Source organism: Sus scrofa, unplaced genomic scaffold, assembly GCF_000003025.6.
Source record: "Sus scrofa isolate TJ Tabasco breed Duroc unplaced genomic scaffold, Sscrofa11.1 Contig944, whole genome shotgun sequence".
Taxonomy (NCBI): Eukaryota; Metazoa; Chordata; class Mammalia; order Artiodactyla; family Suidae; genus Sus; species Sus scrofa.
This window is the reverse complement of record NW_018085356.1, coordinates 315,851-556,324: the sequence shown is the minus strand read 5'-3', so window position 1 is coordinate 556,324 and position 240,474 is coordinate 315,851. Positions and strand designations below refer to the sequence as shown.

The window sequence follows — 240,474 nt, the reverse complement described above, 5'->3', positions numbered from 1 at the left end:
TTAACATAGCACTTTTTCTCCTTATAACTATTTTTCGGTTATGTATTTTTCTAAACTTCACCTTTATCCTGTCTGTATCTCTCTCTTTTTTTTTTTTTTAGGGTCACACCCACAGCCTATGGAGATTCCTGGGCTAGGGGTCCAAGTGGAGCTGTAGCCACTGGTCTACACCACAGCCACAGCAACGCCAGATCCAAGCCACATCTGCATCCTACACCACCGCTCACGGCAACACCTGATCCTTAACCCACGGAGTGAAGCCAGGGAATTTAAACCACATCCTCATGGAAACTATGTTGGGTTCGTAAACTGAGCCACAATGGGAACTCCTTATTTTGCTTCTAAAAGTTATTATTATTGTCTTTTTAGGGCCGAACCCACAGTATATGGAAGTTCCCAGGCTAGGGATTCAATCGGAGCTGTAGCTGCTGGCCTACACCACAGCCACTTGAGCAACCCCAGATCTGAGCCGTGTCTGTGAACTACACCACAGCTCATGGCAACACCGGATCCTTAACCCACTGAGTAAGGTCCAGAATCAAACCTGCATTCTCACGGATACTAGTCGGGTTCATTACCACTGAGCCATGACAGTGTTAATTTAAAAAAAAAAAAAAAAAAAGTGTACCCATCGTGGCTCAGCATAACCAAATCTGACTAGTATCTCTGAGGATGCAGGTTCAATCCCTGGCCTCACTCAGTGGGTCAAGGATCCGGTGTTGCCGAGAGCTGTGGTGTAGGTTGCAGACATGGCTTGGATCTGGTGTTACTATGGTTGTGGTATAGACCAGTGGCTAAGGCTCCGATTCAATCCCTAGCCTGCGAGCGTCCATATGCCTCGGGTGTGGCCCTAAAAAGACCCAAAAAAAACAACAAAAAAAGTCCTTTAACCAACGGGAGGCGTCTATACTTCGCAGGCCCTCCCCACAAGGGCTCCTCATCCTCTGAAGCCCAGGTATCCCTTTCCTGCACCAGAACCCCCTTCATCCGGCAGGGCTGCTACAGCTTCTTCAGCTCTGCTTTGTCTGGGAAAGGCGTGCCCGGCCTTCGCCTCCGTTTCCGAGAAGGCGGCGCTGCAGGCCCCCCCGTCCTTCTCTGGGCTTTGTGACTGTCACCCCGCCGCTGTTCCGAGCAAAGTCCTCCGTCACCCCAGCTTTGCTCCCAGGAACACACCAGGCCTGTTTTGAGATGGATTCATCCTTGGTTTTCACCAGTTTACCGGGAGCTTTGAAGCGGGCTGTGCCGGGGTTTGCCGGCCCACGTGGTCGTCCGGGTACACGTCTGCCGAGCCTCACGGATCTGCGAGCTTCGAGGCCTCCTCTGGGAAATCCTCAGCCTGGATTCAAATGTCTTTCTGACCGCCTGCCTCCCTGCCTCGCCCTAGGACTCGGGTCACGTGTGCGGCCCCTGGGCATCACTAACAGGTCGCTGAAGCTTTGCTCATTGTTTTGAAGTCTTCTGGCCAAGCTCAGCCGTCCCAATGCTCCCTGTCCCTGGACGCCTGAGGCAGGCGCTGCTCCTCCACTGAGAACGGGGGAGGGGGCGTCGGGGGACACGAGGTCTCAGGCTCACCGCACCCACGAAGGGCCCGGCTGGCCGGCAGGTCTGAGGCCGCCCAAAGCCTCACGGGGCAGCCGTCCTCCACCACGGGCAGGGGAGGCCTCGGCGCCGAGGAAGGCTGGGCATCGTCACCGACAACTGTCACCGAAAGGAGTAATGGCCCAGTTGCCTTCCCCGAAGAAAACGAGATCTTGGAGGTGGCCCAGGACTTCCCGGTGGAAGTGGCGGGATGATGTCAAGAAGGCTGCCCAGCCGCCCCCCACCTGCCCCTGACAGCGCCTGGGGCCCCGCCAGCATCCTACCCTGGCCACTGGCGAGGGCGATTCCTGGGGACTCTGGGGTGATGGATGCCCTGTGGGCGGGGCTGTGAGGAAGGGCCCCCCTCTTAGGACCCACCCCAGCATCAGTGACAGGCTTTGCTCAGCTCGCGGGCTCGTCTTGGTCCGAACTTTCCTCTCCAGCGGCCTCCTGGAAGGCGAGCACGAAGCCTGAAGGCCAAGGACAGCCTCCGGGGAGCCAGCTTGGCGTCCCCCCGTGGGGTGTCGCCCCCAGCCTGGCCCTCCCATCCCCCGCCTCATGTTTCTGATCTCAGCTTCTTTCTGAAACAAAGGGAATTATAAATAACACTTTCTGCCGCAGATGGGGCCATGCAGGTGTATCAAGCCGATCAACTAACCAACAACCAGTTGTGAGAGGGAATGAGGAAGCCACAGGTGACGGCGTCAGTTTTGTGAGCATTTTTATTGCCTGAATAAAATTTAAATCTGTGTAGCGATATTGATTATGTTCGGTAAGGAAAAGCATTTTCTTAGAGTAAGTCTCCACAGTGAGCTGAGCGTTTGCAGTTAGAGGACACTTCCGAGGCTTAGAGCGAACGTTCCGTCACGGTCAACAGAGAAGAGCTGACGGGGCTCCCGAGCCCAGCACACCCTCCGTCTGCTCTGGAGAGGCTGGAGGAAAACGAACTCCAGACTCTACTCCTTCACCAGGACAGAGAGCTTGATTTTTAACCAGGTAAGGCAAATATGTCCCCTTAGGTGAGCAGAAGCGCCCTGCTATCCTGGAGCAGTCACACCTGTTCCCTGAGACCGAGGGCCAGCCCCCGACGTGGCACATGAGAACCCGGACAGGAGACAGGCACAAGCGGGACGTGCTCCTGCCTAAGGGACTCGGACGCCTGTTTACTACGGCCGCTGGTCAGATAAGTGGCTCTCAGTGTAAAAGCAGGTTCCCCTTTCTTTTCTGGAAGCCTAGGCGTCGTCCAGGGGGCTGGCGGTGGCTGGCAGCTGGGCAGGGCAGGGCCACCGAAAGGAGCAGTGATGGGCGACCACCGGAGCGGCCGGTGCGCCAGCAAACCCGCCCGACCTCAGCGGGACCCTCGGGAAGACGAACTAGTGTGAAAACCAACGTCGTCGAGAGAAAGTGTTGACATCAACTGACACCTGCTACAGGCCAGTGTGGCAGCCCCTGGGGCGGCTCAGGCGAAGGCCAGAGGCAGGCGAGCCCCGCACTGTCTGGGACACAGGGACGGTCCTGGGCCAGGGCTGCTGCGGGGGCAAGGCCACAGGGCACAGGCTGAGCGAGGACTGCGGGCGCCTGGGAGGGCGGGAGCAGCGCACTCTGGCTGGGGACAGCAGCCGGAGACTGCTGTCACCTGAGGAGGTGGCCGAGGAACAGCAGGGGGCAGGCGCTGGGGTGAGCGAGAAGCAGGGGGCCCCAGGGTGACACCGGGCCTGGGTCTGACCCTCATCAAAGCTCTCAGTGACCCCCCATGGCCCGGGGAGCCCTGGGCACGGGAGCCACTCGTTCTTAGAGGCAATTCCAGGACCCAGGTTTTTCCATCCTGAGCCCAAGTCCACGCACGTCAAACCAGACGGGAGTAGAAGCTGGGGGAGTTCAGAGGCCCCCTGCCCGCGAGGCAGCCCCCTGAAAACCAGACCTCCCTTCAGCTTGGAGCACAAAGGGGACAGGAGGGTGCCCTGGGGACCCAGGTGTCACGCCCGCCTGGCCAGCTGCAATGGGTGGTGACAGGCTGGGGTGCACAGCTGCCCCCCCACACAACAGTGCCCCAGCGTGGTGACCGTCAAGCCGCTGACACCCCCTCCCCCTCGGTTATCTTGGCCTCCTGGGCGCCCCTCTGTCGTTACCAGACGGCTACAGCCTCTGGAGGTGTGATGATGGCACCCCCCAAACGGGCTGAACTCTGAGCAGCCACAGGACACTCACCAGGTCTGGTCCCCACTCCTTGCCGAGCCCTGAGCAGCCCCAGAGAACAGAGGTCCGGCCTCTCCCGCCGGGCTGATCAGGGAGGCAGCAGGTCTCAGCCCGAGACCCGGCTCCTCGAGGGCACCAGGCACAGCTGCCCCCTCCCCGGAACTCAGGTCAAGAGGGTCTTCCCTGCCCTGCGCCCACAGCGCGGACGCGGACATGCCGCCTGGGACCTTGGAACGCGCTACTTTACCCAGAATCACAGTGCGTCCCATCCCTCCCCCATCCGCGCTCAACTGCTGTTCCCAGAACTAAACCGACACCGAAAATCCAGCTCCTGCAGCCACCCCCACCCCCCCCCCCACCGAAGGCCTGTCTCAGGCCTCCTGCTGAAGCGGGCAGTGACGGGGCCGCCCCGGCCCAGCCAAGGTGCCACAGCCTCGCCTGGACCTTGCAGGAGCAGCCCCCAGGTGCCCACAGACGTGCTCTCAAGGGCAGCCGGCGAGGGCGCTCTCCGGGTGCAGGTGGGAGAAGCGCCCAAGGGCCCAGATGGGGAAGACGTTGCTGTAGCTGGTGTAGGTGATGGCACAGGTCTTGTTGAAGACGCCAGCGCTGCTGTCCTGCAGACAGTGGGGGACAGACACAACGGGCCCCCCGTCAGGCTCCACCCAGAGACCAGGCCCTGCCATCCCAGCTCCGGGACCCCAGGCACGGCAGAAACCCTCCAGCCGGGGCCACGGGCCTCCACACCAGCCCAAGACTCGTTCTTTGGGAGCAGTCAGCCTCAGGGGGTCTTGGGACCCCCAAGGGGGCCCTTCTCCCCTCCAGCCCCGCCCCCAGGCCAGTGCTTCGCCTACTCTTTGGTGGCAGGATGTCAGCACCCGTCACCACCACAGGCCACGCACTGGTGGCACTGGTGACTCGGAAATCCCCAAAGTGAAAGCCCACCCACGAGCCCCAAGAGGGACGTAGGGCGGGTGGGGCACGAGCACGCCTGTGCCCTGTGCAGATGGAGGCTATGTGGCCCTCACGTACCTGGGGCCAGTCGCCATTGGGCAGCTGTTTTCCAAGCAGGAAGCTGACTGCCCTCTCCAGGGCGGCCACGTCAGGGTGCCTGCGGGGAGAGGGGCCCTCAGCACCCTCACCACCTCTCCGGACGAGGCCATCCGGCTGAGGACAAACCTGCGTCCTCACCCTCACCAGGCACGAGGACAGAAGGGACAGACCCAAGCCGCCACCCCCACAGGGAACAGCTGGCCCGGCAGACTCCCAAGGGCGGGGGTGAGCAGGTGGGAGGCGACCGTGATGCGGCTAGGCGAGCAGTCCCTGCCACGAGGTGCAGCTCTCCTGTCCCCCAGGAGAGGAGGCCAGGCTCATGCCCACCGGCCTCTGGTCCTCGGGGCCTCTGAGGTCAGAGGCCATGTGTGCTAATCCTTAGCTGTCCTCGCCCAAGATACAGCAGGAGGCTTGATGGATGGTCAGGACCACTCACGGCCGTAGACGCTGCTGCTCCCGCTCAGCGCCCTGGCCTCATTTGAGGGGTCTAGGGAGCTTTCCCAGGGGCTCCAAACCCAACAGAGCAGCACAGCCTGGGACGGCGGGCACAGGCCTGCGTGGATCTGTGCCTTGGGGTGTTGCGCGGGCACCTGCCTGAGCGCGTGTGGCTGTGGACAGAGGTGCTGCCGCCCCGCTTCCCTTGCTGGCCCTGCTGGGTAGCCCTCTCCGTGGGACCTGCCACCTCGCCTTGGGATCCATCTGGATGGCCAGGCAGACTTGCCTCCTCCCACCCCGGCACCCTGAGCTTGGCCACCACACCCCCAGGCCACCAGGCTCCCCTCGCCGACCCCACCTGACGGCCAGCAGCCCCATCAGGGCCCAGCAGGTGTTGTGGATCTGGGAGCGGGCATTCTGCACGTAGCGCCGCTGCCTGCAGGACTCGAAGTCCTCCCCCCAGCCCCCGTCCTCCATCTGCCGGGACAGCAGGAAGTCGCAGGCCTGGGAGACCTCCGTACAGGCAGCCCTGCAGAGACCAGCGAGAGCCGAGACACCGTCAGGCTGGGCGGGTCCCGGGCGCCTGCTCCCCGCGCCAGGGCTCCTCAGGGCCACGGAGAGGGCGAGGGGTGGGGGGCACCGGGCCAGCCCACCGAGGCGAGCAGGCGACAGACACCGGGAGGGGAGAGAAGGTGAGATGCTGGGCAGCTGCGGGCGGCCTCCAGACCCGAGCTGCCCGGACACCCGCCCCGCTGGCCCCGGGGCCCCCGTTCCCCTCAGCCCAGCCCTGCGGGCGGCCTGGCCCCAGCCACGGGAGCTGAGGGAGGGCAGGGGCCGGAGGCTGCCCCCCACGAGGCGGGACGCCCCGCAGAGCAGCGAGGCAGCTCCTCAGCCAAGCATCCCTCACAGACGGGAGCTGCCGGTTCCACCTGGGGACGCAGCCGCCCTCCGGGCTTCCGATTCTCTCACTGCTGAAAACGTGCAAAACCCCGTGGGCCGCGTCCCCCAACCCTCACCCCTCCCCTGGGGCCAGGTGGCCAAGGCTGGCGCTCACCCGTCGCGGTAGGTGTGCCCCATGCAGGCGAAGGCCTCCAGCCCGAACCAGGTGCCGTAGGTGAAGCACACGCCCCAGGAGCTGCAGGATGACAGGCAGTTCTCGGTCCCCGCGAACAGAGGCCGCGGGAGGAGGGGGGTCCACTTTCAGGAGGAACATCCGACGGCCTTTGGCACCAGGACGGACCTGCCTCCGCGGAGGCTCCGCCAACAGGAGGGGAGCAGATCCAGGCCCAGCGGAAGCCGAGTGACCACGGGCCTCACAGCGCAGCCCTCAGGCCACCCGCTCTCAGCGGGCCGGGCGACGACCGCCCGCCCAGAACCCAGCCAGAGGCTCCCGCGGCGGCGGCAGCGCCCGGCCTGCACACAGGAAGCTCCCGGGCCCCCGTCTGCGCCGCGGGTGTCACTCACCCCTCCCAGGAGCCGTCGGCCCTCTGCTTCCGCCGACAGAAGTCCAGGCCCTGCTCAAGCGTCTCCCTGGAACACAGGACGAGGGCCCGTGAACGGCCCGGCGGGACGGCCACTCGCCCACCCATCCACCCGCCACGCTCGGTCCCCCTTAGAAACCCGCGGAAACAAACAGTTCGGAGGGTTGGTGGCAGCGATTACAGGCAGCAGGAGGGGAGCAGTGGCAGATAAAGGAGGAAATGCGAGAGCAGAGACAAACCTCGGGCACCAACCCGCGTCAGAAGCAGCTGCGACCGGGATCAGTGGCACTGACAAGGTCACAGAGAGGCTTGAGTGAATCACACAGACGGAAACGTTACATCAGAAACGAGAGAGAAAACGATCCCTTCAAAGAGGACGCGCCACAGGTCTGACTGGCGCTGCTGCGGAAGGCGGCTCTGGAAGGGCCGGGCCGGGCTCTATGAAGGGCTGGAGGTGGGGGCAGGACCGCAGCCCCGAAGGGGCCTCACCACACGCCTCGCTCCCTCCCCGGGCAAGCGCCCCATGACCTGGCCGTCCAGCCGATCGCTGCGCAGCGGGCGGCGCCACTTCCAGCTCCTGCCCGGCTGGCAGACCCCTGCGGGCTCTCACAGAGCCGCCGCACAGGCCCACACGGCAAGACACCGCGGGTGGCTCCTGCCAGCGGGGAAACGGGGCCTGAGGCTGACAGGCCGCAAGGGTCGGAAACCCGCCAACAACCAAGGGGCTTTGGAGACCCTCAGTGGACGCCCAGATAAGGCCCCAGCCTGGCCGCATCCTGACTGCAGCCTGGAGACCCTGGACCCACAGTGGCTGCAGTGAAAACGTGTTGTCTTCAGCACCAAGTTTGTGGTGCTGCTGTCACTCAGCAACAGGTGACAAATACAAAGAATGAAGGTACAAATAAAAAGCATTTGCAATAAAAAGCTATGTGACGAGAGCTTTAGTGGAAATTTAAAAGTGAAGAGAAAATAAGAAAAATTCACTTAATACATTTGAGAACTTACACAAAATATACAAATGACTCAGAAAATTAACTTATCAAAATGGCCACAAGAATAAAGAGCCTGAATAGTTCAATAACTACGAAAGAATTGAGCAAAATATGCACACTTTGCCCAGAAAAAGAACCCCAGCCATTTTATAAATGAATTTTACTAACTAATCAAGAACAATCATTCTAATCCTACACAAACGCTTGTAGGAATATAAAGGGAAGAACCCTTCCCCTAGTTCTTTTGCGAACCCAGCATAAGCTTCTCAACAAATCAGAAAAGAGAGATACAGTAAAGTAAGCGTTTCAGGCTATTCATTAATGGACACAGATGCAAAACTCTAAATATTGGGAAACTGAATACAGCAGAGATACACCAAATTAGGTTTATCCAGAAACACAAAAGTGTTTGAACATTAGAAAAATCCACAATAACCACTGACGACAGGAGCAGATGGAGGAGATGCGTGTTTACGGCCCCTTCCGAGCGTCGTGTGCCAGTTTGCCCACCGCACACCGCGGGGTAGCTTGGCTGCCTACAAGTTTCAGAATTATGAATAGACCTGCAATAGGCAATTATCCCTGTGCAAGTATCTGTGGGGACAGGTTTTCAGCTTATTTGAATATATACCAGAGAGCACTGGCTGGCTCCCACGCTAGGAGTGTATTAGTTTTGTAAGACTGCCTTCCAAAGCGGCTGCAGCCCCGCAGTGAGCGAGGGCTCCTGCTGCTCCTTGTCCCCGCCAGCATTTGCTGACGTCCGAGATGTGGATTTTGGCCCTTCTCATGGGTCCACAGCCATAAAACGCTCCCAGATAAACTCAAACTTTCAAGATAATGAATGAATGTATTTAAGACCAGGCGCAGGGCCCCTGGTGCCTCCTTGTGGCTGCAGCGCCTGCCAGGCCAGAAGGACACCCGCAAAAACACAACTGGGTAGTTCTCCAGTGTTTCTGGAAATAAAGCAACACATCCCTAAATTACTCAGCGACCAGAGAACTCACCATAGAAACAGAGTTTTTAACTGAATGAGACAGATCAAAACTTACTTAGAAACTTAAGTACACATTTAAAAAGAAAGCCCGAGAATCATTTAAGTATCCATCCAAGAGAGCTTTCTCCTGTGTGGGGTTTACTGAAACGTCTTCCTTTTCAAATTGTGGTCACAGGCCATTGGTGAGGTGCGATTGAGGTTTATTTAAGTTGAAAATTTAAGTATCCTCTATATCTATGTAGATAAATGGAAGTATGCATCTTCGATTTCATCTGCAACGTACAGACTTACTAGAGATTCATTTACTATCGACGTATATAAACAATAGTTTCGTAAAGTACAATAGAATGCGTGCACGGCACATACTGAAAATAAGAAACGCGTGTCCATTTAGTAAACTTTTATTTCAGTGAGTTATGTGGTTTTATATGCGAAAGTACGGGCCATAACGTACCCTGCATTTCTTACTGAGGAAGGATCTGACGTTTGAAAGCCACCACTTAAACGACAGCAAACGGCAGCAAAAGGGCTGTGCGGCCAGCTGACAGACCAGGACAAGGCGATAAGGAACCGCTCTGATAGGCGCACGTGTGTGGCCCTGTCTTTTTGGACTTCAGCCAGGGAGCCGTCTCTTAACTCCGGGCCGGGCGGGAATGCTGGGCTGTCTCCCAGGCAGGCCTGGCTCTGCCGTCAGTTTAGAAGCTGTCCTCCCACCTCTCAAATACTTCCTCTGCCCACTCAGCCCCGAGCGACTCTCTCGGGCAGGGACGTACGGCCCCCCAAGCCCTGCCCAGGGTCCTTCCCAGTGCAGCAGAGCGCTGTCAGGATGAATCTGCAGACACCCGGGAACCTCGGAATGTCGTTTCCAAGAAGTACGGTTAATGCCACTGAATTATATGGAGGTTATATTCATTTAGTGCAGTACCTAGGCAACTTTGCTATCCTCTAAAAGTGAATCTGGAATTATTCTGTAACAACTGCCTGCATCTTTTCTTATCTAAATAAGATTTGTAAGTTTTTGAAATTGAGAAAATAACATTTGAACTAATAAAGTTAAAACAATCTGCATTAAAAAAAAAGAGAAGCTTTTAAAAAAATACAGACTGCTATAGACGTTCCCTTGCCAAAATTGATTTGTAAAAGAGCTAAAGTTTGTTTAGAAAGCTCCTGGAAATAATGACGGTGAAAGCAGATGACTGTACACAAAAGGTATATTTTCAGTAGAACCTTCTTTATGAGGCATAAAGATGCACCTTTTTTGAAGGAAAAAAAACTAATTTCATTCTAAAGTAAAAGGATTGCTCCAGTATCAGAAAGGGAAAAGACAGGACAAAACCTGAATGGAAATAAAAGTCGCAGGTTTATAGAAAAGGAATCTTGAGGAAGGAACTTTATATACAGTCAGGGTGACTAATACTGCAATGGAATTATGCAAGTTAAAAAAAAGAGAACTTCAGGAGTTCCCGTCATGGCTCGGCAGTGAACTAACCTGACTGGCATCCATGAGGACTCGGGTTCAGTCCCTGGCCTCGCTCAGTGGGTTAAGGATCTGGCGTTGCCATGAGCTGTGGTGTAGGTTGCAGACGTGGCTCGGATCTGGGGTTGCTGTGGCTGTGGTGTAGGCGGTGGCTACAGCTCCAATTGCACCCCTAGCCTGGGAACCTCCATGTGCTGCAGGTGCGGCCCTAGAAAGACAAAAAAAAAAAAGAACTTCAATAACAAAATTACACTAGTACCAACTTAAAATTTGTTTTTCTCTGTTGAACAGACAGTTTTCTTAGATTATTGACATGCTCTTAATAAGAAAGCACACAAAAAGAGTTTTCTCTATCTTTAATATAAATGCCTTGAAATCTAGGATTCTATGATTTATCAGGTCTTTCATCACTTAAGAAAACTGAGCCTTCCCTATTAAAAGAGGGAAGTTTTTTTTAAACTATGTAACTTTTCATATGTTAAATTTCATGGGAAGCACTGTCAAATAAGAAGTGATGCTAAACTTTTTTAAGAAAATATTTATGTGGAAATTGTTAATATAAATGCTTTAGAAATTATATGAAATTGCCCCAAAGCTGGTATGCCCTGATGTAATGTTATCAGTCACAATTCCAACTACTGTCGTTTACAAATAGTTATTATCTTACTCTGATACTTTTGCAAAAATGTTCCTGAAAATGTGCTTCACCTTAAAAGAGATGCACAGAAGAGAGCCTGACAATTACTCTAGAATGCAGGTTTCTGATCATTTTAGGATCATTAACACTGAACTGGGTAAGAATTTCTAAAACTTTGATAGCAAACTGGTGGATTAAAACTGCTGGAGTTCCCATCATGGCTCAGTGGTTCATGAACCAGACTAGTATCCATGAGGATGCGGGTTTGATCCCTGGCCCTGCTCAGCAGGTTAAGGATCTGGCGTTACCGTGAGCTGTGGTGTAGGTCGCAGACACGGCTCAGATCCCACGTTGCTGTGGCTGTGGTGCAGGCCGGCAGCTGTAGCTCCTATTGGACCCCTAGCCTGGGAACCTCCATATGCCATGGGTGCCGCCCTAAAAAGAAAGACAAACAAACAAACAAACAAACAAAAAACCTGCTAACAAAAGATGAAGATCAACGAGAATTAATTACAGGAGACTAAATGAAGTGATGAAATGATTATCATTTCATCACTTCATTTAAAACCCTGCTCATTCTTTAATGTTTTGTTTTCCAATTTTAAAGGCCCCTTTTCCTCCTCCTTTAAGCTATCTATAACTTACAGCAATTTGGTAAACATATATCTTTTTCTCCCTACCCAACTCCTCCAGAATTCTGAAACTCCTAATGTCTTATTTTTCATATTACATGCCTCTGTTTAAGTTTTTTTTTTTTTTTTTTTTGTCTTTTTGCCATTTCTTGAGCCGCTCCCGCAGCATATGGAGGTTCCCAGGCTAGGGGTCGAATCGGAGCTGTAGCCGCCGGCCTACGCCAGAGCCACAGCAACACGGGATCCAAGCCATGTCTGCAACCCACACCACAGCTCAGGGCCACGCCGGATCCTTCACCCACTGAGCAAGGCCAAGGCATCAAACCCGCAACCTCATGCTTAAGTTCTTATGACAGGACAAGACTGGACAAGTCCTTGGCGTGGCTTCTTAGCCTAAAGAGATTTTAAAGGTCTAATCTAAGATTCCATATGACAAGTTCCAGCCAAGCAGGTTTTTGTAAGAGCCTGTACGAGCTGCTCTCAAGCCTTCCCAGCGACCGCATTCCATCTGTGAAAGGCCTTATCTTCCCGGCCGCTCTTGCCTTCAGCAAGGCCCACACTCTGTCTCTCTCTCTATAAATCTACGTCTTCCCTAAAAAATTTAAAACTTTAAAAAAATTAGAAGAGTCAGGAGTTCCCGTCGTGGCGCAGTGGTTAACGAATCCGACTAGGAACCATGAGGTTGCGGGTTCGATCCCTGCCTTGCTCAGTGGGTTAACGATCCGGCGTTGCCGTGAGCTGTGGTGTAGGTTGCAGACGCGGCTCGGATCCCGCGTTGCTGTGGCTCTGGTGTAGGCTGGTGGCTACAGCTCCGACTCGACCCCTAGCCTGGGAACCTCCATATGCCGCGGGAACGGCCCAAGAAATAGCAACAACAACAACAAAAAAGACAAAAGACAAAAAAAAAAAAAATTAGAAGAGTCAAAATGGTCAGTCACTATTCCTGCTGCACTTCTGTAAATAATTAGGCCAAGTGTGTTGAAAGTAGACTTGGTTATCTTTGGCAGAAATGGAGGTGATTGCACTGAGAAAATTATGTTTCAATAATATACCTTTATGTACATCAGATTCTAGTACCATTAATTGTCTTTGAAATTTGTTTTCTGAATGTAAGCTGGACTGAATTCTGAATTTTTCTAATTTCCTCCAATATGTGGCTAGAACGCTCCAAACTAACATTTCCAATTTTCTTCTATTCTTTCCACTTAGAATCGCTATGAAACTAAAACTGTCCTTTCCCCAAAGCCGTACAAGTGAAAGATGAGCAACTTGGCACAAACTTGTGAGATCACAACAGAGGGCAACCTTCATGCCTAAGGCTCCGGGGCCACTCCCAAAGCGCCAGAGACACGCACACGCACACCAGCAACATCTGACGGCCACACTCGCCCTCACTCAGCGTCCAGAGACCATCTCCCCTGGCTGCTCTCCGAACTCAGAAACTCAATTTCTAATTTATTTGAACAAGTACCCATTATTTTTCCTTTGTTTCCATAGAAATGTCTCTCATTGAATTACCTGATGGCTGACATCATAGAGAGTGGAAGCCCACCTGCCTCCTGAAGTAAAGCATCTTATGTGTATCCTGTCCCAAGGACTCCTGAGGACATGTTACTGCTGACACATCATGTATACCTACGTAAGTAACTCTTAGTTCATAGCAGCGCTATTCACGACGGCCAAGACATGGAAGCAACCCAGGTGTCCACTGACAGAAGAATGGATAAAGAAGATGTGGTACATATACACAACGGCAAACAGAGCCGTAACAAAAGCATGAAATGATGCCCTTTGCAGCAACATGGATGGACCTAGAGATTATCATACTAAGTGAAATAAATACAAATACATGCCATTATATGCGGAATCTAAAAAACGAGACAAATGAACTTATTTATAAAACTGAAATAGACTCACAGACATAGAGAACAAAATACACACACATACGCATATATACACATACACGTTATATATAACAATCATTTGCTGTACACCTGAAACTAACACAACATTGTAAACCAATTTCAATAAAAAATCTCTAAGTAACTTTAAAGTTTTCATAGACTGACTCAGAAAGGTAATACCTAAATCTGATTATAACCAACTTGATTAATTAGTTGAGGAAATCGTGGCTCTGGAAAATTTTTCAGTCTGAATTTTTTTTCTCTTTATGGTCACCACATTAACCTCTTGACGGTGTTAAATGCTTATGGGCAGTCACTCACATGCCAAATGGATCAGACAACTAGATGAAATCCACAAAAACCACCCAAATGATGAAGATGGCGACTGCAGGGCCCTCCAACGTCACCTCAACTAATGAAAACAGCAAATATGTGATTCTTCAGCCTGACTACACCAGTGGTGGAGACATTGAAAAACGCTACACTGGGTGGTGATCCTCTCGGCCTGCTGAGATGATGACCAAAAGGGGGAACTGTTAAATACAGAGCCAGCCTCGAAAATTCCCTGAGCAGACAAAACCAGTTTGATCATACAAACATCTGGCTTATTTTGCAAGACTAACTTGACCTGCATCATTTTTATTTTATACCTCTGGAAATCATAAGGAAAATCTGAACGGCTTCCCACTGAAAATTCTGGTATTGTAACCAGCCACCGTGAAGAATAAACACTCACTGCTTTCTTACAATATAAGCTGGTTTATAACATATACCCAAGCCTCATTCCATGTTTTGGTTTGAGCCCTCTTGGTTTGCAAACTGTCTTTTTGGTGTGTGCATGATAAGTGTTTACTAATTACTATTTCAATGATTCATTGGTTTTGCTTAAGCTATTTATAAACCTTTGACAAAATCCTAAACAAAATATTTATCAAATTGAGTCTAACAACATATAACAAGGAAAGCACATCATGCATTACCAAGATCAGCTTACATATACCAAGTTTACCAAAACCCGTGAAACACAGGATAGAATCACATGAGGATGAAGGAAAATCTCTGAAAACTGCACAGAAGCCCCACAATACAGCCAGTCCACGTCTACATCCTGCAGAAATGGGAAAATCCTGTGCCCCCAAAGACCAGTCTGAGCGTGCTCACTAAGGGATGATTCACAATAACCCACAGAAAGACCTCCAAGGATCCATTACAACCACATGGATCAAAGTGTGGTGACTGAATTTGACAGACAGTGGAGAGATGCTGAACTGTAGCTTTGCTAGCTGCCCTGCTCAGCCTCACAAGCATGAGGCCGAGTAAAGGAAGCCAGACCCACAGGCTCCACCATCAGATTCCACGTTGGGATCGCAGTGGGCAGAGGAGAACCAAGAGGGGAGCTTCTGCTAACATGTTTGCCTGATGCAGTCACATGAGTGTGTCCATCTTATAATTCTTCAAGGGCTCTGTGTAGGATTTGTGTGCTTCTCTGAACATGTGACAGCCTTCAACAGGAAAGGATGCTTTCATTTGGGCACAGGTAAAGCTGGAGGTACAGGCAGACCTCATTTTATTGTGCTTTGCTTTATTGCACTTTGCAGATAGTTTGTTACAAATGAAGGTTTGGGGCAACCTCCTATCGAGCAAATCTATTGGCACCATTTTTCTAACAGCATCTCCTCACTTTGTGTCTCTGTCACATTTTGGTACTGCTCACAGTATTTCAGACATTTTCATTATTATTATATCTGTTATGGTGATCTATAGTCAGTAATCTTTGATGTTACTGTTACAAAAAGAATCCAACTCACTGAAGGCTCAGACGATGGTTAATATTTTACAGCAATTAAGTATTTTTTAAAATTAAGATATGTACATTGTTGGTGGGTATTTTTTTTTATTTTTTATTGTAGTTGATTTACAACGTTCTGTCAGTTTCTGCTGTACAATAAAGTGACCCAAGCATACATACATATGTATGTATATATACATATTATTTTTCTCACATTATCCTCCATTGTGTTCCATCACAAGTGGCTAGTTATAGTTCTCTGTGCTGTACAGCAGGATCTCATTGCTCATCCACTCCAAATGCAAGAGTTAGCATCTACTAACTCCAAACTCCTAATCCCTCCCACCCCCTCCCTCTCCCCCTTGGCAATTATAACCCTCTTCTCCATATCCGTGAGTTTCTTTCTTTTCTGTAGATAGGTTCATTTGTGCTGTATATTCGATTCCAGATATAAGTGATATCATATGGTATTTGTCTCTTTCTGACTTACTTCACTTAGTACAAGAGTCTCTAGTTCCATCCATGTTGCTGTGAATGGCATTATTTTGTTCTTTCTTATGGCTGCGTGGTATTCTACTGTGTACATGAACCACATCTTCTGAATCCATTCGTCTGTCAATGGACATTCAGGTTGTTTCCATGTCTTGGCTACTGTGAATAATGATGCTATGAACATAGGGGTACACGTATCTTTTTCTGCCTAGAGAAGCTCCTTTAGTATTTGTCGTAAAGCTGGTTTAGTGGTGCTGAATTCTCTTAGCTTTTGCTTATCTGCAAAGCTTTTGATTTCTCCTTCAAAGCTGAATGAGAGCCTCGCTGGGGAAAGCAATCTTGGTTGGAGGTTTTTTCCTTTCATCACGTTAAGGATATCATGTCCCTCCCTTCTGGCTTGCAGACTTTCTGCTGAAAAACCTGCTGATAACCTACTGGGTTCCCTTGTATGTTATTTGTTGCTTTTCCCTAGCTGCTTTCAGTATTTTCTCTGTCTTTAATTTTGGTCAGTTTGATTAACATGCATCTCAGGGTGTTCCTCCTTGGGTGTATTTTATATGGCACTTGTTGCACTTCCTGGATTTGAGTGAGTGGTTCCTTCCCCATGTTGGGGAAGTTTTCACCTATTAGCTCTTCAGATACTTTTTCTGTCCCTTTCTCTCTCTCTCTCTTCTCCTTCTGGCACCACATAACGCGCATGTTGGTGTGTTTAACATTGTCCCGGAGTTCTCTAAGACTCTCTTCATTTCTTTTCAATCTTTCTTCTCTTTTCTCCTCCACATCCACGATTTTCACTAGTCTGTCCTCCACCTCACTTATTCGTTCTTCTGCCTCCTATTTTCTGCTGTTGGTTGCTTCCAGTGAATTTTTTATTTCAGTTATTGTATTTTGCATCTCTGCTTGCTGAAGTTTTAAATCTTGTATTTCTTTGCTCAGTGTTTGCTATAAGTTATCAATCTTTGCCTCCAGTTTATTTCCAATGTCTTGCATCATCTTCAGTATCATCAGTCTAAAGGCTTTTTCCTAGAGGCTCATAATCTCCTGATCACTTACCTGTTTTTTCTGGGTTTTTTTTCTTTCTCCCTTAGCCAAGTCATAATTCTCTGTCTTTTCATTTTTATAGGTTTTTGGTGTGGTGACCTTTTGCAGGCAATAGAGTTGTAGCCTCCCTTACTTCTGGTGTCTGCCCCCCTTGTGGCTGAAGTTGGTACAGGGGCTTTCCATAGGCTTCCTGATGGGAGGGACAGTGCCTGCCCACTGGCAGGCAGAGCTGATTGCTATCCCTCTGGTGGGTAGGACTTTGTCTCTGGGTAAGATTAGAAGCAACTATGTGCCTGGGGCAGGGGGTCTTTAGGTAGCCTCTTTACTGATGGGTGGGGCTGTGATCCCACCCGGATTGTTGTTTGGCCTGGGGCTTCTCAGCACTGACGGGTGGGGCCAGATTTTTCCAAAGTGGCCACCTCCAGAGGAACACATGCTGATGAATATTCCCTGCTGAATATTCCCAAGAGCTTTGTTTCCAATGTCCTTCCCCCACAATGAGCCACAGTCACTCCATTTTCCCAGGAAGTCCTCCAAGAATGGCAGTCAGGTCCAACCCAGATTCCTATGCAGCCTTTGCTTTGCCCTGGCACCCAGTGCACATGAAAGTCTGTGTGTGCCTTTCTAGAATGGGGTCTCCGTTTCCCCCAGTCCCGTGGCGCTCCTATGCACAAGCCCTACTGGCTTTCAATGCCAGAGACTCCAGGGGCTCTTTCTCCCAGTGCCAGATCCCCAGGCGTGGGGACCTGACGTGGGGCTCCGAACTCTCACTCCTGTAGGTTGAGTGTCTGCGATACAGTTACTTCCCAGTCTGTGGGCTTCCCAGCCGGCAGCTGTGGGGTTGTTTATATTGTGTAATTGCCCCTCCTACCTCTTGATGTGTCCTCCTCTTTGTCTTCTGGAGTAGGATATTTTTTGAAAGTTTCCAGTCCATTTGGTTGAAGGTTGTTCAGCGTTTGGTTGTAATTCTGTTGTTTTATGAGAAAAGATGAGCTGCAGACCCTCTATTCAGCCATCTTAATCCCCGAGTCCTTTCCCCACATTCTTGGGGTGCATGTATTTTTTTCAATCAAAGTTTTGTCTAGATATATGCCCAGGAGTGGGATTGCTGGGTCATATGGTAGTTCTGTTTAGTTTCCTGTGTTACCTCCATACTGTTCTCCACAGTGGTTGTACCAATTTACATTCCCACCGACAGTGTAGGAGGGCTCCCTTTTCTCCACACCCTCTTCACAATTTGTAACTTGTTCACTGGTTAATGATGGCCATTCTGACTGGCGTGAGGTGGTACCTCATTGTAGTTTTGATTTGCATTTGTCTAACAATGAGTGATGTTGAGCATTCAAATGTCTGCTTTGGAGAAATGTCTATTCAGGTCTTCCACCCATTCTTCAACTGGGTTGCTGGTTTTGTTGTTGTGTAAGTTGTTTCTGTAGTTTAGAGATTAAGCCCTTGTTGGCTGCATCATTTGAAACTATTTTCTCCCATTCCTTAGGTTGTCTTTTTTTTTTTTTTTTAAATAGTTTCCTTTGCTGTACAAAAGCTTGTCAGTTTGATTAAGTCCCATTGGTTTACTTTGGTTTTTCTTTCTGTTGCCTTGGGAGACTGACCTAAGAAAACCTTGTATGGTTGATGTCAGAGAATGTTTTGCCTCTGTTCTCTTCTAGGGTTTGATGGTGTCTTGTCTTATGTTTAAGTCTTTAAGCCATTTTGAGTTTATTGTTGTGCATGTTTTGTTTTGTTTTTTTTTTCTTGCTGCCTTTAGAAACCTCTAACTTTTGCCATTTTTATTATAATATGCCTTGGTGTGGGCCTGTTTGGGTTCAATTTATTTGGGGCCCTCTGTGCTTCCTGTATCGTCCTGTTTCCTTTAGATGTGGAAAGTTTTTGCCCATAATTTCTTCAAAAACTTTATATCCCCTTTCCTTTTTCTTCTCCTCCTGGAATCCCTGTTATGCGTACAATGGCCCACTTTGTATTACCCTATGGGTCTCTTCTATCGCCTTGATGTTTTTTTCACTTGGTTTTCTGTCTGCTGTCCTGACTGGGTGATTCCCATTATTCTCTCTTCCAAGTCACTAATTCATTCCTTTGCCTTATTCATTCTGCTCTTCAGTGCCTTTAATTCAGCTTGCGTCTCTGCAAATGAATTTCCTAATTTTTATTGGCTCCTCTTTACATTTTCTAATTCCTTTCTAAAGTAATCTGCATTGCTGTTTATATTTGCTTTTTATTTATTTATTTATTTGCCTTTTTGTCTTTTTAGGGCCGCATCCACGGCATATGGAGGTTCCCAGGCTAGGGGTCTAATTGGAGCTATAGCTGCCAGCCTACACCAGAGCCACAGCAATGCCAGATGTGAGCCGTGTCTGCGACCTACACCAAAGCTCATGGCAACGCCAGATCTTTAACCCACTGAGCAAGACCAGGGATTGAACCCACAACCTTATGGTTCCCAGTTGGATTCATTTCTGCTGTTTACATCTGTTCTTAACTCCTTCATATTCACCCTTAATTCCTTCAGTATTTCCACGGTCTCCTTACTTGGTGTCTGGTAGACTGCAAAAGTCCTTTTCATTGTTTGCTCCTTCAGGTAAATTCTGCTCTTTTAACTGGGTATGGTTCCCACGCTTCCTCATTTTGCTTGTATGTTTCTTATTCTGTTAGTTCAGGGAAATCAACTATTGCAGTCTTGGAGGGCTATTTATATGTGTGAGCACCCCTAGGTATTTTGGGAGGGCTGTTTATTTTTAGGGTGCTGTGTGTGCTTTTAGGGAGATGGAAGCAGTGGGCAGGGCTAGGAGCCAATGCCTGGTTGCTGGGCCCCTGACAGTGGCAAGGACCTGCAGGAAGATGGCATGGGCGCTCCTAGTTTCAGGGTCCTGGAAGTGACAGTCCTCTTCAGACAGGGGTAGGCGCACTTGGCAGTGGCAGCCATGGGGCACGTGCATTCGCAGGGGAGTGACAGCAACGACGGGTTGTGCTCGGCTGCAGAGTCCTCCTCTTTGCAACCCGAGGTGACTGGGGCCGTGGGTGCACTGCTCCCTAGCTCCTCAGGCTGTCTCCACACAGCAAGATCCAGTCCTCTTCCAGGAGCTGACCTCCAGAGCCTGAGTCTCCTGACCAGCGTCTCAGGTTGTGGTGGTACAGACGGTCTGTGTGGCTCTCACTCTGCTTTGCCCTCCTCAGTCCAGCAGCTGCTCGTTTCTCCAAGACTGAGATGCCTCCGTCTCAGCTGACCTCCCCATCGGTTAGGTGTCTTCCCTGGCTGTGGGCTCCTTTCCTCTTTCACTGCTCCCTCTCGGGAGGGCCTTTTCTCTCTCTCTGTTTTCCTGTTGTTCTATCCAGTTATGTGGAGGGTTTCTTGCCCTTTTTGGAGGTTTAAGGTCTCTGCCAGTGCTCAGTAGACATTCTGTGCAGATCATTCCACATGTAGATGGGTTTTTTGGTGTGTTTGTGGAGGAAGGTGAGCGCCACGTCTTACTCCTCCATCATACTGATCGTTCCCCATTGTTGGGGTTTTTTGGCCACCCCCATGCCATACAGAAGTTCCTGGGGAGTTCCCGTCATGGCGCAGTGGTTAACAAATCCGACTGGGAACGATGAGGTTGCGGGTTAGGTGCCTGCGCTTGCTAAGTGGATTAACGATCCGGCGTTGCCGTGAGCTGTGGCGTAGGTTGCAGATGCGGCTCGGATCCTACGTTGCTGTGGCTGTGGTGTAGGCCGGAGGCTACAGCTCCGATCGGACCCCTAGCCTGGGAACCTCCATGTGCCGCAGGAGCGGCCCAAGAAATAGCAAAAAAAAAAAAAAGAAGTTCCTGGGCCAGGGATCAAGCCACTGCAGTGACCACACCTGATCCTTAACCTGCTGCACCACGAGAGACTTCCTGTCCATTGTTTTTAGGACACAGTGCCATTGCACAGTTAACGGACCATGGAAGAGCGTAACTATAAATTTCACGTGCAATGGGAAGCCAGGGATCCATGACTCCCATCATCGTGCTCTTTGTTGCACCACAGTGGCCTGGAGTCGAAGCCACGGTATCTCCCGGGTACCACTTCGTGTGTCTTCTTTTAGCATTACTAAGTAGATGCAAGGCGAGCTTGTTCCTGTGTCATAACGGTGCCACTCTGACCCCCAGCACACACACTGGATGAACCGCAGGGCACAAAACTGGGCTCAGGAGTGTCTGAAACCCCTTCTGGTTTTACATGAGTTTTATTCCAGAGTCCCCTCCACTGATGGGGCAGCCACCCCTGAGTGAGAGAAGGGCTTGCTCTCAGTGACGCCAAGGCTGTCCAGACTCCTGACCCAGAGCTGACGGCGCCCGTCCTGCGTGACCGAGGGTTCCGGCACTGAGGCCGCCCTTACCTGATCTCCCCAGCCCTGTGGTCTGGGAACTGATGGTGGAACTCCTTCAGCGCCTGCATCACAGATGAGGTGCATTCCACATACGTGTAGTCAATCATTATGTCCCCTGCGAAGGGAAGGGAGGCAGTGGGCTTTACAACTCAGCCGCGCAAGTCAGCAGTTCAGGCCCAACCACGTGAGAGCACCGGGCCTACGGAGCCTATGGAACACACCACGGAAATGTGGAAGCATCACCGGGGACCAGCCCAGTGACACAGCCACCTCCACAGTGGCCTGGAAGCCTGTGGGAGCGTGAAAGAGAAGGGCACGCCGCAGAGCTGGACCCCACCCAGTTGAAGGAGACAGACGGAGACCAGGAAGGAGGGACCCAGGGATGCACGCAGGCCGCCGGAGCCATGATGCAGAGGGAGGACACAGGCAAGCGGGTCCCCACTGTCACCTCCCCGAGAGGAGCCCTCAGGAGTAGGCTGGCCACCACAGAACACAGGAGTTAGCTGAGGCTCGGGCCAGAGAGCCAGCCTGAATCCCACCAACCGACCCCAAGCAAACTGCGGCTCTTCTACTCACAACCACGGTCACCGGACCTCAGAAGTCGAGGAGCAGAGAACACCCTGGGATGTGCGGCTCCTTAGGGCATCTGCCAACAACTGCCAGCATGCTGGCACTGCCCTCCCCCCGCCCCCCCAGTAAAACAGCTCCAGGCTCTGGCAGGGAACCCACCTCGGGCATGCAGGGCCCCAGGTCTCTGGCCGTGTGACCGGCCAACCGCTCACCAAAGACCTCCGAGGGGTTCAGAAGCTCCAGAAGGTGTCCCCCACGCTTGGTCTCATAGGTGGCAAACCCTCCGTCGGCATTTCTCATGCTCAGCAGCTACAACCAGAGGGAGAAGGTGCTGAGAACTTGCCCATGCGCTGGGCAGGTGAAGGAGCCCACAGGCCTTGGCAGGGCTTTCCAGAAATACCAAGGACTAGGGACTGAGGAGCGGGGAGCCAGCTCTCAGGTTAAATCAAGACCCTCGGGGAGTTCCCCCTGCAGCGCAGCAGAAACGAATCTGACTATGATCCATGAGGATGAAGGTTTGATCTCCGGCCTCGCTCAGTAGGTTAAGGGTTCGGCGTTGCCATGAGCTGTGGTGTAGGCCACAGATGTGGCTCGGATCCCGCCTTGCTGTGGCTGTGGTGTAGGCTAGCAGCCTGGGAACCTCCATATGCCGCGGGTGCAGCCCTAAAAAAAACAAGCAAAAAAAAAAAAAAAAAAAAAAAAAACAGGACCCTCAGATGCCCAGAATGGTGGGCTGCAAACTTTATCAACCAGGTACTCGGCGACCCTGGATCATACCCAACGGGGCTCGCTCATCACTTTGAAATCCCAGGCGCGCCACCAAACCAGTGACCTCCCTGTAAAACCTGGACAAAACCTGGACTTGTTAAGAGGCTTTCACCCAAAAACATTCCGTTCTCAGGTGCCCAGTGGAGACCAGCAGCCGGTGGGAGCCTCTGAACAGACAGAAGCTCGGAGGCCGCAGCAGCCACTGAGTCAGGGCCCTCAGCCCGGCACCAGGCTGGCCCAGGACCACTTCGCACACCCGCAGGGGAAGCCCACAGCCTCCTTCCGCACAAGGTCTGTGCCCACACCCAGCCAGGACTCCCACTGGCCTCACGCAGGGTTCCCGGTTGGCCAAGAAGCTGCGTCTGAGGATGTGGCCTGTGGGCCCACAGGGTCTGCCCCGGGTGCTTGTGGGGACAACCGCGGTGGGGAGGGGAGCACAGCTCAGCTGCAGCACCAGTGGGACAGAGGGTCTGCGGGGGGCCAGACAGCAGCCCAGAGCCCCCGGCACCCTGCAACTGGAACCCCCCACCTGGCAGCCTCACCACAGCGACAGCGTCGAAGAGCCGCTCTTGTGGGATGTGCTGGGTGATGCAGGGACAGTTTTCCTGCAGGAGAAGGACGGACTTCAAGGCCTCAGCTGTGCAGTCGGCAACAATCCAGCCACAGTCCAGCGTGCTGAAGGGGAAGCCGCCCTGCAAGATGCGGGGCCAGGAGTGAGGGCAGAGGTCCCACCGCTGGGGCCAAGGCACCTGCCGTGCCTGCCCACCAGGGAGGTACAGCCACAGCTCCAAGCACCCACATGGACGGGGCTCCGACTGCCGACACAAGGACCGCAGCCCCCGGCCACGAGACTGCAGCAGCGGCAATGCCCACGCCCTCAGGTGCTGCAGGAGCTCCCCTTCTCCCCTTATGTAGTATCCACACATACTGGTATCTGAGTGTGTATGGGTGGGGGGCACAGCTTGGCTACTGCACCTGAGCACAAGCCCTCGGGCAGGAGTGCCTTGGGGGCATCAGTGGAAGCCCATGCTGAGCACCTGTACCAATAGGAAGCCCAGGAAGCCAAGGACAGAGCCCTCCCAGAAGGCGAGGCCGCTAAGCGGGCGCGCAGGGCAGGCTGCGGTACCTTGCTCATCTGGCGGTAGTACTTCTGGTGGTCGGGGTAGTTGTCTGGGACCTGGGTGGCATCCAGGGGGCACATGTAGAAAAAGCAGGGGGCACGTGTCACCCCCGTCCGCAGACACTGGGCATCAAGGGGCCAGCGCAGTGGGAGGAGCGGGGCCACTACCAGAGGGACCCTCCAGGTGGCACCCACGTGGCCCACACTGCCACCCACAATCAGGGCACACCCAGAGCTCGAGAGGGCAGAGGCAAGAAGAGGCACCCCCCTACCGTGGGCGATGAGGACGGGGGCGGCACCCCCGTGGGCGTCGAGGACGGGGCCGGCTCACCTGTGAGACTCGGAGATACTCGTGCGCCTTCTGCAGGCAGGTCAAAAACTCAGGCCTGTGTTGTGCACCCGCCTGGTGAAGAGAAGAGAGGCTGAGGCTGTTGGTGGCCCTTGCCTGCATGGGTGGCTGGGCCCTGGACGATCCTGGTGACACCTGGCCACCCCTGAAGCCAGGAACAACCCCCCACCCCCGGTTGTGGGGCACTCAGCTTCTGCCAAGTCAAAAAGCCGTGATGGAGCAATGAGGCAGGCGGGAGAGACGGTCCACATACCCCCGGCCCCTGCCCCGGCCACGGGGTCTCTGCCCCACATCAGGCAGGCCCCACGTGGCCCAGCCCCTTCCCCCAAATTCTGCCACCCCCCTTCCCGCCAGCCTAAAAACACGTTCCTGTTTCTCTCTACGATGTGCTCAAAAGTACCTGTTACCAGCAGTTTGAGCTCTGAGAGGAGCCTGGAACCCACTCCCCCTTTGAGAAGACCCCACCACCTTGTCTGCTCCCCAGAAACCTCCAAGCTGGCCTCCCGCCCAGAGAGCTGGGCAAAACCACTGCCTCAGAGCCCAGGTGGGCAGAGGGTCAGGGCCAGTGGGTGCCACGCTCGGCTGGGTGCAGGGGTGGTTGAGGCAGGAGAACGAGGCGCAGAGCCACGTACCTCCAGCAGAGCCTGGATGGCGAAGGCGGTGTCCCAGATCTGCGAGCCATTGGTGCCCTGCACAGAGGATGGCGTTACAGCAGCTGCACCGGTACCCTCCCACCACCCCACTTCCCGGACCTGATGGGCGCCTGGAGGGCCGAGCCAGGGCCTAGGGGCTTCCACCAGCTCCTGACCCCACGAGGGCCTGAGGGGCTGGTCCCGCAGGCAGATGTGGGCCAGGCACCCCCACCCGCCTTCGCCAGGCCACAGCCAGGACAGGCTCGCTCGGCAAAGCCAGGTGGGAGGACCACCGCCCATGGCCTCCACTGCTCACCCACCACCACGTGGGCAGCGGGGATGGACTGGTTACACAGAGCCCAGGCTGACTGCAGACACTGCAGCCTTGCAGGACAATGTGCAGCAAGAACGCGTGGGACCAAGAAGCCTGGTCAAGAACCCTAGCCTCAGGGCCTAACCTCCAGTCTGAAGAAAACAGGGATCAGCACAGGCAGGGCAGACACTCCAGGGACAAACTGCTAGGGAAAGACGGGCCCTCGGGAGACTGGAGGACAAAGGCGACTTCGAGGATCAGCCTCCGGATGGAATCCAGGGGCCAACGAACCCACAGCAGCCCTCATTGGGTGCCGTGAACTGTACAGGACAGCACGGCAGTTCTCTGAGAACCAGGAGTTCCCGTGTGGCTCAGCAGGCTAAGGACCCAGCATTGTCACTGCAGCGGCTCAGGTCGCTGCTGAGGTACAGGTTCGATCCCTGGCCTGGAACTCCTTCATGCCACAGACGCCCTCATAAGCTGCAGTGCTGGAGGTGCCAGAGGGCACAGGGGGCCAGCCAGGGCTCATCACCCTCCCCTACTTCGAGGGGTCAGGGAGCTGGACGTGGGGCTCCAGGCACGCCTGGCAAGGGCACCTGGGGAAGCTTTGCACTGGGCAGCGCTGGGCCCACCTGCCCATCCCAAACGACCCCAAGACAGCGCTGGAGGCGCCATGTTCCCACCCTGAGAGACTGCAGACAAAGGCCCATGGGGGCCCTGCGCCCGGGTTCCCTGCCTCAGGGCCCCTCCAGCCAGGCCAGAACCACGCACAGGAAAACAAGCTGCGGGGGGCGTATCTGCAAGGCCCGGATGCTAAGAACTGCCAACAGTACAAAACTGCCACACAGCGTGTCCGGGGAAGGGCCCAGGAGCGTGTCTCAGGCCCTTGAATGGGGGGGCGCTACAGGCGCCCAGCCTGGGCGGCAGTGAAGGGCACGGGTTCTGCTCTGACAGGATCCTACTGCTGTCCTCAACCCCCTAGGCAGACCCGGCAGGACAGCGGCAGTCGGGCTGGTGGCCGAGGCCCTCAGCCCCGAGGTGTAGTTCGGAGGGACTCTGTGACAGACCGCTCCCCCGGGAGGCTGCAGCCCCCAGCTCTGCACCTCCCCCGGGGCCTGTCGGCGCCCCCGCCAGACAGCACACACCCCGAGGGTCCCCTCAGGTGGGGACCAGGGGACCTGCGGCCGCTGCCCTCGAGCTGACAGGGTGTTGAGAGGAGCGATGCTGGCCGCAAGGAAGCCAGCAGCTGTGGCCCCACAGCTCTTACCTGCATTTTCATGCCGTCGATGCCCAGCCTGTGAGAAGAGATCGGGGGCACAGGGCAAACGGCAGGGGGTCAGGCCCAGAGCCCACGTCCAGAGCAACGCGCCCATTCAGCAGGGGATTCTCGAGGGCACACGCACACACCCCCAGGGGGCAGAGGGCCACCAGGGGAGGAGGACGCCCCTGAGAGGGCCACGCGGGGTGGCAGGGGGCCGCGCCCCCTGCTCTGCCCTCAGCCCTGCCCTCCACACTCACCACAGGTAGTCGGGGATCCTGGAGACGTGCTCCTGGAAGACGGAGGAGGCGGGCCCATCCACGTACCAGCGCACCAGCATGTTGATGGTTTTCGAGATCTGGAGGGGACGGCCCTGTCAGGGCACCCGCAGGCTCCCCGCTGGGCCCGCAGCCCTGCCCCACTGAGGCCCCGCACAGCCTCGCTCTGGGCTGGCCTTCCCTCTTGCCCACGTGCTCGCTGCTTCCAGGCCTGAGATTAAGAAACCAGGCCGCAGCCCTGCCCAGGAGAGGCGGGAGGGGCCGAGGCAGCGTGCAGAGGAGGGGGGAAGACAGGCTGACCCGCAGCGGTGACGAGAGCAGAACCACCACGCGGGTGACGGGCAAGGAGGGGACCCCAAGTAGGCACCTGGGGTCCTGTGTGTCCTGAGCTCCCATAGATAACGCAGGGGACCAGGGGCAGGGCTGTCTGAGGGCTCGGGGGGCCTCGGAGGCCGGACCCCTGCAGCAGGGCCACGAGCTCGGGGCAGATGCTCCTGAGGTCCAGATGTCCCTCCCACCGTGGGGTCCGCGGGTCAAGACCCAATTACGACGTGCCTCTAACTCGCTTTAGGCATCGAGTCAGAGCCCACACAGCATCCGCCGCGACTGCAGGGGGACGAGGCAGCCCCTCGGCTGGGGCAGTCGTGCTTTAGGCCCCTGGGGTACCACGAGGCCTAGAAAACACCTGGGAACACTATCGCGTGTGGGGCTCACGGCCGCTGCGCCCACCGGGCCCCCAGGGAGCCACAGTCACAGCCCATCCATAGGCTCACGACACCCCAGGGCCGCAGCCTCCCTCCCCCCAGCGCTGGCCACTGACCGCACAGCCCCAGGGGCAGAGCCAGGTCAGAAGCCCCGCAGCTCAGAGAAGCCTCGAGGCACCAAGCACCCAAGAGCCAAGAGCAGCATTCAGTTCCCGGTGTGAGGGGCAAAGGGAGGGTCCGGAGGTGCGGCGGGGGCACCAAGCCAGGAAGAGCGGCCCGCCCCACCGGCCAGAAGACTCTCAAGGGGGCCGCAAGAACCAGCGTGCCAGACACAGCGGTGGCGGCGGCAGGAGGCTGGGCCAAGCAAGGTCCCTGGAGCCCAGAGGCCTGCGTCCCAAAGGTCTGCAGCGTCCGGGAGGAAACCGCATCTCCAGGGAGACCCCCCAGCACCCCAGCACAGGCCTCTGGGCTACCTGCCCCCACTCGCCCGCCCCAGGCCAGACCCCCAAGGCGAGGGGCACTGACCGGGCCGATGGAGATGCACTTGGAGAAGTGGTCGTCGGCCGCGATGTGCTCGTACAGCTCCTGGGTGGCCCGCTGCCGCAGGCTGGTGCTGTGGTGGCGCTCATAGAAGTTGAGGACGGCTGGAGTGCGGTGCGGGGCCACGTGAGCACGGACGGGTCCCGGCCGCAGTCCCGCCCGGCACGCGCCTCACGGCCGGCAATCCCGGCCCTTCCTCCCGTCCTGCCCTTGCCCTCGCCCACCCGAGCAGCCTGCCCTCGCTGGCACCCTGGCGTGCAGTCCTGCTGCCCCGCAGCCGTGCTGGGGGAGCTCCACTGCCCCTCAGTGCTGACCAGGGCGGGGTCCTAGCTCCCTGCACAGGGCCTGACCACAGAACCAGTGAGGGCGGGAACACGCCAGCCTCCAGCGGGAGGCCACTGGGCCCTGAGCAGCCAGGAGGACCCTGGAGGATGCTCCTGGGTAGGGCCTCGTGGGGTGCTGCGCCTTCCCTCTGCCCGGTCCAAGGCCCTGGGCCCCGAATCCTGTTGGGGACCCCGGGCTCCAGGCAGATCTGCTGGACACGGGTGCACACAGTCGGGAGCCGACGGGACAGTGCGGGCCGAGGACCAGCCAGCCCCGGGCACCCACCGTACAGCGCGTTCAGCAGCCAGCTGTGCGGGGAGTACAGGTCGTCAGCGGCCACACTGTTCCTGTGCGCCGGCCAGTCGATGAGGCCATAGTCTTCCACGTAGATCTCCTGGAGGGGCGGCACCCCAAGGCCAGGCCCGAATGGGCTCCTGCCCCCAGACTTGGCTCATGGGTGCCCCGCGGCCCACCTGCTGCCCCAGCCCCCGCCCACGGTCCCAGGGATGGGAGGTGACTCGAGGGCGGCCCCAGGCTCCTGACCTGGCGGAGGCTCTGGACCAGCGGGTCCTCCTCGGTGCTCAGCCGGGTGCTGTAGCAGTAGGCCATGGGCAGGTACACCTGCCGGCAGTGGCACCAGAGCTTGGAAGGGTGCATGGGCATCCAGGTGGGAAGGAGCCTGGGGGGACAGCACGTCAGCAGGGCCCCCGCCACCTCAGCCCGGGCCCTGGCTGCCTGCACGCAGCCGCCAGCGGGGCTCCCGGGGCCCGGCCCGCAGGAGCTGACCCCTCCTCCTGGCTCGGCTGGGCGCGCCCCAAAGCCAGGAGGCCTGGCTCCCCAGCGTTCCCAGCTGTGACAGTCATGCCACAGTAACAGAAAAGGTTCATAATGGAGACGCGGGCGGGCGGGTCTAGGGAAGCGATGCACTCTCTGCAACTCAGCTGGAAGCTGAACACTATTCCAAAATAAAAAGCTTATCTAAAAGCCTCCAGGACTGCCACGTCTTCTCAAGACCTGGGTCATCCTCTCTGCTGAGTCTTTCGGGCGTGAGCACAGCCCTGCCCGCCTCCCAGGTGGGTGCCCTCTCCACCCTCCCCTTCTAGCCCCAGACCTCATGTGCAAGGGGCACAGGTGGCCCTGTGAGGGTGAGCCCACCCCGATGCTCCCAGCCCTGAGTAGGACAGGCGCCCATGGCCCCACCACCTGCGTCTCCCTGCTCCCTCCACCTGCTTTAAAAGGCATTACTACATATCGAGTGAGACGTCCAGCTTTTCCGCAGCTGGAGTGGTTCAAGGTCACCTGCCATCTGCCCTCTAACTATGCTCTGCAAAACCACTCCATCAGAGACTAGCAGTGTCCTCGTTACCGAGAGGCCCAGCGACCCCAGCCAGGGCCGCACTGTGTGACTGTGGGGACACAGACAAGACGGTCCCCAACGCCAGCCTCTGTGGCTCCTCACAGAGGCCCGGGTCCGAGGTCCAGCCAGCAAGCCCGCCACTGAGGGCCACTGGAATGGCCGGGAACTCCTCCCCACCCCCCCAGGGTGGCCAGCCTGGGAGGCGGCGCCCCGCCCCCACACAGGCAGGTCTGCCCCGGAGGAGGCTGGGGCCTCGGCCTTTTCACCAGGACCCTCCGGTCATCTCCTGACTGCCCTTCTCCTCCCGCCTCCCCTCCACCAAAGGCATCTAACACGAGGGCCCCCAACTTCCCTGAGGGCTCCTAGGGGGCCCTAACCCTGTGGACAGACCTCTGCTCCAGGGACCTCACCTCCCGAAGGGGACATCCGGCAGTTAAATGTCTGCGAATGTATTCTGGACTCGAGGCCATAGCTTTCATTAGATATTCACAAAACGTCTTTAAAAAGTCGCTGGTTTGGAGTTTCTACTGTGCCAAAACGGGATCGGCAGCATCTCTGGAGCGCGGGGATGCAGGTTCGATCCCTAGCCCCACCACAGTGCGTTAAGGATCTGGCATTGCCACATCTGTGGCTCAGGTCACAACTGCACCTCAGATCTGACCCCTGGCCTGGGAGCTCCATATGCCGCAGGAGGGGCCAGGAAAGAAAACAAGCAGAAACAGTTCCAGTTCACAGGTGTCGCACAATTCAGAAATGGTGTCGAGTTGGGGGAGGATTTAAACACTGCTGTGGTTGTGTGGAGAGGACAGCGCCCCTCTCTTAGCCATACACACTGGGGCATTCAGAGGGCGGGGAGGGGGCCTGGGACGGACGCTAACAACCCCCCACCCCCACCCCGTGGAGAAAAGGCCGTGCGCGCACGCGCGCCCTAGGGCCTCCTTCCCCTGCTTCTCCAGGGGCGCGCCCTCGTGTCCACAGCAAGACTCCAGCTTCACCTGCACCCGGAGCCTGAACCCCCAGGCAGGGCCCACCCACCTGGCACCTCCGGCCTCCCGGCAGCCCCTTCCCTCTTCTGCAGGGCTCTGCCCGAACCTGGAGCCACCCCGCTCCACGGAAGGGACAGTCCCGCCTCCACCTAACAGGCTGCATCGCTCTGCCTGCCCAGCCCCGGGTCGCCCGCGGGGAAGCGTACCACATCTCCGGGAGCAGGGTGTTGAGGCCTTCCCAGCTGTACACGTTCAGGACGGCCAACCAGAACTTCCCCCACGAGGGCGTGTAGAGGGCGCCGCCTGCGAGAGAACAGGCCCGTCACCGCGGCAGCGAGGGTCCAGCCGCAGGAAGTCCGGGTCCCTGGGGAGGGCAGGCCTGCAGCGGCCGGGCGGAACCGACAGCCTCCCCAGCACAAGTGTGTGGAGCCCCTGCCCCGGGAAGGAGCACAGGCGGGGCGCCTCCTGGGAGGGTGTGGGCCCCGGGGCACATGGGCTGGGGGCAGGGAGCCTCTCCCTCCCGGGGGCCCATCATCCATCGGCCCCAACCCTTGCTCCGCCCACGCCGCAGACGGGGCCCAACTGTGGCTGTGGGGACACCCCAGCAGCCCTGGTCCCAAGCACAGAGAAACGTCCTGGACCTGCTTCCCGAGGAGGCGTCAGCCCAAACCCAGGTGTGCAGAAGTCAGGGAGGCTCAGAGCCACGAGGGCAGTGCGGCCTGAGGCCCGTCCTCCCAGGCCAGGAGCAGAAAGCAGCCTTGGGACCTGACACCCGTGGGCCTGGAAGCTAACGAGGGCGTCGACACGAGGGCAAAGCCCGTATGGAGAAGGCAGGCTCTCCTCAGACGCGCCGGGTCACGCAGCTGGTAGGTCAGGAAAAGCTGGGGGAAGGGCCGTGCAGGGGCCGGGGGAGGGCGAGCAGGAGCCCCAGAGACGGTGGGTGCAGGGTGGCCCGGCCCCCAGAGCCCGGGGAGCCCCTGCCGTGAGCACAGAGCAGGGCGGGCTGAGACGAGGAAGCCACGCGGGCCGGCAGCCGGGGGCCGAGGGCAGCAGGAGCGCCAGGCCGCCGATGCCCGGCAGGGCACACATGAGAGCAGGAGCAGGGGCGCTGGCAGAGCTCTGCCAGCTCCTGCCACCCCGGGGCGGCTGGGCTGCCCTCTGGGAAGGCTGCGCCGGGAACACCCCGCGAGCATCTCACCAGCCTGCAGCTGACGGGCCCTGGCCCACTTGTGAGAGCAGCAGAAGTACGCGGCTACCTTAATCCACACGCTGCACGTGCACCGTGAGGCCGGACACTGCCCACCTCCTTCCGCTCGACGCCTTCCTGGCTCACGGGTTTTGCTGCGCGTCCTGCTAGGACGCATTTGCGAGCACCCGCCGCGCTGAGGGAACAGGAGCACGACGGGCGTGCCGTGCAGGGTGTACCTTTCGCGTGGAGGACGTTCCGGGCTCGCACCAGGTTGGGATCGTCGGGCCCCACGCCCAGAATCCTCAAAGACACATAGTTCAGCACAGTTCCAAACACCGTGGACTTGTCCTCGATGTGCCTACGGGAAAAGGAAACAGGGAGAAAGCGACATCTTCTGGAGTTCCTGCTGTGGCTCAGCGGGTTAAGAACCTGACACAGTGTCCATGAAGATGAGGGTTCCACCCCTGGCTTTGCTCAGTGGGTTGGGGATCCGGCATCGTCGTGAGCTGTGGTGTAGGTGGCAAGCTCGGCCCAGATCTGGCATTGCTGTGGCTGTGGTGCAGACCGGCAGCGGTAGCTCCAATTTGACCCCTAGCCTGGGAACCTCCATATGCCACAGGTGCAGTCGTAAAAAGAAAAAAAATAATAATATCTTCCATCACTTGTAAGAGATTAAGTAACCCTTTTGTGAAATTTCCTCAGAAAAGTCAAAAAAAAAAAGAAACATCCAGAGCAGTCATTCTCTCATAGGAATTCCGGCACCTCCCAGCACAACTGAGCAGTTTTGAAAGTGCCCAGCAGGACCTGCCCGGCTCCTCTGTCTACCTCCTCTGTTGGCCTGAATCGACATGGCCAGGCCCCAGGCAGTGACCACGTCCAGATCCCCCTTCACCACGACTCACAGAGCCAACTCCAGAGCAGTGTGCCAGGGCAGAAGGTGCCGGTGAGATCTCGAATTGGCCTCATCACCCACAGGCCACAGAGCTGAGACCTCAAACTGGAGAGGCCCATGACCCCGACCAGGAGGTGAGCAGGGCTGGGCTGTCCTAGGTCTCCTTAAGGAAGGCTGGTGTGGACTTAGCCGGCCCAGCATGGGCCCAAGTCCTGGCTGCCGGGCCCACGACCAGGCGGGCCAGCAGCTGACCCCCTTGGGAGGTGACTTTGCCTCAGAAAAGCAGGCTGAAAGGCGGGACAACAGCCTGGTCACCTCTCTCTGCTGCCAGCCCAGGGCGAGAACCATCTCCTGCCTTGGTGATGACAGCCAGAGGGTTTTCACTGCGGCCTGTGGGGCTCAAGAGGCGCTCACCCAGCTGTGAAACCGAGGCCCAGAAAGTGAACAGCCCTATTCTGAGACCCCAGGACCCGGCCTGCACGCAGCCTTTGCTGGCTCGCCCCCCACCACCCCAGGCCCACAGCGGCCCTCACCCCACCCCGGGACAGATGCATTCCTACATAAGCGCGCACACACACACGCACACACACACACACACACACACCCGCGCGCGTGCACACGCAGGGACGCGGGATCGGGCGCACTCACAGGCCCCAGCCGCCGTCGGGGAGCTGCGCAGACCACAGGAATCGTATCATCTCTTCTCTGTACCCAGCCGGCAGGGGAATGCGCGCCGTGTAGCAGACGATCAGGAGGCCTGTGTGGCAGGAAGACCTTCCTCACGGGGAGCAGGCACTGACTCCTCCTCCCGAGAAGAGCCCCGTCCGCCAGGGCCTCCTTCCATGGAAACGCGGGCGGGCGGGGGCTACGCACAGCCCCGTCGGGGACTTTGGCCCAGGGGTCCCATGGAACAGCAGCAAGAGCACACATGACATGCACCACTTGGTGCGCGCCGACCACTCCGGGGTCCCATGCTATCCACCCGCCTGTAGGGGAGAAGCCCCAATGAGGCATCCCTGAGGGGGTAATGCCTACTCGCTTCTATTTACAAAGCAAATGTTGTTTTATAAGTATGACCCACAAAGAATCCCCAGGCCGGCCCTCTGAGCACGGTGCGCACAGGCTGTAGCCCACCGCTCTCCCCGGCCTCAGCAGCCTCAGGCCTGGCACCAAGCACGAGGCTGGGCAGGCCCTGGCAACCCCGTGTGGCGGAACAGGTGGATGCTTGACTGTGGCTCAGAGGCACGAGACGCCCAGGCAGGCATCACCCTGGAAGGACAGAGCGCAGCGGCGACACCAGAGGCTCACAGAAGAAGAAAGGCCGCCTCCACTTGTAACAGGTACGATGCGGCGAGACACGGAAACACACAGGCAGGAAGCAGAGCCAGTGTCATCTCCGTTTTACAGGCAAGGAAACCGAGGCACAGCTCCCAAGTGGTGGGGCTGGGGCGCAGGAGGCCCGACCCCAGAGTCAGCAGTCACCGCAGTGATGCCCAGCGTCACAGGGCCACCCAGTCATGACCTCCAGGGGCATTTTCCAAATTAAAGCAGAAAAAGACCAAACTTCAGCCAGCCATGGAAGAACCATGGCCCAGCACCCTCAAACAGGCCAGTGTCAACCTGTGCAGAGACCACATCCCAGCCTACAGCCTGCGGCGGCCGAGCCCAGGGCTGCAGCAGCAAAGCCCAGACTCAGTTCTCATGCCCACGGCCCAGACGAGGCAGCCAAGGCACGGTGACGTCTGTCACCTCGCCCAAGGTCAGAGAAAGACAGTGCGGTCACTGCCTCCCCAGGAAGACCCCTGGGAATAGTCTCAACAGGCTCCAGCTGCGCCGAGGGACCAACGAGCCCAGTGACATGTCCCTGAGGCCAGGTCCACAGGCCCCTGGAAGGGAAGACACAGCTCGGGAGGCAGCACGGCCTGGCGCCAAAAGGCCTGAAGGCCTGACTCCCAGTGCTGCTCCCACTAAGGCAAAAGGTCCTTCTACAGAAACTCATAGAAGGAAGTTTCCCCGATTACAAAGCTGAGCATTTCTTTAGAGAAACATGCTCAGGCTAGAGAACAGTCCTGAGTATCGAAAACAGCTCAGTGCCCTGGGGCCCAACTGCGTTGCAGTTGTAATCCTCCTGCAACGCAGAAGCCTAGCTTACGGCTCCCATTGGAGCTGGCCTGGCCACCTCCCCCTCAGGTGAGTTCACACGCTGGAGCTGCCCACAGGACTTGATGCCCACCCACCACTTTGCCCACCTCTGCACCCTGGCATAGGCTGGGCCCGCCCGACGCCGCTGCTCTGCCTCCCCGCCCCTCAGAGCACCCTCGCTCCTTTTCAGAACACCAGCCAGCTGGGCCTTGGCTCCCAACCCCTGGCACCGACCCCAGGACAGCTCAGGCACAGGGCGCCCCTCCCCGGCTCTTGACCCTGTGGACGCCCCGCTTTTCAGCTGCTCACTCATTCACATCATAGGCATTCACCAGGAGCCAGAACCAGAACAAGGCCTGGAACCAAAGCCGCCCCCGGGTGGCTGCCCCAGGGCGGCCTCGCCCACCGGCCCCAAGAGCACCCTCCTACCTGGCGTGAGGAAGAGTGGGCCTCCGTAATCACCCGCCCAGTGCCCGTCCTCGGCCTGCAGGCCAGTGTAAAACGTCATCCCATTCAGAGCGCCCTCACGCGCTGTGTGGGCTTTGGGCAAATCCTTGAAGTAACTCCTCTGCAAAGGAGAGAAACGAGACGAGGCCTGAGGCATCTGTGGCTGGGCGGGAGGGGTCTCAGCACTGAGGTTCAAGTCAAAGGAACGAATCTGAATTACTTCGAAAGGGTCAGTTGTTTCAGTCAAAAGGCTAAAACCCTGATGATGGCTCAGCAGTTAATGAATCTGACTGGCATCCATGAGGACGCAGGTTCGATCCCTGGCCCAGCTCAGTGGGTTAAGGTTCCAGCGTTGCCGTGAGCTGTGGTGTAGGTCGCAGAAGTGGCTCGGATCTGGCATTGCTGCGGCTGTGGCTCGGTTGGACCCCTAGCCTGGGAACCTCCATATGCCGTGGGTGTAGCCCTAAAAAGCAAAATAACCCCAACCTGAGGATGGTACTGCCCATCTCAGCAAATCAAAGAACAGTTCCTCATCCTCACAGTTTTGCTTTCCAGTCACATATCTGCAGATTTCTTCACCATTTCTCCAAGACATCTCAGGTAAATCAGGGGCCCAAGAGGGTGGGTGGGACACAGATGCCCACCCAGACCTGGAGCTCAGGCCTCTCTTGGGCAGGGGCCTTGGGATGGCATAGTGACAGGCAAACCCTATGGCTATATCCTGTTCTCTAACTGAATTTCTCATATGAAATTCACTGGATCAAAAACTTCCTGTTCTGAATCAAACCAAAGTGCAGTTTCTCACACATAACTTTGTGATAAAGGGATGGAAGCAAACCAAGGGCCCACCCCCACCAGATTCATGCTCTGCCTTTACCCCAGTTGACTCCTTTGGTGACATGTGACCCAGGTACTCATGGCCTGTCCCTTCTTCTTTAACAAAGAAAAAATACCCTTCACATCTAGCTGTTAAAAGCTCCTTTCTGGTTCCTGGAGCTTGTGGCCAAGCAGGGAGGCGGGCAGGTTCTGGGTCACTTCGCAGACCCTGTGTGTGTGAGGAGCAGAATCACACACGTACCGTGTCCAGTCCCAGGAGGTGAGCTTCCAGCCCAGACTGCTCTCGGCTAGGGCTTTCTTCCTCCTGAAGATATGTCCATCTCTGCCTCCCCTTCTCATTGCTGAGCCGCCAGCGGCTGAGGTCGGTGGCGGGTTCCATTTTAACGGGTCCCCGTCTTCGACGCAGACACCTGGAACCGATCGGGCTCAAGTGAGCAGCCACCCTCCCAGCTCCCTAGGTCAGAGGCCAGAGGGCGACGAACTCAGAGCTCCTCTCCAACCACCTGCACGGGACCACTGCTCCTCTTGCTTGCAAAGTAAAAACCCTCTCGGCGCGCTTCCGTCTCTAAACCCCGGAGAGCGGAGACACCTGCCTCCCCCCCCACCGCCCACAGCCCCGCCCGACCCCCACGCAGACCCTGCACCGGGACCCCCGGCCCCAGAAGGCCCCCGGGCGACACCGCCGAAGGAAAGCCTGCCCTTCCCGGCCCCCACCGGCCCCCGAGGCCGGTGTGCCCAGGTCTCCACAGACGCCGGCCCGGGCCGACGGCGCAGCAGCCTCGCTGGGCGCCCCCGGCCCGATGAGACCCCTCCTGAGAGCCCCGACAGCGCCCTCCCTTCTCGGGGGTCGTGGGGCGCAAGGACTCACGTGCCCTCGGTCATGACTGCTGCCGCGCCCGGCGCTGGACCCGCTGCCACCTGCCTGCCCGCTCGCGCCCTGCGCAGGCGTGCTCCTCGGCCGACGTGGAGCGCGATGGGCAGATGCCGGGACAGCCAATCAGAACGCCGTGAGGGTGGGCCGGGGGGCGCGCCCGGCTACCTCAGAGGTGGAGCCGGGGGGCGGGGCCGGGGCCGGAGGGGGCGGGGCCTGGAGGGCGGGAGCGGGCGGCGGTGGGCGGGGCCTGGAGGGGCGGGACCGCCAGTCCCAGCGGCTGAAGGGGTCGACCTGGCGGCTACCAGCTGGCGAAGCGCCGGAACGAGGCCCCCGAGGGGCGCCTGAGGCTGGACTGACCCTTGAGGAGGGTCCCACCGAGGCCTGAAGGCAGGGGTCTGGGGAGCAGCGAGCGCCCTTAAGGAAGAGTCGGCGGCTGGAGGCTGGAAGCGGGAGGTGAGTGAGGGCGCGAAGCGGGGGAAAGACCTCGGCTTCTGGGGGAGAAGGGGCTCTAAGGGCACCTGAGAGGAAGTGGCCGGAGAGGGGCTGAGCGGAGAGCGGCCGAGAGAGGCGGACGGGAGGGGAGACCACAGGCTGGTGCTGACAGGAGAGGGTGCTGTGGCTGCTGTGGGGCCGGTGGGGCTCGAGGGCTGAGGTGTCAAGTATCTCCCAGCCCAGGGGGTGGAGCCACCTTGGGCGAACCCTGGTCCCTCAGAGGAAGCCCTGCACTTTCCGTGTCCCCAGGGCAGGTAAAGGTGGGAAGCCTGGACTGTATGTGGAAGCGTAAAATGGAGGATGGCTGAAAGGCCTGGGGGTAAAGTGGTGCGGGGTGCGCAGCAGGTACCAGGGACTCGGGGAGGTGGAGGAAATTGTGTGGACACTGAGGTCCTGAAGGCGGCTCTCCGGGAACTCACAGGCAGCCTCGCCATGGCTCCAGCTTCCCCACAGAAGCCCTCACGTCAGGTCGCAGCTTCCCCGGTCAGGGGAGCATTTCTGCACCCATCCCTGGGGTCCTGTCCCCATCCCCGTGCCAGCAAGCCAGAGGGGATGGGGGACTTGGAAAGGAAACACGCACTTTCCCTTTGTGGAATACCAGGCTGTTATGGTCAGTAAAGGACGCTTGCCTCTTCCTCTCCCAGTTCCGAAACCAATGAAGAAGACACATCCACTCAGATACCAAAATACCAGCCTTGCCACAGAGAAAAAGCTAGTTTGGAGGACGTGGCTTAGATGGACCATCAAGAGGGCTAGCTACTTCCACCCCTAAATCAGACACATACACTCCTGGCCTCTGGCCCAGGGGGACAACTGCAGCCTCCACAGAGCTGCTCCAAGCACCATGCCGCCAAGTGCCGATTGAGAAGATGCCTGTCAGCTCACCCTAGAAAGTGTATCCAGAGAAGCCTGAGCACACGTGACCCTGTCTGTTCTCCGCAGCTCACCCATTCACACTTCCCTGGGAGTGGAAAAAAGGCTGGAATTTTTTCTTCAAGGACATTCCTCCATGTGGAAACACAAAACATGGGAGTAAGGGCTCCAGCCTTCATGGACATCTCAAACTCTGATTCTGGGCAAGCTAAGGGAGGAAAAAGCTTTCAAAACCTGGAGGAGGGTTTGAGTTTTGTTTGACTGGACTGGACTGGACTTTTTTCATCTTTTTTAGGGCCGCACCCACAGCATATGAAGTTCCCAGGTTAGGGGTTGAATCAGAGCCACAGCTGCTGGCATATGCCACAGCCCTGTGCCAAGGCCCCAGCAGCACAGGATCCAAGCGACATCTGTGACGTATACCAAAGCTCACAGCAATCTTGGATACTTAACCCACTGAGCAGGGCCAGGGATCAAACCCACATCCTCATGAATACTAATCAGGTTCATTACACCTGAGCCATAACGGGAACTCCTGGACTGGACTTTTTATGAGCGAAACAGTAATCCTCTTTTAAAAAATTTTAGGAGTTCCTGCTTTGGCTCATTGGGTTAAGGACCTGATGTTATCTCTGTGATGATGCGGGTTTCATCTCTGGCCTTAGTGGATTATGGATCCCACATTGCTGCAAACTGCAGTGTGGGCCTCAGCTGCAGCTCTGATTTGACCCCCTGGCACTGGAACTTCCATATGCTCCAGGTGTGGCCATTTAAAAAAAAAGGAAACACCTGTAAAATCTATCGGAAAATTCATGGATAAGAGTCTCTAGGGACAATCATGAGACAATGCTTTGCTCTTGTACCCTACCAATGCCAGCTTGTTTGATAAACAGGATACAGAGGACTGAGGTTTTGGGTATGAGTGGTTGGGCATATGGTAGTGTCACTTGCTGAAGTAGAGAAGGTTTGGGGAAGATTTTCAACTTAGATTAATGATACATTAGGACAGAAATGCCTATTAGACATTCAAGCGGATAGGGTGAATAGCTGGCATTCAAGAGAGAGGCATTTGGTCTTTCAGGTGATGTCTGTGAACATAAGACTAGATGAAATCAACTAGGGTGTGCGAATTCCAAAGAATTTCCAGGATGAGTCCTGGGGCACCGATCATTTCTAGCATAGGAGTGGCTACAGAAAAAAGAAAAACTAGGGAATGTGGAGTCAGGGAAGCCAAGTGAAGAATGGTGGTCTGCGCAGAGGTTTTAAAGGGATTGTAAAACGAGGTCTGAAATTGGTAACTAAATGTGGCAAGACAACTTGGTGGTGACTGACAATCTCAGGAGATGTGAGAAGACAAGACCAGGGGCAGTAAAAAAGGGTGGGGGTGGGGGTTCCAGTTAAACATGTCAGACTGAGTACAGGCATTGACCTCCATTTCCCACCTAAACCCTACTTACATAAATAAAAGAGATAAAATTGCACAGTAAAAGAATGGGAAAGGAAGCACCAGTAAACAAGAGAGGTCACAACATTAGAGAGGCCAGGAATGTAAAGAGGAGTCATAACAGACTTAGAAAGCCAGAGAAAGCTGAACACCATGTACAGGGGTGAAGCTGTTAAGAGATCATTCCTATCAACGAACCCCAGGAAGGTGCAGAAATTCAAACTAGTATAAAGCTTGAATCAAAAGCAATGTGACGGGGAGTTCCTGTTACAGTGTAAAAGAAATGAATCCGACTAGCATCCATAAGGATGAGCATTTGATCCCTGGCGCTCGCTCAGTGGTCGGGGATCGGGCACTGCCCTGAGCTGTGGTGTAGGTGGCAGATGTGGCTCAGATCCCGAGTTGCTGGGGCTGTGGTGTAGGCAGGCAGCTGTAGCTCCGATTCAACCCGTAGTCTGGGAACTTCGCAGCCCTAAAAAGCAAAAAAAAAAAAAAAAAAAAAAAAGTGTGGCAATAGATTCCCTACTTGGGTGGAAGAAGCCTGAAGCAGTTGAGTGTGAACTCGGGCACAAGGGATAGCTGATGGCTGCTGACAGCAGGAGGGTTGTGTCAAAGTCTCCACTCATATGGGAGTCCCACTTCTCCGGTTCAGCCACGGAGCTTCAGGCAACAGGAAGATCTTTCTGGAGTGAATGGCACCCAAAAAAGACCTACAAACATTGGCAGCTGGGACCCAGCAGAAAGCAGAGAAGCCTATCAGCTGGTAGGATATATCAGTTGGCACAGAATTTCCAGCAAGCTCCTCAGGGCTCCAAGGTCAACCTGAGCCAGATATTCAAGGAAAACCTCTACTGTGAAAGGCAACAAAACACACAGAAAAAGGAAATGCTAAGGAATGGAGATGACCGAAAGTTGTGGAAGACGACTCGGACTAAAGCAAATCCCTCCAGAGATAGGCTATTTCGCTCGTTAAAGAAGAACCCTAGGACACACTCTTTCCCTCCTTGCCTTCTCTCTCTGTGCTTATCACCAATTAGCAAACCAAACGTTTTGCATATTTATCTTATTTACTGCCCATCTCGTCACTAAATATAAGCCCTGTAAGAGCTGAAATTTGTTTCATTTGTTGCCATAGCTCCAGTACCTGGAATAATGCCTGGCATGTAATAAACACTCCAAAAGTATATACCGAAGAATGAATGAATGAATAGGAGTCAGTCTCGAAATAAGAAACATTAGGAAAAAAGACTCTTAAATTAAAAATACGGCAGAAATTCTTTAAACATTTTTTAAAACTTTTTTATTGAAGTTATAGTTGGGGTACAATATTATGTAAGTTATAGGTGTACAATATAGAGAATCATAATATGGGAGCAGTTTTAAAGTCACTATAACATTAAAGTCACTATAATGGAGATAAAACAGAAATTTTAGGAAAGTAGCATAAAAGGATAAAGATAATAAAAATTGAAGAGAAATGAAAATTGGAGCATCAATATAGGCGGTCAAACATCTGAATATTAGGAGTTCCAAAGGGAAATCGTGGAGGGAAGATTGTATTAAATAGTTTCCAAAAATTCCCAGAATTGTGGAAAATTTTCCAGATTAAAAAGCACGGAGACATTTTCCAAAGACCCCTGCAACAGCTCGCATTTCACAGGCTCTTCTACAATGTGGTCTTAGCACTCATCCCCATTGAGAAACAGGACCTCTGTCCCATCCCTGGAATCTATAACCAGATGCGTGAAACCAATTCAGTGCAGTGGAAGTAATCCTGCACAGATTCCAAAGCTGGGCTTGCATTTTGCTCACTAGAGTACCTGCACCTAAAGCCCTGAGACGCCACGTGAGAAGTCCTATCTGAGGCCACCTTGCTGTAAGGAAGCCAAGACACGTAGTGAAGACACACATAGATACTCAGGTTGAAAGCCCCAGCTGAGCCTTTAGCTACATCACCAGCCAACTTTGTAAGTGAGCTATCTTGGACATCCATCCCGTCTAGTCAAGACTTTAGATAACCACAGTCCCAGCTAATACCTGTCTGAAGCTGCATGAGAATGCCCAAGAGAAAGCTGCCCAGCCTACCCTTCCCAAATTTAAGCTATAGTTGGTTTTTTGGTTGGTTGGTTGGTTGGTTGGTTACACAGCAATAACTACAGGAAAAAAGCGCTACTGTCTGCCCAGCACAATAAATAGGGACTAGGGGAGGGGACCAATACATCAGGCAGGTTGTTGAGAAATTTGAGACGACCAGGGATAGGGATGATCTTAAAAACTTCCAGCAACAGAAAACGAACAAAAATACAGGGGAAAGAGTTCCAATTTAAAATTCTATTTCCATTCAAATGAGGCATCTAATATAAGGGTAGAAATAAAGACATGTTAGATAAGCAAGCTCAGAAGGCTGCTGAAAGATGAGCTCCATCAAAATGAGAAAGCAAACCAAGGCAGAAAAAAATAATGTAACTCGGAATCCACGAAATATCCAAGCTGTATCACAAAGATGGTTTCCCAGAGGGTCATGAACAAAAGAAAATGAACCCAGCACATCCCCTGACGCACATGACAATACTGAGTGGAGCTTGACACTTGGTGAGGAGAGGTCTGGGTTAAGCAGGGCAGGGAACACAGAAAACCGAACAAGTGAAAAACAAGGCAATTGACTCCAGGAAAAACAGAGAGGTGTGCCTAAAGGATATGTAATCATAAATCAGTCCAGGGGGGTTCCCGTTGTGGCTCAGCAGGTTAAGAACCTGATGTTGTCTTTGTGAGGATGCAGGTTCAATCCCTGGCCTTGTTCAGTGGGTTAAGGATCCAGTGTTGCCGTAAGCTATTGCATAGGTCACAGGCGCATCTTGAATCCTGTGTTGTCATGGCTGTGGCCTAGGCCTGGAGCTGTAGCTCTAATTTGCCCCCTGGCCTGGGAACGTCCATATGCTGCGGGTGCAGCTGTAAAAAGAAAAAAATAACAAAGAATGAAAAAATAAACCAGTAGCAAACAGTATTAATATAGTCATACTGAACTCTGAATGCAGATTTCAGCTAACATCTTAAACTGCTTGCGAGGCTAGTGGGAGAGGAAATGTGGTATGCACGCTGTGGGTGACACACCTTGCAGGGTATGAGAGGTAACCCATTTTCTATCACTGGAAATCAGTAGATCTAAAAATAGCACTGCTTAAGTCTTTTTTTTTTAAAATAGCTACACCCACGGCATATGGAAATTCCTGGGCCAGGGACTGAATCCAAGTCGTGGCTGTGACCTATGCCACAGATGTAGCAACGCTGGATCCTTTAACCCACTTTGCTGAGCTAGGAATTGAACTTGTACCTCCATAGCAACCTAAGCCACTGCAGTCAGATTCATAACCCACTATACCACAGTGGGAGCTCCTAAGTCTTTATTGATAAACATGAAGTTAATCACTGGAGAAATCCCTGTAAAAGCTGATCAGTGTTTGTTCTGGGGAGGTAGGGTTGGGCCTGCAGACTTGGTGGTACAAGGATGAGGAAGTTCTGCTCCTAGTACTTCTTTTTTTCCCTCGGTGAAAACATTTCTCTAGGAATGATGGAGATTTGAAGAGAATGAGATATGAAAGAGGCTTCTCAGAGAATCTAGGGGATGTAGGACACAGTAGGGAGATCCTGAGTGCCAACTTGCACACATGACCCAGCATCACCACGTCTCTGAACACCTCTCTCTCTGTACATGGCTCAGCTGCCTCTCCCACACCAGCTGTCGCAGACTCAGGTCAAGATCAGACCCTTCCCCTTCACTGGACGGCTGTGGCAACGCCCTCTCCAGATTCAGGCCTTGTCTTGCTGACGTTCCCCACATGCAATTTTTAAAATAAAATGTGCCCAGATCTCCTCCTCCATCCTCCAACAGCTGATTCCCGCAGCACTCACGGGAAGGCAGCGAGGGTCTCTGTGGTCTGGTCGATCCCCTCGCCAGGCAAGACCGCCAAGCCGGTGCCTCCAGGCTCCCCCTCCCCCCGGGCCGGTAGACTCTCCTCAGCTGTACCCTGCCTTCCTCCCCGGGAATTTTGCTCCCTCCTCCCCCCAGCCCCCTTATCTTCCCCTGCTTCCAATCCGGGCACATGCCCGTGCCGCAGAGAGCCAAGTACAGATACAGTTGACCCGGTACACCTGTTGGCTCTCGGAGGCGTGAGCTGGGCGGGCCCGGTGGGCAGGATTCCCTGCTCCTTAGTCATCCCCGCTCTAAAGATTTGGGGCACGTCAAGGACTGTAACTTCTGCTAAGACCTCAAATGACCACTGGTGCACACAGAAATGTAAGAGCGTGTGTTAGTGGACAGTCAGAGAGCTCATGGAAACAGGTAAGAGTGTCAAAGACATTACACAGGAGGAAATTGCCTTTCCTTCTGAAAACTGAGGAAGACCTCATTAGATATTCCAGTGGTTTACTTGCATGATTAATAATCAATTTCCAACATGCATCAAGCATCTGAAAATAACATTATTTTGAGTAAAAGGAAATCTTCCAGGGAGACCCTCCCTCTCTCAGGTCCAGCTGCTCAAATGTCCACCATGTCCAGCAGCGCAGAGAGCTGAAGCTCAGAGGCGACCTCCTCTTCCCTTGAGCTCCGGATCAGCCTCTCTAGGTGCTTCAGCTGTTCGGTCAGAGATGTGCCTCTTGCCTCTGACACATGCAGTTGCTCCCCTGTCCTTTCACGCTAGTTGAACAAAAAAGAAATCAAAAATAATTTGGAGAGTGCCCGTCATAGCACAGCAGAAACAAATCCGACTAGGAACCATGAGGACGCAGGTTCGATCCCTGGCATCGCTCAGTGGGTTAAGGATCCGGTGTTGCCGTGAGCTGTGGTGTAGGTCGAAGACGCGGCTTGGATGCCGTGCTCCTGTGGCTGTGGGTAGGCCTGCAGCTACAGCTCCAATTGGACCCCTAGCCTGGGAGCCTCCATATGCCACGGGTGTGGCCCTAAAAAGCAAAAAGTAAATAAATAAATAAATAACAAAAATAATTTTGGTATATCCATGAACCAAGATATATTCTCTTTCAAGGCACTAGATCTGGCTCATGTCAAAAAAGCTCTTCTGGAGCCTGCTGGGCTCAACAAACCCTTTTCTTAGACTCTATCATACATCCTTCGCGCCCCTTCCAGCACATACGGCTGTATCATCTGCACATGGAATGTTTCTCTTCTGATTCTACCATGAACAACTTCCAGTCCTTTTCATGAAATACCTTTATCAAGGGCTACAAACTTTTCCATTATATATATCGTCATTGCTCAATCAGACGCTCACATTTGGATATTTAGTTGCCACTTTTATGCACCAGAATTAATGCTACAGTGAACAAAAATACATTGATTTTTGTCATATATAGTAATGTTTTAGGGCAGAATTGTTACGTGAAAGGGTATGAATATTTTTAAGGACCTGCCAAACTAATAATTGGAAACAGTATGCCATTTTAACTTGTTTTTCTCTCCTATTGAAGTGCTTCCTAAAAGTCAATACAGGGCATACATTTTACCTGTCCAGCATTAAACATATGTCTAGGATTCAAACTTTGCCCTTGTTTCTTTTACCACTGAAAGAAGGGTGGTGAGGTAGAAGCTCTTGAGATTTGGAGCCAGGCGGGTCTGGCTCAGAAAAGCCGTTTTGCCACCGACCCGCTGAATGTTCTCGGGTGAGGCCCTTGCCTTCTGTGCTCCTCGTTCATTTTCCTCGGGTCAAGTTAATCCCACAAAGGGGGGCCTGAGTGACACCAGAGCAGAGGGGGTGGCCTCCAGGCCCAGGGGCTGACGTCCCACCCGCGAGCACGGGGGTCAGGCGAGGCGCGGAGGGGGGAGCCTGCCTTGCTGCAGCTTGGCTGAACCCCCAGGCCCGGCTCTGCCTGCAGTGGCCCAGGGCACAGGCCCACATGCAGCCCTGGTCCAGGCGGGGTCCCCCAGGTGCCTGTGAGGGCCGGGGCACAGCGGTCACTCGAATCTCAGCTCCGCTTGGAGGCCGTAGGTTAGCGGTCACCGGAGAGAGAGCCGTGAAACGGAGGCCCCTCCCCCCAGAACCCCGCTGGCCGAGCGGAGCCGTCTGGTGTTCGTCCCACGGAGGGAGGCCTGGGGACACCGAAGCTCGGACAGCATGTGCTCCATAATCCGAACCACTGCTGTCACCCTTGTCATCCTTCTCAGCTCAATGCTTTACTGCACGTGAGCGCGTGGCTATGGCTTTTGTTCAGTTCTTAAACATGTTTCAATCCCATTCTTCATTCATTTCACAAGCAGAACACTCACGTTGGGCCGGTTAAGGTAGGAAAAGATTTAATCTGGGAGTTCCCATCGTGGCGCAGCAGAAAGGAATCTGACTAGGAACCATGAGGTTGCAGGTATGATCCCTGGCCTCGCTCAGTGGGTTAAGGATCCTGCACTGCCGTGAGCTGCTGCGTAGGTCGCAGACACGGCTCGGATCTGGCGTTGCTGTGGCTGTGAGGCAGGCCATCGGCTGTAGCTCCAATTAGACCCCTAGCCTCGGAACCTCCATGTGCTGCGGATGCAGCCCTAAAAAGCCAAAAAAAAAAAAAAAGACCTAATTTAAACTAACCGTTTACTGGTCATCACACCATCCTACGACAAATCGAGACATTCCCTTTTCCCCAGCCGTTCTCTCAGTCTTTAATTCTAACATAAATGCCAAATGCACTCTCTTCTCACCTGAGGGCTACCAGGCGTAGACGTCTTTATCCCAGGGAGAGTCGGAGGCAGAGACACCAGAGTCTGAGGAAGACAGAGGGGAAGGGAAGCTGACCGTGCAAATGCTCCCGAGTCTTCCGACACCCACTGCTGAAGCTGATCTTCAAACCTGAAACATTTGGCAAAAATTGAACTATCACTCACTTCTCTCCTCTAAACACTTTAAATGTTTTCTAGTTTTGCTTTTTACTAAGGGTGAACTAAGCTACGATATCAACTGAGAAGCAGAAAAGTATTCTTTTAAAAAACTTAAAATCCTCTTTAACTTATAAATTTGACTTGATGAGAAAGATGGCATTTATCTAAAACATGTTTCTTAAAATGATTCCTAATTCTCCCATTTGGTTTATCTTCTCTAGCTTATTTTGGCCATATGTGTCTGTAATTAATTTGTATCTCTTTTCATCATCCGAATGTATGAATTGCTGCCTATGATTTAAAATTAACCCCAAATCACATCCCACTGCCACCTAACACCCTCTAGAGCTATCCATCCATGAACTTATCTTTTCAAGAAAAACAATCTGATCCAAACTGCTTAAATGATACAGACCTAGAAAAATCTACTTTTAGAAATCATGACACATTCATTCATTCTTCCAACATATATTTTTCCAGTCCCCACTAAACGCTAGGCGCCATCCTGGGTACCAGGGACACAGCACTGAAACAAAACAGACAAGGCCCAGCTGTAGGCAGTTTACACTTTAGCGACAAGAACGTGACAAGGCAGACGTCTGAGGACGAGGAAGACAAGGCAGACACCTGGAGACGGGAGCACTGGCGGCTGGCTCAGATGCCCCGCTGAGTGGGCGCAAGCAGAGACCCGGAGCGAGTGCGAGGTGAGCCAAGGGACCAGGAGGTGGCTGGGGAGGCTCAGGCGGAAGGAAGAGCCGATGCCATGGCCCGCCTGGGAACCGCCTGGCCTGCTGCATCACCCAGCCTCGTCCGCCCGTGAGGGTTCTGCCTTTGATTTGGTGACAGCGGAAGCCCCTGGAAGGTCGTGGGCAAAGGAGAAACATGACCTCTGCCTCACACCTCAAAGGCTCACACCAGGTCCGCTAGGCTAGACTCCAGACTCCTGCAGCGAGGGTCCGCTTCTGAACATACACTCTTTCCTCTTCTTCTCTGTTTTAGGGCCATACCTGTGGCTTATGGAAGTTCCCAGGCTAGGGGGTGAATCGGAGCAGGAGCTGCCGGCCTACACCACAGCCAGAGACAGACACAGCCACACCGGATCCGACCCACATCTGCAACCTATGCTGCAGCTTGCAGCAACACCGGATCCTTAACAAGCAATGAGTGAGGCCAGGGACTGACCCTGTAACCTGACAGACACCGTGTGGGTCTGCCTGCCCACCTGCAGCGTGGGAACCTAAGTAATAAACCATCAATGAAACTGATTCAAATCATGAAACAGTTTAGCACACACCATAGAGGGCACTGCCTCTGCTAAGAGTTTACACGTCACACGACTGACCTGCCATCTTTTGCAAACAGTCTCAGCTCTGGGATCCTTGCTAACCCTGCGTCAAGTGGCCTAAAGGACACAACGAACCCCAGGGGACGGGCTTCACCTCGTGCTCTCCTCTTTCTCCAGCAGCAGCCTGCTAGACAGACACTGGACCAGGAGCTCCTGGGCAGAGGCTCCGCGCGTCAGATCCTCCGAGCTGGGAAGCCGTCCCTCTCGGCCGCGCTCCGCACTCCTCCTCCCTCTGCCGTGCACGTGAAGTACCGCAGTGGGAAGCTCGTTTGCAGAAGGATGCAGAGACCTTATCCCCAAACTGTAAGCACATGTTGTGACACGCGTATGGTCAGGGAGGAGAAGGAGAAAGAGCTCCTCTGGCGTCAGGCAGAGGCGGGCGCGCTGGGGTCTGGCACGGGCGCGAGGACGGGCGGCCTCTGCCTGCCGGGTTTTCTGCTCTCCCGGGCAGCTGTGCTCTCGGAGCTTCGCTGTTGTTTTGCGTCCCGTTACTCCGGGGCCCTCAGCAGTTTCTGTTTTCCCCTGATGGCAGGGTTCCTCTTTTTGCATCTGGCTCCTAAATCCGTCTGGAAGTCATGCTTATGGCAGCAGGCCATGGGGATCTCATTCTTTTCCTAAACAGATGCCAACGGCTGCCCCCCACTAGTTTCCCTAGTTGGGCATGGTACTTTGGTCACATATGGTTCTGTTCTTGCACCTTCTATTCTGACCCATTTCTCTGCTGTCACTTTCGTGTATGCTCTGATATCAGGCAGAGCAGAACTTATTTTTCTTATTCAACATTGTCTCAGCAATTGCTACACATTTTTTCATCCCGATGAATTTTAGAATTAAGTTAGTTGTCACAGACCAAGGGGAAACAACCTTCTGGGCTTTTGATCAGAAATGTCTTAGAGTTCCCGTTGTGGCTCAGTGGTTAACAAACCCGACTAGCACCCATGAGGCTGCAGGTTCGATCCCTGGCCTCACTCAGTGGGTTAAGGATCCAGCATTGCCATGAGCTATGGTGTAGGTCGCAGACGTGGCTTGGATCCTGCGTTGCTTTGGCTGTGGTGGAGGCTGGCTGCTTCAGCTCTGGTTTGACCCCTCACCTGGGAACCTCCATAGGCCGCAGGTGCGGCCCAAAAAAGGAAAAAAACAGTCTTAACTTTGTAGTTTGAGCGGTGACCTCTTTAGAGCAGCGCATCCTCCAGTCAACAGAGCCAAGACTGCCCTCATTTGCTGAGCTTGTCTCTGCACCTTCAGGGCCCCGAGAATCCCCTTCACAGGGGCTTAGCACCTCCTGGCGGTTTGTGTCCGTATGTTCTAGGTTTGCTGCTGCTCTGAGTGAGGATTTTTGTATGTGTTGGTTGATCTGTCTGGTCACCTTGCTGGATGCTGGATTGTCCTAAGGGTGTGTCTAGTGATTATCTTTTTCTTTTTTTTTTTTTTTTTTTTGGCCACGCCTGTGGCACGTGGAAGTTTCCAGGCCAGGGACTGAACCCAAGCCATAGCAGCAACCAGAGCCAGAGCCAGAGCAGTGACAATCTTGGATCCTTAACCCACTGAGCCACCAGGGAACTCCTTCTGTTGATTATCTTGAACTGACCGTTTTATTGTCTGGAAATGACAGTCCCTCCTTTCTCTTGATATTTATGCCACCATGTCTGTACTCCTCAAGTGGGCAGGGTCTCCAGTTCAATAGCAAATAGCAGTGTGATATCAGGGGAAGCTCAAGGCTGATTCTAACATCAGTTTCTGATGTCTTACCAAGAAGCATGAGGGGGGTTTTGCTAGTGTTGGGGTAGACAGCCCGACCAAGCTCAGGAAATTTTTACCCAAGTTTGATAAGAAATTTTATCAGGAATGGGTATAAATTTTTTTCTTGGGGAGAGGGGGCAGGAATGGATATAAGTTTCAAGGAAAGCATTTCAACACCTACTAAAATAATCACTTATTTTCTGTCATGACAGCAAATTACATGAATAGATTTCTACTGTTGATATTGTTTAGCAAAATATAAAGTGAGCTTGGGAATATATTTTTTTTTTTTTTTTGGCCACCCACTGTCATATGTAGTTCCCAGGCCAAGGATCAAATCCTAGCTGCAGCTGTGACCTACACCACAGCCAGATCCCTGAATCCACCGTGCTGGGCTGGGGATTGAACCTACATCCTGGAGCTGCAGAGACACTGCTAATCCCGTTGTGCCACCCGGGGAACTCTTGTGAATTTTTTATGTAATGCAAAATTGCATGTGCTAACATTTTACTCGGTATTGCTGAAGCAGGTTTATAAGTGAGATACAGTGTCAGCTTTCTTTGGTCTGGACTCTCCTGGCTATGTCATGACTCCAGGGCCATGTTCAGGCCATAAATGAAGAGAAATGCTCGCTTTCTCTGCTCTAGAACAGCTTCTACTACATGGGATGAACAGTTCCTTGAGTATTTGTCAGTATCTTCCTACCACAGGCTGGATTCTGAGTAGAGGATGTGAACCGCTGCTGCTGTCTGCTCTGGAAGGGAATCGAGTCCACTCCCTTGGCTGAGGGATGACAGAAACACACACTGAACACAGATCTCACCGGCCCTGACTCAACTGTAGCTCCTTCTGCGTCTGCATTCTGGCTTGTTCCCACGACAAAGGAATGTCATATTTTTTCAAATGATTTTTAAAAAAATACACACATATCTGGCCATCTTCACTCAGCGCCTCTGAAAAAAGAACATAAAAATAAGAGAAAAGAATATCAAAGGAGCGACAAGTGACCACCTGACATTTGCTTTTTTTTTTTTTGTCTTTTTAGGGCTGAATCTGTGGCATATGGAGGCTCCCAGGCGAGGGGTCGAATCGGAGTTGTAGCTGCCGGCCTACACCACAGCCACAGCAACGCTGGATCCGAGCCATGTCTGCAACCTACACCTCAGTTCACAGGAACACCGGATCCTTAACCCACGAAGCGAGGCCGGGATTCAACTCACATACTCATGGGTGCTAGTCGGGTTTGTTAACCACTGAGCCACAAGGGGAACTCTGAGGACAGGTCCTTTTGATTAAAGTCACACAATTACGTGGCTCCCACGTTGGACCTAATTATGCTTCAAGTGTCTATGGGTCATTCAAGGTCATTCACAACCAGACAGGCACGGCCAATGTGACTCCCCGAAGCTTCAGAAGCCTGCCTAACTTAAAGAGAGGCCCATTCCAGGGAGATGAGCGCAGGCTCTCCTGGAACCTCCTCAGCTCTTCCCAGAGTTGGCAGGTCACCTGGAATCGCTGGCTGGAAGAGGCGGTTCGAAGGAAAGGAAGGGTGGGGACCCTCAGGAAAGGCACAAGCAGCAAATAAGTTGGACCAGGAAAGCCGCACGAGGGGCCAGCCCCACAGAGCCGAGCCTGCCCACCTGACGTGACGGGAAGCCTGGGGGGTATCCAGTCCCTCAGCTTGTGGTTGATGCACAAGGCGATGACATCGTCCCACGGGATCTCGGCAACGGAGGGCCCCGAGCCCTGGCCCGGGGAGAGGCTCCTGCTCTTCCACCTGCGGTACGTGCTGCGGAGCAGGCTCTCCACCTGGGACTGCAGAACGGGCCGCGTGTGGCGAGAGCTGGGGATCTGGGAGGCGTACTGGACGACCATGGAGCACACCGGGAGCCAGGGCGCTGCAGAGAAGGTACCTGGTGAGCTACAGCTGGAACGCTACACGGAGCGGCCCTCCCTCTGCTTTTCCTAGGAGCGGGCAACTGTTAGCTGACACGTCTGCCCTCAACCTTACACGCAGGAGAACCACAGCTGTTGAGGGAAGAGTATCTCCCTCCCCATGTCCAGATGAGGGATGCAGCCGCCCAGGTTCAAATGCACAACAATGGGTCCATCCTAGAGGCTCGGACTGCAGGGGCCTGTGGATACAGCCAGGAATCTGCACTTGACCGAGCACACAGGGACGCCTCATCCCAGAGGCCCTGGCTTCTCCTGAGGAGTCCAGACCTAGCTCACAGCAGAGGATGTGCACAGGGCGGATTGCTTCCCTTCAGCAACAAATGTCTCTTAGACCTACTGGAGACCGTGCCTCAAAATTTAGAAGGATGCTCGAGCCTCTGCCCCACGCGGTCCAAAGGAGAATGGCCCTGCCGAGGCCAAGGGTGCACCGCATAAGCTCAAACAGCCTCGTCCCCTCCTAACTGCGTCAGCACGGAAAGGGGCACGTCCTCGCAGCACAGGGACCCGCAGAGATGCCTTAGAGCGGCCCAAAGGCCTCACCCAGGTACAGCCGAAGCCACGGAATAAGCTGCTTTGGCAAAGAAGGAACCCTGGCGTTAAAGCAGCTCTGTGTGCCACAGCCCCAGCAGAGCAGCAGCAGGGGGACAGAATGACACAGTTACATACTTTTTGTTCCCAAACCCCATGACGTAGGCAGGACAGGACCTGCTGTTAATTCTTCGCTTCAACACGCCTCCTGACACCGCTTGCCACCTCCCTCATGAGGCCGAGCAGACACCATGGGCCGCTCAGCCAGCAGGAAGGGCCAAGCGCCCCCATCTGACAGCACCCCAGCTCCTTCTGACTCCTGAGCCCAAAAGCAAGTGCCAGCAGGGGCAGTGAGGGCCGGGGTGCACAGCGGAGGGGCACTACCTCTCAGCGGGGCCCACACCTGCCAGGGTGTCTCTACAGTGACCAAGGGCCGGGCAACTCTGCCATCCTACAGCCAGAGACTCTCTAGACGGGCACGCACCCTCCGGAGGCGGGAGGTCCATCTGCGGAAGCTGGAAGCCGAGGATAGCCTGCTTCAGCCAGGCCAGGTGCTCCGGGGCGTTCCAGTGAAGGTGAGGAAGCAGTCGGCTGCCCCCTGCCTCGGCAAACTCGGTGACAGGCCAGGACAGGTCACAGAGCTGCTCAGAGGACACCACGGATGCCAGGAAGTGCAGCACGCTGTTGAACAGCTCAATGACAGCGCTAGGCTCCTGCGAGGCCAGGCCACCCCGCCGCCTCTCGCTTCTGTCATGGAAAAACCGGCTGCTGAACTCCCGGCTAACCCCGTCCTCCACGTACTGAATGAGGGTCTGGGAGCAAAGGTCAAGGGCACGGGGGCAGCGGGAGACCAGCCACCGCACAGCCTGTGCAACCTGAGGAGCAAAGACAGTTGGGAGAGATCTGGTCAAACAATGCACGCTGGTTTCAGGGTTCCAGATGCCCCACAGCTGCCACAGCAGGCCCGTAGCACCAGCACCTCAATGGTGCCAGGAAGGGGAGCAAAAGCTTCCTCTGCTGTTGAGTTTGGCCTCACGGGGTCCTGGAGACCCACACAGTGGGGACCCCCAAGAAGGGCTCCCATTCCCCGAGCCCCCTGAGGAGTGTCTCCCGCAGGAAGCCCCTGGAAGGGCTGGGGCCCAAGGGAAACCAGCCCCGCCGGCCTCTTCACCGCACACAGAAAAGGAAACCACATCTTCCCACTCGTAGAGGGACCGACAGCTTCACTACGTGCCAGACGCTTTCACATCCTCTGGTTATCTTTCTTCCTAAAGTCACTTTTTAAACTTTTATTTATTTATTTATAGTCTTTTCAGGACCTTCACCTGTGGCATGTGGAGGTTCCCAGGCTAGGGGTCAACTTGGAGCTGTAGCTGCCGGCCTACACCACAGTTCATGGCAACACTGGATCCTTAACCCACTGAGCAAGGCCAAGGATCGAACCCGTGTCCTCATGGATACTAGCCAGGTTCGTTACCGCTGAGCCATGACAGGAACTCCCTGAAGTTACTTCTGTTTTAATTCGCAGCACTTCTTTTTCTAGAGGTAACTATCAGCTCAGACTTCCTCTTAAGGAAACCTCTGAGAACATTATTCCTTCATCTTCCGAGAACCACCCTCTATAAAAATGATTACATATCTGACATTCAGATACAAGACACGAACTGTCGTATTTTAAATCCGTGACAAAACCTCTAGGAAATTTTATACGAACAATTTAATTTGTTGCAGCTATCACGACTATAGGCAAATTTTATCTTTTGATTTCTGCTTATATAAAGTTTCCTGTCAAAACATAAAATTAAAACTGTAGGCATATACACTAAATTGAAGACAGAGCAAATGGGGAGAATCTGATACATCCTGTGGCCCTTCAAAAAGGAGGCCCCCTTACCTTGGTGGTGCCTTGCAAGTCATTAACGGAGTCGGGGATCTCAACAACAGTGTAGTCTGAGATCAGCTTGGCGGAGACCAAATCCTGCAGCATCAGACCTTTAAGAGAAGCAGGTGGAGTCACGGTCTCCGGCTGGCAGTGGCCTCTCTCGGCTCGGACCCCGCCCAGCCCTGCCCCACTCGCTGCAGCGGCTGCTGGCACGGGATTCCCAAAACCACACAGCTAGCCCTTTCTTAGACCCCGGGTTCCACCCACTCATTAATAAACACGCCGCTTCACCAAGGGGGCTGCCTCCACACACCGTCTTCCACTTCCTTCTCCTCAGCGTCCCCGCCTGGACTGGGCACCAGAACCACCAGCGGAAGCGCGGGCCGGAAGGGCTTGGCCTGCAGGAGCTGCTTAATCTGCAGCAGCGCCGCCAACCAGTACACGTCCTCCTCCACTGCGTCCTCGCTCCTCACTTTGGGGGGAAGCAGCAGCATGAGCCCACTGGCTCCCAGGAGCTCCTTCTGTGTCTCTGCGGCATCGAGGGCACCGTCGCTAAGAGCACCGTGAGCCACCTGGAACAGCAGCCAGACCATTACGACGACGACGACGACGACGACGACGGACACACCAGGGGACGGGTCGACAGCGAGTGCCGGGAATTCGTGCAGGAGCGGCTGGGTCAGCAGATAACTCAGCCTCTGGCTAGGAGCGGTTGAGCCATTTACCCTTCGGTTACCTCCGAGGCAGACAAGCAAGTTAGCCGGTCATGACAGCCAAAGGGCAAGGCAAACCAGCAGCAGGCAAGGGACTCCCGCCCATTTCTAGAAAGCAGCGCAGAGAAGGGGACAGTCACTCGGCAAAGGAGACGGAGGGAGCCACAGGAAGGGCTGCACGGTGAGGGAGGAACAGGCTGGCAGGGCTGGCCAAAGCCCTGAGTGCCCAGCCTGCGACGCCAGGCGCCCGCGGCCAGGCTCGGGGCTGGAGGACGAGTCACCCACAGGTCAGCTGCCACCTGCAGGCGGCCTGTAAGTGCAACCCGGCCCCCTGGGGTCCAGACACGGGGCCTTGTCAGGCACAGCGGAGGGGCCCTGCCAGTGGCCCGCACCTCCCCTGAGAGCACCAGCAGCTGCCCAAGGAGGAGGAAAGATGAGTCCTTTCCAATGAAACCAAACAACCAAGGGAGTAGACACCCAGATCCTGACATCTGGGGTCCCCTCCAGAAAAAGCTGCCTTGCCATTTCCATACCTTCCACCACACCCCAAATACAGAGCTATGGCCAGCCTTTTAGGGACTCGCTCAGGCATGGGAGGCCTCAGATAAAGTGTCTGAGGAGAGTCTCCAACATGAGAGAGAGACTAGAGTAACATAACGGAGAAACAGGATCCCAAAGGAAAGAGGTAATGCGTGGAACATAAAACTTGTGTCAAAATCCCGCCTCCTCTGAGGAGGCACCCAGAAATGGTCACAAGACGGAAAAGTCAACTAAGGATAAGAAAAAGGGAGCCAGTGATACATATGCTAACTAAAACCCCAATAGGACGTGTGGAACTCTCCCGAACACGATACTGAGAAATAAGAAAGGAGTTCTCTGTGGCCCAGAGGGCCAAGGATCTGTCACTGTCACTGCAGGGGCTTGGGCTGTCGCTGTGGCGCAGGCCTGACCCTGGCCTGGGACCTTCCACATGCTGCAGGTGTGGCAAAAACACACACACACACAAAACCAAGACAGGAAACGGGATGGAGATGAAGAGGCTCAGAGGACCAACTGACAAGGTCAGACATCGGTCCACTAGGAGTTCAAGAAAGAGCAGGAGAAAAGGGACGGCAGGCTTCATCAAGACGCACAAGACGCCCCAGGCGCGAAACGAGGGCCTCCAGCCACAAGGGGCAACCACGCCCAGATGGGGGAGGAAGTGGGCACCAGGCGTACACACGCAAGCGCCTTCAGGGTCCCGGGCAGAGGTGTCACGAAGCGTGTCTCTACAGGCTCTTCTCAGCCTCTGTGTTCTCTGCTGAAAACTCCACCTCGTCCTGCTTTGCTTTACCCCATCTCCCGCTTGGAAAACAGTCGCAGTGCTGGCAAATGACTTAAGCTTAGGAACAGACCTGAAGGCCTAAGTTATTCACGTGGTCAGCTGAATGAGGACCCGGTGCGCTGGTCTAGACACGCCAGACCTGTGCAGACAGGCACACCCGTTTGCACAGCATGATATGTCCTCTAAAGGATAAGAGGAGGATGAGCCTCATGGCCCCTAGGGGCTTATGAGGGGTCGTTAGCAGAATCTGCATTAGCAAGGAGAACCAAGGTGCAAACCTAGGCACCGCTGGGTTGCTGCAGAAGCGCAATGGTGATTCTCTAGAATGCTCTGCATAGAGAGCTGACGCCAAGCCTCCTCAACGCTAATGACTGTTAAACGCCTAAAGGTCAGAATAAAAGCTTGATCAGCTACCGGCTATGTGACTTTCGAAATAAATAAGAAAAAAACCTATATCCTGCACCTACAACCCCCTCCTCACTTGACGTCACCCTCAAGAGCACAATCACAGCAGTGTGGTTTCTTGAGGCGGGGCTCTTGGTCCCGGACACCTTGAGTCCCCCAGTTCCCACCTTTAATTAAGATAAATGTCTCTGTGTCTTGTTCTATGTTAACTTTTTCCTTAACCTTCACAGCACCCGTTCTCTGCACAGAGACAGCAGACTCTCAGAGAAATGAAGCCACAGAGAAAGGGAGAGGGACAGTTTCCGACATCTCAGCAGTAATGCCGGCTGCCAGGCGACAGAGCAGCAAAACTGGAAGGGAAACAACTTTCAAGCCATAATTCTACAAATCTAGCTTAGACTGTGAAGCAAATGTGAAGCTAACTACATTTTCACGTGGGCAGGAGCTCGGAAAATCCTCTTCCCAGGCAGTCTTCCTTTGAAAGAAAACGAGAGGCCAAACCAAGAGAGAACCATGCTGCTGCTGCTGCTGCTGCCAATGGCAGCCCCGACCAAGTGCTCGGCCTGTGCCAGGCGCCATTCCAAGAACTCGGGAGGTGGACCTCGCCCCGTCAAGGGCCCTGTGCCCGGTGCTCTACATGGCAGCTGTGTGGCCTAAGGCAGTTTATCCGAACCCCTCTGATCCTCAGTGTCCTCGCTGGTAACCGCCGTGAGAAACGACACCCGGACACACTATCAGCCCCGAAGGGAGCAGGAGGATGGAGCCTTCTCAGAGGCCGGGGTCACGTAAAACGGCAGAACATCTGAAACTCCATTAAGGCATGTACAGCCCATCTGGGTAAATATTAATGAAAGATAAAATCATTTGAGTGAGATAATGAAGCAACTACCACTTGCAGAAAAAAATAAAGAGCACTTGCTGGCTCTGGGGTGTGCAGCCATCAGCACGTGGCCCTCTCCAGAGATGACACACGGGGTCACCGAGCCGCCCTGGGAAGATGGGGACGGCTGGGTGGGACCGTGGTGGCAGAGCTAGTGGGCTGTGCAGCCCCAAGCTGGCCCCTGTGATGATCCCGCCTCCCAGTGTTTGAATCTAATGAGGAAACGGGTTCTCATTAAACGAGAATCTGGGGGAGTTCCCATCATGGCTCAGCGGTCAGCAAACCAGCATCTGTGAGGACACAGGCCTGATCCCTGGCCTTGCTCAGTGGGTTAAGGATCCAGCGTTGCTGTGAGCTGTGGTGTAGCAGCTCGGATCCTGTGTTGCTGTGGCTCTGGCGTAGGCCAGCGGCTATAGCTCTGATTGGACCCCTAGCCTGTGAACCTCCGTGTGTCTCCAGGGCAGCCCTAAAAAGACAAAAACAGACCAAAAACAAACAAACGAACAAACGAGAATCCCCCAGGGAACCAATTAAGTTCAGTACTATACACACACACTTATAAAGAACAAAAATTAGAACTTAAAATAAAAAAACCAAGGACCACTTGGATGCAAGACAAAAGCAACGAACCTGAAGTGCCTGGTGCTGAACCTGTGTACTGGCTGGATTAAGTTTAGTGAAAACTGCATAGAACTGGTGTTCCCATTGCAGTGGCTTAAGAATCCGACTGCAGCGGCTCGGGCTGCTGTGGAGCTGAGGGTGCAGTGGGTTAAGGATGTGGTATTGCCACAGCTGTGGCAGAGGTTGCAGTCATAGCTCGGATTCAATCCCTGGCCCAGGAATTTCCATATTCCGTGGGTGCAGCCATTAAAAACAAAACAAGAGAAAAATAAAAACCAAGAAGTATTAAAAACCTTTTGGAAAGACCTGATGTATCAGGAAGCTATTTTAACAAGGACATCAGCAGCTGCCAAGGTGAGATGTAACAGCCACCGCGTTTTTGTGTAACGCTGTCTCTCGTCTCTCTTGGGTTAATTACCAGAGGCCCATGGCGTTCGGGGCTTCTGAATTCCGCGCAGAACGCACGGGGACATATGTGCATTTTTCAGGGTGTTCTGGGTTTTCACCAAGTTCTCAGAGAGAGGTCTGTGACCAAAGGCAGTTAAGATGCACTGCACTCATGAGAACCCAGCCTGGTCTCTCACACCCAACAGGTGTCCCTGAGGCGCCATCACGACGCAGGGATGAGCAGATGAGACACTTGCTTCTGTTTTTGCCACATTATTTCAAAAACACTTCAGGGAAGTTACGTGATTCCAATGACGGCTGGGAGTGGCCGCAAAGAGGGAAGTCACAGAAGTAAATGCCCAGAGTGACTGTCACTCACCTTTACGCACACACTGATAGAAACTGTCTGATCCCCTTTGCTGCTGAGCGTGTTAAACAGCGCGAGAGTCTGAATCCCATCAACCTCATCCGCTGAGGCATCGTCTCCCATGAACTTGACTTTTAACCAATTTGCTAGAATTCTGTGCATAAAAGAAAATAACAATTGAAGGAGAGTCTGTTTCTCAGTTTGAACTACAAAGAGAAACATCACACAGATGTGAATCCACAAATACCAAAATCACTGTGCAGTTGCTCTGAACAAAACAGGCTATTTTTTTTTCTTTTTTCTTTTTGTCTTTTTAGGGCCACACCCGCAGCATATGGAAGTTCCCAGGCTAGGGGTTGAATCAGAGCTGCAGCTGCCGGCCTACACCACAGCCACAGCAGGCTATGATTTTTTTTTTTGTCTTTTTTTTTTTTTTTTTTTGTCTTTCTGCCATTTCTTGGGCCGCTCCCGCAGCAGATGGAGGTTCCCAGGCTAGGGGTCGAATCGGAGCTGTAGCTGCCAGCCTACACCAGAGCCACAGCAACGCAGGATCCGAGCCACGTCTGCAACCTACACCACAGCTCACGGCAACACCGGATCCTTAACCCACTGAGCAAGGGCAGGAACCGAATCCGCAACCCCATGGTTCCTAGTCGGATTCGCTAACCACTGCGCCACGACGGGAATCCAGGCCATGATTTTAAATGAAGTTAGGAACTCTCCTGGGTTATGTATTTGGGTCAGAGGAGAGGGTACTCGTTCTAATATGAGTTAAACTTCTGAACCACTAGGAAAAGATCCTGAGCCATAGAAAAGACCCTCAGAGTTTACCACACAACCCAACAATTCCACTCCTGGGTGTGTAACCAAGAGTACTGAAGACTTACGTCCACACAAACGCTGGCACATGAATGTTCACAGAAGCATTATCCATAACAACCAAAAAGCAAAAACAACACAAGTGCCCGTCGACGGATGAACAAATAAAACGTACGTTCATACAATCACACATCATTCAGCCACAAAAAAGAAGGCAGGACTAATGCACACCACAACATGAATAACCTAGAAAACGCTGTGTTCCGGGAAAGGTGCCGGTCTCGGAAGACCACGGGCTCCCACGTTCCGTCTGCCCGAAACGCCCGCAAGAGGCAAATGCGTAGAGACGGAAAAGAGTCACGGTTGCCAGGGGCTGAGGGGAGGAAGGGACTGCGAGTGACTGCTTATGGGCATGGGGTTTCTTTTTAGGTTAAAAAAATTAAGCAATTAGATAGTGGTGATGGTTACACAACTTGTGAATATACCAAAACCCATGAAACGTACATTATAAATGGGAGAAATTTATGATCCGTGAATTACATCCTAAAAAGCTGTTAAGAAAGAAAAGTAACATGTGCCGTTGCTCTAAAAGCATGGCTTCTGGGAGCGATTTGGTTACGGCAATAACGCCGCGTCAACTTTTTGGAAGTTCTTTTTAAATGACAAAAGTTCTTTTCCTAAGGAAGAGAATGGACCGATCCAAACAAACGGAACTGTCTTTCCCAGAGTCTAAAGTGAAGCAGCTTCTAATCACTATACCTCAGTAGAGCTTTATATCACAACCAGGTCTTAAAAGCTTTCGGACAGGAGTTCCCATCGTGGTGCAGCAGCAACAAATCTGACTAGTATCCCTGAGGACACAGGTTCAATCCCTGGCCTTGCTCAGTGGGTTAAGGATCTGGCGTTGCTGTGAGCTGTGGTGTAGACTGCAGACGTGGCTTGGATGTGGCACTGCTGTGGCTGTGGTATAGACCAGTGGCTACAGCTCTGATACGACCCCTATCCTGGGATACACTGTGGGTGCGGCCCTAAAAGACCAAAAGAAACACACCAGTTTTTGGACAAAGACTGCTGCCAAGTGTTCCAATAAGAATGTGAATAACCCAAGCATCAACTTCGAGTCACAAATAAAACAGCCCCCAAGGAGAGGCATCACAGGAAGGCACCAGGTGCCCAGCGTGAGAGGAGCATCGATCGTGGCGCCACCGGACGCTCCCGGAGGCCACCCCACCTCCCAGGCCGCTTGCTCCCTGACCTGCCGGGACTCCCTGGGGACCGCTCTTCTCCATCGGGCAACACCAGTACCAGCTTCCAAAACACGCGCTCCCGCCTCCCAGGGAGGTCCTCGGCCACAAGGGACGGCAGGTCCAAGGGCGCCCATGCTGCGTCACTGGAAGGGACAGAGCACCACAGGTGAGGCGTGCGCATGGCCGGCAGGGGCAGGACACGCGGGCGGCAGGACAGACCTCAGCAGCTGCTGGTGGAAGTGCTGGACCTTCATCTGGTGCGCGGTCCTGTTCCTGAGCCGCCGCAACCTGCAGAGAAAGCACACGGCGCCGGCGTGAGGCTGGGCCCGGGGAGCGGGCGACGGCCGCTGGGAGCCCAGAGGGACGGAAGGGCGCGTCTCCTGGGGGGACATCGGGAGGCCAAGAGAGTCTTCCTGATGAAGAAATGGCTTAGTCAGAGGCCTTGTTCATGCCACAAAACCAAGCAGGCCTCCTCCCCTGCGTGCCGGCCACGGGAGATCAGCAGTGAGGACACGCACGATCCCAGGGAGCAAAGGGCCTCTGCAGGTGGGGCGGGGGTGGGGCGGGGCCGGCGCCGGCTTGGTCTTGACCCACGTGGCCAGAGGCGAAACTTGAGCAAAGACCAGAGGGAAGGTTAGCATGGGGGTTTCTGGGGATGGGCATGGGCCTGGCCTGTCCCCAGGACAAGGACAGGGAGAGCAGTGGGGGACAGCCACAGGGTGGGGTGGGGGTCACTGCGTAAGGACTCAGAGAGCAGCGGAGGGATACCGACCAGGGGTGTGGGGTGGCCTGGCTCTGCTGGGGCAGTGAGGGAGCTGGGGCAAGGGGTCAAGGGCGAAGGGCGGACAGGGCAGACACACAGGTAGCCACATGAGAAGGGCTGGCATTGGAGCTGGCAGGTGCAGAGACGCAGGGCAGTGCGTCTGAGTTCAAGTGTGACCCGGCCCAGGGAGGACAGGCTGGCCACCTGTGAGCCAAAGCGCTGAGGGCAGCAGGCAGGGCGAGGACCCGGTTCCAATGTTGAGCTGGGGACACGTGGAAGAGGCCTCAGCTGGAGACGTACAAGGGAGCCATCTGCGTGCTGGACGGCAGAAGGTTACCAGGGGAGGGGCCGTCCTGATGCAAGTGAACAGCAGCCTCGACTCCAGAAAGAAGCCCGAATGCCGCGATCACAATCACACGGGGTGCATGTCCTGACCACGCGCCCTGACCACGCGGGGTGCGTGTCCTGACCACGCGCCCTGACCACGCAGGGTGCATGTGCGACAGGCCAGCATCGCCACACCCTGCTGACAGATGCAGGCACAGGACAGGGCACTGGGCAACCACACGACGTTTGGTGGAGCCCAGTGAAAGCTGCGGAGGTGGTTTTCAAAGAGAACACCTCGTGACAGCCCAGGGAGGAGAGGCGGCCTCGAGAGCGCGGCCCGCTGCAGCCCCCGGATGCCGCTATCCTCAGGCTCCCACGGGGGCTCCTCTCAAGAGGTGATGGGAGCTTGGGCCGAAGAGAGAGGCCAAGCCCTGCGTGGCCAGGACCCGACAGCTGAAGCAAGGGCCTGGCTGGGGGCTGGGCACCCACAGGGTGACCAGGAGGAGTGCCGGGAGGGGCCACGCCAAGGGCACACAAGGCGGGAGAGAGCAGAGGGTGGGAGAGGCCGCTGCTAAAATGCTACGGCGGGGAGTTCCCTTTGTGGCTCAGTGGTAAGGAACCCGACGAGGAACCATGAGGATGCGGGTTCGATCCCTGGCCTTGCTCAGTGGGTGAAGGATCCGGTGTTGCCGTGAGCTGTAGTGTAGGTCACAGACGCGGCTCGGATCCTGCGTTGCTGTGGCTGTGGCATAGTCTGGCAGCTGCGGCTCTGATTCGACCCCTAGCCTGGGAACCTCCACACGCTGTGAGTGCGGTCCTAAAAATAAATAAATAAATAAATAAATAAATAAATGACATAACATAAAATGCTGTGGCGCATCGGGTAAAGGATCCGGTGCCGCCTCTGCGGCGGTGCAAGTTCGATCCCAGGCCCGGGAACTTCCACATGCCACAGGTGTGGTCGAAAAAGACAAAACAGAAACGCCATCCTACACCTGTCTTCACCTTCTCTCGCTCCACCTGTCTTCCCTGCAAACACAGACACCGACCCCCATTCCGTACAGAGCCAGCTGGGACCCGGGGCACGCTGGGCACAGACCTGGTGCAGGAGATACCCACTCTCCCGGCATGGCCCAGGTCCAGGAGGCCCTTGGCCAGGTTCTCCGCAGCAATGGGGCACTCTGCGCTGGGCGCCAGCGCCCTCAGCCGGTCGGTCACGTCCACACAGCAGGGGGCCGCAGGGAAAGCCCGCATCTGGCGCCGGAGTTTCTTCCGCGCTGCTACAGCTTCCCTCCACCTGGAGACAAAGCGCCGTTACTGGGGCTTGGAAGGGTTCACTGCAGGCAAATGCAGAAACACCTCCAGCATAACAGGCCAAATGGTTTCTGGCAGTAAGTTTAGTTTCTTTAGGCAACAGATCGCAACCTACGAAAGGAATCAGGCATGCAGTCAGAAGATGCATGATAGCAAATGAGTAGCGGTGGAAAACAAACTACCCAGCTTAAGAGGGGATGCCAAGGGAGTTCCCATGGCGGCACAACTAGGAACCACAAGGTTGCGGGTTCAACCCCTGACCCCACTCAGTGGGTTAAGGATCCGGCATTGCTGTGAGCTGTGGTGTAGGTCAGCAGCTGTAGCTCCCAATGGACCCCTAGCCTGGGAACCTGCATATGCTGCGGGTACGGCCCTAAAAAGCAAAAAAACAAACAAACAAAAAAAGAGTGAATGCTGAGCCATCTTTGAAGCCAATTTGGTACTCTGGATACAAACACGGGTACACATACCCTTCGACAGCAGACCCTGCCGGCGGGAATTTATCTGCAGACATGTGTGCACCTGTGTGAACTATCTGTACAAGGATGGCCACTAGAGCAGGCTTTGTCACAGCTAGAGGGAGAAAGCCACACGGGAGCCCTCCACCAGGGCCAGGCAGGTCATTTATGGTGCACTCCTGGGAGGCCACCTCGATGCACAGATGCCAGCGGGGAGCGCCCACCGTGCTGCTGCGGCCAGGCCTCCACCTTATGCAAAGGCAGCCAGAGGAGTTCAGCACGGAGTAGGGAAGGGCTCCCCTCTGTGCCAACCGCAGAGGACAGAGCATCCTGGCTGGGACACAAGCTGCTGCTGCTGCTGCTGCTCCTTGCCAGGGGGTGACAAGGGTCCTTGTGGCATGAGGATCTTTCCCACTGAATCCCTTTTATACTATTGCAACTGGCAAGTATACTATCAGTTTTAAAAATGTTACTACGGGAGTTCTTGTGATGGCTCAGTGATAACGAACCCGCTAGTATCCAGGAGGACATGGTCGATTCCTGGCCTCGCTCAGTGGGTTAAGGATCTGGCGTTGCTGTGAGCTGTGGTGTAGGTCACAGACACGGCTTGGATCTTGCATTGCTGTGGCTGTGGTGTAGTCTGGCAGCTGCAGCTCTGATTCGACCCCTAGCCTGGGAACCTCCATCTGCCGTGGGTGCGGCCCTAAAAGACGGAAAAAAAAAAAAATTATTATGAAACGAATCACCATACAACATACATAACCCAGTGTGCCCATTTTAGAGATTCATGATACATCTCACAGCCACCTCCTCCTGTCCAATCAAGAAGCGGTGGCCATGACCAGCACTCGAGACCCAGGGCCCTGCTCAGTCATACACCCTCTCCTTCCCAAAGGCAACTACTGTGTTGGTTCTATGCTCACTCACTTCCTTCCCTTCTTTAGGGTCACGTTACTATACAGAAACCCAAAACTATTCATCTAGTTTGAACGCATACCATGGATGTTGCGCCCACTTTCCTAAGAACTGTTTTTTTCCACTCTAAGTTATGGTTTAGAAATTGATCCACGTGGGGGCACGCAGCTGTGACTGGCTTATTCACGGCATCTCCCTGTGTTGCGCACAGTGGGTGAAGAGCAAAAGGTTACCTCTAAACATCTGCTGAGGCAGGACCAACCCTCACCCCACAATCTAATTCCTGACTCACCCCTTAGCTTATACCTTCAGGAAGGAACACGCTCCACGTGTGTATTAACAACTGGTTCCGGAAACATCTTTATAAAAGACTCTCCCTGTGTGCGCTGGCTTCCTCTGGAAGGACACAGGACTCACCGCTGGAGGTACTTGCAAAAGCGCTGAAGCTCCTGGAGGGTCTCTTTCGCAGTCTGGAAAATTTCCTCCCCAAGAAACAGGTCCACCAGGTGGGCACAGACGTCCTCACAGCAACGGGTCAGGCGGACCCTCTGGTCTGTCTCCACCGCACTCCTAGAGAAAAGGGCCATCAGCACAGGAGACACCCCCACTCTGAGGGCTTGGCTTCAAAGCATGAGTTCACATCCATGGACTTCCCGTCCGGCACAGTGGTAACAAACTGGACTAGCATCCATGAGGATTCGGGTTCAATCCCTGGCCCCACTCAGTGGGTTAAGGATCCAGCATTGCGGTGAGCCGTGGTGTAGGTCACAGACACGACTCAGATCCTGCATTGCTGTGGCTGTGGTGGAGGCCGGCAGCTGCAGCTCTGACTGGACCCCTAGCCTGGGAACCTCCATGTGCCGCAGGTGTGGCCCTAAAAACAAAAAAGGCCACATCCTTAACACTGAAGTGTATATGATATCTTCACTGTAAGAGAAGCTTTAAAATTTTATTGTATGTAATGTACAGACATCCGGGAAAACAGCGGAGAAAAAAACTAAAGCGGTACAGGGTACCAAGTTAGAGATCCCACAGGGCCCTTATAAACAGCCAAAAAATAAGCCTTTATTTTCATAAAATAGTTACAAATTTTCATTTTTAAATGGCCATTGAGACACCTGGCTGACCAGCATGTGGGCTTTGTCAGCAGGCCAGCGGGGAGCCTGAGCACCTTACTTACTGCAACTCCCGGGAGCAGGTGTCCCGCACGCATTCTGTCACCACGAGCTCCGTCAGCTCGGCCGCCAGGCCCTGGCTCAGCTGCGTCAGCACCAGTTCCCTCTCTTGTTTCAGCCTGGGGGGAGGAAGAGGGCGCAGAGCTCAGTGTCCCCCCCTCTGTGGCCCTGCAGCTGCGGCCGAGCTGTGCAGCCCGAGTCAGCAGCCCGGCCCCTGGCCTCGCCAGGGCGGCCCGCGGCCTCCCTGCTCCAGCTCCGACCAGACGCGTGGCTGCTGCTGCTGCTGCTCGGGGCGGGAAGGCGCGGGGAGCCGAGGCCGGAGCCCCCGCCGCCCGCATCCGCTGCGCTCACCGCTCCTCCTCGGTCCGCCGCCGTGCCTCCTCCCTCCGCGCCCGCTCCTCGGTCACTTCTTCGGCCGCGATGCGCCTCAGAATGCCCGTCGTCGTGGCTGCTACCAGCTCCTCCACAGCAGCACGGGAAACCCTAGACAGACGAGGTGGAGGCTGCTCTGAACACGGACTCGCAAAAGCCACGCAAGCCGCATGACCAAACGTCCAACACCGGCCTGGGAAAAACGACTCATTTGGCCTCCAGCATAAAAACCAAGCCCGTGGCCAGGAACAGGCACACGCTATCAAAGGGACTCGGAAAGAGAAGGAAATCCAAATAGACCTGTAACTGGTAAAGAGGTTGGCTTGGCATTCGAAACCCTCCCAGCAAAGAAAAACCCAGGAGGACATGGCTTCACTGGCAAATTCTACCAAACACTTAAAAAACTAACACCAATCTTCCTGAGACTCTTCCGCCAGACGAGGGGCAAAGCACTTTCTAACATCTCTACAAGGTCAGCATTCCCCTGGCCCGACAGCAAAGCCAGACAAAAACACTGCAAGAAAGCTGGACCAAGATCCCTTACGGATACTGAAGTAAAAAATCCTTAACAAAATACTAGCAAACCCCCAATGAAGCAACGTACTTAGAGGATTATACAACACTGCCCAGTGAGCTTTATTCCCAGAAAGCAAGAACGATTCAACAAATGAAAAAAAAAAGGAGTTCCCATCATGGCGCAGCAGAAACGAATCTGACTACGAACTGTGAGGTTGTGGGTTTGATCCCTGGCCTTGCTCAGTGGGTCAAGGATCTAGAATTGCAGGGAGCTACTTCGTAGATCGCAGACATGGCTCGGATCTGGTGTTGCTGTGGCTGTGGGACAGGCCAGGAGCTGTAGCTCCTATTGGACCCCTAGCCTGGGAACCTCCATAGGCCGAAGGTGATGCCATAAAAAGACAAAAAGGGGCAAAATAAATAAATAAACATTCTAGTACACATAAAGTGATACAATGATATGAAAGGGTCTTATTTTACCTGTATAAATATAGGTTACACAAAAGGGTCAATCTTTTTTTTTTTGCTTTTTTAGGGCTGAACCTGCGGCATATGTAAGTTTCCAGACTAGAGGTCGAATCAGAGCCTCAGCTGCCGGCCTATGCCACAGCTGCAGCAACGAAAGATCCAAGCCATGTCTGCGACCTACACCACAGCTCACAGCAACGCTGGATCCTTGACCCACTGAGCAAGGCCAGGGATCAAACCCACAACCTCACAGTTCCTAGTCAGATTCGTTTCCGCTGCATGATGGGAACTCATTTTTTTTTTTTTGTACTAGAATTTTTAAAAGGTGTTTGAAATCCTCAAGAAAGCCTGATTTACTAAATTTATCAAATTTTAACTTTTTTAGGGGGAGCCGCATGTGTGGCATATGAAAGTTTTCAGGCTAGGGGTCGAATCGGAGCAACAGCTGCCGGCCTACACCACAGCCATAGCAATGCTCAATCTAAGCCACGTCTGCGACCTACACCACAGCTCACAGCAACGCCCGATCCTTAACCCACTGAGCGAGGCCAGGCATTGAACCCACATCCTCAGGGATATTAGTCAGGTTTATAACCCACTGAGCCACAGCAGGAACACCCAATCAGATTTTAACCATTAACTACAAAAGGTGCTTAAGAGTTTAGAAAGATTTTGATTATTAACTTTATCAAGACTAGATGTTTGAAGTGTTAAGTAAAATCAGATATGTAAACTTAGTAAGTGTAGTTTGAAATATCTAGGAAATTTCATCATGGTGTAAGCTGTAAATACTATAAAATATTTAGGGAACTTTATCAAATTTATAAACTGAGACTTAATGCATGTAAACAGATGTTCCAAAAAAAGTGAATGTACGTTTTTAACAGAGAATGAACTAATTATTACCAGATCCTGAGCCATATTTAAAGAAAGACGGTTCAGGAGCCTGAGGATGACGGCCGCCTGGCGAGCGGGCCGCCAGTGAAGCCGGTACCGACTGGCAGCCGAGCAGCTTGAGAGAGGAACCGCCTGGAGGGACCCCGGCGGCCCGGGCGCGGGCTGCGCGCTTACCCCAGGGCTGTGGCTGCGAAGGCGGCCCCGGCGGCGCCCACCTCCTCGCAGTCGCTCTGAAGCACCTCCTGGATGAGCTCGTCCACGACCTGGGCCAGGTCCTGAGGGGCGGGAGGCCAGAGGGGTCAGGGCGCCGCCGCGACCCGGCCCCGGGACCCGGCCCCCGGCTCACGACCCGGCTCCACAGCCCCCGGGGCCGCGGATCTTCCCAGAGGCATGGGGCACCCGGCGGCACCCCGCCTGGGTCACAGGTCGCTCGCAGGCGGCGGCGTGAAGGCACCGAGCGACCCGCCGCGGGCCGGCTGGGCGCGTCTGGGCAGGGCCAGCCCGGGGCCGGCTCGCTGCGCTGCCTGTGGCGCCGCCTTCTGGGCGGCTCGTCCAAGGGCCGGCTGGGGCGAGCGGACACGCGAGGGGTGCAGGATGGTGTGGGGACCGCTGTGACGAGGCCAGGGCTCCTCGGCGAGCCGGGTGGGGAGCCCCGCTCCGACGCGAGGCTGAGCGACCGTGGGCGCGTCCCCTCCTCGGCCTCTGCCGCCCTCTCTGGCCCGTGAGGCCCGCAACACGGCCCCCCGCGGGGCGCAGGGCTCCGCGCCGAAAACGCGCCGCGCGAGTCTCCACCGCGGCCCTTCCCAAGCGAGAGCCCAAGAGGCCAAGGCCGGGCCGGCGGGGGCCGGGGTCCCGAACGAGCCCCCACGCCGGGCCGCACGTGCAGCCACCTGCGTGAGTTCAAGAGCGCGCGGCCCGGGCCTCAGGCCCGCGGCCGTTTGCGCACGATTCCCGGACCCTGACCGGTGGGCTCCTCACCGCGTCCGAGTACACAGGCGCCGGCTTCGGGGGCAGGAGCTCCGGCGGCACGGGCGGCGGGAGCAGGCTGGGCACCGCGCTGGGGGTCAGAGCCTGGAGCTGGGGCAGCGAGGCCGCAGCGGCGCCCGCGGGGACGGGAGGCTGCGGGGGCGGGGCCTCGAGGGGCGGGGCCGCGATGGGCGGGGCCTCGAGGGGCGGGTCGGTCTCTGCGCCGGCGCTCTGCTCGCCTCTCGCTGCACCTGGAAGGCAACAGGCAGGTGTGGGCCCCACCGGGACCCGGAGGCCTGGCCGCCGCCCGAACGCTGACACGGAGGGCCAAGCAGCAGGCGCCAGGAGCCATTCGGGCCGCGCCGGACACCGAGCTGAGGTCTGGCCGGCCCAGGATGAGGCTTCCTGGAGGGACACGCAGCTCGTCCCCTCGGGAAGCGGCAGCCCCACTCACCCGCTGCGTCCACGCCGGGTCTCTGCGTGCCTGCGGGCAGCTCTGCCGCCAGGCTGTCCCCGACGTACTTGTTCTGGGAGTTGAAGCTGCACACGGGGGTGTGACGAGGGACGGGCGGCAACGGCCCCCCATTCACAACCTCCCCGACCGACACGGTCAGCTTCCTGGTGATAAACACTGACTTCCGGGCCTTGGGGGAGCCCTCTGGCTCCAGGAACGAGGACCGGTTCAGCTCCACACAGCTGCCCGACCACAGAGAAAACAGCCGTTAGGCGCGCGCGCGAAGCCGGCCTCCTCTCCTCGGGGCCCAGGGCCACGTGGGCACAGCCCAGGGCGCCCACCGCTGCCAGCTGGCCTCCGAGGGCAGCTCTGCAGAGGCAGGTGGGGCCGGGGAACACCGACTAGGACACGACAGGCTACGTATCAGGGAAGCAGGTTCTGGGTGCGGCTCCACAAGTGCCACCGCGTTCCCCGAACCCTGAGTGCGGCGGAGGAGAGGCCACGTCCTCCCCAAGGGGCCAGGGCCCGACCTGCACCGTGAGGTTCTTGAGTAACTTACGAGAAGACTAAGGAAGAGGTGGGTCTGAACCCTGACCTGCCCATGCGGAGCATGTGACCTGGGGACGCCCCGGCTGCTCTGCGCCTCACTCCTTCCCCTGCACCCGTGACACAGCCCGTGACACACGCCCTCTGCAGGGCTCGGCACACAGCTGGCGCCTCCTAGCCGCTCCCCGAATGACAAGGGAAGAGAGAAGAGAGGGCCGGCCACCGCTCGGCTCGTACCCGTCCGAAGCAGTGAGGCCATGGCAGCTGAGGACGTCGGTGGCCTCCTCGCAGTCCTGGAAGAGCAGCATGCGCACCACGCTGTCCAGGGGGAAGACGGTGGACCGCTGCGGGCTCACGGTGTACGCCACGTTGAGCGCACGGAGCGCATCCCTGCGGATCTAAAAGACGACAAATCACCGAGTCCCAGAGGGTCAGCGCCCATGACCACAGGTGCGCCGGGGCGGGGGCGGGCTCCTGGCACGGCTCCCTCCCTCTGGAAAGCAAGCTGGGTGCCAAGCTTGGTGATCCTTGGGCTGTCTGCCCAGTGGAAGATGCCCAAGAACCATGCAGAGCAAGCAGTTTCACACACAGAAAAGGCTGGGGCATGAAGGCCTTCTTTATAAAAGCAGAGCAAGGAGCCCCCCACCGGCAGGGCAGAGAGAGGGCATCCTGCAGCGAAGAGCTGGGGGCCAGAAATCACCACGGAGATGGCGGGCTGTGGAAAGGGTGTGGCATGAAACGCAGTAAAAGTCACAGGCAAAGTTCTTTCACAGCACCTGACAAGCACTTTAAAAATGAAGAGAGGGAGTTCCCGTCGTGGCTCAGCAGAAACAAATCTGACTAGTAACCATGAGGACACAGGTTCAATCCCTGGCCCTGCTCAGTGCCTCGAAGATCTAGCATTGCCATGAGCTGGGGTGTACGTCGCAGATGCGGCTCTGATTTGGTGTTGCTGTGGCTGTGGTTAGGCCTGCAGCTGCAGCTGGACCCCTAGCCTGGGAACCTCCATGTGCCATGGGTGCGGCCCTAAAAAGGCAGGAAAAAAAATTAATTCAAAAAATAAAAATGAAAACGCAGAGAGGGAAACATGAAAATGCTGACAAGCTAGTCACCCAGGACTCTGGAAACTTCTGTGCCTCCTCTTCAGTGTGCTTTAACCAGTGCAGCCCGTAGTTGCAGTGTCACCTGGTGGCTGGCACTGCTCGTGTCGTGCCGCAAGTACAACACTGAACAAACAAGATCCCTGTTCTCACGGAGCTACTGTGTCAGGAGAGACCAGCACGGAACTGAATGGACGTATAAACACGCAGTGTGCCGAGCGGCAACAGCGTGACAGGAAAAGCAGAGGAGGACAACAGGGAGCACTGACGGGCTGGTGGCCAGCGTGGGCCTGGCCCAGGACCCAGAAGAGGGGAGCTCAGCCCTGTGAGGCGAAGGCCCGGCAGGTGCAAAGGCCCAGAGGCAGGAGGGTGCAGGGGCTGGAGGGGCTGCATCATGCAGGGGGAGCTGAGGAAGGAGGGAGGAGGTCTGGGAGACAGTGGGGCCCTGGGGGCCACCGCCAGTGAAAGGCTTCGTTTTTCTAAAGCGGAAAAAGCACTTAGATTTCTTTTTAGTCTAAAATTATTCAAATGTGCACAAATGGTTAACATTTTAGTGACGTTAACTAATCATTGTAAAACAATTAACTAGCAGTTGTGTTTATCAATGGACAGAGTCCCCCAAGTGGCACAGTGTCAGAGATCTCATTCGTTCCAGAATTTCAGTTCCGTTGGAAACCATCAGGCCTGACAGAGCACGAACTTGCAGAAGACTCTGCCTAGGATGTGGCGGCGGATTTAGTCACTGTTCAGAGGAGAACTCGTGAGCAAAGAAGAAAAATGACCTGGAGCCACAGAAACAGCCAGGCAGGTCCCTGAGACCTTCTGTCCAGTGGGCTGCAACAACTCCCGGCCAGGACGGCCTGGGCACGCCTCTCCTATCAGCCCCGAGCGCCTCTGGGGCTGGGGCTGAAATCTGAGACCAGTTCACCCGTGATGCAAAGCCCTGTCTTGGTCACCCCAGCGCAATAAAGAGCAGGCACTTGAGCTCACGGCTGATGGACTAGCCCACTGGGCTCACTGCATGGGAACCTATGTCTGCCTGTTTGCCTTTTGATTTCTTGGTTTCCATGGACGGTGACAGCGCTAAGCTCGAGCTGGTTCATTCTGGAGAGATTTCTCTCATCTGAGCCCGAGGGACAGTACTTTCCATCACAGGGCCTCTTGCGGGGGTGGTCATGGTGCCAGCCCTGTGACACGGGTAACACGGTGCCCAAGACTCACTCAGCCCACAACCTGAGAAGCTCTCCTCGGTTCCGCACGTCCAGTGCCAACACTCACCTGATTAAAGTAACGGTGTAAGAGACAAGCGTTCAGGTAAGAAGCTGACTGGACCAGCTTGAAAAACCGCACAAAATTATTACTGTTCAATGCAGCAAAAGCCTGAACAGCAAACTTCACCTCCGAAGAGTTTCGAACGGCAGGGTGGAACTGCTGCACTTCTCTGTTAATTAAAGATGAACGGCGTTAGCATGGGCCGACACATCCACGGCTCCCCAAGCTCAAAGCTGCTCCTCTCAGGCCGCCTCAGAAACAAAGGTTTTCTTCAAAACGATGAAGGAAAAAGCGAACGAATGCAAGCGACAATGTAAGAACTGTCAGAGTTACTCCCACGCTTACGGACTGCCAGCTGTGTTTGAGGAGGACACCCAAGAAACGGAATTTAAAAGGAAACTGATTTGGGAGTTCCCGCCGTGGCTCAGGGGAAACGAATCTGACCAGTGTCCATGAGGAAGCAAGTTCGAGCCCTGGCCTCGCTCGGGATCCAGTGTTGCCATGAGCTGTGGTGTAGGTGGTGTAGGTGGCATGGCTGTGGCTGTGGCTGTGGTGTAGGCCAGCAGCTACAGCTCCAATCTGACCCCTAGGTTGGGAACCTTCATATTGCCATGGTGTGGCCCTAAAAAGACAAAAAAAAGCATACTGATTTGACTGAATTATTTAAGACAGGGGACAGAGGCCTATCACATATGAAAGACTACATGGCCATTTTCCATAACACGTTTATCTCCAAACGCTTAATTTTAAAACTTAAAATCAATCACGTCTAGCTATTCTGCAACCAGAACACCCAGGGAAAACACTAGGCTGAATAAGAGCCTGGGCACAAATCAGGGTGTCTGGGGATGTAGGTCGCCAAGGGCAGGAACAGAGGCCCAGGGGCTCGGATGGGTGTCTCAAGCGAATGTCCACAGAGGAGTCAGAGCAAGCTTTAGATTAAAATTCGCTCCTTTTGCTGGGCTGCCCCTGTAGCATATGGACGTTCCCAGGCCAAGGATGAATGCAAGCCGCAGCTGCAACCTACCCTACGCCATGGCTGCAGCAATGCTGGACCCTTAATCCACACCACAGGGGGAGCTCCTAAAATTCATTCCCGATACCCCCCTCCGCATTTTCCTTTCACACAACCTCCTCCTCGCCTATTACTTAGACCTTTGAGGAGGTCTGTGCACACACAGAGGAAACGCCAACAGCTGATGGGGGCCCTGAGTTTCCCTGGCCTAGTCCGCTGGCCTCATCTGCTCATCGTGCTGACTCCTTCCTTCCTCATTTTCTTCAGCTGCCAAGAAGAAACGGTGCTCGGAGGGGATCTGGGCCCACCCCGGAGGAGCGGGTGCCAGCACGCAGCCCCACCCTTCTGCTCCCGGTGGCTCAGCTCAAGGGCCTGCCCGGCCGGGGGCCGCTTGCTCACAACGTCCCAGCACTTGGCCCAGGGAGGACTCGGGGCCGTCGGCACCCCTGACCCTCATGCCGCCTGCCTTCCCAGGCAGCTTCGGGTGTGGACGTTCACCTTAGGATGTCGCCCTTGTTGAGATGGAGCAGGACGTTGTAGCCCTGGAACTCGGCCTCGCCGGCGCAGAACACACCCTTGACCCGCAGGTCCTGGTACATCTCCTTCAGACTCTGGAGGCACCTGGTCATGTTCTCGCTGTTGATGTTGGCGTCGAAGGAGGACATGGGCTCCTCGCACATGAAGTGAGCACAGTGGATGTGAAAGCGCGTGCACTTCTCGATCAGCGACACGGTCACCGGGTCACACAGGTGCTGCTGCGTGATGTCCTGGACACAAGCGAGGCGGGAAAGTCAATGCGCGCACGTCCCGCCCGCGCCTCCCGTGCCGGTGTTTCTTGTACACACGCAGAGCACCAACAGTCTCATGTGTAAGAATCTGCCATCAGAGGAGTGCCCGGCATGGTGCAGCGGAAACAAATGCGACTGGGAACCATGAGGTTGCGGGTTTGATCCCTGGCCTCTCTCAGTGGGTTAAGGATCCAGCGTTGCCATGAGCTGTGGCTCGGATCCCGCATTGCTGTGGCTGTGGTGTAGGCCAGCGGCTACAGCTCCGATTGACCCCTCGCCTGGGAACCTCCCTATGCCGCGGGGGCTGCCCTAAAAAGACAAAAAATAAATTAATTAAGTAACGAATTTAAAAAGAATCTACTATCGGAAAAATCATGCTTGTTACCTGAATTTCTCAGATTTCAATTTGAAACAAAGCCCATGAAGATTTACTAGGACTCTGTACAGATTGTGGGTTTTTGCTACAGATGAAATGTAACTGAGGCAAATGACCAGACCTCTCCTTTCGGTCTGGAGTTCCCTGTGTTTCCAGTGACCTGCTCCAAAGCGGCGCGTACCTTCCGTATGCCCCGCGTGCGGTTCCACAAGAAGTCGTACCAGTCCCTCAGGCTGCCCTCCTTCTGGTCCATGATCTGGGTCACCAGGTAGTCCATGGTCCTGCTGAGCACTGCGGAGGGCCGCAGCTCGTGCGGCAGGGGCTCCTCCTGGTCGGCTGAGGAGCGGCTGTACTCCTTCACGGCCGCCGCGTGGTCCACCTGCGGGAGGGACGAGGGACAAGCAGCTGGGCGGCAGGGGCTGGGCCCCAAAGTGAGCGGGGCGATGACACACACACTTAAAGGAGGTCAGTACCACAGAAAACTATTTTAAAACATGAAAGTTCTGTTTGAAGATAACACTTAAAATTCAAAGACAACAGGAGTTCCTGACTAGGAACCATGAGGTTGCGGGTTCGATCCCTGGCCTCGCTCAGTGGGTTAAGGAGCCAGTGTTGCTGTGAGCTGTGGTGTAGGTTGCAGATGCAGCTTGGTTCCCTCATTGCTGTGGCTGTGGTGTAGGCTGGCGGCTGTAGCTCTGATTAGCCCCCTAGTCTAGGAACCTCCATATGTTGTGGGTGCGGCCCTGAAAAACAAAAAAAAAAAAAAAAAAAAAAAAAAAAAAAATCATTAAAGAAAAATTCAAAGACAATAAATTGAGAAATTTGTTTTTGGCAAGCGTGACAAGATGTGAAAATAAGAAGTTATCACATCAAGAAGCAGAAGGAATTTAAATGAAGACACACCTGCTTGGCTCCAAAACACAGAGGTGTGACCGGTAAAGGAGGTTACAGACTGGACAAGGTTTAGCTCAAACACCAGACTGAGTCCAGACAGGCCAGAGACGGAGCCAAGCGAGGGGGTGGGGGGAGAGCAGGGCCCGGTGAAGGCCCGGAAGAGCCTGGAGCTGTGTCCTCCAGCTGCAACAGAGGCTGAAGACATGTGGCTGAGGGAGAAGCGGAAATGCCTGAAGTCTGCGCCCAGGGCCCGCGCTACAAGCTGTCCTCAGCTCCCTGGGGCAGGGGCCCTGGGCCTCGCCTGGCTGGGGACCTGCATCAGGAGAAGGCCGCTGGAATCCATGGGTCAGGATGGGAGAAGCCTGTACGCCAAACTCACAGAAAGCAAAAAAACCTAAAATGTGCAGACTCCTGGGGAAGCGATTTGGGGGCCGACATGAGCACATGCTGAGGAACCTGCGGAGAGGTCACCCCGCGGCAGCGCTCCATCCTCAGGACCCAAGGACGGAAGCAACCTGGAGGCCTTAGAAGTGCTCCCCACAGCACGTGCCCAACAGGTGAAAAGCAACACGGAAAAACTAGAAACAGCCCGATGACTGCAAAAATGGGGGGTTCGGACAGACAGCTCATCAGATGATGTGTATTTAGAACTTTAAATGCCTATAGTTTACCACGACAAAAGAAAGTGCTCGTGATAGAATTTTAAGCAAAAAAGGTTCCTACAAAACAGCATAATCTCAACTCATCTAAAAAACTTCCATCTGTATCTATTTCTACACCTAAGGAAGCCTGCGGTCCAGCGGCACACACCGCACGTGCAGATGGTGGGGTGCGGCTGTTCCCGCACCCCCACCCTCCCCTTCGCGCAGAAGTCGCAGGAGCAGCCTCCCTCCCTGCGTCCCGGCTCCGCCGCAGTGATAAACAGGCAGCGGCGGGAGAGGAGCCCGGCCCCGCGGGGCTCTACCTGGTCGGTCCCCGGGACCACTTCAAAGATGCTCAGCTGGCTCCGCGTCTCCCGCATGTACCGCTCCTTCTCGGGACACATATCCGGGCACGTCCCGACGAAGGTCCTTGCTTTGTCCAGGTCGGTTCTTTTCACCCGAGCTGAACGACGACAAGTAAAAGTAAGACCATACCAGTCACTGGGAAGACAGAGAGCGCGTTTGCATAATGAAACAGGGAAAAAGAAGCATCACACACAAACCTCAGAGGAACAGAGAGAATTTTTTAAAAACTTGGCTTGGAGAAAGGAAAGCACAGCCTCGCAGCAGGCGGAGGGCATCAAGGCCACAGAGACCCCCCAGGCCTCTCCCCCAGCGGGGTCTCCAGCGGCCTGTCACAGCTGGCGGAGGGGCACATGTGGGAGTTTATGCCTCGCAGAAGGACCTCCAGGATCACAATCGTACTGCAGTATGTTTGTTAAAAGGATCGATTTGGGAGTTCCCTGGTGGCTCACCAAGTTAAGAACCTGACATCATCACTGCTGTGGCTCAGGTTTGATCCCTCGCCCAGGAACTTTCAAATACCGCAGGGGTGGCTCAAAACAAAACAGAAAAACCCCGAACAACCACAAAAAACCAAAAAGATCAATTGTTCAATGAAATATTCAAAATATGCCTGTATTCTAAAATTCTAACTTTCAGTATTTCATCTTTTTTTTTTTTTTTTTTTTTTTTTGCTGCACACAAAAATTCCTGAGCTAGGGATCAAACCCATATCACAGCAATGACAACAATGGATCCTTAACACACTGAGCCACCAGGGAACTCCTCCTTATCATGCTTTTATTATAACAGGAATCCCATAGTGGAAGTTTACCTGGGTCTTAACCTGAATAAACCACTATTGTTACCCACAGAAGTAAGTAGTTACAAAAGTATCTTTTCAGTGAAATGGAATGTAACAACCTAATAATTCAAAATAGTCATACTGTTGTTTTTAAAAATTCCAACATCTAGTAGGAATTTTATTTTTGGAATATAAGAGTCGCCATGTCCATGACGTAATGTGCGACAGCAGCTTTCACTGCTTATCCAGGAGGCCCTGTGAGTAGTCACAGCTGCACAAAGAGGGGATCGCGCAGGGGAAACGCCTGACGAGGAAGGGAGCACGTGCTGCCTCCTGTCGCTTTTGGTGGCTGCGCGTGTTGGTTAATGTTAACGGGGTATCTGCTTGTTTCATCGCTTGGTTTTCGTCACGTCCACCTGATGATGGCCTCTGCTGTACACCAGAGTGACAGACCCCACCCTCTTTCAGACTCTCCCCCCACAGATTGATCCAGAACACCCATCTGAGCGCTCTGAGCTGCAGGGCAGGTCCCGCTGGCCCATGGCCCGGACGTGTGCTTTCCGAATAGGTCTCGCAGACATTCGGGTGGTTGGACATTTCCAAGGCAGAAACACGTCCAAGCTGGGACGGACACCCCCGCCTTGCTCCCCGCCATCGACGTGAGGGATCCTTTCATGTCTCCGCGAGCCTCACACACACACACACACACACACACACACACGAGCGCGAGGACACTTACAATGCAAGGACACACACACACTCAGCCCCGGGCTGTCAGCCGGTGGCCGACACCCAACACCTCGCTTTTCCCACCTCCCGATCAACACCGGGCCTCTTCCATAGAGAAGCCCGGCTTCCTCCAGGCTGTTCAGACTCCCGCTCTGGGACCAGCAGGCGTCCACCTCTGTCCCCACGACGCCCGGAACGGAAGCGCACCCGCGGGCCAGGGGCAGGAGAAGCGCCGCCCCGGGGCGGCCCGAGCGGGTCCCCGGGGTCGGTCGGAGGGAGAGCCCGCTCTGGCCTCTGCCTCTCCGGACGCCCGCAGACGCGGACTGGCGTCTCTGCTGGGCTCGCTTTCTCGTTCTGACTTGACGGGCCTTTCTGGAGCTGAAGTCGGCCCTTTGAGAGGAGCCAGAGACGCTTCCCCGGGCTGACATCTCGCGTAGCTTTACTTGCGGAAGCTTCTGCTCGATGGGAAATCGTGATTTTTTTTTAATGTGTGTTCCCTCCATGGCTAAAAACTGCCCTGTATTCATTTAGCATGTGGATCAATGCGTGTGAACGTTCCTCCAACAGCAGAACGAGGTCACGACCCTCTCGGCACGTGACCGCGTGTGACGCTCGCCCGCAGGGACCAGGGAGCAGCAGAGCGCGTGTGCGCTCCACGGGCCCCAGGCTCCGCAACAGGGACCACGCGGCGGGCCCTCCCTCCCTCACGGCTCCCAGGCACCCCATACCTTGTCGCATGACTCTGTCCCTCTGGTCCAGCAGGCGGTACTTGTCCTCAGACGTCTCCGCCACGGTCCCCATCAGGGCGCCGAGGGACAGCACACAAGGCCCGAGACCCTCGGAGCCCTCGGAGCCCTCGGAGCCCGAGTCGAAAGGGTCTCCCTCGAACTGATGGGCCTTCAGGAGACTGGGCTTCTTCGCAGGAGAGCTGCAAGGGAGGCGACACGCTAAGGGCTGAGGACCCCGCGGACATCTGCTCCCGTCCACACCGTCTGAGACGAGCTGACCCTCCAAAGCTGCTGCCCCGAGCAGCCAAGGAGCCACGCGGCGGCCGCGCCAGGGATGAGCAGAGGCGCTCCTCTCGCTATTCGAGCTGAGTCAACCGTTTCGGAACATCTCATCCTCTTTGAAGGTGAGACGCCCCCATTTAAACAGCTGAAATGAACTATCCACAGATTTTTATCTCAAAGAAATGAAACTAAGAGTGGGAAAAAAACCCATTTTAACACTAGGAGGAAATATGCCTCCACCTTCCCGTCCACAGCCTCACTTCAGAGAGGATGTACTGAAAACACTGGGCATCCTCTCAGCTTCCCCGCTTCCGAGCTGGCCTTCGACATTCCGGGAACTTCCACGTCGAAGACGTAAAGAAAGGAAAAATCAAATTCGCAGCTAAACCGCTAACTGCAAGATGGAAAGTGAGGAAGACCATACATGGGGCAAACTCCGTAAAGAAGGGCTGAACAGAAGCAGGCCTGCTGGGCACGGGAAGGTGGGGCTCCCACAGGAGTGTCAGGCCACACGCCCAGGCCAAGGGCAGGCGGCCTTTGGGAACAGAGACTCCTGGAGACGGGACTCTTGGGCAGTGCCCGCCACACGCCAGACCTGGCCTGAGGGCTGTGCACGCGGCCGCCCAGCTGTAACGCAGCCGAAAGGGAGATGGCCTCACGGCGATGAGCTGGGCCCGCCGGGTATCCTGCTGAAAGAGCTCTACGTGCAGACAGGAATGCAGAGCTGCTACAACCGATCTGACTGGCCTTTTGGGGGGGGCTCCTGCCCACACATTTATGCATCAGCTGGAACCAGAAAACAGCCACGGCACAGCCTGTGGCCCTGAGACGGACGCGAGGGGCCCAGGGCCTCTTCCCGGCCCCGCCCTCCCCCCCAGCACCGACTCAGCTGTCAACGTGCCACCCACTTCCCTTTGGTGCTACGTCATGCCAGCAGTGAGACCTCTCCTGGCCAATGACGGCAGAGGTCAAAGAACCCACGTGCCGTGGGAACACACGCGTTCGAAGGGCCCGCCACACCTTTTACTCAGGAGGCTGCCGGCCACAGCCCTCCCCACGGGCTTGCCGAGGGGGGAGTGCTGAAAGGGGGGCTCCTCGGCGCCCTGGCCAGCTTCGCCATCCCCCGGCTTCTTCTCCTTGAGGGAAAAGGGTTTCTTGTTGGGACCTGAGGACACAAACGTCAGAACAAAGTTTGCGACATCACAAGTCACTTGACACCGGACTTTCCTTTTTCTCAAGAAAGTAGTATTTTAGTTGCTATAGGAGGTTACGACGAAGCCCAAGGGAAACTATGAGACAGCCCCCCCCCCCCCCCCCGCTCCAGCCCCAGGACTGGGAAACGGGCTCACAGCTCAAAGGCACTGCACACAGAGCACTGGGGACTGGGCAAAGAATGAGGGAAACTCACTTATTTTTTTCTTGTGCCAGAAGATGGTCATGTCTTTGTGCAGACCCTTCCCCTTCTTCCGGGCCAGGGCTGCGGAGGCCTGGAAGACAGCCCACAGCACAGAGTACAAAGCCATCCGGAGGCCACAGGAAATGAGATTAAACTCCCAGATGCAATTAGCAGACATTGTACAGGACCCAACCTCTACCAGCTGCATGTTCCGCCCACACGTCGGCCTCCGGCCACGGCCCCCGCGGTCCTCGCCTCCCTGACCTGTCTCACAAGCATGGGCTGGCGCTTCTCCTGCTTTGTTTTTTTAATCCTTTTAGGGCCACACTCACGGCATATGGAGGTTCCCAGGCTAGGGGTCTAATCGGAGCTGCAGCCGCAGCCTGCACCACAGCCACCGCAACGCCAGATCCAAGCCGTGTCTGCGACCTACACCACCGCTCGCGGCAACGCCGGACCCGTGACCCACTGAGCAAGGCCGAGGATCGACCCTGTGATCTTGTGGACACTCGTTGGGTTCGTTACCCCTGAGCCACCACAGGAACTCCCTTCCCTCCGTTTCGAAATGAATGACTTTACTGTGACAGGACCCGTAAGCCTGGCCTGAATGGCATCTGGTGAGATGATGCCCACTACCTGGTTACCTGCGCAGCAAGGGAAAGACAGCCAGGCACGCTTAGACACACGGGGAAGCTGCGGAAGGACACGTGCGGGCACAGTGCATCATAAAATACACATACACAAGGCCAACTACATGTCAGTATGCCCGGAGCCATAGCTACGAAAATGTCTAGACAATTACATACCACACTAGAAGACCGGGCCTACTCTAACAGGGCCATGGGGTGATGCGGGGCCCTCGGCATCCTGTGTGCCAACGACCTGCTTACAGTGGCAATGGGTCGATACGTACACTTATATACACGTCTACATATGTGTGTTTTTATGGCTGCACATGGAAGTTCCCGGGCTGGGGACTGAGTCTGATGAGCAGCTGCTGACCCACACAGCAGCTACAGCAACACCTTACTCCACTGCACCAGGGCCAGGGAATTAATTTTTTTTTTTTTTTTTTGGTCTTTCTGTTTTAGGGCCACACCCACTGCACATGGAAGTTCCCAGGCTAGGGGTCCCATCGGAGAAGCAGCCGCCGGCCTACGCCACAGCCACAGCAACACGGGATCCGAGCCGTGTCTGCGACCCACACCACAGCTCATGGCAATGCCTGATCCCTAACCCACTGAGCGAGGCCAGAAATCAAACATGCAACCTCATGGTTCCTAGTCAGATTCGTTTCCTCTGCATCACAACCAGAACTCCAAATGTTTACATAGTTTTATAGTTTTAAGGTTCAGTTAGAATAGAAAGCACATTGCAATAGCCAGAAAATAACTTAAAAAAAAAGGGGGGACTGCTGTATGATCCAGCAACTCCACTCCTAAGTACATACCCAAGAGAACTAAAGCAGGGTCTTAAGGAGACACTGCACAGCATTTTCACGGCAGCATCACTGACGGTACCCCATTGCTGACAGTACCCATCGCTGACGGTACCCCACGGTACCCAATCGCTGACAGGACCCATCGCTGACGGTACCCCACGGTACCCCATCGCTGACGGGACCCCATCGCTGACGGTACCCCACGGTACCCCATCGCTGACGGGACCCCATCGCTGACGGTACCCATCGCTGACAGTACCCATCGCTGACGGGACCCCATCGCTGACGGGACCCCATCGCTGACGGTACCCCACGGTACCCCATCGCTGACAGGACCCCATCACTGACGGTACCCCATCACTGACGGTACCCCACGGTACCCCATCGCTGACGGTACCCCATCGCTGACGGTACCCATCGCTGACAGTACACCATCACTGATGGTACCCCACGGTACCCCATCGCTGACGGTACCCCATCGCTGACAGTACCCATCGCTGACGGTACCCCATCGCTGACGGTACCCCACGGTACCCCATCGCTGACGGTACCCATCGCTGACGGTACCCCAAAGGTGGAAGCAGCCTATGTCCATGAACAGATGACTCGATAAACAAAACAGGCAAATCAGGGAACAAGACGGCAAGAGGAGTGAGACGTGGCCCTCACCTTCTCCCACAAACACATAAAAAAAAAAAAAAGGAGTTCCCGTCGTGGCGCAGTGGTTAACAAATCTGACTAGGAACCATGAGGTGGTTTCTTGAAAAAACATCGAAGCAATAGAAGAGATCCACGTGATAATTTAAAGTGGGCCGATTTATACATAATAGGGATTCCAGGAGGAGAAAAAAAGAGGATAGAAAATATTTGAAAAAATTACGGCCTAAAACTTTCAAAATCTAAAGAAAACAGATTATCAAGATACAGGAAGCACAGAGGGCACCAAACCAGTTGAACCTAAACAGGCCCACACCAAGGCATATTATAATAAAAACGGCAAAAGATAAAGAGAGGATTCCAAAGGCAGCAAGAAAAAAAAACAAAGAATTATAAGGGGGAGTTCCCGTCGTGGCGCAGTGGTTAACGAATCCGACTAAGAACCATGAGGTTGCAGGTTCGGTCCCTGTCCTTGCTCAGTGGGTCAAGGTTCCGGCGTTGCCGTGAGCTGTGGTGTAGGTTGCAGACGCAGCTCGGATCCCGCGTTGCTGTGGCTCTGGTGTGGGCCAGCAGCTGCAGCTCCGATTCAACCCCTAGCCTGGGAACCTCCATATGCCGCGGGAGCGGCCCAAGAAATGGCAAAAAGACAGGAAAAAAAAAAAAAAAAAAAAAAGAATTATAAGGGAACTCCCATAAGGCTATCAGCTGATTTCTCTACAGAAACACTATAGGCCAGAAGAGAGTGTGTAAGATACATTCAAAGTTCTCAAAGGGAAAAATCTGGAGCCTAGACTACTCTACCCAGCACGAATATCATTTAAAATAGCAGGAGAGAGAAATAAACAAAAACTGAAGGAGTACAGCCATACGAAACCTATTCTAAAAGAAATACCGAAAGGGCTCTGCTAAATTTAAAAAAAAGTAAGAAGAAAAGAGGACGACAGAAATCGCAGCTGGAAAGCAATCACTTAATAAGCCAGCACGCAGACCTAAAAGGGAAAAATACTATTAGAAACGTGATGATACACCAGGAACATCGTGAGGACAAACACGACATTAAGGACCTCAAATCCGAAAATGCGGGGGAAGAAAGTAAGAAAATCTAAGGTCAAATTGGAGCTCGAGCTGCCAGCCGACACCACAACCACAGCAACGTGGGATCCAAGGCATGTCTGCGACCTACACCACAGCTCGCAGCAACACTGGATCCCCGACCCGCTGAGCAAGGCCGGGATCGAAGCCACATCCTCACGGATACTAGTCAGATACAATGTTGCTGCGCCACAACAGGAACTCCCCCAGACTCTTGTTTTTATAATGCGTCTGAGCCTATATGACTATCAGGCCAAAGCAAGCGAGTACAGGAAGGGGTTAACAGACTTGAAAAACAGGGCAACCACAATATATATAAAAGAGAACACTATGAATTATATGCCAACAAATTTGACACCTAGAAGAAATGGACAGCTTTCCAGAGATTTATAGCCCACCAAAAGTGAATCAAGAAGAAACATATCAACTGAACAGACCAATCACTAGAAATGAAATTGAATATATCAAAAAAACACTCCCCCAAGAGTTCTCATCATGGCTCAGGGGTTAGCGAAACCGACTAGCATCCGTGAGGATGCGGGTTCGATCCCTGGGCTCACTCAGTGGGTTAAGGATCTGGCGTTGCTGTGAGCTGTGGTGTACATCACAGATGCACCTGGGGATCCCGTGTGGCTGTGGCAAAGGCCAGCGGTTACAGTTCCAATTGGATCCCTAGCCTGGGAAGCTCCATATGCCATGGGTGTAGCCCTAAAAAGCCAAAAACAAACAAACCACAAAAGACTCCCTACAAACAAAAGTCCAGGACCAGACAGCCTCACAGGCGAATTCTACCAAACATAGAAAGAAAAGCTTACACTCATCCTTCTTAAACTTATCCAAAAGTTTGAAGAACAAGGAATACTCCCAAAGATATTCTATGATGCCACCATCACCCTGATACCAAAACCAAAGATTCTACAAAAACGAAAATTATAGGCCAATATCTTTGATGAACATAGACAAAAAAATTCTCAAAAATTTTCACCAACTGAATCCGTCCACACATAAAAAAGATCAAACACCATAACCAAGTGGGATTCATCCCAGGTTCATTAGGATAGTTTGACAAATGCAAATCAATCAACGTCACAAACCACATCAACGAAAGAAAAGTCAAACACCACATGATCATCTCAATAGATGCAGAAAAAACGTTTGACAAAATCCAACATCCATTCATGATAAAAACTCTTACCAAAGTGGGTACAGAGGGAACACACCTTATCATAATCAAAGCGTTTCAAGACAAACCCACAGCCAATGTATTCCACAGAGAAAAGCTGAAAGCCTTCTAACTAAAATCGTTTCAATCAATGTTATTCTCCAGAATATTCAAACAACTTATACAACTCAACAGCAAAAAAATATTCAAACAACTCATACAACTCAACAGCAAAAAAATATTCAAACAACTCATACAACTCAAAAAAACAAACAATTGAAAAATGGGCAGAAGACCTGAATAGACATTGCTCCAGGAATGGCCTATAGATGGCCAACAGGCACATGAAAAAATGCTCCACATCCTCATTATTGGACAAATGCAAATCAAACTGCAATAAAGTACACACTTCACACCGGTCGGAATGGCCATCATGAGCAAGTCTACGAAAAACAGATGCTGGAGAGGGTGTGGAGAAAGGGGGATCCTCCTACACTGTTGGGGGGAATGTCAATTGGTGCAACCACTGGGGAAAACAGGATGGAAGGACCTCAGGGAACTAAATATAGAACTACCATAGGACCCAGCAAGCCCACTCCTGGGCATATATCTGGACGAAACTTTCATTCAGAAAGATACATGCACCCCTATGTGCGTTGCAGCACTGTTCACAAGAGCCAAGACATGGAACGAACCTAAATGTCCACTGACAGATGAATGGATTAAGATGTGGTACATATACACAATGGAATACTACCCAGACATAAAAAAGAAAATAATGCCATTTGCATCTACAGGGATGGAACTAGAGACTCTCATACTAAGTGAAGTAACTCAGGAAGAGAAAGACAAATACCATATGCTATCGCTTATATCTAACATACAGCACAAATGAACCTATCTACAGAAAAGAAATAAACTCATGGACACGGAGAACAGACTTGTGGTTGCCAAGGGGGAGGGGGTGGGAGTGGAGGGATGGGGAGTTTGGGGTTAGCAGATGCAAACTATTGCATCTGGAGTGGATAGGCAATGAGATCCTGCTGTACAGCACAGGGAACTATATTCAGTCACTTGTGATGGAACACGATGGATAAACGTGAGAAAGAGAACATAGGTTTATGCATGACGGGGTCAGTTTGCTGTACAGCAGAAATTGACAGAACATGGCAAATCAAGTATAATAAAGATGTTAAGTGGTGCATCCATACATGGAATGAAGGAATACAAACACAGGGGTGAACTTTGAAGACATTAAGCTACAGAAACAAGCCAGGCACGAAAGGTCCAATATTGCATGTTTCCACTTAAATAAAACATCTAGATTCTAAAACAGGCAAATTCGGAGAAACAGAAAGTAGATTAGAGGTCGCCATAGACGGGAGGAAGGAAGGGATGGGGAGTTCGTGCTTAATGACTAGAGAGTTTCTGTTCGAGAAGACGGAAAATTCTACAAGTAGATAATGTGATGGTTGCACAACATTGTGAGTGCAACTAGTGCTGCTGAACTGGGGAAAAAAATCAGTAAAAAGGAATAATTAGCAAAAGCCCTAAAACTGCATATATTTCACAGAACTTCCACTCTCAGGAATTTAAACAAAGGATATAAACTATTCAGAAATATACGCACAAAAATGTCCCCAAATAGAAGGTGGGCCAAGTAAGCACAAAGGAGAGAATGCCACGTAGCGCTGACATCCCCACTCTGACCTGGGCTGTTCCTTGACTTCAGAAGCTGCTAAGGACTCCCCCAGAGGAGGGTCACAGTTTATGTGTGTGATGCCATTTGTGTAAAAACCACGTGACTATGTGTCTACAAAGACATTCATCAAAATGTGCACAGCTGATCTGGAGGAGAGAACTATGGTGGCCCCTCCCGTAAGGACTTCTGGGGATTTTTTCCCCTATATTGACAAGTAATGATGGAAAATGACTTCCATCATTTTCAAAAGTACGAGAGGGAGTTCCTACCGTGGCTCAGCGGTAAGAAATCAGAGTAGTTTCCATGAGAACGCAGGTTCGATCCTGGCCTCGCTCAGTGGCGTAAGGATCCAGTGCTGCAGCGAGCTATGGTGTAGGTGGCAGACTCAGCTCATACCCCATGTTGCTGTGGCTGTGGTGCAGCCCGGCAGCTGCAGCTCCAATTCGACCCTTAGCTGGGAACTTCCACAGGCCTTGAGTACGGCCCTAAAAATAAATAAATAAATATACAAAGTAGGAGAACATGCTTCCCACTTTATAAACTTATACACAACTTAACTTTCCCCATAAGAATATTCAGAAAAAAATAACAAAGATATAAAGCTATGTAACGGGAGCAGCCCATGTATGCCACACCCTCCAACCACTGTGTTGTGCATACATGTGCATAAACACACATGGGAGTCCAGGTTTGTACACGACTGACTAACCGGTCATCTCTGGAGGATGGGACTACAAAGGGACGTTACTTTCTCTGCATCGTTTTGAATGCTTACAGTGATCATGCACCATGAGCAAATAAAACAAAATTTAAAAAACCAAGGAAACTCGGGCTTGAAAAAGTGCTGTTACAGAAACACTTCCGTGTGCTTTAGAGAAATCTGACTTCACGGGAATCAGTCACCCAGCACAGAACCTTGCTTTCAATGGGGACTGCAAGCTTTTCACAAATGACTCTAACTGATGAAATAAACTGTGCTAGTCCAATCTTCCAAGTGAAGAGTACTTTTTAAAAGTCTAGCAAGCAAATAACTGAGAGATTAAAAAAACAGGTTTTAAAGTGGCAAAGTTCACACGAACTCTGTGGGAGTACTCACATGATCAAAAAAATACACCACGGCAAGCTTTTTGTTGCGCCTGGTGTAGATGCGCTGCACTTTCGCAATTTTGCCAAAGTGTTTCTCCAGGCTGGTCCTGTCATTGAGATAGTCAGGGATGTTCTTGCACTGAATTGCTGTGAGTTCAGTGGGAGACAAGCCCCCCAAACCCTCTGTGCTCTCACTTCTCTTACTCTGACGGCCAGGAGTCCCTCTTAGAGAATCTAGGGGATCAGAGAACAGGCACAGACATGTATCAGATGCAATGTTTTCAAACAGCAGGAGGCACCAACTAGGTAAGAGCAAAGGAAACCTTCATAGCTGTAAGCCCCGCTCCAAGACCTACGGTGTGTGAGGATCCGGAGGGTTTTACCGGGGAGTTACCAGGAAATTCAAACTAATGCCCAGGGGAATTTACCAGGAACTTGCCACAGGATTTACCAGACATTGTCCATTTGCAGAGCTCACCTTCCTTTTTATCTCTACTTTCAGCTTCTTCCTCTTTATTCACACCTGGAAGCCGGGAAGGTACCAGGACAGACTGACTGCCTCCTGGGATGGCCACGTGGTCGTTTTCCCCAGACTCGGCACAGCCGACGTCCTTTTTAGATTCCTTGTTGCCCAGTCGACTGGCTTCTTTATTGCTTTTGAAGACATCCTGTATCGTCCGGCCAAACAAAGTGCCCCCCCGGGGTCGATTCAAGCGGACAGGCCGTTTGTCTGGAGGATGATCGCCCCTCGACAGAGGGTCCAGATCTTCTGCTGCATCATGACCGTGTCTCCTTGGGGACCGATCCTGGTCCTCCTTCCTTTTCAGCCCTTTGATGAGGCTGGGAAGCGGTTCCATTTGGGAAACAGCTTCTTCACACCCCTGTCTGACACCTGTTTTGCTACCTGGGAAGGGTTCACCCAAAGACCCTGCAGATAAGGGGAAGCTAGCGAAGCTGCTACTACAACTTCCCAATAGTGATTTAGGGCCTCTCTTCTCTTCCTCTACACTTTGATTGGACAAAGCAGGGGTAAAGGCAGATGATAAATTATTATTACCTGGCTTTGAAAAGGTAAAATTTGAATTGGTGGCCGAAGTACTTGTCATCTGAGGAAATGAAAATGGGGCCAGTCCCCCAGGTCCACTACTGACTGGGTGGGAAAATGTAAAAAATCCAGAAGTAATTTGGCTCTGAGTTTTCTCTGGCTCAGATTCAGTGCCTGATATTGGCCTAAACACTGAATTTTCCAGAGGTTTAAAGCTAAACTCTGTTTTCCCAAAACCAGAGCTTGCCATTTCTCCAGTTTCTGGTCCAAAAGTAGAAGTACTTGGGAATGTCCCAAGGTTGGGTGATTTAAAACTAAACCCTGGGTTTCCAGGCACACATGAACTTGTAGGCCCAGAGGTAGCTACAAAGGCCGGAGTGTGTTCCAGACCAGAAAAGGGACCAACATTTGAGGTTTGGGAGACTCCTAATGTCTGCGCTGAAGAAGAATGACTTTGTCCAAAAGATGCGGCAAAGCTGGACACCTGTGAAAATCCTGAGCTTTTCCCAGATAACGCATTGTTTTGTCCAAAAAAAGAGGGCTGACCAAACTGAAATGCTGGCTTGGCTTGAAATGTCCCTATGGAACTACTGGGAGATGTTGGGAAAACACTAGGCTGCTGCCCACTGAAAGGATGAGTTGGATTCATCTTCTGATCCAATTATTGGAAAGTAACGACACCATGTGTACAAAAGTAGGCCTCTGTCCTCAAGCAGTCTCTTCATCTGCAGAGCTCCCCCTCCTCTTCACAATGAGCTGAAAGACAAAAATCCAAAGCATCACAGCTATGTCCTGCTGGAAAACAGAGACGAATTTTTAATCACAAGTTCGGCAAAGCAAAGGGCTAAGTATTTATTTATTTATTTAGCCACACTTAGGGAAGGTGGAAGTTCCCCCTCATGGGATGGAACCTGGGCCACAAGAGAAATCCAGAGCTGCAGTGGTGACAATACCAGATCCTTAACCCAAGGGAAATCCAAAGTACCAAAGTGTTCTTATTTTTGAGGGATACCTTTTTTCTTTTTCTGTCTTTTTTTTTTTTTTTTTTTTTTTTTTTTGACTGGGGGAGAAGTTGGTACAAATAAATTACTTTTTTTTTTTTTTGTCTTTTTGTTGTTGTTGTTACTATTTCTTGGGCCGCTCCCACGGCATATGGAGGTTCCCAGGCTAGGAGTTGAATCGGAGCTGTAGCCACCAGCCTACGCCAGAGCCACAGCAACTCGGGATCCGAGCCGCGTCTGCAACCTACACCACAGCTCTTGGCAACGCCGGATCGTTAACCCACTGAGCAAGGGCAGGGACCGAACCCGCAACCTCATGGTTCCTAGTCGGATTCGTTAACCACTGCGCCACAACGGGAACTCCTAAATTACTTTCTTAAAGAGATTTAAAGGGAGATCCAGGAGTTCCCTTGTGGCACAGTGGAAACGAATCCGACAAGGAACCATGAGGTTACTGGGTTCGAAGCCTGGCCTCGCTCAGTGGGTTAAGGATCCTGCCTTGCCCTGAGCTGTGGTGTAGGTAGCAGACGCAGTTCGGATCTGGTTGCTGTGGCTGTGGTGTAGGCTGGCCGCTACAGCTCCAATTCCACCCCTAGCCTGGGAACTTCCATATGCCGCGGGTGCGGCCCTAAAAAGCAAAAAAGTTCGATCCTTTATAACTTCAAAAAATAAAAATCAAAAGTTTACTGAATCAGTAAATTCATGAAAAACCTCAAGTAGCAATAAGAAAATAAACGCCGTTACATTTTTTCAACTTAAAGAAAGGAGTTTCTAAGGTCTTTCAAGCTCTACAGCCAGAGAATTACAATGTAACACTGTCAAAACCTGAGTGTTTCAGTGTTTCCTCCCACCTAATTTTTCTCCCTACAGTAACCAGAGCGCCAAATACTCTCTCCGGACAAAGAAATAACTTGCGTTTCTACAGCCAGAAACTGGCTCAAAGGACAAGACTGTCCTCGCGGAGAAGCTGACCCCAACCCGACCACGGAGGGGCAGGGGCGCGGGTGCAGCGCGAGGCGAATCTCCGCCTGCGCAGCGGCGGAGCCCGGCTCCCGCCGTTCCCCCTGCGCTCCCGGCCCCGCGCCGTTGGGGACATCGCGCGGCAGTGGGGCAGGGCGCGGCCTCCGCCCTCCCGGACCCTGTGCGGAGCTCACCGTCCGGCTCAGGGACGCCGCCGCCCGCCGTCTCGGGACCCGTCGGCGCCGGGCTGGAGCCGCACCCAAGGACCGCGGCAGAGAGAGCCACCGTTTCCCTATGCGCCGCGAGCCGAAAACTCGGCGGACCCACTTCCGGTCCGTCTTCAGCCGCCCCCCGGCCCCGGCTGGGCCGCACCGCGCGCGAGTTCCGCTTTCCGGCCGGGCGGCGGCGCTGGAGCTTCCGGTGCGCGGCGTCCTTACCCGGCTTCCGCCCGGTAAGGGCGCGAGGCTTCCTTCTTCTTTCCCGAAGTGGGGCGGGGTGCGTCCCGTGTCTCCCCGCTCCGCGCCCCGTCCCACCCGGCCCTCGCTCCCCTCTGCGCCGGCTTCCCACGGGCACGCCTGACTCTGGGCCTCGTCGCCTGTCCCTTCCTGCGGCTAAAGGTCAACCCCGCGAGTGTCCAGCCGTCGCACCGGCACGGTGACCTCCGCTCTCCGGGCGCCATGGCGCTGGCGCTGCGCGACCTGCAGCGCGCGGTCCCGCTCAGGAGGGCGCGGCTGCGGCGGGCGCTGGAGGCCCTGCGGGCGGCGCTCGGGGTGCAGCGGTTCGCCGTCGGCGTCGTCTGCGTGGACAACGAGCGCATTCGGCAAATTAATAGGATCTACCGACGGAAAAATGCCCCCACCGACGTGCTTGCCTTCCCCTTTCACGAGGTAAGTGTTTGAGTGTTTGCCTCTTCTCGTCTAGTCTGCCTTCTCCTGTAAGTTTCCTTCCGTAACTACACCACAGACGTGATTTGAAGTCTTGTTTTGGAAAACCTCCGGTCTCCCCCAGAGTAGAGTGCAGCATGACCATCGCTGGAGGAGGAAGGGGATTGGGTTCTCCATCCTTGTACTGTCAGTGAATTAAAGAGATCGCCGAGTTCCCGTTGTAGCTCAACGGGTTAAGGACCCGTGGTTGTCTCTGAGGATGCGCGTTCAGTCCCTGACCTGGCTCAGTGGGTTAAGGATCCGGTGTTGCTGGTGGCTGGTGCAGGCCGTCGCTGCAGCTCCAATTCAACTCCTGGTCCGGGAACTTTCCTGTGCACAGGTGCCAGAAAAAGGGGGAAAAAAAAGAGAGGAGATCAAGAACGTGCTTCTCCAGTTTTAACTGTCATTCAGTAATGGATACGTATGGATCCAAAATTTTAACTGACTCTAAAAATAAAAGGAGTCAGTGGATGACTATTTTAAGCAAACTGTGCCATCTGTCAGGTTATTGCATTCTTGGGTGAATGATTCATTGGCTGCTTCTCACATTGTCAGCAGCAGGGTAAATGGGGGCACCTGTTGGGAAAGCAGTCTGGCAGTTTACTTGAAGTAAATCTTTTTTTTTTTCTTTTCTTTTTTAGGGCTGCACCTGTGGCATATGGAGGTTCTCAGGGTAGGGGTTGAATTGGAGCTGCAGCTGCCCACCTACACCACAGCCACCACAACGTGGGATCCTAGCGGTGTCTGCAACCTACACCACAGCTCATGGCAACGCCGGATCCTTAATCCACTGAGCAAGGCCAGGGATCAAACCTGTTTCCTCGCGGATACTAGTCAGATTTGTTTCCACTGCACCACAACGGGAACTCCAAAGTAAATCTTGATGTACTGTTTAATCCATTGTTGTCAGTTCTAAGGAAATCAATCGAAAGAGTAAAGAAAATAAAATGCTACTGTGTAACATAAAAATGTATTAAAGTATCGACTTATTTCCCCTAGTAGGCAGTAAAAATATTAACACCCTAAAGATCAAGCCACGGGTGACTGGCTTAGCGCGAACCAGCCTCGGGATCGCGCTGCTCTTTACGGTTTTGTGTGGGACAACGGGGACGACTTTGTTTCTGCAACAGAAAAGTGAACTTGCCTCTGTGTGGTTGAACTCGGTGGAATCTGTGGAGCTGGGTACTTGTACACTAGGAAGGATGAAAGAAATGGACAGTGGTTCCTTTGGCAGGGTGGACACATCTTAGGCCACTCGTGTGGGGTGCCTCTGCCGTTGTCCCCCACTTCTTGGCCTTGGGACTAGCAACACAGGGTCTCTCAGAATGAAATCTATAGGCCTGTGGTCGGTTAGCATTTCGAGGTCGTGTTCTCCAAATGTGTGTTTCCTCATTTTCAGAATCTAAAAGCAGGCGAAATTCCCCAGCCTGCTTTTGCAGATGACTATAATTTGGGAGACATTTTCCTGGGAGTGGAGTATATCTTGCAGCAGCGCCAAGAAAACGAAGATTATTATGACCTGCTCACTGTAAGTGGGATGCGGAATGGCAGCGCCTGGCTCAGAACAGAGGCCAGCGTCCTTGGTCCGGGCCGTGGGAAGAGGCCGCAGGGGCCACGCCAGCATCCACCCCCTGGTCCCCATGTGGGACACGGGTGGCTGGGGGCAGCGCCCGCCCATCCTCCTGCAGAGCGAGGCGAGCCCAGGCCGTGGGGTCTGCGTTGCTGTGGCAGCGCTGGGTGAGGATGTGTAACTGAGGGTGGAGCTCCCACAAGGGCCTGGTTCTTAGCTTTTTCCTCTGGAGAACGAGCTTCTTACTAAACCTTCCCCCGTGGCCGCTCGCAGGCCTCCAGGCCCTTCAGATTTGTCCTCCGCTCATGTGCAAAAGGGCAGAGGGCATGCTCTGAAGGGGGTGTGTTTCAACGTCCCCGTGGATTCAACTGAGGCCTCTTCCTGTGGCCGCACAGCCGCACCCGCACCCTGAGGTACTGTCTCCGGGAGTCCTGGTGCTGGAGGCTTAAAGCAGGGCTTCCCAGCAGGACGCGGCGCAGGTCAGGGTGCCGGCAGGAGGGGCTGTGCTCGCTCCTGCACAGACACGACCGCGCAGCACAGGCCTCAGCTCTGGGATCCCTGCGGGCGGCAGCTGTGCCCCTTCCACTGCCCCCTGCCCGCCCTCCTCGGGCCCTCATCCCCCGGCACGGGCCCTGGCTCTCCCCACTGCGCCCAGCTCCTCGGGGACCTGCCCCGCTGGTCCTGCACGTCGTCCTCCTCACCGCCCGCCCACGGCCTGCAGGCGCCCAGAGGGGGCTCGAAGCCCCACTGCCAGGCGTCTGCCGAGCTCTCTCTGACTCCCTTCCTCCGCCTCTCTGGCCCATGGTCCAGACCACCCCCTGAGGCGGCTTCTTAACTGTTCTGACAGGTGACTGCTACCCACGGGCTCTGTCACCTGCTGGGCTTCACCCACAGCACGGAGGCGGAGTGGCAGAAGGTAGGAACCAGGCCCTGTCCCCAGCACGTGGGGAGGGTTGCAGTCCCAGGAACCGAGGCTGCTCCACTTTCCCTGTCCGTCCAGAGCAAAAACCAAGTGGAGAAAGACAGGGAAAGAGGGATTCCTAAGGCCTGCTTTCCACAAAGGCTCCGTGTTTGAGATACTACTCCCCTAATCTGTTAACTGCATTATCTATTCACCATTAAAAGAAAGGTCTGACGAGAGACCCTACACAGTAAATTCTATGAAATAAACGGCTTAAAGCGAGAGAATCTTTACAAGGGACCCTGGGAGAGTTGTCGGTGGGAAGCAGGATTTAGAGCGTGCGGGTGTCGGCCACAGACCCTACAGGAAGTTTCGTGGTGGTTTGTTTCCTTGCAGGGCGCCAGCATTTACTCTGTTTATAAAGGTCTGTGGTGGTAGACCCACCGCGGCGTGTCTTACAGCTCAAATTATGTTTATCATCCAACGGGCTCTCCGAAAGGCCTAGAAACATCTTTTCATTACCAAAGACGTCTTGATGCACTTGGGCTCTCACCACCTTCCTGGGCGGCGGGTCCGTGCTGGCCGCCCCCCGGCTCCACACCCCTCCCATCAGAGGCCCGCACTGCCAAGGCCCCTTGCCCTCTGCCCCACACCCGCCGCCCTCCCATTCCCCTCCAGCCTGCTCTGTCCCCCGGAGGGGCTGTCCTCACCCACCCCCTGGGCAGGGCCACCCAGTCTGGCCTGTTCTGGGACCCTGTGCCTGAGACCAACAGCCTCAGCCGCCCCCCACCGCCCTGGCTCCACAGACAGCAGGTCGGCACTCCTGGGGCACAGAGCCAGGATCCGCCCTGGGCTGTGTGCCAACCCACGGGCTCAGGGAGGGAACCCCGGCTGGAGGAGTCCAGGCCGCTGGGCAAATTCAGAACTGGCTCTGCCTCGTGTTTCAGATGCACCAGAAGGAGAAGCAGGTCCTGGAGGAGCTGGGCCAGCGTCTGGGGACCAGGCTCCAGCCCCTGAGCAGGGGCCTCTTCTGATGGAACAGCGGTAAGTGTGGATGGAAGATGGACCCTCCCTTTGGCCCCAAGCATCAGGGGCTCCCCCAAACCAAGGTCTCTGGGTCCTGCAGAAGGGCCAGCCCTAGCGAGTGCTGAATTCCATAAATGAAACCTGTTTCTTTCTTTTTCGTTTTAGGGAGGCACCCGTGGCATATGGTAGTTCCAAGGGTGGGGACTGAATCTGACCTGCAGTTGTGGAAACGCTGGATGGTTTTTTTTTAGGGCTGCACTTGCAACATATGGACGTTCCCAGGCTAGGGGTCAAAGTGGAGCCACGGCCTACACCACAGCAAGTCAACATCTGAGCTGCATCTGCAACCTAGACCACAGCTCACGGCAATGCCGGATCCTTAACCCTCTGAGCAAGGCCAGGGCTCCAACCCCCATCCTCTTGGATGCTAGTCAGGGGTTCATTACTGCTGAGCCACAGCGGGAACTCCAACACTGGCTCCTTTGACCCTCTGCGCCATGGCAGGAACTCCAAACAGAACTTGTTTCTTAAAATACGAGAAATACATCTCCAGTCAGATCACAGCAGGTGTGTTCTTTCCAGTATCGCAGATAAAACAGTTCTAAGCTCCGAGTGGAGGGTGGGTGTGTAAACCGCCTCCCCGGGGCTTTGCCTCCTGGCAAAGAGGCATCTCTCTCCTGCCTGAGCAGCTGCCCCGCTGGGCAAGCCCCCACTTCCTAGTGGAGCCCTGTTGGCTTCGGACCCATCCAGCCCTCAGGAGCACTGGGACCTGGAGCCTCCATAAGGGAGGGACAGGGCTGACCGTCGAGGTGGCTGCATGGCCAGGCCGACGCTCCCAGGTGACCACAGCACATCTGCCGTCACCTGCCCCGCCCATCGGTCCCTAGGTATACACGGTGCCTGAGTTCTCTGCAGACCCCGGCACCACGTGGCTGAGCCCCTGCGGCTGCATTCTGTCCTCTGTCAGTGTCCCTGCCTTCTAAATATTAAGTTAAAGCTGGGAGTTAGCCTAGAGCTTTATCCAGAGCTGTGCCTGAGCTGGGGCATTAGACCTGGCAGGGGCGGGCACGGAGCCAGCCTGGCGCCTCCATCGCCAGGACCTCCCGAGCATGTGCTGACCGCAGGTCCCTCCACGGAGCTCCGGAGAGGTCACGGCCTCACAGGAACCCTTTCTGGCCCTAAACCCAGGACACTAGGATTCTAAGAATTTGATTTCACCCATAAATGGATTTTAGAAACATGAAAACTCATTTCCTACTGAATTTGTGTCCTGAGCCTGGACTTTCCTTCCCTGGCTCTCGGGGAGATGAGGCATTGTTGACCTGCCTTTGGCCGGCTGAGCTTGTTCTCAGTTTAAAGTCTCCCATGGCAAAGACCAGAGAGGATCCACAAAGCTCTTGCTCTCTGGGCCTGAGGGACTGTGGGGGTGCTAAGACCTGCTGGTCCTGTTGGCGGGCATTCAGGGGGCCGTCCATCTGCCGTTTCAGCCGACCCATGACCTCTGGTCACACCTAGAATATAGGTGGGATTCCTCCGGGGAGCCGGGCCTGAGCAGAATTTCTGGGGGCCCAAAGTGGGAGGTCCAGCCTTTAGAGAGATGCCTGTGAATGCTGCCCAAGAGCTGAGCCAGCCTCCCTCCCCTCCACCCCGCCACAGCCCACAGCAGTGCCCCCAGGGCCTGACCTTGCCAGCTCCCAGTGCCCCAGGTGTGCCCCAACCCTCCCCTTGTTGGTGTCCGCGCCCCAGGCCGGCCTGCATTCCTCCTGCACCAGTGCCCTGTCTTCATTGGCCTTCCCTCCCCAGAAGGGCAGCCATCCATGTCTTATGGCCACTGTCTGCTGGTTCTTTAGTTCAGGGGTGTTTCTGCATTTGTTAAGGAAACCACTGTGTTTTAGTGGAGAATATGAGCACGTGTCCTGACCTGAGCCTGGGAGAAGCAGGGTCCACCAGCAGCCCTGCCATTTGCCCTGGCCGGGCTGCTGTGCTTCTGGTTCATCCCACTGGCTGTTCCTGCTTTAGGAGCTGGCGCGTCCCCGGTGCTTCACCAAGCTGGGCGCGTTCAGCTTCTGAGGCTGAGACGCCCTGGAGGCACGTTAGAGTGGCCAGGTCAGCAGGACCCCCTCCAGGGCCCGGGGCACAGCCGTTGGGAGAAAACTTTCTCTGCTCACACCGCTTCTGCCGCTGACTGTCCGGGTGAGCGCAAACCAAGACTCAAGCCCTCAAAACTGCCCCCACTCGAGACAGGGTCCCAGCCGTCCAGTTCACTGGAATTCAGGTGCCCACGGCCCCTTCCCTGGTTCTATAATCTGCTCGAGTGGCCCACAGAACTCAGGGGAACACAGGTTTATCAGGAAGGATGCAGACGAAGATGACAGGGCAAGGTCTAGGAGGGTCCCCCACACGGGAGCTGAGAGCTGGGCATGGCCCCTCCCCGAAGTGGCCGCCAGCCCGGCCTCTCAGGGCTGGTCATGGAGGTTCTGTCACCAGGCATCTGCTGATGAAGTCATTGGCCATTGGTGACGGACCGACTTCAGCCCCTCCCCGCTCCCTGAGGTCGGGCGCGGGGCTGAAAGTTAACGCCTCTCATCACTGTTGGCTCCTCTGATGACCAGCCCTGTCCTGAAGCTCTGCAGGCGCCCACAGAGGCACCGCTCCACAGAGTCTCAGGACAGCAAACCGAACAGGGTTCCTGGTCTGCGGAATCCCACGTGACCACTGCCGCGGGGGGCGGGACCCCCAGAGGCGCCTTGCCAGGTTCTCAGGGCACCCAACTCTCCTGGGCACAGGGAGGCGTTTCCTTCGTCCTTGCTGACCCAGCAGGCAGGCGCGAGGACGGAAAGCAGGCCCGCTGGCCTCTGTCCTCGTGAGCTCCCGGAGGTCAGAGCACTGGGAGCGAGCGTCAGGTGCCTGGGCTCCTGGGTGGGGCTGGTCTTGTGAGAAGGATAGGCCGGGACAGAACCCTGGGGCTCCCAGAGGAGGAAAGCGCTAGAAGAGGAGTTGACGGTGGGTCTGCCTGCGGGAGGGGCCCCAACACCCAGGAGCCTGAGGCGGACACCCCCACCGCACAGGAAGCGAGGGGACCGCCCAGAGCGTGACTGGATCTGCGCTGAGGACAGTCCTGGGGCTGAGCCCTTAAGCCTCATGTCGACGGTGTCAGACCCAGCTGGGGTCACAGGATTGCTCGTGCGGAAATCTCTGCACAGTTGGTGACAGAAGTGGAATGGTCTGGTCGGGGACCCACAGGAGGGAAAAGCTGGGCTTCCCAGCCCAGGAGGCGGGCGAATCAGTTCGCTGGTTTACCAGGCCGGCCAAGGGCAGTCAGCGTCTATCAAGTGTCTCCCTCTGTTGCATTAGCGATTATGTTGGAAAGGTCACCATAAAAACAGGACACGAGCCAGCTGTTTAGATGTACAAATGAGGAGACAGGAGGCTGATGGGACGCGCCAGGCCAGGCCCCTGGCTCTCTTGTCATCCGGGCACGGCCGGCCCAAGGGAGCTCAAGGTCGTCGTGCTTCCTCTGACGTCCAGGCGACGGTGAGGGTCCAAGGATGCAGACAGGGACAGGCCCCTGCTCACAAGCCTGGGGGGGCCCAGGTATCCCCAAAGGGGCCAGTGAGAACACGCCCGACACCTAAAAATGGCCTTCTCTGAGCCCTCCCCTGGCCCTCAGGCACCACGCTGCGACTGTCTGGTGTCTCCCGGAGACATTGACGCTTTATGGGGCTAAATCTAGGGGTCTTCTCTCTCCTGGTCCTGAGCCATCTTCCCCGTGAGCTCTGTGTCTGCTGATCCTCACAGCCCCGCATCCAGACCTCACTGCCGGGCCGCTGCCTGGCTTTCTGCCCACACCCCTGGGGAGACAGGCCTGCTGCTCACCTGAGCCCAGCTGTGGAGGTCACAGACCCGGAGCAGGTGCGGGTAGGACACCGTCAGACGCCACCCTGAGGGGAAGGGAGATGCCTTGGGGCGCCGTGCTGCCCGTGTCTGGCTCGCGGCATGGGGCCCCTCTAAGCCCTGCTTACAGCGGATGCTCCCAGGGCCACCCCTGCTGGGGGGACCAATGACACGAGGCTCCCCGGGAGCTCAGTGTGGGGTCCTCACTCAGCCGTGGCGACCAGGACGCAGGCGCCAGATGCCCCCAGCCCCTTCGGAGCTGGCAAGGCCCTGCCACAGTCCCGGCTGCAGGCTACTGGCCTGACCGCGGCCCCAGGGTCCTACCGCCCAGCAGGCCCAGGACACTGGCCTGGAGTCCGGCCAGGACTTACGTGCTGAGAGCAGCCGCTGAGGGGCCAGCCACGTGCCGCATGGTGGGCAGGAAGCCAGTGGCGGAGACCACCGGGGGCCACATGGAGTAACCCACGGGGCAGCCTGGCCCCGGCCCGGCCTGCGGTGGGACTAGGGGTGCGTAGTGGTGGTGGTGATGCACGGAGGGCCGCTTCTGCCTCTCAGCTCTCGGGACAGTGGGGCGGGCCCACGGCGGGTCCTGGGCAGGAAACACACCCGGGGACGTTTCAGCAGGGACCCTGGGCCGCTCCCGGGGCCCCTCCCCCTCACACGGTCCTGACTGAGGCTGGGGCCGGAGTCAGAGCTGTGATGGGCAGGGGAGGGCTAGGCTCCAGCAGAGCTCCACCGGCCCCAGGAGGCAGCTTCCTGGGCCCTGAACTGCACAGCCCGCTCTTCCACTGGGGCGGGACCCAGGAGCACTGGGAGGCTTCAGGGCGGATCGCAGACCCGGAGACCTGCACAGATGCACACGTCCCTGGAAGAAAAGCCACCAGGTCCTCTGTCTTGGTCTGAGGGGTCTCCTCTGCCTACCTGTCGGGTGAGGTGCAGGGGGGCGGGCGCGAGCGCTGGCGGGGGCAGGGCTCTGAGCATCAGCTGCTGCATGAGGATCTGGTGCACCTGCGCGCTCTGCATCAGCATCATCTCCACCATGTCTGAAGGGAGAGTGCCCGGGGGGGGCAGGGGGTCACTCAGACAGCTGAGGACCCAGCGCTCCTGGGACAAAGCTCCAGGGGAGCAGACGCGGTGCGTCCCGAGCCGGCAGAGTCTGCGGGTCTGCAGGTTCCCAGTGGAGCCTTCACGCTCCTGGAGTCCTTGGCTCCACTGGGCCACATGGTGGCCCAACAGTGTCCATGTCCTAACCCCCAGGACCTCTGAACACGGTCTGACTTGGAAAAAAGGGCCCTGCGGATGTGATAAGGATCTGGAGGTGAGGTCACCCAAGTGAGCCAGTGTCTCCATGAGCCAGAGGCAGAGGGAGCTTCGAGGCAGGAGGGGATGAGGCAGGGAAGACAGAGGAGGGCAGAGGCTGGAGGGACCCCGGAGCCCCAGGAGCTGAGGGGCAGGAAGGACTGTCAGCTGGGGCCTCGGGGGAGCAGGGTCCTGGGACACCTTGATTTTGGACTGGGGGAGCACACAGCTCTCTGGCTCTTAGCGCCCCCACCTGCAGTCCTTTCTTGCAGCCCCAGGAAGCCATATGTTCACCAACTCCAGATACCAGGAAATAGTATTTTTTGTCAGTGTGAGGCAAACACTGCTCCTTTCCACAGCAACTGGGCCCTGGGAATGAGGCCCTCCAGGCCGTCAGCCCCCACGAAGGAAGGTGGAAGGCAGCCCGGGGCCAAGGCTGCTGTTCGGGGGGGCTGGGGGGGCCTTCCTGCTCAGACGGCAGCTCTCCCGGCACCGTGCAGTCCGGTCCCCAACATGCATCTTTCTCTCTGTATCACACACCCTGTCTCTCTGGAGCCCAGCCTGACAGATTCTGGCACAGGGCCAGGGAGCCAGGCACCAGTGCAGAAGCTATGTCTGCAGCCCCTCTGGGACAAAGAGCTGAGGTGACCCACGTGGGCCCACAGGGAGCCCGAGAGGGCGGCTTCCCCGGTCAGCCCCACGGGACTCGTCCCCCCCCCCCCAGGAGAATGGAGCGAAAAAAGATTAGTCGACAGGAGGGGGTGCGCTGTGACATCACGGCAGAGGGCACACGACAGTGCAGAGGGCACACGGTCTCCAGTCCACAGCCAAAAATAGTGTCCATCCCCAACTGGCAACACACACAAGCCTATTCCTGGTGGATCACAGATCTAAGTGTGGAAGGGAAACAGGGCCACAGAGGAAAATACAGAACAATGACCTTGACGGGGTAAAGACGCCTGAAACAAGACACAAAAGGCACCGACCATAAGGAAAAAGCCGAAAGAACAGAACTTCATTAAAATTAAGAACTTCTGGGAGTTCCCGCTGTGGTGCAGCAGAATGGAATCCGACTAGGAACCACAAAGTTGCGGGGTCGATCCCTGGCCTCGCTCAGTGGGTTAAGGATCCAGCGTTGCCGTGAGCTGTGGTGTAGGTTGTAGAGGTGGCTCGGATCCTGCGTTGCTGTGGCTGTGGTGTAGGCTGGCGGCTGTAGCTCCAAATCAACCCCTAGCCTGGGAACCTCCATATGCCGTGGGTTTGGCCCTAAAAAGCAAAAAAAGAAAAAGAAAAACAAAACGGTAAAATTAAGAACTTCTGTTCCTCCAAAGGCACCTGCAGGCAGCGGAAGGGCCACAAAAAGGACTTGATGTTTGCAATACGTCCATCACAAAGGATCCACTTCAGAATGTGTAAAGAACCCCTAGAAATCAATGAGTGGCAGAAAACCTGAAACAAAAAGGCCAAAATACTTAGACACTTCGCCAAAAAAGGGGATTCAGGTGCCAAAAAATATACGAAAAGGTAACATGCAAATTAAAACCAGAAAGAGCTACCCTGACACGCCCACCAGGTTAGTGAAGATGAAAATCTCTGAAAACACCTCAGTGGGTGAAGGATCTGGCGTTGCTGTGAGCTGTGGTGTAGGCTGCAGACACAGCTCGGATCCCGAGTTGCTGTGGCTCTGGCGTAGGCCAGTGGCTACGGCTCCGATTAGACCCCTGGCCTGGGAACCTCCATGTGCTGCAGGTAGGGCCCTAAAAAGTGGGGGGGGGGGAAGGAATGAGGCGTGGACTCAGGCTACAGCATGGATGAACCCTGAAGATGTCATCAGCCAGACACAGCACAACCCCTGTGACTCCACTCGTGAGGCATGTAGGCCGTCAGGATCGGAAAGAGAGAACGTGAACGGCGGAGCAGGGAGGGAACGGAGCGGTCCAGGCACCAGAGCCTCGGTTGCACAGGACGAAAAGGTCTAAGGACCTGCTGCACGATGAGGTGAACATAGTTAACACTGTTCCAGCGTGGTTAAGATGGTGAAACTTTACGCTACCTTTTTTTTTTTTTTTTTAACCAAAATTGTTTTTGGCTGCACCTGTGGCACGTGGAAGTTCCCAGGCCAGGGACTGAACCCACACCACAGCAGTGACAACGCCTGATCCTTCACCTGCTGAGCCACAGGGAACTCCCACAGTTTTTAAAATTAATTAAATTTTCAAAAAAGGACCTTGAGATGGAGAGCTTATCTTGGACAATCTAGATAGTCCCCATGTCACCCAAGGGTCCTTAGAAAGTGCTGAGAGAAAATACCTATAAATCTAGACCCGAACATCCAGCAAAACTAGTGTTGAAGGATAAGGGAAATAAAAAGAAAGTGAACACTGTGGGAGCTTCGAGAGTCTGTTCTGCAGGAACTCGTAAAACACTCGTTCCCAGATGGCGTGACGGAGGCGGCTCCAGAGGGGTGGCCTGAGATGCGCGAGGGTGAGTGAATGCAGTGCACTTAGCATGTGAAGCTACACAGTGTCCCTTTCCGTGAAGTTTTTCTAGAAGGTAGAACTGACAAGGAGAGAAGTTCACCAACAAAGAGGTCGTGATAGGACTTTTGAGATTTCATATTTTTACATTTAAATATTTGATCCAGGTAGGTCCTGTTGTGGCTCAGCGGAAATGAATCCAACTACTATCCATGAGGATGTGGCTTCAATCCTCGGCCTTGCTCAGCGGGTCAGATCCAGCATTGCTGTGAGCTGTGGTGTAGGTCGTAGACGTGGCTCAGGCCCCATGTTTCTGTGGCTGTGGCGCAGGCCAGCAGCTGTAATTTTGATTTGAGCCCTAGCCTGGGAACTTCCACATGCCTTAAGTGTGGCCCCGAAAAGCAAAAAAAAAAAAAAAAAAAAAAAAAAAAAAAAATTGATCCAGGTGGAATTTGTTTTGGTTTAAGAAGTAGGATAAGGAACGTGATTTTACTTTACTGAATAGCTAGCTACTTACTGTTTGATTTTTACCAACGATTTTAATTTCATTTTTTCTCTTTTAAGGCGTGCCTGCACGCACGCGCGCGCACACACAGGGTGTGCTGGGTGCACCCTGGAGTCTGATGGTCACTCAAGTTCATCTGGAAAAACCAAGGAGGGTGGTGACAAAAGCCCTCCGGGCCACCTTTGCGTGGGCCACGGTGTGCGCAGCCACCTGGTGCCTGCTTGCGGGAGGTGGGGGGAGGGGAAATGGGCCAGAAGGAGGGCTGTGTTCACTGCCCTGGTTTAGCCATGCACTCACAGGTGTGCCCAGGTACCAAAACCATCAGGCCGCACACTTCAGCAACGTGCAGGTCATTCTATGTCACCTCAATACAGCTGTTTCATTTCTTTATTTTTGGACATGCCCATGGCATAAGGAATTTCGCTGGCCAGGGATCGAACCCAAGTTACGGCAGTGGCAATGCTGGATCCCTAACCCACGGAGACACCAGGGACTTCCTCCAAAAAGCTCAAGTATTTAGGGAGTTCCCACCGCACGCAGTGGGTTAAGAATCCAACTGCAGAAGTTCCCGCTGTGGGGCAGCTGATTGATTATCCGGCTTGTCTCTGTGTGGCAGAGGTCTCAGCACTGGCCAGAGAACTTCCACATGCCGAAGGTACGGCCATAAACAAGTAAATGAATAAATAAATAAAATTTGGTTTTTTTGTTTGTTTTTTGTCTTTTTGCCTTTTTCTAGGGCTGCTCCTGAGGCATATGGAGGTTCCTAGGCTAGGGGTAGCCACCAGCCTACGCCACAGCCACAGCAACACCAGATCCTTAACCCACTGAGCAAGGCCAGGGATCGAACCTGCAACCTCATGGTTCCTAGTCAGATTCGTTTCCACTGTGCCACGACGGGAACTCCCAATAAATAAAATGTAGGTATTGAAAAGTCATTCAAAGTGAAGAAGTGGTTTGGCCAAGGCTTTCGTGCAGCCAATAACCGGGCGATGGGGTCGCAGCCCAGTTCTGCCGGCCAGTGCAGGGTCTTTAATTAGTTTTCTGCCCTCGGAAGTAACCATCAGTAAGGACATTTTCAAGCAAGTTATTTCCATGTTGGTTTCAGCTGAGTGGCTAAAAGCGGGCCCTCAGTGACTCCCCTGCTTAGGAAGGTATTTTTCCTTTGGGTGGAGAACCTTTAACGTTCGCGAGGGACGCTTACCTTCCTTGATGCTCCCCGCGAGCCGGCTGCGGGAGGCCTGCGGAGCGGGCGGCTGCACGAGGAGCGGCGGCTGAGGCACCTGCTGGATGATGGTGGCGGGGGGCGCGGGGGCCTGGAAGAGCCGGGGTGACCCGTGACCCCGTGTGCCCAGCAGACCCGGGGTCTACGGCGACCCACGCCCGCCGCCCACTGGGGCCTCGAGGGGAGAGAGCCGGCGGGCAGGCAGGCGGGCTGGACAGGCACACGCTCAAGTCCGGGTGTCACTGAGGGCAGGCGCGCTGCCCCTCAGCTTCCTGTGTTGGAGCCCTACCCTCCGAAGTGACCGAGAGGCGGCGACAAAGGTGAAGGAGGTGGCGGGGCCGGCGCCCTCCGACTCCGCGCCAGAGGACCCGCGGGCTCCGGGTGGCCGGCACCTGCAGCCGCGACGTCGGGCCTCCGGACGTGAGAAAGCCGGGCCTGGGGTCTGGCTGCGGAGCCCCGGCCGGGCACTTGCCGGCTTCGGGCCGAGCTCTGCCTCTTCCACGCGCTCTGCCCAGTAGACGCTGCGGGGACTCGGCACGGAAACGGCCTGGGGCTTCTGCCCCGTTGAAATCAACGCCCAACAAGGTGGAGCCCGCGAGGCGGAGGTTGCCGCCTAATCCTCCCGGGCCACGAGGCCCGCCCGGCGGCCTCCTTCGCGGCCCGCGGACCGGCCAAGCGGCCTCGGCTGGGCCGGCTCCTCTCTCTGGAAAGGGGCCGCCGGCGCGAGCCCTTGGCTTCCCGCCGTCAGAGCTCCCGGAAAGCCGAATTCAGGCGCGCAGCTCTCACAAGTGGGGCATCTTCCACCTTCTAAACTCCGCCCTGGGCTTGGGGGCCAAGTTCCCGTCCCCCCCCCCGGGGGGGTCGTTATGAAGTTTTGGAAGAGTCGACCCCCTTCTCCCCAGATTCGGGCCCTTCTGACACCGAACCCCTGATAGTTCTACTCCTGGTGCAAAGGTCAGGAGGCGGCGGAGCGGGGACCCCAGCCCCTCACCCTAAGGCGCAGACAGGACGGCCCCCGCCCGCAGCCAGGGCTCGGGAGCCTGTGAGGCCTGAAGGAAGGAGACACAGAAGTCCCCGCGGGGCACGTCCCCCCGCGGTCAGAGGAGGGACCGCCCTACTTAGGCCAGAGGGCTCTGGGGCAGGGCACCCTCCCCACCGCGCTGCTGCCCGCGGCACGCACGCGGCTCCCCGGGAGGAAGACTTACCGCGTGTTGGAGGAGCAGAGGCGGGTCCAGCGGGGGCGGGGGCGGGGGCGGGGAGACCCCCACGGGCGGCACTTCTGCGGGCGGCGCTGACCCGCGGGCTCCTCTGTCGACCCCCCTCCAGGCCTGGGCCCGGGAGACCTCTTCCAGGAGGTGTTGCTCCTGCAAGGCCACAGCAGGGCCCGACTGGTTGGGGGGTGGGCGCGTGTCCGGGGCTCTCGGGGCACGAGGGTGTGGCCTCTGCGTGCGGGTGGCCCCAGGACGGTCTGTCTCTGGCGTGCTCCGCTCCCCACTGCCACCCCCTGCCCCACGGGGCTCGTGGCACAGCCTTTCTGGAATTGGAGCCTGGCCCTGGAGGCAGAGCCCGAAGGTGCTTCCCGTGGTGCACACGTGAGACATTGACCAAAACCGACTTTTTCCCAGCCGACGGAGGATATGCTCTCGCCAGCACGCCATGTCCCCTTCGCCCCCAAGCAGTGTGCCCATCATAACTACCGCTTGAACCCAAAGGCGCCCCTTTGCCGGGTCTTTCCTGCTGCCGGTGAGCCCGCGTTGGATGAAGCTGGGGCATCTCGGACTCTCCCTTCAGGGACCTTCCGGTGGCATTTCCACCTTTGATCAGGTGCCACCAAACCAGGTTTCTTCAGCTAAATTACCCCCTGTTAGCAGCTCTCTGCAGGAAACCGCCCACAGCAGGAAGCCCCCTTTCCTGTCACTGGAGCAAAGCTCTATTGTAACGAAACCAGGTCCCAGGCTCTGCTCATCTCTGCACAAGCCACCTTCAGGTCTGGTGATCCCAAGGTACCCTGCCTAGCTTGTTCTGTCTGCAGATCAAAGAAGTAGAAGTGAAAAGTCAGCCCTTAACGGGCGACCAGCTCTTTTCCCCAGCCTCCCCTTCAGGCACCTCCTGAAAAAACCTGTGACCCAGAGGCCTCCAGGGGAGCAAAGCAGGAGTGGACAAGCCCTGGCGGGAGGGGACAACTCCGAGCCCCCATCCCCAATCTCAGTGGTCAATTGACAACACTCCCCTGTTCCCTTTAAAAGCTTTCGTGGCTGGGCAGGATCTCGAAGCCGGTGCAGGAGGACGCTGCGTCCCCCGCCTCCCAGATGCTGGCACCTTTCTTTCCTACAGACATTGGTGAGCATGGATTTGGTCAGCCGTGAGCAGCAGACAGATTCGATCTGGTCAGGGCCAGCCTACAGGAAGCAGGCGTGCCTCCTCTCCCCGGGACGTCCCTCAGCTGCTCTCAGCCCTTCAGTGTCCACCCTCAAGTCCCAGCAGCAGAAGCAGGAGCCCATGCCTGCCCGGAGCAGCCCGCAGTGTCAGTGCAGGTCGGCCGTGGAGAGCTCCGCCCAGGCCCCCTTGGCCGCGCGACCTACCCAGAGTCTCTGCAGAAGATTCTTCCTCCTCCGCAGAGCGCTGCACAGGGCGGCCTCCGGCCCGTCCTCGGTTCCTGGAGGGCAGCACAGGCTTCAGGGCTCAGCACCGAGACCTCGTCCCAACACCCCAGCCTCTCCCGCCCCACCTGTCCCCAGAGGAGGAGGGACGAGCCAGGGGACAGAGCTCGGGCGCCCTGTGGGGATTATGTGGGCAATGGGGGGGGCGTTCAGGAAGCTCAGTCTTTGAGTTGGGGTCTGTCCAATGGACTGTCTTATTCCTGGAAAGGAGCCAGAAGGCACGCAGTGTGGATTGCTGCTGCACCTGTGCCAGAAGGCGGTGTGGGCTCTGCTGGACAGGTGAGAGAGAGAGGAGGCCCTCTTAGGGCTCAGGACTGGGCTGAGAGCCCACCCTCCCCCACCTGGAGCCAAGCCAAGCTGCGCGGAGGCTGGCCAGGTCACCAAGCCTCGGGGAGCACCCTCTGCAGCGTCCTTGCATGCATGCCTCTCCTGGAAAAAGGGTCTGGAAGGGGTCTGCTGGTCCCCGGGCTCCTTTCCTCTGGGTGCGGCAGGCCCGCCCCCACCCCCCAGACCTGGGGATGCCAGAGTCCCCAGTTCCCCCATCAGGAGTCCCCCCAGGAGCCCCCACTCCATGGCCCATTTGTACTCTTCCATGTTCTGCACTCTTGCCCTTGGTCAGGTGAGCTGGGATTTTATGCCAGGATTTGGGCCCTGGGCTCTGCCTGGGACCCCACGGCCCAAGGGGCTATTCTGAGTAGTAAGGAACAAGTAGTGTCTCCCAGCACCTGGCCCCGCTGTCCACTCACCTCTGGTCCCTATGGCCTGAGCAACTGACCGAGGCGTCAGGTCTGGGCGCCCACAGATGCACAGGCCCACCTGGATGGGTTGGGCCCCAAACAACCCCCGCCCCAGAGCAAGCTCAGGGCAATGTGGTCTGATGAGGATGTGGCCACGTCTGATCTAACCCGGGCCCCCATCGCCTCGTCTGCAAAACGAGAAGGATACACGTGCCCTCGTAGGCAAGCAGACTGAAGTGAGGCCAGCTGGGTGTGCGCGTATGTGTGTTACAGACACAGTAGAGTGACTTTCCACCCCTTCCCACTCTGAAAGCAAAGAAGCCTTGAGGAGGGTCTTGCTGTAGCTGAGGCGGGACTCGTACCCGTCTCCAGGCGGGGGTCCTCAGGATGCCCATCCATGTCCTCACGCTCTTGCTCCAGTTTCTGGGAGGAAAAGAGACCACACTGCAGACACGGGCTCCAGGCACAGGCTGGGTGTGAGCCACCTGGACGGGGTGCCCGACGGAGGGACTGGGAGCAGGGCCGTGGGAGGCTGTGGGGCAGGCGGCCAGGGCGGGACTGCAGCCACACTGCCACACGATGCACACCGGCTCCGCCTCGAAACCTGAGGGCTTGCTCCAGAGTCCACGGGCCCCTTCAGGCAGCTTTTGGAGGAGCTTGACCAGGAGGCCAGCTCGCTCCCACCCACCCTGACCGCTGTCCCTGAGACCTGGGCCAGGCAGCCAGGTTCTGGGCCAGTCCTGGGGTGACCCTTCAGCCCCCTCCTGGGCAGCCCACAAGCAGCCAGGCCTGGGCAGGTGCAGGGCTGCAGGGCGGCCGCAGCACAGAGTAGGCAGGAGAGGCAGGGTGGGGGGGGGCTGCTGCAGGGCCACGAGGCAGGGTGCTCACCCCAGGCGGGGCCAGAGGCTGTGGATCCTGTGCTGCCAGGGCCCGTCTCCCCTTAAACATGCCAGGAGGCTCCAAGCGGGGCCTGCATGTGCTCCAGCCTGTGAGTGTGTACCAGCCTCCCTGCATGGAAACTACCAGAAGAAGCTACTTGGTGTTGTACGAACACAAAGAAGAAAAAGTAGGACACCACAGCTCTTCATTAGGAGGCGAAAACCACTAAAAAGGAGAGTTCCCGTCGTGGCTCAGCAGAAACAACTCTGACTAGAATCCATGAGGACACAGGTTTGATCCCTGGCCTTGCTCAGTGGGTTAAGGATCCAGCGTTGCCATGAGCTGTGGTGTAGGTCACAGACGCGGCTGGGATCTGGGGTTGCTGTGGCTGTGGTGTAGGCCAGTGGCTATAGCTCCAATACGACCCCTGGCAGGGGAACCTCCTTATGCCGCGGGTGCTGTCCCAAAACAAAACAAAAACACTAAAAAAGGTTTTACCTTGGAAGCAGGTGGGTTACAGGTGTAATCTAACCTTCCAGAGCTGTGCTGCTGTAACGAGCTTTCAAAAACACGTGTGCCCGGCTGTCTTACCTTCTCCAGGAGTTTCAGGGTCAGTCGGGTCATTTGATCTGCCACTGAGGAGTCCAGCATCCTGGGACCGCAGGAGGGGTCACCGCAGGCCCACCCCCACTTCCGGCTCAGGGCCCTCAGGAAAAACCACTCAGCTAGAGAGAAGCGGCACCAAGCCTGGGCCCCTAAAGGATCCCACGCCGGGCCGGTTTATCTCCTGGAGACCAGCCTCCGGGCCCAGAGAAGAGCAAGTGGACGGGTGGCGACACAGCCGCAGGCAGAGTGTCCAGAGCTGTGGCGGTTGCCAAGTGCCACAGACTCAGGGAGGCCCCAGGTTACCAGGTTTCTGCTGAGTCCTTCCCAGGCTCGCCTGGTGCCCAAGCAGGGTTACCTGTAAACACCACTGGTCCCCAGGTGTGGCCAGGTGGGCCTCCTTGGGAAGGAGAAGTGGGTAGCAGTTGGGGCCAGAGGGGTAGAGCATGGCCCTGGGGGAGGACAGTCTGGACCCCCCACCCCAGGCAGAACCCAGAGGAGTAGGCCGGGGGAGGGGCATGAATCTCTCCCCATGCTCCTCAGGGGACCTGCCGTCCTGAGTTGGTTATGGCCTCCTGGAGCCCTCCAGCCCCGGCCCCTCCTAGGGATCCTTCCAGCCAGACAGGGCTGAAGGCTGGACTCCTTAAGGACAGGGGCAAGGCACTACCTGTCTGCAGATTTCAGGAAACCCTGGGTAGCAAAGGGGTGGCACCAGGGAGCTGGCCAATGAGGCACCTGTGGGCTTCAGGGTGTGGGCTCGAGGTGGACCCACCCCACAGGCACCAAGCCAGCATGTCACAGGACGTGGGGCCACCCTGGGCCCCCACCCCTTAGGGCAGATATGATTCCAGCACTGGGACTGCTCAGCTGGCACCCATGCTCAGAAAGGGGTGGGAGGGTCCTGGTGGCTGGGGAGTGGGGGCCCCTGGGAGTGGGTGACCCCCAGCCAGGCCAGCCCTCAGTGGGCGACCACCCGCTGGCCAGAGTGCCTTTCATAAAAGACGATGCTTGCCGGGAGGGTAGGGCCGCCACAGATGAGAGTGGCTCTTCACCTGCAAGGACCTGCCAGTTCAGAGGTACGGGTGCGGCAGCCTGGCCAGTGCAGCCAGTCTAACAGATTTGAACCCGGAGCCTGTAACAGCAGTCCCGCTGGGGCAGGAACAGTCGTCCGCGTGCTCAGCCCTCGTCAGTGCAGCTGAGCCAGAAGCTTGCTTGGGACGCCCCAAATTGGGCTAAAGTCCCCTCAACTGCCCATATACTTCTGTTTATTGTTTTATATGTGTCGTGATTCAAACAGGTGTGAGTGTGCACAAAAATGAGTTAACTTAGCCACTCAAGGTGGTCAGGAGGTAACCATACACATCCCAGGGGGTATGAGTGGGTTAGTTTAAAAAAATTACTTTTAGAATGGTTTTAGATTTACAGAAAAATTGAGAATTCAGTACAGACACTCAGGCTCCTTATTATTCGCTTATTATTACTCCACACACTCGGCCTCCCTTATTTTTTTAAATTTTTATATTTTTGTCTTTTTTTGCCTTTCTTGAGCCACTCCCGCGGCATATGGAGGTTCCCAGGCTAGGGGTCTAATCGGAGCTGAAGCTGCCAGCCTACTCCAGAGCCACAGCAACGCAGGATCCGAGCCGCGTCTGCAACCTACACCACAGCTCACGGCAACGCCGGATCCTTAACCCACTGATCGAGGCCAGGGAACGAATCCGAAACCTCATGGTTCCTAGTCAGATTCGTTAACCACTGCGCCACGATGGGAACTCCCTCGGCCTCCCTTATTATTCACTTTTTTTTCTCTCTTGGCCACCCCACGGCATATGGGGTTCCCAGCCAGGGATCAGATCCAAGCCGCAGTTGGATCCTTAACCTACGGTGCTGGGCCTGGCGTTGAACCTGTGTTCCAGTGCTCCCAAGAGGTCATGGATCCCAGTGCCCCATGGCGGGAACTCCCGTTATTCACATTTTGTGTTCGTGTGAGCCATTTGTTACACTTCATGAACCCACATTGATACCTTATCATTAACTGAAGACCATGTTTCATTTGATCGCCTTATTATTTTGCCTATGTCCCTGTTCTGTTCCAGAATCCTACCCAGGACACCATATAACACTTGGTCATCATGCTTCTGAGGTGCCTCTTGCTTTGGAGGCTGGTGGCGGTTTTGAGCACTGCCTCTGTTTGGTGTTACATTGTATCAACACCCTGGCCTTTGCCGTTTTGTGGGCTGTCCTTCTACAACTGGGATTTGTTTGGTGGTTTCTCACGAGTGGACTGGGGTTATGGGGTTACGGGTTTCCGGGAGGAAGACCACAGAGGGGAAGGGCCCTTCTCATCAGGTCCCAGGCAGGGTGTGGGCCATCAGAGGACCCACCCTGTGGAAACTGACCTGCTCACCTGGCCCAGGTGTGTCTGTCCCGTCTCTCCACTGCACAGCTATTATTTTTCTCTCCATTTCCACACTACATTCTCCTGGAGGAGGCAGCTATGCACAGTCCCTACACAGGGAGTGGGGGTTCTGTTTCCATTTTTGAGGGTGAATACATATTTAGACAGCTATTTATTTTTAAATTCTTTAAATTCTTTCTTTCTTTTTGGCCACGTCTATGGCATATGGAAATGTCCGCACTATGGCAGTGACCTGAACCACAGCAGTGACAATGCCAGATCCTTAACAGCTAGGCCACATGGGAACTCCCAGACAGCTTTTTAATTGTTAGAAATAAATTAAGTGGGAGTTCCCGTCGTGGCGCAGTGGTTAACGAATCTGACTAGGAACCATGAGGTTGCAGGTTCGGTCCCTGCCCTTGCTCAGTGGGTTAACAATCCGGCGTTGCCGTGAGCTGTGGTGTAGGTCGCAGACGCGGCTCGGATCCCGAGTTGCTGTGGCTCTGGCGTAGGCCGGTGGCTACAGCTCCGATTCTACCCCTAGCCTGGGAACCTCCATATGCCGCGGGAGCGGCCCAAGAAATGGCAAAAAGACAAAAAAAAAAAAAAAAAAAAAAAAAAAAAAAAAGAAATAAATTAAGTGCTCACTTTGGCAGCACATATACTAAAATTGGAACAAAACAGAGAAGATTAGCATGGCCCCTGTATGAGAATGACACACAAGTTTGTGAAGTGTTCCATATGTATGTCCATATGTGTACATACATATGTTCTTTTGGGCCGCACCTGCAGCATGTGGAAGTTCCCGAGCTATTGGGTCAAATTGGAGCTGTAGCTGCCAGCCTACTCCACGGGCACAACAACGCGGGATCCGAGCCGCGTCTGCAACCTACACCACAGCTCATGGCAACGCCGGATCGTTAACCCACGGAGCGAGGCCAGGGATGGAACCCTCATCCTCATGGGTACCATTTGGATTCGAAACCCACTGAGCCACAACGGGAACCCCCAGGCCGTCCATACTTTTGTATGACTGGGTCACTTTGCTGTACAGCAGAAATGGCACGTTGTAAATCAACTATACCTAATAAAATGAAAAAAAAAATTGACTAGGGTCCGACTAGCGTTTGCGGACTATCTAGAATAGCCATGGAAACGATTCTGGGGTCCAGAGGAACACAGTTTGAAACCATCGGCCAAAGAAGTGTGGCCAACTAACAGTGCACCTGGGCTCCCACAACGTTCTGGCTGTACGCAACATGTAAAGGTCGAGAGATTCAGGCGCATGCGAGTCTCTCGCTGCTCTTGGAAAGGCTGCTCCTGTGGTCTGCTGGCCCCTGGTCTTAGGAGCCCATCGCCTCATGTCTGCTCAGACTGCTCTGTTCTGTGAGCCAAGACTGGAAACTCCACACAAAGGGCTGTGGTGTGTCTGAATCAGGAGGTGGTTGAGTTTCCAGGGCTCCCTGAAGATTTGCTTAAGTTATGGTTGCTTAGACGCGCACATTTGCACAGAAGAAGAAAGATGAACTTGAGTCAGCAAGGCGTCACTACAGCACGTCGGTGGAGGAGCGCAGTCATCAGCAGTGCATCTCACAGCCTGCATCCAACCCAACTGCAGCGAAGGTACAGGAGTGGGCGAAGGACAGCCCTGCACAGTCACCCATCTTGGTCTTGCTTCATGTGCTGTCTTCTCTCTGGTTTCCACCTGTAGTGCCAGCATCCTGCCCAGCTCTACAGAGACCCAGATCCAAGTCAGAGGCAAGTTCATGGGTGTTTTCATGTCTTGCGTAGGGAAATCAAGGCACAGGTGCTTAGGGGTTTCCCATGTCTCTTCCCATGTTTGCAACTCCCCCTGCCCCTCATTTAGACAAACATCACCAGCTGGTGAGAGCATCACTGCCCCCCCGTCCCCTGCCCCAGCCCACACGTGTCTGGAACACTTACCCAGGTGCAGTCATTCTATACTAACAAGAGGTGCAGGTGAGATGCTTTGGGTCCATGTCAATCCATCAGCACTTATCAGCTTCCAAAGAGCTTAACTAACTAACAGCACTTGATTGTTAATCAAAACTGAGGCTGGGAGTAAAAATCTCACACTGCTTCCTTATCTGCAAAACAGGTGCAGCGGAGCACGACGCTGAGGAGCACACGACGACTTCATGAGGTGTCGACCCCACACACGGACCATGCATTCATAACCCATATTACATCACGTTTCCTTTTAAAAATTTTCTATTTGTTTATTTTTGCTCTTTAGGGCCGAATCCATGGCACATGGAGGTTCCCAGGCTAGGGGTCCAGTTGGAGCTACCGCCGCCAGCCTACACCACAGTCACAGAAATGCAGGATCCCAGCCACATCTGCGACCTACACCACAGCTCACGGCAACACCAGATCCTTAACCCACTGAGCAAGGCCAGGGATCAAACCTGCAACCTCATCGTTCCTAGTCAGATTTGTTTCTGCTGTGCCACAACGGGAACGCCAATAGACTATTTTTTAGAACAGTTTTAGGGTCACAGAAATTTGAACAGAAGGTACAGCACATTCCTTCTTGTTTGTTGTTGTTTTGCTTTTTAGGGCCACACCTGAAGCATAAGGAAATTCCCAGGCTAGGGGTCAAATGGGAGCTGCAGCTGCCAGCCTATATACCACAGCCACAGCAACACCAGCATCTGAGCAACCTACACCACAGCTCACGGCAACGCTGGATCCTTAACCCACTGAGTGGGGCCACTGTTGGAACCTGCATCCTCATGGATACGAGTCAGGTCTGTAACCTGCTGGGCTGCAACGGGAACTTGGGCACACTCCTTTTAATGATCATTTACAATACCCTTGCAATGAATCGCCCAAACATTTCAAGGCTGCAAAACTTCATGGGAGAGAAGAGTGCCTATCACTGAAACAGCTCTCTCCCACTGTGATCTAGAACTGGGTACAGGAGTTCCCGTCGTGGCGCAGTGGTTAACGAATCCGACTAGGAACCATGAGGTTGCGGGTTCGGTCCCTGCTCTTGCTCAGTGGGTTAACGATCCGGCGTTGCCGTGAGCTGTGGTGTAGGTTGCAGATGAGGCTCAGATCCTACATTGCTGTGGCTCTGGCGTGGGCCGGTGGCTGCAGCTCCGATTGGACCCCTAGCCTAGGAACCTCCATATGCCGTGGGAGCGGCCCAATTGTTAGCAACAATAACAACAACAACAAAAAAACAAAAGACAAAAAGAAAAAAAAAAAAAAAGAACTGGGTACAATTACGCTGTCCTTTAAAACTGGAGGTTGGCCCTATGGAGCCCCTTCTATACTGGGTTCCAGGAACTGTCCTAACAGGAATAGACTTGCATTCTGGGTATGGGTTTGCTTTTCCTGCCTGCAAGGCCTCAGCCTGACCCTCTCTCCAGTTTCCCACCGCATAAGGACCCTCCTAACTCTTTGACCCAGGGCACTGCTTCACGGCAGAGGTCCCAGAGTGGACCCATGACTCGGGGGCCCACTGGTCAAGCCTTGGACTGCACCACCCAGAAGCTGCAAGCTGAGGGTATACGCATTAAACCAGAGCCCCCAATGAGGCACTGTGTCCCCAGTGGGAAGAATTCATAGGTCCAGGTGTGGCAGCACCACCGGTAGCTTCCTGTCCTTGCAGCTTCCGGCTCTGTGGTTTGGGTGTCCTGGACGCGATTCCGACTGAATTAACTCTGGGTGCCCCCGGCCTACGGTTCCATGGGTCCAGGCGCTAGTGGGACCCAAGAGAGGGACGCCTAAGGAACGGAGCCAAGTGATATTGTTGGCTGTCTGAGACCCTGACACGAACAAGACCAGCATCCCGGCCAGCGAAAGGAAACCTGGAGACGAGGGTCCTGCCGCTTCGGGGTCCGGCCCCAACCTCAAGGGCAGCCCCGACCTGGCGCATCCAGGCAGCCGGGTCTGGTCCCCCAGGGTGTGTCTCGGAGCTCGTGAAGGCAACTCAGCGCGGGGTCCCCCACATCGGCCTTAGGCTCCCGGGGACGTGCACCTGCCTCCGGGGCAGCCTGAGCAGGAGCCCCACTGCCCACTTGCGCGGGGCCCTTCAAACCGACCAATCATAGCGAGCGCCCAGCTGCCGCGCCCCGTTCATTGGTCCTGCCCGAAGAGGCGGGAGCTGACCGCGCGCCAATCGGAGGGACGGGCACAGGCGTGGCGCTCCGTTGGGCCACGCCTTCCTGAGCGCGCCACTCTGAGCGCCAGTGCGCGAGGGCAGGAATACGGCCCCTGATTGGCCGCAGGCCGGGTGTACGCCCAGGGGCGGGGCCGGGCGCAGGGCGGGCTCACATCTGCGTGACAGTTGTCGTGGGGGGAGGGTGAGCCCAAGAGAGGGGGAGGGAGTGTAAATAGAGCGAAGGCGGCGGCCCATCGGCCCCGCCACTTCTAGGCAACCCGCGAAGCGCATCAGAGGAAGATGGAAGATGAGCAAGAGCAGCGACGCAGAAAGGTGGAGGCCGGGAGAGCGAAGGTAAATGGCACCGCCTCCTCCCCCCGCTCCCCCGGCGTGGGCTCCTCTTTCTCACGGCAGGCTCAGGTGCCGCCACCGCCCTTTGCTAGGAGCCGATGCGGCCAGGTTGTGGCCGCCGTCGCCGTACCCTTGCCCTTTCCGCCGACTCGGCTGGAAACCGCCCCTTGGCCGCCGCCATCTTGAATCCGCCGCCCTCTGCCCGGGCCCGCCCCCTCCGCCGCCGTAGCCAATCAGCGTCCGGGGACGCGCGGCGCCTCGCGGGGAGGTCAGGCGCGGGGCACGCCGGGATTGACAAGGCTGCGGCTGCGCGGGGCGGGGGCGGGGCCGTGGAAGTTCCAGCCCAGATCCCCAGCCCACGGGAGCTGCCAGCTGACGGGCAAGGCGGGAGAGGACGCTGCGCCGACGGACCGTGGTGTCCTTGGGACGCGACGTCCCTAAAAGGCCGCTCGCTCCCGGAGCCCGCGGTGCAGGGACGGGCTGTGACCAAACCTAAGTACCTGTGCACATCTGCTCGCACCTGTGCAGTTCCCTCTTCCCGCCTAGATTCCTGCAGGGCTTGGAGGCCGCGACTCCCTGCACACAGGCTCTCCCTCTATGGCTCGGCTCAGCGTCCATCCTGTTAAAACTACGTGCAGATGTCGCTTTACCCGGAATCGTGCAATTTTTTTAGCGATAAAAAAGTTTTGGCGTTCCTGAGCACGTGACTGTTTGCATTCTGAAATGCTTCCCGCTGACCTACCCCATAGAGTCTGGGACTCCTCGCTGCTTGGAGCCCAGTTGGACAGTCCTGGGCAGGTGAGGGCGATGGGGCTCTGCCAAGCCCGCCCCCCCCCCGCCCCCGTCCGGTGCCAGGCCTGGGGGCTCCAGACGCCCGGACAGAGCCCATGGGAAGTGTCATGACCCTAGGCTGCGGACGCCCCTAGGAACTCACTGCAGCCCTAGCATCACATTTTGTCATCCACGGCGGCACAGTCCGGTAGTCACTAGTTTGGGTCATATTGTAGGGATTAAGCTATGTCCTGACCAAACCCCAGCCTTAGAGGCAGTGGAGAAAGCATGGCACATTGGCTGTGACGCCCTCCTCCCCTTCTGGCTGTCCCGGGAACCTCTGTGCAGTGCTCACAGGTATTAGGCGAAGACCTATGAAGTTGCTGTTTGGGGTCAGGTGGTTGGACATTGGGAACTTCACATGGATTGGCCAGTAGGAGGTGATCAGTGCTAGTTCCTACCCTTGAGGAAACCGCAGGGCCCATTCGTAACACCCAGTGACTGGTGTGAGACGGTGACAGGGACAGCAGGGTGAACGGCAGAGGACAGGGTGGTCAGTTCAGGCTTCCTGGGCAGCTGAGATTTCTGACTGGGGTCTGAAGAGTGTGGCTGTAGTGGGGCTTTTTTTTTGCTTTTATTTTTTCCCTCTGCACGTGCCCTGCAAATATGAAGGAGGTGGCAGTGAGCCAGAATTCAGTCCTTGCTGTTTTCCCTGAGCTTGGCGGGGTTGGTAAATGTGCCTGGATGTTGCTTGAAGGAGCATTGATGGTGAAGAGATTTATCCTTGGGAGAAGAAACAGATGCCTCTCATGGCTGACCACAGGCCAGGGACCGGGACTGATTCAGGAAGAGAACTCCCAGATGGTTAGATCTGATGGAGTTGGGCACAAAATAAATGCATCTGGGGCTGGTTCTGAGAGACAGTTTTTCTCACGTAAATGACCTTTTATGCTTTTCCTGTGTCCGTGACATCGTGTGTTTCTTCTCATTTACACAAATGTTTGTTAAATGCATTTGCTTTTATCACCACAGTTATTATTTGAAGGAACTTGTCTCCCTGTGAAAGGCTCATGTTAGACACCATACCTTTTGAGTAAGGTGTTAGTGGGAGACGGCGTGTGTCTAAAACCCTCAGATTTCAGGGGCTGAACAGCCAGGTGTGCCTCCTGGTGGGGACATTCTGTGGAGGTCCCTGGTGTTTTGGCGAGCTGTGTCATGAAAAATAGAACATCTGATTCCATAAAGGAGGATGTTAGATTGACCTGGCTTAATTAAATTTTTGCTATTTCTGTACTTTGTCTCAGAATCTATGGCAAGGAAGTTTTGGCTAGGCTATATATTTCCCTGATTGGGGGAAAATGGGGCAAAAAGGGAGAGATTTAGCTTTTCTGTAGTTTTAAACCTTAAACATGCCTTGATGAAGCTGTCAGTTTTTAAAATAGATGTCTTTTTAAATTGTCCTGTAAACTGTCAGGGGCTAGAACAGCTCTTCTGCCAACCAGCCCTATGCCTTTGTCTGTGGGCATCATTCGCAGTCCTCATTGTTGGATTCTTCGGATGTCCTTCTGAGCTTAAATCCTGGAGTCGCAGATGCTAGTGGAGGCAGTGTTTGTGGGGCAGGGGTCCACTGGTTGACGTGAGTCTGGCCGGGTGTGGCCAAGCGGACTGAGCCAGCCCGAGCCTCATGTTCCCCACGAGCTCGTGGACTCTGTGCTTCTGTTACTTTTTCCTCGCCTACCTCTGCCTCTGCCGCTTCTCTACCTTTGTGCGCAGCTTGCTCACTTCCGACAGCGGAAAACAAAAGGTGACTGTGCGCATTCGAAGAAAAAGACGGCGAAGAGGAAGGGCCCGGCTGTCGATGCGCCTGTCCAGGAGGAGAGTGCGGTAGCTGCCGCGGATGGCGGGCTCGTGGGAGGACCGGACGTTTGCAGCGACACCCCTGATGGCGGAGGAGCAGCTCAGGTAATGGACTCAGCTCTGGGTTTTACCCTTTTACTTTTCTTGCAGTGAAGTTATTGCTGCTGTAATGTTGGTCTTTGGTCTGTTTTCGCCTGTCGAAAGTGGGGGAAGGAGGTTTCGTTTTATCTTACAAAAGGGGGGTATATTTTTGTGGTTTTCCTTCTAGTTGAAGTTTTTTCTTTTCTTTTTTTTTTTGTCTTTTGTCTTTTTGTTGTTGTTGTTGCTATTTCTTGGGCCGCTCCCGCGGCATATGGAGGTTCCCAGGCTAGGGGTCTAATCGGAGCTGTAGCCACCGGCCTACGCCAGAGCCACAGCAACGTGGGATCCGAGCCGCGTCTGCAACCTACACCACAGCTCACGGCAACGCCGGACCGTTAACCCACTGAGCAAGGGCAGGGACCGAACCCGCAACCTCATGGTTCCTAGTCGGATTCGTTAACCACTGCGCCACGACGGGAACTCCCGAAGTTTTTTCTTAATGACATGATTTTGAGAAATTTTGGACGGACTGTTTGGAGGCAGGTGACAGTATTGGTGCTCGCTCTGGTCTTGGAGCTTTCTTGAGTGCGAGTCCCTTGGGCGTGGCCGTTGCTCAGCCCTCTGACTGGTGTCTTCGGACACTTAGGCCGTAATATCCCTTCTCGTTCTCTCAGATCCCCCTGCTTGTCAGTCTTTGTCCTGTACCCTCTTTTGGGGGGAGGTATCCCTGCAGCGTGTGCAAGTTCCCGGGCCAGGGATCGAACCCGTGCCCACAGCAGGGACCTGAGCTGCTGCAGTGACAATGCTGGATCCTTAACCTGCTGCGCTGCAAGGGAACTCCATGTCCTTCACCTTCCTCCTGAACATGAGATGGGGGAAGGGGGAAGGTGTCACAGAAATGGTGCCTTGCGGGACGAGGTGCCGCTGTCGCCTGCTTGAGGGCCTGGGAGCTGCAGGGGCAGGTGCGAGCTCGGTGTTGAGAGTGCGCCTCTCCCGGGGCCTCCCGACTGCCTGCCGCAGGTTCTCCTTGCACGTGCTGGACGCAAGGGGCCTTGAGTCGGGAGCGCCCCTTGCTTGTGTGCGGGGGGCAGGGTCAGATGTGTGCTAGAATGAGCTGAAAGCAGAATTTGACTCAGAATCGTGCTGCGTCTGGACTGCCTTCGTGAAAAAAGCGGAGCGATGGCCAGCGTACGAAGTTTATGATAGTCTGGGTACGCATCTGGAGGGCTGCTGCTTTTGTAGAACTGAGGGACCTGGCACGTGCTCCACCTTGCCCTGGGAGCTGCTGGTCAGAACTCTCCCTCCGTCCCTGTGGTCTCCTGAGCCGGAGGCTGGGTGCCAGGTGCCCTTCATGTGTGTCCTCTTGCTGCTTCTCTGGGGTCGAGCTGCGGTTCTCAACAGCCTTGTCCCGTCACTGCCGGGTAAACAGAAGCTGTGTTGAGAGGGGACACTTACTCCTAGTGGCTTTTTTCTGTATGTTTCCAACCCAGGCTCTTTGTGGAGAAAATCTTGTAGTGTACAACGAACATTTATTAAAATTATTTTATTTTTTGTCTTTTTAGGGCTGTACCTGTGGCACATGGAGGTTCCCAGGCTAGGGTTGAATCGGAGCTGCAGCTGCCGGCCTACACCACAGCCACAGTACTTACAGATCTGAGCCACATCTGTGACCTACACCACAGCTGATGGCAATACTGGATCCTTAACCCACTGAACAAGGCCAGGGCTCGAACCCGCATCCTCGTGGATACTAGTTGGGTTCTTAACCTGCTAAGCCACAATAGGAACTCCTAATTTCATATTTTACTTTCAAATCAGACAAGTCTTTTTTATTTTAAGTTAAAGGTTATTTTTTAATTTTTAATTTTTAAATCTTTTTATGGCTGTACCTGTGGCACATGGAATTTCCTAGGCTAGGGGTTGAATTGGAGCTGCAGTTGCCAGCCTACGAGGCAGTGCTAAATCTTTAACCCACTGAGCGAGGCCAGGAATCACACCTGCATCTGCGTGGATACTAGTTAGGATGGTTACTGCTGAGCCGCAGTGGGAACTCTTAGCTTTTTGTTCTGAAATAATGCCAGACTTACAAAAAATTAGTGAAAAATAGTAGAATTCCTGGATACTCTTCAACTAGTTTCTTGAAATAGTAATGCCTGTATAATCATAGTATAAATCACAATCGTAGCGTAGTATGAGGAGTGTAAGTTACGCAGTCGTAGTATGAATCGCTTTGAAGCAGTACTGTGAGCTGGCTGATGAACATTGGCTACTCGAATGTTCCCGTTTTCCGGTCCAGGATGCTGTATTGCATTTCAGTGCCTCGTCACCTTGATCTCCAGTCTGCACAGTTTCTCAGTCTGCCTTTGTCTCTCTAAGTCTGGCCCTGGTAGATACCAGCTGGGTATGCGGTAGGATGCCTGTCAGTTTGGGTTGTTTGCTGTTTCCTTCTGATTAAAGGCAGGGTGAGCATTTTGGCAGGAACCCTGCGGAAGTGCTGATGTTGTGTGCTGAGGGCACCACCAGAAGAGGCGCCACTGGTGGGCCTCCTAGATTTCTCCTGATAGAACATTTGTTTAAAAAAAAAATGTTTTTTTACTTAGGGCTGCACCCGCAGCCTACGGAAGTTCACAGGCTAAGGGTCCAATCAGAGCCACAGCTGCGACCTACACCGCAACTCATGGCGACACCAGATCCTTAACCCACTGAGCAGGGCCAGGGGTTGAACCCACGTCCTCAAGGATACTAGTTGGGCTTGTTACCACTGAGCCGCAATAGGAACTCCCTGAAATTTGTGTTTTTTTCTTTGTAGTTAGTATTTTGGATGGAGATACCCGAAGAACCTGTGTTGTTTCTCATCGTCCTTTATTGCACTAGTTTTAGCCTCCATTGGAGATTCGTACCTACAGTAATTATGGTGGTGGCCGGGCGGTGGCTTTCCGTTTCCCCCTTTCCATCTACATACGTTAATTGGCATTTTGCTCTTAAGGAGGAACTCTTGCTCTCCCCACCCCCATGTATTCATTTCTGTATGTCAGCATGGATTTCTAGATACTTATTTTATTCTAGTTTTTTTTTTGTTTTTTCTTTTTAGGGCCGCACCTGTGGCACGTGAAGGTTCCCAGGCCAGGGGTTGAATCAGAGTGACAGCTGCTGGCCTCCACCACAGCCACAGCAACGCCAGATCCGAGACATGTGCCAGATCCTTAACCCACTGAAGCAAGGCCAGAGATTGAACCCACAGCCTCATGGTTCCTAATGGGATTCGTTTCTGCTGTGCCGCAATGGGAACTCCCCTATTCTAGGGGTTTTAATCCGTCATATTAATGTTACATTTGTTGCGTACATTTGACTGTGGGGAGTGCCTTTGAATTGGTGTCTGTGACCCTTTGACATGCCCTCACCTGAACTTCCTTACTTTCTGGCACCAGGAGTTTCCAGGCTTATTTTGTCCTTTCCCTGCTGCAGCCCCCAAATCAGCTATGTCTTTAAGGAGTCCTGCTTCCTGCTGGTGGAAAATGGTATTAGAAACCAAGAGGTGTGTGCTAGGTGTGCTTATTGCTAGTGGGGTGCTTCTAGGCTGTCTTAACAAACAGCTGGAAATGATGCATGCATGCATATGCAGACACGTCTCCGTCTGTCTCATTGTCTAGTCAACGTATAATAAAGTCCATGAATTCACATGAATATCTTCAGTTCCAGTCCAACACCACAGAACTTTTTCCAGCCTTTCTTTTCTCCTTATTTTTAGTTCCTTTTTCCCAGAGTTGAAAACCTGGCTTCTCTCTGCAGCATCTTTGCTTGTCTGCTCAGTCTTTGACTACATGCAGCTTAGTTTCAGAACTGCTCATTCTCACCCCCAGGAAGAACAAGTGTAGGAACTGGAGTAGCCGTGTGTGTACGTAGGCAGCCCCACTTTCCGAATGTTTGCTTTCTGCCACCTCACTTTCGTGAAGGATCTACATGAGGACCTGTTTTTGCTGATGGGAATCCAGAGATGATTTTCACTTTCATGAGGAAAGGTAATTGCTTCTGTACTCTTATGCCGTTTTGGCATATGAAGGCTTTTATAGGACAGCTCTGCTTCTGGGTAGTGGGGGAACCTGTAGTTCTTTTTGTCTTTATCATTCCAAAGTTTGATGTTTAGTGTTCCCAAGTTATTTAGGTTCTTTTTTTCCTTATCGCTTTATTGTGGTTATTTTATTTGCTTATAGTACAGTTAGTTTTACTTGTTTTGTTTCTTTGTATTCTATTTTGGTTCTCACATCCAAGTTGATTTTATTTATTTTTTTGAGTAAGTGAAACAGTTACCAAGGTTCTAAAAATCAGAGCTCGGAGTTCCCATTGTGGTGCAGCGGAAAAAAAATCTGACTAGGAGCCATGAGGATGCAGGTTTGATCCCTGGCCTCGCTCAGTGGGTTAAGGATCTGGCATTGCCATGAGCTGTGGTGTACGTTGCAGGTGCAGCTCGGATCCCACGTTGCTGTGGCTGTGGTGTAGGCCGGCAGCTGCAGCTCTGATTCCACCCCTAGCCTGCGAACCTCCGTATGCCTCCGGGGTGGCCCTAAAGAGCAAAAAAACAAAACAAAACAAAATCCAGACCCAGAGATAAGAGTCAGAGCTGTACTCAGAGCCTGTCATTTCCTCCTCTTCCCACCTCCTCAGTTACACGCCCCCCCTCACAGACAGACACGCTCTCTAATTCCTGGTTTGTCCTGTGAGCGCGTGTTTGTTTATGTCCCTTTTTATGTGAAAGGTAACGCCCCATCGGAGATCTCTTGCACGTGGCTGTTTCCCTAACGTAGACCTTGGACGCGCTCGGTGGGTTCCTGGAGATCTTCGTTCCTTCTTCCGAGCTGCACAGCACGTCTGCTGAGTGTAGGCCCCGCGGTCTGTTACCCCCTCTTCCACCAACGGGCGTTTAGGCGATTTCTGGTAGTTTACGTGACACACAGTGCTGCTGTGAGTGACCTTGTTGGTGTGTATGTTACATCATAGGAGGTGTGTTTTTCACGGTAAATTCCAAGAAGTGAGTCAGAGGCACGTGCAGAAGGTGTTTTGTTGTAGTAGTTTTCACTGCTTCCCGTCGGGAATGGCCTTCGAAATGTGGCAAGACGTGAAGGAATCTTAAATCCACAGTGCTAAACTGAAAGAGGCCGGCCTGAGAGGCTGCAACCATGTGACATTCCAGAAGAGGTGAAGTTCTAGAGACAGGAAACAGATTGTCAGTGTCAGAAGTTGGTGGAGGGGAGAGTCGAACAGGTGAAGCATGGACTTTTTTTAGGCCGTGGAACTTTTCCGTGTGGTAAGGTAAGTTAAAAAAGCCAAAAAACATGTGTATGAAAATTTAAAAAATTTTGTTGCTAGAGGATCCCCTGATGGAATGCAGGATGCAGCAGCTGACCCTAACTGCACTTCCGGGGTGTGTGGCCCCCTCCTGAAGGGGAAGGGGAGCAGTGCTGACCCAGCAAGTCTGGAGGTGAGGGAGGCGGTCAGATGAAGGCAGAAGGAACTGCACACAAGCACTGGGCTCTGGTTGATCAAGTCGTTTCCAAGGCTAAGCTCACGATCCTGCCGGGTGCTGGATGCGGGGGTGGGAGCCAGGGCGGGCGTCTCACTGCCCAGGACATGCGTGTGTGGCCCAGCCTCGGTGGGCACTGGGGTTGGTGTGAAGTTGAGAGTGCCTGGGGTGAGGGCCTTTGGGTCTGGGCTGTGTAGGGGAGGCCAGCTGGAGGAAGGGAGGGGATGGGTCCCGGGAGGTTGAGAGGCGGTGTCTCAGCCGCCTCAGGCTGCTGCTGAGATACCACCCACATTGTTTTCTCGTGGCTCTGGAGGCTGGACATCTAAGGTCAGGTGCTGTCGGGGTTGGTTTTGGCGAGGCCTCTCTTCCTGATGTGCAGACGGCTACCTCTCCGTGTGCTCCCGTGGCCTCTTTGCAGAGGCAGGCTGATGTCTCTTCCTCTTAGGAGGGCATCGGTCCTGGCAGAGTGCAGCTCTACCCAAAGCCCTCATTGAACCTGTTACCGCCCCAAGGGTCCACCGCAAACACTCTTTCTGATTCCTTACATCCTTCTGCCTCTGTATTTGACGTATACATGAAATACACTTGAAATCTATCTCAGATTGCTTAGTTATCCTAACAGTCTGTATGCTCTGCTTATTGAACTTTTTTCCATTCTCCGTTTCTCCGACTCTCTGTTTCATTTTCGATGGTTTCTGTTGCTTGTTTTCAAGCTCACCGATCTTTTCTTCTGCAGTGTCTAATCTTTTAAGTAGGCATTGACTTTTTAAAAAATTCTCAGGTATTTTGTATCTTTTATTTCACTCCTTATTATATTCATTTGGAAAAATACTGTGTATCACTATAACAGCTATTTTAGTGTCCTTATCTGGTCATTCTATCATGCCTGGCATTTTTGGGTCTATACCATTGACTGGTTTTTCTCTTGGTTATGGGTCAGTTTCATCTTTTTGGCATGTTTAATAATTTTTTACTGTAACATTGACAATGCTTGGCTTTTTTTTTTTTTTTTTTTCTATGCCTGCAGCATGTGGATGTTCCCAGGCCATGGACTGAACCCACACCAAAGCAGCGATCTGAGCAACTGCAGTGACAGCACTGGATCCCTTAACTCAGTGAGCCACAAGGAAACTCTGTGGAGTCCATCGTTGAGTGTGTGGATTTTGCTGTTTTGGCTTAGTTTTGGTACACGTATTCCTTTTTGTCTTTTTTGTTGATTTGTAGTAGTTTTTAATATTTTTCCTACTCTTGATTGCCTGTTTTTTTTCCCCTTTTTTATCTTTTTTCTTTTAGTCTTTTTGCCTTTTCTAGGGCCCCACTTGTGGCATATTGAGGTTCTCAGGCTAGGGGTCTAATCAGAGCTGTAGCCACCGGCCTACGCCACAGCCACAGCAACATGGGATCTGAGCTAGGTCTGTGACCTACACCACAGCTCACGGCAACGCCAGATCCCTAACCCACTGAGTGAGGCCAGGGATCGAACCTGCAACCTCATGGTTCCTCGTCAGACTCGATAACCATTGAGCCACGACAGAAGCTCCCTTTTTTTGGCCAACTTGTGGCATATGGGAATTCCTGGGCCAGGGTTTGAATCTGAGCTGCAGCTGACACCTACACCATAGCTGCGGTAATGCCAGGTCTTTAACCCACTGTGCTGCAGTGGGCTCTTTGCCTAGTTTCTTAATGGTGTCTTGGATAAACGGATGCTCTTAACTTTGTTGTTGAATGTAGCACTTTTTCCTGTGGGTAGTGATTTCCATTCCTGTCCAGGAGGTCTCTCCTCGCCTTGAGGTCGTGAAATACTCTCCTGTGTCTTCTTGAAACTTTATGGTCTGGTTTCTATGTTTAAGTCTGTGATCCATCTCAAGTTACTTTCTGTGTATGGAGCACCTTGACTTTCATGTTATTTATTTATTTATTCTCTTAGGGCCACACCTGTGGCATATGGAGGTTCCCAGGCTAGGGGACGAATTGGAGCTGCAGCCGCAGCTGCTGGCCTCCACCACAGCCATAGCGACACGGGATCTGAGCTGCATCTACCACCTACACCACAGCTCACTGCATCACTGGATGCTTAACCCACTGAGCAAGGCCAGGGATCGAACCCTTGTCCTCGTGGATTCTAGCTGGGTTTGTTAGTGCTGGGCCTCACCAGGGGCTCCCACCTTCACCTTTAGAGCAGTAGGTTAGCTTTGCTGGCTTTGAGTGTTCTATAAATAGACTAATCCAGCGTACACGTCCTGAGTCTGGGCCTTCGTATCCAGCATCTTGTTTAGTGATTCATCCATGGTAAAGGCTATAGTTCATTGGTCTTCGTTGTTGTATAGTGTTTTGCTGCATGAGTGTACCTTGGTTGGCTTGTTTGTAAACATTCCCACACCATGTATCTTTGGGGCTGTAATTAGGTGTTTAGCGGCCGGGTCAGTGTGTAGGTACATGTTCAGCGTGATCTGTTGAGCTGTGTTTTAAAACAGCTGAGTTTATATTTTCGGCGGCGGCGTAGGAAAGGTTTACTTGTTCTGTAAGCCGTCATCATTGGTGTTGATGTTGTCTTCTGTCTTAACAGTGTGGTGGCTGTGAGTGGAGTGTATGTTGGTGAAGTACAGGATAGGTTCACCATTAAAGAAAAAATGAGTGTGATTCGTTTCCTCTTCAAAGAGAAAAGTCACAGGGTTCACGCAGTTGATACGGCAAAGGCGCGAGGTTGTGCTGGGGCAGGTGACGCGCTGAGGCGTGTCCTCCGTTCTCACTGGTGGAAGACGGTGTAGCTGTCGGGGACTGAAGCAGCCTTTGTGGAAAGACCCTAATGACAGAGCCGACTCGCTGACGTCGGCTTAGCAGACTCCTCAGTTGTGCTTTCTCTTGGAATTTGTCCTTTCATCTAATCTTGCAGTTTGGGGCGTTAAGTTATTCGCGGGACCGTTTCTCCCGTGGCGTCCGTGTGGACAGCCCTCTCATTTCTGCTTGTCCTCAGATGAACCGTTCACTCACGGATGCCCGGTTGCGGGGAGACCGATGCAGGTGTGTCCTGTGAGAGCTTGGCGTCTGCGGCGTCACTTTCACCCTCGGCCTCGCTGGCACCCTGGCCCTGACGGCGGCCTCCTTGGGTTCTCCTCTGGATTCATCTGATGATTGTGCAGAGTCCTCGCTGCCGACTTTGTTCTGTCATTTGGGAGGAAAGCGAGGAATTCTTAACGAACGGCCGTACAGAGAGCTGGCTGCAGAGAGAGGCTCTCCCGTCAGTTAGAAAGCAGAGGCGAAGCGCCCCCATCCTCCCGGGTGGTTCCCTGGTGCTGCCGCCCCCTTGTGACTGAAGTCGTTGTTGGCCCAGTTGGGAACACTTGCGTGTGGCAAGACAGTGCTTATGGTGATGGAAGCGCATCATGATGCAGGAGAAGCGAGATGCTTAGAGACGTCTTGGGTCTTAGACATGGGGGTCTGGTGGACCCATGTAGCAGTTGCAAGACGAAATGTTTTCTCTATTTACAAAAAAAAAATAAAGGAAATCTCTCATCGTTCTTTGGGAGGCCCGTAAGAAAGACTAAAACTGCACTGTCGGCCTCCCAATTAGTCATCGCTGCCCAGAAAAACCGGTAACTGCGGTTGGGCCTCGCAGACCCCGGTTCTTCCCCGACAGCCGTCGGAAGAGTGACGTGTAGTCGAGGTCTGCGCTGGAGGGACAAGGTGGCGTGAGGGTGGACGCCACCTGTGAGTGGACGAACTGGTGAATTGAGTGCCCTGAGCTTTTTGCAGATAAAAGCCCCGAGTGACTGTCAACGTGTGGGTTAGAACTCTCGGGGAAAATCTGCCAGAAAAGTTTAAACTCAATTTTGATGTGATTTACAAAAAGAAACAAAAAATTCTCTTCTGCAGATTATCAAGGAAAAGGTTTATCTAAAAGAGGAAAATCTCGAAGCTAAAGCATTTGAATTTACATACAATGAAGAGCTTAGAAAATGTGCATAAGGAGCTCCCACTGTGGCTCAGTCGGTTAAAAACCCTGCTAGTATCTGTGAGGATGCAGGTCCATCCCTGGCCTCACCCCGTGGGTTAAGGACCCGGCATTATTGCGGGCTGCGGTGTGGGTCACACATGCAGGTTAGGTGCAGTGCTGCTGTGGCTGTGGCTGTGGCCGGCACTTGCAGCTGTGATTCGACCCCCAGACTGGAAGCGTCCATGTGCTGCGCGTGTGGCTGTAAAAAAAAAGAAAGAAAGAAAATGTGCATGAATCTGAAAGACCAGACTGTGTTGAGAAACATGTGTGATGATTTAAGTGTTAGGCACACAGCGGTATAATTTGCGGAAGCAGATTTGTTCAAAAGAGAGCAGCAGCATCGTTAGGGAAGTAGCCACCTCACAGGGGTCGGGTGCTTGAGCTTCATCGGGAGGCGGTGCGGGGGGACCCCGTGGGCGTGGAGGTGGGTGATGCTCTTCTCCGGCCCTTCCCCTCCAGCTGGGGGACGCCCCCGGAGAGAGGCCGGAGGACCCGGCGAGGCCGCCGCAGCAGCTGGACGGCGCCCGACAGGAGCAGCCTGGGCTCGTCACTAAGGTATTCTCCCCCAGGGCCCTGTGTTAAGGGGTGTCCTTGTTGGGGTGGGGGGGCCTTGAGTGGAGGGAGCCGCAAACCACAGGCCTGGAAACCCCACGCCCAGGAGGCGGAGTTGCCTGCACGGTCTGGCTGTGCGCCCCAGACTGAGTCCGGGTCTGCCTTCCTGTGACCGTGGGCCGGGTCTGGGGGGTGCTGAAGGCAGACGTCGGCTTTCCGGCCCCGGGGTCTGGGACTCGACGCCCACGCGGCTGGTTGTGAGCGGGTTGCGGGGGGAGCTCCTGGACCATTGGGGAGGACGCGTTGCAGGCTGGGGGCCAGCCTTACCCTTCTGGTTTCTGCTTGTTGTGAAGTCCGTGTGTGCGGAATTGATTACCTTTCCTTAATCAATCCAGTTTTTCAAAAATGTATTTATTTATTTTTTGGCCACGATGTGCATGGCTTGATGTGGGATCTCTGTTCTCAGACCAGGGACGGACCTGGGGCCACAGAGGTGAAAAGCATTGAGCCCTAATCACGAGGCTACCTGGGAACTCCCCAGTCATTTCAGTTTTTATTGGTGTTTGGAGAAAATTTATGAGATTGACCAATTTCAAAGCATTGTATTAAAAGTATGTATTTCATTTTTTTATTGAGGTATAGTTGATTTACATTATATTAGTTTCAGGTGTATAGCATAGTGATTCAGTGGTCTTATAAATTATACGCTATCAAAAGTTAATACAAAATAATGGCTATTATTAAGTCTTTATTTACTTATTTTATTTTATTTTTTTGGCTGTGCCCAGGGCATGTGGAAGTGCCCAGGCCAGGGATCCAACCCAGGCCCGAGCCATTGCAGTGACAACCCTGGATCCTTAACCCACTGAGCCACAAGGAAACTCCTTGTCATGGTCTTTTTAAAATTATAAAATACGTATAAAGTTTACTGTCTTAACCGTGTTTAAGTGCACAGTTCTGTGGTATACCCACATCCCTAACGTTGGGCAGCGGTCACACCCTGTGAACTGAAGTGACACCTCCCCCTCTCCAGTCCCCAGCGCCTGGCAGCCGCCATTCTCCTTTCCGTCTCTCCTGCGTTGTTTTTTTCGTTTTTTTTCTCTCTTTAGGGCCGCACCTGCATTATGTAGAAGTTCCCAGGCTAGGGGTCTAATCAGAGCTGCAGCTGCCGGCCTCCACCACAGCCACAGCAATGTGGGATCCGAGCCGCATCTGTGACCTGCACCACAGCTCACGGCAACGCCAGATCCTTAACCCACTGAGCGAGGCCAGGAATTAAACCTGCGTCCTCATGGGTACTAATTGGGTTTGTTCCCGCTGAGCCACAGCGGGAACGCCTGTCTTTACAGTTTTGAGGACACTGTATACCCAGTAAGTAGAATCGTAGTCAGCCTTCTGGGTCCGGCTTATTTCATGGCTCATGATGCCCTCAGGTCCATGCAGGTCATAGCATGTGTCACAGTTTCCTTCCTTTTAAGGCCAGATTATGTCCATTGGATGGATGGACCCCATTCTGCCCACCTGTTCGTCCAGGCACAGGCAGTTGGGTTGTGTTGCGAGCGGTGCTGCTGTGCACGTGCGTGTACGGAGATGGTCGCTGGGGGACCTGCTCTGCATGGCGTTGGGGGGTTGTTCCCAGAAGGGGGACTTCGGGAGTTCTCCTGTGGAGCAGCGGGTTAGGGATCTAGCAGTGTCACTGCAGCAGCCCCTGGCCAGGGAACTTGTGCCTGCACTGGGCTCAACCGAAAACCGCCCCCCTAGAAACCAAAAGCAAAGAGCGGAACTGTGGATCACATGGTCGTTCTGTTGTTAAGTTTTTGAGCCACGACCAGGGTTTTCCACAGCAGCCGCAGCGTTGTGCATTCTCAGCGGCACGGAGCTTCCAGAGTCCCCACGTCCGTCCCGGCAGCCCTGCCTCTCGGTTCTCTGGGATGTGAACATCCAGCCCCCCGACCCCTGGCCGCGCCCCGCGGCCGCCCCAGCACCTCTCTCCCCGCAGCCCGTGCCGCCGCTGGAGCTGGAGGCGCTGCGCCTGAGCCTGAGCCACGCGCACGCGGCGCAGCTGGAACGCACGCAGGCCGCCCTGCAGCGCGAGAAGGAGGCGGCGCTGAGCGAGCTGCGCGCCGCGCTGCTGGGCCGCCTGGCCCAGGAACGGGCGCTGCTGCAGAGCGGCGCGCAGCGGGAGCTGGAGCTGGTCCGGGAGCAGCACGGCCGCGAGACAGGTACGCGCCCCGCCGCCCCCTCCCGCGCCCCGACCCCGCGCCCCGGCCCCTCCGCCCCGGGACGCCCGCCCCCGGGGGCCGGGCGACCCTCTGGCCTCGGCGTGTTCGTGGATGTTTCGGTCCTCCCGTTCCCGGGTTCGCTTTTTGGTAGCCGCTCCTTCGTGTCAACATTGGGTGTTTGCAGGACCGTTTCCTTGAGCTGCCCTTCACGTGCCACACGCGTCACCCAGCAGAATGTTTGCAGGGTGCCTGCCATGGGTTGTCGGGTGTGCACCTCGCCGCGGGCCTCGCCTGGGACTGTCCCCCCCCAGCCCCGCCCCCAGCCCCTGCGGTTGCACAGCCTCCTGCTCCCGGCCCCTGGCTGCCGTCCCTGCTTCTTGCGGTCGCCTTGGGCAGACGTCCTCTCACACTTGCGTCACAAGTGAAACCTGCGAAACACGCTGCCTCAGTCAGGCCTGTCCTGGTGCTGTTAGTCCACGTGCCCCCAGGAATGCCCCCTGAAACTCTGCCATGCGGGGCCCTGTGGCCTGGCCTCAGAGGGTGGCGTCTGGACCTTTGCTTGAATTCTGGGCTTGCTCAGGCTGCCCCGTGCATGCGTGGGGCGGCTGTCACCTGGTGTCACCTTCCCTGCCCTACCTTGCCCATTTCCCGGGGCCCAGCCATCTCTCCTGGTGCCCACCCACCTCTGTCCACACCTGGCCTGGTCCAGCCTCACCTCCCTCCCTGGCTCCTTGGGCAGGGGGTGTGGGGACCTGGAGCGTCATTACGGTCCCGGTTTGCTCGGCTTCCAGCCCTGGGCCCGGCCGGTGGGGTCCTGGGTGCGCGGGGCCGGGTGCGGAGTGGGCGGGCTGAGGGCCTCGTGATCGGATGCGGCCCCAGAGGCAGCCTCTCCTGCTCTTGGACCATCGCGCCGGCTGGGTTCCCGTCACGTGCTCATCCCTCACTTCGTGTCCTGTTGTCCCGTTATGTTGCCGTGTGTTCGCACGGGTGGCCGGTGGTGCTGGAGCCTCTCCCTGGAGGACTGAATTGTCTGAGCCTCAGTTATCAAGTGAGCTTTTATGTTTCTCTTGCAGCTGAGCTGAAGGAGAAGCTGCGATCAGAAATGGAGAAAAATGTCCAGATGATAGAGGTACGTAGGTGAGAACCGTCGTTCTGTGTACGCGGTATTTTTCCCTTCCTCCTGTCCCTCCAGCCTGTGCCTCGCTGGGCCCCTCGCTTCGTGCTGGTGGAAGTGGAAGTGCGCCTTACTCTGCGGTGTGGCCCCCTTGGAGCAGTGTGTTGGGAACTCTGCAGTGTGGACCCTCAGAGCTGCGTGTCGGGGCCTCTGCAGTGTGGACCCTCAGAGCTGCGTGTCGGGGCCTCTGCAGTGTGGACCCTCAGAGCTGCGTGTCGGGGCCTCTGCAGTGTGGCCCCCTGGGAGCAGTGTGTCGGGAACTCTGCAGTGTGGACCCCCCTCAGAGCAGCCTTTTGGGGCCCTCGTGTTGCCTTGTGTGATGCGAGGCTCTTCTGTCCCGAGCAGCCCCCTCGGCCTGGCCCTGGTGTGCCCTGGACATAGACCTTGGTCCTCTCGAGGTGCGGACGGTGGCGATTAAGGGATGGGCATGGGCCTCAGGGAGCTGAGGGCAGGTGTGGGACCAGCGCGCCCACAGGTGTGGGTGGCGGGGAGGCCCCGCTTGCAGTGCTGACCACAGGGGCAGGTCCTGTGACTGTCCAGCTGTTCCCACTCCATGCCCCTGTTTGGGCAAGGAGCTCTGCTCTAGGGTGTCACGGAATTAGCTCCTTTCTAAGGAATCTCTCGCTGGCCTTTTGATCCTCCTGCCCCAGCCCTTTCTCGAGGCTCCGCGTGCGGGAGGGCCGTGGGCGCTGGTGACAGCAGAGGAAGTGGGTGACGCCCGGGACGTGTCTCCCCTCGGGGCATGTGCATGTTTGTGTTCAGGCTGCTCTGGACGCGTGGTTGGTGGAGGATGGCCGTCAGTTCTGGGGTGGGGGCTCGTGCTGCAGCCCCTCACCCTCTGAGCTGGACGGAGGGGACTTCTCTTAGGGCTCTTGGAACAGGCCGTGGCCCTGGCAGGGCGCAGGGGCGTCGCTGTAGGGCCCGGATCTTGTGCGGGGACGGGCGTGCTTCTGCACAGAGACCAGTTCTGTTCCTGCAGGTGCTCCTGGTTCTCTTGTCCTGGGCTCTTTGCCTGCAGGCGCTTCCGTTCCCGCCCCTTCAGCCGAGTGGGGGGCTGCCTGGACGTCCCTGTCGTGTCCTGTCCTGACAGTCTGGTCTGTCCTGGGCGACACCCACCCCTGGCTTTCAGATGTGCAGTTAAGTCTTTCCTTGACAGTTGACTCTTGGCCATCGTTTCCTTTTCCTCATTTAAATCAGACCCTGAAGCAAGACTGGGAGTCCGAGAGAGATGTCTGCTTAGAAAACCTGCGGCGAGAACTACTGGAAAAGCATCAGTTAGAACTGGAGAATTTACAGAACCAGTTTCAGAAAGAACTGGCAGAACAGAGAGCCGAATTGGAGAAGATCTTTCAAGCTCCAAGTCAGGCTGAATGTGAGTCTCTAAAATGAGCAGGTTTGGAAGGGGCGGAGTTTTCCTGTGACACCGTAAATGCCACGTGACCGGCTGGCAGGACAGAGTCAACCTCGGAGTCCCTGGCTGGTCACAGCCCCCTCAAGTTCCCTGAACCTTCCGGAAACCTTTTTTTTTTTTTGCCTTTTCGAGGGCCACTTCTGCGCCATACGGAGGTTCCCAGGCTAGGGGTCGAATCGGAGCTGTAGCCACCGGCCTACGCCACAGCTACAGCAACGCGGGATCCGAGCTGCATCTGCAGCCTACACCACAGCTCATGGCAACGCCAGATCCTTAACCCACTGAGCGAGGCCAGGGAGCGAACCTGCAACCTCATGGTTCCTCATCGGATTCGTCAACCACTGCGCCACGATGGGAACTCCTGGAAACCTTTTTGTTGGAGATACATTTTGCACACTCTGCTGCTAAATTGCTACCAAAAAAGTACTGTGCAATTGTGCACTTTCTGTCCTGGGTCACCTGTTACACACGCGCTGATGCCTGCTGGTCAGTAGGCGCTGTCTGCTGGCCCGCTGGCCGGCGTCTTTCTGTCCCCCCAACCCAGAAGAGAGTGGGGTCCTGAGAACGGGGTCTGGCGGGCGCCTGGGGGACCCGGCATGTGTGCAGCTGTCGTTGCTGAGGAGGACGTGGGCGTCGCGGATCAGCAAGGTCTGTGCCGTCTCCAGGTTCCCCTCAGACTCCGGAGGCGCAGCATGAAGCCGCCCCGAGGCAGCCACACGCAGACCTGCCGCCCGAGCGCTGCCTGTGCTTGGGAGACGTGGAGCTGAAGTTCAAGGAAAAGGAGAAGGAGAACCAGCTCGAGGTAGGCAGGCGCGTCCTCCCTGGAATCCTCAGCGAAGGAGGAGTTTGAGGAGATCTTGCACTGGGGCCGTTTCCTGTTCTGTCCTTGGCTGAAACTTACACCCTCACTTGTGTATTTCTTTATTTTAAATCGAGGCATAGTTCACTCACGGAATTATCTCCGTTTTGGGTGTACAGCAGTCGTAGTTCGCAGAGATCCTCCTCCGTGTGTAGTTGTGAAACACTGGCTGTGTTTCCCTTTGCTCTGCAGTCAGGCCTGTGATTGAACTCATGCCCTTCTGCCGCAGTGCCAGAACCCTAGCCTGCCGGCCACAGGGCACTTCTCCTGGGGCGTCTTTTATTTTTAATTTTTAATTAATTATTTATTTATTTGTTTTTTGTCTTTTTGCCTTTTCTTGGGCCACTCCCGCGGCATATGGAGGTTCCCAGGCTAGGGGTCCGATCGGAGCTGTAGCCTCTGGCCTACACCACAGCCACAGCAACGTAGGATCTGAGCCGCATCTGCAACCTACACCACAGCTCACAGCAACGCCGGATCCTTAACCCACTGAGCAAGGGCAGGGACCGAACCCGCAACCTCATGGTTCCTAGTCGGATTCGTTAACCGCTGCACCACGATGGGAACTCCTATTTTTTATTTTATTTTATTTTTTGTATTTTTAGGGCCGCACCTGCAGCATATGGACGTTCCCAGGCTAGGGGTCCAATAGGAGCTACAGCTGCTGGCCTACACCACAGCCACAGCAATGCAGGATCTTTAACCCACCTAGTGAGGCCAGGATCGAACCCGCAAACTCATAGTTCCTAGTTGGAGTCATTGCTGCTGTGCCATGACGGGAGCTCCGGGGCTTGTTTTATGCATAGTTGTTTGTGCCTCAGGTTCTCCTGTCCCTTTTGTGCCCCTCCCCCGCCCCTCCCATTGCTAACCACCAGTTTGTTTTCTATGTCTGTGAGTCTTTTTCTGCTTCGTGTATACATTCGTTTTATTTTTTAGATTCCACATATAAGTGATATCATACAGTTTTTGTCTTTCTCTTATTGGCATAATATTTCTCACTAAGCATATCTTCCAGGTCCGTCATGTTGCTGCAGATGGCACTATTTGAGTCTTTTTTTGTGGCTGAGTAATATTCCATTGTGTGTATGTACCACATCTTCTTTATCCAGTCCTCTGTTGATGGACACCTGGGTTGCTTCCGTGTCTTGGCTGGCGTGGCTAGTGCTGCAGTGAGCACGGGGGTGCATGTATGGTTTCGAATTAGTGGTTTTGTTTCCTTTAGGTATACGCCCAGGAGTGTAATTGCTGGGTCACATGGTAGTTCTATTTTTAGTTTTTTGAGGGACACCATACTATAAGCCCTAATTTAGAGAGATTTTTGGGGAGTTCCCACTGTAGCACAGTGGGTTAAGAACCATTTTTTTTTTTTAGGGCTGCACCCACGGCATAGGGAGGTTCCCAGGCTAGGGGTCGAATTGGAGCTGTAGCTGCCGGCCTGTGAGACAGCCACAGCAACATGGGATTCAGGCTGTGTCTATGACCTACACCACAGCTCACGGCAACTCCGGATCCTTAACCCACTGAGTGAGGCCAAGGATCGAACCGCGTACTCATGGATCCCAGTCGGGTTCCTTAGCCACTGAGCCACAACGGGAGCTTCGTGGGTTAAGAAGCCGACTGTAGAGGCTTGGAGCCCTGGCCCGGTTCCGTGGGTTGAAGGATCTGGCGGTGCTGCAGTTGTGGCGTGGGTCACAGCTGCAGCTCAGATTCAGTCCCTGCCCTGGGAACTTCCATAGGGTGCGGCTCTAAAAATTAAAAAAATAAAAAGAAATGAAGAGCCTCTTAGAGTTTGGTGGGGCTGGTGGGCAACCAAGTCAGGATCCAGTCTGAGCCTGTGCGCCGATGTTGGCTCTAAGTTCCTCCTCAGGGAGCTCCTGCTCTGAAGGGGCGCCCAGGGACGCCTGCAGGCTCGGGACGCGGGCGCGAGGCCACGGCTCCACAAATGGGAAGTTAGCAGGACGCTTGTGCGCACGCTCTCAGACCTCTTTCTTCACTGGAGCTCGCCTGCCAGAGCAGGGGACCCGAGGGACTTCTCTCGTCCTTCAGACTAGGAACCCAGCAGTGTCCTGAGCATGGGTTTAGGAAATCGGGAAGGAGTGTCCGGGTCTGCAGACGAGGAGACATGGGGCCCAGGAGCTGGCGTCAGGCCTCGCGGCTCAGGCGCTGCTCCTTCCTCCTCTGCCACAGACAGAGGCCGGCTTGGGCCACGCAGCCTGGACCGCAGCACCCCCACCGGCCCTCCCTCATCCCAGGGGAGAGGGGGCAGGAGGGCCCCTTCTGTCCTGTGCCCTGGCTGCAGAGGTGGCACTGCCCTTGCCCCGCGTGCCTGCCCTTGGCCCTGCCTGGGAGGGCGGCTCCAATGGTGCAGGGTTGGCAGGCAGGTGGCACCTGCTCGGTGTGTGAGCTGTTCACGTCTGAAAGACCTGCTTCCCAGGAAGGCTGGCGGAGCAACACGGAGGAAACCGCAACAGGCCGCACAGCGGGAGGGTGGCCGCGGCCGGGCCCCCGCACCTCTGGCCTGGGCTTGGGCTACAGGCTGCGGGTGGGAGCTGTGCTGTCAGGCGTCCCACACCGTCCGTCCCCTTCCCGTTGCAGTTGGAGAACCTCCGCGCGTCGTACGAGGAGCTGCAGGCCCGGTCGCAGGAGGAGATCCGGCGCCTGGGCGCCCAGCTGGAGTCGGCCAGGTCCAGCAGACAGGAGCTGAGCGGTGAGGAGCTTCATGCTGAAGATTCGGGTCCTCCGTAGAGAAAGCTGTGCCTTTAATCGCGGACCCCCAGCTGGAATGTTGCAGTTGTGCGGTGCTCTTGTAAACCGCCGGGAATGTCGATGCCTAGCCTCGCAGCGCGAAGCTGCTGGTGCGCAGCCCCGTTCATCGCGGGCGAGGAGCGAGCAGTGGCTTTGGAAGCTGTGTCTTCCCTCGTGTTAATGCGCCCTGCTCATGTCAGGGCTTTACCCGTGGGCCTGGCCCAGTGCAGTGGCAACGCTCTTCTTGGGCTGCAGGTGGGCCCTGCCACGCACTGCCTCCTGGGTCCCGTGGGCTCACCTGTGGCAGGTGTTGTCTGGCTCCTGTAGCCCTGAGCTCTGGTTTTGGAGGGGACCACATGTGCCGAGGGCAGCTCACTGGTGGTACTGGGGTGCTGTACAAGACCCCGAGTTGGAGAGGTCTCTGTTGGCGAGCGGCACCTTGGCGGGGGACACGGGGCAGAGACTCGGGCTCGGCAGGCCGGCCTGAAGCTGTAGAAGCCGCCCTGGTGGGTTCGTATTGTGGGGGGGCAGAGACCTGCCTGTGGCGGTGGGAGGGCCCCGCCCGGCCCGGGCCAGGCGCCCAGCATCCAGCAGCGGGTAGAGGCTGGCCGAGCCGGTCAGCTGACGAGTAGGCAGGCTTCCGGTGTTGCAGCTGGTGCCCGTTTGCTGCGTCCTCACCCTGCGTGTAGGGTCCTCTGGGGACTGTGCTTTGGCATCTCCGTTTCCAGCCACGTTGGGTGAACGCTGCCCCTCGAGGTGGTGGATGCCGGCAGCATCCTCTTGGTCGGGTGCTCCTGTGGTCTGGGTGCTGCTCTGCTGCTGTTCACACAGTCCCACCAACTCGGCGGCTAAAACCACCCACACTTATCAGCTTGGAAGTCTGAGCTGGCCCGGCCGTCTCTGCCCAGGGTCACCCACAGCTGTGGTCAACGCGTGCGGCTGGGCCTTGACTCGGCCCCTCAGGTCGAGGCGGAGTCCAGTCCCTGTGCTTGTGGGACCGAGGTCGCGTCTCCTTGCTGCCTGTTGGCCTGGGGCCGCCCATGTTCCTCCCCAGGCGGCCCCTCTGTCTTCAGAGCCCCCAGCAGCACGTGGAGTGCTCCTCACGCTTCCGCTCCCTCTGTGGCCCCCGGTGCCGTGTGGCATGAGCCACAGAGGGTCCCATGTCACGTCGTAGACTCTGGGATTGCCCCCAGCGCCACCCCGTGTGCCTTAGACAGCTCCTGATTCCCCAGGCGGTTCAGTGCGAGACGCCGCTTCCTCTCCCCCGTAGAGCTACACGAGCAGCTCCTGGCTCGGGCGTCTCACCTGGAGGAGCTGGAACACCTCAAGCGGGACTTCGAGCTGCAGCAGCAGCAGGAGAGAACCAAGCACGAGTCGGAGCTGGAAGAATTGAGAGTCTACTTTGAGGAGAAGCTGAGGGAAGCTGAGAGAGGCCACCAGGAAGACCTGGCCCTCTTAGAGCAGCGGCTGCAGGAGGGGAAGGAGGGCTTTCGGCCGCAGCCTGTGGAAACCAGGTGACAGCAGTGGCCGTCCTAAGTCGTGTCTTTTTTTTTTTTTTTTTTCTTTTTTAAGGGCTGCACCCGCGGCATATGGAAGTTCCCAGGCTGGGGGTGGAACTGGAGCTACAGCTGCTGGCCTACACCACAGCCACAGCAATTCCAGATCCGAGCCGTGTCTGCGACCTACACCACAGCTCACGGTAACGCGGGATCCTTGACCCACTGAGTGAGGCCAGGGATTGAACCCGAAACCTCATGGTTCCTAGTCGGGTTCGTTAACCACTGAGCCTTGAGAGGAACTCCCGTAAGTTCGTTTTTGAAATACAGGGACCTTAAGCTGAGTTGACGTCTAGGTTTGTTTGGGACTTCATGCCAAATCGCCTTTTGTTTTAGAAACACACTCTATGCTTGGGTCTCAAAGCAAGATGATGCCAACGCTGGGAGGAGTTCCTGCTGTGGCTGAGTGGAGACGAATCCGACTAGTGTCCGTGAGGATGCGGATTTGATCGCTGGCCTCATTCAGTGAGGCTGCCGAGGCTGTGGCTGTGCTGTAGGCTGGGAGCTGCAGCTCTGACTCGACCCCTAGCCTGAAACTTGCGTCTGCCGCACATGCGGCCGTTAAAAAAAAAAAAGGAAAAGCTGGGAGCTGGTCTGCCCTGCGCGCCTGGCGGTGGATGCCCAAGGGCCCCAGGCGGGCAGGCGCGTCTTTTGGGACCGCATCTCCCGCTGCCCCCGCTGCCGCAACACTCCCATCACACTCCCGTCGGTCGTCCTGTCCTCGCAGACGTGGGGTCGCAGGGACGGATAGGAGCTGAGTGGAAAGCTGCCACGTGGGACGTTCTTGAGACTCATTTCTCTCTGATCCATCCAGCGCCTCTTTAGACGGGACGCCTGAGCCAGAGCGAGGAGACCGTCCCGACGGATCGCGCCCTGGCCTGGAGCAGCAGGAGGTGCGGCGTCTTTGTTCTTACTGTCGGGTAACTGCGTCTGGTGGCAGCAGATGTGCCTGCAGGTCTCGGGGGCGGGGGGGGTCGGCACCAGGAGTCCTGTCGTCACCGCAGTTCCTTTTTCTTGTGGTGAGAACGTTCCCGAGCCCTGTTCTCACCCCCTGGAGCGGCACAACGCGGTTAATGAAACGCAGTGCTCGTGCCCCTCTGGCATGTGGAGTCGGGCCAGGGTGGAGACCGAGCTGCAGCTGTGGCAACGCCAGATCCCTCACCCACCGAGCCACAGCGGGAACTCCAGAAATGTGCATCTTTTGGTCCCTTTGCAGTTTCACCCGCGGCTCCATCTGTTCTCGACAAGGTCGGTTTTTCAGATTCCACATGAAAGTGGGATTGTACAGTGTTCGTCTTTCTTGGTCGCACTCGTGGTGCTTCCGGGGTCTCCCACAGGCTCCTCTGTGCTGTTGCGAACAGCAAGACTTTGTCCTTTTTCCTGGCTCAGTCGTGTTTCCGTTGTGTGTGTGTGTGTGTGTGCTTGTGTTTGTGTATTCATGTACATTTATTTATGCCACATCTTCTTTACCCAGCTCTCTGCTGTGGGCACTTGGGCTGCTCCCACGTCTTGACTGTTGTAAATGACGCAGCCGTGAACATGGGGGCGCGTGTGTCTTTTTGAATCCGAGCTTTGTTTTCCTTGGGGGTCACCTGGAGGCGGAGGCCGGCTCACACGGCGGCTCCATGTCTCGCGTGGGAGGACCCTCCACGCCGTTCTCTACCCGGCTGCGCCGAGTCGTGTGCCCACCGACCGCGCCCGAGCGGTGCTTTTCCGCCCCCACGCCTTCGCCGCAACCATTGTTCCCCGCTGTCTTTGCAGCAGTGGCTTTTCTGGCAGGCACGAGGGCTCTGTCCTTGCGGCTTTGACGTGCATCTCTCTGAGCCCCGCCTTCTCCTGTCGGCCTCTTGGCCGTCTGCGTCTTCGTGCGCTGTTTGTTCTGGTCCACTGCCCGTTTTTTGATCAGACTTTGTTTTTCGCTTGTGCTCTGAGGTGCATGAGCATCTCAGTGATACGTTGGAATGGCGGTGTTCCATTCACCTTTCGCTGGGAAGTGGGCAGTTTTATGTTTCCAAATCTGAACTTCCAGCCTTTGCACAAAGCTTGTTTCTGGGGCACCCCTCGAGTAGAGGAACGGGTGTTTTGTGTTTTGTGGATGAAGTCTCACTGTGGTCTGCCTGCACAGAGCACGATTGGCTCAAGGCATGACCTGGAGGCTGCATCCTGCCTGGCTCCCCCATGGGCGGCCGTCACCGCGCCGCCCTCCACGGGCCCCCAGCCCCCGTGTCACACAGGCTCGCCGAGGGGGAGCGGGCATGTGCTGCTGGGACGCGTGCTGGGCAGCTTCTCCCGGGCCTTTGCGCTCTCCTTCCTGGCCCGGCCTTGCTCTCCGCGCGGCCGTGACTGTGGAAGCCTGTGCACCTGCTCCCAGCGCAGAGGAGGCTCTGCGGACCATGCAGCCCGGGCCCTCCGTGCTCTTCAGGGTCCTGAGTGGTTGTTTGTGTCCACTTTCCAAGCCCGGAGCGAGGGAGGGCCTGGGCGGGCCGCCTCTGTCCCCACCCCGGGCGTCTCATGCTGCTGCTCAGCTTGGCCCGGCAGCTCTTCCTCCGTGTGCTTCGTTCTCCCTCTGAGGTCCCTGTGGGCTTCACGCCAGACCGCGAGGGGAAGCCACAGGTTTCCTGTGGTCCTTCTTTCTCTTATGTTGCTTTTGGGGTTTTTCTTTTTTTGGGGGGGGGGTTGCCCATGGTGTGTGGCAGTTCCTGGGCCGGGGATCAAACCCACACCACAGCAGCGACCCGAGCCACTGCAGTGACAGTGGTGAATCCTTAACCCACTGCACCACGAGCGAGCTCCTGCAGTGGGGTTTCCTCTTTGCGTTTTCATGTTGAGCATCTGAGGGCCTTGCCTGCTAGTCCTGGGTTCTTTTCCACGACCTCCTGCTCGGTGTCAGAGATGGCATGTTTTCGGTCACCTCTGAAGACAACTGTTAGTGCCAAGAGGTTTCTTGTGCTCCCACCTCGTCCCTGCTCTGTCTCCGTCCGTCCGTCTGTCCGTCCGTCTGTGTGTTGTGTGGGATGCACATGGTACGTGCATGGGCTGGTGACCCAAGGCCGTGCTGTCTGTGAGGCTGTCTGACCAGCTGGGGCTCCACCAGTGCGTGGGGGTGCAGCCTCGCTCCTGGGGCCGTCGGTCTCATCCAACCCCTGCTGGGGCCCCCGAGGAGAGGGCGCAGGGGGCTGTGCTCCCCCCCCGCACTACAGTCACCAGATCCCCACACCCCTGCCAGGCCACACCTGGCCTCCCTGGTCTGCAGCCCCTGGGGCCCACAGTCACCTGTGTGCTCTGCACCCGCTTCCTGGCCTCCTGGGGTCTGGGCACCTCTCACGTGGCTCTTCCCCAACCCTCTGCGAGCGGGCGTTTCTGCATCCCGGGATTGCTGGCTTCCTGATTACTTCTTTTTTTTCTTCTCCCTGTAGGTTTTTTTCCTTTTCTTTTTAGGGCAACACCCGCGGCCTTTGGAAGTTCCCAGGCTAGGGGTCTAATTGGAGCTGTAGCCGCCGGCCTGCGCCACAACCACAGCAACACCAGATCCAAGCTGCATCTTCAACCTACACCAGAGCTCATGCCAACCCCGGATCCTTAACCCACTGAATGAGGCCAGGGATCGAACCTGCATCCTCATTGACACCAGTTGGGTTCTTAACCTGCTGAGCCACTATGGGAACTCCTCCTTGTGGGTTTGTAAGTTAAATAATTTCCCTGTCATTTGAGGGAATATAGAAATGACGGAGGAGTTCCCTGTTGGCCCAGCAGGTTAAGGACCTGGTGGTGTCACTGCAGCAGCTCGGGTCGCTGCCATGGTGTGAGTCTGATCCCTGGTCTAGGACGTTTCACGTGCCGTGGGTGGTGCCACAGGAGAAAAAGGGTGGAGTTTATGTGTGTTTAACCAAAAGTTCGGTGTGCACGCGTGATGTGTGACTGCGCATGGCGTCTGGCGCGTGTGCCCGGCATACACGTGCCTGCCAGAGCGCGTGCTTCTCTCCTGACTCCTGGCTGTTGTCTCCTGGGCTGTGACTCTGGTGGTCGCTGAGGACGAGCATCTTTGCACTTGCGCGGTCATTGCTGCCCGGCTTCTGCCGTCGTCTCCGAGGCGGGGGCCCCTTGCCCGCGGCTTCCCACCCCTGTTCCCAGAGCAGAGCAGGCTCGCCCTGCGTTTTACTTGTTTCCTTCGTCTGGAACTTGTCTGTTGTCCGGCAGGATGTGAGACTCTCGCTCCCTTTAGAAGAAAACCATCGGTGCCAGCTTGCGGTGTGGCAGTCCTCCCAGGAGGTGCAGCTGGAGGCGGGCCTCGTGGGGACCCAGGTGTTGGAAGGGGAGCGGCACGCGGGGCTCTCGGGAGAGCCTGGCTCAGGTGCGCACCTGCAGGGGAGGTCTGGTGCCTGGGCCACCCTTGACTCGCCCCTGCCTGTGCTAGAGGACCTTCCCTGGAGGCCGAGGGGCAGCAGCACAGGGGCACGGGGACGGGAAGCTGAGGTCATCCTGGGGCGGGGGGCAGGAGAGCAGGTGTGAGGCCGGCCGTGGATGTGGAGTCCGGGCGAGGGTGGGCGCTGTCGTCATCCAGCTTAGGGCCGAGGCAGTGAAGCAGAGGGTCCCACCCCGAGGGCCAGGGGTCAGGGTCATGTGAGGGAGGCTCCTCAGAGCTGGGCCGGCCTGTAAGCATGCCGCTTGGCATCCTGCATGAGAGGTGCCCTGTGGCCGCCACTTGGCATGACCCAGTCTCTGGGCACCGATGGGCATGCCCTGAGCCACACTTGTTCCTTCTTGTGCATGGATGGTGATGAGCCCTGGCTGGAGCAGCTGAGGGGCCAGAATCTCTGCCGTCCATAGCCCCCCGAGTAAGTCACCTGGGACGCAGGCTGGAGCTCACACGGGGAGTTTCAGGCTCTCCGTGTAGGTGTCTGAGGCTTTGGATGGTCAGCCTGACGGTCCTGCTTGCTGGCCCCCGCAGAGCTCGCCCAGGCGACCCTCCTGTGCGCACAGAGCGCGGCCTCGGACGTGGGGACGGAGGTGGCGGATGGCGTCTCAGGTCTGGAAACTGAATGCAAGGCTCAACCCCTGCTTGTTTCGACTGAGTTCAAGGAAGAAATCGACGTCTTAAAAGCAGAGAATAGAAATTTACGCGAGAAGCTGCAGCACGAAACCCGCCTGCGAGAGGACTTGGAGAAGGTACGTTGAAACCCCTTGCCCGCGGGGCCCGGAGCGCCGCTGCGGGGCCGTCCTCGGTCCGGCCGGGCTGTCCCCTGAGCTGCGGCCGAGCGTGGAGCCTCGTTGCTCCTTCCAGCCGCCTCCGGCTCGGGGCGCTGGTGGCGACCTCTGCAGGTGTCAGGGTGGTTGGCGCGGCCGCCTTCGGGCCTCGTCCAGCTTCTCTGCCTCGGCGTCCCGAGCCCCAGGCTCCTCTCACTGACCGTCAGTTGTGCAGCCGTGGTCACACGCGGTGCCGAGACCCTGGCTGTGCGCCGGCTGGTCCTGAGACGCGAACCTCCCTGGGTCGCTAGCGGGCTTATTGCGCTGCTGGGCGGCAGCCTTGAGGGGACTTCCTCGCGTGTCTGGCGGGGCCGTGTGCCCCCTGTGTGGCCGCCGTGCCCGCCCGTGTGGCGCTGCTCTTTCCTGGGGCTTCGTTCTGTGCCCGTGGGCTCACAGGCGGCTGCTCCCGCCCCTGCCGGGCCGGCCACACACTGTCCCTAAACTAAGGCGTTGGTGCGACGGGGGACGAGCTCGGGGCAGGCGTGTGGGAGCCTGCAGGGCCTGCGGAGGGCGGGGAGCTCACGGCCAGCCGTCTGGGGCCTTCTGCACCCGACCTCAGGCACTGGCCACTGAAGGACAGACCTTCCGTGAGGGCCCCAGATGCCCGCGTGTCTGTGCGTTCCTTTCCTGGAGCATTTTATCCGTTTCTGTGAGCCGCTGGAGGGCTGTGGAGCGACGCGTCTCTCCCTTTAATTCCGTCAGGTTTTGCTCCAGTTTCTGAGGTTGGGCTGCGGACACGTAGAGTTCTTCTGTCTGCCTGGGGAACACACCCTTTGCTGTTAAGGAGACGTCCCCTTTCTTTCTCAGGCCTCTTCGTATTGACACCCACCTCCTCTTGGGCTCACGCGGGCCCTGCAGCGCTCTTTTGTGTTTTGTGCGGTGATGTGCTCTTTTCTGTCCGTGTTGCTTTTAACCTGCCGGCTGTACCTACCTGGCGTTAGTGCCAGGCTGGGCACTGCCATCTCCATGCTGGGCCACGGCGCAGGATGCCTCCCTGCCTGGCTGGCTGCATCTGGAGTCTGCCCGCACCTGCGGGGTCGGGTCAGCTCGGCCTGCGCGCTGGGCTGGTGGGATCCCGCAGCCCCCTCCTCTGAGGCCCCAACGCACGTCCCTCCGCTCGCAGTTCCTCTGGACCCCACGAGCAAGTTGGGGGGATTTCTCGGTACACGGCACTGACGATCCGTCACCCAGGCCGTGCCCGTCCCTGGGTGTCCGTGCCCCTTTGCTCCTGGTCCTGCCCCCAGCCTGCCGTCTGGTCCCCTGGAGCGCTGTTTGAGGAGAGTGAGGCTTTGCCGTCACCAAGGATCCGCCCTGAGTGCTCATGGCGTGATTGAGGACCTGAGGTCAAACTCACAGCCTGTTTTGGTTTTGTCTGGTGTCTTTTCTTCTTTTTGGTCTTTTAGGGCCACACCTGCAGTGTGTGGAGGGTCCCAGGCTAGGGGTCCAATTGGAGCTGTAGCCGCCGGCCTACACCACAGGCACAGCAACGCAGGATCCGAGCCACGTGTGCGGCCTGCACCACAGCTCATGGCAACGCCGGATCCTTAACCCGCTGAGCGAGGCCGGGGATTGAACCCACCTCCTCATAGACACCATGTTGTGTTCTTATCCCGCGGAGCCACAACAGCAGGTTCCTGTTTTGCTTCTTTTGACGAGAACCAGGAGGCTCTTGACTCGCCTTCTTCCCTGTTTGGAAACTAGGGCGTCCGCCCAAGTTCGGCTCTCCAGCCCGTCTCCCTTCTCACAGGACCTTCGGGCGCGTGGTTTCAGCGGGTCAGCCTCTTGCTCGGGTCCCTGGAAGCATCGGACACGTGCACGGTGTGCGTGCAGAGGCCTGGCCTCGCCATGCTGTTTGGCTGTCCTGTGGCGCCCTGTCCCCTGGCTGGTGGTGGCTCTGCTGTCTCCTTCCCTGTGGCGGGAGCCCCGGCATGTGACTGTCTGTGCTCTTGGCGGCCGCAGCCCCAGGGATACCGTCGGCTCTAGGAGCCGGGATGCGGGGCTGTTCCGCCAGGCAGACGGTCTTGGGGTCGTTCATTTCTGCCCCTTTATTCTGGGGGCGTGAGCCGCAGGCCCGTTGCTCCGTTGGGCACAGCGCCAGTCGTGGAACTGCTCTGTCCTCCGAGCGGGCCTGGGTCCTCGATGCCGGGAGCCTCCGCGGGACCGGCTTCCCTCTTTGAGAGGTCGTGCTGTCTGCAGGTGAAGCGGGACTTGCTCGAAGGTCACCAGGAGGAGCTGAGGCACACCGAGCAAAAGATCGAGCTCCTGAAACGAGACCTCGGGGACAGAGAGGCCGCGTGGCAGGTGACCTGCGAGGAGCTGGGGAGAGCGGCGGAGGAGCGGTTGTCTCGGAGGCTCCTTGAGCTGCGGGAACAGGCTGAGTCCGAGAAGCGGTCCTTGACCAACAGGTTTGAGCTTCGAGAAGCCGAAATGAGGCAACTCCAGGACCGGCAGGCGGCCCAGATCCTGGACCTGGAGGGCTCGCTGGTGGAGCAGCAGGGCCGCCTGCGGCAGTTGGAGCTCGGGCTCGCGGGGGACGAGTCTCTGCGGTGCAGCCAGTGCGGCCGGGAGCTGGGCAGCCCGGGCCCCGCAGACCAGGACCGGGAGCTCGCCACGCTCCACCTGCAGGAGCCCAGTGCCCTCCAGCCGAAGCCAGCCCAGAGCAGGTGGGTGACATCCTTGTGCCCGGGTTGGGTACAGAGTCCCGGGGGGGGGCGTCCTTGTCCTTCCTGTGCTCACGTCGTTTGTGTTCTTTGCACGGTTTCCACTTTCAGTAGCAGAACTTAGCTTTGTTTCTCTTGGGGAAATGGAGTTCATTCATTAACTCTCTCGTGTATTTTAAATCCAGACAGGTTTTGTTTTGTTTTGTTTTTGATTTTTAGGGCTGCACTTGGCAGCATGTGGAAGTTCCCAGGCTAGAGGTTGAATTGGAGCTGCAGCTGCCGGCCTGCACCAGAGCCACAGCAACACCAGATCCAAGCCGCGTCTGCAACCTACACCACAGCTCACGGCAACGCCGGATCCATAACCCACCAAGGGAGGCCAGGGATCGAACCCGTGTCCTCATGGATGCTAGTTGGATTCGTTTCTGCCACAATGGGAACTCCGTCTAACAGGTGTTTTTTTTTTTAAACAAACATTTTTTCTAAACTATATACATAATTCTCTGAGGTTTTTAAAAACTTTTTACAATTGTAGTTGATTTACCATGTTCTGTCAGTGTCTGCTGTGCAGCCAAGTGACCCAGTTATACACACACGTACGTTTTTTTCTCGCGTTCCCTGCATCACGTCGCATCGTAAGTGATTGGGTTTAGTTCCCTGTGCGGTGCAGGTGCAGCAGGACCTCATCCACTCCGAACGCACTGGTTTGCATCTGCCGCCCCAAGCGCCCAGGCCACCCTCCCTCCCCCTCGGCAGCCGCAAGTCTCTTCTCCATCCGCGTCCGTGGCTTGCTTTCTTTTCTGCGGGAAGGGTCACCTGTGCCGTGTGCTAGGTTCCAGATACCAGTGATACCGTGTGGTATTTGTCTTTCTCTTCCTGACTGACCTCACTTAGTACGAGAGTCTCTAGTGCCAGCCACGTTGCTGCCAGTGGCACGACTTTGTTCCCCTTTGTGGCCGAGTCGTATTCCGTTGTGTATACACCACGTCTTCTGAAGCCACTCATCTGTTGACGGACACTGGGCTGTTTCCATGTCTTGGCTGTTGTGAATAGAGCTGCAGTGAACATGCGGGTGCGTGTGTCTTTTTCAAGGAAAGCTCTGTCCAGGTGCATCTTGCCCAGGAGTGGGCGTGCTGGCTCATGTGGCAGTTCCTTGTTTAGTTTCTGAGAACCTCCGCAGTGTTTTCCCTAGTGGCGGTACCAATTTAGTTGCCCACCACCAGTGCAGGGGGTTCCCTTTTCTGCACACCCTCCCCGGCATTTGCCAGTTGCTGACTTGTTAGTGATGGCCGTTCTGACCGGTTTGAGGTGGCCCCTCACTGTAGTTTTGATTTGCGTTTGTCTAATAAGGAGTGAGGTGGAGCATTTTTCATGTGCTGGCTGGCCGTCCGTATGTCTTCTTTGGAAAATGTCTGGTCAGGTCTTCTGCCCATTTTTCAGTTGGGTGGTTTGTTTGTTTGTTTGTTTGTTTTTTTGGTCTTTTGTCTTTTGTTGTTGTTGTTGCTATTTCTTGGGCCGCTCCCGCAGCATATGGAGGTTCCCAGGCTAGGGGTCGAATTGGAGCCGTAGCCACCAGCCTACGCCAGAGCCACAGCAACGCGGGATCCGAGCCGCGTCTGCAACCTACACCACAGCTCACGGCAACGCCGGATCGTCAACCCACTGAGCAAGGGCAGGGACCGAACCCGCAATCTCATGGTTCCTAGTCGGATTCGTTAACCACTGCGCCACGACGGGAACTCCCGGGTGGTTTGTTTTTTTGCTGCGGAGTTGTATGAGTTGTTTGTATAATTTGGTTATTAAGCCCTCGGCAGTTTCATTGTTTGAAACTATTTTCTCCCAATCCTTAGGTTGTCTCCTTTAAATTTTTTTATGGTTTCCTTTGCTGTGCAAAAGCTTGTCGGTTTGATTAGGTCCCAGCAGTTTGTTTTGGTTTTTCTTTCTGTTGCCTCGGAGACTGACCTGAGAAGACCTTTGTACGGTTGATGTCAGAGAGTGCTTTGCCTCTGTTCCCTTCCAGGGTTTGATGGTGTCTTGTCTTGTCTTGAAGCCATTTTGAGTTTATTGTTGTGCATGGCGTGAAGGTCTGCTCCAGTTTCATGGATTTACATGCAGCTGTCCAGTTTTTCCAGCAGCATTTGCTGAAGAGACTGTCTTTTTCCCATTTTACACTCTTGCCTCCTTTGTTGGAGATTAATTGACCGTAGGTGTTTGGGTTTATTTCTGGGCTCTCTGTTCTGTTCCGTTGGTCTGTCTGTCAGTGTTGGCACCAGTCCCACACTGTCTGGATGACTGTGGCTTTGTAATACTGCCTGAAGTCTGGGAGAGTGATGCCTCCTGCTTGGTTTTTGTTCCTCAGGATTGCTTCGGCACTTCTGGGTCTTTGTGGTTCCGTGTAAATTTTTGGATTGTTTGTTCTAGTTCTGTGAGACATGCCATGGGTCGTTTGACAGAGATGGCGTTGACTCTGTAGTGGCTTTGGGTCGTGTGGCCATTTCTACAATGTTGACTCTTCCAGCCCAGGAGCATGGACTATCTTTCCATTTCTTCGGGTCCTCTTTCATTTCCTTGATTAAGGTTTTATAGTTCCCAGCATATGAGTCTTTCACTTCCTTGGTCAGGTTTATTCCCAGGGATTTATTTTTGGGGGGTGTGATTTTAAAGGGTACTATATTTTTGTATTCCTTTTCTAGTATTTCATTGTCAGTACACAGAAATGCAACTGATTTCTGAATGTTAGTCTTGTGTCCTGCTACGTTGCTGAGTTCATTGATCAGTTTGAATAGTTTTTGTGTGGAGTTCTTGGGGTTTTCTATGTATAGTATCGTGTCATCTGCATAGAGTGACAATTTTCCCTCTTCTCTTCCATTTTGGATGCCTTTTATTTCCTTTGTCTGTCTGTTAGCTGTGGCGAGGCCTTCCGATACTGTGTTGAATACAAGTGATGAGAGTGGCATCCTTGTCTCGTCCGGATTTCAGTGGGAGGGCTTTCAGCTTTCTCTGTTGAGTAGTATATCAGCTGTTTGCCACAGATGGCTGTGGTTGTGTTAAGGGGTGTTCCCTCTGACCCACTGTGGTGAGAGTTTTTATCACGAAGGGATGTTGGAGTTTGTCAAACGCCTTTTCTACATCGACTGAGATGGTCGCGTGGTTCTTGACTTTTCTTGTGTTGATGTGGTGGATGTTGATTGATTTGTGTATGTCGAACCATTCTTGTGAACTTGGGATGAATCCCACTTGGTCGTGGTGTATAATCTTTTTTATATGTTGTTGTAATTGGTTGGCCAAATTTTTGTTGAGAATTTTTGTGTCTGTATTCATCAAAGACTTTGGCCCATAATTTTCCTTTTTTGGTAGCATCTTTGGTTTTGGAATTAGGGTGATGGTGGCTTCATAGAATGTCTTTGGGAGGGTTCCTTCTTCTTCAGCCTTTTAAGAAGGATGGGTGTAAGTTCTTTGTATGTTTGGTAGAATTCACCTGTGAAGCCATCTGATCCTAGACTTTCGTTTGTAGGGAGTGTTTTTATGACATATTCAATTTCATTTTTAGTGATTGTTCATTTGATCTGTTTCTCCTTGATGTACTTTTGTCGGGCTGTAATGTCTCTAGAAAGTTGTCCATTTCTTCTAGGTTGTCAAATTTGTGGGAATATAATTGTTCATGGTATTTATTTTCTTATGTTTTTTTGTATTTCTGCAGTATCTGTTGAGATTTCTTCTTTTTCATTTCCTGTTTTTTTTTTTTTCTTTTGAGTGTTTTCTCTCTGCTTCCTGGTGAGTCTGGCCGAAGTTTTGTCAATTGTGTTTACCCTTTCAAAAAACCAGCTCAAGGAGTTCCTGTCGTGGCGCAGTGGTTAATGAACCCGACTAGGAACCATGAGGTTGCGGGTTCGATCCCTGGCCTTGCTCAGTGGGTTAACGATCCGGCGTTGCCGTGAGCTGTGGTGTGGGTCACAGACGTGGCTCAGATCCCGCGTTGCTGTGTCTGTGGCGCAGGCCGGCGGCTACAGCTCCCATTAGACCCCTAGCCTGGGAACCTCCATATGCCACGGGAGCGGCCCAAGAAAATGCAAAAAAAAAAAATTAAAAAAACCAGCTCTTGGTTTTATTGATTTTTTTTCTATTTTATTGATAGTCTGATCTTTATGATTTCCTTCCTTTTGCTGACTTTAGGTTTTGTTAATTCTTTTTCTAATTCTTTTAGGTGGTAGGTTAAGTTGTTGATTTGAGTTTTTTTTTGAGGAAGGCCTGGATAGCTATGAACTTCCCTCTGAGCACTGCTTTGAGGCTTCCCATAGATTTTGAATGGTTGTGTTTTCTTCATCATTCGTCTCAAAGTATTTTTTAATTTCCCTTTTAATTTCCTTGTTGACCCATTGATTTTTTAATAGCATATCATTTAGTCTCCATGTGGTCAGTTTTTTCTCATTTCCTTTCCTGTGGTTGATTTCTAGTTTCATGGTCAGAAAAGATAGTTGAAATGATTTCTGTACTCTTAAATTTGTTGAGGTTAGTTTCGTGCCCCAGTATGTGGTCAGTCCTTGAGACTGTCCCATGCGCACTTGAAAGAATGTACATTCTGGGTTTTTTTTTAATGTAATGTCCATGAGGCCTCATAGATTCGAAGGTGGTTTGTTCTAAGCTGTTATACATGACACTCTAAGGTCTTAAGTAGATGTAGATGGGGTTTGGGTTTGTAGCCCCTTTGCAGACCTGGGCTGCAGAGACCGGGGTGTTGGTGATTCTGAGGTTGTTGGTCCCACCTCCTGTGTCAGCTGTTCCCCGGCCTCTGAGGCAGGTGCACGAGCTTCTGCTCTGGGGTCTTCCCGACCCACCTGTGTGCCGATGGATGCAGGCGCGATGTGCCCACGCGGAGGCCTTGGCGCCCTCCCATGTTGGCTGAGGGGCACGAAGGCTTTCACGGTGTTTGGCGTCCCAGCTCTCGTCATTCACCTGGACACGCCCATGGTGGCGCTGCCCTGTAATGGGTGCCCCATAGACTCTGGCCTGCTGGGGCTCTGATGCTTCACTTAGGGGGTGTCCTCTTGCTTCTTGCCGGCCGTCGAGGCCCGCAGCCCTGCATCGCAGCCCTGATTTTCCCCGAAGCAGCTTCTGAGGCCTCTCGAGGGCTCCTTGTAGCCTGGGGGCTCCTGCCTGCGCCCCCGCCCCTGCCCCCACCCCGTTAAGGTCCCGTGGCATCTGTTGGACGTGTGCGTGTGATTTCTCACCCTCAGTCCTGCCCTTTAGTCTGTAACAGGGACGCCTGGGCTCTGAGCACCTGGCTTCAGGGGCCCTCTGCTGGCTGCTCACTGCTGGCCGCAGGGCCCAGACCCTTTGCAGCACGGGGTGGGGTCCACGGTCAGATCCCGAAGGCTGGCTCCGTCCCCAGTGGAAGCGGAGTCTCTGTGGGAAGTGTCGTGGGAGCTGCCCTCTGCTCACGTGGCTTGTCATCTCAGGCTTTTAGGAGAATGCCGAGCAGTCACAGCGAGATTGGCTGCCGAGCAAGATGCCGTCCTGCGGGAGGCCCAGGAGACGCAGGCCCGCCAGCTCCAGCTGCTACAGGAGCAGCACCAGCAGCAGGTCCTGTCCGTGACGGCGGAGCTGGAGGCCAGGCACCAGGCCCAGATGCAGGAGCTGAAGGCGTCCCTCGAGCGCGAGCAGTGGGCTCTCTCCGAGGCCCGGGCGGCTGAGCTGCAGGCGGAGCACGCGGCTGCCGTTGGTGCTCTGGAGACCAGCCACGCGTCTCACCTGGACTCTCTGGCGGCCCGTCACCTGTCTGAGGTGCAGGCCTTGCAGGGCAGGCACAGGCGGGCCCTGCAGCTTCTGCGTGCGGAGCTGGAGGAGCAGCTGCGGGAGGACGCGTCTCCCCGCGAGGTCCTGACTCGAGTATTCAAGAAGCTGAAGCTGGAGCGGGATGAAGAGCCTCCGTGCGCAGGGGACGGTCCCGAGCTGCCCGGGGCTTGCCAGGTGAGGTGCTTCCCTGGCCTGGGGTCCCCTGTCCCCGCAGGCGTCAGCTGCACGTCCGCGCGTGTCTCACACTCTCCCACCCGCGGGAGCCCCGGGTTTCCTGGGGAGGTGCGTGAACCACAGGGAGCCTACGGGTGGTTTGTTCCGAGGCTTTGGCTCTCGGTCCTGGGAAATGCGGCCTGTGCACGCGGTCACCTCCCCCGTGAGCTGGCAGGGGCTTGCCGTGCTCCCCCCACCCTTTCTCCGTCTCCCCTTTCTTCCCTCGTCCCCTGGCAGGTGCGCTCATGTTAGTATGAAAGGGAGTTTCTGGAGAAGGCCCCATGGCCCTGGCTGGTGCCCGCCTCTCCTCACCTGCAGGCGCATGGTGCCTGTGTGTTGTGAACAGGACACGTCTGTTTGGCCAGAGCTTCGTCCCATAGCGGGAAGTTGGTGTGGGATGGGCGGCCCTGGGCCCTGGGCCGGGCCGGGCGTGCATGCTGAGTGCTCAGGGATGAGCGGCCGCTGCGATACGATTCAGAACCGCTGTTCTGACCCCTCCCACTTGGTCCCATATTGAAGAAGCAGATGCTCTGGCTCCCAAGGAGAAAGTCCCAGGCTCGCGGGGGCACAGCTCGAGGCGGTCCTTTGCTCCTGGGACGCGGGTGATGAGCTGTTCCTGGGAGGGCTTGGTCCTGTGCTCCTGGGAGTCCGCTCTGGAAGTTAGCGTGTCGTGCGCCTGCTTGTCTAAGGGCGGAAGGGCCAGGTGCCTGCCCTGACAGGTGTGTTGGCTCCGTGCTCTGCTTCAGCTCTGTCTGCTCCCCGTGCTCCGAGGGTGAGATCTTGAGGGAATTCTGGGGGGCAGAGCACGTTCCCTGTGGGATCCTGAACCTCTGGCCCGTCCTTGCGAAGGGGGTCCCAGGCAGGTGCTGGGCTGTCCCTTCGCGGGCTCCTCCCCGGGAGCACATCGAGCCGCGGGAACTTGCAGGGCTGTCTGATGCCGTGGGAGGCGCCCGGCTGGCAGGGCTGTGTGAGCCCCGGTTGTCGTCTTCACTTTCCTCCGACGCAGACGGACGCCCTGGAGAAGGGGGCTCATTCCCAGCCTCTAGTGGAGTTAAACTCAGTTCTTGGTTTGTGTGGTTTAAGGAAAGTGAAGTTCTGGAAGCTGTCAAGGGAGAGAGGCATGTATCTTCTACATGTGGAAACTCTGGTTTACACCACGGCCGAATTTATGAGTGTGAATCCACTGATGGGAGGCTGTGGAGTGTTTGTCACCGTGCAGGCGGGAGGCGTGGGTAGGTGGCGGGGTGGAGGCTTGTGTGTGCAGTGCCCTGCGCACGAGCTCTGGGCAGGAGGGGCCGGCCGCAGCCCTGCAGGGGTGGAGACACCCGCTGGAGGAGAGCAGGGCGCGGGCGGAGGTCCTGCCTTGGAGCAGCAGCACCAAGCAGCTCTGCAGGAGCTTGGACGTGCACGTGGCCAAGATGCAGCGGCAGGCGCTGCAGGACCGGGCTGCGCCAAGGCCCGTGGTCCAGCAGAGGGGGCACAGCCCTCCGCAGGCTCCACCCAGTGCCCTGGCTCCCACGTCCTGTCTTTCTTGTTTTCATGGTGCTGACGCCTGCTGCCTCCCCCATTTCTCAGACACCCTGCCTGCAGCCGCTCTGAACATCGCTGGATCCTTAACCCACTGAATGAGGTCAGGGATTGAACCTGCATCCTCATGGTTCCTAGTCGGGTTTGTTACCACTGAGCTACAACGGGAGCTCCAGTACTTTTTAAATTTTTTATTTTCATTTTTTTGGCCACCACCGTGGTGTAGAGAAGTTCCTAGAACAGGGATGAAAGCTGCGCCAGAGCTGTAATAACCAGAGCCACAGCAGTGACAATGCCAGATCCTTGAGCCACCAGGGACCTCCTGAAGTTAGTGCCTAAACTGTTTCTTCACATGGAGGGTCCCGGAAGAAGTGGAGGAGCCGACGGCGGTAAAAGGAGGTGTAGACAAGCCGTGTGCCTCCGTCCTGCTGGAATGACGGGGCGTCGGCAGTTTCCTCTGCTCTGCTCCTTGGACCCGGGTTGCTCTGAGCGGTTTCCCGCGTGGGCAGAGGTGAGAGGACGGGGCTCAGGTGGTTCCAAGAAGCCCCCGCCAACTCCCGGCGGGGTCCAGACTCGCGCTGTCACTGATGACGCCGACAGAGCATCTTGTCTTCACGGCGTCCTCGCCTGCCACTCGGCTTTTGTTACAGAGCACGGAGCTCCCTCAGTGTTCCCTCAGAGTCCCCATCGTCCCCCCAGTGTCTCCTCAGTGTCCTGTGTGTCCTCGGTGTCCTCGGCGTCCCTCTGCCTGTCGAGTCCAGTCCTGCGGGGCCCTCACGGCAGGTGCAGGGCGGACACGGGCCTGGCTGCCCCTCTGCCGTCCACGCGGCCCTCGTGAGAGGCTCGCAGCCGGGGCGCTGGCCTCTGGGTGCCTGGCCCCAGGGGCATCGCGAGGCGGACCCTACGGCGGCCCCTCGGTCCGGGGGCCGGGGCTGGGGGTCCCGTCGCCCTGCCGTGGGCACACGGGCTCCGGCCCCGCGCCCGGCTGGGGAGCAACGCGCATGGGCGCCTGTCCTCCTGTCCCCGGCACCGCCCAGGCGTCTGTGCTTCGTTTCTGTCCCTTCTCTGGGGAGCTGGACTCCGCCCCCTCCCCTCCCGGGGCCTGTCGGTGACACAGGGGCCATGGCACCCTTGGGCGCGGCCGGTTTGGTCTTCTGTGCGGACCCTCCGCGCGCCCAGAGCACCTCGGGGGTGTTGTTCTGGTTGCAGGGCGGGTTCAGGTGCTGCTGACGTGACGTCCGAGGACCTGCTGTGTCTGGCTGGCCTCAAGGGGCTGCGGGGAGGTGGGACGTGCTGCTTCTCCCCGTACTTTAGCTCTTTGTTGGAGAAAGTTTCAGCACACACAGAAGCAGAGCCGTTCAGGGAACCTCGGGGTCTGCCTGCTGCCGGCACCGGGTGGCCCCAGGCACCCGCCCCAGGGTGCTGCGACCGCGCCCCGGGCTGACCTGCAGGACTGGCGGGGCTCCCTGGGTTTCGTCGCCCACCTGCCCCAGTTCGCGTCCCTTCCGGTGCATGGAAGAGGATCAGATCCAGACCCGCACGGGGCCTGACGGGCATAGAGTGTTTCACGCTTCCTGTGGCGTTGGTTCATACCGCTGCTTTATTCCCTGCAGTGTGTTGCCAGCCTTGCAGGGAACGGGATTCAGGTCCGGGCCTTGGTGAGAATATTCTGGGTGGTGGCATATTCTCCCTGCAGTGTTCGCTCAGACTTTACTTGCAGACAGATGTCCCCAAAGCCTGGGCGCTCCCTAGGATGGCCTGGTCATTGTCCCCAAAATAGCGGGGACGTGCTGTTCTTCCTCTGTGAGCAGGTTTTGTTTGGGCCACAAATATCTTTGCACCTGTTTGAAAAGCAGCGCCACTTGTCAGAAGAGTCACGCACCATGCGCTGGGGGGCAATTCGATTGCTCCCCAGGTCGCTTCCCTTCGGCGTGTGGTTGCGAGAGAAGTCTCTGTGGACGGAGATGAGCGCTGCGTGGAGAGACGGCGCTTGTCTTGGTCACACCGAGCGGTGGACGGACAGGAGCAGCAGCAGGACCACTGTCGATGGGCCAGGCCCTCTTTTCTCGGGGAAGAAAATCTGTTCATGTAACTTTTGAAAATATTAAGAGAACTTGTGGTTGTTTTAGAAATAATTTGAATGTCTTTAATTCATTATCACTTGAATTTATTCATGTTACTACCTTGGTATTTTTTGTGCAGTGCTGCTTATTTTTTCTTCTTTGGGAATATCTATTACGTGTTTTTCTTTCTTTCTTTCTTTCTTTCTTTCTTTTTTTTGCCTCACCTGTGGCTCGAGGAAATTCCTGGGCCAGGAATCCAACCTGCAGTGCAGTAGTGGCCCAAGATGCTGCAGTGACAACAGTGGCTCCTTAACCCACTGTTCCACAAGGGAACTCGGCTGTTATGTTTTCTTGGTGATTAAAATATATTTGACATTTCCCACGTAATTTTGTAAAATTCTAGGAAAACCTGGGAATAACTTTTAAAAACCGTCTTTTTTCATCATCGGCTTTCCCATGTAGAACATGGCAAATTAAACAGCATTTGCTCAGGCTGACGTAGGTGATTGTCTGGGAGGAGGTCTCAGGCGGGTGTGCCATGAGGAAACCCCTGGGAACCCATCTGGTCCAGCCGAGCGGTGCCCGGGGGTGACCCTCTGGCCTGTGGCGCAGGCTTCCAGGTCCCAGGGCTGGAGCCGGGGCCGCCGTCTCGCCGTACTTGGCGCGTCTCTGTCAGCTGCCTTAAAACCCTTCCTGGGGAGTTCCTGTTGTAACCCCGCGGTAATGAGGCCCACTAGGATCCGTGAGGATGTGGGTTCGATCCCTGGCCTCGCTCAATGAGTTAAGGGTCTGGCGTTGCCAGGAGCTGTGGTGTAGGATGCAGATGCGGCTCGGATCCTGCGCTGCTGCGGCTGTGGTGTTGGCTGGCAGCTGTAGCTCCCATTGGACCCCTAGCCTGGGAACCTCCATAGGCCGAAGGTGCGGCCATAAAATGCCAAAACAAAAACAAAAACCAAAACAAAACCCATCCTAAAGCAAAGTAAGGGTTAAGAAATGCATCATGTGCTTAGCTCCTGGCTGTCATTAGCAGGTGCAGCTCCGCATTGGGGGCCCGTGGGGTTCTCCGTGGGGCAGACGCAGAAGGCGCTTGGCACAGGTGTCCTGGCTCTTTGTTCCCCTTTCCCAGACAGGGTTCCGTGTGGAATGCACCCTCCACCCTGTTCATAGGCAGTGACCCTGAGGCCCGGAAGGACCACATGGCTAGAAAGAGGCAGCCTGAGCCCAAGGGCAGTTCTCTTGCCTGTGTGGTGCAGGGTGCAGGCCGCCGGGACTCGGGCGAGGGGGTGTGGGGTGCTCTTGGATTCTGGCCCTGACCTCACACAGAAGTTCGCACAGGTTTGCCATCGGGACCTGGTGGCTGCAGCCGTCCACCGAGACTCGTGTTTACCTGTGCGTTGGGGGGTTGGCCTGTTCTCGTTTCCCCAGTGTCCTCCACCGTGGGTAGAAGTATTTCACATGGAGTCCGTTTGTGGGGGTAGGGAGCGGGGCTTGTCCTCCTGTCTCGGGGCCTTGCTCTGCTGGTCTCCGGTGCCCGTTGGCATTCAGGTTCAGGGCTTTGTTCTGGTTCATTTTGGGGTTGTACACAGGGAGCCCGCATCTCTGGTCAAACCTGGTTTCTGTCAGGGCTGCAGCGTCCTTCCTAGCTGTGAACCAGCTGGATCAAGCCTGCCCTTCCTGGAGCTGGTTGTCGTGTAAATGAGACAGTTTAGGGGCTTAGGAAACTGCCGTGTGTCCTAACTTGAAGTTGCACCTGAATCCTTCCTTTTAAAGGATCGAAATTAAATCTCTTTCAGGAGAGGACGTTCGTAACCAACTGTGATCTGTGTTAACTCAGAGATGAGCTCTGGAACCTGAAAGTGTAATTCAGGTGTTGTGCTTGCAAGCCCTGACTTCTGATGGTTGTGACGGAGGCGAGAAGCCAGCGTCTGCAAGAGTGACTCGAAGTTTCAGTGAGCGCCTGTGTGTTGGCACAGTGAAAACGGGCGACTCCACATGAGCCTCCAGGGCAGCCCAGGTCCCGCTGACTCTCTCCCCGCCCGCAGGGCACCTGGCTCCTGTGGAGCTTGAGGCCCAGCGCTCAGCTCTCCTGGTGCAGCTGGAAGAGGAGGCTGAGCTCAAGTGTCTGGCGGAGGCACCACTGGAGCCACCGATGGCACATTCGAGGATACGGGGACAAAGAGTGACCTATTTTATTGCTGTCCTTTCTCTTGTGCAAAATAAATAACAAAATTTTATTCTAAATTAATTTTGACATGTGAAATTAAGACACTTTCGTTGTCTTAGAAACAGATTTTTCTAGGCAACGTTTTTCTTTTTCTTTTTTTGGTCTTTTTGCCATTTTTTGGGCCGCTCCCGCGGCATATGGAGGTTCCCAGGCCATGGGTCAAATCAGAGCTGTAGCCGCCGGCCTACGCCAGAGCCACAGCAACGCGGGATCCGAGCCACATCTGCGACCTACACCACAGCTCACGGCAACGCCGGATCATTAACCCACTGGGCAATGGCAGGGACTGAACCCGCAACCTCATGGTTCCTAGTCGGATTCGTTAACCACTGCGCCACGACGGGAACTCCCTTTTTTCATTTTTATATTTAACTAGTTAGTATGCCTTTTCTTCGAAGAAATTGCCATCAAATGCATTTGACCCTGAACAATGTCTAATTAGGGGCGCTGACCCTCTGCACAGTTGAAAAGCCGACAGCAATCTGCAGACGACCCCCAGGATGTGTAGTTACTCGTGTCTGCCCTTCCTCGGCCTCAGCGGGTTCGGCCAAGCACAGACGGTGTGCGTCTCTGGCATTTACTCTGGGAAAAAACGCGCCTGTGAGTGGACCACACTGTGCAACCCCATCTTCTGTTCTGCTCTGTTCTGTTCTGTTGTTGGGCTGAATCTGAGCACGTCCGAGTCCTGCTCACTGCCTTGCTTTGGTGAGTCAGCAGCGGCCACGTCGAGCGAGCCTCGTCCTGCTTTAAGGAGCCTATTTTCATGGCAGGGTGTCTGCAGGAGGAATGAGCTTTCAATACCATTTCTCGTGATAGTTTTTCTGTAGGGTTTTTTTTTTTTCATTTATAATGGTTTTTATTTTTTCCACCATAGCTGGTTTACAGTGTTCTGTCAGTTTTCTGCTGTGCAGCAAGGTGGCCCAGCCACACACACACATATACATTCTTTTTTCTCACATGACCAGGCTCCATCATAAGGGACTAGATATAGTTCCCAGTGCTACGCAGCAGGATCTCATTGCTTATCCTTTCCAAAGGCGATAGTTTGCATCTATTAACCCCAAATTCCCAGTCCATCCCCCCTCCCCCCTCCCCCCTGGCAACCACAAGTCTGTTCTTCAATGTCCATGATTTTCTGTTCTGTGGAAAGGTTCATTTGTGCCATGTGTTAGATTCCAGATCTTTTAATTACAGCTTTATCGAGATAGGAATTACAGAGCATAGTAATCACTCGTTTGAAGTATATGGTTCAGTGGTTTTTAGTGTCTTCACAAAGTCGTGCTGTTCTTGCTGCTGTCTCACCAGGACGGTTGTTTCGCCGCAGAAGAGCCCCCACCCCTCCCATTGGCAGCCTGCTCTTCGGCTCCTGGCGGTCCCTGATCTGTGGTTTCTCTTTCTGTGGAGTTGTCTCTTCTGGACATTTTATAGAAACCAAATCACACAAAACCTGACTTTTGTGTTTGGCTTCTTTTACTTTAAATTCTGTTTTTTAGGGTCGTCTGCGGTGTAGGCATTGTCAATACTTCCTATTTTCGTCTATATGTCTTTTGTTTCTTTTGCGCCTCTTCATTTTCCATCATTGCATCCATTTTAATTTCCTTGATGTTTATTTTTCTGTATCTTTTTTTTTCTTTTTAGGGTCGCACATGTGGCGTATGTAAGTTTCCAGGCTAGGGATTGAACCGAAGCTGCAGCTGCTGACCTACACCGCAGCCACAGCAACGCCAGATCCTTAACCCACGGAGCAAGGCCAGGGATTGAACCTGCATCCTCGTGGACAATGGTCAGGTTCTTAACGCGCTGAGCCACATAGGAACTCCTGTATCTTTTTTTTTTTTTTTAAGTGCCTGCCCTGGGGATTACGGTGAACATCTTATAACAATCTAGTTCAGATTAATACCAACTTAATTTCAATAGTTTAAAACACTCTTCTTCTATATAGGTTCATTCCTTCCTTTTTTGTGCTAATGTTGTCACACAGAACATCTGTATACGTTTTAGCTGATTGTTTTTTGTGGTTGCCTTCTAAATCACACAGGAGGACAAATAATTGCAAACAAAAACTACATTCCGTTTGTCTTTATATTTACACGTGTCGTTACCTTTTCCAGTATTATTTCTTAATGTGGACTCAGGTCAGTGTCTAGTGTCTTTTCATTTCAGCCTGATGGATTCCCTTTATTTCTTCATGGGAAGATCTGTTAGTGATGAATTCCCTCAGTTTTTATTTATCTGTGAATTTTCTCTCTCTCTTTTTTTTTTTTTTGGTCTTTTTTTTTTCAGACTGTACCCGCAGCATGTGGAGGTTCCCAGGCTAGGGGTCAAAGTGGAGCTGTAGCCACTGGCCTACACCACAGCAACGTCACATCCGAGCCTCGTCTGTGACATACATCACAGCTCACACACAGCAACGCTGGATCCTTAATCCACTGAGCGAGGCCAGGTATTGAACTTGCGTCCTCACGGATGCTAGTCAGATTCGTTTCTGCTGAGCCACAATGGGAACTCCTATCTGTGAGTGTTTTCATTTCTCCTTCATTTTGGAAAGAGAGTTTCCTGGATATGGTATTCTTGGTCTTATTTTTTCAGTACTGTGAATATGATATCCTGCTGCCTTTTGGCCTCTGTGGTTTCTGATTGAGTAGTAAGCTAGCTGTTAACTCTTTTTTTTTTTTTTTTTTTGGTCGTTTTGCCTTTTCTAGGGCCGCACCTGCCACATATGGAGGTTCCCAGGCTAGGGGTCTAATCGGAGCTGTAGCTACCAAGCCTCCACCAGAGCCACAGCAACGCTGGATCCGAGCCGCGTCTGCAACCTACACCACAGCTCACGGCAACGCCGGATCCTTAACTCGCTGAGCAAGGCCAGGGATCGAACCCGCAACCTCATGGTTCTTAGTCGGATTCGTGAACCACTGAGCCATGATGGGAACTCCATCTAGCTGTTATCTTATAGAGGAGCCCTAGCGTTGGGTTGCTTCTCTTGCCACTTTTAAGATTCTTTGTCTTTCAACAGTTTGATTATGATGTGTCTAGGTAGGATCTCTTTGAGTTTATCCTACTTGGAGATTATTGAGCTTATTCAATGTATAATTTAATATTTTTTCATCAAATTTGTGAAGTTTTTTGCCATGTTCTTTTCAAGTATTTTTCTGCCCTGTTTCCTTCCTCCTCTCCTCTGGGACTCTCATTATGTGTATGTTGATCTTTGAGCCTGTCCCACACAGGCCTTTGAGCCCACTGACTTCTTTTCATTCTTTTTGCTTTTGTTTGTTTGTTTCCCAGACTGAATTATCTCTTTTGACCTATCTTCATGTTTCCTGATTCTTCCACCCACTTGAATCTGCTGTTGAGCCCCTCTAGTGAAATTTTCATTTCAGTACTTGTGCTTTTCAGCTTCAGAATATCCATTTGGTTTCATTTTATAATTCTCTTTGTTGAGGGGCTCTGGTGGGGGCATGTCGGTCAATACTCTGGCAGAACAGTTTACACCTTTGCCTTAGGTTTCATTTCCTGTTAAGTTTTTTGGTCAGCCTCTTATTAGCTCTGGTTGTTATTACTGTCACAGGCCACTGGGATGTTAAACAGTTGCTGCTGATTGTTTTTAACAAATGGCTTGGGTATAGGATTGTTGAGGTGAGCTCTGCATTAGATCAAATAAAGACCAGCTTTGAGAATGGAGCTTTTCAATGAGCTGCCAGACAGATCAGTTAGTGACAATTGGTGATAGTGCTTTGGGGGAGCCGCAAACCCATTCTGTTCCTCCTCCTTCCTCTGTAGCTGCTGGGCTGCATTTTCAAAGCTATCTCAGACCTTGGAGTGATGGAATTAGGGCAGGTTCAAACACTCCAAAGCTTCCTGTTCTGATGGAAACTCAGCCTTTGTTTTTAGTTTATTTTTTATTTATTTTTTTGTCTTTTTGCCATTTCTTGGGCTGCTCCTGTGGCATATGGAAGTTCCCAGGCTAGGGGTCTAATCGGAGCTGTAGCTGCCAGCCTACACCAGAGCCACAGCAACACGGGATCCAAACCATGTCTGCGACCTACACCACAGCTCACAGCAATGCCAGATCATTAACCCACTGAGCAAGGGCAGGGATTGAACCCGAAACCTCATGGTTCCTAGTTGGATTCGTTAACCACTGCACCACGACAGGAAACTCCAGTTTATTTCTTTTTTGTGGTGGTTGTTATTTTGCTTTTTAGGGCTGGACCTGCAGCATATGCAAGTTCCCAGGCTAGGTGTTGAATTAGAACTGCAGCTGCTGGCCTACGCCACAGCCACAGCCACACCAGATCTGAGCCACATCTGTGACCTTTGCTGCAGCTTGCAGCAATGCCGGATCCTTAACCTACTGAGCCAGGCTGAGGATTGAACCCTCGTTCTCATGGATGTTAGTCAGGTTCTTAACCCACTGAGCCACAACAGGATCTCCTCAGCCTTTGCTTTTAATAAACTCTTTAATTTCTAGAGGTCTGAAAAAGTTGATTTTTGACAGTTTTGCCAACTTTCTTACTTCTTTCATAGAGGATTTTTGGAGGTCCTTATTTTTGATGTTCTGGAAGTGTTACCTCTGTGTTTTTTGTTTTTAAAGCCTACTTTGTTAATATATTTTAACTCACTAGGTGAACATTATTCCTTTTTTTTTTTTTTTTTGGTCTTTGTCTTTTTAGGGATGCACCTATGGCATATGGAGGTCCCCAGGCTAGGGGTTGAATCGGAGCTGTAGCTGCTGGCCACAGCCACAGCCACAGCAACGTGGGATCTGAGCTGCATCTGTGACCTACACCACGCTCACAGTAGTGCCAGATCCTTAACCCACTGAGCGAGGCCAGGGATCAATCCCGCGTCCTCATGGATGCTAGTTGGGTTTGTTAGCCACTGAGCCACGACAGGAACTCCTAAACTATTTTTTAATATTTAGGAAGAACAGCTTTCACCATTTAAAGCCAGAGAAATTTAGGTTTCTCAACATCTTGAATTTGACGTCATGATACCCTGATGATGGAGAGTTTCTTAATGTGACCCTTGGGAGAGGTAGCAAGCTCTTTCTTTTATATCTATATGATAAGCACATCTGAACAATTTTATTTCTGTCTTTTTTTGCTTTTTAGGGCCACACTTGTGGCAAAAGGAAGTTCCCAGGCTGGGGGTTGAATTGGAGCTGGCCTACACCACGGCCACAGCAATACCAGATCTGAGCTGTCTCTGACCTACACTACAGCTCATGGCAATGCCAGATCCTTAACCCACTGGGCGAGGTCAGGGATCAAACCTATGTCCTCATGGCCACTAGTTGGGTTTGTTATTGCTGAGCCATGACGGGAGCTCCTGAACACATGTTTTCTGTGGGTTTTGGCCTTGGCTGTTTTGATCATTGCTCTTGGCACAGAGTACAGCCTCAATAAACATTTGTTGAATGAAATGGAGCAAAGATAATTTTATAGCTTAATGGCATTCTTTGTTGTCTGTAATGTACTTTTGTGCAGGGTGAATTTGAAAGTGAAGAGAAAGCTGCTTTTCATGAAAAAGAAGTGATACACAAACTTGAGCATGAACAGGCACAGTCTCTGTACCAAAAAGAGAAAGAGTCTTTGTCTCTGCAGCTTCAGGAGAAGAATGACCAAATTCTGCAGGTATGTGGACTGAGACTTTTCTTTGTTCATGTTTTGTGTCTGGTGACACATGCATAATATGGTATTTACCGTTTTGAGCATTTTAAGTGTGCAGTTTAGAGGCCTTAACCACATGCGCAATGTTGTGCAAATGTCACCACCGCCCATTTCCAGAACTTGTTGTTCATCCTGAGTAGGAGCTCTGGCCGCATTAGAAATAACTCCCATCCCTCCCTCTAGCCCAGGAACCCACCTTTGTACTTTCTGCCTGTGTGAGTTTATGACTCCAGGGAGCTCCTTTCAGGGGAGTCATGCAGCTTGTGTTCTTTTGGGTCTGGCTGATTTCCCTTAGCGCGGTGTCTTCACGGTCCCTCCACGTGGTAGCGTGTATCAACGCTCGTGGCTTCTTACGGCTGAATGATATTATTCCATTGTGTGTAGACAGCATATTTTATTTATCTGTTCATATGTTGATGGACATTTGTGAATGGCGGTTTTTTCCCTTTGGTGATTGTGCATAATGCCTTTAAGAATATTAGGGTGCGAGTATTTAAGTCCCTGCCTTCAATTTTTTGGGGTATGTATCTAGGAACAATTGATGGGTCACATAGTAATTCTATGTTTAATTTTTTTTTTTTTTTTCAGGGCTGCACCCATGGCATATGGAAGTTCCCAGGCTAGGGACTGAGTCGGAGCTGCAGCTGCCGGCCTACACCACAGCCACAGCAATGCAGGATCTGAGCCACGTCTGCCACGTACACTGCCGCTCACGGCAACACCAAATCCTTAACCCACTGAGCAAGGCCAAGGATCGATCCTGCATTCTTGTGGATACTAGTTGGGTTCATTTCTGCTGAGCCACAATGGGAACTCCTATATTTAACTTTTTGAGAAATTGCTAAACTTTTCCAAGTGGCTGTGGCGTTGTGTATTTCCACCAACAGTGCACAAGGGTTCCAGTTTCTTGACATTTTTATCAATGCTTGCGGTTTTTAATTTTTTAAAATAATAGCCATCATGGAGTTCCTGCCACGGCATAGTGGCTTAAGAACCCAACTGCAGTGGCTTGGGTTGCTGTGGAAGTGCAGATTCAGTCCATGCCCAGGAACGTCCATGTGGCACGGACGCGGGCATTGAAAAAAGAAGAAGAGCCATCACAGAAATGGGAGGTGGTGTCTTGTTTTTATTTGCATTTCCCTAATGATTAGTTTATGTTGGACCTCTTTTCATGGGTTTTTGGCCATTTTTTCCTATTCAGGTCCCTTTTTTTTTTGTCTTTTTGTCCTTTTAGGGCCGTACCCGTGGCATATGGAGGTTCCCAGGCTAGGGGTCTAATCGGAGCTGTGGCCACAGGCCTACACAGCCACAGCGACACCAGATCCGAGCCTCGTCTGCGACCTACCCCACAGCTCACGGCAACGCCAGATCCTTAACCCACTGAGCGAGGCCAGGGGTGGAATCCGCAACCTCATGGTTCCCAGTCGGATTCGTTTCCACTGTGCCGCCACGGGAGCTCCTGTTCAGGTCCTTGATGATGTTTTTATTTCGAAGTATTTTCAGGTTGTTTTCAGTACGGTCGTTGCGAGACCGTGTGTGACGTGGCAGGCCCTGTGGTTTACCTGTGTCACATCTGGCAGGGTGTAGACGCCAACCCCAGACTCCCGATTGATCCCGCACCCCTCGCCGCCCCCTTTTGTACCCGTAGGCTTGCTTTATGTCTGAGAGTGCGCTTCTGTTTTGTAAGTTCATTCGTGTCATTTTTTACGTGGTACATACAGTGATGTTGTATGATGTTCTTCTTCGCTAACTTACTTTGTAGGAGAATCTCTGGGTCCGTCTGTGTTGCTAGAAACGGCATTATTTTGTTCTTTTTTATGGCTGATATCCTTGACAGTTTTGAATTGGGATTTGCTGCTGTTTTTCATTATTATTATTGAAAAGAATAGTCCTCACGCTCTTTTTAGCGATGGCCCCACTCTGTGCCCTTTCCTTGGGCACAGAAGTGTGTACTGCTTCTTCCTTGGGCTTAGCACATCCTGGGGCACTGGAGTTGAACTTGTTCGTGCATGGGAGGCACATTTTCTTGTGAACCGCACCAAGCACATTATAGGTCAGTTTCCTCTTTTCTCTGCAGTTCTTTCCCTCTCAGGACACTGAGGCCCAGGAGAGGTTCTGTCAGTTTGCTAAAAGCCCATTCATTGGCTGCCAAGTGGAGCCAGGCCTTCTGACTGTAAGCACGGCACGTAGGTGTGTCTGACTTGGTTTGGTACCAAGGATACAGAGATCCCTGCAGCCAGATCCAGGGCCGTGTGCGTCTGTGAGATCAGGCAGCAGCTGCAGGTCCAGGAGCATGTTTGCGGCTGCAGAAGGCCCTCCTGTGCTGGGAGCGCAGCCCTGAGGCGGGAGAGGTGGGCGTGGATGCAGCAGAACCGGGAAGGCACCAGGGCTCAGGCGGGAGGGTTTCCATGAGGAAGAAAAAGCCTTTCCGAGTATCCCTTCAGCTTTTTCTTCAAATTACCAGGCACTTCTGCTGACATACATATGCATTCTTGAGCAAACTTCTCAGTCTGCGAAAATTCTCAAAATCACACAGCTCGTGGGCAAAATAGGGTTAGAGGTACGCCAGTCAAAACCTCTCTGATTCTATAAGTGAAGCACCCAAATCAACAAGAATCCTGTGCAGTTATTAACTCAGCGAAGAGGAAGCGTTCAATTCTGCATTAAGAAAGGACTTGGAAGACATTTACAGCAACTTGCCTTTAAGGGCCGGCGGCGGCGATGGCTGGATGGGCGGGTGTGAGGAAAGGGTGTGTGTGGGGGGGACGAGCTGCAGGAGGCCCTGGTGGGCCTGGGGCTGTGCTCCCCGCCTCTCCCCCAGGTCCCTGTCTGAAAGGAGGCTCCGCGGCCCCTCAGGCAGACCAGACTCTTGCCAGAAGGTGGGTTCGCTGGGAAGTGATGCTGAGGTCCGAGTGGGGTCCCGGCAGCTCTGTGTGGGAAGGGGTGCGTCGCCCCCCCCACTTTCTGTTTTCCTGGGGTTCTTGCTCGCTGAGGTTTTCCTGCACACTCTGCTCTTGGGTTTAGCTGTTTTCGGCCTTCGCAAGGGAGTGGGAGCCCTTCGGTGTCGGCTGGGGGTTCACAGAGGTCGTGGTGGCTGTGGGACCCGGGGTGTGGCTGCCCCACAGCTGCTCATCAGGGTGCTTGGACTGGTTTCTTTCTTTTTTTCTTTTTTCTTTTTTGTCTTTTTAGGGCCACACCCGAGGCACATGGAGGTTCCCAGGCTAGGGGTCAAATCGGAGCTGTAGCCGCCAGTCTACACCACAGCCACAGCAACGCGGGATCTGAGCTGTGTCTTCGACCTACACCACAGCTCACGGCAATGCCAGATCCTCAGCCCACGGAGCGAGGCCAGGGATCGAACCCGCAACCTCACGGTTCCAGTTGGATTGCTGAGCCATGACGGGAACTCCTGGACTTGGTTGTAGTTTTCTGCCGTTAGGAATAAGGCTGCCCTGAGTTTTCTCCACAGCCTCCTCCTCCAGACGTGTGGGCGCTTGTCAGGCCCAGACGTGCACGTCCAAGGAGGGGCTCTGCGCCCTGCTCTCGGTCAGGCGACGCCAGACTGTTTCCGAGCGGTTCCGCTAAACCTGCGCTTGAGCTCCGTGTGCTCCGCATCCCCGCCAGTACCTGCAGGGCTCTTCCTTTTTAGTTTTTGCCAGTTTTGTGACAACAAAATAGTGTTTCTTGGCAGTCTTAGCTTTGCTGATAAGATTGTGCACCTGCTGCTGTTTTGTGGTCTGTCTGTGTCTCCTTCTGTGAAACACCTTTTTGTATCTTTGGCCATTTTTCTATTTGAAACAGTTCTTTTTCTTACTTATTTAGGGAAGTTTTTATATTTATGGATTTTTTCTAATTATTATTATTATTTTTTTTGTGTGTCTTTTTGCTATTTCTTGGGCCGCTCTGGAGGCATATGGAGGTTCCCAGGCTAGGGGTCGAATCGGAGCTGTAGCCACAGGCCTGTGCCGGAGCCACAGCAACGCGGAATCCGAGCCGCGTCTGCAACCTACACCACAGCTCAGGGCAACGCCGGATCCTTAACCCACTGAGCGAGGCCAGGGATCGAACCCGCAACCTCATGGTTCCCAGTCGGATTCGTGAACCACTGCGCCACGACGGGCACTCCTCTTCTGATTTGTTATTTCTTTCCCTTTTGTCATCTTGTTATGAAGAAATATTCTTGATTGATGAATTCATAACTTTATTACGTTTTTTCTTTAGAGTTTATGCTTTCTCTGCCTTGCTTAAGAAATCTTTTCCTAATAGTCTCTGAGTTTTTTTTTTCTTTCTAAGGCTGCACCTGCAGCATATGGAAGTTTCCAGGCTAAGGTGGAAGTGGATGGCCCACACAACAGCCACGGCAGCTCCGGATCCGAGCTGCATCCGCAACCCATGCTGTAGCTTGTGACGACAGATCCTTAACCCACTGAGTGAGGCCAGGGATCAAACCTGTGTCTGCATGGAGACGGCATCAGGTTCTTAACCTGCTGAGCCACAGTGGGAACTCCCTCTCTGAGATAATTTTTTTTTTTTTTTCTTTTTAGGGCTGCCCCTGTGGCATATGAAGGTTCCCGGTCTTGGGGTTGAGTTGGAGCTACAGCTGCCAGCCACAGCCACAGCAATGTGGGATCCGAGCCATGTCTGTGACCGACACCACAGCTCACGGCAACACCAAATCCTCAACCCACTGAGCGAGGCCAGGGATCCAACCCGCATCCTCCTGGATCCTTGTTGGGTTCATTACCACTGAGCCACCTCGGGAACCCCTCTGAGGTAGTGTTTATAACTTATGTGTATAATCCGCTTGGAAGGCTCTGATGAAGGAGTATCAGTTTTCCCTGAGGACTCACCTGCGCCCTGGGTGTGGCGTCCATTGTGGCTGTGCTGGCTGCCCCGTGGGCTGCAGCTCAGTCTCGCACGGGCCGCCGGGTGGCCTCTGGGTTCCCTCCTAGCCTCCCGGTCAGTCCCTCTTCCCCAGCGCAAGTGCCTTGCAGGTCTGGTGCAGTGAGTGCCCAGCTGTGTCCTTCCTCAGGAGTGCTTGCTGTCCTGGGGACGCGGGTCAGCCCGCCCAGGCCCGCAGAAGGCTCCTGCTTGGCTGCGGTTGAAAAGCAGTGAATGCACACGCCTCAGGCAGGGCGGATGTCTTTGCAGCAGAGATAGTCTGAGATTTTGGAATGTGTCTTTTGCCTGGAGTTTGTTGATTTCTGCCCCTGCGTGTTGTGATTTTATCCGTGGAGGTCTTGCATCTCTTTTGTGGGTTTGTATTTTGGTACTTGGGATCAAGCGCTTTAAAGAATTGTATTTAAAACGGGTGATTATTGATTCTAGACAGCCCCTGACGTGGGATGGTTTGACCTAGGAGTTTTTGTTGTGAGGCGGGAAAGTGACACTCAGTCCGTAGAAACCCCACTTTGACCGTCGGGTCTCCGTCTTTTCCTGGGCCAGAGGTGCGTGGTCTGACCCTCTCCGTAACTCGGGACGTCAGCTGCAGGTCCGACCACCACGCGACCTTGAGGGCCCGGCCAGTCCACTGGCACCTCCTGGGCCGGGCGCCGCTCTGCTTTCCCTTCAGGCCAGTGTCCAGTCGCTTTTGTGAGGTGCTCAGCACTAGGTTATCAGACAGGCCGTGTCCTCGGATTTGCCCACCTGAGGGCTCCTGTGAGTGTGCCAAGCACATTACAGCAGAGGGGGCAGAGCCGTGATAGCCTAGGCGACTGGCTGGGAAAACAGCACAGCCTGCAAGTTGAGGATCCTGTGTTACTTGGTGGGCGTTCTGAGGACTTGAGGACTTGGGCTCTGAGGGGCCCCGAAAGGCCAGGGAGGAGCCAGCCACGAAACCCAGGTGGTGGAACATGGAAAGATTACTGTTGGTTAAGGAAAACCAGACATTTCAAGTTAAGGGATCTAGTGCTTTTCTGTGCCTGGGAAGATGCAAGAGTCTGGGCTCACTGAGGTCCTTCCTTTGATGTGCGCCCGGGCTGTGTGCACCCCGGCTGTGGGGCCGCATTCTGTGCTCCCCCTCCTGAGTCCCTCGGGGTGCACGTTTAGGGGGCTGTGGTGGCTGAGGGCCTGATGGCTGCAGCATCCTTTGCTGCTGACAAGGCAGGCAGCATTCTTAGTTCATAGGGATTTTTTTGTTTTTTGGTTTTTTTGCTTTTTAGGGCTGCACTGGTAGCCTATGGAGGTTCCCAGGCTGGGGGTCGAATCGGAGCTGCAGCTTCTGGCCTGCACCACAGCCACAGCAACGCCCTATCCGAGCTGTTTCTGCCACCTACACCACGGCTCGTGGCAATGCCGGATCCTTTACTCACGGAGCGAGGCCAGGGATCGAACCCTCGTCCCCATGGATCCTAGCTGGGTTTGTTACCGCTGAGCCATGATGGGAATTCCTGCAGGTGTATTGATATTTGCAGCTTACGATGGGTTCATCCGGATGTAGCCCCGTTGTAAGTAGAGGAAGGTCTGTGTGGAACGCAGCTTTCGGGCACTGAGCTTAGCAGGATCTTTCCTCCTTCTTTATTTTTTCTACTTTTTTGGCTGCTCCTGTGGCCAGGGATCAGATGCAAGCTCAGTTGTGACCTATGCTGCCGCTGCGGCAATGCCAGATCCTTAAGCCACTGTGCCAGGCGGGGATCAAACCTGTGTTCTGGTGCTGCAGAGACACGACTCTCCCTGTTGTGCCACAGCAGGAACTTCCACATTTTATCATCAAGAAGAATGCTTCCTGGAGGTGCTTATAGATGATGTTTTTCTTCTTTTTTTCTTTTTGTTTTGGCAACCCCATGGTGCATGGAGTTCCTGGGCCAGGGATCAGATGTGAGCCGCAGATGCGACCTAAGCCATAGCTGCAGCAACACCGAATCCCCGACCCACTGTGCCAGGCCGGGGATTGAACCCGCCTCCCAGCCCTCCCAAGACACCACTGCCCCTGTTGTGTTGCAGCGGGGACTCCTGATTTTTTCCAGATTAAGGACGTTTACTTCCATTCCAGTTTGTGACAGACTTTTTAAAAAAACCACAGATGGGTATTAAATTTGCTTCTCCTCCATTTGTTGGTATAATGTTTTTCTCATTTAATCTCTTCATGTGATAAATCACAGGAATAATTTTCTTTTTTTTTCTTTTTGCCATTTCTTGGGCCGTTCCCGCGGCATATGGAGGTTCCCAGGCTAGGGGTCGAATCGGAGCTGTAGTCTCCGGCCTCCACCAGAGCCACAGCAACGCGGAATCCGAGCCGCGCCTGCGACCTACCCCACAGCTCACGGCAACGCCGGATCCTTAACCCACTGAGCAAGGGCAGGGACCGAACCCGCAACCTCATGGTTCCTAGTCGGATTCGTTAACCACTGCACCACGACGGGAACTCCCCAGGAATAATTTTCTAATATTAAACCAACATACCTGTATGATAAAATTAGTTTTGACGTAATTTTCGGGTCTTGCTGGAGTTTATTCTCTAGCGTTCTTTTTCAGCCCTCTTGCCGCTGTTTGTCCTCGCGACTCTGCCCATCTTTCCTGGTCAGTCTCGCAGCCTCAGGAGCCGCGTCTTCCCTCCACCCTTTCTCCTCTCGGGAGGAGTCTGTGTGGGGTCGAGGTTACATTTCCCTAAGTGTTCAGTAAAGTCGTTTAAGGGGAAAGCTGCACGTGCCTAAATTTTCTCTCCGAGAGGATATTAAACTAGTAATCTAAGTTTTCAGTTTTCATAAGACTGTGTTTCCTGTTTTTTTCAGTCAGGTGCTGTTGAGATGTTTGCTTGTCCTTCTCTTTTCTTGACCAGTGTGGCTAGAAGTTTGTATGTTGGTTTTCCCCCCAGTTACCAGATTCTTTCCTGGGGAGGGAGCAGGACCAGCAGGGAAAAGTCTGCTGCCCCCAGGCTCTCGGAGTGGAATCGGCTGCCACCTATAAATTGGCACGTGCCGTCTGCCGCTGCCAGGATGAACCCATGAGCCGCTGCAGCTGTTGACGTGCCACAGCCCTGAGGGGCGCTCAGGGTGGAGCCTGGGAGCGGGCCCGCTGTGCCCTGGGAAAACTGGCTCAGTGGGCCTTCGGACAGATGTTTTCAGGAGAAGATTTTATGAGCCCAGATTCTTACAGAAAAGCACTCAGATCATGGATGGTGACAGCGCAGGACGAGCATCGGCCCCCGGCCAGCACGTGTGCTCAGCGCCCATCCCGCCCCCGAGGTCGCGCTCCTCGGCCGAGACCTCGTTGCCTCTGAGCTGCCGCCTCCCGGGCTGGAGTCCTCCTCTCGCCCTACAAGTCGAGCTGAACTCCCCACCCTCACGCTGTGCCATGTTTTCAGGTGACACGGCCGCCCCGAGGCGGAGCCCGCGCACAGACTCCGTGAGCAAGGCCTGCCGGTGTCCAGTGGACACACGAGCGGGGCCGTGCCCCGGCCTTGAGCCGCCGGGGCCCAGGGCTCCGCGTGCCGGTGGCGCGGTTCATCTGCTTGTCTCTTTTGGTCCTTGGTTGCCACCCTGAAACGCGCCATGCTGTGTCTGTTTTTTCCGTTTTCTTTCATGTGGCAGCTGCCCGTGTGTCATTGTCTGAGCCGCCTGGAGAACCCGCCTCGTCTGCTGCGTGCCCGCCCCGCGCAGCGCTGAGGCTGCTCACGGCGCTTTTGTTCTCTGCAGACTCTGCAGACGGTGGGGACGAGCTGCGCCCGGCCCGTTTCCTCGGCCTGTGCCCGGGCCCTTTCTCACGCTTCGCGGGCCCACGTGGCCTTCCCTCCTCTGGCTTCTCAACCGGGGACTGCTCTTGGCTGCAGGACGTTCCTCACCAAAACTTACTTTTATCTCGGTTGTTTTACGTTAAGCCCTGCTCCTTTTTCTTCGACAGCTGAAAGACCAGATTTTATCCTTACGTCACGAGGTGGAAGCGCGCCACTCTGAGCTGGAGCGGCTCCAGCAGAGGCGGGAGCGGGAGAACCAGGAGGGCGCGCACCTCGTCGCCATGCTCAGGGCCGACGTCAGCCTGTCTCTCGGCGAGAGGTCAGTGGCCGCCCCTCTGAGTCACGGCACCCACGCTGCCCGCCCTCGCTTTGCCAAACCTTCACGTTTCGCCCGCTTTCGGAGTTGGCTGCCACAGGGAGGTGCCTGCCCAGCCTGTCCTGGGCGGGGCTGTGCCGGTGCCCCGTGCGTGTCTCAGGGTTTCCGTGTGCTCCCTGTGTGGCCCCCAGCGAGCCTGGAGCAGTTCGGGGTCTCGTCCGCACCTGCCGTCGGGGCAGACGCAGACGAGCACTTGCTGGCATGTGCAGCTCAGGGCCCTCGCCCTGGCCCCTCTCTGCTGCCACTTGGCTGGTCTCTGCTGGTCTCTTGAGGTCCTGCTGCTCGTGTGGCCCGGGGGCGGGGGGCACTGGGGCCTTGCCTTCCCGAGCCCCGGGCTTGGCGTGGGTGTGCCTTCTGAGTTTCGAGCAGGTGCCTCGTGACAGGTGAGGACCACACCGGGGCCCAGCTCTGCCCCTGAGAGCCAGGGAGGCTGTGCCCTGGGGACGCGGGGCGTGCAGCTGCGAGGAAGGTTCTCGCGAAGCTGGTGGGTTGGCTCAGGGCCTCTGCCCAGTGCCGGTCAGCTGGCCGCAGACCTCCAGAAGAAGCTCGCTTCAGTCACCAGCAGCTGCTCCCAGGGGAGTCAGGTGGGGCTGGGGTCTCGGCTGACGCTGCCCGCCCTGTGCCCCTCAGGCGCGCGCTCCAGGACGCCCTGCGGAGGCTGCTGGGTTTGTTTGGGGAGACGCTCAAGGCTGCCGTTGCCCTGAAGAGCCGGATAAGCGAGCATGTGGGGCTCTGCCTGGAGGACGAGAGCCCCCTGGACGGGCAGCCCGGGGCCCCGACCCCACCTGCAGGTGCGCTGACACCCGGGCGCATGAGCCGCCTCCTGGGGTGCGGGGGGCCCGTCCACGTGGGCGCAGCGTCTGTGTGCTTGCCTTGCAGCCCCGGCGCTCGACGAGACGTGGCCTTGGCCTGACGCAGCTCCACCGGAGCTGGACGGGACTTCACCCGATGGCGCCGAGGCGTCGTCAGTGGCTGAGATTAGCAGTCACATCTGTGAGAGCTTCTTCATGAGCCCGGAAAGCACGCTGGAGTGTGAGCAGCCCGTCCGGAGGGTCTTCCAGAGCCTGGGCCTGGCGGTGGACGGCCTGCTGGAGATGGTTCTGGACTCGAGCAGGCAGGTGAGGCACGGTCCTGTGGGCCCCCCCCCCCCCCGGGGCGGCGGCCTGAGCGGGCGGCCGCGTGGGCTGATGGCCGAGGGCCTGGCCGCCCGGAGCTCGGATCCGCCACGCCTGCCGCTGGGCCGGAAGGTTTCGGTCTCTGGCGGGTCCGACTTCTGGCTGTTCTCTCTCTGCCGCCGTCGTGCCAGTTCCGACATTGCCCGGGGTTTTCGCACATGTTTCCTCAAGTTCGGAGTCTCTTCTGAGCTGAAATTGCCGAGCAGGAGGCTTGCTGCAAGTGGGAAGTAAACCTCAGCTCTTAATTTAGATCGTGCACGTTGAGCCTCTTTCTCTCCTGCCCTTAACTTCCCACACCGTTTTAAACCCATGCCGAGTGTACGTTCGTTTACGTAGCGAGATTTCCGTTTAGGGTTATCATCGAAGAAAGGAATTTTTTGTTCGTGTTTTATAGCATTTCAGTTAGCAGAAGCATTAAATAGGAACACCTGAGAAACAATAGCGACGCTTTTTCCAAAGTTGCCCGGTTAAGCGTTTTCGTGTGAAGCCCCGCCCTTGCCGTCACGAAGCGTCTGCAAGGCTCTGCCAGTGCGGTCAGTGCAGACAGAGCCGCGGTGTTGAACTCGGCCTCTCTCGAAACCGGACAGCATTGGCCTCATCAGACGGCCCGTAGTCAGGTGCCTTTGCTGTCCCCCGAGTGCACTTAACGGAGACCGAGCCATCGTGTGAGCGGCTCACGGGCAGGCGTCTGATCTGTGGGTCTGACCTGGCGGGTGGCCCCGGGTCACGTCCCGGTCTGTGGGGGCCCTCGCTTGCTTGTCACAAGTCCTGCTCGTGGGCATGTGGGGGGAGCACGGTGGGTTTGGGGAGGAGAGTGAGCCTGTGGGGGTTGCGTGGTGGGCAGCGCAGAGACAGGGGTGTGTGGGGGGGGCCCTGTTTAGGTCAGGGTCGCCCAAGGGTCATTGACTGCAGGAAGCGGCAGGTGGTGGCCTGTCGCCTGGAGCTGGGGCAAGTGTCCGAGAGGGTGGAGGTTCTGGGAGGTGACATGAAAAGAGGCTGCTCTGGGGCTGTTTTCAAGGTAAAACCAGCGGTGTCCCTAGAGCGTGGGCTGGGCAAGTTGGGTGCTTGTGTAGGGTGCTGGGGGCCTGGGCCAGGTGCCAAGTTGTCTGTCAGGACCGCTGGGGATAGGCGCTCTGCATTCAGAGACGAGTCTGGGCCCCGGCCTGAGGATGGCTGGGAGCCTCAGCCTGGACACGGTCACCAGGGGAGCTTGGGAGGAAGGCAGGGTTGAGACCCCAGGCTGTGCCAGGAGGCTCCATGGTGACCGAATTGTGGGGGAGGGTCCCAGGTGCTCTGCCCTGTATGGAGACTGGCTCGAGCAGCATTTCCCGTGTCTTCCGCCCAGTCACCAGTGGCCTGGCCCTGCCCTGGTGCCAGGCTCCTCTGGCACGTGTCCTCTGAAATGCTGTCCCATTGCAGTGTGATGTTTGGACACGTGTGGGCTTGGTGTTCACAAAAGCTGGGGGCCCCATGTGTGGGTTTGTGTTCACAAAAGCTGGGGGCCCTGTGTGTGGAACTTACCTTGGTTGAAAAAAATTTTATTTCTGGCTGCGCCCACAGCATGTGGAAGTTCCCAGGTCAGGGACTGGTCCTGAGCTACAGCAGTGACGATGTCAGAGCCTTAACCACTGGGCCACCAGGGAACTCCCGAAAATTTGTTGGTTGTTTAGTAACTGACACAGTGAGGAACTTCAAAAATGTCCTTTCTTTTTCTTTCTCTCTCTCTCTTTTTTTTAATTTTATTTTTTTGGTCTTTTTAGAGCTGCACCCACAGCATATGGAGGTTCCCAGTAGGGGTTGAATTGGAGCTACAGCTGCCAGCCTACACCACCGCCACAGCAACGCCAGATCCAAGCTGCGTCTGCGACCTACACCACAGCTCACGGCAACACCAGATCCGTAACCCACTGAGCGAGGTCAGGGATCGAACCTGTGTCCTCGTGGATACCAGTCAGATTCGTTTCCACTGAGTCACGATGGGAACTCCCCAAAAGTGTTGTTTCTTACGGGATGTTTATGGTTTCACCAGAATTCTACCCAAGGAGAATTCTGTTGCTGTCAGTATGTGCCATGATGACTTTTGGTACAAAACTCCCTTTTCAAATGTTTCCCAGCTGGAGGAAGCACGTCAGATTCATTCGCGTTTTGAGGAGGAATTCAGCTGCAAGAAGGAAGAGATGGCGCAGGTGGTGGGAAAACAGCAGGAGCTGCTGGAGCGTCTGGACGCGGAGCATGAGGCCAAGGCCCGGCTGGAGCTGCAGCTGCACAAGGCGGAGGGTGAGGCCGCTGCCGAGGGGCCGCACCTCGGGGCTTCGGAAGCACAGGGCCGGGGACAGGGGACAGCAGCGCCCAGGTGGCCCCGACCCCCACGCTCCTGGTGCCTGGAGCTCCCGGTGGCCTTGCGCGGGCGCTCCGCCTCGCCCAGCGGCCCTGTGCCGTCTGAGTGGGAACTGTTCGCGCCTGCCCGTCCCTGCGTCCCCCGCGGGGCCTCGGCAGCCACGTCTCCCACGTCCGTCCGCAGGCATCATCGAGGGGTTCAAGGAGGAGAAGGCCAGCCTGCAGGAGGCGCTGGGCCAGAAGGAGGCCAGCGAGCAGGGCCTGGTGGTGGAGCTGGAGGGCCTGAGGCAGCAGCTGCAGCGGGCGGCCCGGCAGCAGGCGGAGCTGCAGGAGGCCAACTCCGCACTGTGGAGCCAGAAGGAGGCCCTGGCCGCGGCCGCGGGCGATCGAGAGGCTGGTAAGGAGCCGGGGTGTGGGCAGCGCCGGCCTGGCTACGCCTGAGGCTTGGGCTCCGGGGCAGCCGTTGACTGTCGAGGCCAGGTCAGCTGCCTGTCTGCCGTGGTCCCCGGAGGCGGTGATCATCAAGGGCCTTCTTGGGATCAGGGAGTTGCTGTTCGAGGGCAGATTTGGGGTCGCGAGGGGTGAGTGGGGCTTTTGGAGGCAAAGAAGGGAGATTTGCCCTAGAAGGAGCCTGGGTGGGATTGGAGGCCGGAGCCGGTGCGGGCTGCGCGGGACCGAGTGCGAGGCCTTTGGGGGTGCAGCTGAGGTTCCTGCCAGTCCTGGGGTCTCTGTGCTGTGCCCGGTTCCTGAGTTCACGGCTCCACCCGTGGGGACCTGTGCCAAGTCTGCTCCTTGAGGCATCTGGCTCTGCATAGAAACCCCTGGATGTGCGACTGTTTTGTTCCACGTTTCTCGGGGTTACTGGCCAAGGACCTGAGACCATGAGGGCTATTTACACATTTTATTTAAAATTACCAGAAAAGTGCCCAACTTTAACCTTCAGCAGTAAGACATACAGTTTTTCACAAAAGTGATTCTTGTTGTGCCTTGAGATTCTTAGATATTTTACGTCTTAAAACATTGAATATGGGAGTTCCTGTTGTGGCACAGAGGAAACAAATCTGAGTAGGAACCATGAGGTTGCAGGTTCGATCCGTGGCCTTGCTCAGTGGGTTAAGGATCCGGCGTTGCCGTGAGCTGTGGTGTAGGTCGCAGACGCGGCTCGGATCCCGCGCTGCTGTGGCTGTGGTGGAGGCCGGCAGCTGTAGCTCCAGATCGACCCCTAGTCTGGGAACCTCCACGTGCCGAGGCTGTGGTGTGGCTCTGGCGTAGGCCCATGGCTACAGCTCCGATTCGACCCCTAGCCTGGGAACCTCCATGTGCCGCGGGAGTGGCCCTAAAAAAAAAAGTCAGAAAAAACCCCAAAACAAAACATCGAATATAAAAACAGTTAAAACATCAGAAGCTTAAAGTGCAGAGCCGTTGTCCGCAGCAGGTCTGTGAGAAGCGATTTCCTGGGAGCTCAGGGTTCCCAGGCCCGTCTGGGCGGCGCCCCCTCGGCCCCTCCCCCTGAAGCCCACCTCCCTCGCCCCAAAACCCACCGTGTGCGTCCCGACCAGGCTGAGGAGCCCTGGTCCGTTTGTGTCGAGCCGGACAGTTGAGGAAGCTCCGTCTCCTCCCTCAAGTCCTTTCTGGGCTCTGCCGCTGATGCGCAGCCGGCTCTGCCCCCTCGCTCAGGGCGCCTCTGCCCTTGTCTCGATGCCTTTGCCGGCGCGTCTGCACGGGCCTGGGGTTCCTGGAGCAACGCGTCGTGTGCGCCGGACCGCCGTCCGCGTGGCCTGTTAACACTGGAGTCGTGTCCGGACTCCGTCTAATCCTTCAGCTCTTTTAGGGCGTGTGGCATCCGTCTGTCTCGGTTCCATTTTGGGTTTTTTTCGGTCTTTTTAGGGCTGCACCTGGGCATATGGAAGTCCCAGACTAGGGGTTGAAACCTATACCACAGTTCCCGGCAACGCCGGGTCCTTAACCCCTGAGGAGGCCAGGGTCAAGCCCGCGTCCTCATGGATACTAGTGGGTTCATTACCACTGAGCCACAGGGGAGCTCCGCTTTTCCATTTTTGGATGTAAGTTTCTTTTGTTAGAAAATGAACCTGCTGTCTTCTTCCCCTTGGAAGTCTCTTCTCACCCTTTGCTCTCGGGGTTTTGTTCTCTTAGTTGGGTCTCGGGTGCTGGCATCTCATCAGGTCTCTGTCTGCGGGGGTCGGTTCCTCCCCCTCCCACCTCGTGCTGGGGTTGCGGTGACTGCAGCCTCCCACCCTCCCGTGTGCCTGCTCCTTCCTCGGCCCCAGGGACAAAGGCGTGCGCGAACGCGGGTCCCCGGCGTGCGCCGTGCGCCCTAAGTGCAGCGGGTGGGCCTTTCTGCCCTCCCTGAGCGCTGGGCACGCACGCAGAAAGGCTCCATACAGGCAGCTTTCCCTCTCCCTAAACGCAGTGGAGGCTGGGGAGACAGGAGTCTAGCTTTGGCTTCTTCTCCTCGGTTACTCTGAGGTTATAAACCCTCATTTCTTTGCGTCTCGGTTTTTGTTGAGGTGTCTGGCTGTGTTTCTCTGCAGCTGTTTTTAGAAGTGTCTCTGAGGTTGCTCAGGTGCCCTGTGCTGCGGTGGCTTTCCCCTGCGTGCCCTGCTCTGCCTGGGGCCTGGCGTTTTCTGTTACACCTGAGTTTGTGGTCTTGCTTCCCCCACACAGTCCCGTGGGACAGTGCCCTGGGCACTTAGCACCTGGCCTCCGGGTCCCTCCCATTCATAGCCCGTGCCTATTGCTGGAGTTTTCCTTTACTGGATCCGTCTTCCCTGCCCTGGGTGTGAGGGCCTGGGGTCGGGGCCCATGGGAGACACAGTTGTGCGGCCGCCCAGCCGTGGACAGGGAGCAGCCTCCTCCTGGCTCCCCGAGGCCTGAGCGACTGTGGCAGCTCTGTCGGGACAGAGAGCCCTGACGCGCTCGCCCCTGGGCCTGGCTCCTCCTGTGGCCCACCTGCGTGGCCGGAGCCCCCAGCTTTGGGCGGGGCCATGGGACCTGTTCCTGGGCCTTGTTTTATCCCAGGAAATTCCTGCACTTCCTCTGGGTCCGCTGGGTTTGCGCTCATCTTTGCACAGTCCATCTAGGGACTGTAGGCGCCTGCCACCCGGCCCCTGGCCTTCTCTTCCCAGGCATGGCCCTGGGGGCGGCCACAGGGTCCTGATTCTGCTTGGGCTCCTGGTGAGCACTGGCCAGCTTCCGATGGGGAGGTCGGGGAGGTCCCAGCCTGTGGGCAGCTCAGCTCAGCCTGTGTCCTGGCTTCCCTGAGGGTGACGCTGTCTGTCCCATGTATTTTCCTTTATTGTCTAAAAAGTCGGCAGGAGAGGGAGTTCCCGCTGTGGCTCAGAGGGTTAAGAACCCAACATAGTGTCTGTGAGTGTGCGGACTCCATCCCTGGCCTCACTCAGTATGTTAATGATCTGGCGTTGCCACAGGCTGCGTATAGGTTGCAGATGTGGCTCGGATTCTGTGTTGCTGTGGCTGTTGCTGTGGCCAGCACCTGCAGCTCCCATTTGACCCTATCCTGGGAACCTCCATATGCCGCAGGTGCGGCCCTAAAAAAGACAAAAAAAGCACCAGAGCCCCTGGGCAACACAACCTGTGCTGGCCTTAGTCCGTCCAGGTTGCTGTACCTGACGCCAGAGGCCATGCACTGCAGGTACTTGCCCCACAGGCCTGGAGGCTGGAGTCCAAGGTGAAGGTCCGGCAGGGCCACCTTCTGCTGGGAGCCTGTTTCTGGGAGGGGCTGGTGCTCTGTGGGCCCCTCTGCGTAAAGCCACTGATTCCCCCTCATGCACTCTGTCCTCAAGACCCTGGCCTCCCAACAGCAGCAGCTGCGCATGAAACTCTGGCCAGAGCAGGGACCTCATGGAAACACCTGAGTTTCAGAGGTTGTCCGGGGCCACAGCGTGTCCGAGTCCTGTGCCGTCACCCTTCCTTCTCTAGGTCACCCGTTCTTCTGTCTTCATCTCCGAAAATGCTGTGTGTTTTCATTCACAGGTAACCCTGTTTCTAGAGCACACAAGGGTTCAGGTTTGTAAAAGCAATGAGTGATTTCTGGGTGATATGCTCGGTGTTTGCATCAGGTTTTGCAATTTTTTTTACTAAAGAGGAAAAGTGCTTTGGAGCTTCTGTGGCAAAGTACGGAAAACGCTAAGTCTGATCTTCAATATTCGTACATAAAAGTGGGCAAGCATCTCACAATGATTGCTGCGGTGACTGGGCCGCAGGGACCTGCCTTGCCATTGCTGTGCCCGGGCCAGGGCCCTACGCTGGGCGCCTGCAAGGTCTCTCGGCTCTGGAGTTGGCCCGCGGCACAGATGCCTGTGCTCAGTCCTGCTGCCCGAGGGCCATGTGGCCCTGAAGCTGGTGTCTGGGTGGACGACTGGGCAGCACTGACCATCACAGCGGTGACACACGAGCCCTTGTTTCAAGCCTCAAAGGCTGTGAGTGACCCTGTTCTCACTGCATGTTTAAACCTCGTTTACCGTAGCTGCTGACGTATTAGCATGGAAACGTACTGGGAACGTTGTTCCTAGTGGGGGTGATAGCTCATCATAAAAGATTGACAGATTTTTATAGACCAAAATAATTCACTTTTGCAGGCTGGTGAGTGGTAAATATAAACTTACAGATTTAACGCTGCGGTCTCCTGATAGTGTCAGCACTTCACCATCCATCGAGGGGAAGCCCCGTTTTTCCATCGAGGCTGCTGGAACTGCAGTTGCCCGTGGGGTGTGGCCTCGTCACCCAGGGCATTTTAGGTCACCTTTTGGTTGGCCAGTGGCTCGACCCTGTTCCTCAAGACAGGTCACCCTGGGCGTGTGGTCAGGTCTGCAGGGAGCCTGCCGCCTTATAGCGTGTTTTCCTGCCGTGTTTTCAGCGGGTCTTGGGCTGGATTGTGGCTGTTCACGGGGACACATCCCTCCCCCCAGGGGCTGTGCGTCCTTGGCCGCCATGCGTCTTGAGCCTGCGGGAGGCCAGGGGCAGTGTGGTGCCTCTGCACGGCAGCCCCTGGAAGCCTCCTGGAGCCCGTGCCCCAGGGACAGGTGGCGGGGCACGGGGCGGGGGCGGGGGCTGCTCTCCCGGCGGCCGCGTGGCGGGCTGTCTGCTGTGCCGGCGTCACGTGGGGACCCGGGCTTTGTTTCCGAGGGACCGCGCCCTGAGCTGGGGGCTTTCTCTGTACCATAGCTCTTCGGAGGGATGTGGAGTCTCTGACGCAGGAGCAGGCGGAGGCCAGGAAGCAGGCTGAGAAGGACCGCTCGGTGCTGCTCTCCCAGATGCGCGCTCTCGAGGCTGACCTGGAGGAGCAGCTGTCGAGGCAGCAGGCGTGCGCCCAGCAGGCGGCCGAGCTCTGCGCTCTCAGGCAGCAGCTGGAGGCCCTGGACCAGCACCTGCGCCGCCAGCGGCAGTTCATGGACGTAAGTAGGCGTTTCCAGCGCCTCTGCTGGGTCGTCGCGCAGTGGCAGCCGCTGCGGCGCCGGGGTTGAGGCGCACACAGGACATTTGGGTGTCGACCACATGCCCCGTCCTGGGCCCGGGGAGCCGGCGCCCGCTGTCAGCTGTGGGCCCTGTGCGCCCGTCCATCCGTCCGTCCGTCCGGGAGGCCCGCAGCCGCCTGCTGTCTGCTTTCCTCCTGCCCGCCCCGCAGAAGCCTCCCAGGTCACACCTGGGCCGGGCCTGCTCCATGCCAAGGGCCCAGTCCCCTGCCCTCATCCCCGCCCTGCGTCGACGGGCTGCGCTGGTGCCGTGGACGCTGCAGGCGCTCAGAGGAAGCGCCTCTCGTGACAGGAGCAGGCGGTGGAGCGGGAGCACGAGCGCGAGGACTTCCAGCAGGAGATTCAGAGGCTGGAGGAGCAGCTCCGCCAGGCGGCCAGGCCGTGGCCCCGGGGCCCCCGTGACAGCGACGTGAGTCAGCCCGCCCTCGGGGCCCGCGCCTGGGGGTGGGGGCGCGTTTTTCTGCAACAGTTTGAAGCTTTATCTTTAGAAACGTTTTTGCCTTCCATGTGCGTGAAAAACGCCAGCGGGCGCAGCTGGACGAGGAGGTATGAGTGCTCCATGCGTGTCTGTGTCCGTCCGTCGGTCCGTCCGCATCCTTGGTGCTGCTGCCCGCTTGCCCGCTGCATGGCCAGATGGGGTGGGGGTGCTGCGCGGGCCCTGCCTCTGGCCGGTTTTTCTTGCTTCCTTCTGCTCGGGGCTGCATCTGGCTGCTTCCTCCTGTGTGAGGCGGCTGTAGCTGATTTGTGTATTCTTGTCAAAAATTTAGCTGCCTTCGAGATGATTGTGGATTTCTGGTTCTCCGGGACTGTGGGCCTTCTCGGTTCCTTTTGGTTGCTCTGGGCATTCCATTCCTTACTGTCAAAATTGATTTTCTTTCACAGGTTCGGCACTGTTAGTTTTGTGTATCTGTTCACTGAGAACATGCTCTCGTGTCCTTTCACCAGACTTCACAGCATGTGCTGCTGTGGACTTTTTGCCCTCTTTTTATGGCCGCACCTGCAGCACGTGGAAGTGTCTGAGCCCCGGGGTCGAAGTGGAGCTGCAGCTGCTGGCTGCACCACAGCCACAGCAAGGCCGGATCTGTGACCCACTGAGCAAGGCCAGGGGTTGAATCCACGTCCTCACAGAGACCACGTCCGGGCCTTAACCTGCCGAGCCGCAAGGGGGACTCTGCTGTTGTGCACTTTTTAATGTGGAAGATAGATTGTTTTAAAAGTTACTGTTTGTCAAGCATTTTTTGTTGTTTTAGGTTGAGTTGTTAGAAGAAAGATTGAGAGAAAAATCAGACGGGCTTAATGAACTGATTGTAAAGAAAGAACTGGCAGATAGACAAGTGTTGACCCAAGAAGAGGAGATTAAGCGTCTGGAGGAGGCAAACGCCAGCAGCAGGCGAGAACTGGCGCAGCTCCAGGGAGAACTGGAGAGGCTGCGAAAGGCCCTGAGGGACCTGGAACAGGTGATCTTGTCATGCCGCGGGTGTCCTGCTCGGTCCCTGGGTGTGTCTGACCCGTCCCCGGGTGTCCTGCTCGGTCCCTGGGTGTGTCTGGCCCGTCCCCGGGTGTCCTGCTCGGTCCCTGGGTGTGTCTGGCCCGTCCCCTGGGTGTCCGGCTCATGGGACACCTGTGGGCTAACCACACCTGCTCACTGCACTGCTGACCTTCGGTCTTCAAATGTGTGGGGGTCCCCGGGCTCCAGCATCCCCAGCCAGGTGTCCTACAGCTCAGCTTGACCCTGACCCCACCGACCTGGGGATGGAGTCCCTCAGTTCTGCCCCCCCGCGACCCCAGACGGCCATCTCAAGTCCAGCCTGTCCCATGACCCCCTCAGGTTCAGCTGGTTTGCTAGAGCAGCTCACAGAACCCAGACACTTTACTGGGTCACTGGTTTATCATAAAAGGACACAACTCAGGAACAGACGAAAGCATGCAGACGGCAGGTGTGGGGGCCCCCAGCCCAGAATCTCCAGGGCTCGTCCTCCTGGGGTTCTGTGGAGGCTTTGTCATGCAGCCTCCAGCCCCGCCCATCCTCGCCGGTGGTCAGGGCTAAGACGGTCAGTTCTGGCTCCCCTGGTGGCCAGCCCCCTCCTTAGGTGACCTGGGGGCTCCCCAAGAGCCACCTTGATGACACAGACTCTGATGTGGCTAGAGGGCTTTGTCCGAATGTCGGAGCACCTGTGTCACCCTCGGTGGTCAGGAAACGTGGTGGGAGGATGTGCCAGCCGTCGGACCAAGACCAGACAGGCTTCTTGTTCCAGATCGGGACACGTGTAGAGTAACAGTGTTTTATACCCACTTTTATAACCCTCCTTTGTCTCTTGAGTACGCGGAGCTTGTCCTTTTAAGCCTGACGTCTTGAACATTTACTAAGACGTCAGGCTTAAAAGCTTATTTTGTTAAAACACTTTACATGGAACCTCGTTACAATTATTTTAATTTCTGAGTTAGGAATTTATGTCAGCCTCTCAGTGAAACCATTTCCAGTGCTAGTTCTTCATGTTGTAGTTGAGAATTTCACAGCTGTGACAGACAGCTTCTTCTGTCTGAAGGTTCCAGACGAGGTGGGAAGGCTGGCACGGGTGGGCTCCTCTGGTCGCGGGAGGAGGCGGGGTGTGGGTGAGTGGAGGGCCTTTCTGGTCAGCATTGCCCCTCCCTACGTGTTTAGTCTGAAGGAATTGAAGTTTCTTTTTTTTTGCGTTTTAGGGCCACACCCGTGGCACATGGAGGTTCCCAGGCTAGGGGTCCAATCGGAGCTGCAACTGCCGGCCTGCACCAGAGCCACAGCAACACCAGATCCAAGCCATGTCTGTGACCTACACCACAGCTCATAACAACGCCGGATCCTTAACCCACTGAGGCCAGCGATTGAACCCACATCCTCATGACACCAGTCAGATTCTTAACCTGCTGAGCCACAATGGGAACTCCTGAAGTGTCCTGCATTTTGTCACTGGAGGTTAAAAGTATACTTGAAAGTCTGAGGCTCAATAAGAATTTTTATTTTATTTTTGTCTTTTTAGGGCTGTACCTGCAGCATATAGATATTCCTAGCCTAGGGGTCTAATCGGACCTATAGCTGTCCACCTACACCACCGCCACACGGGATCTGAGCCGCATCTGGCACCTACACCCAGCTCACGGCAACACCAGATCGTTGACCCGCTGAGCAAGGCCAGGGATGGAACCCATGATCTCACGGTTCCTAGTCGGATTCCTTTCTGCTGCGCCACGATGGGAACTCCGAGAAATTTTATGTTAGAGTCCCGGGTTTGGCTCTAGGAAAACCCTGCTCCAAGGAGGAGAGCTTTTTTAGGAGTGTTTGGTTTTCGAAAATACTGATGAGAACCAGTAAATGAAGGACTCGCTGTGCTCGGGTGCTCCTCTGTCGCCTGTCCTCAGGGTCCAGCCGCTTGCTCTGCTCGCTTGGGGACAGTGTGGGGCGGACAGCCCCGGAGCGTCACAGGTGCTGGGTTGTAGCAGTGCCGTCTTTTCGCTGCCGAGTTGGTCCACGTGTCCAGTTTCAAAGGCCTGTTCCCCCCACCCCGTGTGTTGAGACCGTTTTATCAACAGTACATGTTCTTCGTAGGCTTTTTTTTTTTTTTTACAGTTTTACCTTTTTATTTTGGTGAGAACATTTAAATTCTACATTTTTAGCAACCTTCAGTTATACAATACAGTGTTACCAACCATACTCATCACATTATACATTAGATCCTCCTACCTTACTCATTTTATAATTGAAAGTTTGTACCCTATTACCAAACTGTCCCTATTTCCTCTACCCCATTCCCTGGAAAGCACTATTCTACTCTCTGTTTCTATTCAAATTTTTTCTTGGTTTTTGCTTTCCAGGGCCACACCCTCGGCATACTGAGGTTCCCAGGCTAGGGGTCTAATTGGAGCTCTAGCTTCCGGCCTACACCACAGCCACAGCAACAGTGAATCCAACCCGCGTCTATGACCTATACCAAAACTCATGACAACGCCAGATTCTTTTTTTTTGGCCTTTTTCCCTTTTCTAGGGCTGCACCCGAGGCACATGGAGGTTCCCAGGCTAGGGGTCTAATCGGAGCTGTAGCCACTGGCCTACGCCAGAGCCACAGCAACGCGGGATCCAAGTCGCGTCTGCAACCTACCCCACAGCTCAGGGCAACGCCGGATCCTTAACCCACCTAGCAAGGCCAGGGATCGAACCCTCAACCTCACGGCTCCTAGTCAGATTGGTGAACCACTGAGCCACAAAGGGAACTCCTCAACGCCAGATTCTTAATCCACTGATGGAGGCCAGGGATCGAGCCAGCAACCTCAGGGATCCTCGTCAGGTTTGTTAACCACTGAGCCACGAAGGGAACTCCAGTATTTTTTTTTTTTTTTTAAAGATTCCACATATAGGCAGAGGAAACGAATCCTCCTAGGAACAATGAGGTTTTGGATTCGATCCCTGGCTTCGCTCAGAAGGTTAAGGATCCGGCGTTGCCATGAGCTATGGTGTAGGTTGCATATGTGTCTCAGATCTGGCATTGCTGTGGCTGTGGTGTAGGCCGGCAGCTGTAGCTCTGATTCAGCCCCTAGCCTTTCGTAGGCTTTTTAATGGGATGTGAATGTTCACTCTACAGATGCAGTGTCACCGTGGCCCGGTTCTTAGGCAAGTTCTTTCCAATTAAAATTTCTGGGAGTTCCCACTGTGGCTCAGCAGGTTAAGAACCCAACATAGTGCCCGTGAGGATGCAGGTGCGCTCCCTGGACTCACTCAGTGGGTTCACCACCCGGCATTGCCGCAGGCTCAGCGTAGGTCGCAGACACAGCCCAGGTCTGGTGTTGCTGTGGCCGTGGAGTAGGCTGGCAGCTGCAGCTCCAAGTCAGCCTCTAGCCTGGGAACCTCCACATGCTGCGGGTGCGGCCCTAAAATTGGGGGAAAAAGAAAAAAATCGTAACTGTCTGGAGACCGATCTGTACCTTGATGAGTAACTGCTGAGGCCACTTCCTCACAGTGGAGTAGCGGGCACAGGCCGGCGCTGGAGCGGGACTGTGCTGTGGACCCTGTGTCTGGCACCTGCCAGTGGGCATAGTTGTGCCCAGAAGGGCTGAGGACAGTCTACTGTGGTCACAAACCGCAGTTCGAAGCCCCTAACTTCCTTGCCTAAAGTAAACCTTTTCCTCTTGAGTAGGATAAGGAGGCGTCGCAGGGGCAGCAGAGGAGTAACTTGCTCTTGGTGTCTACACTGCAGTCTAAGGTCGACGAGGGCAAATGCCCGGTGCCTCCTGTGGGCGGCTCTTCCGAGGGTCCCGAAGTCCAGCTGGAGGCAGTGCAGAGGGTGCTCCTGCAGCGTGAGGATGAGGTGGGTGCGGGGTCGGCCACACGGGCACGTCCCTCCCTGTGCGTCCGTGAGCAGGGCGGGGCGTCCAGCAGGTAGGGTTTGTGACCCCTGCTTGTTCTCTGTGATTTTCACGTTTCCGCGTAGGTTATAGAACGTTAACAACTTTTTGTGGCATGTACTTTTAAATCTTTCACAGTGATTTTAGTAATTATTAAATCATTTAGGATACTAGGTAAATTTTTATTTTTTGCTTTTTAGGGCCACACTGGTGGCATATGGAGGTTCCCAGGCTAGGGGTCTAATTGGAGCTGCAGCCGCCGGCCTACACCACCGCCACAGCAACGCAGGATCCGAGCCGCGTCTGTGACCTGCGCAGCTCATGGCAACACCAGATCCTTAACCTGCTGAGCAAGGCAGGGACCGAACCTGCATCCTTATAGTCGGATTCCTTAACCCCTAGCCATGACGGGAACTCCGGATACTAGCTGATTTTTAATGCTTACCTTCTTTAATGCAAGGTTTTGGACTTAAAGCAACAATTAGAAAAAGTTAAAGATGACTTAGTAAGTAAAAATGAAGAAGTCCTGCACCTGAACTTGAAGTTGGACCTGCAGCACAGCAGTATTGCCGCCAGCATCAGAGAGCTGCAGGAAGAGAATGCCAGTCTGAAGGTCAGTTGGCGTCGGCGGTGTAGGTGACGTGCCCAGCGGAGGGGCCGCCCCAGACGTGTGCTTCTTCCCCAAGCAGAGGGAGGGCCCTGGGCAGGCAGGTGATTTCAGCAGGCGCTGACTTCGGCTGGCCTGGCGCAGGGGCAGCTCTAAAGCGTACGGTGGAAGCAGCTTGCAGGGACCTTTAGTGGAGCCAGAGTCCCTTGGCTGGTAAAGTGCATCCGCTTTCACCTCCCCCAGACTGCTTCCTGTTTGCAGCCTGGAGCGTCAGGTCTTTTGAAGGGTGCTCATTGGAGGAAAACTGCAGGAGAGGCAGCTCCCCGAGGACAACAGCTGTGACAGGGAAATCAGTCATGACTTTGGAGCCGAGTTGCTGCTTTGGGCCCCCGTTGTAAGGGTGTCCCGTTCTGGAAGAGGCGGTCGATGCTGAGGGCACGGGCGATGGCTTCCAGCAGCAGAAAAGGACAATCTGTTTGCGAGTCTCCTCCGTTATCTCACTGTCATTGTGCTTTTGAAGCAAAACACGGAACCAGCCCGTGCAGAGTGTGGATGACAGAGTCGGAAAGAGCGCGTCACCTGCAAGGCCGGCCTGGCGGTCAGGGGACGGGTGGGAGCGAACCGCCGAAGGAAGCGGAAGGCTCCTGTCGCGGACGCCTGTGCCGCACGGAGGCTGCATCGGCACGACTTTAAAGGGTCTTCGGTGCAAACATTTTTTAGGTCACTCCCAGGCTCAGGTTGTCCTCTTGCTGGGAATTCTTCCTTCATCAGAGGCGAGAGGCAGAGGAGATCGCACTTGGCTTATTCTTAAGGGATTGTGTGAAACAAGGTGCCTGGAAAAATGCAGTGTTGGTTTTTGAAAGCTGAACTAGTATGTCATTTTAGGCGGAAAGCACTCTTCATAGAAAGCATTTTATTTGTTTATTTATTTATTTTTTTGTCTTTTTGCTGTTTCTTGGGCCGCTCCGGCGGCATATGGAGGTTCCCAGGCTAGGGGTCCAGTCGGAGCTGTAGCCGCTGGCCTACGCCAGAGCCACAGCAATGCGGAATCCGAGCCACATCTGCAGCCTACACCACAGCTCACGGCAACGCCGGATCGTTAACCCACTGAGCAAGGGCAGGGATCGAACCCGCAACCTCATGGTTCCTAGTCGGATTCGTTAACCACTGCGCCACGACGGGAACTCTGAAAATATTTTAGTTCCATTAAGAATAGGCCTTTATAAAGACAATTCTATTTTTTTAATTACTCAATGAATTTATTACGTTTATGGTTGTACCACAACCATCACCATCCAGTTTTACAGGATTTCCATCCCACACCCCCAGCGTGTCCCCCTCACCCCTCGAACTGTCTCCTTTGGAAAACATAAGTTTTTCAAAGTCTGTGAGTCAGCATCTGCTCTGCAAAGAAGTTCGTTGTGTCCTTTTTTCAGATTGCGCATGTCAGTGAGAGCATTTGAGGTTGGTGTCTCACTGTCTGACTGACTTCACCTAGCATGATGATTTCTAGGTCCATCCATGTTGCTAAAAATGCCAGTGTTTCCTTCCTTTTAATGGCCGAGTACTATTCCATTGTGCGTGTGCACCACATCCTCTTGATCCACTCCTCTGTCGATGGGCATTTAGGTTGTTTCCATGGTATTTTTATTTCCAGATATGTGTAAATCCATACATCCTTTCTTTTCAGTGATTCTCTCCTAGTTTTTTGTCAAAGTGTAGGTGATATCTTTGCTTTGATATAATAAAATTCCATTTGTAGGAATGAATTTGTTAGATTTCTTTTTTCTTTTTTAGGGTTTCGCCATGTGGCATATGGAGGCTCCCAGGCTAGGGGTCGAATTGGAGCTGTAGCCGCCAGCCCACACCACAGCCACAGCAACGTGGGATCAGAGCCGCGTCTGCGACTTACCCCACAGCTCATGGCAGTGCCAGATGGTCAACCCTCTGAAGGGGGCCAGGGATCGAACCTTCGTCCTCATGGGTACTAGTCAGGTTCCCTACTGCTGAGCCACGACGGGAACTCCTGTTTTGCTTTTTAAAGCCTCCTTCATGTGCTGTTTTGAGTGTTCGTGTGTGTGTAGTGTCTGCAGCTCTTTGGCGTGCGCGTCTTGTCACTGCCGTGTGCTGGCTGCATCAGCCCACGTGTGTAGAGCTGCCCTCAAACTCCCTTCCTTGGCCGCTTGTTTAATGGGGAGGTCTCTGCAATGCCAGGTGGAGTCTTGCCTCATGCTGAGAAATTTCCTTTGCTCAGCTTGTACCACGGCAGTCAGGTGTGGTAACGTGAGTGTGGTGTGCAGCTTACGTCATCCAAACCAGAGCCAACAATCAGTTTTCTTATTTTTGTTTGCATTTAGGCCAGATTTGAATTTGTGTTTAAAGTAATTGTTAAGAGTTACTAGTGAAACTGAGAATTGAATGAAACCCTTACTTTTTAGGAAGTAAAATATTACTGTCACAAATTGGTTGAAAATTGTTAACAGAGATTGGTTAGAACTTTGTAATTTTTTTGGTCACTGCAGGTGAAGTACTCGCAAGAGAATGGAGTTTAAGCCATGTTGATATAGGTTTCTTTCTTTTTTTGTGGGGAGGGTGTCTTTTTAGAGCCACACCAGCAACATACGGAGATTCCCAGGCTAGGGGTCGAACTGGAGCTGTAGCTGCCAGGCTACACCACAGGCACAGCGATGTGTGGTCTGAGCCGAGTCTGCGACCTACACCACAGCTCATGGCAACACTGGATCCTTAACCCACTGAGCGAGGCCAGGGATTGAACCCTCGTCCTCTGGATGCCAGTCGGGTTCGTTAATCACTGAGCCACGACGGGAACTCCTGACATAGATTTCTATGCTGACTTTTTCGTTTACCATTTTTGTGGTTTTGGCAAGATATTTCTTATCTAAATTTCAATTATCCCATCTTTAAAATAGGAAGAAATGGAATTCCCACTGGGGTGCAATGGGATTGGCAGCATCTTGGGAGTGCTAGGATGTGGGTTCGAGCCCTAGCCCCGCACAGCAGCTTAAGGATCTGGCATTGCCCAAGCCGTGGCTTAGGTTGCAACTACGGCCTGGATCTGGTCCCTGGCCCAGGAACGCCGTGTGTCACAGGGTGGCCAAAACAAACAAACAAATAAATAAAGTAGGAAGAATCCTATTTCTTACCTTGAGCCTGTTGAGAAGAATTAGGTTAACTAGCACGGGTGAAGCATGGTTGGCCACCTGGCGTGTGGTGTCCCCATGTCCGCCGGGCACAGTGTAGGCGGTGTGCTTTGTGCTCCGGCTCGTGCGTGGTCTTCACGGATGCTCAGTCCCTGTAGCCCAGTTTTCTCGCTTTTGTTCGTATGCTTCTCTTCTCATGTTAGAATCACACCCAAATCTAAGCATCCCCTTGGGGGCATCATAGAAACCAGCGTGTTTAAATTCGTGAACCAACTAGACATTTGAAAGGTGGTGAAAACGTGAGCGTGCGGGGCCCTTGACTGACCTGCGGCTGAGTTAGAGCCCCCCCCCCCCCCGCCCCGGGTGCCTGAGGGTTGAGGTCCCTGACGGCGATGGGCTGTGGCCTTCACCGACGTGTTAGAACCAGCAGCAGGGCGGCAGCTGCGGACACGACTTTGTGACCATTCGGAGGTTCCGGAAGTCGCTGGATGTTTGGGGCGCTTTTCAAATGCTGTTCCTGAGCCTTTTGGGCCCCTCAGCTGCGGGGCCCCTCCTCTTCTGTAAGAATGAGCTCAGGCTGAGCTCGGAGTTGCAGGGGGCACTCGGTGCACTCGGTCGGCCTCTGAAACGCGCTTTTCCTTCAGGCCGCGCACACCAGAAGTCCGGAAATCGAGGAGCTCAGGTCCGTCATTGAGACTCTGCGGCAGAACCAGGAGCGCTTGCAGAGGGAAAGGGCCGAAGAGACCGAACAGTTGCACGAGGTCATCGAGAAGCTGCAGCGGGAGCTGTCCCTCGCGGAGCCCGCGGGGCACGAGGTCAGCGACGGCGGCGCTGGGAACCTGCGGAGCGAGCTGCTGGGTCTCGGGGCGGAGGGCGCCGAGGCCCGCGCGGCGCTGGAGGGCGAGCTGCACGCCGCCCTCGAGGCCAAGGAGGCCCTGAGCCGGCAGCTGGCCGAGCAGGAGCGTGGGCACGGCCGGGCCCTGGCGGCCCTGCAGCAGCGCCTGCGGGCTGCGGAGGAGGCGGCCGCCCGGCAGCTGCGCGAGCTGCAGCCCAGTGCCGCGCTCCTGGAGGCCGAGGTGCAGGGCCTGGCCTCCCAGATCCGAGCCTTCGAAGCTGCCCTGGCCGCAAAGGGAGAGGAGCTGGCAGCGAGGGAGGCGGAGGTCGCCGCCCTGACCGCGCAGAGGTCGGCCCACGCCTCCGAGCTGGAGGCCCTGCTGTCGGCCGTCGCCCGCTTCCGCCGCGCCCTGGAACGGCAGCCGCTGGCGCCCGCCGCGAGCCCCCCGAGCTGCAGCGGCTCCGCGCACAGTGTGTCCGCCTTGGCCGCCAGCTGCAGGCGCTGACCCAGTGCTTCCTGAGGTGCCAGAAGGAGCTGGACGAGCAGCCGGCTAGGGGGCCGGCCTGCCCCCTTGCGGGGCGGGCAGCTCGCAGGGGCAGGGGCCCTGGGCCGAGGAGGCCTCCTGTGCTGAAGAGCCGGGGCAGGACGTGGGCAGCAGACAGCTGGCCAAGGCCCCCCATGGCCAGGCCAGCAGCCCTCAGGTGCGCTCCTTCCTTCTCAGGCCACAAGGGATGCAGGGAGCTGGGGGTCCGGGCGGGGAGCTGGGGGTGCAGGTGGGGAGGTGAGGGAGCTGGGGGTCCGGGCGGGGAGCTGGGGTGTGGGCAGGGAGCTGGGGGTGCAGGCTGGGAGTTGGAGGAGCTGCTGTGTGTTTAACAGCCGTGGGGGGCCGTGCTTTGTGGGGTCCCCCCAGCCTCCAGCACATCCGGACCTGCTGTGGGCCTGCTCCACGTGTGTGGTTCTGGTCGGGAGCTGAGTGAGGACTTTCCCTCGGGCCCGCAGGCTGGTGTGCCCGCTCCGGAGCCCTGGGTCACCGCGCTTCTGCTCTGGCGCCTTTGGCCGCGTATCAGTAGCATCAGTGTTGTTGTCTCTGCCTCTCGTAGAGCCCAGGGGAGGCTGCCAAAGCGCAGGCAGTGCTGAACCGCGCAGGCCCCCGCGGGCAGGACAGCGTGCTGTCGGCGCTCACCGCCTGCCAGCGGCAGCTGGAGTCTGAGCTGCTCCTGGCGAGAAAGGACACGCGCTGGTGTGCGGAGGACGGCGACCAAGTGTCGGAAACAGTGAAGGTGCCTGGGCACGTTCGGGGGGTGGGGGCACAGAGCCCTGGAGCCCGTCCCGGGCAGAGGACCCCCCCCTTGCCGTTGGCTGCAGTGGCACACAGGTCACAGGGACTGCACAGGGACGCCTCCTCCCAGGCCGTCGCTCGTGGCGGCTCCGTGCTGGCCAGATCCGTTCTGAAATTTCCCATGCATTTGACTTAAGGCCGTGTTTTCCACGGTCTACTCAGCTTGCACAGAGTGAGCAGTGGGCTGCACTGGGCCCCAGGGCTTGTGTCTAGGGCTTTCCACATGAGGGTGGCACACCTGCGGCCGCACTGCTCCCCGTGGCCTTCGCTGCCAACCTTTGTTTCACCTGGAAGGGCTTCATGTTCACTGTCAGGTGCTTTCCTGCATGTGTTCGCTCATCCTGCCGGCAGTGAAGAGCAGCGCAGTCCACAGTCAGCAGGTTGGAAGGTCTCACCTCCAGCACTGATGTCACCAGAAAGCTGACTCTTCTTGTCCTGGGTTGGGGGTGGCAGGTTGGCAACATCAAACTGTTGCAGAGCCGAGACGTTCTGAGAACCGCGAGTGTGCTTGGTTCCGAAGCCTGCTCAGAGCCGGGCTCTCAGGAGCCAGGCCCGCTGCGGGTGTGGGCAGTGCACGCTTTGCTGTGTGCCAGCCCTGACCTCCTGGGTGGTTCCACGGGCACCACATTGGTGCTGGGAAATTGGGAGCTTCTGAATTCCCGTGGGCCTGGGCCTGTAGCATTGAAAGATGCCTGAATCTGGTGTCACGTGTTTATCACATCCTCTCCGAAAATAGATTCTGCTTGGAGAGAACTTTTCCTCTGACTCTGTAGAGCCAACTTGTCTTAGTGCCCTTATGATAGGGACATTTGTTTGAATCCTTAGAGAAAGCTCAGTCCTGGAATGTCATGAGCTGGTTACCAAATTATTAGAAGCTATACACAGGGAAGTTACAAATTCGTTCCATAAATCACAGTTTTGATTTTTCCAATGTTTGCATGTAGAACCTTCCAGCCTTCTTTTCCTTAAAAAAAGAAAGAGTATGTCATCAATAAGCTGGCACAGAAATAGGTTATGACAGTTGTCTCTTTGTATGTGCTGTAGAACACACGTGCGATTTACAGCTTAATCATTTAAACATGTATCGTCAGTGATATCAGATACATTCATGATGTGACGTAACCGTCCAACCAGGTAGCGCTCTTCATCCTGTAACTGAAGCTCTGTGCGTTTAAACGACAGCTTCTTACCTCCTCTCCCAGCCCCTGGCGACCACCGTTCTGCTCTCTGCTCCTCCATGCTTTCTGAGATGCTCTAAAGTATCTTACATAAGTGGAATCAGACAGTATTTGTCTTTTTTGTCTGGATTATTTCACTCTGAATAATAGCATCAAAATTCATCCACGTTGTAACCTGTGCTAGAATTCCCTTCCCTTTTTTTTAAAAAAAATATGATTTTATGGCCTCACTCATGGCATATGGAAGTTCCTGGGCCAGGGGTTGAATCCGAGCTGTTGCTATGGCCTGTGCTGGATCCCTTAACCTACTGTGCTGGGCCAGGGATTGAACCTAAGCCTCCGAAGCGACCTGAGCCCCTGCATTCGAATTCTTAACCCGCTGTGCCAGCAGGAATCCAAAATTCCCTACTTTTTTAAGGTCGAATAATATTTTTTGATGATGTGTATACACCACCTTACTCTTACCGGTTCGCCTTTTGGTGGACACGTGGGCTGCTTCCACATTTTAGTGACTGTGGATGATGCTACCGTGAACCTGCGTGTGAACAGTCTCAGATATCTCGTTGAGGCTCTGATTTCAGCACTTTTCACAGACCCAGAAGGAGAGTTGCTGGATCACGTGGTAATCCTATTTCTGACGTTCTGAGGCGCTGCCGCAGTGTTTTCCGCGTGGCTGTGCCGTTTTCCATTCCCATCAAAGGGCACAAGGGCTGCAGTTCTCCACATCCTCACCCTCGTGTTATTTTCCGTGGGTTGGTTGGTTTGCTTGTGGTTTTGATTTTTACACTCGCCATCCTCATGGGTGTGAGGTGCTGATTGTAGTTGGCTTTGCGTTTCTCAAAGGGTTAGTGGTACTGGGTGTCTCTTCGTGTGCTTACTGGCCATTTGTGCATGCTCTTCAGAGAGCTGTCTGTGTAGATCCTGTGGCGGGTTCTGAATCAGGTCGTTTGGATTTTTTTGACTGAATTTTAAAAGTTGTTTGTTTCTGGGTGTATTAATCCCATATCAGGTATGCGATTCGCACATACTTTTCCCCATTTTGTGGGCTGCATTTTTGCTTTGTGGATCGTGTCTTTTGTTGCACAGATTTAAAAAATGTCGTGGAGTCTACTTTGTCTTTTGTTTCCAGTACGCTTAGTGTCATGGCTCAGGAATCCTTGCCAAGTCCAGTGTTGTGAAGCTTCTTCTGTATGTTTTCTTCGCAGTTCTGTAGTTTTAGACCTTACGTTCAAGTCTTTGATCTGTCTCGGGTTAGTTTCTGTATGAGGTTAAGTCTTTGATCTGTTTCGGGTTAATTTCTCATGCGGTTCTAGGTAAGGGCCCAGCAGTTCTGTAGTTTTAGACCTTACGTTTAAGTCTTTGATCTGTTTCGGGTTAGTTTCTCATGCGGTTCTAGGTAAGGGCCCAGCAGTTCTGTAGTTTTAGACCTTACGTTTAAGTCTTTGATCTGTTTCGGGTTAGTTTCTTATGCGGTTAAGTCTTTGATCTGTTTCGGGTTAGTTTCTCATGCGGTTCTAGGTAAGGGCCCAGCGTCATTCCTCTGTATGTGGGTATCCAGTGGTCCTAGCATCAGTTGCGGGTCCTATTGTACGGTCTTGTCTCCATGGTTAAAAATCACTTGATGGTTCATACGAAAGTTTATTTTTAGGCTTTCTGTACTTTTGCATATGTCTGTTTTTATGCCAGCATGACTTTTTTTTTTTTTTAACTGTAGCTTTGTCATAAGTTTTGAAGTCAGGAAGTGTAAGTCCTTCAGCTTTCTTTTTCCAGATTGTTTCGGCTGTTTGGGGGTCCTTTAAAATCCCATATGAATTTCAGGATGGCTTTTTCTATTTCTGCAAAAAATGTCTTTGGAATTTTCATAGAGATTGCTTGGTATTTTTTTTTTTTTTTGTCTTTTTGCCTTTTCTAGGGCTGCTCCCGCGCATATGGAGGTTCCCAGGCTAGGGGTCTAATCAGAGCTGTAGCTGCCGGCCTATGCCAGAGCCACAGCAATGTGGGATCCGAGCCGTGTCTGCAACCTACACCACAGCTCACAGCAACGCCAGATCCCTAACCCACTGAGCAAGGCCAGGGATGGAACCCGCAACTCCATGGTTCTTAGTCAGATTCGTGAACCACTGAGCCACAATGGGAACTCCCTTGATTTTTTTTTTAATAGTGAAATATTTAAATCCCTTTCTCATTTCTCCTTGTGTATATTTTATAGCTGTTTTCACATTTGGCCTCCTAACATTATAAAACACTGATCCGAATTATACTAGCTTGAGTTTTTTGTTTGTTTGTTTTTTGCTGCACACGTAGCATGTGGAAGTTCCTAGGCCAGGGGTTAAACCCAAGCCACAACAGTGACAACGACAGATCCTTACCCACCAGGGGACTCCCTAAACCAGCTTAAGTTTATTTATTTTTTTTATTTTTTTATTTTTTATTTATTTTTTAATTTTTTTAAATTTTTATTTTTATTTTTTAAATTTTTTTACAGCTTAAGTTTAATAACATGTAACACTGTTTCTTTATAGCTCCATCCCCACTCCTTTCAATTTTTGATATAACAAAATGACATCTATATATTTCTATGGCTCAGAACATAAACTAGTAATTCCTTTCAATACATTAATCTCTTTTTTTATCTCTTAAGTTATGTGGAAGACCACATGTGGAGTTACCAACTGAAACTAGAGTAATACTAACTAGACTAATAACTTAAGAATATGCATGTGAGTCTTTTAATTCATAATGGGAGAGAAGGTGCAGTTGCAGTTATTACAATGACGTTACCTTTTATGGCTGCCTGTGTATTTGCCTTTATTTAGATCTTTATTTCTCCATGCAGCTTTGAGTTACCATCTAGAGTTCTTTCATTTCACCTGCACGTCTTATAAGGCAGGTCTTAGTAGTAACAAACTCCCTCAGCTTTTATTTATCTGGGAGGGTCTTAATTTCTAACCAACTCTCGAAGGACGGTTTCGCAGGATTTAGGGTTCTTAGTTGACAGTTCTTTTCCTTTTGGCACTTTGAATATATTGACCCACTGTCCTCTGGCCTAGCCTCTAAAGTTTCTGGTGAAGAAATCTGTTGGTAATTTTACTGAGGATCCTGTGTATGTGAACAAATCACGTCTCTCTCGCTGTTTTCAAGATTCTCTCTTTGGCTTGGCTTTTTGTAAGTTTGATTATCATGTCTTGGCGTGGGTTTCTTTGAGTTTAACTGAACTGGAATTCTTTGAGTTTACTGGGCATTTATGTTCATGTCTTTTATCAAATTTGGAATGCTTTCATTTATTCTATCCTCATGTAGTCTCTTTCCCTCCACCTCTGGGACATCATCTTGCCCATGCTGGTTTGTTTGAGGGTGTCCGACAGGCCTTTTAGGCTCCTTTTAGTGTTCTCAATCTTTTCTTTTCCTCAGACTGGATGATTTCCAGTGTTCTGTCTTCAAGTTCATGAATTCTTTCTTCTGCCTTCTCAGACCTGCCTTTGAATCCCTTTAGTGTACTTTTAATTCAAGTTAAAAATTTTAAAAATTCTTCTGCTCCAGAATTTCTTTGTGATTTCTTTTTTCTTTTTCTTCTTTTTTTTTTTTTTTTTTTTTTTGTCTTTTTAGGGCCACACCCGTGGCATATGGAGGTTCCCAGGCTAGGGGTCCAATCAGAACTGAAGCCACCGGCCTACACCACAGCCACAGCAACGTGGAATCCGAGCTGCATCTGCAACCTATACCACAACTCACGGCAACGCCAGATCCTTAACCCACCGAGCGAGGCCAGGGATCGAACCTGCGTCCCCATGGATGCTAATCAGATTCGTTTCTGCTGAGCCATGACGGGAACTCCGTATTTTTTCTTTTTCCTTATTTTTCTGTTTTGGTCATAGATTCTTTTATTGATTTTCTCCATATTTTTCTTAGTTCTTTGAGATCTTTAAGATGGTTGAAGTCTTTGTCTAGTAAATCCATCAGGTCATTTTCGAGGATGGTTTCTGTTGATATGGTTTTTTGCTATGCATGGGCCTTATTTTCCCATTTCCTTGCTTGCTTTGTGATTTTGTATTTTGAATACTGAACTCTTTTCATCTAATAATGTAGTAAATCTGGAAATCAGACTCCCACTTGCTCGATCTTTGCTGTTTTTCGTTATTGTGTTTGCCTTTTTTCATTGATGTCTGGTCTGGGTCCTAAGGATCAGCCTGGGGTGTAAACTTAGGTTCTCAGATCTTTTCTGAGCCTGTGCCTTTCCTCAGCACACAGTCAGTTCAGCATTTCCTTGGTCTGTGCAGTTGTTTTTGAATGTCCTAGTTATTTATTTATTTTACTTATTTTTTTCTTTTTCGGTCTTTTTGCCATTTTCTTGGGCTGCTCCCGTGGCATGTGGAGGTTCCCAGGCTAGGAGTCGAATCAGAGCTGTAGCCACCGGCCTACGCCAGAGCCACAGCAATGCAGGATCCGAGCCGCGTCTGCGACCTAAACCACAGCTCATGGCAACGCTGGATCGTTAACCCACTGAGCAAGGCCAGGGATCGAACCCGCAACCTCATGGTTCCTAGTCGGGTTTGTTAACCACTGCGCCACGATGGGAACTCCTAATGTGTTTTTTATTTTTATTTATTTATTTATTTATTGTTTTTGAATGTCCTAGTTTTGAATTTTTTCCCAAAAGGAAAAAATGATGGGGATACAGTTTCCTTTAAATCCCCTGAAAGTCATTTCAGCCAGAGGGTCAGGGGCTGAAGCAGTGGGAGCAGGTGAAACAACCAGGGCCTCCTGTCTCTCTCTGCTCCTCTGGGATCAGAAGCAGAAGTCAGGGCACACATTTCCAGTCTTGGAGGACAGGGCCCTTTTTGCCTTCCCAAGCTGCTGCATGATGCTCTGGGGATCCATGCGCTTCTGGGCCCTGGGGAGGGATGGGCAGCTGCTTCTGTGCTAAGAGCTGAGAGCAGCCTACCCTCACAGGCTTCAGCTGGAGGTTGCAAGCCTTCAACAGACCCTACGGAATAGTCCTCTCTATATATCGGATACGTTCTGCCAGTGTAGTTGTCCAGGTAGGGAGAGGGATTCCTGGTGCTTCCTGCACTGCTGTCTTTCCAGGATTATCTTCAACAGTTGCCATTTAGGCAACAAGTTTTAAGCTGTGAGTCTGTCTTTCCTGCAGTTTTTTAAAACTTGAAATCTTTAGAGGGACTAAGGGAATCATGGAATCTCATCCTCAACTGTTCAGTCTCTGAAATTCACTTATAAATAACAGACAAGCCTGACAGAGTATCATTCAGTAATTTTCCTGTGTGCATGTTCTTGCTTACTTTTAGGATAAGGAGAAACTGCTAGAAGACTGTCATCTGCGGAAAGCTGATCTCATAACTCAGGTGAAACAACTTCAAGAAAAACTGAATCATCTGGTATGTTCTATGAGCTTCCAGAAAGTCGAGATGGAGGACTTTAAATTTCAACAGACGTTGGCATCTTTGCATGTTTTAGAAAATAGTTTGAGTGGTAGTTCCAGTAGCAGTGAGGAGGCCAACGGATCACCTCCCGTCAGTGTGTGCAATGACAATGGAACCACGTGGGATCTCACTGATGTGACTGGAAATCAGGATGCGTTGATAAAAAACAAGATGCCAGATGATCCCATGGCAGAGCCGGTCGCCTTGCAGGATGGATCAGGCAGCTTACAGGAGAGTTTGCATGGGTGCTCCCATGACCTTGCCAACACCGAGGGACCCGAGCCCGTGAAGAACATGCTCAGGACGATGGACCTGTCCTCCTGGAGCTCCCCGGAGGTCGCCAGGAAGGACTCAACCCTTGAGCCCCTGCCCAGCCTGCCCCTGACACCTTGCTCGGATGCCCTGAGCCAGCGCAGCCTGGATACCTCCCTATGGGACGGGCCAAGCACCTGGCTGCTCCAGGCTGACCAGTCAGGCCTGCTTTGTTACCCGGACGAGTCAGCAGCAGGAATGGCCCCTAGGCGGGCAGCGTCTCCGCTGGCTGCAGACAGGGCTCCCTCCGCTGACCGCCCTGCTCAAAGGGTGGCTGTGGTAAGTGGTCTCCACCGGTGCTGTCTTGGTTCAGGCCCACAGGATGCCAGGGCCCCAGGCGTGTGTTCCCACTGGGCTGTGCCTGCGTGGCTAGTGGGGTCATAGCTGCAGCCATTGTTGGTTCATCTCCCAACATGGCCTGGGCCGAGCGAGCACCTGGCAGTGAGTCCCCTGGGCAGCAAGTGTGGGATGGCCGGTGCGCGGCAGGATGGAGCCAGGTCTCCTCTCATAGGAACATTGAGAACACTTCGGTTGCTCTCAAAATACTTGAAATGCGTTAGTCTTGCTCAGAAATTCACGGCAGGCCTAAGCGCCAACTCAGAGTGGCTTTGGACGCATAAATCATTCATTCCTCTTCTTGTGTAGTCTGCATACGGGTAGGGTGCTTCGTTGGAATATCGTTGTTAGATTCATTTTCAGTTGTGTTTCATGTGTAGCAATTCCACATACCATCTAATCAATCAAGAACCCTTTAAGGTATTATTTCTGGCTTAGGGTGTATTTTCTCGAACGTAATTCGTGATTTTGTGTATCTCAGATTAAATGAGATGAAAAATAATGGGATATGTATAATTTCATGTGTGAAAATACTATCATTTCATATCCATATGCTGCATCCGGCAGAATTTTTAAAATCCAGACTATTTGCCTGTGACTTCTTTAAAATATTCCTAGGACGGTGGATGAGTTTGATTAAATTGCTCTGAGCCTATGACTGACCTCATGACCACAACTTTAAAAGTTTTGTTTGGTTTCTGTGGGGGGGAAGATGATAAATTGGGAACTTAGAGTTTCCCTCTGGGAAATTCAGTTCCATGATACAGTGCTGTTATTTTATGACCATTTAAAAACCTACCTATTTGACCAGGAAAAAGACGTTGAAGATTTTATTATAACGTCTCTGGAGTCTCAACCCGAGGCCAGATCATCACCTCCAGGGCCAGCCGGAAAGAATGAAGGAAAGAGTGAGTCAGCCAAACGTGTGTTATTTTTGCAGTTTCAGAGTTTGGATGGTACAAAAAATTCCGGTCCATCCGCACACATCCTGCACCTGGTGCTTGCCTCCGATAAGCCTGACCCTGTTCCCCCCTCACCCTCCAACCTGTACAACCCTCCCCCCCTTCTCCCTCACACTTTCCCCCGTTCGTGTGCTGTGTCTTTCTCTGCCCTGTCTGCCTTTGCTTCTCTGTCCTTGTTTTTGCCTCGCTCTTTCTCTCTGTGTCTCCCTCCCTCGTTTTTGAGCTTGCGAGTTACTTGAGGAGCTGGGCGTCCGCATTTCCCAAGGCAGCCTGGCGTCCCCAGAGCTCCGTGAGATTTTGTCCTCTTGTTCACGCACTGGCCCCGTGGGTCAGTGCAGGCCGGGGTCGGAAGAGCTGCTGTGTGCTTCCAGGCCGTGCTGGGCTGGCCCCACTTCGAGGCTCGGGAACAGATCCGGGAGCCGCGTGCTTCTGAGAGTTGTTTTCTGTTTTGAGGCCCCTCCCACCCGAGGTTCCTGGAGTCTCGAATTCTAGGCTTTGTCGAGGGTGCCCCAGCCAGGCTTCTCCTCCAGATCAGGCGCCCCCGGCCCCCGCCTGCTGCTCGTCCTGGGCTCGGCCCCCTCCTCTGGTCCGTGCCCGAGCGACCTGGGCATCTATGGTCCCGTCCTGGGCGGTGACGTGTTCGGTGTTGCAAGGCGTACGTTTCCTTCCTGAATGGGCTTCGCCCTCGTGCCTTTACAAAGACCCGTCTGCTGTCCCGGGGGCTCCCCGTCTCCTTCCTTCCCTGGGCTCTCGGGGCCCGGCCGCGCACGGCGGGTCCCCCGCAGAAGGCCCGGGGAGCGCTGCCAGCATTGCGGTTCTGGCCGCTGACTCTGCGTGTTCCTAGGTGATGGCTCGGGCTTCGGAGAGACGCTAGACCTGGGTTCGGAAAGCCTGGGCGCTCCCACTGCCGGGCCCGCCGCGCCTTCCGCCCCTGGGGGCTGCCGGCAGCCGCCGGGCACCATGAAGGAGAAGGGCGTCCATCCGAAGCGAGTGAAGGTAATGCCGGGGCGGGGGGGCATGGGGCGGGCTCGGGGGCGTCCCGCAGGCCCGGCTGAGCGGCAGCAGCCGCAGCCCGGTGCCGACTTTACCTTGTGTGCGTGTTTCTGGGAGGCGATGCACTGCGTCGGACCGGGTGTCCCGGCTGAGAACCTGGCCTTGGCTGGCGGGGCCACGGGAGCCGTGGTCCCGAGAGGGGGACGCTGGGCCTGTGCGGGGGTCACGAGTCCCAGGGGAAGACTCAGTTTGGGGCTTGGGGTGTTTTGGGCTGTGCCCGCAGCATACGGAAGTTCCCGGGCCAGGGCCTGAACCTGTGCCACAGCCAGGGGAGCTCCAAGACTGGGTTCATCTTCCTGAATTTAGTTCCGGGGCTAGAACCCGTGACCTTGTTTGGGGAGGTAGTTGTGGTTTTCGGTGTGTTTGGTGCTGGGAGTTCTCGTGCCAGGCTGCCCCCACCGGGCACCCACGGAGGCAGGGAGGGGCCGTGTGGAGGTGGTGGCGCCACAGACCCCACCCAGCTCTGCTGCAGAGCTCGTGCTCAGGAGGTGTGTTCACCTTCCGGAGTCTGTAGTCGGGGCTGCTTCTGAGCTCCTGGGCAGAAGGTTGTCTTTCTCGGCTGGCACAGCAGGTCGGCGGGGCAGCTGCGATGGGCGTCTCCGCCCTGACGCGGCTCACACGGACCCCACGCGGCGTGTCGGACGATGCCAGGTGTTTCCGCGGGTGGTCCAGGGGCATCCGGAACGCCTCCGCACACCCACTGCGGGCTGTCCTCGCCGTGGTGGGAGGGCCGCAGGGTCCGACGGGCCCTCGGAGCCTCTTTTCCAGAAGCCCCGACGGCCACCCTGCCGCCCAGGAACCTTCCCCACTCATGCCCTCTCTGGCTTGGAGCTGGTCTCTTCGGACAGGAGAGGAGGGAGCCCCTCGGTGTCCAGGGATTCAACCTGGAGGCAGAATGTGCACACTTCCCAGCTTTCATGGGCGTGTGACGGCGTCGGAGTGTAAGGCGTGTGGGGTGACGCGTGGCCATGGGCCCGGCGGTCGCACGGTGAGATCAGTTCAGGGCCCACCCCAGAAGGCAGATGTGGGGGGAACGTTTCCTAGATTTTCTTCTCTCTCCACGTCAGCAAATCTTTTACGGCAAAGTCATGGGCACAACGTTGGCCGAATACGTAAATGGCCAAAGCGCCGCCGGCGCGAGTGACTCAGGCGGCCGTGTTCCCACGGAAACCGGCTCGGCGTTAGGTAGATGCTTCTGTGCAGTGGTGTTGCGGGCGAAACTGTATTTATTCCTTCGGACCAGGAATCGGCGGAGTCCTGTCTTCTGTCTGTTCTGCCCTCCCCAGGTTCTCTCCGTCGGACAGCGGCAGAGACACTTCCGTCAGCGTTTCTATCCAGCGTTTCTCGTCTAACCCTCGAATTCCTGTATTTTTAAGGAAGAAGTTTGGTTGTTAGTGACTGTACTTTATGCTTAGGATGATGTGTGGCACTTGATACTTAGTAATTGAAAAAGAATGAAAAGCAAGCCAGCCCGCAAGCGGCCGAGGCCGCAGGCCTAAGTCAGGGCGTTCTGTTTGCCTCCGCCGGAGCCTGGCTTCGGGGCCTTCCCGCCGGCCTTTTCCCTCCCGTACCCTCTCATTGGAGGTCAGCCGGGCGCCGAGCTGGTGTGTCCGAGGCCCCCGGGTCGGGTGCCGTGGGCCAGGCTTCGAGGGAAGCCGTGCTCTCCTCTGGCGAGGACAGGGCCTCGCCTGCCATCGCTGCTCCTCCCCAGAGCGGTTTTAGAACGCACTTCACTTCCTTGGATGACCAGGGGAGCGTTTACCCAGCAGAAGGTGGCGGGGTGCCCGCGACCCAGGCAGTCCTGCCCTCCCGCTCCAACGCCGCCTCTGGACGGGTGGGATGTGGCAGGTGGGCGGCAAGGCCTGCAGCCCCCTCGTCCACCCCGCCACCTCTCTGCCTCACTGGCCCTCCTTCCCAGGGGCCGTGGTAGCATCTGTTTTATATCACATCCGTTGTGGTTATTTTTATCTATTTTTACGTTTTGCTTTTTTTTTTTTTTTTTTTTTTTTTAGGGCTGTACCCAGGGCATATGGAGGTTCCCAGGCTAGGGGTCGAATTGGAGCTGCAGCTGCCAGCCTCCACCACAGCCACAGCCACACCAGATCTGAGCCTCATCTGTGACCTACAGCACAGCTCACAGCAACGCCGGGTCCTTGACCCACTGAGCGAGGCCAGGGATCGAACCGCGTCCTCACGGGCCCTAAAGGGATTCGTTTCAGCTTCGCCACGGCAGGAACTCCACATCCCTTGTTTTAAATGAAGGTGTTTTAGGTGTTAAGGCGACGGCTTTTAAAGAGAAGGTAACTTGCCGTTTGGTGTCTGGCACTGTCGTGTTAATTTTCACTTCTTTGGGCCACGTCATCAGAAGTAGAGGAAAGCCTGTTTCTGGCTAAGTGTCTGGTCACCTCTTCGGCAGGCCCCTCGGCTGCTGCCTTCATGTTTCCCGTGCGTTTTCCGAACATGCTCCTGTGGGAACCTGCGTGCATGTGGAGTGGGGACGGGCACGGGCACGGTCACGTTGAACTCTGGTCCGAGCCGGCTTCTCGGGAGGATGGCTCTGGGGGGGACGCTGCCTTCCATGCAGCCTCCTGGGGGAGATTGATGGCCTTGCTGCTTGTCCCAGGGACCTGTGACTGTGTAAGCAGCACCCCAGATCCTGGTGGTGCAGAGACCCACTCCTGTGCCCACAGACCCCGTGGCAGGGATGCTGGGGTTATGGCAGGGCTGGCCTGGTACCGTCTACAGGCGCCCCTCCCCCAGGGCGGCCCATCCCTTCTCGGGCCTCCTTCTGGGGTGGAGCTGCACTCCTGGGAAGGAGGCAGCATCGCCGACGTGCCGGTGGGGTTTGGCTGGAGGCCCTGCCAAGCACTGTGTCTGCCGTGAGGGAGTGGGGGCCGTCGTCGGAGCAGCTAACAAACTCACCCTTTCCAATCCGGTTTCCCCGTTGTCTCTGACAGTCATGGGAGGGAAATTCGAAGCTCTCATGATTACAACAGTGGGCTTTGGTCTCTGGTGCAGAGGCCGTGCAGGTGGCCTGGTCCGTCCTGGGTGACCGTGGGACAGTGATGGATGAAAGGGTTCAAAAGCTGCTTTTCCTTCTTTCTGAAGTGTTTGTCCATTTCAGGCTTTGCTGCAGATGGTGTGCGACGAGAGCCACCACATCCTGGCCCTGTCCGAGTGCCATGGGCCCTCCAGCATCCTGAGCAGGGGCGAGCCAAGGGGCCCGCTGGAGGCAGCGTCCACCCCAGTGCCCCGGAAGGGAGAGAAGGTACCGGCCTTCGAGGGAGAGAGGGATCAGCGGGAGCGGAGCAGTGTGAGGCCAGCGCTCGGCCACATCAGCGGGAATGGAGAAGTGAGAGGTGGCTCGGTGGCGGGCAGGGAGCCGTTTTCTGGCCAGCCACCCTCTCGCCTGCATTCTCTGGGCCCTAGCCCCGAGCTGGTGCCTTCTGGGCCCTGTTCATGCAGGAGGGGCTGGGGGGTGGAGCTCTGCGTGGTGCAGAGAGATGGGAATGGGGCCAGGCCTGAGGCCACAGGGTCTCGACGTCCACTCCACGGCCAGGGGGCAGCACAGATGAAGGCCAGGTGCTGAACCACACGCAGGGGTGCCAGCCAGCCATGGGGTATGGCGGGAGCATGGGCAGGACCAAGGCTGGCTGGGAACTGCAGGGGAAGGGGGCAGGGGGCCAGAGGGCAGGCAGCCTGAGCCCAGCCCTTCAGACACCCCCCACACACCCATCCCCTCCTCCCCTGCACACGCCCCCCCACCCCTCAGGGCCTGGCCTCCCCTGTTCCTGGGGCTCGTGTGCTGCGGTGGGAAGGGAGGCCCGTTTGCCAGCAGTTGCTCCATCTCACCTCCCTGTGTGCTCGGGAGGCTGTCTGCCCATGATGCAGCGCTGCCCTTGGGGTCTCTGGATGGTTACGGGCCCTCGCGTGTCCCCTTCATTCGGGGCGGGTTCCGTTTGAACCTGCAGGACGCTTCTGTAGGAGCACCACCTCCTTGTCCTGGTGTTTCAGGAGCCCTCAGACGTGGCCCTCGACTGGCGGCGGGAGTTTCTGCAGGTTGTCCAGGAGGCCTTTGAAAAAGAGCGGGAGGTGCTGAAAGCCCGACTCCGTGGCTCGGACCCCGGGGGCTACAGCTCCGTGCTGGAGAGGCTGGAGAGGGTGGTCCAGGGGCAGGTGAGCCCCGCCTCTGCTCGCCGCCCGGAGGGCCCCCCCCCCCGCCACCGACAGGGAGCGCCAGGGCAGGGGTTCCGCACGTGCGTTCGGTTGCCGCGTTTCACCGACAGTGGAGCGTGGCAGTGACCGAGGAGCACGTCCTGCCCCAGTGCACAGATAACGGTGCCTTTCTACGCATGACTCCCGGGAACCGGGAAGCTCCGCGCGTTCGCCTCCTTCACAGCCTCACTCTGTTGTGGCAATAACCGGCCTGCCTTGAAAGCAAAAGAGTGATTCCAGGTGGCCCCGCCTCAGGTTGTGAGCCCCAGGCCCAGGGTCAGAGGGTCGCAGGGTCACACCAAGAGGGCCTTGGGAGCCCCACCCCGCCAGTGCCTCCCCAGAGAGGTCAAGGTGCATGGCGGTGTCAGCCAGGCCCGGGAAGCCGCACCGCGATGCTGGGGGCGGCGCCGTGTGCCCTCAGGGGCCCGGGCCCCCGAGCCCACGTTCCGGCCCCAGCTGGGTACTCGCCTCGGGCCCCCTCCCTGTGCCCCGCCTGACGTCCCCCGGTGCCCTCTCCACTCCATCTGCAGGGGGACCTGCAGGAGAGGTCCTTGGAGCACCTTCGCCTGTCGGACAGGAGCAGCCTGCTCTCCGAGATCCAGGCTCTGCGCGCCCAGCTGCGGCTGACGCACCTGCAGAACCAGGAGAAGCTGCAGCAGCTGTGCGCGGCGCTGACCAGCGCGGAGGCCCGCGGGAGCCAGCAGGAGCACCAGCTGCGCCGGCAGGGTGGGTGCGGCCCCTCGGCCCCGCCCCAGGCGCACGTCCCCCACGCTCCCCTGTCGGGAGAGCGGCAGGCAGGTGGCCGAGCATGTGCCGGTCAGGGCCGAGGCCTGCGCAGGGTCCCAGGGGCCGGGCGGTGGGGCTGCGGTGGCAGCAGTGTGCTGACGCCGCGGGACCGCATCTACCGGGGCCGCCGGAGCTTGAACGAGGCCTAAGTGGCCTGTGGCAGGTTTCTGCGTTCCGGTTAGGCAGCGGGATTTCTGTGTGGACGCTCATGGCGCCTGCGAGGAAAGGCACTGTTGGCCACGCTCTTCCCTTCCTTCCCTCCGTTCTTGCCTCGTGCTCGGGGGAGACTCTCTGACGGCCCGTGACAGGCGGTCCTGCCCCCGGGCCACCTGGGCGTGGGGCCTCCCGCCCCTGCGCTTCTGGGCTGGATCGGCGGGGTTTGCATCGAGGCTCCTGGGGGGACAGTCGTTTTCTTTCCTCTGTTTTTGGCGTCAGGTGACGCCAGCCTCCTGGAGCGCTGGGTGTGTCTCCTCCTTGGTTTCGGGAGAGGTCTCCATGGAAGCCACCTGGGCTGAGTTGTCTGGTGGGAGGCAATGAGTGCAGGAGTGGCGGGTGGGGTGACGTTTCTGGGTGACCCCATTTCTTCACGCGCCAGGCAGGGTGGGCTCTGTGCAGGTCCATCTCAGCTCAGCTTTGGCCTCTGCCTCTGAGAGACCCAGGCCTGAACAGCGGGTGAGAGCCCCCTGGCGCTGCCTGGCGTCCCTCCCTCGTGGCCTGCATGGCGGGGGGTCCTGCCCGCTCTGGGCGCATGTGTCTCTGGACGCTCACTGGCCATGAGGGCGAGGCTGGTGGGGGTGTGAGCACAAGGCGTGTCCTGACACCATCAGAAACAGCGACTTCTGGTCATAGACACTGCCTGTCCCCCAAAGTGATCACATCCTGTCCCCTCCCTGGTCCTCTGACTTGTCACCTCGTTTGTGCAGCTCGCTTTGGACTGGTGAAGGATGCGGTTTAATTTGCTCGCTCTCTTTCCTGTAGTCGAGTTGTTGGCGTATAAGGTTGAGCAGGAAAAGCGCATTGCTAGTGACCTGCAGCGGACCCTGAGCGAGGAGCAGGAGAAGGCCAGTGCCGCGCAGAAGCTGCTGGCGGTGGAGCGGGGCTCGGTCAGCGCGCTGAGGGCTGAGCTCTGCGAGTGCAGGGCGGACAACGAGCGGCTGCTCAGGTCCCTCAACGACGTGCAGAAGGAGGTCCTCCAGCTGAGGTGCGGCCCCGCCGGCCCCACCCGCCGCCCTGCGGCCCGTCCCGCTCTCGACGTCTTGTCGCGTCGTGACGGCACTTCCGTGGCTCCTGCCACGTCCTTCCTGCCCTTGAAGCGAAAGGCCGTGCCTGCAGCTGCCGTTTGCCCGAGTGTGGTGATGGGCACTGGGCGCGCACTGTGTTCCCGTGGGCGCGTGGTGGGGACCGAGCACGTGGCAGGGCGCTGGGTGCCAGCGTGTCCCGTTGAGAGCCCTGTCCCCCCAGGTCCGTGCTGGACAGTAAGGAGGAGGCCCTGCAGGCCGCACTGCAGCAGCTGGAGAGCCAGCGCGGGAAGGAGCGGGCCCTGCAGGGCCGGCTGGAGGAGGAGCGGCTGCAGCACCTGCAGAGGGAGGGCCAGAGCGCCAAGACCGTGGAGGTGACGTGGGCTCAGGGCGGTGAGGGGGCCGCACCTCCAGGGACAGGGCACCTCTGCCCGCCTCCGCCGTGAAGGGCCCAGCCGTGTGCGGTGGAGGCCGCGCCCGGCGCCCGGTGTGGCTGCTGCAGTGACTGTGCCCAGCGAGGTTCTGTGGGCCTGGACCCGCTGGCCGCTGGCCGGGGTTTGGGTGACTGCCCTTCAGCAGCACCGACAGGGCAGGCGCATCTGAGTCCTGGGTGTTGTGCTTCAGGGCGGGGAGGGGGCGGGGCTCTGGGCTGCGGGGGGCGGGGGTCGCAGGAGGAGCGATTGTCACAGGCACTCCTTTCGCCCCAAGGCTGACATCGGAAGCCAGCAGCCAAGGCGGGAGGGCCCGGCAGAAAGGCGGCAGGAAGCCCTCAGCGCTCCTGCTCACGGGTTAACGTCTCTCGTCTTAGTTGTTTATATGTTTAAATGCTTTTTATTTTTTCCACTGTCGTTGATTTACAGTCGTCTTACTTTTTGATCAGGAGTTGAGAGCGTCTTTGGAGAAGCAGCAGGCTCAGAGTAACCAGCTGTGTGTGGCCTTGAAGCACGAGCAGACGGCGAAGGACAACCTCCGGAAGGAGCTGCAGATCGAGGCCTCGCGCTGCGAGGCGCTGCTGGCGCAGGAGCGCAGCCACCTCTCCGAGCTGCAGCGGAGCCTGGAGGCCGAGCAGGGCCGGTCGCGGGAGCTGGCCGAGGCCCTGCACCACGAGCGCCGCCTGACGGAGCGGCTGAGCCGGCGGACACAGGAGAAGCAGGTGCACGAGGCTCTGCTGCAGAAGCTGAAGGGCCAGGAGGCCCGCGTGCTGGAGCTGGAGGCGGCGCTGCAGACAGCCCTGCAGCGGGCCCTGGAGGCCGAGGCGCGCCCGTGCCGCGAGGAGGTCAAGAGGGAGCAGGAGGTAAGTGCCGCGCCGAGGCCCCCTGTGGAGGCCCCGCAGACCCTGGCAAGAAGGCGGGAGAGGCCTGCGCGGGCCCAGGCAGAGGTAGAGCAGCCCCGCGCGGCACAGGCAGAGCAGGCCGCATGCAAGGATACGAGGCCGGGAGCAGAGCTGAGGCCCAGCCGAACGGACGCTGACGAGTGGAGGAGGTGGCAGAGAGACAAGGAGATGCTGGTGAGCCCGCCACGCCCGAGGCTGTCCCTTGTCTGGTCGCGGCAGCTTGGCAGCAAGTTGGGAGTCAGGCCGTGTGCGTCCTCAGCTTGGTTCTCTTCCAAGGCTGCTGGGGATGCTCGGGGCCCTCGAGGTTCCCTGTGCCTCGGAGCTCAGCTCCTCTGCTTGCGCAGGGAGATCCCCGCGGCGCTGCCAGCCTCTCTGGGGAGCCGTGTCCCCGCGCGACAGTGTCTCGTCTTCCGCCCGTGCAATCAGAGGCCTCTCCGTTTCCGTCGCGCTTCTCTAGTGTCTTTCAACAGCGTTTCAACGGGTAAAAGCTTTGCATGTCTTCTGTTGAGTTTAGTCCCAAATACTCTTTTTCGGTGCTGTTGCAAGTGGGGTCACTCTTTACTTCTGTCTTCAGATCGTGGGTCGCCATGCGGGTGATTTTAGTACCTGGCTCTCGTGTCCTACCGCCCTGCTCAACTGGGGTGTCAGGTCCGACGTTTTCGAAGGCCGAGTCTTTGGGCTTTTCCACATCAAAGGTGGCGCTTTGTGCGGCAGACCCGGTCTCCCGTGTTCCTCCGCAACTTGCGTGCCCTGCGCTTCCGCGCCGGCCTGGCGGCTCCGGCCACAGCGCGTGGGCAGTGCCCAGCGGGCGTGAGGTGGCATCCAGCCTGCGTCCCGACCTCGGGGGCTGTGCCGGTGGCGGTGGGATTTTTGTGGAGGCCCCGGAGAGAGGACGGTCCCTCGGCTCCTCGTTCCTTCCGAGTGTTGGATGTGCTTTTCCTCTGCCCCTTGACATCCATGGATTTTTTTCTCGCGTCCAGCCGTTCTTGCACGCGGGCGTGCAGCCGGCTGGAACTGGGAGTGGAGTTTTGCTTACGTGGTGCTGGTTCAGCTTGCTGGTCTTTTGTTGGGGAGTCTGGGTTTCCGTTTCCACGGGCTTGTCTGCTGTGGCTCTTTTCCGGCGGCGTTTCTGGTTTTGATGGCAGGAAGGCCTTGGCCTCGCAGGTGGGCGGCAAAGTGCTCCTGCCTCTCTTTTTTGGATGGGCCTTCGTTTGAGAGACATTTTAGGTCAACCAAAAGCCTTTGTTTCACCGGAAATTCTATCCCGTGTCTTCTCATAGATTGACATTTATTTCGCCCTCTTTAAAAATATTATTTTGAAATTTCAGAAAAGTCCTTCCTCATTTTTATTTTTCTATTTTGTGGAATCATAAAAAGCTTTTAAAATGCGCAGGGAAGACCGACGGCCTGGTCTTTTTAGTGGTTAGGCCGCCGTGAAATGGCTGAGAAGTAAGTAAAAGTGAGATGCCAGTCCCCTAACACTGAGGTCACCGATTTAAATTGTGCAGTTCAGAGGTTTTCAGGACAAAGTGTTGTGCAGCCGTCACTACAGTCATTTTTACTATTTTTATTTGTTTATTTTTTTGCTTTTTAGGGCCACACCCTCGGCATATGGAGGTTCCCTCCCAGGCTAGGGGTTGAATCAGAGCTGCAGCAGCTGACCTACACCACAGCCACAGCAACTCGGGATCCGAGCTGCGTCTGTGACCTACACCACGGCTCACGGCAACGCCGGATCCTTAACCCGCTGAGCCAGAGGCCAGGGATCAAACCTGCGTCCTCATGGAGACTAGTCAGGTTCATTGCTGCTGAGCCACAATGGGAACTCCTATAGTAAATTTTTACATATGTTCATCAGCCCTGAATGGCCCTGCGGTCACCCCAGCCTCAGGCCCCTATTGATCTACTTTCTGTGTCTGTGGATTTGTCTCTTCTGGACTTTTTTTTTTTTTTTTTTTGGTCTTTTTGTCTTTTTAGGGCTGCATCCTCGGCATACGGAGGTTCCCAGACTAGAGGTCGAATCAGAACTGTAGCCGCCGGCCTACACCACAGCCACAGCAACGAGGGATCAGAGCCTCGTCTGCGACCCACACCGCAGCTCACGGCAACGCTGGATCCTTAACCCATGGACGGAACCCATGTCCTCGTGGATGCTAGTCGGGTTCGCTAAGCGCTGAGCCGTGATGGGAACCCTGGACATTTCGTATTAACAGAATCACACAGTGTGTGGCCTTTCGTGTCTGGCTTCTCCTGTGGTGTGTGCGTGTTGTGTGTCAGGATGTGTGTTTTCTGTGGTGTTTAAACCACCTGGTGTGTAATGTCGCGTTCCCCCACCAGAGGCCTTGGGACCAGAGGAGTCGTCTGGGGTTGGTGGGGGTGGGGGGAGAGCAGATCCGGGCCGGGAGCCCCCCACGATGGGGCAGGTAGAGTCACCTGCTGCATGGGCCTTGGACTCCTGGCGCGTGTCCCCCTGGGAGGAGAGATTTTGGTCACATTCTTCCTAAAGGGCTTTGCAAACCATGCCCAGAATTTCTGCCTTTTTTTTTTTTTTTTGTCTCTTTAGGGCTGCCCCCACAACATATGGAAGTCCCCAGGCCAGGGAGCTGCAGCTGCCGGCCTCCGCCACAGCCACACGGGATCCAAATGAGCCGAGTCTGTGACCTCCACCACAGTGCAGCGAGGCCAGGGATCGAACCCGCATCCTCATGGATACTAGGCAGATTCGTCTCTGCTGAGCTACAACGGGAACTCTGGGCCACAATTTTTATTTGGTTTTGGGGGGTGCGCGCACGGGAAAACGTGTGGGAATGTCGTTGCTTAAAAACCCAAGTGTTTTCTCCTCTAAATTAGTAATTGTTCTTCAGATGCGCCTCGATGTGCGTTTTAGGTGCTAGCGGTCCTTTTGGGGTGACCTTTACCGTGGGCGGTTGATTGACCGGGGTCGTGGGGTCTTTCTCCGGCCCTGGCAGCCCAGGCCTCTGAGAGTTGTTTCAGGACCAACGTCGTCTTTTCTAAGCAAAATAAAGCGCCAGTTCCGTTCTGTTGCTTCCTCATCTGGACGGGAGGCTCTCACTTTCCTCGTGTGGCTGCTGCCGGGAGAGGGCGAGTCACACCCGCTGCCCAGGAGGTGCCGGGTGGGAGGCCGGTCCACCTGTCAGCCTGGCAGCTGGTCACTCTCAGCCCTGCCCTGTCCTGCCTATCCCTGCAAGCAGCCCCTCCCCCAGCTCTCCCCTCCGTCTGCCCCCCACCCCCCCCGAGGGGCTGGGTGCTGGGCGGGTGTGGCCCTGGCTGGTCCACAGTGAAGGTGGTCCCCAGGCTGGCCACCCACCCCTCCTGCCAGGGCAGCGTCCAGGGCTGCTCCTCCGTGAGGCTGTGCCTGAGGGTCCTCGGGAAGGAGGGGGCCCTTCCCCGGAAGCCCCCTGAGGGTCTCTGAGGCAAAGCGTGTGGGGATCGGTCCAGGGGCCCGGCCGGTGCACCCCAGGCTCCGGTCTCTGCTCTGGGACACGTGTGAGGGTCTCTGCTTTTTGCTGTCCCAGCGGGAGTTGGCGCTGCAGCACCAGCGGGACGAGCACAAGATCCGGCAGCTACGGGCGCGGGAGCTGCGGGCGCGGGAGCTGCAGGCGCGGGAGGCAGCGCGTCCCTGCCCGGAGCCGGAGCCGGAGCCCGAGTCGCTCCAGGAGCAGCAGCAGGGCCTGGAGACGGCGCGGCAGCAGCTCCTCTGTGCCGCGGGGCTGCTGACCAGCTTCATCAACCAGACGGTGGACAGGTGAGCCCTGGGGACGAGCTGGCCGTGTGGTCAGCACCTTCGATGCTGAGAAGGATCCCGAGTTTGGGGCGAGGCTTTGTTCTGACAACACAGACTCCGTCTCTCGCACGTGCTTGGATTCTTGGGCCGTGTTCTCTCGAAAGATGATGACAGAATTATGTTTTTTTCTGTCTGATATGTCAGAAAATCCACGTTTCTTTCAACCGGGTTCTCTCCCTGCCTTTACAGCTGCTCACCACCCAAGGGTCCCGCCCAGGATGTGGGGGGGGGTGCCCGGTCTGCGTGTCTGTCTCGCTCCCGGGACCGGGAGGCACCTCCCTGGTGGAGGCCCGGGCTCTGCTCTTGGCCGTGAACAGACGGGAGGAATGTCAGCGTCTCCCTTTCCTGCGCGGAGCCCGGCCGGTGCGGCCTCCTCTGTGTGACTGGGTTTAGTGACAGAACAGCGAAGCCTCATTTAGGACCACGTTTCGGGAACCGGCCGGCCCTGGCAGAGGGGCAGCGGGAGCTGGAGGCGCCCCCCAGCCCCCACACCGAGGGGCCCTGGGTGGTGGTCAGTGGCGGGAGGTTTCTGGGCGTCCCAGCGCCCAGCCCCGGCTTTGGATGCCCATCGGCCTGACCCTTGTGCCCCTCTCGTGACCCCCTGTTCTCCCAGGACCCTCAGCGACTGGACGTCGTCCAACGAGAAGGCAGTAGCGTCTTTGCTGCACACGCTGGAGACACTCAAGTCTGACTTGGGCTCGTCCGGCTCCTGCCACGTGAGACTCGCTTCCTTGGTCGTGGTCACTGGCCCTCCTCTCCCCTCCCGCCCCCACTCCTCCCGCCTGTCTCCTTTGGCTCCGGGGGCGCTCGTGTCCTGTCCCTGGTGCCCCTGATGGCACTGGTGAGTCCTGTGCTGTGGCTGAGGCCCCGGCCCCTCTGCTGCCCGTGCACTTGCGCTGGGACCACAGGCCAGGCAGAGCCACCCCCCGTCAGATGCATCCAGGGGGCTTCAGGGGCCTGGCTGCTGATGGGAATTCCCTGTCAAGGTTCTGGGACAGTCAGGATGCGGTGAGATGTGTCGTGCAAGCAGCGTGCGGTGTAGGCACAGGGGAGCCGAGCCCGCTTGCCTGCCCGCTGTGCGTCCTCAGTGGTGGGTGCGCCCTGCCCTCTGTTGGGCTCTGGGGCCACCTCGGTGTCCCACGCCTGCCGGAGTCCCTCCTCAGGGTCCTTTTTCCCGGCCGTCTTGTGGGAACTGGGACAGGCTTACCTTTTACCCGCCCCGTCTTGTGCCAAGTCCACTTCCTAAAGGTTTGGAAGGAAACGTGACTTGATGATTGGATGGCTCTTATTATTTCCTGTCCCTGGATGGACTCTGCCCACCAAACCCCAATGTGTTGAAGTCACAGCCCCTGAAAATACCCAACAGTCAAAGCCTCGAGTGGTCTGCAGCCCTTTTAACAAAGAACCCTCGTTGGTGGGTCTCGTTCCCCTCCAGAGGAAGACGGCAGCCGCGCTGCAGGCCCGGCTGGTGGACGTGCTGCTGAGCGACAACGAGTCCCTGCGCAGAGCGCTCAGCACGGTGACCCGGGAGAAGGCGGAGCTGTGCCGGGCCCTGTCCCAGCTGGAGAGGAGCCCCCGGGCCTCGAGGGCCCTGCAGGAGAGCTGCACGCGCCGGGTACGGGGCCGGGCCGGGGCCGGGCGGGGCCGCGCACAGACACGGCTGCCTGCACGCGCTCACACCTGCACACGCCTGTGACACTTGCCATGAGACAGGGCCTGAAGCCTGCTCGTGAAAGGACGCTTTGACTAAGGATTGAGGAGTGTGATAAAATTAGGATCCTCTGACTTCATTTGATGAAAACGAGCTGTCGTTTTCTGTCCGTATCGTTTGATGGGTGCTTTCTCAGAAAGGCCTCATTTTTTCCTGTTTCACGTTTCGGTTTTTCGTCCGTGACTTGCTTGACCCTTTTCACAGTGAGAACTGTTGGGATTGTGTCTTGATTCGCCTCGCGCTCAGCCGCCTCTTGCCGACGGGACACTGAATTGCGCATGTGCCTAGGTTTTCGTGACCCTCGAGCCACCGTGCTGGCCGAGGGCGGGAGGCGGCCTCACCCGGCCCCGGCCGCTCTCCATGCTCTGCCTCTGGTGTCCCCGGGCCATGGAGCCTCCACTTCTTTCCTGAGCATCGGAGCTCTGTGATGCTTGGACGGTTGGGCGGCTCTGCCTGGCACCGAGGGGTGTGCTCCGTGCGCCCCGTGCGGCCGCGGCCGCGTGTGGACGGGACTCCATGGCTCTGTGCCGGGGCCCGGGGGCAGGACCGCCAGCTTCCACGGTCACTGCGCCACTGCGCATCGAACGTCCTTGGTCGGCACCGCCGTCTCTTCCAGAATGGCAGCACTTGGCGGCCCCGCCGTCTCTCTTCGTCTCTCCGTTGGAAGGTGTTGGCACTTCTTCCGGCCGGAACGCTGATGGGTGTGAGGTGGTATCTGCACGTCTTGTTTTGCCTCTTCTGAAGTTGGATCCTTTGTTTTCTTCTTCTTGGGCTGTGGGCGGTCTCTCTGCCCTCCGGCCGCAGCCTTTGTCGGATGCGGGATTTGCACACAGCGTGGGTCTCCCCGGCCCACGCTGTCCCCGCAGAGCGGCCCTGACAGAACAAGCGTCCGGACGAGGTCTCTGCCGTTCACTCCTGTCTGGATGCCGCCAGGAGTTTGACGTGTCGCGTTAGGTCTACGATCTGTTTTCAGTTCATGTTGTTGGGCTTTGAGGGATGGGCCCAGGTCTTTCCCAGCGTTGGTGTGGATGAGAGTGTCCCTCTCCCTGACCTGTCTTTGTGCCTTGTCACTTGCGCTTCCACAGTGTCTTGTGTGCGTGCTGGGACTCTGTCCTGTCCCCTGGGTCCGTGTGCCCTTTATCAGCTGCCTGATCAGTGCAGGTTTATGTTCACGTCCGGAGCGTGCCCGCTTTCTTCTTCCTCATGTCATTCGGCTGCTCTAGTTCCTTTGTCCTTTCAGTATAAATTTTAGACTCTTGCTGGTTATTTGACTGGGATTGTATCAGAATCTGTAGATCACTGTGGCGTCGCTGCTGCGGAAAAGTCTGGCAATTCCTCAAAAGAGAGGGCGCTGCGGCCTCCCCAGCAGCCCACCCCTGGGTGTTTCCCCGAGAAACGAAAACGCGTACATGTCCACGTAAAACTGTTGACACGCTCTCCTGTCGCCATTACTCGTCACTCCAAATGTGGGAATGACCCAAACGCCCATTGCTTGATGGCTGCATATATAAGATACAGCGCGTCCATAAACGGACGGTAACAGGGAGGAAAGGCCTGACAGGTGCGGCTGGAAACGTCACAGCAGGCGGAAGGAGCCAGTCCCCAGAGGCCTCACGGTGTCGGGCTCTGCACCGCGAAAGGCCCAGGCAGGCGGCGCCCGAGACAGAGGGAGGAGGGTGCGCGTGACGCTTGGTGAGGCAGTCGCGTGGTGGTGATGGTTGCGCACCCCTGGGAATATACTAAAAGCCAGTTCAGTGCCACGCTTTCAAAGGGTAGATCTTATGGTACGTGAATCGTATCTCAGTGAAGTTGTTATTAAAAATTAGGGCAGGGCGTTCCTGCAGTGCTGTGGTGGGCTCAGCAGCTGCTCTGCAGCACCAGGACGTGGCTTCGATCCCCAGCCTGGCTAAAGGACCTGGCGTTGCGGCAGCTGTGGTGCAGGTCACAGTTGCGGCTGGGATCTGATCCCTGGCCCGGGAACTTCCATGTTCCCAGGGGCGGCCAAAGAAGGGAAATAGAAAAATTAGGGCAAGAATTGCCCTCCTAACTGTAGCCGCATTTGAGCTGAACTGTACTGACTTCCCATCTGTGTCCCAGGCTCATCTCTCCGTCATCTAGAGCTTTGAAAATTCCTTTCTGAAATGGATGGTAGCCGTCAGCCTGAGGAGCGCTAAGATGTTTCTCTAAACATTTTGTTAGATTTTCAGCTGGTTTCAGGGGTCGTTGTAAATGGTGCTTTAAAAGCGTTCGTTTTCTGGTGCGTGGCTGGTGTTCTGAGGCTGACCTTTGCCCTGCGGCCTTGCTGGCCCCTCTTGTGGCTCCATGAGCCTTTTTTGCAGGACTTTACAGACACGGTCTTGTCGTATGTGAATAAGGAGTTTATTTCCTTCTTCGCAGCTTCCTTGCCTGTGGCCCAGGCTGGGCGGGTCAGGGTGGGGGGCCCGGGTGGCACCCGGCTCCCAGCACCCAGTCCTGGAGAGGGGCCGCCTTCCCCGTGCAGGAAGAGGCCCGGGAGCAGCTTGCAGGAGCTCCTCCTGCCCCTGGTTTGCGGAGGCTGGTGGTGTGAGTGGGCACCAAAGTTTGCTGTGCTTGCTCTGCGTCTGTTGCTGTGACGGTGGGTCTTTCTTGTTTCCTCTCGCGATGTGGCAGGTAACGTGGGTTTCTGAAGGTGGACTCTACTCAGAGTCCCAGGAAAAACCGCGCTCGATCGTGGGGTAGCATTTTGATGTACTTACGTTTTGCGGAACATTTTTGGATCTGGCTTCTGGAGGCCTGTTTATCGGGAGGGTTTTTAGTCGTCTCTGTCTGGCTTGGGCCTTATGAAGTGACCCGGATCGTGCGCCCGCCTCCTCGGTTTTTTGGAGGAGATTATGTCCAGCCGGTGGCTTCCTTCCGTCAGTATTTGCTCACATTCACCAGGGGGACCACCAAGCCGAGCGTCTTCCCCTGGGCAGGTTTGCTGCAGTGGGCTTGGCACGTCCGGGCTGTTGGGTGGGGTGTTCTGGCAAGGCCGTCAGGCTTCCGACAGGGCCGGGCTGTGGGCCGCCGTCGGGGGAACCTGGACCAGGGTGCAGCCGCCAGCCTCTGCCTGCGGGACCTCAGGTGCCCGCGCCTGCCCCCGCCTGGGCCGTACTTGGTGGCCGCCCTTCGCAGGGCTCCTTGGAGCTGCTGGGGGGACGTCTGGGCTCTGCACTCTGTCCAACAGACGCGAGCAAACTCGGAGGAGCTGTTTCTGGTTACGATGTTGGGATGATTTGCTGAGGAGAGCGGTTTTCTTAGAGCGCCTGGCCCGCGCGTGCTGCTCTCCGCGAGTCAGACGTCCGATGGCAAGTTTCCCCCCTTTTTTTTTAGATGGAGAAGTTGTACCTGCATTATTTGAGAGCAGAGAGCTTTAGAAAAGCCCTGATTTATCAAAAGAAGTATCTTTTACTGTTGATCGGTGGATTCCAAGACTCTGAACAAGAAACACTCTCCATGATCGCCCACTTGGGCGTCTTTCCTTCCCAAGCGGATAAGAAAGCGCCAGCGTCCCGGCCCTTGGCGAGGTTCCGCACGGCCGTCAGGGTGGTGGTCGCCGTCTTAAGGTACCTGTGGGCCCTGCCTCGGGGTCTCCAGTCTTTAAACTCTGCAGCTCTGCTCTCTCTGACCCTTTTCTTCCGGGAACCACATCATCCAAACCTGTGCCCCTGAAACGGACGGGTTCAGGCGCCTCCTCGCAGTTCCGCGAAGCCTGACCCATACCGCGCTTCCCGGGGACGGCGGCGTCGCCTCGTGTCTCAGTTTCTTAGGTTTCCGTCGAGCTGGTGCTGCACAGAGATGCTCTTGCTGCCCCTCCCCACGGGGGGCCACCGTTTGTGGCAGGCTGTTTGTGGCATGTCCCTGTGGACGTGCTGGGAGCCCCTGGCCCCCGGGCGCATCCTGGCCCCTGACCCGCCCTGGCCCTTCCGCGCACAGGACTCCAGTTTTGGAGCCGGGATGGGACTCTCCGGCCTGAGAGGGAATTTGGACTATTTCATAATTAACAGTGATAAAATTTATATTATTCTATGATTTAACGTTTTTGTTTTATATAAAAGCATATTTTATAATTTCTAAAAATGTTTGTGCACTAAGAATTGTGCAGCCAAGTGTGCTCCGGGCCAGCCCACCTCCGTCGGGGGCCCGGGCCGAGGGCGGGCTGGGCTGCAGCCTCTTCGAGACCCACCTGCGGGGACCCAGCCCCCTAGGCCTCCCTCCAGGTCCACTGACCGCACCCACCGCCATCCACCTCGGCTTCTGCCCCGGGCGGCCGCCCTGCCTCCGCCTTCCCAGCAGGCTCAAGGGAGGCCCTTCCCGGGCTCGGGCTGTGAGGCCGTCGGGTGCACGGTGACGCGGGCGGGGCTGTCACTCGGGGTCGGGTCGCCTCCGGATGTGCACGGCTCTCGCTCTAGCTTTCGCGTCTCTTCCCCTCTTTGTAGGTTACGCTTTTTGGTCAAGAAGTGGCAGCAGGTGGACGGCAGAGGAGCCCTAGCGCCGGGCCGGGCGCCTCGACCAGGTACCCTCTGCCACCCGGGGCCCGTGGGGCATCCCGAGGCGCCATGAGAAATGGGTGCTTTGCCCGTGGGGCGGGTTTTTGGAGGAAAATGTTTTTATTGGGGAAGTGAGCACAAGGCTGCCCAGCTGATGCTGGTGAGAACAGTCGTTCAGAGGAGCACAGCCCCAGGAATACAGACACGCTGAGCGGGCTGGCCAATGGCTTCTTTCCTCCGAAATCGAGCGAGGCTCTGCTTCCCCCGTGCCCGTCTCCTGGGAGCCCTGCTGCCTCTGCCTCAGCCCTCGAGTCGGCTGTGGTGGTCGCCCCGGGGTAGACTTGCGGGCAGCGTCTCTGGAGCCCAGCGACCTTCGTGGCCCCTGGGCTTCCTGGCCGTGCCCCGGGCTTCCTGGTGGTGCCAGGCTTTGATTTCCATGTGGGCATCGTTACATCTTGAGATCAGATTCTTCCTTGTCCTTCAGGAAAGTCTGCCCCCTCCAGGGTGGCCTCCAGGGTTTTGCCGCTCCCACTCCTCAGAGCTGAGGCCGGGATCCCCCCCACCTGGACCCCCCGGGCCCCACTTGCTCCATCAGGGCACCGAGTGCTCCACCAGGACGCTGCCCAGTTGGACACGGGGCTCAGGGTCAGCCTTGCAGGAGTAAAATGCCGGTGGTGGAAACTCAGGTTTCTTCTAGGGGATTTTTTTTTTTTTTTTTTTGGGCTGTACCTGTGGCATATGGAAGTTCCCCAGCCAGGGATCGAATCAGAGCTGCATCTGTGACCTACACTGCAGCTGCAGCAATGTCGGATCCTTAACCCGCTGTACCACCATGGGAACTCCTCTTCTAGAGATTTAAAAAATATTTTTATAACAGGTGCTTTTAAAATGTTTTTGGAGTTCCCATCGTGGCTCAGCGGTAACGAACCTGACTAGTGTCCACGAGGACGAGGGTTCGATCCCTGGCCTCATTAAGTGGGTTAAGGATCTGGCGTTGCCATGAGCTGTGGTGTAGGTCGTAGACGTGGCTTGGATTCCCGTGTGGCTGTGGTTGTGGTGTAGGCCAGCAGCTCTGATTCGACCCCTAGCCTGGGAACCTCCATATGCCACAGGTGCAGCCCCGAGATGGAAAAAAAAAAAAAAAAAAGTTTTGAAATTACCATGCAGACTCTTAAAAAGTTGTAAATTTTAACTTTTGGTGGCTGGACCTTCTTACTAAAATGCATTTTTTCTTTGCTTAATCCCTCTGCTGTTACATGATTCTTGGGGAAGCTGTTGCAGTGCCACGGCGGCAACGGTCTCCACCTGACGCCCTCGAATCCCCACCAACCCGGGATGTGTCTTCCAGCCATGCCAGGGACCCTGTGCGGAAAGCCTCACTGTGCCGGAGGGACAGGTGAGCAGTGTGCCCGCAGCTGTGTTTCCTCCGTGGGGCTGTGGCCGTCACTGGAGCCAGGTGTGCAAGACAAGGGCCACGCACAGAGGTGTCCCTAGGCCCCCAGCCCGCGTGAGCCCTGTGCACGCATGGCCCTGGTGTTAGCTTTACCTGGTCGCTGCTCTTTGGGATTTGGGCTTTGCACACAGAGCGTTATCTTTATACTTAACAACTCACGTGGCAGTTGAGAAGTTAACATGATGGTATTAAACATCCACGAAGTATTTGGGGAAAAAACAACAGTTTTTAATTAAAAATACAATTAAGAGGGAGTTTCCGTCATGGCTCGGTGGTTAACAAATCCAACTAGGCACCATGAGGTTGTGGGTTCGATCCCTGGCCTCGCTCAGTGGGTTAACGATCCAGCGTTGCTGTGAGCTGTGGTGTAGGTTGCAGATGCGGCTCGGATCCCGTGTTGCTGTGGCTGTGGTGTAGGCCGGTGGCTACAGCTCCGATTACACCCCTAGCCTGGGAACCTCCATATGCCGTGGGTGCAGCCCAAAAAATGGCAAAAAGACAAAAAAAACCAAAAACAATTAAGAGGCCTTGTGTTAAACTGTCGAATGCAGTTTCCTTAAAATTCAAGTAAAGGGTATCCTGTGGCTGCGATGGTTTGAGATTTGACTCTGTGTGACGGTCACCCCTGCGGCCCTGGGGGCACACAGTTGTGGGGTCTGGCTGGTCCCGCGAGGGCCTGGCGAACGCTAGTTACCTGCGTCACGGCTTGCGCCCCGTTTTCCTGAGCGTGAGAGTCCCGTCCCAGCGCGGCTCCTGAAAGATGGCATTGCCGTTGCGTTTCTTCCTGTTGAACCCTGTCAGGGGTGATCACCCGGCTGAGACGCCTGAGCATGATTATGCCGTTTGTCGGTTCTTTCAACTGTGACCCGTCCAGTGCTTGGAACCTACCCTGGAGCGCGTAGGAGCGTTCCGATTGCGTCCGTGGATCTGAACCCACACACGTGCAGGGTGCGGCCTCTGCAGTCTGCGTGTGCTCTCCCGGGACCCTGAAGTGGTCAGAGCCAAGCCCATCGTCCACCTGGGCATCAGGCTCGCACGTGCTCTCGGCCCCTGGCCTCTGGTCGGGATGGTCTCTGTGCCAGCTGCCTGTTACGCGGGAGGATCTCAGGCGTAGTTGCCCTGACCCGTGGGGAAGCCACGCCCAGGCCTGTGAGCAGCGCCTACCGCCTGTCTCTGGGCGGGCTGTGTTTCGAGAGCTTTCATCCTAGTGCAAGCGGGGAACACGCGCACCAGTGTGAGCCGTGAGGGCCCAGAAGCCCAGTCCTGTCCTGGGGTGCGGGGGCAGTGGGCAGGGACCCTGCAGCTCTCCCCGTGCCCAGCTTGGTGATAGCTTGGCAGGAATAGATGGTGGTCAAGGCCTCTTCCCTGCGGGGTCAGGCGGATGAGTAAGACATGCTCCCCGCCCTGGGGAGGAGGTGAGCGGTGACACAGATGGGCCTCCCCGGGTCGCGGCTGGAGGCCAGGAGGAAGGGGCTGGGCGGCGGGACAGCTTGGGATGGTCCAGGAGAGGCAGCCTCTGAGGGACGCTGGGCAGGGTCTCCTGGGGTCATAATTCGCTTGGGAAGATTCAGTGAAGCGAATGATAGACACTGGTTTTCACTCGGGGAAACTGTAAAGAGGCTGGTTTTAAAGCCCCACGTAGCAGTTTCTAAAAAAGCCTTGGAGCTCCTTTTGTGGCTCAGTGGCAGCAAACCCGATAGTATCCATAAGAACACAGGTCCGATGCCTGGCCTCGCTGCATGGGCTAAGGATCCAGCGTTTCCGTGAGCTGTGGTGTAGGTCACAGATGTGGCTCGGATCCTGCGTGGCTGTGGCTGTGGTGTCGGCCGGCGGCTGCAGCTCTGATTCGACCCCTAGCCTGGGAACATCTATGTGGCCCCAAAAAGCAAAACAAAAAAAAAAACAACAAAAACAAAGCCTGCCTTTTTCTTCTGTGGTAAAGGAAAACCATGACGGTAACAAGCACCCGGTTTCCCCCACTCCCTGCGGGGGTCTGGCCAGGGGCCAGCGTCACTGTGCACCTGCGCTCCCTGCAGCACCCCGTCCGCTGAGGTCGGCGCTTTCTCTCTTTCCTGGGGCGGCGCTTGGTCTGTTTGCAGATCCAGTCCGGCCCCAAATCCCAGATCTGAAAGATCCCTGAGTGCTTCTCAAGATCCAGAACGTTCCTTGACGGAATATATTCACCATTTAGAGATGATCCAGCAAAGACTGGGAGCTGCGCCACCAGGTAAGGAAGGCCCTCTGTCCTCGGAAGTAATTGAGCGACCCAGGGCGTGCCGTCAGGGAGAAAAGAGGGCTCCCGCCCCGCCTGGTTGCTGCCGTCGGTGTCGCCCGTCAGCAGCGGCATCAGGGCAGGACTGTGAGTGGAGACCCTCGGCCGTGGGTGCGTAGCGCCCTCAAGCCGCCTGGGCCTCTGGGCCTTTCTCTCAGCGACCGGGAAGATTGTGTCTCAGCTTAGATGCAGTCTGTCCAGAGTTTCTTAACCTTCATAACTTAAACCGCTCTCTATCTTAATTGTAATTCTTATTTTTATCTAAGATTAATTCGGTGGTAGTGTTTTCGAATGGTAGAATTCTTCTTGAAAGATGTGAAGCCTTCTCACAAATTGCTACCTTATTTCTGTCTGTATTTAGATTCCACTTCAAAGAAGTCCTGCCAGAAGATTAAACAGTGAATAAAATCCTTGTGGCTCTCACCCGTGACAGTTGTATTTGAGGAAAAGACCCAATTTCCGAGGGAAGCATGTGGTGCGGGCTGGCGCGCTGGGCGGCATTGTCATCATACGTGTCCTCACGCTGACGCTGTGCTCAGAGCCAAGGGGGTGTTTTCCGTGTGGTTTTAGCACATTGTAGCTTCGTATTTTGGCCGTGTGGGCGCCTGCCTGATCCTGCCGGCCTTGGCCTGGGGGAGGCAGAGGATGGCTTCCTGCCCTTTGTTTTCCTAAAGTGTACAGGTGGATGCTTTGTTTAAAAACCAGAACACACCAAAAAAATCCAAACAAACAAACAAACAAAACCAATAAAATCAAAGCCCTGTGGTGTTTGTGAATGGCCCTTGTGTTTTTTAGTTTTATCCGGCTTCCTTTTATCACTGGGAAAAATACAAAACATAGAATTTATGTTAAACTCTCGTAAGTCAATAGTTTTCAGCGGAGGAGTTCCTCTTGTGGCTCAGCGGGTTAAGAACCCAACTAGGATCCACTGGGATGTGGGTTCAATCCCTGGCCTCGCTCAGTGGGTTAAGGATACAGCATTGCCGTGAGCTGTGGTGCAGGTCACAGATGCAGCTCAGATCCTGCGTTGCTGTGGCTGTGGTGCAGGCCGGTAGCTGCAGCTGGCTCAACCCCTAGCCTGAGAACATCCATATGCTGCAGGGGCGGCCCTAAAAAGCCAAAAAAAAAAAAAAAAAAAGCTGCAGGTCTTTGTCCTAGGCTCCCATGAAACTGACAGTCTGTGGCTTCCTCAGTCAATAGGCTGGAGCAGCACCCAGACGTGTCCTCTCAAGATCCAGACACGCCAAGCCCGTGCCTTTCTTGGTTGTGGGCAGTGCAAGGCGCAGCCGGGAGACCGTGACGGTCCAGAGGCCACTGGTTCGTCCTGGAATTGAGCCGTCGCCGTCCAGGGCACGGCTTCCTGCTCACCAGGGCCACTGCTGTGATGTCCCCAGTGCACCCAAATGGTATGTCCACACGCAGACCCTAAGACGGGGACATTGTCCCTGCCCGCCCAAGTCGCATTGATCATCTCATTGGTGTTGAGAAGAAAGCGATAAGGGAATCGGGAAGCAGAACCTTTTAGGACGGCACTGGGACAGATGCTGCTGCTTCTGAACCCATGTCAAGAGTTCCTCCCAAAACAGCGGAGAAGTGCGAGGTCTGCTCTGGGAGGGGTGGCCCACACAGATCGCAGCGTCCCCTGAACCCCAGGAACGAGCTCGGGCTGCCAACCAACACCACAAACCGGGTGGCTATGACCAACAGAAATCACGTCTCACCGTTGTGGAGGCTGCAAGTCCAGGATCGGGGTGCTGCAGGGGGTTCAGCCGAGGGCCTCTGCTGGGTGTGGACGGCTGGCTCCTCCTTGTGTCTTCAGAGGTGCACTCTCAGGGCTCATGGGATCACTGCGTCTGTCTGTGAGGGCTCCACCTCGCAGCCTCATCGGAGCCCAGGTACTTCTCCAACTTTTCACCTTCCAGCACCATCCCACTGTGGGGCAGGATTTCAACCGAGGACCTCGGGGGGGACGCAGCCAGTCCTCAAGTCCATACAGAGTGGGGCCTGAGCAGACCCAGAAGGCGTGCGCCAGCGCCTCGAGTGGGCACTCGGGCTCCTGGTGCTGAGCTTTCTCCCGCTGTCTCCTCCTCAGGCCGTGTCTTGTCGCATGGATCGTCCCTGTGTCCAGCTGACAGAACAGGAGAGGCCCGCCTCTGACCTGCACCTGGATCCGCACGGTGTGCTGGCATCCGCTGCACCCCACACAGGCTCAGGGCCTTGGAAGATTGCAGGTGGCAAACCAGGCGGTACCTCTGGCGGCCCACTTCAGGTGGAGAGAGCCAGCCGAGCCCTGATCCGTATGCGCCCTTGTCTGTGACTGTCCAGCTGGCCCTCCACGGCAGAGAAGAGACCGCAGGGGGGTATCCAGCAGGTCTCTCCCGTCCCGCAGGACACGCACTGGAAGCACGCTCTGGTGGGCGGGGTGACACCTGTGGATGTCACCCAGCCTCTTAAGTGGCAGGAAAGGAGACCTGCATTGGCTCAACACCACCCCCTCTCACAAAGGCTTCCTGGCTTCTGCAGCTCCTCAGTCCCTGCACTGCCAACCACAGACGCCAACGCGGAGCCCTTGACGAGGCAGGCAGTCCCCTCCACCACAGAGGAGGCAGTAGTTGGTCCCACCAGGAACAGACACGTTCCTGTCTGCGGGACGTCTGCCAACAGTGCGATCTGAGGACCTGGAGAATGTCTTACCTGCTGCCTTAGCTCTTTGTGACGGCGCCTCTTTGCAGCAGGCCCACATTTTATTTGTTGTACGGTCGCACCTGCTGCACATGGAAGGTCCCACCCAGCCTAGGGATCGAATCCAAGCCACAGCTGCAACCTATACCGCAGCTGGGGCAATGCTGAATCCTTTAACCCACTGCACCGGGCTGGGAGTCAAACCCGCACCTTCCCAGCAACCCAAGCCACTGCACTCGGATGCTTAACCCACTGTGCCCCAGTGGGAACTCCAGCAGCAGGCATATTTTAAAGCAATGAAAGTGTGCAGGATGAGCTCACGTGGAAGCCACTGGTGTCACCACGTTGGGGGAGCTTATTGAGGACATGACCTGTGGAAGTTTGACCTGTGAGCCAGACCCCCAACAGAGGCCCCCACCGGCTCCCTGTCCTTGGAAGGTGCTTTCTGCCCCAAGGCTGCAGCCTCGAGACCGGCTGGAAGGTGTGCATGACCGATGCCAGGCAAGGCCTCTGTATAAGCGCTTATGATTGTGGCAGGTCGGTGCAGAGACCTATTGCCCCTGGCCACCCAAGACAAACCTCGTGAGCCCCAGCAGCCAGGGAGCGCCGAAGGAGAGGCTGGGCTACAAACGGTGTGGAAAGAATTGCAGCCAACTCCTCAGCTGCATGCTGCAGATGACCCAATTTATTAAACGAAAAGCATCAGTTTTTATACCATATCACAATCAGGTTTCGTATAAGATTTGACATTAACATTTGATTTAAAGCCCTTTCTGTTCCCTCCACCTGAGATACAAAAAAAGGTTAGTTAAAACATGTTCCTTTCAACTTTAGATTTTCCTTCAAGATTACAAACTTAAAGTTTCACACTGTATTTTTCTTAAAAGGTCAACAACAGTAGTTATTCTATTCTATATTAAGAACAAAGCTTTAATAAGCAATAAACTATGATACCTAACATTTTTTAACTAAAGGTGTATGTAGTTAACAAAACGCATGAAAGCCTTGGGTTCATGGTATTCTTAAAACTACGATTTATTTGGCGCCAGCAAGCTAAGCATTTAACCTATTGTGCTGATTTACGTAAGTTCCAAACCACCAATCTCAATAGAAAGGCGTATTATACCCAAAATTATCAAATGCCCTCACAAGGGATGAAAGTTACAGGTGACACTGTTATTTGATAAAAAATATATCTATTATAGAAAATAGCAATTTATAGGCCAAACAACATTTTTCCCAGCCCCAAACTTTTTAAGTAAAGGAACTGAAATCATAAGTTTCCCCTGTATACTCTCACAAAATAGGTGCCATAAATTGTTACTCCAAAACAAAGGCTTTTTCCATTACATTGTTTAAATAACTTCACTCTGTTTTGGTTTAGGTGTTTTACGTACCTGGGGCAAATCCTTAGCTGTAAGAAAGCTGTGAATCAAAGATAGAAAAAGAAGGATAAACACAGAGAAAATAGATTAACATATTTTTTAGGGGATATCATTTTTATTTTCCTGGAGCCGATGTTTTTCAAGGGATTGCTCTGCAATCCTTCTTCTTTCTTCAGCTTGTCTGTAGCTCTGCTAACCAGACAAACCTCATGCAGGTGCTGACTGTGGCTTTGCTTTTTTTACTGGAGCAGCCTTATGGCTCCCGACACTGTGGATTGTGTTAAACCTGCCACTTGCCCATCTGGAGTGTCCGCCTCTCTCTTGGTCTCTTGCCATCAGATGCAGGGGCCAGTTTACAAACTAACACCATCTGTCAGCTGGAAGCCGTTACCTTGACTGAAGAGAGGGACTGCTCCCTGAAGGCTCCCTTCAGCAGCAGCTTGGAAATCCCGCCTTTCGAGTTTGAGGTCAGGTCCCAAACTGGTGGGTGCCTTAAGCCGGCAGCGCGCGTCATGCTACTTCCCTTACAGCCAGACTGCAGGGGTCGGAAAGTCAAGAGGCAGACTTGCGCTGCACGTGCCACGCTGGGCTCTCCGGTTTCTTGGTCACGTCAAGCACGGGAGCAGCAGGGCACCGTGTGTGCCACCTGGGTTCCCCGCGTCGTCTCCCCATCGTGTAGTGAACGGAGGAGCAGGCTTCTCTCCTCCGGGGCCGAGGCAGGGACTCCTTTTGCCCTCTGGTTCCCAGATGTGGCAACCCCAAGGTACCCAGAGAGCATCCGTAGTTTATAGGCTAGTGGGACATGCGATGTGTTCCCCGGAAGTTCATCTTGGGGACAAAGACCTCTAACCTGGAAGAATCTAAACTTGGCAGGACAGAAAGCACGAGTTCCCCGGCAGATCACTGGGGGTCCTGCGAGCGGGGCCACTGCTGTTTCCACCCCTTGGCTTCAGATTCATGTGTCTTGCTTGTTGGGAACAGAGGGCCATGGACAGGTCCTGTGCGGCACCCCGTCTTTGTAGAATATTACCTCCAGCCGGGCATCTCAGCTGTGCCTTTGGCTGACCGACCCAGTGCTCTGTCCGCAGTGGATCCCACGCTCACTGCATTGCCTTTGCTACAAAGTGAATCCCATGTTTGATAGGACACCAAATGGGATTCTTTTCTTTTTCCTTTTCCATTATGGTTTATCCCAGAAGACTGGATAGAGTTCCCTTGCTGTACAGCTGGACCTTATTGTTAAATCCATTCTAAATGTGATAGTTTATACCCACTGGCCCCGAACTCCCTGTCCATCCACGCCTCCCCTTTCCCCCTCGAGAGCCCCAAGTCTGCTCTCCTTGGCCATGATCTATTTCTGGTTTTTGTTTTGTTTTGTTTTACATAGGATCATCTGTTCATATTTTAGATTCCAAAAATAAGTGAATCGAATCTAAAAAAGTGGAGAAAACCATACATGCACCCCTGTGCTCACTGCAGCACTGGTCACGCCAGCCAAGACATGGAAGCAACCCAGGTGTCCATCGACAGAGGACTGGATAAAGAAGATGTGGTACATGTACACAGTGGAGTATTACTCAGCCACAAAAACGCATGGACAATGCCATTTGCAGCACTGCAGATGGACCTAGAGATTATCATACCGAGTGAAGCTTGTGAAGACAGTGAAGATAAGATTCATGCGATATCATTCACATGTGGAATCTAAGAAAAGGACAAAGTGAACTTACCTGGAGAACAGACAGATTCAGACCTTGAAAACAGGCTTACGGTTACCCAGGTGGCCGGGGTGGGGACGGGCGGCATGTATACACGGTGTTATGGAATGACTGGCCAATGGGGACCTCTACCCACTGTTCTGTGAGAATCTATTTGGGAAAAGAATCTAAAAGAATGGATGTGTATGTTTTACTGAATCACTTTGTTGCACAGCAGAAATTATCACAACATTGAAATCAACACTGACACTTTAAAAACGAAGAAGCGAATGACTAGGATCTCTCCCCACTGGGAGGCTGTGTCCTCATCCTGTCTTTCAAGGCTGCCCCTGAGAGGCTGTAGTACACCTGCTGCCCTTTTGCATTTTGAACTCACACAGCAGCCAAGCCACCTGTGAGCCACGCTCAAGATAGTTCTTCCTGTCAACCGGGCCCAAAGGCTTCTCCATATGGTGGTAGCTGTGAAGTGACAGAAAGGCTCTGATACAGTGGCAGTGGATGCCAGGCAGCTCTGGGCCATTTATCCTGCACTCCCCTGTGACCCGTGAACAGTCTTGTGCTCAGTCTTGGACGTACTCCTTGGTCATTGCTGGGCCAGACCGACCTTATGACTCATTGAGTTTGGCAGAAGCCATCCAACAAAGCACTGTCTTGTCTGCACGGGCACGTAATGTCCCAAGGTCAGATGTTCCACCTCTGTTGGAGCACAGAAGCACAGCAAGATGGGCCCCCGCACCCCAGAAAAAAGGTGTGTAGTTCTCTGCTTCAAGTGGCCTGGCAGAGCCTAGAGTTCTACTGAGATGTGCCAGGCACCCCGTGTTACATCTTCCCACCACCCATCCCACCTGCTAGATCACATGGCCCAGGCAGCAGAACTGCTGCATCACAGCCTCGACCTATTCCTGTTTTGGGCTCTTCTCACAGCTGGGGCCTGGAGTTCCTTGGTGGCTCAGTGGGTTAAGGATCTGGTGTTATCACTGCCATGGCTTGGGTTGCTGCTATGGCATAGGTTCGGTCCCTGGCCCAGGAACTTGACCATGCTGTGGGATCAGCAAAAAACAAAAACAATAACTTGGAAGTCTTCCAAGCACTCAACATTTGGGCCAGAGCAGTATTGGTAGCTGTGGGTGTACTGCCTCCAGTACCTGAAAGGCCCAAATGTGTCTTCCGATCTTGAGAGTTGAAGGTGTGAGATGCAACAATCGTCTTTTGCTTTTTTTTTTTGTCTTTCTGTCTTTTCTAGGGCTGCACCCGCGGCATATGGAGGTTCCCAGGCTAGGGGTCTAATCAGAGCTGTAGCCACCAGCCTATACCACAGCCACAGCAATGCCAGATTGGAGCCGTGTCTGTGACCTACACCACAGCTCTTGGCAACGCTGTATCCTTAACCCACTAAGCAAGGCCAGGGAGCGAACCTGCAACCTCATAGTTCCTAGTCGGATTTGTTAGCCACTGAGCCATGATGGGAACTCCTGTCTTTTGCTTTTGTCAGGGATGCTCTAGGGCACCACTGGCCATGAGATTCTTGAAGAAGCTTAAATGTGGCAGGTCCCTGAATGTTTGCGGGTCTGTGTCCGACTCTCAGGCGCTCGTGTCTCCCCCAGGTCTCTAGCGCCTTCACCTTATTGACGTACTGAAACAATGATAGTCTTCGGGCTGGTGAAGCTTCTGGACTCTGGAGGGGAGAGAGAGGTAATGCAGCAGTCAGACAAAACCTCGTCTTCGTTCCACTGAGTGTGAAATGTTTCTGCTCCTCTTTTCTGTTAGGAGCTGAAAAGAAGAGGCACATCAGCAGCCACGGCTGACACAGAGACTACCATCCGGGCTACTGCCAGGCGCGTGCGCAGTATGCCGTCACCCTCCAGGGCCCTGCTGACCTCTGCCGGGGTCATGCTGGTGAATTCAAGAGCCGGGGGCCACTACGCTGTGTCCCTTAGATCCTTAAGCGTGGCACCAATCACTGCCCTCCACTTCACTCCTAGGTGTGATACCGCTTTATAATCTCGATAGGAACAGGCAGTTTGAGAGGTTTCCACTTGGCTTTTCGTGTCGTGACAGCTCTAACCCTAGGTCAGGGACCCAACACGAGCGTAACATTAATTGCCAAGAATGTCAATGCCAATTATTCAGGACAGGGAGAATTACCCCCCGCAGGTCCACAGACTCGGTGAACCTTCTGTAAACTGGACCACGGGCCGGACCCCACTAATCATCGTGTCAGCACGTGCAGCCAGTCTGACAGGCAGGCCACGGTGACAGTCCTGGTGTCTGCGTATCAGAGTCAGTTCAGTCCCTCAGTCTTCAAGACACGTGGCTCCTCGCTCTCCCCCGGGTGTAGCTGTCAGAGGAAATGGCTATTGGACACTTTGGACAAGAACTTCAGGATTCATTTCTACGTAGCCTTGTGGGATCTGCAGGGTCCTTCTCGGTAATTGGCCGTCTCTTCAGTTCCATGTCCGAAAACAGGCTCAGGTCCACACTGGTTGTGGGGGTCCTGATTTTTTTCATCGGGCAACTGTCTTGATTTTCCAGTCACCCATCTCTGACTTTTTTCTGCTGGTAGTGTCCTCTTACTCTACCTCTAGGGATGCCCGACGGGGGGACACCACTTCTGTAACTCTCCACAAGCTGGGCTCCCTGGGCTGCCACTCAGACCCCACTGGCCTTGTAACTGTGACTCGCTGGCGTCTGTCAGTTAGATGCTGCTTCCTGGCCTCTCTGCCGTGGGCTCCTCTCACCGCCAGGGCTCTCACCCAGACACGTTCTGAAGTAGCCTCTGTCTCTGTCAGCACCTGCCTACAGAGACACCACTGAGAGTGACAGCGGTGACCCTTTCACCAGCTGTTTCGTTAATTTTCGTGCGTCTGCTACTTGTGCCTTTATGTAGAATGTGGCCATCTGGTGGGTCTTCAAGAGTATGGGGTGTTTAAACCCAAGCAGGGAGCTCCCGTCGTGGCGCAGTGGTCAACGAACCCGACCAGGAACCGTGAGGTTGTGGGTTCCATCCCTGGCCTCGCTCCGTGGGTTAAGGACCCCACGTTGCCGTGAGCTGTGGTGTAGGTCGCAGATGTGGCTCGGATCCCGCGTTGCTGTGGCTCTGGTGTAGGCTGGCAGCTACAGCTCCGATTAGACCCCTAGCCTGGGAACCTCCATGTGCCACAGGTGCAGCCCTAGAAAAAGACTAAAACACAAAAAGACCAAAAAAAAAAAAACCCAACCTAGTGTCCGTGAGGATGCGGGTTCCGGCCCTGGCCTTACTCAGTGGGTTAAGGATCTGGTGTTGCTGTGAGCTGTGGCGTAGGCGCAGATGCAGCTTGGATCTGACATTGCCCTGGCTCTGGTGTAGGCCAGCAGCTGCAGCTCTGATGGGACCCCCAGCCTGGGACCTCCATATGCTGCAGGTGTGTCCCTGAAAAGACAAAAGACCAAAAAAAAAAAAAAAAAAAAAAAAAAAGCCAGACCAGTATCTCACATCAAATACAAAAAAACAAATCATAAGTTCAGCACGCCCACACCTCTGATCCTTGTACTCCTTCCCACCAGTCCACTCGCCACGGCAGTTGTCAATTCAGCTTTGCTTCACTATGGGTCATAACTTTTTCCATGTGCAATGTTTTAAAAGTATATCTGCAAATTCTGAAATTTCCCCTTTTAGAAGAGGGAGTCTAATTCCTTTCTCTTGAATGTGGGTGAGATGAGTGAAACTGTAGGTGAGATTTACTAACAGATAAGTGGCAGGAGGGGTGGTACGTGACTCCTGAGACTAGTTCACAAAAGACTTTCCTTTGTCTCTGGACAACCACCTTGGGACCCCAGCCATGACACTGCGAGGAAGCCTGGGCCACAGGGAGTGGCCCCGAACACTGGCTGACACTCTCTCGGACATGTGAGGAAATGAACCCTCGTGTCGTTCCAAGTTCCAGCCTTTAAGCTGCTCCAACTGAGGCCCCGGATGCTATGAGCAGAGATAAGCCATCCCCCTAGGCCCACAGTGACCCAAAGAGATAATAAATGACTCTTGTGTTCAGGTACTCCGTGTGTAGAATGTTATGTAGCAACAGATACAGCATCACTGTAGGAGCCGTCTGTTCAGTGAGTTTGCTACCAGCCTTTGCGTGGGTGTTAAATCCCATATTTTAGAAGATTGCTCATGATAGTCTTCTACCCAGTTTCACTCTGCAGCTCTCTTCTGATTTCTGCAGGGGTCCTGCTGGTGAATCAAACAAGGCTATCGGTTACCAAATGAAGTAGGTCGGAAATAGAAAGACAAATACCATATGATATTATTTACATGTGGAATCTAAACTATGACACGTGAGCCTAGCTACAAAACAGGGACAGGAGATGGGATTAGGGTGCCAGAGTAGAAGGACGGGAGCTCACCTGCTCTCATAAAAGCAACAAAAGTACAACCAACTGCTGAACAACCTTCAGCAAAATAGACTGCAAATTATCAACAAGCATATCCTACTCCAGCAGACAAAGAGGAGGTGACACTGGTGGGGCAATTATGGGATATCAACAAGCCCATACCTACAGACTGGAAAGTGACCATCACAGAGGTTTGCCCCTGGGAGGGAGCGTTCTGAGCCCCTCGTCGGGTCCCCTCGCCTGGGGATCTGGCACTGGGAGAAGGAGCCCCTGGAACATCTGACATTAAGGGCCAGAAGGGCTTGTGCACAGGAGCTCCACAGAACTGGGAGAAACAGAAACTCCACTCCTGAAAGGCGCATACAGCTTCCATGGGCACTGGGTCCCGGGGCAAAGCAGAGACTCCATAGGACCCTGAGTCAGACCAGCCTGCAATTCTTGGAGAGTCTCCTGGGAAAACGGGGTGACTGGCTGGTTGTGGGGGAAGGACATTGGAGACAAAGGTCTCAGGAATAATAATCAGTGTGTGCTCACCTACATGTGGCCATTTTTGGAAAAATCTGTCCCCACCCATCAGGACTGAGAAGCCCCAGTCCAAACAATAATCCAGGTGGGAACCCAGCCCCACTCATCAGCAAATGGGCTGCCTAAAGGCCCCCCAGGCACACAGCTGCCTCTGATCACACCCAGAGACAAAGCCCCACCCACCAGAAGGATAAGAATCAGCTCCACCTATGAGTGGGCAGGCACCAGTCCCTCCCATCAGGAAGCCTGCAGCAAGCCCCCATAACCAACTTCAGCCACGGGGGGGGGGGGGGGCATCAGAAGCAAGAGAGGCAACAGCCCTTCTGTCTGCAAAAAGGGGACCACCCCAAAAATCTATATAAAATGAAAAGGCATAGAATTATGACTCAGATAAGGGAACAAGAAAAAAACCCAGAAAAATAACTAAGTGATCTAGAAATCACCAACCTCCATGAAAAAGACTTTAGCCTAATGACAGTAAAGATGATTCAAGATATTGGAAATAAACTGGAGGCAAAGATTGATAAATTACAAGAAACACGGAGCAAAGAGAGAGAAGATTTAGGGATTAAGCGAGCAGAGATGCAAAATACAATAACTGAAGTAAATTCACTAGAAGCAACAACATCAGAACACAGGAGGCAAAGAACGAATAAGCAAGGTAGAAAACAGACTAGTGGAAATCACTGACATGGAACAGAAAAGCGAAAAAAGACTGAGAAGAAATGAATACAGCCCGAGAGAACTCTGGGACAATGCTAAATGCACCAACATCCATAACATAGGGGTGCCAGAAGGAGAAAAGAGAAAGGGCCAGAGAAAATATCTGAAGAGATAACAGCCAAAACCTTCCCAACATGGGAAAGGAAGCGCTCACTGAAATCCAGGAAGCACAATGAGTACCACATAAAATAAACTCAAGGAGGAACACCCCGAGATAGATACTAATCAAACTGGCCAAAATTAAAGACAGAAAATATTGAAAGAAGCTAGGGAAAAGAAACAAATAACATACAAGGAAAATCCCATAAAGTTATCAGCTGACTTTTCAGCAGAAACTCTGCAGACCAGAAGGGAGTGGCACAATACACTTAACGTGATGAAAGGAAAAGCCTCCAACCAAGATGACTTTACCCAGCAAGGCTCTCGTTCAGATTTGAAGGAGAATCAAAAGCTTTACAGACAAGTAAAAGCTAAGAGAATTCAGCACCACTAAACCAGCTTTGCAACAAATACTAAAGGAACTTCTCTAGGTGGAAAGGAAAAGGCCACAACTAGAAACAAAAATATTAGAAATGACAGGCTCACCAGTGGAGTCACACACACAGTAAAGGTAGGAAATCATCCACACACAATTACGCCACCAAAGTCAGAAATCGAGAGAGGAGGAGGGTGCATGCAGGGCCCTGGAGATGCACTTGCAGTTAAGGGACCAACGACTTAGAACAATCTCGTAGGTATACAGACTCATATCAAACTTCAGGGTAACTGCAAACCAAAAATTTACAGTGGATACACACACACATAAGAAAAGCAACTCAAATACAACACTAAAGACAGTCATCAAACCACAAGAGACGAAGGGAAGAAAAAAGACCACAAAAACAAATCCAAAACAGTTAATAAAATGGCAATAAGAACATACATATCAGTCATTACCTTAAATGTAAATGGACTAAATGCCCCAACCAAAACACATGGACTGGCTGAATGGATACAAAAACAAGACCCTTATATATGCTGTCTTCAAGAGACCCACTTCAGTTCTAGGGACATATACAAACTGAAAATGGGGAGAATCAAAGAAAATACTCCATGCAAATGGAAGTCAAAAGAAAGCTGGAGTAGCAATACTCATATCAGACAAAATAGACCTTAAAATAAAGAATATTATAAGAGACAAGGGCATTACATAATGATCAAAGGATCAATCCAAGAAGATATAACAACTGTAAAGATATATGCACCCAACAGAGGATCACCTCAATATATAAGGCAACTGCTAACAACCTTAAAAGGAGAAACTGACGATAGCACAATAATAGCAGGGGACTTTAACACCCCACTTACAGCAATGGACAGATCATCCAGACAGAAAATCAACAAGGGAACCCAGCCCTTAAATGATGCATTAGACCAGATGGATTTAATATATATTTATAGAACATTCTGTCCAAAAGCAGCAGAATACACATTCTTCTCAAGTGCACACAGAATATTCTCTAGGATTGATCACATTCTGGGCCACAAATCAAGGCTTGGCAAGTTTTTAAAAATTGAAATCATATCAAGTATCTTTTCTGACTACGTTATATAGTTGGAAATCAACAAGAAAAAAACATAAAAAACACAAACATGTGGAGACTAAACAAGATGCTACTAAACAACCAATAGATCACTGAAGAAATCAAAGACAGAATTAAAAAATAACTAGAAGCAAATGACAATAAAGACACAATGATCCAAACCCCAAGGGATGCAGCAAATGCAGTTCTAAGAGGGAGGTTTATGGTGATACAGGCCTACCTCCGGAAACAAGAAAAATCTCAAATAAACAACCTAATTTACACCTAAAGCAACTAGTGAAAGAAGAACAGACAAAACCCAAAGTTAACAGAAGGAAACAAAGCATAAAGATCACAGCAGAAATAAATGAAATAGAAATGAAAGAGTTCCCATCGTGGTGCAGTGGTTAACAAATCCGACTAGGAACCATAAGGTTGTAGGTTCGATCCCTGGCCTCGCTCAGTGGGTTAAGGATCCGGCGTTGCCGTGAGCTGTGGTGTGGGTTGCAGACATGGCTCGGATCTGGCATTGCTGTGGCTGTGGTGTAGGCCGGTGGCTACAGCTCAATTCGACCCCTAGCCTGGGAAACTCCATATGCCGTGGGAGCGGTCCAAGAAATGGCAAAAAGACAAAAAAAAAAAAAAAAAAAAAAAAAAAAGAAAGAAAAGAAAAGAAGAAGAAAACCATAGGAAAGATAAATGAAATGAAACTCTGGTTCTTTGAAAAGATCAATCAAACTGACAAACCCTTAGACAGACTCATCAAGAAAGAGAAAAGAGGATTCAAATCAACAAAATTATAAATGAAAAAGGAGACATTTCAACAGACATCACAGAAATACAAAGGATCATAAGAGAGTACTACAAGCAACTGTATGCCAATAAAATTGACAACCTAGAAGAAATGACCAATTTCTTAGAAAAGTACAATCTTCCAAGACAAAATAGAAAAGACGAATGGACAAGTCACAAGTAATGATATTGAAACTCTGATTTAAAAACTTCCATCAAACAAAAGTCTAGGACCAGACGGATTCACAGGCAAATTCTTTCAAAAATTTAGAGACGAGTTAACAGCTATCTTTCTGAAAGAATTCCACAAAATGGCAGATGAAGGAACACTCCCAAACTCATTCTATGAGGCCACCGTCATCCTGATAGCAAAACCAGACAAAGATACCACAAAAAAAGAAAATTACAGATCAGTATCACTGATGAACATAGATGCAAAAGTCCTCAACAAAATAGCAGTAAACTGAATCCAGCAATACATTAAAAGGGTTGTACACCATGACCAAGTGGGATTCATCCAAGGGATGCAAGGACCTTCCTTTTCTTTTCTTTTTTTTTTTTTTTTTTTTGTCTTTTTGTCTTTTGTTGTTGTTGTTTGTTGTTGTTGTTGTTGCTATCTCTTGGGCCGCTTCCGCGGCATATGGAGGTTCCCAGGCTAGGGGTTGAATCGGAGCTGTAGCCACCGGCCTACGCCAGAGCCACAGCAACGCGGGATCCGAGCCGCGTCTGCAACCTACACCACAGCTCACGGCAACGCCGGATCGTTAACCCACTGAGCAAGGGCAGGGACCGAACCCGCAACCTCATGGTTCCTAGTCGGATTCGTTAACCACTGTGCCACGACGGGAACTCCCCTTTTCTTTTCTTTTCTTTTCTTTCTTTCTTTCTTTTTCTCTTTTCTTTCATTAATTACAAAATCACTTTCTGAGAAGGAGATCACGTCCTATTTTATTTATTTATTTTTTGTCTTTTTAGGGCTGCATTCACAGCATATGGAAGTTCCCGGGCTAGGGGTCGAATTTGGAGCTGAAGCTGCTGGCCCACACCACAGTCACAGCAACATGGGATAGTAGCCATGTCTGCGACCTACACCATAGCTCATGGCAACACTGGATCCTTAACCCACCAAGCAAGGCCAGGGATCAAACCTGTGTCCCCATGGATACTAGCTGGGTTCGTTACCACGGAGCCACGATGGGAACTCCAAGGATTTTTCAATATCTGCAAATTGATCAGTGTGATTCACCACATTAACAAACTGAAGATTAAAAAACCATATGATCATCTCAATAGATGCAGAAAAAGCTTCTGACAAAATCCAACACCCATTTCTGATAAAGAAAAAAACCCTCCAGAAAGTAGGCACAGAAGGAACCTACTTCAACATGATAAATGCCATGTATAAACCCACAGCTAACATCATTCTCAATGGTGAAAAACTGAAAGAATTCCCACTAAGATCAGGAAAAAGACAAGGATGTCCACTCTTGCCACTCTTCAACATAGTTTTGGAAGTCCTAGCCACAGTAATCAGAAGAAAAAGAAATAAAAGGAATCCAAATTGGAAAAGAAGAGGAAAAATTATCAGTTTGCAGATAACATATACTATACCTAGAAAGTGCTAAAGATGCTACCAGGAAACTGTTAGAGCTCATCAATGAATTTGGCAAAGTTGCAGGGTACAAAATTAATACACAGAAATCAACTGCATTTCTATATACTAACAATGAAAGATCAGAAAGAAAAATTAGGGAAACAATCCCATTTACCATCACATAAAAAAGAAAAAAAAATACCTAGGAATAAACCTACCTAAAGAGACAAAAGACCTATACTCTCAAAACTATAATACACTGAGGAAGGAAATCAAAAATGCCACAAACGGAAAGACATACCATGTTCTTGGATTGGATGACTCAGTATTGTCAAAATGGCTTTAGTACTCAAGCCAATGTACAGATTGAATGCAATCCCTATCAAATTACCAAGGACATTTTTCACAGAACTAGAACAAAATATTTTAAAGTTTGTTTGGAAACACAAAAGACCCAGAATAGCCAAAGCCATCCTGAGAAAGAAAAATGGAGCTGGAAGGATCATCCCTGACTCCAGATTATACTACAAAGTTATGGTCATCAAAACATTATGGTACTGGCACAAAAACAGAAATAAAGATCAGCAGAACATGACAGAAAGCCCAGAATTAAACCTCTGCACCTACGGTCAACTAATCTATGACGAAGGTGGCAAGAATATACAATGGAGAAAAGACATTCCCTTCAATAAGTGGTGCTGGGAAAACTGGACGGCTACATGTAAAACAATGAAAATACAACACTCCCTAATGCCATACACAAAAATAAACTCAAAGTGGATTAATGATCTAAACATAGAATGGATACTATAAAACTCTTAGAGGAAAACACAGGCCCCATACTCTCTGACATAAACAACAGCAATATCTTCTCAGATCCACCTCCTAGGGTAATGACAACAAAAACAAAAATAAACAAATGGGATCTAATTAAAAGTTTTTGCACAGCAAAGGAAACCCTAAGCAAAAGCAAAAGACAACAACCTACAGAATTGGAGAAAATATCTGCAAATGAAGTGACTGACAAGGGATTAATCTCCAAAATCTATAAACACCTCCTGCAGCTCAATACCAAAAAACAAACAACACCATCAAAAAGTGGGAATATCTAAACAGACAATTCTCCAAAAAGCACATACAGATGGCCAAAACACACGTGAAAAGATGTTCAACATTACTGATTATTATTTAGTTTTGCTTTT

At 54.8% G+C, this 240,474-nt stretch overlaps 4 protein-coding genes and 1 long non-coding RNA gene across 11 annotated transcripts; 2 read left to right on the top strand and 3 right to left on the bottom strand.

Annotated features, from left to right (window-relative positions):
- Positions 1–2,282: 2,282 nt before the first annotated feature.
- On the bottom strand, positions 2,283–36,743 carry LSS (lanosterol synthase). Of its 2 annotated transcripts, XM_021082500.1 has the most exons (22): positions 36,636–36,740; positions 36,009–36,177; positions 34,913–35,051; positions 32,990–33,098; positions 31,686–31,807; positions 30,467–30,563; positions 28,461–28,596; positions 28,203–28,311; positions 27,579–27,697; positions 26,332–26,429; positions 26,081–26,108; positions 24,501–24,557; positions 23,851–23,922; positions 23,526–23,576; positions 22,942–23,091; positions 21,844–21,940; positions 21,071–21,176; positions 6,724–6,789; positions 6,314–6,394; positions 5,618–5,788; positions 4,804–4,882; positions 2,283–4,388 (listed from the first exon to the last, which is right to left on the bottom strand). In XM_021082500.1, exons 1-22 carry the CDS (start codon positions 36,647–36,649, stop codon positions 4,257–4,259), a joined length of 2,202 nt encoding a protein of 733 aa, XP_020938159.1. In that variant the 5' UTR covers positions 36,650–36,740; the 3' UTR covers positions 2,283–4,256. The 2 variants fall into 2 exon arrangements, 1 of the variants encoding a protein (XP_020938159.1); XR_002341359.1 differs by having other exon boundaries at positions 4,804–5,788; positions 36,636–36,743.
- Positions 36,744–40,727: 3,984 nt separating this feature from the next.
- MCM3AP (minichromosome maintenance complex component 3 associated protein) lies at positions 40,728–90,789 on the bottom strand. 5 transcript variants are annotated; one of them, XR_002341354.1, is made up of 30 exons: positions 90,418–90,569; positions 87,696–89,018; positions 87,228–87,451; positions 80,090–80,168; positions 79,702–79,846; positions 78,400–78,599; positions 76,119–76,258; positions 74,442–74,639; positions 73,595–73,863; positions 72,088–72,250; positions 69,947–70,107; positions 69,164–69,405; positions 68,722–68,960; positions 67,918–68,018; positions 65,842–65,973; positions 65,496–65,609; positions 64,733–64,885; positions 62,728–62,925; positions 60,758–60,826; positions 60,547–60,681; positions 58,485–58,626; positions 54,089–54,347; positions 53,788–53,885; positions 52,378–52,768; positions 51,050–51,307; positions 50,233–50,362; positions 47,764–47,970; positions 46,740–46,850; positions 46,148–46,295; positions 40,728–44,146 (listed from the first exon to the last, which is right to left on the bottom strand). XR_002341354.1 is itself a non-coding variant. In XM_021082493.1 (29 exons), the coding sequence occupies exons 2-29, from the start codon at positions 88,909–88,911 to the stop codon at positions 43,988–43,990; spliced, it is 5,970 nt and encodes a 1,989-aa protein (XP_020938152.1). In that variant the 5' UTR covers positions 88,912–89,018; positions 90,661–90,789; the 3' UTR covers positions 40,728–43,987. The 5 variants fall into 5 exon arrangements, 4 of the variants coding, with proteins under 4 accessions (XP_020938152.1, XP_020938150.1, XP_020938151.1 ...); XM_021082493.1 differs by lacking the exons at positions 46,740–46,850; positions 90,418–90,569 and adding an exon at positions 90,661–90,789; XM_021082491.1 differs by lacking the exon at positions 46,740–46,850 and having other exon boundaries at positions 90,418–90,568.
- YBEY (ybeY metallopeptidase (putative)) lies at positions 90,567–95,905 on the top strand. Its single transcript, XM_021082495.1, has 5 exons — positions 90,567–91,110; positions 92,546–92,674; positions 93,564–93,632; positions 94,565–94,661; positions 94,809–95,905. Exons 1-4 carry the CDS (start codon positions 90,901–90,903, stop codon positions 94,649–94,651), a joined length of 495 nt encoding a protein of 164 aa, XP_020938154.1. The 5' UTR covers positions 90,567–90,900; the 3' UTR covers positions 94,652–94,661; positions 94,809–95,905.
- A 1,914-nt stretch (positions 95,906–97,819) lies between these two features.
- CUNH21orf58 lies at positions 97,820–110,483 on the bottom strand. Of its 2 annotated transcripts, XR_002341356.1 has the most exons (9): positions 108,908–110,483; positions 107,800–107,860; positions 106,623–106,696; positions 105,246–105,404; positions 104,020–104,131; positions 99,459–99,580; positions 98,909–99,126; positions 98,520–98,584; positions 97,820–98,223 (listed from the first exon to the last, which is right to left on the bottom strand). It is a non-coding gene; the product is annotated as a chromosome unknown C21orf58 homolog (long non-coding RNA). The 2 variants fall into 2 exon arrangements; XR_002341355.1 differs by lacking the exon at positions 97,820–98,223 and having other exon boundaries at positions 98,401–98,584.
- Positions 110,484–114,548: 4,065 nt separating this feature from the next.
- Positions 114,549–229,894, top strand: PCNT (pericentrin). The gene is given in 49 exon segments (XM_021082502.1): positions 114,549–115,803; positions 118,345–118,533; positions 128,481–128,576; positions 130,573–130,795; positions 131,869–131,924; positions 133,167–133,341; positions 134,046–134,182; positions 136,835–136,946; positions 138,255–138,498; positions 139,355–139,433; positions 142,738–142,891; positions 143,489–143,706; positions 145,981–146,447; positions 151,901–152,411; positions 163,751–163,897; positions 172,772–172,923; positions 173,611–173,771; positions 173,860–174,098; positions 176,270–176,432; positions 176,677–176,889; positions 181,698–181,927; positions 182,298–182,414; positions 182,531–182,551; positions 183,256–183,462; positions 187,171–187,341; positions 187,839–187,991; positions 191,791–192,418; positions 192,421–192,682; positions 192,981–193,041; positions 193,109–193,261; positions 199,802–200,527; positions 201,396–201,492; positions 202,391–202,542; positions 205,724–205,951; positions 206,614–206,775; positions 207,345–207,540; positions 208,579–208,801; positions 209,062–209,212; positions 209,719–210,345; positions 213,708–213,937; positions 214,590–214,692; positions 215,412–215,591; positions 219,039–219,271; positions 220,145–220,221; positions 221,468–221,591; positions 223,748–223,875; positions 224,282–225,326; positions 225,628–225,815; positions 226,013–229,894. Coding segments are annotated over 47 exon segments (9,471 nt in total). The 5' UTR covers positions 114,549–115,749; the 3' UTR covers positions 224,323–225,326; positions 225,628–225,815; positions 226,013–229,894.
- The last annotated feature ends 10,580 nt before the right edge of the window (positions 229,895–240,474 follow it).

Excerpts from the sequence above, each read along its gene's own strand:
- LSS (XM_021082500.1), bottom strand. Across the intron at positions 35,052-36,008 it reads ACCTCCTGGGACTGGACACG|AGGAGTTACTTCAAGGATTT; the intron begins GTACGTGTGTGA and ends TCTCCTTTGCAG. Across the intron at positions 31,808-32,989 it reads CCCGACGGCGGCTGGGGCCT|GCACATCGAGGACAAGTCCA; the intron begins GTGAGTGCGCCC and ends CTTTTCCCGTAG.
- MCM3AP (XM_021082493.1), bottom strand. The coding sequence starts at position 88,911 with ATGAATCCAACTCATCCTTTCAGTGGGCAGCAGCCTAGTGTTTTCCCA. Across the intron at positions 69,406-69,946 it reads GGCCTCACTGCTTCGGACGG|CTGTGTGGAGCTGAACCGGT; the intron begins GTACGAGCCGAG and ends GTGGTCGGGCAG. Across the intron at positions 62,926-64,732 it reads TTTTGCAAGTACCTCCAGCG|GTGGAGGGAAGCTGTAGCAG; the intron begins GTGAGTCCTGTG and ends CTTTGTCTCCAG.
- YBEY (XM_021082495.1), top strand. The coding sequence starts at position 90,901 with ATGGCGCTGGCGCTGCGCGACCTGCAGCGCGCGGTCCCGCTCAGGAGG. Across the intron at positions 91,111-92,545 it reads TTGCCTTCCCCTTTCACGAG|AATCTAAAAGCAGGCGAAAT; the intron begins GTAAGTGTTTGA and ends CCTCATTTTCAG. Across the intron at positions 93,633-94,564 it reads CGGAGGCGGAGTGGCAGAAG|ATGCACCAGAAGGAGAAGCA; the intron begins GTAGGAACCAGG and ends CTCGTGTTTCAG.